Source organism: Pan paniscus, chromosome 6 (genome assembly GCF_029289425.2).
Source record: "Pan paniscus chromosome 6, NHGRI_mPanPan1-v2.0_pri, whole genome shotgun sequence".
NCBI lineage: Eukaryota > Metazoa > Chordata > Mammalia > Primates > Hominidae > Pan > Pan paniscus.
In genome coordinates, this window is record NC_073255.2 from 89,906,441 (window position 1) to 90,140,507 (window position 234,067).

A 234,067-nucleotide genomic window follows, 5' to 3' on the forward strand; every position below is an offset into this window, starting at 1 on the left:
AGGCATCTGCCCCCATGACCCAAACACCTCCCACTTGGCCTCATCTCCAATACTGGGGATCACATTTCAACACGAGATTTAGAGGGGACAAATATTCAGACTATATCAGCCCCCTCCCCTAACTCAAGCTGGGGTTGTACCTGTTTCAACCCAGAGAATACCACGCAGGTGACATCCCTATGATTTCTTTTTTTGTGTGTTGTTTTGAGATGGAGTCTTGCTCCTTGCCCAGGCTGGAGTGCAGGGGCGCAACCTCGGCTCACTGCAACCTCTGCCTCCTGGGTTCAAGCAATTCTCATGCTTCAGCTCCCGAGTAGCTGAGACTGTAGACATGCACCACCACGCCTGGCTAATTTTTGTATTTTCAGTAGAGACAGAGTTTCACCATCTTGACCAGGCTGGTGTCAAACTCCTGGCCTCAAGTGATCTGCCCACCTCAGCCTCGCAAAGTGCTGGGATTATAGGCACGCACCACCACACCCAGCTAATTTTTGTATTTTTAGTAGAGACGGAGTTTCACCATGTTGGCCAGGCTGGTGTCAAACCCCTGGTCTCAAATGATCCACCCACCTCAGCCTCTCAAAGTGCTGGGATTACAGGCTTGAGCCACCGCGACCAGCAGCCACCGCACCCAGCTTGATTTCTGAGGTTAGGTCATAAAAGGCCATGTGGCTTCCAGCTGACTTTCTTGGCACATTTGCTCTCCAGACTCTCCCTGCGATATCCTCTCTGGGAATCCAGCTGCCAAGCTGTGAGAAGCCCTAGCCCCATGGAGAGAGGCACCCGTCAACCAGGCTTCAGACACAGAGTAAAGAAGCTTCCAGGCGACCCCAGCCCCCAGGCATCCAAATCACCGCCAGCATTCAGGTCTTTCCAAGTAAAGGCCAGATACCACAGAGCAAAGACAAACTGTTCTCACAGGCCGTGTCTGAATTAGCAACCTATAGAATTTGTGAGTTCAGGCCAGGCACGGTGGCCCACACCTGTAATTCTAACACTTTGGGAGGCAGACGTGGGAGAATCACTTGAGATCAGGAGTTTGAGACCAGTCTGGGCAACATGATGAAACTCCATCTCTACCAAAAAATACAAATATTAGCCAGGTGTGGTGGTGTGTGCCTGTAGACCCAGCTACTTGTGAGGCTGAGGTGGGAGGATCGCCTGAGGCTGCAGGGAACCGTGATGACGCCACTGCACTCCAGCCTGGGTAACAGTGAGACCCTGTCTCAAAAAAAAAAAAGTAGAATTCTCCCAGCACTTTGGGAGGCTGAGGCGGGAGGATCACCTGAGATCAGGACTTCCAGACCAGCCTGGCCAACATGGTGAAACCCCGTCTCTACTAAAAATACAAAAAAAATTAACTGGGCATTGTGGTGTGCACCTGTAATCCCAGCTACTCGGGAGGCTGAGGCATGAGAATTGCTTGAGGCGGAGGTTGCAGTGACTGAGATTGTGCTACGGCACTCCAGCCTGGGTGATGGAGTGAGGCTTCGTCTCAAAAAAAAAAAAAAAGAAGAATTAATGAGTTAATATAATGTCATTTCCTATTTTCCTTCCTTCCTGCTTTTTCTTTCTTCTTTCTTTCTTTCCTTTCTTTCTTTCTCTCTTTTTCTTTCTTTCTTTCTCTTTCTCTCTCTTTCTTTCATCTTTTCTTTCTTTCGTCTTTCTTTTCTTTCTTTGGCCTTTCATTTCTTTCTTTTGTCTTTCTTTTCTTTCATTCTTTCTTTTTGACAGGGTCTTGCCTGGCTGCCCAGACAACAGTGCAGTGGTGCAATCACAGCTCACTGCAGCCTTGAACTCCTCAGTTCCAATGATTCTCCTGCCTCGGCCTCCCAAGTAGTTGGGACAACAGACGTGCGCCACCATCCCCAGCTATTTTTTTAAAAAAATGTTTTAAGACAGGATCTTGCTAGTCTCAAACTCCTGGTCTCAAGCAATCCTCCCATCTCAGCCTCCCAAGTTGTTGGGATTACAGGCATGAGCCACCGTGCTTAGAGGCATAAGCCACTGCACCGGGCTATTTTGTCATTTTTCTCCACTAAGTGTGAGCTATGTAGTATACAGTAATTGTTACCAGACAAATCCCTGCTGCCTTCTCTGAAATCCCGTCCATGCACCTTGTGCTCACTTCTGAACCTGAGCCATACACAGGTCTGATGTGCCTGCATCTTAGCCACAGGGAGGCTGCAGAAGCTCACCTTGTGACGACAAGGCTTGTGACATGGGAAATCATCAAAATCTATGCCGGGCGGCCGCCATGCACAGAAGGCCACTAGGTCAGACCAAGTGTGGACTAACGGTAGCCTGTAACAGAAGAGACCTCCCCTCATCGCACCCGGCCCCATCATGATTTGAACCTCTCTAGAACCTGCCATGTTGAATTGGGTGCTGACTTCACTCTGCTATTTTTTTTTTTTTTTTTTTTTTTTTTTTTTTGAGACAGAGTCTCACTCTGTCGCCCAGGCTGGAGTGCAGTGGCATGATCTCGGCTCACTGCAACCTCTGCCTCCCAGGTTTCAGCAATTCTCCTGGCTCAGCCTCCTAAGTAGCTGGGATTATAGGCGCCCGCCACAACACCAAGTTAATTTTTTTGTATTTTTAGTGGAGATGGGGTTTGGTTTCACCATGTTGGCCAGGCTGGTCTCAAACTCCTGAACTCAAGTGATCCGCCTGCCTCGACCTCCCAAAGTGCTGCCAAAATATTAGCATTTCAACCAGGCACAGTGGTTCACATCTGTAATCCCAGCACTTTGTGAGGCTGAGGCAGGCAGATCACCTGAAGTCAGGAGTTCGAGACAAGCCTGGTCAACATGGTGAAATCCCGTCTCTACCAAAAATACAAAAATTAGCTGGGCATGATGACGTGCGCCTGTAGCTCCAGCTACTCAGGAGCCTGAGGCAGGAGAATCGCTTGAACCCGGGAGGCAGAGGTTGCAATGAGCCAAGATGGTGCTGCTGCACTCCAGCCTGGGCGAGGGAGCAAGACTCCATCTCAAAAAAAAAAAAAAAAAAAAAAGTTGGTGCGGGGGCTGATGCCTGTAATCCCAGCACTTTGGAGGCCGAGGCGGGCAGATCACTTGAGGTCAGGGGTTCCAGACTAGCCTGGCCAACACAGTGAAACCCTGTCTCTGCTGTAAAAAAAAATTAGCTGGGCGTGGTAGCGCATGCCTGTAATCTCAGCTACTCAGGAGGCTGAGGCAGGAGAATCACTTGAACACAGGAGGCAGAGGTGGCAGTGAGCCAAGATTGCGCCACTGTACTCCAGCCTGGGTTACAGAGTGAGACTCCATCTCAGAAAAAAAAAAAAAGTGTTTCAACATATAATCAATATTTTTAAATTATTAATAAAATACTTTAAAGTTTTTTCATAATAATCTTTGCAATCCAGGGTTCATTTTACACATGATAGCACATCTCAGTTTGGATGCTTAATTTTCATTCACAATACTCGATCTGTATTTAGAGTTCATAGATTTACATAAGTAAATTGTTTCAAAGTCCTGTGACCAACTTGTCTTCCTGGAGAATGTCCTGGTTTCAAAAATGAAAGTCTTACATCTTGAAATTCTCCTTGGTCCCAGGAAAATCAGGGCAGTTGGTCAACCTCTTCTAAACATACTTGGAGATTTTTCTTTTTTTTTTTTTTTGTTTCTTTGAGACATAGTCTCACTCACTCTGTCGCCCAGGCTGGAGTGCAGTGGCGCCATCTTGGCTCACTGCAACCGCCATCTCCCAGGTTGAGGTGATTCTCCTGCCTCAGCCTCCCTAGTAGCTGGGATTACAGGCACATGCGACCATTCCCAGCTAATTTTTTTGTAATTTTAGTAGAGACGGGATCTCACCATATTGACCAGGTTAGTCTCGAACTCTTGACCTCAAGTGATCTGCCCAACTCAAGCCTCTCAACATGCTGGGATGACAGGCGTGAGCCACTGCACCCAGCTGGGTTTTGTTTTTTGGTTTGTACTGTGTTTGTTTTGTTTTTTTGAGATGGAATCTCACTCTATTGCCCAGGCTGGAGTCAGTGGTGCAATCTCAGCTCACTGCAACCTCCGCCTCCCAGGTTCAAGCGATTCTCCTGCCTCAGCCTCCCGAGTAGCTGAGATTACAGTCACTCACCACCATGCCCTGCTAACTTTTGTATTTTTAGTAGAGGCAGGGTTTCACCACGTGGACCAGGCTGGTCTCAAATTTCTGACATCAGGCGATCCACCTGCCTCAGCCTCCCGAAGTGCTGGGATTACAGGCATAAGCCACCGTACCTGGCCTGTTTTTTGTTTGTTTGTTTGTTTGTTTTTTGAGACAGAGTCTAGTTGCCCAGGCTGGAGTGCAATGGCGTGATCTTGGCTCACTGCAACCTCCGCTTCCCCGGTTCAAGCGATTCTCCTGCCTCAGCCCCTCAAGTAGCTGGGATTACAGGTGCATGCCACCATACCCAGCTAATTTTTTTTTTGTATTTTTAGTAGAGATGGGGTTTTCACCATGTTGGCCTAGCTGGTCTCAAACTCCTGACCTCAAGTGATCTGCCTGTCTTGGCCTCCCAAAGTGCTGGGATTACAGGCATGAGCCATCATGCCTGGCCAGCAAGCAAGACATAGGGTTTATTGAGGGGACTTACAGGGTAGTCCAGACATGGCAGGCGGAACAGGAGAACCACACCTGCTTATAAAAAGCATGCAGTTGGGCCCAGCACGGTGGCTCATGCCTGTAATCCCAGCACTCTGGGAGGCCAAGGCGGGTGGATCACAAGGTCAGGAGATCGAGATCATCTCGGCTAACACAGTGAAACCCCGTCTCTACTAAAAATACAAAAAATTAGCCAGGCGTGGTGGCAGGCGCCTGTAGTCCCAGCTACTCAGGAGGCTGAGGCAGGAGAATGGCATGAACCTGGGAGGCGGAGCTTGCAGTGAGCTGAGATCACGCCACTGCACTCCAGCCTGGGTGACAGAGCGAGACTCCGTCTCACAAAAAAAAAAGCATGCAGTTTATAGAGCATTTCCATTTAGCACCCTCCCCCTAGCACCCTCCCTCTGGCAACCTTCATTTAACCCCAAACAAAGGCCACCATCCCCTAGATGGTCCAGGGGTTCAGATGTTCCTCATAGATAAGAAATGAATCTCCGGGTTGGCCACTCCTGGATTCCTTAGCTTTGAACTTTCAACATATACTCTTCTTAGACCATGGGGTCATTTTCAAGGTATGCTGATGTTACTGTTGCCAGGTGTGTTTGCCATGCATCATAGCTAACCACTAGGAAGTTCTATAAGTGAGGCAGGGCCTTAAGAACATACTCTGAGCTGGAAGTGTCAAGTTGGAGGCCCTTGACATTAGAAGCCAGAGACTGGGTACACCCACATAGTGAGAGAAGGTGAGGGCTGCGGGGATGTGTCAGCTATATCCATTGCTACCCAACAAACCATTCCAAGTCTTAATGGCGAAAAATAACTTTTTTTTTTTTTTTTTTGTCAGAGGCAGGTTCTCACTCTGTCACCCAGGCTGGAATGCAATGGTGCAAACACGGCTCACTGCAGCCTCAACCTCCTTGGGCTCAAGTGATCCTCCCACGTCAGCCTCCAAAGTAGCTGGAACTACAGGCGTGCGTCACCATGCCCAGGTAATTTTTGTATTTTTTTGTAGAGAAGGGGTTTTGCCATGTTACCCCGCCTGGTCTTGAAGTCCTGACCTCAAGGGCTCCACCCGCCTTGGCCTCCCAAAGTGCTGGGATTACAGGTGTGAGCCACTGTGCCCAGACAACAGCTATTTTTTGGGGGAGGGGGGACAGAGTCTCGCTCTGTCACCCAGGCTGGAGTGCAGTGGCGCGATCTCAGCTCACTGCAAGCTCCACCTCCTGGGTTCATGCCATTCTCCTGCCTCAGCCTCCCAAGTAGCTGGGACTACAGGCGCCCGTCACCATGCCCGGCTAATTTTTTGTATTTTTAGTAGAGACGGGGTTTCACCATGTTAGCCAGGATGGTCTCAATCTCCTAACCTTGTGATTCACCTGCCTTGGCCTCCCAAAGTGCTGGGATTACAGGCGTGAGCCACTGTGCCCAGCCAACAGCTATTTTTTATTCATCGTGTTTCTATTGGTTGGCTGGATAGTTCTGGTTTCACCTGGGCTCATGTGTGTGGCTGCATTCAGTTAGACAGTCAGATGCAAAGTCCAAGATGGTCTCGTTCACATCTTAGCATGCTCTAGTAGTTGGTGCTAGCTGTTGGCAGAGGCCTGACACAGCTGGAACACCTGGACCTCTTCATGTGATCTTTCTTGCAAGCTTCTTTACAGCGTGATGGTCTCAGGGCAGCATTCTTTCCGAGAGGGCAAGTCCCAATGCACAGGACTTAGGGAGCAGATTTGCCAATACCCCATTGGCCAAAGCCGTGAAAATCACATAGCCAGACCTAGAGTCAATCAGTGAAAGACCAGAAAAGGGCAGTGCTAAGGAACCCAAAGAGGAGGGAATTCTACCAGGATGGTGCCCATCCAACACTTGTGTTACCTTGGGAGCCAGTACCTCCTTAAATTCAGGGCCCAAAGTGCCTCAACTTGCTTCACCCCAATTCCAGCCTGAATCCTCAGGACTTGGCAACTCAGAGGTCAATTTCCTTAACACCTCAACATGAATTTCGGAAGTTAGTTTCACAGAAATCTTAAGCACCAAATACAACTGAGCGAAAGCAATTCTGCAAGTCAAAAACAAGGTGGTCTAAATTTGCAAACTTTATGGCAGTCTGGCTTGATGAAATATAAAGCCCACAATGCTTTTAAACAGTTTTGGCCAGGCACAGTGGCTCACGCCTGTAATCCCAGCATTTTGGGAGGCTGAGGCGGGCAGATCACCTGAGGCCAGGAGTTTGAGACCAGCCTTGCCAACATGGTAAAACCCCGTCTCTACTAAAAATACAAAAATTGGCTGGGCGTGGTGGCTCACGCCTGTAATCCCAGCACTTTGAGAGGCCAAGGTGGGTGGATCACGAGGTCAAGAGATCAAGACCATCCTGGCCAACATGGTGAAACCTTGCCTCTACTAAAAATACAAAAATCAGCTGGCATGGTGGCACATGCCTGTAGTCCCAACTCCTCGGGAGGCTGAGGCAGAAGAATCACTTGAACCTGGGAGGAGGAGGTTGCAGTGAGCTGAGATCATGATGCTGCACTCCAGTCTGGCTACAGAGTGAGACTCCGTCTCAAAAACAAACAAAAAAATACAAAAATTAGCCGTGGGTGGTGGCGCGCGCCTGTAATCCCAGCTACTCGAGAGGCTGAGGCAGGAGAATTGCTTAAACCCAAGAGGCAGAAGTTGCAGTGAGCTGAGATCATGCCATTGCACTCTACCCTGGGTGACAGAGCAAGACCCTGTCTCAAAAAAAAAATATATATATATATATATATAATATATATATATATTTTTTTTACCAAGACCCACAGTAAAACATACCTTTATATCAAGTTCTAGTGCACATAGGCAGACACACACAGGCACGCACCCCTTACACACATGGACAAGATTAAAGTGCCCTGGGGTATAGAAAAGATGATAGTAACCTACCCATTTTATATGCAACACTGTGTCATTTTCTAGTCTATTTAAAATTTTTTTTGTGTTTTTTTTTGCCGGGAATTTTTCCATTTTGTTGAAGAGACGATGTCACTCTGTTACTCAGGCTAGAGTCCAGTGGTACAATAATATTTCACAGCGGCCGGGCACAGTGGTTCACGCCTATAATCCCAGCACTTTGGGAGGCCGAGGCAGGTGGATCAAGAGGTCAGGCGTTCAAGACCAGCCTGGCCAACATAGTGAAACCCCGTCTCTACTAAAATAAAAATAAAAAGAATTAGCTGGGCATGGTGGCAGGCACCTGTAATCCCACCTACTTGGGAGGCTGAGGCAGGAGAAATGCTTGAACCTGGGAGGCAGAGGTTGCAGTGAGCCGAGATTGTGCCACTGCACTCCAGCCCGGGGAACAGCGTGAGACTCCATCTCAAAAAAAAAAAAAAGAAAGAAAGAAAAAAAAAAACAATAATAGTTCACTGCAGCTCCGAACTCCTGGGCCCAAGGGATCCTCCCACCTCAGCCTCCTGAGTAACTAGGACTACAGGTGCACGCCACCACATCTAGCTAGTTTCTTATATTTTTATTTTTGTAGAGATGAGCAGTCTTGCTATGTTGCCCAGGCTGGTCTCAAACTCCCGGCCTCAAGAGATCCTCTTGCCTTGGCCTCCCAAAATGCTGAGATTACAGGCATCAGCCACTGTACCCAGCCTGTTTAATTATTTTTTTAAATAATTGCCATGCCCTGCTAAATTGATTTCACCATCCACTACATGGGTCATACACAGTCTGCAGATTGAAAAATGCTACCTTAGGCCATCCAGAGCAGAAGTCAGAAAACTAGCCAAATCTTGCCTTTAGCCTTGTTTTGTTTCACCTGCTTTTTTTTTTTTATTGTTGTTGTTTTGTTTTTTGTGTTTTTTTTTTTTTTTTTTTGAGGCAGAATCTCATTCTGTCGCCCAGGCTGGAGTGCAGTAGTGCGATCTTGGCTCACTGCAACCTCCGCCTCCCAGGTTCAAGTGATTCTCCTACCTCAGCCTCCCAAGTAGCTGGGATTACAGATGCACACCACCATGCCTGGCTAATTTTTGTATTTTCAGTGGAGACGGGGTTTCACCTGCTGGCCAGGCTGGTCTTGAACTCCTGTCCTTGTGATCTGCCTGCTTTGGCTTCCCAAAATGCTGGGATTATAGTTGTGAGCCACTGCGCCCTGCCAGTTGTTTTTTTTTTAAGAAACTGAATTTTATGCCTTCAGGCAGACTTCCCTTCACCTGTACCATTTCCAACATTTTTTTTTTTTTTTTTTTTTGAGATGGAGGCTCACTCTATCACCCAGGCTGGAGTGCAGTGGCACGATCTCAGCTTACTGCAGCCTCCACCTCCTGGGTTCAAGCGATTCTCCTGCCTCAGGAGAAGGCACCACCATGCCCAGCTAATTTTTTTGTGTTTTTAGTAAAGACGAGGTTTCACCATGTTTGTCAGGCTGGTCTCAAACTCCTGACCTCAAATGATCTACCCTCCTTGGCCTCCCAAAGTGCTGGGATTACAGGCGTGAGTCACCGCGCCCAGCCACATTTCCAACTATCTGATAGCCAACTGCTTCACACATCTGTGTAATCTGTCTGGCCCCTGAATGCATTTCTGTTTGGGATTTCTGGATCTCTAGATTCTAAAGGCATAGATAGGTGCATTGATGCATTCCACAAATATTGAATGAGTGTCTCTCATAGGCCAGTCACTATTGCTGACAATGGGAACACAGCGGAGAACAGACAAAAATCACTGCCTTTGTGGAGTTGAGGTTGTGTAGGGGAGAGACAGATAAGCTTTAAAAAAAAAAATGCTGAGGCTGGAGGATCACTTGAGGCTGGGAGTTCGAGACTAGCCTGAGCAACATAGTGAGACACCCCTCTCTACAAAAAGTAAAAAAAAAGGCCAGGCCTGGTGGCTTATGCCTGTAATCCCAGCAGTTTGGGAGGCCGAAGTGGGTGGATCACCTGAGGTCAGGAGTTCAAGACCAGCCTAGGCAACATTGCGAAAAATACAAATATTAGCCAGCCGTGGTGGCCAGCACCTGTAATCCCAGCTAGCTGGGAGGCCAAGGCACGAGAATCGCTGAACCAAGGGGGAGGAGGTTGCAGTAAGCCAAGATCGCGCCATGGCACTCTAGCCTGGGCGACAGAGCAAGACTCCATCTCCGGGGGGAAAAAAGAAAGTTAAAAAAAAAAAAAATTAGCCGGGCATAACTGTAGTCCCAACTGCTGGGGAAGCTGGGGTGGGAGGATCTTTTAAGCCCAGGAGTTCGAGGCTGTAGTGAGCTATGATTGCGCCCCTGCACTCCATCCTGGCCAAAAGAGCAAGACCCTGCCTCTAAAAAATAAATAAATAAAAGAAAAAGAGTAAAAGAAAATAAAGTGGGAGGGGGATATGCATGCTCTAAGATCTATCTACCACAGATTACAGGCTTTTCACCCTTTTGTGGAAATGACAAAACCTAGTATGTTCCTACCTAACAGAGGAGGGCTGAGGGAAGGTGAGGGAGCACAACTGCAATTTTCCCCTAAAAGAGAGTTCTCAGCCTGCCCTGGCAGATAGATCTCACCCATCGCGTCCCCAGATTACTCTGCCAAAGGTGGAAGCACCAATCACTTTAACCCAGAACATTTCAAAACCAGACAGCCATGAAGGAGGAACCTCTGTGGTCCGGGCGCGTGGGCCCTGGGGTTGGAAGTGCCTCAGACGCACTTTACATTGTTCCCGAATTCAGCCTTCGCAGTCCCCATCACCCCCTCTCCAGTGGGATAAATGGCCACCTCATTAGCTCTGCACACATGACCCTGCCGACCTGACTCCTGGTGACTATGCCTGCCTTATCTCTTTTCTCTCCTCCCTCACATTTTCCGCTGCAACAAAGCCAAACACAGCACCGTGGGGGCTTTCACGCTTCTGTGCCCTAGGACACGCTGTTCCTGCAGCCTGGAAGGCCTCTGTCCTCCATCCGCGCGCCCTCACTCTCTTGCTACGAACTCCCATTCATCCTTCAAAACCCAGCCTGAGTGTCCCCTCCCCCGGGTCACCGCCTTTGACCTGTCAATCCCCTCCCTCCGGGTCCCCAGCAAGCTTTTCGGTTTGGCTTCTCTGCACTCTCATGACCGATTGCCCTACATCTTGGCGCTCCCAGACTCGGGCCTTCTCCAGCACCGGAGTCGTCTGGTTTGCTCGCTTTACACTCCAAGCACCTAGTACCGAGCCTGACTGGGTGCCAGAGGGCGCGCCTAGGCTCAGGCTGGCTCCACCCGCCCCGTGCCTCCCCTCGGCCTTCCCCTTAGTCCTGAGGGTGCCCGCGCTCCTGCATTTCCCGTGCACCGGGCTGCCGGTAGCTCCGGCCGCCCAGCCCCCGCGGCAGCAACAGCAGCAACAGCAGCAACAGCAGCAGCAGCACTGGGGGAGCCCCCCCCCAGGCGGACTACAAGTCCCGGCAGGCCGCGCGCGGGCCGCGCATGCGCAGCGGGGACCGGCGTTTGAGTGGCAAGTTGTTTGTTACAGCGAACACCAGCTGCTCCCCGCGCCGGGCGCCGCGCGCCGCTGCTCCGCCGCTCGGCCCCTCGGCTGCTGCTCCGCCGGCGCTGCCTCCCTCGCCCCGCGGCTCCCCCTTGCAACTTGGCGGGCCTCCTCCCTTTTGTCCGGCCCGGCCCGGCCGCCGCCGCCCCCCGCGCCCGGCGCCGAGCTCCCGGGTCTCCGGGCCGGCTGTCGGTGCCGGCAGGGCGCGGAGGGGGCGGGGGCCGCGGCTCGTCCCCCCGCGGATGAGCCGCCGCGGACGGGGCGCGGGCGGACGATGGAACTCCACATCCTGGAGCACCGGCTGCAAGTTGCCAGCGTCGCCAAGGAGAGTATCCCGCTGTTCACCTACGGCCTGATCAAACTTGCCTTCCTGTCCTCCAAGACCAGGTAAGCGCGCGGGGACGCGGCGCCGGCCGGGGACAGACAAAGGGGGCGCACTCCGGGCCGCTGTCCTCGCCGCCGCGCCTCGGAAAACAACTTCGGGCCCCGGGAGCGCCCCCGCCCCGCCCCCGCCGCCGCTTCGCTCGCGTCTGACAAAGCCGGAGCCGCAGGGTCCTGGCTCCCGGACCCCTCGCAACCCTCCACCCCCCGGTGCGCCACCCCCCACCTCTGTCGTCCCCCCCATCTCCCACCCCCTCCCCCATCGCAGCCCCCTCCCCGAAATCCGGGGGGCTGGGGCGGCTGCAGTGACGGATCCGTGAATGGATGAAGGAACGAACGAATGAATGAATGAAAAACAGGTGTGGGGACGAGGCCGTGGAAAAAACAAACGCCCCCATCCCCCCATCCCTCGGTTGGGCCGGCCCCGTCGCCACGGCGGGGGGAGGGATTCCGCTGAGCGCGGTTACCCAGAGCAGAAAATCATAAAATCATTAGTGGGTGTTTATCTCAAGGTGCCTACGAGGCTTGCTGCGGACGGCCTGGAATTGGGGGGGGGGGGGAAACGGGGGGTGGGCGAGGGCCAGGGAGGGGCTGCAGAGGACGTGATTCTTTCTCCTTGGGGTCCTGGAAAGGGGGTGGGGGGGTGTTTTGCCCAACCGTAGAAGGGGAGGAGGAGCAGGCATGTTTATGCATCTGCCTTGAGGCTGGGCTTGGATGCTGCAGGGGGAAAAATAGTTGAAGGCCTTGGAAGGTAAAAGAGGGAATCACACACACACACACACACACACACACACACACACAGAGACACTCTCTCTCTCACTTGGATTTTCCCTATGCCAGGTAAGGGTTTGACATTGTGAGCCCCGGTGGGTGCTGCATTAGGGTTTTGTTGTTGTTGTTTAAGGAGCCTGAGCCGAGGGGAGTATGAGTGCCAGCTAGCTGCTGTAACTTAAGTCTCATTTGCCCACCATTGTGACTGTTAAAAAGGAATGATAAAGTTGTTACTGGTTGGTTTTTCGCGGTTTGGGGCGGTGGTGGCTCTCCCTCACTGCAAAATGAATGAATACTTTTCGGGTCAAGGTTAGCGTGAAAATGACAGCCCCCTTAGGCTGCCCCCTTTGGCACTGAGCTCTAGGGACACAGGGAAATAATTACAGCCTGTTATCTGCCTGTGAAAAGTTCTTGCTTGGAAATCTCACTTTGATGTGTGTGTCTGAGCCGGGTGCTCAGTCCGGCTATTGTTTGCGAGATGGAGCCAGACCTGCCGGTGGCATCTTGTTTACTTTCTTCTCCGGCTGCTCAGTAGGGGATGGAGATTTGAAATAGTCGCCAAGCCTCTGCCACGGAGCCTGTGCTCCCCGTTGATTGCAAAGGGTAATGATTAAACAGGTCATTTGAAAACAAAAGCCAACAGCTCGGATTCTGAACCGCGCCCCCACCCCTCACACAAAGCCCCCTCTGGCTGTTGACACCTTCAGATCCTGCTTCTGCCTGCCCTCTGCCCCCCACTCCCTAGCCGGGCTTGACGTTCCAAAGCTTGGAGGTAACAGAACAGCCTTGTTTTTCCTAGCCTTGGCCCTCAGCCCTGGGCAGCCCCCTGGCTGATTTCTCGGCCACCATTCAAATGGGAATGATGACTCAGGCTGCGGCTGTGCACAGGGCCTGGGTGCTGGAAGGGGGGGGCATTTGGGGGCTTCTTAGAAAGGCAGCAAAGGGCAGGGTCCCTCAGCCCCTTTCCCTTGGTGGAGAGACTGGCCTTCTTCCAGCCCCCAACTCAGGATCCCCTTTGGGTACTCATGGATAGGCGTGTCTCTGGGGTCAAGCCCCCCTGCTGGCCTCTGGGAACACAAGAAGACCTGTCCCTCAGTGGGTCCCCCTTCCTCCCTCCTGCAGAAAGCAGCCTGTCCTGTCCCAGGCCCAGGTGACCCAGCTGACTAGTCCAGTTTCAAGATGACTCAGAGGCCAAAGGCCATCGCTGTGTTTCCATGGTCCGGCCTCAGAAGGTGTGGAACATTCGTCAAATGCCTGAGGACCTGCCACCCCTTGCACTCTGAGCCCAGATCATGGCACAGCCCCCTGCCTGCCTGGCTGAGGCGAAGTCTCTCTCCTCTGGCTCACACTTTGTCTGTAAAATAGAGATAGCACTATTTGGCCCCCTCATGGACACAGAACTGCTGTGTGGATGGTGTGGGACGACTGTGGGAAATGGCTTTTTAGCAAGTGTTAATGGGTTGCAGCCTGCCGACATAGCATTTAAACTGTTTTCAATAATCAGCCATCCAGGTAGAACCCCTTAGATTGTTCTTGCAATACCTGCCCCCAGGTGGTGACCCATAGCTCTGTCACCTCCCTCTCCAAAACCTAAGTTTAGCCCAGACTAGCACAGCATGCCCTGAGGGTCCCTGTGCCACCTGTTTACTTTTTTTTTTTTTTTTTTTTGAGACTGAGTTTTGCTCTTGTCCGGGCTGAAGTGCAATGGCACCATCTCGGCTCACTGCAGCCTCCACCTCCTGGGTTCAAGTGATTCTCCTGCCTCAGCCTCCCGAGTAGCTGGGATTACAGGCATGCGCCACCACACCTGGCTAATTTGGTGTGGAGACGGGGCTTCTCCATGTTGGTCAGGCTGGTCTTGAACTCCCGACCTCAGGTGATCCACTGGCCTCGACCTCCCAAAGTGCTGGGATTACAGGCGTGAGCCACCGCGCCCGGCCCGTTTACAGTTTTGTCAGTCACTCTATAGCATCAAATCATTGACATGGCATTCGAGGCCCTTTGGGATCTAGATCCTGAATCCTCATCTTTATTTTTTTTATTTTTTATTTTTCTCTTTTAGAGACAGAGTCTTACTCTGTCGTACAGGCTGGAGTACAGTGGCGCCATCATAGATCAATACAGCCTCCAACTCCTGGGCTCAAGCAATCCTCCCACCTCGACCTCCCAAAGTCCTGGGATTACTGCTCCTGGCCTTGAATCCTCATCTTTAGCCCTCCCCCAGCAAATACACAATTTCCCTTATTGTTCCCTACATACCTCTGTGCCTTTGTATCTACCTCTCTTCCATTTGCCTGGAATATTCTCCCCCACCCACCCCTAGTAAATTCCTATTCAATCCTCAAGAGCTAATGATAGCGCTAATGATAGCACGCTGAAACCTTCCTGAACCTTTCCCTCCACTCCTTAGCAGGCTTAAGTCACTTCTCTCTCGTGGAGTGGAGTTGTGGAAAGGGAATGGCATTAGGAAACATTCACTCTGTGTGGGGGTGTGGCTGGGTCCAAGGGATGCAGAGATACCTTGCCCCTTCCTCTGCCAAGCCCTAGAGCCTGGTGTAAGAGAAAGAAAGAGGCCATCATTCTACAGCAGGGTGGAGTCAGGGAAGGGCTGGTCTAGCAGGGTACCTAGAACGCCGGGTGCCTACCTGTAGGAGGTGGCACTAGATCTTAGAGCTTTTGTTTGTTTGTTTTTAAGAGATGGGGTCTCTGTTGCCCAGGCTGGAGTACAGTGGCACCATCATAGCTCACTGCAGCCTCGAACTCCTAGGCTCAAGCAATCCTCTCACCTCGGCCTCCCAAGCACCTGGGACTGTGGGTGCGCACCACCACACTCAGCTAATTTTTAAATTTCTTGTAGCGATGGGGGTCTCACTGTGTTGCCCGGGCTGGCCTTGAACTCCTGGCCTCACATGATCCTCTCACCTCAGCCTCTCAGAGGTGCGTGCGGACATAACATTTAAACTGTTACAGGCATGAGCTTACAGGCATGAGCCATTGGCCCTTAGGGCTTTTGAAGTAGGAAAGCCAGTGGCTCACATTTGGAGTTAACTAGTTGGAAGAGAGGATCTAGACCCCAGGACCCCCAGATACGTTCTGTGTATTAGGTATTAAACCTGCTTTGCAAACCAGGAAGCTGGGGTTCAAAGATTAAGTGACTTGCTCAAGGTCAGGCAAGAAGTGATAGATCCGGGATTTAAATGTGCCAATCTGCACCTTTCTGGCACAAGCTCCGAGATTTTGCTATTGCAGGTTGCAAGAGATGCCCCCATTGAATGGTTATGTCCAGCCCTTCTGTCTACAGCACAGTGTTCTGAAAGGCTTAGGAGCACAGAACTGAAATGCTGGCCTTTCTGTATTCCTGCCTATTTGGCTTTGGTGGGCCTTTTCTTTTTTTCTCTTTCTTTTTTTTTTTTGGAGATAGGGGCTTCTTCTGTCACCCAGGCTGGAGTGCAGTGGCGTGATCACGGCTCACTGCAGCCTATACCTCCCGGGCTTGAGTGATCTGCTACCAGAGCTGTTTTCTTCTCCCAGGGATACTTGGTCCTTATCACTCCCATCTAGACGGTTACTTCCTTTTTTTTTTTTTTTTGAAACAGAGTCTTGCTCTGTCACCCAGGCTGGAGTGCAGTGGTGTGTTCTCAGCTCACTGCAACCTCCACCCCAAGAAGCTGGGATCACAGGCGTGCGCCACCACGCCCGGTAAATTTTTGTATGTTTAGTAAAGACTGGGTTTCGCCATGTTTGCCAGGCTGGTGTCGAACTCCTGACCTCAAGTGATCCACCCACCTCGGCCTCCCAAAATGCTGGGATTACAGGCGAGAGCCACCGCGACCTGCTTAGACATTCTACTTCGTTAGAGCCTTAGAGCCTATCTCAGATACTTCCTCCCGGGCACCTTGCGTATTTCTCAACTTTTGCCGATAACAACATGTTATTGGCTTGTCTTTTTCTCTTACCTAGATTATCAACCTTCAAGTTTTTTGTGCATGATTTGATCCACCCCTTCCCACCACATCACCACAGTACCTACCAGTGGTGATGAGAGCTACCGTTGACTTTGCCATATTTTGCAGAGCGGTGAAGACACTAGCTTTGGAGAAGTACAATGGCAAGGTCGCACAGCTGGAAAGAAACAGAATTGGGATTTGAACCAGGTCCTGTCTCCGCTGCGTGTAGCACCCTGCTTTGTAGGCACTTAGTAAACGTCTGTTTGATGGATTTCTGACCATCAGAGTGACCCAGATTTCAACCCAAGTATTTGCCAGAGTCTCATAGGAGTGCCCTGGGGCTGGAAGATATGTCGTTGTAGAAGGCAGGATCACACCTGGTAGAAGCAGAGCCCAGCGACCCTGTCCCGGGTCTGCTGAACCAGGCCTCTGCCCAGGACCTTTGGAGGAGCATCTGGGTGTGGCTGGACTAGGCGAGGAATGTGCTTATTTATTCTCAGCATAAAGCCAGAAGGCAAGACCCTGGGTAGGTCTGTCCGATGAGCTTCCCTTGTCCTCTGTGGTAACCCTGAGGCTCTGTGACCTAGCTGAGGGCCCTCTGTGGCCCACCTCACCTTGTCTCTCCAGCCTCACCTCGAAGCTTCCAGCCACACCCTAGCGTGCCTCCAGCCTTCAGGCCTTTGTTCTTTCTGCCCAGAGTATTACTTCTTGCCTTACCCCTTTCTTCCCCGTGCATCCTTCTAGATTCCATTTCAGCTTCCCTGAGGGCACGTTGGGCTCACTCTTCTTCTGGTAGGACGGGCTTAACTCAAAACGATAAGACCAGGCCCAGTGGCTCCTGCCTATAATCCCAGCATTTTGGGAGGCTGAGGTGGGAGGATCCCTTGAAGCTAGGAGGTTGAGACCAGCCTGGGCAACAAAGCAAGACCCCATCTCCACAAAAAAAAATTTTTTTAAATAACTTTTTAAAAAATAGCCAGGCATGGCGGTGCACACCTGTCTCAGGAGGTTTGGGTGGGAGGATCACTTGAGCCCGGGAATTTGAGGCTGCAGTGAGCTATGATGGCGCCACTGCACTCCAGCCTGAGCGACAGAGACCCTGTCTCTGAAAAATAATAAAAAAAGAAGAAGAAATGTAACCAGGGGCTATAAACAAGGATGCTTTGTGGTTTTTGTTTGTTTGTTTGAGATGGAGTCTCACTTGGTCGCCCAGGCTGGAGTATAGTGGTGCAGTCTCGGCTCACTGCAACCTCCGCCTCCCTGGTTCAAGCAATTCTCCTGCCTCAGCCTCTGGAGTAGCTAGGATTACAGGCACCCGCCACCATGCCCGGCTAATTTTGTATTTTTAGTAGAGACGGGGTTTAGCTGTGTTACTCAGGCTGGTCTCGAACTCCTGACCTCAGGTAATCCTCCCTCCTTGGCTTCCGAGAGTGCTGAGATAACAGGCGTGAACCACTGCGCCCAGCCAGCAAGGATGCTTTGAGCTACAAACAACAGAAAGCCAGGACATAACCAATAAGAAGTTTGAACTTTGTGTGATCAGAGTTTATGGGTTGGGCTGCCCCAGGCTTGGGTAACTTAAAGGCTTGATGAGGTCATCAATTTATGCTTGGCTACCCATGGCACAGAAGCATAGCCCCACTGTGATGGCTGGGGTGGCTCTGGGCATCCTGGGCAGTCAGGAGGAAACTCCATGAAGGAAGGAGCTAACCTTTCTGGGGGTACCCCTATCCCAGCACAGACTTCCTCATCTCATTGGTCAGAACTGGGTCACATGAACATGCCTCAGCCTATCACAGGCACAGGGAATGAGACCATCATGGACCAATCAGGATTCACCACTCAAGGTGGGGCCTGCCATCCGGATGGATGCTCTCTGCCACAGGGAGGTGGGGGACCCAGAAGTTGTGGGCAATGGCCATGTGCACAGTAGGACTGAGGCACTCAGTCCCGTAGCCGACCTACCTGGGACAGGCCTGGAGGCTGACTTAGGTGTGAGGGGCAGAGAGATTACTGTGCACAGACCGCTGTGGGACCCCAGATCTAGGTGGGATCCCGGTGTGCCCCATCTGCCTGGCTTACCCCAACCCCTCTGGAACCTGAACTTACTCCCAGAGTCCCCTCTGTTTTTTTATTAATATTATTATGGAGACATCTCTTTATTTATTTATTTTGGAGACAAGCTCTATTGCCCAGGCTGGAGTGCAGTGGCACCATCATAGCTCACTGCAGCCTCAAATTCCTGGGCTCAAGGTATCCTCCTGCCTCAGCCGCCCGAATAGCTGGGAATACAGGCATGCAGCACCACACCTGGTTAATTTATTTTACTCTGTTTTTAGTAGAGACAAGGTCTCACTGTATTGTCCAGGCTGGTCTTGAACTCCTGGCCTCAAGCAATCCTCTCACCTCAGCCTCCCAAAGTGCTAGGATTACAGGTGTGAGCTACCATGCCTGGCTAATTTTTGTATTTTTAGTAGAGATGGGGTTTCAACATGTTGGCCAGGCTGGTCTCGAACTCCTGGCCTCAGATGCTCCACCTGCCTTGGCCTCCCCAAAGTGCTGAGATTACAGGTGTGAGCCACCATGCTCAGCCAAGCAGCACCCTCCTTTTTGCCCATGAAATGCTGTTATCTTTAAATTCCATTCTAGAAAGTCCATTGGATTGGCAAAAACTACACAGGCAAGTATGCAGTAAGCATGGGCCCATGGAAACTTCCTGCTACCTTCCTGGGCCGGATCTGCTGAATGCAGGTCTCTGGTTTGTTTTGGCCTGCACTGGGTCATTCGTGTTCCTACCTGCAGGAAATCTTGCAAACGAGCCATGGTGAACACTAAAGTCTTTTGTTTTTTTTTGTTTGTTTGTTTGTTTTTGAGACAGAGTCTTGCTCTGTCGCCCAGCCTGGAGTGCAATGGTGCAATCTCGGCTCACTGCAACCTTCGCCTCCCAGGTTCAAGCAGTTCTCCTGCCTCAGCCTTCCGAGTAGCTGGGATTACAGGCGCATGCCACCACACCCAGCTAATTTTTGTATTTTTAGTAGAGACGGGGTTTCACCATGTTGGTCAGGCTGGTCTCGAACTCCTGACCTTGTGATCTGCCCGTCTGGGCCTCCCAAAGTGCTGGGAGGCGTGAGCCACCATGCCCGGCCAGTGAACACTAACGTCTTACGAGGTATTTATGAGAGAAAAGCTTAAAATTGCAAAAAGTCCATGCAGAGCCCTCATTCCTCGCAACACATTGGGCTGAGGCCACTGTCTAATTGCAGTTTAGGGAAAGACAGGCTAGCCCAAGGGAGTTAGAGCCCTGGGACACCTGGGCTGGAATCCCAGCACTGCTCATCCTGGCTGTGTGACCTTGGGCAAGTTGCTTGACCTCTCTGTGCTATGTTTCTTACCTGTAAAACAGAGATGATGATCATGCCTGTAACCTAAGTGGTTGTGAGGGCTTGATGAGATAAACCACGTCAAGCACTCTCAAGAGTATCTGGTCCTGGTCCACTAGAAGCTCCAGTAAGCTTTTTTTTTTTTTGAGACAGAGTCTTGCTCTGTTGCCCTGGCTGGAGTGCAGTGGCATGATCTCAGCTCACTGCAACCTCTGTCTCCCAGGTTCAAGCGATTCTCCTGCTTTAGTCTCCCAAGTAGCTGGGATTACAGGTCTCTACCACCATGCCTGGCTAATTTTTGTATTTTTAATAAAGACACCTGGAACTCCCAAAGTGCTGGATTACACCTGGAACTCCCAAAGTGCTGAGCCACTGTACCCAGCCATTAAGCATTAACTGGGAAGGCCCTGGGGCCACTGGCCAGCACCAGTTTGTGAGGGCAGAGCCAGAAAAGCCCAGGCTTAGAAGACTTTACACACACACATAATCGCATCCTGATTCTGGAAAGTGGAGATGCTGTCACTGCTCTCGCAGAATTAAGCCAAGGACCTCACCTGTCATTTAGGTGTCAGGCCTCTGGCAGGGGCAGCCAAAATGCTCTAGGACCACAGAGCTGCAAGCCAGTAAGGCTTCCTAGAGGAGGCAGCACCATCTGAGCCAAGAATGGGGTGATGGCTGGCATGAGAAAATGTCAGGAGGTGCTGGGGTTAAAGCAAGATGAGCAAGCAGGGAACAGGAGTGGGTGGCTACAGATGGATCGGGGAGGGGTATAGGTGAAGAGGGTACGGGGTGAGCCCCAGAGCCTTGTGTGTGCCCACTCAGGACAGCCATAGTCTGCTGCTGCCCAGAGAAAGGGGCTGGCTCAACCCTAGCTCCCAAATCTTTTTCCTATGCCTTTTTCCTTTTTCCTCATCTCTTTCCTGAACAATCCAGATATCTTCCTGCCTCCTGCCTCCTGCTTCTAGGGCGGCTCAAATGCTCATTGCTGCCCCATCCCTCTGGGCTGGAGGAGCAAACGCCTGGAGGCTGAAAGAGTAAGGTGTCTGCAGGGAACAAGCCACTGTCCTGTGGGGGGTGCAAATTGATATACTCTGTTCACTCAGAAACCCCGCAGTGTATACCTGCTGTAGGCAGGGCCCGATAGGAAGCGCGAAAGGAGTTTCTGTCCCATGGGAGGAAAAGACATGAGTCCTGTATGTTCTCCAGCAAAGGTAGAGGGTGAGAGGACCAGAGGCCCACAGAGGGGGCATGGCTGGGAGTGCAGGGGCAGGGGGGAGTCTGGGAGGATGGAGGGACACAACTGGAGTGGGTGCTGGGTGGACTTCATGCGTTCTTTCAGAAGCCCTGGCCACATCTCTGCCTTGTTGGTTTTGTTTGTTTTTTGAGACAGGGTCTCACTCTGTCACCCAAGCGGGAATGCAATGGCGTGATCTCAGCTCACTGCAACCTCTGCTTCCTGGGTTCAAGTGACTCTTGTGCCTCAGCCTCCTGAGTAGCTGGGATTACAGGCATGCACCACCATGCCTGGCTAATTTTGTGTATTTTAATAGAGACGGGGTTTCGCCTTGTTGGCCAGGGTGGTCTCGAACTCCTGACCCCAGGTGATCCACCCACCTTGGCCTTCCAAAGTGCTGGGATTACAGGCGTGAGCCACCACTCCTGGCCTGAATCTTTCTTGATCAGATGTCTTCTGTCTACCCACTCTGGCTCTGTCTACTCCCTTCCCAACACATGCCCTATTTTAGGTAACCATGGTAGTTTTGTTTTGTTTTGTTTTGCTTTTGTTTTTGGAGATGGAGTTACACTCTTGCCCAGGCTGGAGTGCAGTGGCACGATCTCGGCTCACTGCAACCTCTGCCTCCTGGGTTGAAGTGATGCCCCTGCCTCAGCCTCCTGAGTAGCTGGGGTTACAGGTACCACCACCATGCCCAGCTAATTTTTTGTATTTTTAATTTAGATGGGTTTTCCCAGGTTGGACAGGCTGGTCTTGAACTCCTGACCTCAAGTGATCTGCCCGCCTTGGCCTCCCAACGTGCTGGGATTACAGGCATGAGCACTGCGCCTGGCCAACCGTGGTAGTTTTTAGATTTTTTGTACAGAGGGGGTCTCACTCTGTTGTCCACGCCGGTCTCAAACTCCTGACCTTAAGTGATCCTCCCGTCTTGGTTTCCCAGAGTGCTGGGATTACAGGCATGAGCCACTGCTCCCAGCTGCTGGTGGTTTTAAAAGCTAGGATTGGCTGGGCGCAGTGGCTCACGCCTGTAATCCCAGCACTTTGGGAGACCGAGGCGGGCGATCACAAGGTCAGGAGATCGAGACCATCCTGGCTAACACGGTGAAACCCCGTCTCTACTAAAAATAGAAAAATTAGCCAGGTGTGGTGGCGGGCGCCTGTATTCCCAGCTACTCAGGAGGCTGAGGCAGGAGAATGGCGTGAAGCCGAGATCACGCCACTGCATTCCAGCCTGGGTGACAGAGCCAGACTCCATGTCAAACAAAAAAAAAAAGCTAGGATCCCTCCACCCCCCCTCCTTTAAATGTCTGTCTTGGCTACTTTCTTCTAAGTCACTAGGAGATGGTAAAAGCAATACCATGAGACTTCCGAGGCTAGGGCACGAAAGGATGGCTTCTGCGTGGTGCTCCCTCTCTCCCAGATCCCTTGCTCTGTAGGAAACCAACCCCCAAGGCCTGAGGACACCCAAGCAGCCCCATGGAGAGGCCCATATGGAGAGGAACTGAGGCATCCCACCCTCAACCGGCAGAGCGGGGCTTTGAAAACAGATCCTTCCGCCCCAGGCAAGCCTTCCAATGGATTGCAGCCCCAGCCAATGCCTTGAACTGCCAAGTTCAGCCACACCTAAATTCCTAACCCATAGGAACTGTGAGAGATAATAAAAGTTTGTTGTTGTTTCAAGCCACTAAGATCTAGGGTAATTTGTTATGTAGCAACAGATAAGGAATGAAATGACCCTGCCATTTATCACTGAGATGGGAACAAACTTTTTTTAGAATAGCAGGAAGTACTTTAAATAATTACTAGATTGGCCAAGCACAGTGGCTCACGCCTGTAATCCCAGCACGCCTGTAATCCCAGCACTTCAGGCTGATCGCTTGAGCTCAGGAATTGGAGAGCAGTGGAGGCAACATGGTGGGACCCCGACTCTGCAAAAAATACAAAAAAATTAGCTAGGCATGATGGCGCCTGCCTGTGATCCCAACTACTCAGGAGGCTGAGGTGGGAGGATTGCTTGAGCCTAGGAGGTAGAGGCTGCAGTGAGCCGAGATTGCACCACTGTACTCCAGCCTGGACAACATAATGAGACCCTGTCTCCTCCTCCTCCTCCTCATCACCATCATCACAATAATAACAACAACAACCTGCAGACAATAGGGCAAACCTGACCATGTGATCACCCTACCTTTAGTCCAGCCAGAGAACTCTTGTGAGTCCTTAAACCTAACACAGACACTTCTTGAGGTCGGCTTCAGCATCCTCTCCTCCAGGAAGCCACCCTGGTGCCTGGTGAGTGGATTCCTGGGATCACCCATGCCTCAGTGTGCAGGATGAGAGGGCTGGTCCTGATCCCCTTCTGTCCTCACCCCCAGGTCCATGTCCAGGGCTTAGGACTGGTCGTCCCTTGGTGTTGACTCATCTCCCAGGGATCAAAAAAGTCCGTTGTAGCTGGGCGCAGTGGCTCACGCCTGTAATCCCAGCACCTGTGGGAGGGCCAAGCGTGTGCATCGCCTGAGGTCAGTAGTTCGAGACCAGCCCGGCCAACAAGGTGAAGCCCCGACTCTACCAAAAATACAAAAATTAGCCGATGTGGTGGTGGGCGCCTGTAATCCCAGCTACTGGGGAGGCTGAGGCAGGAGAATCGCTTGAACCTGGAAGGCAGAGGTTGCAGTGAGCCGAAATCATGCCACTACACTCCAGCCTGGGCAACAAGAGTGAAACTCCATCTCAAAAAAAAAAAAAAAAAAAAAAAAAAACCTTGTAAAAGGTTTAATTGGTCTCTTCTGAGCCTGCACACGGCTGGAAAGGTTTTCTCTTACAACAGATCTGCAGTATGAGAAACCAGCCCAGTTGCATCCGCTCTAGGCCAGTGGGATTCTGGGTGTCCAAGGTCCCTGTGGGCCATCCACGGTGCTAAATTGAAACTTTTTGAAAAACATTTTCTTTTTGAGATGGAGTCTGGCTCTGTCGCCCAGGCTGGAGTGGAGTGGTGCGATCTTGGCTCACTGCAAACTCTGCCTCCCGGGTTCACGCCATTCTCCTGCCTCAGCCTCCCGAGTAGCTGGGACTACAGGCACCTGCCACCACGCCTGGCTAATTTTTTTTTGTATTTTTAGTAGAGACAGAGTTTCACTGTGTGAGCCAGGATGGTCTTGGTCTCCTGACCTTGTGATCTACCCGCCTCAGCTTCCCAAAGTGCTAGGATTACAGGCATGAGCCACCGCACCTGGCCTGAAAAAAATTCTTGAGACAGGGTCTCACTGTGTCAACCAAGCTGGAGTGCAGTGTTGCAATCTCAGCTCACTCCAGCCTCGATTTCTCAGGCTCCAGCAATCCTCCCTGCCTCAGCCCCACTGAGTAGCTGGGACTGCAAGCACTCGCCACTACACCCAGATAATTTTTGGTTTTTTTGTAGAGATGGGGTCTCGCTATGTTGCCCAGGCTGGTCTCGAACTCCCGGGCCCAAGTAATCCTCCTGCCTCAGCCTTCCAAAGTGCTGGGATTACAGGTGTGAGCTACAGCGCCTGGCCTAAATGGAAAACTGGTGTCTAGGTGCCATATACTCAGGCTTGCCCTCACCATAACACATTGAACATACTCCAACCTCTGAGCTAGATCTCTGCTTAAAAACCTGAGGTTTTGCTTGCACACCCCAATTTTTTTTTTTTTTTTTTTTTTTTGGAGACAGGGTCTTGCTGTCACCCAGGCTGGAGTGCAATGGTGCGATCTTGGCTCATTGCAACTTCCATCTCCTGGGTTCAAGCGATTCTGGTCCCTCAGCCTCCCGAGTAGCTGGGATTACAGGTGCACGCCACCACGCCTGGCTAATTTTTCCATTTTTAGTAGAGACGGGGCTTCATCATGTTGCCCAGGCTGGTCTTGAACTCCTGACCTCAAGTGATCCACCAGCCTCGGCCTCCCAGAGTGCTGGGATAACAGGCATGAGCCACCGCGCCTGGCCATGCACCCACATTTACAGCAACCTTATTCACTAAGGCCTAAAGATGGAAGTGACCCAGGTGTCTACTGATGGATGAACAGATCAACAAAGTGGGATGTATTCACACAAAGGAATATTATTCAGGGGGGGAAAGGAAGGAAATTCTGACACATGCTACAACATGAATGAACCTTGAAGACGTCATGCTGAGTGAAATAAACTAGTCACAAAAGAACAAATACTGCATGAGATCCCACTTGAATGAAATACCTGGTGTAGCCGGAGTCATAGAGACAGAAAGAATGGTGGTTGCCAAGAGCTGGGGAGTTGGTGTTTAGTGGGTATGGAGTTCCTGTTGGGTAAGATGAAGAGTTCTAGAGATGGATGGTGGCAATTGCTGTCCGTATTGCAAATGTGCTTAACACGATTGAATTGCACACTTAAAGATAGTTAAGATGGTAGGTTTTGTTGTGTGTATTTTACCACAATTAATAAAATTTGAGGCCAGGTGTGGTGGCTCATGCCTGTAATCCCAGCACTTTGGGAGGCTGAGGTGAGTAGATTGGTTGAGCTCACAAGTCGGAGACCAGCCTGGGCAACATGGTGAAACCTCATCTCTACAAAATATACAAAATGTAGCTGGGCATAGTGGCGTGCACCTGTGGTCTTAGCTACTCAGGAGGCTGAGGTGGAAGGATCGCTTGACCCCGGGAGGTAGAGGCTGCAGTGAGCCGAGATTGTGCCACCGTACTCCAGCCAGGCAGTAGAGCCAGACCTTGTCTCAAAAAAATAAAAATAAAAATTAATGTTTAAGATTTTATTTTATTTTAGATTCAAGAGGTACATGTGGATGTTTGTTACATGGATATATGGCATACTGGTAGGGACTGGGCCTCTAGTACGCCCATTACCCAAATAGTGAACATTGTACCCGATAGGTAATTTTTTTAACCTTCCTCCCCTTCCCAACCTCCCCTCTATTGGATTCCCCAGTGTCTGATGTTCCCTTTTTTTTTTTTTTTTTTTTTTGAGACAGAGTCTTACTCTATTGCCCAGGCTGGAGTGCAGTGCAATCTCGGCTCAGTACAGCCTCTGCCACCTGGGTTCAAGTGATCCTCCTGCCTCAGCCTCCCGAGTAGCTGGGACTACAGGCATGTGCCACCACACCCAGCTAATTTTTGTATTTTTTAGTAGAGATGGGGTTTCACCATGTAGGCCAGGCTGGTCTCAAACTCCTGACCTCAGGTGATTCGCCTGCCTCGGCCTCCCAAAGGGCTGAGATCATAAGCGTGAGCCACTGCTCCCGGCCATGGCAGATCCTTCTTGAACACCCACTATGCATGAGGCCTCCGCTGGGAGTTCCCATCATTCACCCTCATAGCAGCCCTACAGGAAGGAGCTGTCTGCCCCCAAGTCACACAGTGGACAACAGCAGTTTGGGGTTCAGCCTTGGCCTCCCCATTCCGAACTCCTCGCCGCCTATGCCCTCCACTCCTTTCCACTGTTAACCCAAGATGGAAAAGCTTATGCCAAGGGTCATTTCTCAGGATATGCACATAACAGGAAAATGTGTTTTTATCCAAATTCCCACAACCCACCAGCCATGTGATCTTGGGCAACTTAGAACCTCCAAGGAGGGTCTGGCTCTGTTATCTATGCTAGAGTGCAGTGGCATGAGCATAGCTCACTGCAGCCTCAACCTTCCAGGCATAAGCAATCCTCCTGCCTCAGCCTTCCAAGTAGCTGGGACTACAGGTGTGCACCGTCATGCCCAGCTAATTTTTAAAAAAGATTTTTAGTAGCAACAGGGTCTTACTATGTTGCCCAGGCCAGTCTCAAACTCTTGAGCTCAGACAATTCTCCTGCCTTGACCTTCCAAAGTGGTAGAATTATAGGCGTGAGCCACCACACCGTGGCCTGGTTTCATCTTTAAAATAGGGATAAGGTGAGGCATGGTGGCTCACACTTGTAATCCCATCACTTTGGCAGGTCGAAGCGGGAGGATTGCCTGAGCTCAGGAGTTTGAGATCAGCCTGGACAGCATAGTGAGACCCCATCTCTACCAAAAAATAACTGGAGATAATACTATCAACATCTTGGGTGGTTGTGAGAATTAAATGGGGAATTTTATGTTAGGGACTTAGTGAGGTGTTGATTACATAGTGAACCTATTATTCACAGAAATTCAATGGATGTTTTGAGGTGCCCTCTACTTGATGCAAGCCTCGGCGAGGTGGCAGTGGTGGCCTCTGTCCCCATGGCACGGATGGTCTGTTCTGCTTTGGAAGCACTGGAAGGGCACATCTGACAATTGCAGGATGGCTGGTTGTTATTGGAGGAAGGGAAGCTGTTTATTTGTTTCAGATTGGCTGAGCTGTGGGGATGCAGGAGGCTGGCAGGAGGGGAGGGGTCTATAGTAAGGAGACTGGAGAAACTCTGGGGGCCAGGCAGGCAGCCCCCTGGTAAGAGCTGCTTCTTGGAACACAAAGAGCTGTTGCGTCCTCCAGCCGGCCTTGAGGAAGGTGTGACTTCTCTGCTCCCAGCAATGTCTTGGGCACCCTTCTCTGCCCTGCACACCAGCTCTGCTTGCAGGGTGCCTGGACACTCTGGGTGTCTACTGTGTCCCCATATGGTGCTTGCAAGTCTTCCTCCCAGACTGCCCCCTGCTTCTGTGTCCGCTCCCTGGTGCACAGCACCACATCCAGCCCCCCTCCCACCCAGCCCACCCAGGTCCTGCCCATGTGACCCCCAGTCTTTCTCCAGTCGCACCTCCTCTGCACGCTGACCGCCATGTCTTGTCCTCTTTTTCTTTTTTTTTTTGAGACAGAGTCTTGCTCTGTCATCCCGGCTGCTGGAGTGCAATGGCGCAATCTTGGTTCACTGCAACCTCCGCCTCCCGTGTTCAAGTCATTCTCCTGCCTCAGTCCTCCCTGGGACTACAGGTGTACACCACCATGCCTGGCTAATTTTTATATTTTCAGTAGAGTCAGGGTTTCACCATGTTGGCCAGGCTGGTCTCGAACTCCTAACCTCAGGCGATCCACCCGCCTCGGCCTCCCAAAGTGCTGGGATTACAGGCGTGAGCCACCGTGCCCAGGCTGTCTGCTTCTATTCTAGCTCCCCCACTCCTGATCCCCTGACCCTGAGGCCTCAGGACGAAGGTCTCATCCCCTCCAGGCAGGCCCTCCTTGGCAGGGCAGCTTCAATTTGTATAGGAATCAAATCCATCCTGTTGGGGTTTTACCATGTTCCCCAGGCTGGTCTTGAACTCCTGGGCTCAGACAATTCTCCTACCTTGGCCTCCTAAAGTGCTGGGATTACAAGTATGAGGTACCATGCTGGGCCTATTTTTTTTTTAATAATTTTTTTTTTAATGTGGGAGAGTTCAAATGTGAAATCAAGGCCCGGTGCGGTGGCTCACGCCTATAATCCCAGCACTTTGGGAGGTGGAGGCAAGAGGATCGCTTGAGGCCAGGAATTCAAGACCATTTGGGGCAACATAGCCAGACCCCGTCTCTACAAGAAATTTTAAAAATTAGCCAGACGTGGTAGTGCACACCTGTAGCCCCAGCTACTCTGGAGGCTGAGACAGGAGGATCACTGGAGCCCAGGAGTTGGAGGCTGCAGTGAGCTATGCTCACACCATTGCACTCCAGCCTGGTTGACAAAGTGAGACCCAGTCTCAAGAAAAAAAAAAAAAAAGTGGGAAGAAGCGTACCCCACCACACTTCTTCTTTGGGGTTAGAATTTTGGGCCTGCACTGGAATGTGGAACGCTGATAGGGGATGGGGACAGGTGGAGGTGTCAGGGGCGCCCTCAGACTCTACCCTCCTTCATTGCCTTAGAGGTGAGGCTGGGGAATGACCCTGGGGTAAGGGGTTGCCCGTGCCCACTCCCCTGCATGCAGGAGCTGGATCTCTGCTTCACTCTTCCCCTTTCCTGATGGGAACTTGCTCCTGCATTTGGCCCCTGGGCCTCTGGGTAACCTGCCCCAGCCACCCAGGGCTTGGCCCCAGGCGAGTGCATCTGTAAGGGCAGATCCCGCGGTGAATTTCCTGGGTGACTCCTTTGCACACACCCAGGCTGGACTCCCTCCACCCCCTCCCAACTGAGCAATGCTTTGGGGCTGTTTCGTCCACTAGAGCAGCACAGTCAAGAATGAGGGGGTGTATGGGCTGGGCGTGGTGGCTCACGCCTGTAATCCCAGCACTTTGGGAGGCTGAGGCAGGCGGATCACAAAGTCAGGAGTTCAAGACCAGCCTGGCTAATATGGTAAAACCCTGTCTCTACTAAAAATACAAAAATTAGCCGGGTGTGGTGGTGCACGCCTGTAGTCCCAGCTACTTGGGAGGCTGAGGCAGGAGAATTGCTTGAACCCGGGAAGCGGAGGTTGCAGTGAGCAGAGATCACACCACTGCACTCCAGCCTGGGCAACAGAGTGAGACTCTGTCTCAAAAAAAAAAAAAAAAAAAAAGAATAAGGGGGTGACACCTCAGAGAACAAGCTGCAGGCCTGGTGTCACCTGCAGATGACAAGGCTACCGTATCCATTCCTCAAGCCAGGCCTCTGAGGAGCCCTGGTGGGTAGGGTGCTGGAGGGAGAACTCGAGCTTGCAGGCAGTAAAACGCATTTTTTTTTTTTTTTTTTTTTTTTTGGTGGCGGGGACAGAGTCTCACCCTGTCGCCCAGGCTGGAGTGCAGTGGCGCAATCTCAGCTCACTGCAAACTCTTGACTCCTGGGTTTGAGCGATTCTCCTGCCTCAGCCTCCCGAGTAGCTGGGATTACAGGTGTGCACCACCACACTCAGCTAATTTTGGCATTTTTAGTAGAGACAGGGTTTCGCCATGTTGGCCAGGCTGGTCTCAAACTCCTGACCTTGGGTGATCAACCTGCCTCAGCCTCCCAAAGTGCTGGGATTACAAGCGTGAGCCACTATGCCTGGCCACATTTCTTTCTTTCTTCTTCTTTTTTTTTAATCTGTGCTTTTCTCCACCCTCTTTGGACTTTGTTCTAGTCTACAATTTCCCTCCTGCAGCTTCTCTCTGATGACGTCCCCACCCAGCCCCTCAGTCCAAATTAGCCTGGTTTAACTGGCTAATTTGTCAGTTTCTGTAGAAAAATGAAGAAGGTGATAGCACCCACGTTATAGGGCTGTTCACGGGAGGTTTAAGTGAGATCTTACAGCGAAAGTGCTTAGCAGGTGCCCCAGGTCCAGAGTGTGGGGTTGGCTGTGAGTTGTGTGCATCTTCTGTCCTGACCCCCTCTGCAAGCTTGGTTTCTGAGTGCTTGAGTGAGGCACACTTGACCTCCTTATGTGATTCCCATGGCACCATGGTGTGGGGAATGTCTCCCAACAAGACACCTTATCAAGCGCTCTCTCTCCACTCTGCTGTTCCTACCACATATTCCCAGGCAGGTCACCCTACCTTTCTTGTTTTCTTTTGAAGACAGGGTCTCGCTCGGTCACCCAGGCCAGAGTTCAGTGGCAAAATCATAGCTCACTGCAGCTCCTGGACTCAAGGGATCCTCCTGCCTCAGCCTCCTGAATAGCTGGGGCTACAGGTGTGTGCCACCACACCTGGCTAATTTTTACAATATTTTGTAGAGACAGGGTTTCACTTTGTTGCCCAGGCTGGCCTCAAACTCCTGGCCTCAAACGATCCTCCTGCCTCGGCCTCCAAAAGTGCTGTGATTTCAGACGTGAGCCACCTCACCTGGCCTGACCCGGCCTTTCTGAGCCTTCAGCCCTCATCTTTGTCTGGGGGCATTCTAAAAACCAAGGAATAGAATACCAGGGTCAGACTCAGACTTTGCGTTCAGTAGGCCATCAATACTTGGGTTTTCGCTCAGTTTCTGGGGCATTGAGACTGATAGAAGCAACTGACCCCCTTAGCTAAGGCAGGCAGGCAGGTATTGTCACCAAGAGACCCTGGAGATCAGGAGAGGTTATTTGGGGTTGGGGATCTCCAAGGAGGGGCAGGGAAGTTAGTACCATCGTCGGGCTGGAAATGGGAAGCGTTTGGCTCGTTGGAAGTGGTGAGGCTGGGGTGTGGGACCCTCGCCATGTGACCTACATGGGGTGATCTCAGTAGAAATTGGGACCTGCCAACCATGGTTGCCTGGGAGAGTTGAAATGCTGGGTGATACAGAACAACAGGCCAGCTGCCATCTCCCCACCTTTGGGAGGGCACCCTCTGATGGTGGATCCCTGGAGGAAGGGCCCCAGGGACCCAGGAGCCAACACCTCCCTTCCTGCTCCTCTCACTGCTGTCGATGAAGATGACAGTGAGGCTCCCCTTGACTCAGGTTCCTATGGGCCAGGCCCACCGCCATGCCCTTTGGATGCATTATCAACTCAGGTGGGTATGTGACCTCCCCCATGTCTCAGATAAGGAAACCGAGGCCCCAGAGGGTGAGGAACCTGCCCAAAGCCATCTGTATGACTTAGTCAAAGAAGCTAGCTTTGGACTCAGAAGTCTGATTTAAGAGCCACTCAGGCACAGTGGCTCACACCTGTAATCCCAGCCCTTTGGGAGGCCGAGGCAGTCAGATCACCTGAGGTCAGGAGTTCAAGACCAGCCTGGCCAATGGGGTTAGTAGAAACCCCATCTCTACTAAAAATACAAAAATTAGCTGGGTGTGATGGTGCACACCTGTAATCCCAGCTACTCAGGAGGCTGAGACATAAGAATCATTTGAACCCAAGAGGTGGAGATTGCAGTGAGCTGAGATTGAGCCACAGCACTCCATCCTGGGTGACAGAGTGAGACCCTGTCTCAAAAAAAAAGAACCACTCTAGACTGTGCCACTCCTCTCTCTATGCAGGGTGGGCCAGTGAGGCTCTGAAAGATGGGAGGTCTAGCCCCTTCTCAGGGCAGGTCTGGTTCTGGTCCTCGGGGCTCCCACAGAAGTAAAAGTTGAGCCCCTTTCAAGAGTCACTGTCAGGGGGTTGGGGACAATGGCTCACACTCAGCATTTTGGGAGGCTGAAGTGATGGAGTTGCTTGGGCTTAGAAGCTCAAGACCAGCCTGGGCAACATAGTGAGACCCCCATCTCTACAAAAAAATATACAAGTAGCTGATTCCTGCCTGTAGTGCCAACTATTCTGGAGGCTTAGGTGGGAGGATCACTTGAGCCTGGGAGGTTGAGGCTGCAGTAATCATGCCAGTAATCATGCACTCCAGCCTAGGGGCCAAAGATTGAGAAACAGCCTGGCTCAAAAAAAAAAAAAAAAAAAAAAAAGAATCATTGTCAGGGGATCTCAGTTCTGCCCTGATCCTCTCATCCCAGCTCTGCCCTCGCTAACTGTGGTGAGCATGTTCCATTACCCCCCAGGCCTCAGTGTCCCGTCTGCAGAGGGGCATGGCAGAACCTTCCTTAGGGTGGCCTGAGGGTTAGATGGCATCACGGACAGACCAAGCCCAGCACCGCATCTACCAGAGGTGGTTGCTCCAGATGGATACCTGGATAGCTCTTTTTTCCTTAAATCATTTTAGCCAATTTCAGCTTTCCATTTACTCCTTCAGCAGATGCTCACTGAGACACGGATTCCACCTTTATTTATTTGGATTTTTTTGAGACAGAGTCTTACTCTGTTGCCCAGGCTGGAGGGCAGTGGCGTTATCTCGGCTCACTGCAACCTCCACCTTCCCGGTTCAAGCGATTCTCCTGCCTTAGCCTCCCAAGTAGCTGCAACTACAGGCACGCACCACCAAACCCAGCTAATTTTTTTGTATTTTTAGTAGAGATGGGGTTTCGCCACGTTGGCCAGGCTGGTCTTGAACTCCTGACCTCAAGTGATAAGCCCTCCTTGGCCTTCCAAAGTGCTGGGATGACAGGCGTAAGCTGCCACACCCAGCTGGATACTGTCTTTAGAACATGCCTGTAGGGGTGGATCACAAGGTCAGGAGTTCAAGACCAGCCTGGCCAAGATGGTGAAACCCTGTCTCTACTAAAAGTACAAAAAAAGAATTAGCCAGGTGTGGTGGCGGGTGCCTGTAATCCCAGCTACTCGGGAGGCTGAGGCAGAGAATTACTTGAAGCCGGGAGGTGGAGGTTATGGTGAGCCGAGATCGTGCCGCTGCACTCCAGCCTGGGCAACAGAGGGAGACTCTGTCTCAAAAAAAAAAAAAAAAAGAAAAGAAAAGAAAAAAAAGAACATGGCTGCAGGTCTCAGTGTTGCAGAAGGTTCCCATATCTAGAGCCCCAAGAGCCATGCACTGAGCTCAGATACTGCCTGTGGTGCTTCTGATCACCTGCCCCTTACGCCCCCTTCCGAAAATGTGGGTCTGGGAGAAGGTGGTGATTTTAAGACAGCACAGCTCCTACCTATACTGCAGGCCCTGCCCTGCACACCACGTGTGTCTGGAATATCCCATGAAAAACAAATGGTTTGGCCAGGTGCAGTGGCTCACGCCTGTCATCCCAGCACTTTGGGAGGCCAAGGAGGGAGGATCACTTGAGGTCGGGAGTTGGAAACCAGCCTGAACAATGTAGTAAGACCCCCATCTCGATAAAATTTTTTAAATTTTTAAAAATTAGCCAGGTATGGTGGCACACACCTGTAGTCCCAGCTACTCTGGAGGGCAAGGTGGGAGAATCTCTTGAGCCCAGGAGTTTGAGGCTGGCAGTGCACTCCAGCGTGGGCGACAGAGCGAGACCTTGACTTTAAATAACAACAAAAAAATTCAACCATTAGGATCTTCCTCTGTGTTTATGCTACCAAGGAGTGTTTGTTCTCTAAAGCCAGCACCGGCCGGGCGCAGTGGCTCACACCTGTAATCTCAGCACTTCGGGAGGCCAAGGTGGGCAGATCACTTGAGGTCAGGAGTTCAAGACCAGCCTGGCCAACATGGTGAAACCCCATCTCTACTAAAAATACAAAAATTATCCGGGCCTGGTGGCGGGAGCCTGTAATCTCAGCTACTCGGGAGGCTGAGGCAGGAGAATTGCTTAACCTGGGAAGTGGAGGTTGCAGTGAGCCAAGATCACGCCTCCAGCCTGGGCAACAGAGTGAGACTCTGTTTCAAAAAGAAAAAAAAAAAAAAAAAGAGATGCCAGGATCCCTAAATCCTCCCATAGAAGAAGGAAGGTTCTTAAGTCGCTCAAACACACACATCTGTTGGGAGGGCAGATTCTCCTGCAGTCTGGGCCTTTCTCCCGCAGAGGGCAGGGACAGGTGGCCCACGGGAGACCAATTCAGGCAATCTGTGTGATCCAGGAAGGCCATGCCTCTGGTCTCCCGAGGGCTTGTTCATCACCCCCATGGGGAGTCAGGCCCCTCTCACAGTGGCTAGGAAAGACAGAGACTGAGCAGTGAGAAGGTTCTGTCTGGTTTTCTTTTTTTCTTTTAATTTAATTATTTTTTTTCGAGACAGAGTCTTGCTCTGTCACCTAGGCTGGAGTGCAGTGGCGTGATATCGGCTCACTGCAACCTCCACCTCCCAGGTTCAGGCAATTTTCCCACCTCAGCCTCCTGAGTAGCTGGGATTATAGACACGCACCACACGGCTGGCCAATTTTTGTATTTTTAGTAGAGACAGGGTTTCACCATGTTGGCTAGGCTGGTCTTGATCTCTTGACCTCAAGTGATACACCCGCTTTGGCCTCCCAAAGTGCTGGGATTATAGGCGTGAGTCACTGCGCCTGGCCTTTTTTTTTTTTTTAATAATATTTTACAAAAATTGATATTAAACTGTTCTCACTCTTGGCCTCTGGCTTTCACTGCTCATTGCTCATCTGTGTCCAGAGATGGCCGATGGTCACGGGCCACTTCTTTTTTTTTTCTTTTTTGAGACGGAGTCTGGTTCTGTCACCCAGGCTGGAGTTCAGTGGTGCCATCTCGGATCACTGCAATCTCTGCCTCCCGGGTTCAAGCAATTCTCCTGCCTCACCCTCCCAAGTAGCTGAGATTACAAGTGCCCGCCACCACACCCGACTTATTTATTTATTTATTTTTTTGAGACTGAGTCTCACTCTGTCGCCCAGGCTGGAGTGCAGTGGCGCGATCTTGGCTGACTGCAAGCTCCGCCTCCCGGGTTCACGCCATTCTACTGCCTCAGCCTCCCGGGTAGCTGGGACTACAGGTGCCTGCCACTGCGCCCAGCTAATTTTTTATGTTTTTAGTAGAGACAGGGTTTCACCGTGTTAGCCAGGATGGTCTTGATTTCCTGACCTCTTGTTCTGCCCACTTCGGCCTCCCAGACTGCTGGGATTACAGGCGTGAGCCACCGCACCCGGCCCAGGCTCCTTTTTTTTGGTGGACCTCAGGCGTGCAGAATTTGATGACTCAGAATTTTTGGTTTGTGACGTACTTATTGATCCTGCTTTTACTTTATGTTTGTTTATCATTTGAATAACACTGCCCCCCACAGCGACCATGACAGTGATGGTAACTGTTGTCTGCCTACATTTATCTTTCCCTTGATTTTTGCAAAGGCTTTCATCCCATTTATATGTATGGAAAAGATACCTGGCAGCCTGCGATCTTCTGAGGCATGCTTTTTTTTTTTTCATTCCACATTGCATTTCAAAATGCAGAAGATATTCTGTGTTTCTATTACTGTAGAATATTAGGGCATTCAGCCATAACACTGGAGGGAATTTTTCTTTTTTTTTTTTTGAGACGGAGTCTTGCTCTGTCACCCAGGCTGGAGTGCAGTGGCGCCATCTCGGCTCACTGCAAGCTCCGCCTCCCAGGTTCATGCCATTCTCCTGCCTCAGCCTCCTGAGTAGCTGGGACTACAGGCGCCCGCCACCATGCCCGGCTAATTTTTTTGTGTTTTTACTATAGACGGGGTTTCACCGTGTTAGCCAGGATGGTCTCGATCTCCTGACCTCGTGATTCGCCCATCTTGGCCTCCCAAAGTGCTGGGATTACAGGTGTGAGCCACCACGCCTGGCCTTTTTTTTTTTTTTTTTTTTTTTTTTGAGACAGGATCTTGCTTTTCCCAGGCTGGAATGCAGTAGTGCAGTTATAGCTCACTGCAGCCTGGACCTCCTGGGCTCAAGCAGTCCTCCTGCCTCAGCCTCCCAAATAGCTGGGACTATAGGAGCATGCCACCATGCCTGGGTAATGTTTGTTTTGTTTTTGAGATGGAGTCTCGCTCTGTCACCCAGGCTGGAGTGCAGTGGCGCAATCATAGCTCACCACAGCCTCTACCACCCAGGCTCGAGCGATCCTCCCAACTCAGCCACCTGAGTAGCTGAGACTAACCACTGTGTCCACCTTTTTTTTTTTTTTTCTGTAGAGATGGGATCTCACTATGTTGTCCCGGCTGGTCTTGAACTCCCGGCTTCAAGCGATCCTCCCACCCCAGCCTCCCAGAATGTTGGGTATGGGCATGAATCACTGCACCCAGCCTGGGTTAATCTCAAAAATAATTTATTGAGCAAAATAAACCAGGCAGAAAATAGGACACAATGTGTGTGTTTCCATGGATTTGAAGCACAAAACAGACACAGTGAATCCACGGCACTAGAGACTAGAGCAGTGGCTGCCTCCAGTTGTTGGGAAAGGAGCACGGAACACTTTCTGCAATGATGGGAATGTCCAGTATACTTATCGGGGTGCTGGTTAAATGGGGGATATACACTTGCCAAAAGTCATCTAATTGCCCACCTGAAAATCTGTACATTTTGTTATAGTAAGTTATGCCGCAATTGTAAACGCTGAGTTTGGGGTTAAAAAAAAATACACATCTATAAGAAACCATGACCCAAGCTCAGATTTTATCTCATTAAAAACATGTTTTGGTGCCGGGTGCGGTGGCTCACGCCTGTCATCCCAGGACTTTGGGAGGCCGAGACGGGCGGATCACAAGGTCAGGAGATGGAGACCATCCTGGCTAACACAGTGAAACCCCGTCTCTACTAAAAATACAAAAAATTAGCCGGGCATGGTAGTGGTTGCCTGTAGTCCCAGCTACTCGGGAGGCTGAGGCAGGAGAATGGAGTGAACCCGGGAGGTGGAGCTTGCAGTGAGCCGAGATTGTGCCACTGCACTCCAGCCTGGATGGCGAGACTCTATCTCAAAAAAAAAAAAAAAACATGTTTTGGCTAGGTGCAGTGGCTTATACCTGTAATCCCAGCAAATTTGGCAGGCCAAGGCAGGAAGATCTCTTGAGCCAGGAGTTCAGGACCAGCTTGTGCAACATAGTGAGACCCTGTCTCTACAAAAAATAAAAAATTAGGCTAGGTGCGGTGGCTCACGCCCATAATCCTAGCACTTTGGGAGGCCAAGGCGGGTGGATCGCTTGAGGTCAGGAGTTTGAGACCAGCCTGGCCAACATGGCAAAATCCCATCTCTACTGAAAGTACAAAAATTAGCCAGGTGTGGTGGTGGGTGCTTGTAATCCCAGCTACTCGGGAGGCTGAGGCAGGAGAATCACTTGAATGCGGGAGGCAGAGGTTGCGGGGAGCTGAGATCGTGCCACTGTACTGCAGCCTGGGTGACAGAGTGAGACCCAGTCTCAGAAATAAATAATAAAATAAGAAATTAGTTGGGTGTGGTGGCACACGCCTATAGTCCCAGCATAAATAAAATAAGAAATTAGTTGGGTGTGGCGGCATGCACCTGTAGTCCCAGCTACTTGGGCAGGAGGATCACGTAAGCCCAGGAGTTAGAGGCTGCAGTGAATTGTGATTGGTGCCATTGCACTCCAGCCTGGGTGACAGAGCAAGACCCTGTCTGGAAAAAAAAAAAAAAAGGAAAAGAAAAAGAAAATGCCCTCGCACCTAACCACGAGCCACACTATAGTTGGGCGAGCTGGAAGGTGTGAGCATCTGTAGGTCCTCAGCCCATGAAGGTGCCCCGCCTGCCTGGTAGTGGGAGACGCAGTGGCCTTGATCACATTCTCCATAATTGGATATGAGGGAAGCATGGGACCGTGATCCCTGGAAGGACTGCAGGGATTGCCCACGCTAGTCATCTCACTGTACAGCTGGAGAAACTGAAGCCAGGACAAGGAGTGGGCCAAGGTTCCATAGTGAGCAGGGGATGCTCTGTCTGCCTGGCACACCACCCTCCTGTCCAGTCCCCAGTGCCCCTACCCACCCCACCCCAGGCCAGGAGCAGCCCCTGGCACCCAAGACAGGTGCAGAGTCAATCAGCAAATACTACGAGGCTCGCCCAGAACTGGGAGCTGGGGTAGCAGTGACAAAGCCTCCTTGGTCTCTGCCCACTCAGCAGCCCAGGCCAGGGTGGAGTTGGTAAACTTCAGCAGTGATCTAATGGCCAGACACCTCCCTAAGTAGGCACTGACGGTTGGAGGGGAGGTGTGGGTTGTGTTGAGGAGGGGACGTAGTGGAGCATGGTTCGTGAAGGTGTCAACCCTAAGACCTGAAGGCTGGGGAGTGGAATGAGGGTCCCGGGGGAGGATATGGCACACTAAGGAACGAGGAGGGGCCCAGCAGTGGTCACATGGGGGCTGGACAGAAACAGCCCAAATCACGGAGCTGGAAGCCATCCTGGGGCCCTTGGTATTATCATGGAGACAGTGGGAGCCACGGGAGGTGCTTGACCCAAGGAGTGAGGTCATCACATTTGTGCTTTGAGAAGTGCCTTTGCCTCTACTGTGCAGCGTGGATGGACAGGGTCTCAGGAGACCCAGGAAGAGGCTTGGAAGATGACAGCAGGGATGAAAAAGGCTGGATTTGAGGTCCCCAAGGGGTCAATCGAAGAGGGCTTGGTGAAGGGCAGGCTGGGGGCATGGTGAATCGAGTGACACACAGCAGGTAGACACCAGGAAGAGTCTGGGTGGGGGTCAGGGGGATGGGTCACTGCTGGAGGTGAAAGGTCTTCCCAGTTCTGGTCCTGTCTCGTGCAAAGTGTGACCTCTGGCAGATCCCATCCCTTCTCTGATCCTGGGTTTTTGTCTAAAGATGATCTATTCCATGCTAAAAGTCTTTCCCCTTAAGATGCTAATCAAGGAACTGTAGGACCCTGTATGGTGGCTCAATCCTGTAATCCTAACTCTTCGGGAGGCAAAGGTGGGAGGATGGCTTGAGGCCAGGAATTCAAGACCAGCCTGAGCAACATCGTGAGACCCTGTCTCTACATGAAAAGATTTTTTTTTTAAGACGGAGTCTTGCTCTGTCACCCAGGCTGGAGTGCAGTGGCATGATCTCGGCTCACTGCAACCTCTGCCTCCTGGGTTCGAGCGATTCTTCTGCCTCAGCCTCCAGAGTAGCTGGGACTACAGGTGCAGGCCACCATGCCCAGCTATTTTTTGTATTTTTAGTAGAGACGGGGTTTCACCATATTGGCCAGGCTAGTCTCAAACTCCTGACCTCGTGATCTGCCCACCTCAGCCTCCCAAAGTGCTGGGATTACAGGCATGAGCCACTGTGCCCGGCCTCAAGATTTTTTTAAATCAGCCTGGTATGGTGGTGCATGCTTGTAGTCCCAGCTACTTGGGAGGCTGAGGCAGGAGGATTGCTTGAGCCCAGGAGTGCAAGGCTGCAGTGAGCTATGATCGCACCACTGCACTCCAGCCTGGGGGAAAGAGTGGGACACTGTTTCTTAAAAAACAGAAAAGGGCCAGGTGTGGTGACTCAGGCCTGTAATCCCAGCACTTTGGGAGGCCGAGGCAGGTGGATCATGAGGTCAAGAGATCAAGACTATCCTGGCCAACATGGTGAAAGTCCATCTCTTCTAAAAAATACAAAAATTAGCTGGGTGTGGTGGTGGGCGCCTGTAGTCCCAGCTACTCGGGAGGCTGAGGCAGGAGAATGGCGTGAACCCAGGAGGTGGATGTTGCATGAGCAGAGATCGCGTGACTGCACTCCAGCCTGGCAACAGAGCAAGACTCCATCTCAAAAAAAGAAAAAGAAAAAGGAAGGCACATAGAGCTTCTAGAAGTCATCTACCCCCAGGATGGAATTAATTGCTCCAGAAAGAAGTGAGTTCCCCATCCCTAGGTGTATGCAAATGCAGGCTGGGCCAGTCTCTGTTCAGGTTTCCAGTACTGGAGGAGGCAACAAAAATAGCTTTCCAAACTTGATTCTGGGCTTCTCCGTGCCCCACCTCTACATCTGGGTGGTTCCCTGAAGGTCCTCCTTTGTCTTTTTTTTTTTTTTTTTGAGAGCGAGTCTCACTGTGTCACCCAGGCTGGAGTGCAGTGGTGTGATCTCTGCTCACTGCAACATCCACCTCCTGGGTTCAAGTGATTCTCCTGCTTCAGCCTCTGGAGTAGCTGAGATTACAGGCACCTGCCACCACACCCAGCTAATGTTTGTATTTTTAGTAGAGACAGGGTTTCACCATGTTGCCCAGGCTGGTCTCGAACTCCTGGTCTCAAGTGATCCACCCGCCTCTGCCTCCCAAAGTGCTGGGATTGCAGGTGTGAGCCACCGTGCCTGGCACCCCCCTTTCTTATTTGCTGGTGAACTGGTGGTAAACTGTGCCACAGATTAAAAAAAAAAAAAAAAACACTTGTAATTCTCTTATCTCTGCTACTTTAGCTGGTTCATAAATCAGACATCTCAGAAAAGGTTTTGCCAGGCAAGTTTACCTGGAAGTGTCTCTCCCCTGCTGCACCCTCCTTCCCCCTCTGCCTTGGGGTTTCAGGTCTGTTGCTGGAACAGGACTCTGGCTGGGCCAGGGCTCCTTGCCCAGGATGCCCGGGGAGAGGCCCCGTGTGAGGGCCTCACTCTGTGGGCTTAGGAATCCCAGAGTAAACAGATCAAGTTACCCGTGTCAGCCGGGCCGTCCACAACAGGCAGCCGCAGCGATTGAAGATGGGAATGTTCTTCTCAGAGATGACTCAGCTACTCAGCTTCTCGGCCCAGATGAGGGGCCACCCTGGGCCTCAGCTCTGCCCTGGTGCTTGGCTCCAGGCCAAGGCCAGGGTTGGGTGGTGGGGGGAACAATGGATTTTGAGAGTCAGCGACTGGTGTGCAATTCTCTTTCACCCCGTCAGGGTGAGGGCACATGTCAACAACTCTGGCAGGGTGAGGGGACCAGCTGCGACCTGGATCATCTATAGGGTGGTGGCTCAGCCTCTCTAAGCCTCAGTTTCCTCATTTGTCAAATGGGCAGCAACAACTATGTCAGAGAGTTGATGGGACAAATGAATCAACCGCCCGGGTGTGGTGGTTCATGCCTGTAATCCCAGCACTTTGGGGGGCCAAGGTGGGTGGCTCACGAGATCAGGAGTTCGAGACCAGCCTGGTTAACATAGTGAAACCCCATCTCTACTAAAAAATACGAAAATTAGCCGGGCGTGGTGGCAGGCGCCGGTAATCCCAGCTACTTGGGAGGCTGAGGCAGGAGAATTGCTTGAACCTGGTAGGCAGAGGTTGCGGTGAGCCGAGATTGTGTCGCTGCACTCCAGCCTAGGCAACAAAGCAAGACTCCATCTCCAAAAAAAAAAAAGAATCAACCAAGGTGGTTGAAGCCAGGGTGCAGGGAGAGAAGTGCAAGTCTGCAGGGAGAGCCTGGACCACGGTGGTTGGAAGCCCAGGAGTGAGCATCTGGGGACAGGGTGTAATAGGAGATGAGAGAGGACCCCTTGAGAGCTGCCTACGCTGGGGAGGAGAAGAGCAGCCACCACAGGAAACAGAGGACTGTCAGTGTCCAAGACGTCAGAGGAGACCGTGCGGGAGATTGCAGATTCCAGGGAGGCCTTGGCCAGCCATGTGGGTCCAGGCAACAGGTCAAGGGCAGGGAGGCATGAGGGAAGACGTCATCGGGCTGGGCTCAGGGAGGTCACTGATGAACGGAGCGGGATACCCTGGAGGGCTTGAGGAGGTGGCCCAATGGCAGGGGGTCGGGGTAAGGAGGTGGCCTCAGGAGGAGATGGGGATGAAGGAAGACTCTTTTTTTTAGGACATAAGAAACTTGATCCTATTTATTGCTAAGACTAAGAAGCCAAGTATGAAACCGACAGCTCAGGGAGGTGCTTGGGAGAGTCATGAAAGGGGGAAGGAGTTTGCCAGGGTGCTGTTTTCCTGAGGCCAGAGAGAAGGGATCAGATGGGTGGACAGGTCGGGCACAGTGGCTGACACAGTGGCTCACACGTAACCCCAGGACTTTGGGAGGCCAAGGCGGGAGGATGTTTTGAGGCCAGGAGTTCGAGACCAGCCTGAGCAATATAGTGAGACCCTGTCTTTACAAAAAAATGAAAAAAAAAAAAAAAGGCCGGGTGCGGTGGCTCACACTTGTAATTCCAACACTTTGGGAGGCCGTGGCGGGCGGGTCACGAGGTCAGGAGATCGAGACCATCCTGGCTAACACAGTGAAACCCTGTCTCTACTAAAAATACAAAAAATTTAGCCAGGTGTGGTGGCAGGCGCCTGTAGTCCCAGCTACTTGGGAGGCTGAGGCAGGAGAATGGCGTGAACCTGGGAGGCAGAGCTTGCAGTGAGCCGAGATCACACCACTGCGCTCCAGCCTGGGCAACAGAGCGAGACTCCGTCTCAGAAAAAAAAAAAAAAAAATTAGCCAGGCATGGTGGTGTGTACCTGTAGTTGCAGCAACTTGGGAGGCTGAATTGGGAGGCTCACTTGAGCCCAGGAGTCTGAGGCTGCTGCAGTGAGCTATGATTGCACCATTGCACTCCAGCCTGGGCAACAGAGCAAGACCTTATGTCAAAAAAAAAAAGATGGGCGAATGATCAGAGACTTTCTGAGAGGGTGCCCTCCTCAGTTGGTCTGTGTCTTAGGAAATCTGGGGTGTGTGTTGGGGTGCTGCTGAGCGTGGCAGAGGGGCAGGGGTAGAAGAGGTCTGGGGGAGGGAGGGTTAAGCTCACCCAGCAATGGGTAGATGGGCCCCAGTGGCAGGAAAGGGGGATTTCTGAGCTGCATGTCTTTGCTGAGGGTGAGTTTGGGCAGGGGTCATCTAAGGATGGGGCCAGCCGAGGGGGCCCCCAGGAACACCCAGCCCCACAGGCCAGCAGTACACGGTAGGGTTGGAGTGGTGGTGGCCGCAGGAGATGAGTGTGACCGGGAACCAGGGCCACTCCCAGAGTTACCATGTGACAGGACAACAACTCCAGCCCATGCCCCAGCGTGTCCCCAAAGTCCTTTAATAGCAAGGCCTCCAGAGAATGTTGCGTCCCAATTCATAGTGTCAGGGCAGGACTGCAGGTTGCTTTAGGGTCAGATATTTCCATTGTGGTCTTCAGCATGTTGACACAAAACTGTCTGCATGCTTGGAAAGGTCAGAGGTTGTGTGTCTCGGTGTGCGTTCTCAGCTCTGGTGTAAGGAACACAGAAGGTTGAATGAGCTTCTGGTTATGTCAGGGAAAGACCAGGGAAGTGTCGTGCCATTAACCAAAACCAGAAATGGATGCATGGATGCTGTTTATGAAAGCAACCACAGCATGCCTGGTGTTTTTTTTTTTTTTTTTTTTGGAGACAGAATCTTACTCTGTCACCCAGGCTGGAGTGCAGTGGCGCGATCTCGGCTCACTGCAACCTTCGCCTCCCAGATTCAAGCAATTCTTCCGCCTCAGCCTCCTGAGTAGCTGGGATTACAGGTGCCTGCCACCACGCCCGGCTAATTTTTTTGTGTGTGTTTTTAGTAGAGACGGGGTTTCACCATATTGGCCAGGTTGGTCTCAAACTCCTGACCTCAGGTGAACCACCCCCCTCGGCCCCCCAAAGTGCTGGAATTACAGGCATGAGCCACCGCGCCCGGCCGCCTGGTGCTTTTTTAATTTTATTTTTTATTTTTGAGACAAGGTCTTACACTGTCACCTAGGTTGGAGTGCAGTGGTGCAATCATAGCTCATCACTGCAGCCTCGACCTCCTGGGCTCGAGCAATCCTCCTTCCTCAGCCTCCTGAGTAGCTGGGACTACAGGTGCATGTTACCAGGCCCTGCTAATATTTTTTTTTAGATTATTTTTTGTAGAGACAGGATCTCACTGTGTTGCCCAGGCTGGTCACCTGGTGCTTTTATCTGCAAAGGGACATTGATTCCTCACCCTGGTTCCTGAAGGCAGACAGTATATACCCCTCTTGGAAGTTTGGGGAACAGGCTCAGAAGCTGTGTAAATATGCCCAAGACCACAGGATCGGACTGCCAACTCCAAAGCATTGCCTCTTTTTTTTTTTTTGAGACAGAGTCTTGCTAGTCTGGAGAGCAGTGGCGTGATCTTAGCTCACTGCAGCCTCGAACTCCCAGGTTCAAGCGATTCTCGTGCTTCAGCCCCCCAAGTAGCTAGGATTACAGGCATGTGCCACTATGCCAGGCTAATTTTTGTATTTTTAGTAGAGATGGGTTTTCACCATGTTGGCCAGGCTGGCCTCGAACTCCTGACCTCAAGTGATCTGCTTGCCTTGGCCTCCCCAAAGTGATGGGATTACAGGCATGAACCACTGTGCCTGACCAGGTGTTTTTTTTTTTTTTTTTTTAATCATAGGTACTTGTAACTCTGTAAAAAGTCTACCCTGCCATACACAATGTCCGGGGACTTGTGTTTCAACCCACAGTGCTGTGACATTGCTGACACTTGTTTATCTCTTTGCTTAACACTGTGGATGGTTCATGTTGCCTGCTGGGTAATATTCTGCCATTCTTCATGTCCTCTTCTGCTGATGGGCGTCTGGGCTGTGGCCAGGTTTTTGTTACTGAGAACAGGCTGTCACGGATCCTCTTGTCTGTGTCTCCCGTTACATATCTGTAAAGGGTGGATGTCTCAGAATGGAAATGCTGAGTCATGGGGTGTATGCTACAAGTCCCCCCTGCCTTCAGAAAGCCCCCAACCCATAGAGGCAGTTCAGCCCCAGCTCGGCAGACCCCAGGCAGCTAACTCCTTTAACCCAACTAAGCTTCGGTTTTCCCGTCTGTGAAATGGGAATCATTCTACAGCACATTCATTAAGGTCACACTGATTACAGACCTCGTACCAAGCCCTGTGCTGGGCATGGCGGCCCTGGAGGAGGAGATGCAGCCTTGTCTCTTGCTCGCAAAGACAGAAATGGGGCCGGGCACGGTGGCTCACACCTGTAATCCCAGCACTTTGGGAGGCTGAGGTGGGTGGATCACCTGAGGTCAGGGGTTGGAGACCAGCCTGGCCAACATGGCGAAACCCCATCTCTACTAAAAATACAAAATTAGCGGGGCATGGTGGCACACGCCTGTAATCCCGGCTACTCGGGGAGCTGAGGCAGGAGAATCGCTTGAACATGGGAGACAGAAGTTGCAGTGAGCCGAGATCGCACCACTGCACTCCAGCCTGGGCGACAGTGAGACTCCATCTCAAAAAAAAAAAAAAAAAAAAAAGGCAGACAGACGTGGAAGCGATTAATCTCAGTACTATGATGGATATCACCATGGCTAGGGAGGTGATAGGCTGGTGGGGGTGAAAGGAAGTCGGGCTGGGGACCATGAGAATTGAGGAGATCCAAAATCAGTGATTATTTTGCACCAAGACCTGATAAGCAGAAGGTATACTCTTGTCTATAAGGACTGAGATCTCCTGGGGGGGAGCCTGGGTTCCTGGGGCTTTCCCCCAGACCTTTGTGATTTCTTCTGCCCTATCCGTCCCCTTTGGTAACGCTGCCTCTCCATAATCACCCTGGAATTTGCCAAACACCATCACCCATGCTGTCTGATTGGATTCTCCTGGTCACCCATGACACAAGCACATTTTATTTTCTATCTTTTTTTTTTGTTTTTTGAGATGGAGTCTCGCTCTGTTGCCCAGGCTGGGGTGCAGTGGCGCGATCTCAGCTCACTGCAAGCTCCACCTCCTGTGCTCACACCATTCTCCTGCCTCAGCCTCCTGAGTAGCTGGGACTACAGGCGCCCGCCACCATGCCCAGCTAATTTTTTGTATTTTTATTTTTATTTTTTTTAGTAGAGACAGGGTTTAACCGTGTTAGCCAGGATGGTCTCGATCTCCTGACCTCGCGATCCACCTGCCTCAGCCTGCCCAAGTGCTGGGATTACAAGCATGAGCCACCGCGCCCGACCTTATTTTATATCTTAAGGCAAAATAACTCCTGTTCAGGATCGCCCTTCCAATTGCAGAACCAATTAAGGGCCTTTTTCTAAGTAAAACTTGAAAGGGCAGCTTCTAGTTGCTAAAGACAGGAGAAATGAAATGTAAATAACACGAGAGACCCATTGAAAACCCAGGAGAAACAGATGAAAAAGCTGCAACTGGTTAGCAGAACAAAGCCAGGCACTCACCCTCCCCCTGATTTTCCTCTGGGAAGAAAAGCCCCATGAACTGTGGCCCCGAAACACTTCTATCACTCACTGCTTTTTTTTTTTTTTTTTTTTTTGAGACGGAATCTCGCTCTGTCTCCAAGCTGGAGTGCAGTGGCGTGATCTTGGCTCACTGCAACCCCTGCCTCCCAGATTCAAGTGATTCTCTCGCCCCAGCCTCCCGAGTAGCTGGGACTACAGGCGCACACCACCATGCCCAGCTAATTTTTGTATTTTTAGTAGAGACGGGGTTTCACCTTGTCCCGGATGGTCTTGATCTCTTGACCTTGTGATCCGCCTGCCTTGGCCTTCCAAAGTGCTGGGATTACAGGCATGAGCCACCGCGCCCGGCCGCTCACTGCGTGTTTTAAAAGGCCCCTGTCAGCTGGGTGCACTGGCTCGCAACTGTAATCCCAGTACTTTGGGAGGCCGAGGCTTGGGAGGATCGCTTGAGGTCAGGAATACGAGACCAGCCTGGGCAATATAGCAAGACCCCGTCTCCACAAACATTTAAAAATTAGCCAGCCATGGTGATAAGCATCTATAGTCCCAGCTACTCAGGAGGCTGAGGTGGGAGGATCGCTTGAGCCCAGGAGTTGGAGGCTGCAGTGAACTATGATCATGCCAGTGCACTCCAGTCTGGGTGACAGAGCAAGACACTGTCTCTAAAGGAATGAATGAATGAATGAATGCTACTGTTAGCCACATCAGAAAAACATCAGCAGGGAGGCAGCCAGAAGTTGGCTGGCAGGGGCAGGGGTGGGCGGTCTCCAGAAGCAGGTGAGGCCCTGATCCCTTCATTCCCTCACTTGGATAGGCTGCAGGAGATGTGGCCAAACTCCCTCATTCCAGACAGAACGGGCCACACTTTGCAAGAAACACCCCTGTCCTTCCAGGCTGGTGCTGTAATCCCAAGTGGGCTGAGAAAGGACCTGCTTTAAGTAAGGCCCGAGAATGTTTTGTAAACAGGCGCCCATAACATCCAAGACGCCTGTCTTGGGGCATGTTTGCAGAGCCTCTCTGGTTTGGATGGGTGGGTCACTTGAGCAGTGAAGGCTCTGGGCTTGTTTCAAAACCCCGCTGGCCAGGCTCTTTTTTGTTTGTTTGTTTGTTTTTGAGATGGAGTCTCGCTCTGTCACCCAGTCTGGAGTGCAGTGGCACAATCTCGACTCAACTGCAGTCTCCACCTCCCCGGTTCAAGCAATTCTGCATCAGCCTCCCGAGTAGCTGGGACTACAGGTGTGCACCACCACACCTGGCTAATTTTTTGTATTTTTAGTAGAGGTAGAGATGGGGTTTCACCATGTTGGCCAGGCTGGTCTCGAACTCCTGACCTCAGGTGAGCCACCTGCCTCTGCCTCCCAAAGTGCTGGGATTACAGGCATGAGCCACCGCACCCGGCAGGCCAGGCCGTTAATTCCAAAGGTCCTGGCTTGTTCCCAGGCAAGCTAGCAGGTGACCTTGGCAGAGTCTGGCTGACACAGGGCATGGTGACCCTGCAGGAATCAAGCCTGCATCTTTTATTTTATTTTTTTAAGACAGGATCTCACTGTGTCACCCAGCCTGGAGTGCAGTGGTGCAATCACGGTTCACTGCAACCTCCGCCTCCCAGGCCCAAGTGATCCTCCCACCTCCGCCTCCTGAGTAGCTGAGACGACAGGGGCACACCACCATGCTCAGGTAATTTTTAAATTTTTTTGTAGAGATGGAGTCTTACCATGTTGCCCAGGCTGGTCTCAAACTCCTGGGCTCAAGTGATCCCCCTGCCTTGGCCTCCAGAAGTGCTGAGATTACAGATGTGAGCCACCGTGCCCGGCCTCCCACCTGGAGTTTTTTCACAGCACTTAGCACCCACACTGGGTACTTTCTGGCATTTGCTCCTCTTTCCAGCTCTTTGTAGGCAGAGTACAGAGAGGCCACAAACCCCGGGGGCCCGGCATCTGGGGTGTGGACCTGGCCATGACTCATTAGAAAAGGCGGAGAGAGAATTAGAACTGGAGACCTTAGCTTCTCCAAGAGGAGGGTTAAGTCAAGGTGATACCACATGAGGGCGGACAGGGTTTGTTCTCATTGAGGCTTCTCTGATTTTGAAGGCAAGTGTGTGGCCACAGTCCATCCTTTCGCTCAGCAATCCTAGCGTGTTGATTCCATGCCCAGCCAGTGTCAGATACAAGGTGTGTGTACGGAGGACCTTCTGTCCTTGCTTCTGAGAGCTGTGGTCTACTGAGGGAAGTAGACCCTTAAAGTATGATTTGTAATAGTTTGTGGGAAGCACTCGGCACTGTCATGTGCAGTTGGATGGGTTGTGCACTGCACAACTCTAAGGGCATACTTCACATAGGACTGTGAGATGAACTGTATCCTTGGGCTGTGATGCACCACCAGCCCAGCTGTCCACAGTGGCCTGAAAGTCATCCGATAGACATAGTGTGGGGCTGTAGGCTGTCAAAGGAGGACAACCTCTATGATGGGAGATGAGGGAAAGGAAGTGGCTGGTGTTGATCAGGCAGGGTTTTATTTTATTTTATTTTATTTTTTGAATTTTTAGTAGAGACAGGGTTTCACCATGTTGGCCAGACTGGTCTCAAACTCCCAACCTCAAGAGATCCATTCACCTCCACCTCCCAAAGTTCTGGGATTACAGGTATGAGCCATCATGCCTGGCCAGGAAAGGTTTTACCCCAGAGGAGATGTTTGAACTGGGTCTTAAAGGATGAACATGAAATCTTCAGCCAACAAAGTTGGGAGGCTATGCTGGGTAGCTGAAAGAACATTTAGGCTGGGCGAGGTGGGTCATGCCTGTAATCCCAGCACTTTGGAAGGCTGAGGCAGGTGGATCTTCTGAGGTCAGGAGTTTGAGACCAGCCTGGCCAACATGGTGAAACCCTGTCTCTGCTAAAAACTCCAAAAAATTAGCTGGATGTGGTGGCAGGGCCTGTAATCCCAGCTACCTGGGAGGCTGAGGCTGGAGAATTGCTTGAACCCCAGAGGCAGAGGTTGCAGTGAGCCAAGATGGCACCACTGCACTCCAGCCTGGGCAACAAGAGCAAAACTTCATCTCAAATAAAAAAGAAAGAACATTCGTCACTGTTGGAGGCATGAGACTGTGGAGGCAGGGGCGTTGAGGCCAGGAGTGGAAGAGGGAGACAAGACAGGAGGGTAGTCCAGCCTTGAGTTTGCTTTGTGGGGAGTGGTGGAGAGGCGAAAACGGATCTCAGAGTGACCTTCGAGTAAAGAAGACATGGGGCCCTGTGGAGTGGCTCACACCCATAATCCCAGCACTTTGGGAGGTGGAGGTGGGAGGATCACCCGCCTGGGCAACATAGCAAGATCCCATCTCTATAAAAATTTAAAAAATTAGCTGGGTGTGGTTGTGTGCACCTGTAATCACGGGTACTTGGGAGGCTAAGGATGGCCTGCAAGGGGGTGCTGTGCTTGGACTGGGGAATGGCCAACTGCCCGGCAATAGGGGGATGACTTCAAGAAGCAAGGACAGGAGGGTTAAGCTTGATAAGACAAGAAACACAGCAGATGTCATCCAAAGGCAAAGGGGGACCTGTAGCTTGAATTAAGAAGTGGTGTGGTTGGGCGCAGTGACTCACTCCTATAATCCCAGCACTTTGGGAGGCCAAGGCAGAAGGATCACTTGAGCTCAGGAGTGCAAGACCAGTCGGGGCAATGTAGTGAGACCCTGTCTCTACAAAAAATAAAAAATTAGCCGGCTGGGCTTGGGTAATGCACGCCTGTAGTCCAAGCTAGTTGGGAGGCTGAGCTAGGAGGATTGCTTGAGCCCAGGAGGTCAAGGCCACAGTAAGCCAAGATCATGCCACTGCACTCCAGCCCGGGCAACAGAGCAAGAGCCTGTCTCAAAAAAGAAAAAAAAAAAAAGGCCGGGCATGGTGGCTCACGCCTATAATCCCAGCACTTTGGGAGGCCGAGGCGGGCAGATCACGAGGTCAGGAGATCGAGACCATCCTGGCTAACACGATGAAACCCTGTCTCTACTAAAAATACAAAAAATGGCCGGGCGCGGTGGCTCACGCTTGTAATCCCAGCACTTTGGGAGGCCGAGGCGGGCGGATCACGAGGTCAGGAGATCGAGACCATCCTGGCTAACACGGTGAAACCCCGTCTCTACTAAAAATACAAAAAAATTAGCCGGGCGTGATGGCGGGCGCCTGTAGTCCCAGCTACTTGGGAGGCTGAGGCAGGAGAATGGCATGAACCCGGGAGGCGGAGCTTGCAGTGAGCCGAGATTGCGCCACTGCACTCCCGCCTGGGCCACAGAGCGAGACTCCGTCTCAAAAAAAAAAAAAACAAAAAATTAGTTGGGCATGGTGGCGTGCGCCTGTAGTCTCAACTACTCTGGAGGCTGAGGCAGGAGAATGGCGTGAACCCAGGAGGCGGAGCTTGCAGTGAGCCGAGATTGCGCCACTGCACTCAGCCTGGGTGACAGAGCGAGACTCCATCTCAAAAAAAAAAACAAAAAACAACAACAACAAGGAGGTCAAGGAGAGGGAGGAGTCTGGGGGCTGACTCCTGAGGGTAGTGACCAGAGCGATGGCAGCAGGTGCCTCCGGCTGATCTGCCCTCCCCGAAGCCCACCCGTGCCAAGGTGCACATTCCGAGATGTCCCCTAGCTCAGCCCCTGGGGACAGGTCACTTCAACAACATATTTATACTCCATTTACACACAGGCCGCTGTTGCCTTCTGCTGGTGTTTATGCCCTCCGGAATAATTTGTGCGGTCTATTTCTGGAGTGTCCCTCAGAGCCGAGGGCGCCTGGAGCAAGGGCCGCGTCTGTTTGCCTCCCCGGGGCTCTCGGGCAGCTGGGCAGCCCCGCCCCACCCAGGGAGTACCAGCTCATGGCAGTCTGGTGACTGTGGGAGTCCAGGGCTCTTTCTGAGTTCCTGGGGGTCCCTAGGAAGGGTCCGGGCCTGACCAGTGATTGCCACTTACTGTGGTGATAATTTGCTGTTGTCCTCAAAGCAATTATAGATTTCACGTGTCCAGGCAATACTTGCAAATTGGATATGGGATAGGCAGGGACAGAGACGTAATTTGAAAACCAAAGAGCCGGAGGGAAATTGATGAGCGTGGGTGGTTGTTCCAGCAGAATGCCTTACGCCCCGCCCAGGGGGAGAGAGGCCACCTCATGGATGACCCTAGCACGGGCTTCCCCCCCACCCACCCGAGACGGAGTGGCTCTGTTGCCTAGGCTGGAGTGCAGTGGCACGATCTCAGCTCACAGCAACCTCCCAGGTTCAAGTAATTCTCCTGCCTCAGCCTCCCAAGTGGCTGGGATTACAGATGCCCACCACCACGCTGGGCTAATTTTTATATTTTTAGTAGAATTGGGGTTTCGCCATGTTGGCCAGGCTGGTCTCAAACTCCTGACCTCGAGTGATCCGCCCACCTCAGCCTCCCAAAATGCTGGGATTACAGGCATGAGCCACCGCAGCAGGCCAAGCATTTTCTTTACATTCAAGTTTATCAAGGTATGACTTACATACAGCGTAATTCACAAATTCACCCCTTTTTAGCAGATAGTTCTTTGGGTTTTGACAAATTTGTATGATCTTGTGAGGTTTTTTTGTTTTTTTGAGGTGGAGTCTGAATCTAGTCACCCAGGCTGGAGTGTAGTGGCCTGATCTTGGCTCATTGCAACCTCCACCTCCCGGGTTCAAGTGAGTCTTCTGCCTCTGCCTCCCCAGTAGTTGGGATTACAGGTGCCCACCGCCACGCCTGGCTAATTTTTGCATTTTTTTGTAGAGACAGGGTTTCACCATGTTGGCCAGGTTGGTCTCGAACTCCTGACCTCAGGTGATCCAACCACCACTGCCTCGCAAAGTGCTGGGATTACAGGCGTGAGCCACCGCACCCGGCCTAAATTTATGTGAATTTATGTGATCTTGTAACCACTGCCACACTCAAGAGGCCCATCCCCCCAGAATTTCCCAGTGCCCCTCTCTAGTCAGTGTCTACCCGTCCCCTGATAACTGCTAATCATTTGTCCCTATAGTTTGGCCTCTTCCAGAATGTCGTATGAATAGAAACATACAGTATAGAATCTTTTGAGCTTGGCTGCTTTAACTTAGCAAAATGCACTTTAGATCTACCTGTGTTAATGCACGAATCAGTAGTTTATTCCTTTTAATTGCTGACCCGTGTTTCCTCATGTGGACGTGCCTTAGTTTATCCTCTCTCCAGTTGAAGGAAGGACATTGTTTGTCCTTTTTGTTTCCAATTTAGGAAACAAAAATTGTGTCCATTGTGGTTTCCAATTTAGGACAAATACAAACAGGCAATATGTATTTGCACCTAAGTCTTTGTGCGGGCACCTGTTTTCACTTCTCGCGGATGAATACCCAGGAGCAGGATAGCTGAGGCTGGGTGGTCAATGTGTGCTGAACTTTATAAGAAATTGCCGGCTGGCTGCAGTGGCTTACAAATGTAATCCCAGCACTTTGGAAAGCCAAAGAGGGAGGATTGCTTGAGGACAAGAGTTCAAGACGACAACACAGCAAGACCTCATCTTTACAAAAACAACTTTAAAAACTAGCTGGACAGTCTGGGCACAGTGGCTCACGCCTATAATCCCAGCACTTTGGGATGCTGAGGCGGGTGGATCACTTGAAGTAAGGAGTTCGAGACCAGCCTGGCCAACATGGAGAAACCTTGTCTTCACTAAAAATACAAAAATTAGCCAGATGTGGTGGTGGGCGCCTGTAAGCCCAGCTACTGGGGAGGCTGAGGCAGGAAAATCACTTGAACCTGGGAAGTGGAGGTTGCAGTGAGCTGAGATCATGCCACTGCACTAGCCTTGGTGACAGGGTGAGAGACTCTGTCTCAAAAAATTTAGCTGGACATGGTATTGTGTGCCTGTAGTTCCAGCTACTCAGGAGACTGAGGCAGGGGGATTGCTTGAGCCCAGGCGTTCAAGGCTTCCATGAGCTGTGATTGCATCACTGCACTCCAGACTAGGTGACGGAGCAAGACCCTGACTCTAAAAAGAAGAAAGAAACTGCCAAATGAATGTTGGAAGGGCTGGGCCATTTTGTACTCCCACCAGCAGCATGAGAGAGTTCCAGTGGCTCCATATCCTTGTGAAAATTTTCAGGAATAAGTTTTGAAAAGGAGCTGGAGAGGTTCTATAGATGAGGGGGCTGCAGGGCAGCTGGCAGGAGAGGAGGCCAGGGAGGAGGGTGACCCATGGATACACCAGCCACCCCCATCCCCTGCAACACTGTCCACTCAAAGATCCCTTTTCCATTTGCATCTTTTGAGAGAGTGATACTTGCCCTTTGCCTGGTGATATGGTTTGGCTGTGTCCCCACCCAAATCTCACCTTGAATTGTAATAATCCCCACGTGTCAAGGGTGGGGGCAGGTGGAGATAATTGAATCATGGGGGTGGTTTCCCTCATACTGTTCTCGTGGCAGTGAATAAGTCTCACGAGATCTGATGGTTTTATAAAGGGTAGTTCCCCTGCACATGCTCTCTTGCCTGTTGCCATGTAAGACGTGCCTTGGCTCCTTCTTTGCCTTCTGTCATGATTGTGAGCAACCCCGCCCCCCCAGCCCCGCCAACCACCAACCAGCCATGTGGAACTATGAGTCCATTAAACCTTTTCCCTTTATAAATTACCCAGTCTCGGGTATGTGTTTATTAGCAGCATGAGAACAGACAAATACACCTGGGTTGCTCGTGGGCTTCTTTCTGTCCCGGCTCCCCTCAATGGGTGAGGGTGCAGAGCCCATGCCCGGCTTTGTGCTGGAGAGCCAGAACACCAGATAAGTGGCCAGGGGTCAGTTTCCTGCAAGCCTCTGCCTGTGCACACTTGGACTTCCCATCTCTGCCTGCAATACTCTCTAGGGTGCAGTGGGGGTGTGGTTCTGGCTAAATGGGGAACAGGGACATGGGTGTTGAGGGGGTGATGACCCCCATCACCCAAGGACCAAAAGCCTGGAAGCTCAGCCCAAGGGCCACCTGGACACAGACCTGGGCATCAAAACCATGCCCAGGACCGAGGCCAGCAGGGTCAGGGTTCTGGTCCCTGTTTTTGGAGAATAGATGGTTTTGTTTTGCGGGTAGATGAGCAATATACCTCCCAGGCTGAGTGGTGCTATCAGAGATGATGTGAGGTGGGGCAGAGATCCATGTCCCAAAAATATCATGGATGGCCGCATTCCTCTCTCTTTAGGGATGGAAAATAAACCGAGGGCTGGGCGGTCAGTCAGCTGGTGGGAATTAGGCATTTTTATGACTTGGAGCTCCAGAGTTGCTGAGGAGGAGGCCAAGACAATGGGAGGGGAGATGGGAACAGACACCTAGAGGTTACAGTGGCAGAGCCATGGAAAAGACGGCTCCTCTGCCTGACCCACACTGGAGCCACCCTTCGGCCACTTCTTCCCTCCGAGAAAACTTGGGATCTCGGGCCCTCAGGCCTGGACACAGTCATAGGGGCTGACTGGCTCAGAGGTCCCCAAAGATTGCAGGGGTATAGTGGGGACAATCAGCATCTCTGTGCCTCTCCTGAGTGAGAACTGAGTAGGGGGACATGAAGGGAGAGATAAACAACTTACCCGTGGTCACCCCAGCAGCCTGGGGCCGGAACTCTGGGTGAACTGAGTCATCATCCCCAGGGCACGGGTGGGCAGCTGCCCCAGGGGACCTGCCTGGACTAATGAGATATTCTGTGTCTGTCCATCCATCCAGGTGCAAGTTCTTCAGTCTGACTGAGACGCCAGAGGATTACACTATCATTGTCGATGAGGAAGGATTCCTAGGTAAGTGCTTCTCTCCCTAGGGGCTCGGCTGGACCATGCCCCGAAGTCAGGGCTGGCTGCCCACCTCCTTATTTCTGTCCCCCACTCACCTCCTTATTTCTGCCCCCACCTACCTCCTTATTTCTGCCCTCATCTGCTGGTCAGCTAGAAAAACAGCAGAGTGTATTTCCTTCTCTCCCTGGCTTCTGGAGGGTCCCCTCCCTGGGTTCTGGAGGGTCCCCTCCCCTCCTGCTCTTGAGATTGCCCTAGGAAAGACTCCTGAGTAGTAAGTAGGTACGGCGCTACCCAGCTGAGAATTAGATCAACCCAGAAGAAAAGGAACATGTGTCACTGAAACCTACAAAGTGCTTTAGAACATCTTCAGTTGGGCGCAGTGGCTCACGCTTTTAGTCTCAACACTGTGGGAGGATCACTTGAGCCCAGGAGTTCGAGACCAGCCTGGGCATAGTGAGACCCCATCTCTACTAAAACATTACTTTAAATTAACTGGACATGATGGCATGTTCCTGTGGTCCCAGCTACTTGAGAGACCGAGGCAGGAGGATCGTTTGAGCCCAGGAGTTGGAGGCTGCAGTGAGCTGTTATTGAACCACTGCTTTCCAGGCTGGAAGACAGAGCAAGACTCTATCTCTTAAAAATAAAAAAAAATAAAGAAAAGTGTCTAGCTGGCAAGGGCACAGTTTAAGAGGACTTCCCAGAATTCAAGCAACACTTGAAGTGAACCCAGCTAAGAGTAAAGAGCCAGGCATGGTGGTGTATGCCTCTACTCCCAGCTACTTGGGAGGCTGAGGTGGGAGGATTGCTTAAACCCAGGAGTTTGAGACTGTAGTGTGCCATGATCACGTCTGTGAATAGCCACTGCACTCCAGCCTGGGCAACATAATGAGAACCTGTTTTTTGTTTTTTGTTTTGAGATGGAGTCTCACTCTGTCACCCAGGCTGGAGTGCAATGGCACGATCTCGGCTCACTGCAACCTCCACCTCCCAGGTTCAAGCCATTCTCCTGCCTCAGCCTCCCAAGTAGCTGGGATTACAGGTGCCCGCCACCATGCCCGGCTAATGTTTGTATTTTTTAGTAGAGATGGGGATTCACCCTGTTGGCCAGGATCGTCTTGATCTCCTGACCTCATGATCCACCCGCCTCGGCCTCCCAAAGTGCTGAGATTACAGGCGTGAGCCACCTTGCCTGGCCTGAGAATTTTTTTTTTTTTTTTTTGAGACGGAGTCTCGCTCTGTGGCCCAGGCTGGAGTGCAGTGGTGTGATCTCAGCACTGCAAGCTCCGCCTCCCAGGTTCACACCATTCTCCTGCCTCAGTCTCCCGAGTAGCTGGGACTACAGGCGCCTGCCACCACGCCCGGCTAATTTTTTGTATTTTTTAGTAGAGATGGGGTTTCACCATGTTAACCAGGATGGTCTCGATCTCCTGACCTCGTGATCCACCCACCTCGGCCTCCCAAAATGCTGGGATTACAGGCATGAGCCACCGCGCCCGGCCCTGAGAACCTATTTCTAAAAAAAAATTAAAATTAAAATTAAGTGGCCCCCCCCGCCCCCCACCAGGTGGAAAACATTAATGGAGGGGTACTTTCCAGGCAGAGAGAACCCCATGTGTGTACAGCCACAGCTTCTAGTACTGGGGACACACTTGGCATCCCCAGGGAACTAGAGTGTGAGAAGAGAGACAGGAGGACAGGGCTTGCCTGGAAGAGGAGGGATCAGGAAAGATTCCTCCATGTGGCTGCACACACGTGCGCTTCTCTTCCTGGAAAGCACCCCTCCCTTCATGGTTTCTACCTGGCATGCAGGCACTTAATTTTTTTTTTTTTTTTTTTTTTAAGAAACAGGTTCTTGCTATGTTGCCCAGGCTGGAGTACAGTGGCTAATCACAGGTATGATCGTAGTGCATAGCAGCCTCAGACTCCTGGGCTCAAGCAATCCTCCCACCTCAGCCTCCCGAGTAGCTGAGAGTAGAGGCGTGTACTGCTGTGCCTGGCTCTAGACTTTTTCCTGAACTCCCCTCCTGTACTTTATTTGGGTTAGAAGCAGCATGGGGAGACTTCTGCAGCATGGCCCTTTCTGGGGGCTCAAAAGCGGAAGTTCCTGGTGAGCTCACGTGGTCATGGAGGACTTCCTGGAGGAGGTGATATTTTTGCTGGCCCTGTGGGGAAGGAAGAAAACATGTCAGAGGAGAGTTGAATGAGAAAGTACAGGAGCAGAAGCAAGGGCCAGGTCCAGCCTCTAAAAAAGGGGAAGACAGAGGTAGGCAGGGTAAGTTTGGATCTTATTCTTCAGGCACTGGGGAGCCACTGAAGGTTGTTGGGCTGGGTTAGGGCTGAGTTGGGGTAGAGTCTCCTGGGGTGTGTGTGTGCAGGAGAGGGAACAAGGAGTGAAGTAGGAAATTCCTGGGGGTGAGTAAGCTCTCTTCAAATAGAGGTCCTTGGGCCCAGGCTGAGACCCTCGGCTGGCCCAGGGAAGGAATTGCCCGCAATCCCTCAACCCTGCCATTCCCCAGAGCCTTGTGCCTTGCCCTGCCCCTCCCTGAGCCTTTCCCAGCCGCAGGTGCAGCACTGAGGAACACAGGGACCACTGGGAAAGCAGGTTTCAATTAGCCCAGCAAGGCCAGAGGCTAGCCAGCCAGCCTTACCTCTGTGACTTCAGGGTAAGGGCTTCCCTTCCAGGGTGTGTTTCCTGGTCAGCAAACCAGGCTGCTTGGAAATCTATTATTGCCCAAGAAAAAAAAATTGAGTGGATTTGTTTTTTTTGTCTCTTTTTTTTTTTCTTTGAGACAGAGTCTCACTCTGTCACCCAGGCTGGAGTGCAGTGGCGTGATCTTGGCTCACTGCAACCTCCATCTCCCAGGTTCAAGCGATTCTCCTGCCTCAGCCTTCTGAGTAGTTGGGATTATAGGCACCCACCACCATGCCCGGCTAATTTTTTTGTATTTTTAGTAGAGGTGGGGTTTGGTTTCACCATGTTGGCCAGGCTGGTCTCAAACTCCTGAACTCAAGTGATCCACCTGCCTTGACCTCCCAAAGTGCTGCCAAAATATTAGCATTTTGGCCAGGCACAGTGGTTCACATCTACAATCCCAGCACTTTGTGAGGCTGAGGCAAGCAGATCACCTGAGGTCAGGAGTTCAAGACAAGCCTGGTCAACATGGTGAAACCCCATCTCTACTAAAAATACAAAAATTACCCCGGCATGGGGACACATGCCTGTAGCTCCAGCTACTCAGGAGGCTGCGGAAGGAGAATCGCTTGAACCCACGAGGCAGAGGCTGCAATGAGCCAAGATCATGCCACTGCACTCCAGCCTGGGCGATGGAGCAAGACTCCATCTCAAAAAAAAAAAAAGTTTGAGGCCGGGCGCGGTGGCTCACGCCTGTAATCCCAGCACTTTGGGAGGCCGAGGTGGGTGGATCACGAGGTCAGGAGATTGAGACCATCCTGGCTAACATGGTGAAACCCCATCTCTACTAAAAATACAAAAAAAATTTGCCAGGCGTGGTGGTGGGCGCCTGTGGTCCCAGCTACTTGGGAGGCTGAGGCAGGAGAATGTCGTGAACCCGGGAGGCAGGCTTGCAGTGAGCCGAGATTGCGCCACTGCACTCCAGCCTGGGCAACAGAGCTGTCTCAAAAAAAAAAAAAAAACAAAAAAAAAAGAGTTCGAGACCAGCCTGACCAACATGGAGGAACCCCATCTCTACTAAAAATACAAAATTAGCTGGGCGTGGTGGCGCATGCCTGTAATCCCAGCTACTCGGGAGGCCAAGGCAGGAGAATCGCTTGAACCCGGGAGGTGGAGGTTGCAGTGAGCCGAGATCGCGCCATTGCACTCCAACCTGGGGGACAGAGTGAGACTCCGTCTTAAAAGAAAGAAAAAAAAAAAAAACAAGAGTAAAGACCCATTTTACAAGCGAGAAAGCAAGCAGACATTAACTTGCCCAGAGTGTTAGTGAGTGACAACCAAGCCAGGACGGAAAGTAGGAAATGCTCTCAAGGCGCCTCTAGCCTAAATAAGGAGAAAGTGCTGCCGGAAAGTAATGTGAGAAGACGGTATACCACCATGTGTGGCCTAGGACAGTCTGAGAAGACTCTCAGGGGGCTGTGGCAGGATTTGGGGTGGGCCTAGGGGCTGCAGTATGAGGCTAGGAGGACAACTGTACCCCTCATCTCCTTGGACGCTCTGCTTCAGAAAGAGAGTTTAGTTTTTGTTTGCTTGCTTTTCTCAAGGTAGTCTCGCTCTGACTCCAGACTGGAGTGCAGTGGCACGATCTCAGCTCACTGCATCCTCCACCTCCCAGGTTCAAGCGATTCTCCTGCCTCAGCCTCCTGAGTAGCTGGGATTACAGGCATGCACCACCACACCCGGCTAATTTTTTTTTGTATTTTTAGTAGAGACAGGGTTTCACCATGTTGGCAAGGGTGGTCTTGAACTCCTGACCTCAGATGATCCTCTTGCCTTGACCTCCCAAAGTGCTGGGATTACAGGCATGAACTACTGCACCTAGCGCACTGGCTAGTTTTTGGGATTTTTTGTTTTTTGTTTTTTTGTTTTGTTTTGAGATGGAGTCTCGCTCTGTTGTCCAGACTGGAGTGTAGTGGCATGATCTCAGCTCACTGCAACCTCCACCTCCTGGGTTCAAGCGATTCTCCTGCCTCAGCCTCCTGAGTAGTTGAGACTACAGGCATGCACCGCTATGCCCAGCTAATTTTTGTATTTTTAGTAGAGACAGGGTTTCACCATGTTGGCCAGGCTGGTCTCGAACTCCTGACCTCAAGTGATCCACCCGCCTCAACCTTCCAAATTTCCAAAGTGCTGGGATTGTAGGCGTGAACCACCGTGCACAGCCCACTGGCTAGTTTTTGTGTTTTTTTGTAGAGGAGTCTCACTATGTTGCCTATGCTGGTCTGGAACTCCTGGCCTTAAGCAGTCCTCCCACCTTGGCCTCCCAAAGTGTTGGGATTACAGGCGTGACCCCAGGAAGGATGCTGGCTCTGGCATGGGGAATGAAGGCCGGTGCCCTGTCACCCCGTTCTGCAAACCTCCAGCGCTGCAAACATTGCTTCCCACCAAAGGGCCTCTTCTGCCACTCTTAACGTGAGCCAGGGTGTGTGTTCACTGGCAGCTTTGATAGTTAGAAGCTAGCAGCTGGCCATGGTTCAGTGGATGCTGGGTCTTTCCTGGGAGGGCAGGGTATGGCTTGTAAATGACATTAGCCAGCAGAGTTCCTTGTTCAATGTGAACGTTGTTAAGAGATTCTTGGTCTGAGCACAGTGGCTCATGCCTGTAATCCCAGCCCTTTGGGAGGCCGAGGCAGGTAGATCGCTTGAGCCCAGGAGTTCAAGCAGGTTGGGCAACATGGCAAAGCCCCGTCTCTACAAACAATACAAAAATTAATCTGGTGTGGTGGCACATGGCTGTGGTCCCAGCTACTCGGTGGGCTGCGGTGGGAGGATCACTTGAGCCTGGGAGGTTGAGGCTGCAGTGAGCCATGATTGTACCACTGCACTCCAGCCTGGGTGATAGAGCAACACCCTGTCTCAAAAAAAGAAAAAAAGAAGGTCTTGGCTCAAATGGATGCAGTATGTCTGTGTGGCAGACAGAGGGGTTGTATATGTGTATATTCCGATTTTTTACGTGTGTGTGTGACTGAGTCTCGCTCTGTCACCCCGGTTGGAGTCCAGTGACACAATCTCTGCTCACTGCAACCTCCACCTCCCGGGTTCAAGCGATTCTCATGCCTCAGCCTCCTGAGTTGCTGGGATTACAGGCACGCACCACCACACCCGGCTACTTTTTATATTTTTAGTACAGACAAGGTTTCCCCCATGTTGGCCAGGCTGGTCTTGAACTCCTGACCTCAAGTGATCTGCTTGCCTTGGCCTCCCAAAGCACTGGGATTACAGGCATGAGCCACCGTACCCGGCCTCTTTTAAGTATTTCGTGAGCACTGTGTGCAGTGCTAGGTGTCCTGACAGATTCAGAATAACGTTAGAAGCCTCTGGGTAATGGGTAGCTTAGACTTGGAGTTAGAGGGGCCCAGTGCTTATCTAGGCTCCACATCACCAGCCCTCACCCATCACAGTCCCCTTGTCTGTGAAGTGGGGACAGCGGTACATCATTGTGGTCCATGCCACGCATGGCAAGGCATGGTCAGCAGGCAGTGACCGATCAAAAGGTGGAGAGGTGGCCGGGCAAGGTGGCTGACACCTGTAATCCCAGCACTTTGGGAGGCCGAGGCGGGCAGATCACTTGAGGTCAGGAGTTCGAGACCAGCCTGCCCAACGTGGTGAAACCCCTTCTCTACTAAAAATACAAAAAAAAAAAAAAAAAAATAGAGCCAGGCATGGTGGTATGCACCTGTAGTCCCAGCTACTCAGGAGGCTGAGACATGAGAATCGCTTGAACCCGGGAGGCAGAGGTTGCAGTGAGCCGAGATCGCGCCACTGCACTCCAGCCTGGGCGACAGAGTAAGACACTCTCGCTCAAAAAAAAAGGAAGCAACAGCTCTGGGTTCTTTCCCAGGCTGAGGCCGTGAGCAGGGTGGGCAGACCAATCCATCAGACAGGCTGCCTGCTCCTGGCCAGCTGCTGATTGACCTGAAATCCTCCAGCCAGCAGCAGCCGCCTCTTCCCCCACACCCACGTTTCCAGCTGGTCTCAGGCCTGGGCTTCTCCCCAAGACCACTCTGGGTCTCATCCAAACCTGCCAAGAGACTCCTAGTGGCAGAATCTTGGTTATGTCAGCACCCCCTCAAGGTGTACATATGTACCCCAGCACTTCACCACCTCGGAGGCTATATCAGCAGCCGCTTCCGCTGGGGAGGACAGAGCCAGGATTGGCCCCTCGGAGCCCGAAGCCTGCGGCTTTGATAAGAGACAGGCCTCCCACTGCTCAAGACTGGGGCCGCCCTTTCCCATTTCTGTGCAGCCGCCTGCCTCTCTAGCCACCCACTGGCTGACCACTGGTCCTTCTCAGCCAGCGGGACCAATGGGCTCCTTGGGCTGTGGTCACCATGGTGACCGGAGCTGGGCAGGTAGGAACAGGCATGGGCCTCACTCAATTTCCCTCCTCTCAGGCCATCTTGCCTGCCAGCAGAGCCCAGCTCATCTTTCCCCAGGAATCTTCATCATCACAGCTGCCTTGGCTCACCCATCTCTGAGCCCCTCTCTCCCTTTTTATCGATTTATTTTTTGACAGGGTCTGGCTGTGTCACCTAGGCTGGAGTGCAGTGGTGCGGTCATAGCTCACTGCAGCCTTGAAATCTCAGACTCAAGCAGTCCTCCCACCTCAACCTCCCAAGTGGCTGGGACCACAGGCATGTGCCACCATGCTTGGCTCATTTATTTTTTATTTTTATTTTTTTAGAGATGGGGTCTCACTACGTTCTCCAGGCTGGTCTCAAATTCCTGGCCTCAAGCGATCCTCCTACCTTGGCCTCCCAAAGCAGTGGGAGTACGGGCATGAGCCACCACCTCCAGCCTCAGCACCTCTCTTTTTAGCTCCCTATTTTCTTAGGGACTTGGTACTTTTCATTTGGTGCCCAAGATAGAGCCTGGGTTCTTGAGCCAGACCCGCACTGGAATCCTGGCTCTGTTACTTCCTAAGTGATCTTCAGCAAATCACTGAGCCTTCCAGGTCCAGGGTTTCTGGACCGTTGAGTGTACGGTGAGCAAAATAACCCTGCCTCGGCCAGGCGCGGTGGCTCACGCTTGTAATCCCAGCCCTTTGAGAGGCCAAGGCGGGTGGATCACTTGAGGCCAGGAGTTTGAGACCAGCCGGGCCAACATGGTGAAACCCCATCTTTACTAAAAATATAAAAATTAGCCGGGCATGATGTTGGGTGCCTCTAATCCCAGCTACTTGGGAGGCCGAGGCAGGAGAATTGCTTGAACCAGGAGGCAGAGGTTGCAGTGAGCCAAGATCATGCCAATGTACTCCAGCCTGGGTGACAGAGTGAGGCTCCATCTCAAAAAAAAAATCCTGCCTCCTTGTGGGATGCAGTATCAGAGTTCACCTCCCTGTGCCGTGCCCCCTCCCCACTCAGGGCCCGGCACTAGGTGGGTTTATGCAGGTGCCTGGTGTTGTATGAAGAGCCCCGAATGCAGCCTGGGCTCGAGTCTGCGGCTGTGTGTGGTCACACATAGTGTGTGCCTGTGTCCCACATTCAGGGCTACTCAGGGACTCTGTCTGCAGGACAGGGTGGAAGGGATGGCTCCAGCGTTTGGATTCTGGGTTTTCATGAGCTAGGTAAGGAGGCTTAGCAGTTGCTGCTGCTGTGGACTCCCCACCCTGCCAAAGCCAGTGCCAGCCCCTGGGACTTCCAGGCTCTCAGGAGGGACATGGGTGACAGTCACTGCCCCCCATGATGCAGCCTCTTCAGGGGCCCTCCTGGAGTTGCCTGTTCTTCCAGAGAAGCCCAATGTGCAGGGCTGGCTGAAGGGGGAAGAGAAACCCCAAAGCCCCACCCAGCCTTTTCCTGGCCTCCCCTCCACCCAGAGCCTCCCTGAGAGGTGTCCAGGAACCCAGTTTGAAAGCCAGTTACACGTGGGACAATGGGTGTGATGGCAGCATCAGACCCACGAAAGGGTTGTAAGAACTAAAGATAAGGGCGTTGCCCACTACTGATGCCATCGTTTTACGGCTGAGCAAACTGAGGCTCGGCGCAGATCAACCACTTGCCCACATGGCTCCTACTCTGCTAAGCTGCCTGGGATGTCCTGTGTCATCTGAGGGCCTTCCCTGCCCAGTCCTCCCAGGAAGCAGCCTTTGATTCAAATCCCATCCTGTTGAAGGCTGGGCGCAGTGGCTCACGCCTGTAATCCTAGCACTTTGGGAGGCCAAGGCAGGAGGATCCCTTGAGATCAGGAGTTCGAGACCAGCCAGACCAACATGGGAAAATGCCATCTCTACTAAAAATACAAAAATTAGCTGGGTGTGATGGTGCATACCTATAATCTCCGCTACTCAAGAATCACTTGAACCCAGGAGGTGGAGGTTGCAATGAGCCGAGATCGCACCACTGCACTCCAGCCTGGGTGACAGAGCAAGACTCTCTCAAAAAACAATCCCATCCGGCTGGGTGCGGTGGCTCACGCCTGTAATCCCAGCACTTTGGGAGGCTGATGCGGGCGGATCACGAGGTCAAGAGATTGAGACCATCCTGGCCAACATGGTGAAACACTGTCTCTACTAAAAATACAAAAATTAGCCGGGCGTGGGGGCATGTGCCTGTAATCCCAGCTACTCGGGAGGCTGAGGCAGGAGAATCGCTTGAACCAGGAAGTCAGAGGTTGCAGTGAGCCGAGATCGCGCCACTCCAGGCACTCCAGCCGGGCGACAGAGCAAGACTGTCTCAAAAAAAAAAAAATCCTGTTGGAAAGTGAGGCAAGGCACAGGGTGGAGCTGGCCCCAGAGCCTCACTCTCCACCTCTCTGGCCTGCCTTGCCCTGCCCTTGGGTCATCTGGAACCTCAGCAGTCACAGGACTGCCTTCTGTGTCTCCCTCCAGAGCTGCCCTCCTCGGAGCACCTGAGTGTGGCAGATGCCACCTGGCTGGCCCTGAACGTGGTGTCCGGCGGTGGCAGCTTCTCCAGCTCCCAGCCCATCGGCGTGACCAAGATCGCCAAGTCAGTCATCGCCCCACTGGCTGACCAGAACATATCCGTGTTCATGCTGTCCACGTATCAGACAGACTTCATCCTGGTGAGCTGACCGTCACAGACACGCCTTGCACACTCATGCCCGCCTCTGACACACTCACTCCCATCTCCCACCCCTTGCAGCCTTGCCCTTCCACGCTATTCCAGGGTGGGGGCAGAGTCTCAGGGTGAGAGGTCGGTGCCCCAGACCCACATCCCCCAGGGCCACCAGGCACACACAGCCTCAACTTCTTGCCCCTAGGTGCGCGAGCGGGACCTGCCCTTTGTCACCCACACGTTGTCATCAGAGTTCACCATCCTGCGGGTCGTCAATGGCGAGACCGTGGCAGCCGAGAACCTCGGCATCACCAATGGCTTCGTGAAGCCCAAGCTGGGTGAGCTGGGGGCGGGGGTTTGTGCAGGGGAAACCTCACGAAGTTACCAGGCCCAGCCGCAGACCAGCCTTACTCTCAGCACGGGCTTCTGCCCACTGAGCATGAATGGAGTGCCAGGCAGAACGGGATGCAAAGGGCCCAGTGCGATGGCTCATGCTTGTAATCCCAGCACTTTGGGAGGCCGAGGCAGGCAATTCACCTGAGGTCAGGAGTTTGAGACCAGCCTGACCAACATGGAGAAACCCCGTCTCTACTAAAAATACAAAATTAGCTGGGTGTGGTGGTGCATACTTGTAATTCCAGCTACTGAGGAGGCCGAGGCAGGAGAATCACTTGAACCCAGGAGGCGGAGGTTGCGGTGAGCCGAGATTGTGCCATTGCACTCCAGTCTGGGCAACAAGAACAAAACTCCATCTCAAAAAAAAAAAAAAAAAAAAGTGATGGAAAGGTCCTAGGCAGGCCCTGCTGCCGTGTCTAGCAAGGGTGGTGGACGTGCAAGCAGACAGCAATGGCCAGAGGCCACTCCTGCTGCAGCCCAGGTGTCAGGGTGGATTTCCCTGGGCAGGGACTGTGGTGCTGAAGCCTGGAACACAGGTAGGAACGGAGCCAGGTGGTGCCGGTTGGGAAGGGCATCCCAGGCAGCCAGCACAGCATGTGCAAATGTCCAGGGGCCTGAGGGTGAGATGGAGAATCAGGACGGTGGTAATTGGTGGTAGAGGCTGGAGAAGCAGCGGTGAATGAGTCTCTTGGGGCCTGCAGCTGAGCCCTCCCCAGCCCTCTTCCCAGGCCCTGCACCCACCAGAGCTGCTGCTTTCAGTCCCAGCCTCAGTGCCTGACATCTTTGTGCTCTTACAGTCCAGAGGCCAGTCATCCACCCACTGTCCAGCCCGAGCAACAGGTTCTGTGTCACCAGCCTGGACCCTGACACGCTGCCTGCTGTTGCCACACTCCTCATGGATGTCATGTTCTACTCCAATGGGTAGGGCTGCCTTGGGCATGAGGGGTTGCAGGGTGGGCCAGGGAGAGGCATGGCTCCGCCTAGGAGTCTTAGTCTGACGGGGGAGGCTTTGCTAGGAGCTCATCTGAGGGAAGAGACACAGACCTTCCCTGGAGCTAGTCTGAGCAGGGAGACATGGACCCACCCTGGAACTAGTCTGAGGTGGGAGACATGGACCTGCCCCGGAGCTAGTCTGAGGTGGGAGACACAGACCCGCCCCAGAGCTAGTCTGATGGGGGAGACATGGACCTGCCCCGGAGCTAGTCTGAGTGGGGAGACACAGACCTGTCCTGGAGCTAGTCTGAGGTAGGAGACACAGACCCACCCCGGAACTAGTCTGGGGTGGGAGACACGGACCCGCCCTGGAACTAGGCTGAGGGGGAGACACAGCTCTACCTAAAAGCCCCAGTCTCAGGGGTGAGACATCCTACCCTGGGAACCCCAAAATTTGGTGATGCCCCAAAGACTCATTGGGAGCTGTAACAAACTCCCCACTCCCCACTGAGCTCCGAGGACAGGCCCAGTCTGTTGAGGAGCTGAGAACTCAGATTTTTTTCATTTGGTGAACAACAGACATTGTGTCACTTCCTCAGCAGATTTTGTAAAGTTTAGGCCAACACGAGGTGGGGCGGGGCAGGGTCCAGCATGCTGACAGTCACCACAGCCTGTGCCCTGAGATGCAGGCAGGGGCCGGTGTAGCCTGCGTGGGAGGCCGGCCGGGCCTCCAGTACTGCAAAGTGTAGCACCCGCCTTTGTGAATGCGGTGAAATCATCCCCGTGGCATAGCGAGCAGGATGAGAAGGACACTGGCCCAGGGTCACCCAGGTGGCATCAAAGCCTGGGCAGGGCCCAGCTTCCCTGGGCTGGTGTGAATGGGGCAGGGGCCCCATCTTTACCAGCTGCCTCTGGTCCCCAGAGTGAAGGACCCCATGGCCACTGGGGATGACTGCGGCCACATCCGCTTCTTCTCCTTCTCCCTCATCGAGGGCTACATCTCCCTGGTGATGGACGTGCAGACGCAGCAGAGGTGAGCCAGGCCCTGGGGTGGACGTTCAACCCAGGGTGGGCCCCAGGGTCTGGGGGGACTATGTGATGGCACATCACCCACTTTGTCTTTTATTTGTTGTTGTTTTTTTTTGATACGGGGTCTCGCTCTGTCGCCCAGGCTGGGGTGCAGTGGTGCGATCTCGGCTCAACGCAACCTCCACCTCTCAGGTTCAAGCAATTCTCCTGCCTCAGCTGGGACTACAGGCATGTGCCACCATGCCCAGCTAATTTTTGTATTTTTAGTAAAGACAGGGTTTTGACATGTTGGTGAGGCTGGTCTCAAGCTCCTGACCTCAGGCAATCCGCCCGCCTCAGGCGTGATTTTTTTTTTTTTTTTTTAGACGGAGTCTCGCTCTGTCACCCAGGCTGGAGTGCAGTGGCACTATCTCGGCTCACTGCAAGCTCCACCTCCCAGGTTCATGCCATTCTCCTGCCTCAGCCTCCCAAGTAGCTGGGACTACAGGCGCCGCCACCACGCCTGGCTAATTTTTTGTATTTTTAGTAGAGACCAGGTTTCACCATGTTAGCCAAGATGGTCTGGATCTCCTGACCTTGTGATCTGCCCGCCCCGGCCTCCCAAAGTGCTGGGATTACTGGCATGAGCCACCGCAACCAGCCTGATTTTTTTTATTTTTATTTTTGTTGAGACAGGATCTCGCTCTGTCACCCATGCTGGAGTGCAGTGGTGCAGTCTTGGCTCACTGCCACCTCTGCCTCCCAGGTTCAAGTGATCCACATGTCTCAGCCTCCTGAATAGTTGGGACTACAGGTGCCTGCCACCACACCTGGCTAATTTTTGTATTTTTATTTTTTTTAAATATTTATTTACTTTTTGAGACAGGGTCTCACTCTGTCGCCCAGGCTGGAGTGCAGTGGCGCGATCTCAGCTCACTGCAACCTCCACCTCCCAGGTTCAAGTGATTCTCCTGCCTCAGCCTCCCGAGTAGCTGGGACTACAGGCGCACACCACCATACCCTGTTTATTTTTGTATTTTTTGTAGAGACAGGGTTTTGCCATGTTGGCCAGGCTGGTCGTGAACTCCTGACCTCAAGTGATTCACCCACTTTGGCCTCCCAAAGTGCTGGGATTACCGGCGTGAGCCACCGCGCCTGGCCAATTTTTGTATTTTTAGTAGAGATGGGGCTTCGCCATGCTGACCAGGCTGGTCTCCAACTCCTGACTGCAAGTGATCTGCCAGTCTCGGCCTCCCAAAGTGCTGGGATTACGGGTGTGAGCCACCACGCCCAGCCACTTTGTCTCTAATAAACCCTCACCATAGCCCTTCATCATAAGTAAGCTGGTCCCCCAGCTCAGAGAGGTGCGGGGGTTGTCCGAGGTCGACTGTGGGGTGGTGGCAAAGTGGGGATTTGAACCGCAGCCCCGGTGCTATTTCTCCCTCAGCTTGTGCTCTGGACCTGGGAAGAGGTGTCTAGACCAGCCTTAGCAAGGGTTTGGGGAGGGGCTTGTTACAAAGCCCAGCCTGACATCACCCTCCCCATCCACCTCCCCTCAAGACGAGGAGGCTGCCGGGCGAATGGGTCCAGGGTGTCCGGAAGGGATTGTTTTTGGGGGGCCCTGAGGTCTGCCCAACCCTGCCTGGCCAGCCCCATGCCTCGCTCTGGCTGGTGCACCAGCACACCAAGGAGGGAGTGCAATTCACATCAGCCTCGGGGATTCTTCTCTCGCTCCTTTTGAAGGTTTCCTAGTAACTTGCTGTTCACAAGCGCATCTGGAGAGCTCTGGAAGATGGTCCGGATTGGAGGACAGCCCCTGGGGTTTGGTGAGTCCTGGGGGGATTACATGGGGAATTGAGGGAGCTGGCATTGCTGAGCCCATTCACATACATTGTCCGCAGTGACTCAGCCCCTGCTGGGGGGTACAGATGGGGAGACTGAGGCTTGGGGAGCCTGAAATTTCTGTTGCTCACCGGTGTGTGGCAGCTGTACACAGGCCTCTTGGGGAAGTGGGGAGCAGGCTTCAATCGGAGTGCTTTTATTTTGCCCCCTCTTGAAATTTAATATGTTGCTTATTATTAGAAAATTAAGCAGCTGGGCACGGTGGCTCGTGCTTGTAATCCCAGCACTTTGGGAGGCCGAGGTGGAAAGATCCATTGAGCCCAGGAGTTCTATACCAGCCTGGGAAACATAGCGAGGCCCTGTCTCTACCAAAATTTTTAAAATTAGCTGGGCATGGTGGCTGGCGCCTGTAATCCCAGCTACTCAGGAGGCTGAGGCAGGAGGATTACTTGAGCCTAAGAGTTCAAGGCTACAGTGAGCCATGATCATGCCATTGTACTCCAACCTGGGTGACAGAGCAAATCTTTGCCTCTAAAAATAAAAAAAGAGGCTGGGTGAGTTAGCTCGTGCCTGTAATCCCAGCTCTTTGGGAGGCCGATGCAGGTGGATCACCTGAGGTCAGGAGTACCAGCCTGGCCAACATGACGAAACCCCATGTCTACTAACAATACAAAAAATTGGCCAGGCACGGTGGCGTGCACCTGTAATCCCAGCTACTCAGGAGGCTGAGATGGGAGAATCGCTTGAACCCAGGAAGCAGAGGTTGCGATGAGCCAAGATCGCTCCATTGCACTCCTGCCTGGGCAACAGAGCAAGACTCTGTCTCAAAAAATAATAATAAATTTAATTTAAAAAAGAATAAATTGAGGCTGTGATAAAAATTAAAGAGAAAAAAAAATCACTCCGTATTTCCACAGCTCAAAGATAATAACTGCTGGCAATTTTTTAACGTGTTTTCTTCACGTAAATACATGTAATTGTCAGATATCTCCCAGAGAGTCTGACACCCAACACTTTACCCCTAAATGCCTCGCCTTTTCCATCCTGGGAAGAAGCACCGGGCAAGGTGGCTCATGCCTGTAATCCCAGCACTTTGGGAGGCCGAGGCAGGAGGATCACAAGGTCAGGAGATCGAGATCATCCTGGCTAACACAGCGAAACCCTGTCTCTACTAAAAATACAAAAAATTAGCCGGTCGTGGTGGCAGGCGCCTGTAGTCCCAGCTACTTGGGAGGCTGAGGCAGGAGAATGGCATGAACCTGGGAGGCGGAGCTTGCAGCAAGCCGAGATGGCGCCACTGCACTCCAGCCTGGACGACAGAGCGAGAGTCCACCTCAAAAAAAGAAAAAAAAAAGAAGAAACACTTTCTCCTGTATAACCACAATGACAGGATTCCACAGGAGAAAATTTTCAGTCATTCCCTAAGACTTAGTCTTTCCTCTGTTTCCACAGTTGTCCAGACAATGTCTTTGGTGGATAGCATTTTTTTTTTTCTTTTTGTTTTTTGTTTTTTTTTTTTTGAGACAGGATCTTGCTCTGTTGCCCAGGCTGAAGTGCAATGGCGCAGTCTTCGCCTCCTGGGTTCAGCCTCCCAAGTAGCTGGGACTATAGGCATGTGCCACCATGCCCGGCTAATTCTTGTAGTTTTAGTAGAGATGGGGTTTCACCACGTTGGCCAGGCTGGTCTCGAACTCCTGACCTCAAGTGATCCGCCCGCCTCGGCCTCCCAAAGTGCTGGGATTACAGGCGTGAGCCACCACTCCCAGCCAAGGTGCCACACTTTTAAACAGCCAGATCTCGTGAGGACTTACTGTCACGAGAACAGTACCAAGAGGATGAGGCTAAACCATTCATGAGGAATCCACCCTCATAATCCAGTCATCTTGCACCAGGCCCCACCTCCAATACTTGAGATTACAATTGGAGGATTTGGGCAGGAACACAAAGCCAAACTATTTCACTGGCCAGCGACCAGAGAAGGCTCCTGGTTGGGGGACATCTGGGTTAAGCCTTCAAGAGGGATGGCCAGTGGGAGGCCAGGCACGGTGGCTCACGCCTGTAATTCCAGCACTTTGGGATGTGGAGGTGGGTGGATCATTTGAGTACAGCAGTTCGATACCAGCCTGGCCAACATGGTGAAACCCCATCTCTACTAAAAATACAAAAAAATTAGCTGGGCATGGTGGTACACGCCTATAATCCCAGCTATTTGGGAGGCTGAGGCACGAGGATTGCTTGAACTCAGGAGGTGGAGGTTGTAGTGAAGTGAGCTCACGCCAGTGCACTCCAGCCTGGGCGATGGAGCGAGACTCCATCTCAAAAAAAATAAAAGGGATAGCAGATGGGAATTCTCTAGGAGGATGGTGGGTGCAGGGTAGGCATTGCCCACAGAGGGTAGAGGCTGAAGAGCCACACAGGCAAGGGTAGCCAGGTTACGCAGAGGCTAAGGATGGTCTCTCCTGTTCTAGATGAGTGTGGCATCGTGGCCCAGATCTCAGAGCCCTTGGCTGCTGCAGACATCCCAGCCTACTACATCAGTACTTTCAAGTTTGATCATGCACTTGTGAGTGTCCAGCCCCAGACCCCTCCAGGGCAGGGCCGGGGTGGGGAAGCAGGTTCCTGGGCTCACGGGCAGGCATCTGCCTCCTCTACCCCTGCACAGGTCCCCGAAGAGAACATCAATGGTGTCATCAGTGCCCTGAAGGTCAGCCAAGCAGAGAAGCACTAGAAGGGTCTCTTCTGCTCCTCCCTGCCGCCGCCCGGGCCCAGCCCTAACCCTGAAGATTGATCTTGCAGTATTTCTCTACAGACTGGAAAATCAGCCTGGGGACCCTGAGGAAGGGGCCTCTGTGGGAGACTCCCTTGATTGCCAATCCCTCCAGGGCAGGGGCCCACGCCAAGGCCTCTCCATGCCCTCCTGCCTTCCCGGAGCCCCCCGACCCTCCAGAGAACGACCTTTCTCTTCCCTACCTCCCCAACCCCGGAAAATGCTTTCGGAGGCCCAGGGAGCTTGTGAGCTGATCCGCCTTCTCATCCGGCCTCACCCACGGCCAGGGGCAGATGCCGAGGGAAGCCGGTCCCTCCTGCGAGACACCGGTGTGCCAGCTGTCATGTCACCTTGCAGGGCTGGGGCTGGCGGGGTGGGGCCGAGTTTGGGGTGCCCTGGAGGGTTTGGGGGTGAGTACTGTGGTCACTGGTCTCTGCTTCCATCAGCTCAGGGCTGGTTCCCTCGGAGTGGAGGCCAGCGTGGCCCCCTCAGGTCATCGGGGCTGGTGAGGCTCAGACAGGAACCCAGGTGGGATCCCCGAGCTGGGAAGGACCCAGACTCCCCCTGTACCTCGCCTGCCAACCACAGGGCCTGGGCCCGACTCCCAGCAAGACTGCCAAGAGGGCCCTGTCCAGACCCTCCCCCACAAGCACTCAGTCCTTGGGGGAGGAGGGAGGGTCCCAGGAGACCCACCAGCCTGGAGCACCAGCTCCTGTCCCCTCGGCTCTCCCTGGACCCGACTTGGGCAGGTAGAGCCTCAGCTTCCCCCAGCAGGGACATCCCTGGCTTTCCAGGCCTGAGGTTTCTTAGGTGGTGTCCCACCTCCCCAGCAGACAACTAGACCAGCATAGGACTCCCCGCCGTCCTCCTCCCTCCTCTGCCCCCAAGTCACCTGCCTGCCCACCCGCCCCGTGGCTGGGGGCTGTGGCATTCATGAGTACTTGACCCAGGAGGCAGCTTAACTGAGCCTTAATAGAGAAAACCATACTCCGTTTTAGTTTTTTATTTAATGTATTTGCACCCAGGCTGCTCTTGGCGGTAGTTTCTGTTTGGCAGGGATAGGACCTGTTTGAGTTCTGTCAAGGGAGCCTGGAGGCTCTGTGTCACTAAGCTGGTGCTCTGTGGCTCCAGGGACAGGCAGTGGGAGTCGGGAGATGTCACAGGAGCCTGGGCCCTCTCTTCTGAAGGGAAGCTAGGAGCAGAGATCTGTTACAAGACGCTGGAGCCGCTGGCACCCCACATGGGAACTCCCACCAACTAGCTGTAGTTCTATCTGAGCACCGGAGGGGGTGAGGGAACCCGAGGGCCATGGGGAGGTGGACAGCCAGGTGGCAGGCCAGCTGAGTGGTCATGTCCAGGAGGCATGGGGTTAGCCGTGGTGTCCCTTCCAGTGGGGTGGTTTTCTGAATGAGCAGGACCAAGGGCCCCTGTGGTTTTGGCTCTGGCGGGGTTTTTTGTTTTTGGTTTTTTTTTTGAGATGGGAGTCTGGCTCTGTTGCCCAGGCTGGAATGCAGTGGCACGATCTTGGCTCACTACACCCTCCTCCTCCCAGGTTCAAGTGATTCTCCTGCCTCGGCCTCCCAAGTAGCTGGGATTACAGGCACGCACCACCACGTCTGGCTAGTTATTGTATTTTTTAATAGAGACGGGATTTCGTAACGTTGCTCAGGCTGGTCTTGAACTCCTGAGTTAAGTGATCCGCCTGCCTCGGCCTCCCAAAATGCCGGGATTACAGGCGTGAGCCACCACACCCAGCCGAGTTGTGCTGTTTCTGTGGTCAGAGGAGAAGGGATATTTTCTAGTCCTGACAAAGTGCTCCCTGCTTCTCTGAGTGGGACCCTCTGAGCCCTGGAAGCCCACCAGAAGGAGAAGCGGTTCTTTAAAATCCTTGTGGGTGTTGAAGGCCCACCACATTAATTAGAAACCAACTTTTTTTTTTTAAGTTAATTTGTTTTGCACAAAACTCCAGAACAAAACTCGTACATTGCTGGTCCCAAAAGGGAGGTGGCCAAGTGGGGCAGGGCTGTGGTGGAAGCCCTGAGTCCCCTTTCTGACCTTGCAAGGCCTTGATTTTCCTTTCTGTCATTTCCCCCTGACGGTGTCACTTCTCTGCCTTTCCTTCCCGCCGTGCAAGTGTGTCGGCCCCGTGACCCCAGAGTCGTGTGTCCCCTAGACTTCCTAGGACGTATCTATTGTACACACCTATAAATACCTGTGTTTTATGTTGATAGAGATATATACTGTAAATAGCATATATACTTGAGCAATATATATGTTAATATATACTGTGTGCGCAGTCCGTGGACACAGCCCCCCGCTGTGTGTGCACACGTGTATGGGCGTGACGGCCTCCACCCCGCACCGTCTGCCATGCACGCGGGCACATTTGAGCCACCATATATTTTTAATTCAAGTATATAGGCAATACGATTATTACAGAAGCCGATGGGTTCCCTCAGACCTGACTTGAGAGAACAAAGCCAGCAGCTCAAAGAGCCTGTGACATGGGACGTGGGAAGGGTGCTGAGAGCCCGCTGTGGCGTGGGTCATGCCTTCTGCACCCCACTTTCCCCAGGCAAGGTCCCTGGGCGCCCTTATTTGGGGGGATGTTGATCCTGAGGGAGGAGTATTTGGAATTTCTTGCTTTTAACCAGAATGCCCCCTCTCCCCTGCCCTCGCCAGCAGCCTCACCCTGAAGACCTGGGCCTGCTGAATGGGCCACACGCTGCCTGTGTCCTGCCTCCGTGGGTGGCACTTTTTACGCAGGCAGCTTCTCTTTTTTTTTTTGTTTTTTGTAACCTGCAAGCTTAGAAATCTCAGGTTGTGCTCCTGGGGCTGCTCCTGGGGACTGGCCTCGTGTCATGGAGAAAAGCATGTGTGTCGGGGCGCGCTGGGGCCAGGGTATGGTTCTCCGCCCTGGCTGGCTCTGCAGGGGTGGTCCCTGTTCCAGCCCGCTCCGTGGGAGCTGCCCCCCGGGGACCCTGCTCCTCGGTCACAGGGGGCCCCTTTAGTTTTCCCGTCCCCATCCTGCTCGCGTAAAGCTTGGTTTATCTTCTCAGCGTTCTGTGTGTAGTGTAGTCTTGGTTTGGTCTCCACAGCTCTTCGGGGTGGGGTGTGAGTGTGGTTTTTCCCAGGCAGGGGCCGTCTGCCCTTGTCCCCCAGCTATCTCCTGGTCTGCTGGGTGGGAGGGTCTCTCCAGGCCCCAGACCCCACTTGGAGGGGCATGTGTTTCTCAGAGGGGCTCCATCCGCAGTTGCATGGAACTCCTTACCTGTTTGCCGTCCATCCCCCGGAGGTAATCAGAGGAGTGGGCCCGTTGTCTTGGCACTGGCGGATGGGGCAGGTGCCTGGTGGGGGAGGAAGAGGGCTCTCTATGATGTGGAATTTTTTTTTTTTTTTTTTTTTGAGACGGAGTCTTGCTCTGTCGCCCAGGCTGGAGTGCTGTGGCACGATCTCAGCTCACTGCAGCAACCTCCACTTCCTGGGTTCAAGCGAGTCTCCTGCATTGGCCTCCCAAGTAGGTGAGATTACAGGCACTCACCACCACACGCGGCTAATTTTTGTATTTTTGGTAGAGACGGGGTTTCACCATGTTGGCCAGGCTGGTCTTGAACTCCTGACCTCAAGTGATCCACCCGCCTTGGCCTCCCGAAGTGCTGGGATTACAGGCATGAGCCACCGTGCCCGGCCTCATGGAATTTCTAGGGGCGAGCAGGTGACCCTGGGGTTGCCACTTGAGCTCCTGGAGTGTGTGTCTTGGCCCCTGTGTGGTTCTCCATTAAGAAAAGCTCAGATAGTCTCAACCCCACCCTCTCCCCTTGCTGCATTCAGAGTACCAGTGGGAGCTGAAGGATGGGGAGGAACAGAGCAGTGACCACCCCTCCCTGCCACTGATAAGTTCTGCCTCGTCGTGGGGCTCCCCTGGTTCCCAAGACACCCCTTCTTCCCTCAGCCCGTCGTCCTGACCCAGCAAAGATCTGGGCATTGCTGACTCTGCACCTCCTTCCTCCATGGGCATCTCCAGGACCGCCCTCCTTCAAGGGGCACTGCCCACACCACCATCCTCAGCCCGAGGCATGCATCCGAGCTGGAGAGGCTTGCAGGCCTGACCCTGGTAGCCTCCCCTCCCCAAGATTCAGAGGCGGGGACCCAAAGCCTCACTCCAAACCACTGGCATTCTCACCTCCTCTCACCTCCAGGCACCAGGCTGCTGGTGGGAAAGGAAGGAGCTGGGGGATCAGAGGCTTCCAGTGTGGCCTCCGGAAGCAGCAGCATAGCCAGGGTGACATTTGTTCAGCAGGAGGAGGCTTGGTCTGGAGGGGCTTGCCCTCTGAGGTGACAGAGGATGCCCTGGAGGTCAGGAGAGAAGACTGGGAAGACAGGAAGGGCCAGGCCCCTGTTAAAGCCCAGGGCACTATTTGGTGATCTTCAAAGGTGAACACAGGCCACCTCCCACTGGCCCCCTCCTCCTGGCCACATTTTCCAGGGATACCCTGGGGAGTCCTAAGGCCACCCTGGGTCCCTTTCTGAGCCTAGAGATCTGGATGTGGTGACAACCAGGGCTTTTCCCAGCCCCAGCTAAGAGAGGGGGCTTTAGGGCAAGAGCACCTCAGCCCTGCAATGGGGGGATCTTTTTTTTTTTTTTTTTTTGAGACAGGCTGGAGTGCAGTGGTGCGATCTCGGTTCGCTGCAACCTCTGCTTCCCAGGTTCAAGTGATTCTCCTGCCTCAGCCTCCCAAGTAGCTGGGATTACAGGCACCCACCACCACGCTCGGCTAATTTTTGTATTTTTAGTAGAGACAGGGTTTCACTATGTTGGCCAGGCTGTTCTTGAACTCCTGACCTCAGGTGATCCGCCTCCCAAAGTGCTGGGATTACAGGCATGAGATACCCTGCCTGGCCAATGGGATTTTTGACGCCACTTCCTGAGTGAAGCGCTTTGCATGGGGACGGGAAGAAGCACCCCCAACCTTCTAGTCCGCTTCGAGCAGGGCCTGGAGCATTGGAGACATTGGTTAGTATAATAGGCAGAGCCTGAGTGAGGCCAGGGGGCTTCTCCAACAGAGAAAAGACATTGGCTTTGGGTACCATGCTGAGGGAGGGGGTTAGGCCTGGCGGGGGCCCATTCAAAGGAGGCCGGGCTCAGTGGCTTAGGCCTGTCATCCCAGCACTTTGGGAGACCAAGGCGGGAGGATAGCTTGAGGCCAGGATAGCAAGACCAACCTGGTCAACATAGCAAGACCCTGCCTCTACAAGAAAATAACGAAAGAGGCCCCAGGGAAGGAAGCCAGCCTGGAGCAGAGGCAGGAGCCTGAGGTCTGAGCCATGGCATCCAGGGACAGCCTGGTGGCCGAGAGAGCTTGTGGCTGTCACTATAAGGGAAGAGGAGCTATGGAAATTGAAAGTGCAGGGTGGCCTGTGTGCTAGGAGTGGGGGTGCAGGCCTAGGTGCGTTTATGCACACGTTTGTGCATGTACGTGTGAGCGTGGATGTGTTCCTATGCATTACAGTGTGTGCGTGCACGTGTGCAGAGCCCACACCTGAGATATGGAACTGGCTCTTGGAGTATTTTGAGTTCTCAGTAGCAGTCTTGCTGTCGGGCCTTGAGTGCAGAAATGATTAGGTGAGTGAGGGCAGGACTCGAATGCAGACCCTGGCTCCAGGGGAGAGGGTGGGGCGTCTCTGGTAGGATGGCCTCACCCCACTTGTCAGAACTACTCTGGAGGGGGGCAAAGGTGTCAGGAACAGTTTGAGCAGTTGCTGTTGTCTGAAATCTTAGCTAAGGATTGGAGGATGCACTTCTAAGTGAGGCCTGGCTGTAGGCAGGAGGCCTCAGTCCTTCCCCAGGTGGGCCAACCCACAGGACTGCTTAAGTGTCCTCACAATATGGCGCTCGGCTTCCCCCCAGAGCAAGAGATTCAAGGGCCCAGGGTAAAAGCCAAAGTGTTATTTTTATCCCTAGCCTCAGAATTCACACGCCGTTGCCTCCACCATGCTCTGGTTTGATACAGCCCAGCTGTGATTGGAAGGGGCTGGGGCTGCCCGTGCTGACTCTTCAAAGGCATCCCATCCTGCAGATGGTGTTCACAGGGAGAGTTTGTGGGGGCCGGCACTCCCTCATCTACTGGGGCTCATTCTGGAAGAAGGTCCAGAAGAATTGGAGACCCCTGCCCCTCACCCAAACTTTGGAGGTGGCAGGGTGAACAGCAGGCCAAGTTCAGGTCCCAAGACAGGCCAAGGCCAGTGCGGTTTCCCTTCCACTGCCTCAGTTTACCTGTATTCAGAAGACGGTCTAGGAAGAGTTGAGCAGAGTTCCCTCTAAGAGTAGGGAGCTGATAACAGTCCCAAGCCCTCCTCTTTCTCTATGCCAAAATCATTTCCGTTATCCTGAGATGGGGGTGAGTGGATGGATGGTGTACTGAGGGGCCTCTGCCCTGCCCAGAGCCCCCCCCATCGTAGTGGGGGCAGGGGACTTCCTGCCCACAACCCCCTCCAACCCTCACCTGGCGTGCCCGGGTCACCAGCAGCAGCAGCGGCGTTCCATCGGTCCCAAGATCTGGGTGAAGGGGAGAACCTGCCATCTTATCCCTACCCCCCGGGGCCCTCAAGCTTATTTTCTTGTTGAAGAAACACAAAACCCTCGAGATTCATGTACTGTATGTTGGAGAAAAAAAAATTACCTAATGTTCCCCCAAAAAAGACAGTATATTTTGTACTTTGTAAAGTGTTAATTAAAATGAAAAGAAAAAAAAACGATGCTGGCTGGTGGCCGTCTGGTTTTTTGCTGATCTAGCCAGAACCTGGTCTCATCTCTTTCTCCTCCACACTGTGGTCGGGGGAACACAGGCCAGGGGCTAGAGGCGGGTAGAAAAACACCCAGAATTTGAGGAAGGGCCCCCAGAGCTGGAGGGGTTGTATTAGTTACCTGGTGCTGTATAACAAGTTGCCCCCAAACTTAGCGGCTTAACATGATCATTATTTATAGATCATATTTTCTGTGGGTCAGGAATTCAGGAAGTTTGGCTGAGTGATTCTGGCTCAGAGTCACTCATGAGGTTGCCGTTGTCTGAAATCTTAACTAAGGACTGAAGGATGCACTTCTAAGTGAGGCCTGGCTGTAGGCAGGAGGCCTCAGTCCTTCCCCATGTGGGCCAACCCACGGGGCTGCTTGAGTGTCCTCACAATATGGCGCCCAGCTTCCCCCAGAGCAAGAGATTCAAGGGTCCAGGTTAGAAACCAAAGTGTTATTTTTATTCCTAGCCACATAATTCACACGCCGTTGCCTCTACCATGCTCTGGTGTGATACGGCCCAGCTCTGATTTGACATGGGAGGGAACTACATAAGTGGGTGGAAACCAGGAGGTAAAGATGACTGGGGGCCATCTTGGAGGCCAGCTACTATGCCCAGCATCCCCACCCAGACCTTGGGCAGAGCCAGGCCTGGGAGTGGGGATGGTGGGGGGAAGGAGTTGGACGGGGCCTTTCTGATGGCAAGGGAAGGGTCAGGGGCTGGTTGCCTGGCTGAAGGGTCTCTGACCCAAACCTAGAGCCCTGCCATGGACATCACAGCTCCAGGTAAGTTCCAGAAGCCCAGAAGCTGATACCTCCAGATTAGATATCCTGCAGGCAGGAAAGAGGAGCACCGTGCTTCTGGCTACTGCCCTCTTGGTAGGCGGGACACTGGGGCTGTGCCAGCAAGAAAAGATGGGCTTGAGACCGGCAGGTTCTAGACTGACACCCTTCCCCTTCTCCTCTCTTGAGATTTTCCATGGGGGGGTAGCTGTGAGCAGGGCAGAGCTGAAGACCCATACCTGCCCTAGGCCCCATCAGCCCCCATCCCAACCCTGCCTCACCCTTGGCCCACAGGAAGAGACCCTGGAGACCGGGAGTGAAAATGGAAGCTGAATATTCTTCCATCACCCTGAGCCCAAGAGAGTTCTAGCTGCTGAGAAGCTTTTATGCCTGGGGTCTGAAGACAAGTCCTGTCGCTCGGGCCTTCAGGTAATACCACAGGAGGGCTGGGTGCGGTGGCTCACACCTGTAATCCCAGCACTTTTGGAGGTGGAGGCGGGAGGATTACCTGAGGTCAGGAGTTCAAGACCACCCTGGTCAACATAGTGTAACCCTATCTCTATTAAAAATACAAAAATTGGGAGGCCGAGGCGGGCGGATCACGAGGTCAGGAGATCGAGACCATCCTGGCTAACACGGTGAAACCCCGTCTCTACTAAAAATACAAAAAATTAGCCGGGCGTGGTAGCGGGCGCCTGTAGTCCCAGCTACTCGGGAGGCTGAGGCAGGAGAATGGCGTGAACCCGGGAGGCGGAGCTTGCAGTGAGCCGAGATCGCGCCACTGCACTCCAGCCTGGGCGACAGAGCGAGACTCCGTCTCAAAAAAAAAAAAAAAAATACAAAAATTAGTTGGGCATGGTGGCGGGTGCCTGTAATCCCAGCTACTTGGGAGGCTGAGGCAGGAGAATGGCTTGAATCCGGGAGGTGGAGGTTGCAGTGAGCTGAGATTGTGCCACTGCACTCCAGGCTGGGCAACAGAGTGAGACTTTGTCTCAAAAAAAAAAAAGATAATTCCACTGGAGCCGGAACATCCATGGGCGATCCTGACTGCCCCAAAACTCTCAAAATCATCCCCTTATGCTGGTGCTGGGGACCCACTATAGCCCCTGCACCAGGGGTCCTTCCCGGAGCATTACAAGGGATGCAGTGCTAGGATGGACCACAAAGGGGTGCTGTGCTTGGACCAGGAAATGACCAGCTGCCGGCCAATAGTAGAGGGAAGACAGAGAAGCAGGGAGGGACGGGAGAGTTAGACTTAGACAAGAAACAGCAGGTAGAATGCAAAGGCAAAGAAGGACCCGTAGTGGTAATTAAGAAGTGGGGTGGGCCAGGTGCAGTGACTCAACGCCTGTCATCCCAGCACTTTGGGAGGCCGAGGCAGGCAGGTCATGAGGTCAGGGGTTCGAGACCAGCCTGGCCAAAATGGTGACTCCCCGTCTCTACTAAAAATATAAAAATTAGCCAGGCGTGGTGGCAGCCACCTGTAATCCCAGCTACTCGGGAGGCTAAGGCAGAAGAATCGCTTGAACCTGGGAGACAGAGGTTGCAGTGAGCCGAGACCATGCCATTGCACTCCAGCCTGGGCAACAGGGCGAGTCTCTATCAAAAAAAAAAAAAAAAAAATTAGCCAGGTGTGGTGGTGCATACCTGTAATCCCAACTACTCAGAGGCTGAGGCCAGAGGATCACTTGAGCCCAGGAGTTGGAGGCTCCAGTGAGCTATGATGACACCACTGCACTCCAGCCTGAGCAACAGAACAAGACCCTGTCTGTAAAAAGCAATAAATTAAAAAAAAATTAAAAAATAAAGCAAAGGCCACAAAAGGAAAGGGCGTCATCTTTGGTCACTTTGCCGACCCTGGTTTTGTCATGTGAATTTCAGCTGACTAGGGCAGGGGAGGGAGTGTCGGATCAGCTCACATGGTGAAGAAAGCGGAAAGAAAATATGCACCGAAAGGGAATGTGTGCAATGAAATCATGGTGACAGCTGCACAACACAGTTTGCGAAAAACCACTGAGCTGTGTGCTGTAAATGGTTTTATGTTATGTGACTTATATCTTGATGTTTTAAAGAAGGAATGCGGTAGAAAAAGCAACAGGTCTGGATGCACATTGGAGGACAGCCGAGAAAGAAAGGTGATTGCAGCCGGGCGTGGTGGCTTACACCTGTGGTCCTAGCACTTTAGGAGTCCAAGGTGGGCGGATTGTCTGAGCTCAGAGGTTCAAGACCAGTCTGGGCAACACAGTGAAATCCCGTCTCTACGAAAATACAAAAAATTAGCCAAGCATGGCGGTGTGTGCCCGTAATTTCAGCTACTTGGGAGGCTGAGGCAGGAGAATCGCTTGAACCAGGGAGGCGAAGGTTGCAGTGAGCTGAGATCGCGCCACTGCACTCCAGCCTGGGCGACAGAGCGAGACTCCATCTCCAAAAACAAAACAAAACAAAAAAGGTGATTGCTCTGACGGTTCTTGGCAACTGAATGTGGAGGTCTTCGCCTTGTAAAGGTTGGTAGCAGAACATCACATTTGGGATGTTTTTCCAACAGATGTCTACCTGAGCTGAGTGGGAAACTCAGGCAGCATCAGCTAGACCCAGGGCCTGGTTTGTTTGTTTTTTTCTTTAAATTTATTTGCTCACTGCAGCCTCGAACTCCTGGTCTCAAGCACTCCTCCAATCTCAGCCTCCAGAGTGGCTGTTAACTATAGGCGTGCACCACCATGTTTGGCTAATTTTTTTATTTTTTGTAGAGATGGGGGTCTTGCTATATTGCCCAGGCTGCCCTTGAACTCCTGAGCTCAAGTGATCCTCCCAACCCAGCCCCCCAAAGTGTTGGGATCACAGGCATCAGCCACCATGGGTGGGGCCCATTTCTACGTACTTGGTCATTATAAGCTCTGATGACTACTGGGCACCAAGAGGGTTCCCTAATTTATTTATTTACATTTATGTATTTATTTAGAGATGGAGTCTCGCTCTGTCACCCAGGTTGGAGTGCAGTGGAGCAATCCAAGCTCACTGCAGCCCCCAACTCCCAGTTTCAAGTGATTCTTGTGCCTCAGCCTCCCCAGTAGCTAGGACTATAGGCACACACTGCCACACCCAGCTAATTTTTATATTTTTAGTAGAGATGGGGTTTTGCCATATTGGCCAGGCTGGTCTCGAACTCATGACCTCAAGTGATCCGCCCGCCTCGGCCTACCAAAGTACTGGGATTACAGGCATGAGCCACCGCGCCCGGCCTGGGTCCCTACTTTAGCGGCAGAAACACAAGAAAAGCAGGCAGAAAGCCTGCCATGAGCCTGCAAGGAACAGCCCAAGTTGTATGCAGGGAAATAAATATTCAGTATCTTGGAATTTACAGAGTGTGTTGTAGATTAAATGACGCAAATGTCAAAACTCAAAAAAATTAAATGAATGAGCAGCAACTCCACTCCTAGGTATACATCCATGAAAATTGAAAACTTATGTTCACACAAAAACATTCCAGAAACAAAACGCTGGGCCAATGTGAAACTTATACATGAATGTTTTGACATTATTTATAATGGTCAAAAAGTGAAACCAACCCAAATGTCCAGCAACTGATGAATAAATATGCAAAATGTTATATTATATATTTTAAAAAAAAAAAAAAAGCCTGGGCGAGGTGGCTCATGCCTGTAATCCCAACACTTTGGAAGGCTGAGGCAAGAGAATCATTTGAGCCCAGGAGTTCAATACCACCCTGGGCAACACAGTGAGGTCCCCCCATCTCTACAAAAAATTTTAAAAATTAGCCGGGCATGGCTTGCGTGCCTGTAATCCCAGCCACTTAGGAGGCTGAGACAGGAGGATTACTTGAGCTCAGGAGTTCAAGGCCGCAAGGAGCTATGATCGCACCACTGTACTCCAGCCTGGGCAACAGAGCAAGACCGTCTCAAAAACTAAAAGCTTCCAGATGATTCTATGGTATAGTGTTGTACAAGCAGGGTTGAGAATGAGAACCCCAGGTTTGAGGGGTAGAATCTGCTCCAAGGAATCCCAAAGTCACTCTTTTTTTTTTTTTTTTTTTTTGAGATGGAGTTTTGCTCGTTTCCCAAGCTGGAGTGCAATGGTGTAATCTTGGCTCACTGCAACCTCTGCCTCCCGGGTTCAAGCAATTCTCCTGCCTCAGCCTCCCGGGTAGCTGGGATTACAGGCATGTGCCACCATGCCCGGCTAATTTTGTATTTTTAGTAGAGACGGGGTTTCTCCATGTCCATGTTGGTCAGGCTGGTCTCGAACTCCCGACCTCAGGTGATCTGCCCGCCTTAGCCTCCCAAAGTGCTGAGATTTACAGGCGTGAGCCACCACACCCTGCCCAAAGTCCCTCTTATGAACATCATTGCCTTGGCTGCTCTGCAGGGCAGGTGGCAGACCAGCCACAAGACACACACCCTTGAAAGCAGGCATTCTTCTCACCACCCCATCTGCAGCTCCTGGCATACAGTACGTGCTGGGGAGCACGTGGTTTATCAATCATCTTCTTCATCTTCAATATTTTTCTCCCGGGGCCAGGCGCGGTAGCTCACGCCTGTAATCCCAGCACTTTGGGAGGCCGAGGTGGGCGGATTACATGAAGCCAGGAGTTTGAGACCAGCCTGGCCAACATGGTGAAACCCCATCTCTACTAAAAATATTAAGACAAAAATTAGCTGGAGCTGGTGGTGCACGTCTGTAGTCCCAGCTATTCGGGAGGCTGAGGCAGGAGAATCACTTGAACCACCCAAAAGGCAGAGCTTGCAGTGAGCCGAGATCGCGCCACTGCACTCCAGCCCAGGCGACAGAGCGAGACTCCGTCTCAAAAAAAAAAAAAAAAAAAAAAAAAAAAAAAAATATATATATATATATATATATATATATATATATGTATGTAATTTTCCTCCTGGAATGCACATCAGCTGCTGGAGTTGTGGAACCAGCTACCACCGTTAGCCTGAGCCTATCCAGTCTGAGGCCCCAAGGAGGGAACTCAAACGGGGCATCTTTCTGACTGGCATGACTTCATGTGCTCCACTCTGGCCTCCTGGGATTCAGCTGCCACCTGCTACCAGAGCAAGAGTAAGATGTTTCTCTGGAAAGACAAGTGCCTCCTGGTTGGAGGTGACAACAGTATCTAGGTTTATCCATTTATTTATTTATGTATTTATTTATTTATTGAGACAGAGTCTCAATCTGTCACCCCGGCTGGAGTGCCGTGGTGTGATCTCGACTCACTGCAACCTCCACCTCCCTGGTTCAAGCGATTCTCCTGCCTCAGCCTCCCAAGTAGCTGGGATTACAGGCATGTGCCAACATACCCAGCTAATTTTTGTATTTTTAAAAAGTAGAGACGGTGTTTCACCATGTTGGCCAAGCTGGTCTTGAACTCCTGACCTCAGGTGATCCATCCGCCTCGGCCTCCCAAAGTGCTGGGATTACAGGCGTGAGCTACCGCCCCTGGCCATGGTTTATATCTTTTTTTTTGTGGGGGGGGGAGACGGAGTCTCGGTCTGTCTCCCAGGCTGGAGTGCAATGGCTCAATCTTGGCTCACTGCAACCTCCGCTTCCTGGATTCCAGCAATTCTCCTGCCTTAGCCTCCCAAGTAGCTGGGACTACAGGCACGTGCCATCACACCCAGCTAATTTTTATAGTTTTAGTACAGATGGGGTTTCACCAGTCTCAGACTGGTCAGACTGGTCTTGAACTCCTGACCTCGTGATCAGCCCACGTCAGCCTCCCAAAGTGCTGGGATTACAGGCGTGAGCCACCACACCTGGCCATGGTTTATCCTCTTAAACATGACCACAGAGGATGCACCTCATGGTGGCCCCAAATCCAAGAAAAGCACAGCTATCAGGACTCCTAACACTGTCTCCAGCTCAGGCTTAACCCAGGCTGCTGCTGTCTCCCATGTTAAATATCGGGGCTGGTGTTTAATGAATTCGGAACCCTTGGTTGGTGCAGCAGGAGCGTCTCGGGTAGCTGCATAGTGTCCCCTGGGAGGGAGAAAGCAAGTGTGGGGTCCTGGAGGCAGGGACAGGTGCCTGGTGCACGATCACAGGCAGGACAGAGCCTGGAGCAGATGCTGCCTGGGGCGGGGCTGGGCCAGTGCCGGGTGCTGCCCTCATGGCCATCTCTGAAAGGGTCTGTCCCATCAGGTGGTTAAGCTGGGCCACTAGGTCAGTCCTGGTGCCATGGATTGCATAGAGAAGACCCCAGAACAGTTGTTTGTTTGTTTTTGAGACAGAGTCTCGCTCTGTCACCCAGACTGGAGTACAGTGGTGCAATCTTGGCTCACTGCAACCTCCGCCTCCCCAGTTCAAGCAATTCTCCCGCCTCAGCCTCCTGAGTAGCTGGGATTCCAGGCACATGCCACCATGCATGGTTAATTTTTGTATTTTTATTTTTATTTATTTATTTTTGAGCCAGAGTCTTGCTCTGTCACCCAGGCTGGAGTGCAGTGGTGTGATCTTGGCTCACTGCAACCTCCGCTTCCCGCCTTTTTTTTTTTTTTTTGGCGCGCAGACCAGTGTTCATTCCTACTCCATGGGCGGGGGCAGGAGTGCCTAGATGGGAAGTCAGACCAGGCAGGGGTGGAGGAAGTCAGACCAGGCAGGGGTGGATGGACGACAGCCCGTGAGCTGGGGCTAACTGGATCAGGGCCTGTGGGTAGTCTGGTGACTGCATCCTCAGATGCTGCAGTGGTTAGACTGGCACCCACTTGAGGAGCTCAGAACGTGGCTCCGTGGCAAGGGAGGGTCCCTGGGAGGCAGCTCACTGAGCCTTGTGAAGCCACCTGTGCCAGTGGCAGATGACATCCTCCTGCCTCCGGGGGGAAACCCAGTCTCGGGAGAGGAATGCCTCTCCCCAAGGTCGAAGAGTGGAGTAGGGCAGGGAAGCGAAGCGATTCTCCTGCTTAAGCCTCCCGGGTAGCTGGGACAACAGGTGCGCGTCACCACGTCCGGCTAATTTTTGTATTTTCAGTGGAGATGGGGTTTTGCCATGTTGGCCAGGCGGTCTCAAACTCCTGACCTCAAGTGCTCTGCCTGTCTCGGACCCCCGAAGTGCTGGGATTACAGATGTGAGCCACTGCGCCCGGCCTCCCATAACAGGTTAAGCAGCTCCCACTGCCGTCCAGGTGAAGGCCAGGCCTCCTTTAGATGCTAGTACCGGGTGGAAGGCGAGAGAAATGTGGGATTTCATAAGCACATCCTGAGTTTTGATTCTGGCCCAGGCACGGCACTGGGCACTTGGCCTCAGAATGCAACCTGCTGGGCCGTGCCCGAGCCTTCTCTTTAGGGCATTATTTGTCAGGATTTGACTTTGTCATGCAGAGCACAGTCAGCGCAGAAGTATTTCCTGAATTAATGAAAATGTGGGCTGACCATGTATTCAAGAAACAAGTCATGACAGCGTTCTACTGAGGTTGACAACCTGAGCTTGGATTAGCTGTGAAGGGTTTTCATGCCAGTGAGACCCATCTCTTCCCCGAAGAAATTAGTGTGGAGTGGCGGTCTGCATACCTGCAGGGGCGAAGAGGATGGAAAACTGGACCTACGACCCCTGCAAACTGTCCGAGGGAGATGGGGGGGCCTCCTCAAGGCTGACAACCTGGACACGCTACGTCTTCCACCCGGGTGCCTCTCTGACCTTGGTTACTGACCCCATCAGAGAGAAAGGAACAGAGTCCGTGTGTATGGAGAATGGCCTGGGGACACATGGGGTTGGTACAAGGCTCACTCCATCGTGGGTGCCATTCACGTGCTCACTAAAGCGAGAGGAGACGGGAGCTTGCAAACACTGATTTTTTGCAGGAACACGATGATCAAGCCTAGCAACCGAGCTAATGGCATAGTAGGGTTTCTATGGACATGTGTGTCAAATGCTGGGGTTGGGGGAGGGGCGGCATTAGGGAAAGAGAGGACAGACGCTGAGATGCAGGCACAGGTGACAGCTGGGGAGAAGGCTTGGTCCACAGCAGAAGAGCTCCAACCAGGAGCCCTCGTGACCCACAGAAGGCACAGCCAAGCAACCCTCCTGGGCAGACAGAGCCCAGCTGGAAGAAAGAAAAGACAAACCGAAGGACGTCCCTGCTTCTACACTGCTTGCTATGTCCAAAGTCAAGATCATTACTGGGGCTAGACCTGGTGGCTCACGCCTGTCATCCCAGCACTTTCAGAGGCCGAGGTGGGCGGATCTCTGGAGGTCAGGAGTTCGAGACCAGCCTGGCCAACGTAACAAAATTCCGTCTCTACTAAAAATACAAAAATTAGCCGGGCGTGTTAGTGCATGCCTCTAGGCCCGGCTACTCGGGAGGCTAAGGCAAGAGAATTGCTTGAACCCAGGAGGCGGAGGTTGCAGTGAGCTGAGATCATGCCACTGCACTCCAGCCTGGGCAACAGAGAGAGACTCTGTCTCAAACAAACAAACAAAAAAGATCATTACTAGATCTGTATCTTGGTTGCCATTAGGGTGGGAGGTTTATTAAAAACTCACCTTCTCCAGAGACCCTGCATCCCCCATCCTCACCTGCCATCCTGAACCCCGCCCAGTGTGACCCGGGTCTGACCTCCAGGGGCACTTACCGTCTCTAGATCAATACATGCTTTGCGGCTTGAGTTTCACTGAGGTCGGATTACCCTGCTTCACTGCAGAGGCGACTTTAGACCCAGCCCCAGTAACGGTTTCAGGAAGGAAAAATGACACATGGTTTTCAATTTCTATTTCAAGTTTATGAGAAAATTTGACTGTAATAAACCTAAGAATGGGGTTCGCAGCCCAGGTGAAGGGCCCCTCCCCTAGATATCTGAGTGGCTGGTTCTCATGGCCGCAGGTCACAGCAAGGACACTGCTGGCTGGGTGACCATTCCACTTTAAAGTGCAGCTCTAGGCTGGGCACGGTGGCTCACGCCTGTAATCCCAGCACTTTGGGAGGCCAAGGCGAGCGGATCACCTGAGGTCAGGAGTTCGAGAACAGCCTGGCCAACATGGCAAAACCCCATCTCTACTAAAAATACAAAAATTAACTGGGTGTGGTGACAGGCACCTATAATCCCAGCTACTCGGGAGGCTGAGATAGAATTGCTTGAACCAGGAGGCGGAGGTTGCAGTGAGCCGAGATCGCGCCACTGCACTCCAGCCTGGGCGACAGAGCGAGACTCCGTCTCATAACTAACTAACTAAATAAATAAATAAATAAAGGGTAGCCCTCCCGAGATCCCATCCTCTCCTCCTGCTTTCTCTCGACGGCCCACAGAACCACTTCACATGCTGCTTCTCATTTTTCCCGTTTCCCTCCCTAGAATGTAAGCTTCATGGTGCGGGGATTTTTGTCACCACATGCCCCAGCATGAGGACAGTACTGGGCACCGATGGGGCACATGACAAGTATCTGTTGTGAACGCATTAAAGGAACGAGGTAAAGGCAGACAGGGCATGGGAGTCCAGCCTGTGACATGAGTACCAAGTATTTTCTCCCAACTGAACTGCGGGAGTATAATCTGTTCAGAAAATATTTGTCAAGTATGGCTGGGTGCGGTGGCTCACACCTGTAATCCCAGCACTTTGGGGGACCAAGGCAGGCAGATCGTCTGAGGTCAGGAGTTCAAGACCAGCCTGGCCAACATGGTGAAACCCCATCTCTACTAAAAATACAGAAAACAAATTAGCTGGGTGTGGTGGCGCACACTTGTAGTCGCAGCTACTCGGGAGGCTGAGGCAGGAGAATAATTTGAACCCAGGGGGTGGAGGTTGCAGTGAGCTGAGATCATGTTGCTGCACTCCAGCCTGGGCAACAAAGCAAGACTGTGTCTCAAAAAAAAAAAAAAAAAAGAAAAGAAAAGAAAAAGAAAATATTTGTCAAGTAGGACTGTCTTCTAAACTATTTTTCAGTTGAGCACGGTAGCTCACACCTATAATCCCAGCACTCTGGGAGGCCTAAGCAGGAGGATGGCTTGAGGCCAGGGGTTGGAGCCTAAGCAACATAGCAAGACCTTGTCTCTATAAAAAATAAAATAAAAAGACCTCATCTCTATAAAAGTATTTTTCACTGGCTTCTGCCTCTGTATCAAAAGGCTTGTTTATAAAAGCAAAACTCTAAATGATCAAGTAAGATTTAAGAAGATCTCTTCAGAGCTTAAAAACCAAAAGGCAGAAAATAGACTTTATTCCAAGACAGATTTGTAAAAGATGTTTTTAAAGGGAAAGGCAAGTCACGCTACTAAATCAAACATTGTTCACAATTTCTGGATCTTCCTCCTCCGCCTGGCACTGCAGCTGAGCCTTGGCGGATATGCTCGGGGCCCTCGGCGCAGAGGAACTTGGCCTCGATTCTCTTCCTGAGGGGCTTCTTAACTTTTCCAAGCCAGGCAGTGAGCGTGGTAGGAGGCTGGGGCTGGCACCTGCGGACAGCTCCAGATGGAATCCCAGGCCACGGTGCTTCTAGTGTCCCCCCAGTGAGCTTGCGGTGTGGCAGGCGGCCAGGAAGGGCCATGAGCAGGGTGGCTTGAATGAAAACCGAGGGCGGAAGCCAGCCTGACTCCCTCGCCTAAGCTGGGGCTCGGTCCGAGGCACACGCATGGCCTTGGCCAGACACAAACCAAGAGACTGCCATGACAGACAGAGCAGAAACCTCCCGAGCACTGTGTTCAAGCTAAGCTTTCCTAAGACGGGCTTCTCAGGCGAGACGTGACACCAGACACCGTCGCATGTTACTTGGAGAGAACAGAGACGTGCGGGCCACAGCGGCCCACCAAAGGCTGCCATCCAAGCTGAGTTCCGCAGGCCTCACCTGCAACTGGAGAGGGACCTTGCCCTGATCCTCCTGGTAGGTACCCGCTAAGGGATTCAGGACAGAGCGTCACACTGCACGCAGGGTCCTCCGCCACCACCATCCAAGAACCCCGGGGGGCTGGCCACGCGCTGGCCTCTGCCAAGGAGTGCCAGTGGTTCCCGGGACGGGGCCGCCCAAGCAGGTGAGGGAGGTTTAGATGAATGACTTGGCCAAGGTCACCATGTGGTCCACGCCACATGCCACGTCCACAGGCTCCCCAGGCATCGTCACCTGAAAAATAAGATGCAGCATACCATGGGTGGGGGTGGCGCACCCAGAGGAGACAGGCGCTGGTGTTGGCCGACCCGGCCCTGCCTCTCAGTAGGAGACTCAGTAGGAGACAGCTTGTCTCAGTAGGAGACAGCTTCTCTGAGCCTCGGCTCCCTACCTTCTGGGAATGGGGGCACTTAGGCCTCCCCAGCAGGTCCATCAGGACAACTGCGTGTGGTCATGAGGACAAGGCCATCCCAACTCCCTCCAGTCAATGGCAGCCATCACCATTCACATCAGCCTGAGAGGGCACGTCGGGCAGGAACATGGGCCTGTGTGCATCCCTGGAACCTGCACGCCCTACAGGGGCTGCTCCCCTCTGACCCTAACCCCACTAGGCTCCATGCCCCCAGGCCAGGTGTTCAGAGATCTCTCCTGGGAGCCACTGTTATGGCTCACTAAGAAGCTCCAGGGGCTGGGCGCTGTAGCTCACGCCCATAATCTCAGCACTTTGGGAGGCCAAGGCAGGCGGATCACGTGAGGTCAGAAGTTTGAGACCAGCCAGGCGTGGTGGCGGGCGCCTGTAATCCCAGCTACTCGGGAGGCTGAGGTGGGAGAATTGCTTGAACCCAGGAGGTAGAGGCTGCAGTGAGCCAAGATTGCACCACTACACTCCAGCCTGGGTGACAGAGCGAGACTCCGTCTCAAAAACAAGCTCCAGAAACCCTGTCTCTTGCCTTGCAGGTCCAGTCTGGGAATCAGGCCCCACTGGCCCAACATCTCCACTCATCTTACCCGTCACCCCCAGCTCCAGTCACAGGCAGGCTGCGTCCCAAGTCACGACCACCAAGCAGGGGCAGTGGCTGTGTCTCAAAGACCCTTGCCAGGAGCCCTGATCACACTGCCTGTCTGGGCTGACAACATGGCATCAGAGGACAGCCCAAGCCTCAAGGGAGCAAGAAGATGGCCTCACTGAGACATGGAGGCTGTAGCCTGTTGGAAGGGCGCCCACTGTTCTATAGCCTCGCCATGGAAACGGACACCCTCAACAACTCCAGGTGTGCCCAGGGCCATAGCCAATCCAGCTATCCAGGAAAGGGGCACTCTGCTTTCTCTTTCTTGTTTATTATGACTAGGTAGTGCATTCACATAGCTGCAAGATAAAAGGACATTCAGTGAAAAAGAAGAAAAAGCTATTAAATGATTTTTATGCTGGGCGCAGTGGCTCACACCTGTAATCCCAGCACTTTGGGAGGCTGAGGTGGACTCCACTTGAGGTCAGGAGTTCAAGACCAGCCTGGCCAACATGGTGAAACGCTGTCTCTACTAAAAATACAAAAATTAGCTGGGTGTGGTGGCGCACGCCTATAACCCCAGCTACTTGGGAGGCTGAGGCAGGAGAATCGCTTGAACCTGGGAGGTGGAGGTTGCAGTGAGCTGAGATCGCATCACTGCACTCCAGCCTGGGCAACAGAGCAAGACTCTGTCTCGGAAAAAAAAAAAAAAAGTCTTTCATTACCACCCCTATCACCAGCTGCCCCAGTCCCCATCTGCCTCTGAACTGAAAACTACTTTTAACTGATTTCTTATTAACTTTCCAGAGGTTTGTTTTGTTTTTGTTTTAAGAGACAGGGTCTAGGCCGGGCGCAGTGGCTCACGCCTGTAATCCCAGCACGTTGGGAGGCCGCGGTGGGCAGGAGTTTGAGACCAGCCTGGCCAACATGGTGAAACCCCGTCTCTACTAAAAATGCAAAAATTAGCTGGGCATGGTGGCAGGCGCCTGTAATCCCAGCTACTCAGGAGGCTAAAGTAGGAGAATTGCTTGAACTCAGGAGACAGAGGTTGCAGTGAGCCGAGATCACGCCATTGCACTCCAGCCTGAGCAACAGAGCAAGACTCTGGCTCAGAAACAAAAAAGAGGCAGAGTCTCACTTTGTTGCCCAGGCTGGAGTCTAGTGGTGCAATCACTGCAGGCTTAACCTCCTGGGCTCAAGTGATTCTCCCGCCTTAGCCTCCCAAGTAGCTGGGACTACAGGCATGTGCCACCATGCCTGGCTAATTTTGTTTGTTTGTAGAGACAGAGGTCTCACTATGTTGCCAAGGCTGGATTATAGAGACACAATCATAGCTCACACCGCAATGTCGAACTCCTGGGCTCAAGCTATCCTCCCACCTCACCCTCCCAAGTAGCTAGGACTACTGGCATGCACCACTATGCTCAGCTTATTTTTGTATTTTTTGTAGAGACAGGGTCTTGCCATGTTGCCCAGGCTGGTCTCGAACTCCTGGGCTCAAGTGATTCTCCTGCCTCAGCCTCCCGAAGTGCTGGGATTCCAGGTGTGATCCCCAGGCCTGGCCTTCCAGAGGTTCTTTGTGCAAAGAAGCAGATATGCATCTCTTTTTTTTTTTTTTGAGACGGAGTCTCGCTCTATCACCAGGCTAGAGTGCAGTGGCGCAATCTCGGTTCACTGCAACCTCCGACTCCCTGGTTCAAGCGATTCTCCTGCCTCAGCCTCCCAAGTAGCTGGGATTACAGGCATGCAGTACCATGCCCAGCTAATTTTTGTATTTTTCGTAGAGATGGGGTTTCACCATGTTGGCTAGGATGGTCTCGATCTTCTGACCTCGTGAGCCACCTGCCTTGGCCTCCCAAAGCGCTGGGATTACAGGCGTGAGCCGCTGCACCTGGCCTTCTCTTCCTTTCTTAAGTGCCAACTGCAAAGAAAGTGACCCTGCCTGGCTTGGCCGGAAGACCCCTGCCAGGATGCTGGCACTTGATCTACTGACCAGATCTGAATTCGACCACCCTCCCCTGGTGGCAGCACGCAGCCAGGTGGTGTGACAGCTGGAAAGGGGATCTGTCACAGTCTGTGGAGTTTACCGAGCTTAAGAGGGAAACCGCCTAATCCAGATGGCCTAGCCCTAAAAGCCGAGAGGCGGCAGGCGCCGACCCCGGAGCTCTGCACCTACGCCAGGAGACAAGACCATTAGGGACTCCTGGCCACAGCAGATGGATGCTAGAAACCAAGTCATGCTGTCATCCCCCAGCCCTGTCCCTAAACAAATGAATGTCTTTAGCAGAACCTATTAAGGAATCACTAAACAAACAAGAACGGGGCCCAGTGAATCGCAAAGGCACGTCGATGCAGAAAGCCTGAGAGGCTGGCGGGAGAAGAAAACAGGCTGCCTCTGCAGTGACTGGGCCCCGACCGCCTCTTAGCAACCTCCCCAGTCATTAGGGAGCACTTTATTTACCTTTCCCGGGACAGTGCGCTTCCTCACGGCTGCACTTAAGCCCCCAGGTCCTTGCTCCCCAAGGGCTCTGGCCATTCAAGCCCAAAGCAAAGGAAGCCACGATGGTCTCTGCTGCGGGTGGCGTGGGCAGCAAGGGCCCGGCTCCTGGGAGCCAGCCCTAGGGACCAGCGGGAGGCTCCCCAAGGTTCCAGCTCCCCCTGGCGGACAATCTCACACGGTCTCTGAACTGAGTCCAAGAGGAGACTGCCCTCAGCCATGTTTTATTTTTGTCCTAGGCAAGGTTAAATGGCGTTTTTCTTCTAAGCCAATTTACACTCACAACTCCGCTGCTGAGGGAAACAGTTCCAAAAACCAGAACCATATTTAGCCTTGGTGACTCTCTTAAAAGTCTCAGCAGAATCCATTTAGGAACATCCCTATCCACAATTACAAGTTGCTAAAACGAACGCCCACCAGGTGAAAGACGGGGGTGCGCGAAGAAGGAACCCTGAGCGGTGAGTCCTTCGTGGGGACAAGAGAGCCAGAGAAAGGGAGATTGCTCCGGCGCCCAGCTCTGCAGTTCAATGGCACCAGCTTTTCTATTTTTTTTTTTTTTCAATGAGACGGAGTCTCGCTCTGTCACCCAGGCTGGAGTGCAGGGGCACGATCTCGGCTCACTGCAACCTCCGCCTCCCAAGTTCAAGCAATTCTCCTGCCTCAGCCCCCCAAGTAGCTGGGATTACAGGCATGCGCCACCACACCTGGCTAATATTTGTATTTTTAGTGGAGACAGGGTTTCACCATGTTGGCCAAGCTGGTCCCAAACTCCTGACCTCGTGATCCGCCCGCCTCAGCCCCCCCAAAGTGCTGGGATTACAGGCGTGAGCCACCGCACCCAGCTGCTTTTGTATTTTTAAATTTTTGTTTAGAGACAAGGTCTTGCTCTGTTGCCCCCGGCTGGAGCGCAGTGCTGTGATCATAGCTCACCGCAGCTTCCAACTCCTGGGCTCAAGTGATCCTCCTGCCTCAGCCTCCCAGGGAGCTGGGATTACAGGCACACGCCACTGCACCTGGGTCATTTGTTTTTTGTAGAGATGGAGTCTCACTATGTTGCCCAGGCTGGTCTTGAACTCCTGGCCTCAAGCAATCCTTTTGCATCAGCCTCTCAAAGCGCTGGGATTATAGGCGTTGAGTTACCATGCCTGGCCTGTGCCCGGCTTTTAACCTGTACTCCTCTCCTGCATTGTTAGAACCACCTAGGTGGGTACATACACAGATGAATAAATAAAATAATATATATATATTTTTTTGGAGACAGAGTATCACTCTGTCGCCCAGGCTGGAGTGCAGTGGTGCAATCTCGGCTCACTGCAACCTCCGCCTCCTAGGTTCAAGTGATTCTCCTGCTCAGACTTCTGAGTAGCTGGGATTACAGGCGTGCACCCCCACGCCTGGCTAATTTTTGTATTTTTAGTAGAGACGGGGTTTCGCCATGTTGGTCAGGCTGGTATCGAACTCCTGACCTCATGATCTGCCCATCTTGGCCTCCCAAAGTGCTGGGATTATAGAGATGAGCCATAGCGCCTGGCCAATAATTTAAAAAAAAAAAAAAAAAAAAAAAAGAACCACCGGCCAGGAGCAGTGGCTCACACCTGTAATCCCAGCACTTTGGGAGGCCGAGGCAGGTGGATCACCCGAGGTGAGGAGTTCGAGACCAACCTGGGCAACATGGTGAAACCCCATCTCTACTAAAAATACAAAAATTAGCCAGGCATGGTGGCACATGCCTGTAATCCCAGCTACTGGGGAGGCTGAGGCAAGAGAATCGCTTGAACCCGGGAGGCGGAGGTTGCAGTGAGCCCAGATTGTGCCACTGTACTCCAACCTGGGTGACAAAGCAGGACATCGCCTCAAAAAAAAAAAAAAAAAGAACCACCACCTAAGACCCAGGGCTATGGAAGGAGTCGTATAAGCGAGGCTAGAAGTCAGCGAGCTCCCCAGCTTGTGTCTCCAGACCCCACCGGTCCTGACCTGCAGGGCCCACGGGGAGGGGAAGCACCGTCTACAGGCAGAGTCGCAAGTTCAAATTATACCCAATGAGCTCAGGGGCCGTGAGACCTGGGGCAAGCCCCTTCGCTCCTGACTTCCGTGTCCCCGTGTGCGCACTGTGGAGGGAGCAACCCCACCCTCAAGGTGTCTGGAGGATGAGAGAGAATGGACATCACGTGCCCAGCACGCTGTCCATGCCCTGCCCTCCCCGAAGCCAGGCTGGAATGTTTGTCTGTGGAAAGCCAGGGCGCTCCCTGGGGGATGAGGGGTGAAGGCCACTCCACACCCCCTCGCTGCCTGCTGTAGGTCTGTGGCACTCCCCCTTAGGTCAGAGGGTCTTGGAAGGCCAGACAACGCCTGGTCAAATGTTCCGTGCCACTGCGTGCTGCCTTCTCTCCACACCAGCTTCAGGCTCGCCCAGGGAGGTGGGTGGCCGTGGAAAGAGCATTGTCTTAAAAGTCAGATGTAACTGAGTCCAAATCCTGGCTCTGACTCCAACTTAGATATGTGACCCTGGGAAACCACTGAACCTCTCTGAGGGATGAGTCTCAACGTGTAGCAAAAAAACATGTCCTGGAAAGTTTCTGGAAGCAGAGGTTTGAATCAGGTGGCTCAGATGTCACCTCCCGGGCCCACATACTCAGAAAAGGCCAAATTCTGCGAGTCTAAGAATAACTAGTTGGTACCAGTGTATGAGCTACAAGTAAAGTTTTACTCTTTTTTTCTCTTCTTTTCTGGAATACTTTTTAAATGATGTAATATATCCCCTACGGAAGATTAATTTGAACATAGTTGTTTTAAAGAATAAAGATCACCCAAGCCGGTGACTCACCCCTGTAGTTCCAACATTTTGTGAGGCCAAGGTGGGAAGACCACTTGAGGCAGAAGTTTGAGACCAGCCTGGGCAACATAGGAAGACCTCATCTCTCAAATAAATAAAATAAAACAAATAAATATAAATAATAAAATAAGCCGGGTGTGGTGGCACATGCCTGTAATCTCAGCTATTCCAGAGGCTGAAGCAAGAGGATCACTTGAGACCAGGAGGTTGAGATCAACACATAAGACCCCGTCTCTTAAAAAAAAAAAGAAAAAAAAAATTATTTGGGCGTGGTGGCACATGCCTGTCATCCCATCCCACATCTCAGTTACTTGTGGGGCTGAGGCAGGAGGATAGCTTGAGCCTGGGAGTTTGAGGCTGCAGTGAGTGTGATCACACCATACTCCAGCCTGGGCGACAAAGTAAGACCCTGTTTCAAAAAAAAAAAAAAATCCTGGGCAACACGGCAAGACCCCATCTCTACAAAAAATACAAAAATTAGCAAGGTGTGGTTGTGCAAGCCTGTAATCCCAGCTACTCGGGAGGCTGAGATAGGAGGATCACTTGAACCTGGGAGACAGAGGCTGCAGTGAGCCGAGATCCTGTCACCACACTCCAGCTTGGGTGACAGAGCAAGACCCTGTCTAAAAGAACAAACAAACAAAACAAAGAAAAGAAAAATCACTTGTAATTTTTTTTTTAAGTGAGACATCAGAAGGGACTGGACTCTCCCACCCCAATCCAAAGAGGACAGGGGTCGAGGCCACTCCCTGCACAAACCCTTAGGGGCTCCCTGAATGTGCAAGAGGAAGGACAATGGTTTGGCGCCAAATGCCGCCGTCACGGGGACAGGCTGGGGTGCTCTTTTCCCAAAGGCACAAATGTGTTTAAAAAGCAAATGATAGCCAGGCGTCGTGGCATGCACCTGTAATCCCAGCTACCAAGGAGGCTGAGGCAGGAGAATCACTTGAACCCGGAAGGTGGAGGTTTCAGTAAGCTGAGATCATGCCACTGCACTCAAGCCTGGGCAACAGAGCAAGACTCCATCTCAAAACAATAATAATAAAATAAAAATAAAAATAAAAAGCAAATGACCAGAAGGACACTTGGTGCGTGGCGAGCCAGGGCAAGTGACCCAGATGGAATGTCAATGGGATCGGGCTCCGGCCACTCCCTGCCCGCACAGGGACCAGCGCTTTGCACATGCCCTTATGGCAGGGGCAACGTGACCTGAGTCAAATCTCAGGCTGATCACTCTGATTTGAAGGAAATGAGGGCGGGGGGCAGACCCTCGTCAGCGTTCTTTCACCCAAAACCCGGCTGCTTTAACTGTTTCCCAAGTTCCCCCCTCAGAAGGAAGTCCTTTTCGAAAGGAAGGGCAAAGTGAGAGAAGAGAGGAGTCAGTGAGAAAGCAAGTGGGCATGTAGATGACTGATGCTCACATTATCTGAGCCACACCCACTGCCCGACTCTCTGTTCCTCACACCGGCAGTTTTCAGGCTCAGGAGAAAGCCGGCAAGCCCCACCACCTTGGGAACAACTCTATTATACAAACAGCTTTCCAACAAGGCTAAAGTCGGCCGGGCGTGATGGGTCATGCCTGTAATCCCAGCACTTTGGGAAGCTGAGGGAGGCAGATTGCTTGAAGCTGGAAGTTTGAGACCAGCCTGGGCAACATAGTGAGACTCCCATCTCTACTAAAAATAAAAAAATTTGTCAGGTGTGGTGGTGTACGCCTGTGGTCCCAGCTATTCAGGAGGCTGAGGTGGGAGGATCACCTGAGCCCAGGAAGGTCAAGGCTGCAGTGAGCTGTGATCACATCACTGCAATCCAGCCTGAGTGATAAAAGTGAGACCCTGTTTCACAATAAGCAAAAACAAAAAAACAAAGTTAAAGTCTCCATTTCAACTTGCTTTCTCAGAGCCTCCACCAATAGTCTTGGGAAAAAATATATATATATATATTTAATATATATATAAATGTATAATATAAATGTATTATATATGTATATATATTTATATATGTGTGTGTATATATACACACATATATATACACACACATATATATACACACACACACATATATATACACACATATATATATACACACATATATATACACACATTTCTTTTGCAAGTCCTTTGTTTTTTTTTTGAGACAGAGTCTCCCTCTGTTGCCCAGGCTGGAGTGCAGCGGCGTCTGATCTTGGCTCACTGCAACCTCTGCCTCCCGGGTTCAAGCGATTTCCTGCCTCAGCCTCCCAAGTAGCTGGGATTACAGGCGTGCGCCACCATGCCTGGCTAATTTTTGTATTTTTAATAGAGATGGGGTTTCACCATGTTGGTCAGACTGGTCTCGAACTCCTGACCTTGTGATCCGCCCACCTGGGCCTCCCCAAGCGCTGGGATTACAGGTGTGAGACACCACACCTGGTGCAAGTCCTTTTTAAAAACGCTTTTCACAATTTCAAAACAAATTAAAATCCAACCTTCTGATAAAATACACCCATATGCACACTGCACACACGTATGTACTCACAGACACACACACACACAAGCACGCATGCACAGCAGTCTCTATGCAGAGACTATCTCTGGAAAGGAACATAAAGAAATCAGGACCAGTGGCTGCCTCTGGAACAAAAACTGGGTGGTGGGAGGCTCATTTTCCATAGTGCATTTTTTTGTACCATGAACATATGTTTCATGTTCAAAAAACCCAAAAACCTCCTTTTTTAGAATGCCTTAAAGAACTGACTTAGTAAACAACACTAAGGTAAACTACAATTTTAGAATGAGCGTCTCTTCCCCTGTAATTCTGGAAGGAGCCTTTTTGTCTAAGTGCATACTATCGCCCCTAAGGAAGCGACTTTATTTTTTCACTTCATAGCTGCGGTTGGGCCATCTAAATATTAAACATCCTGCTTTCTTTTAAATTCATTGTGAAGCATTCCCCCACATGGGCTTCTGTAAACAGCTCCTAGCGTGCCAACTTCATCCAATATCTCCCCCTCTCCGGAGCCTCATGGCACCCTACCAGAGCCTTTGCACCATCGTGCCTCTGTTTCCCCGATCCACCCCAAGGATGGCCTCCGACAGGGCTTCTTATAGGACTGGATGCTTGAGTGGGCTACTCCCTCCAACCTCCCAGTCAGTGGGCCGGGATGGGTTGACCCAGCTCCTGCACCCCAAGAAGCCTGGTGTCACTCCCCCACGCATCACACCATGCAGATGCACCACGGGTATCTCATGGGTGTCACCACAGAGTGTGCAATGACATAGCATGCCGCGCTGCAGGAGTGCAGCCAGGACCCGGAAGGGGGAGCAGGTCCCATGGCCCTCGTCCTGGCCCATCTGCACGCGAGGTGTCTGCAGTGACGTCAGGTGACTCTACTCTTAGCATCCATTCTCAAGACCTCCCCGGCCAGCCTTACCCTCCATGGGAAATACTGGTCCTCCAGGCGACCGATTCCCAGGCACCCTCGGATGTTCTTGCCCCATACAAACAGCTCTCCTTTGTCTGCAAAGGGAGGAAAACAGGGGTTGGTTGGGACTGTGTGAAGAACAAGTCTCCAAGGAGAGGATGGGTCATGAGAACAGGCTTTCTAGAACCGGATACCTACAGAGCCCACTGTTCAGCTTTTACCAGGCGTTCATGCTTTCTTTGAAGGCAAAAGTAAGGGTCTGAGATGCTGTCCCCATATCGAAAACACATCCACGGCCAGGACTTCTGCTGCATCCACCCACGTGGGAGATGAGCACTCAAATGAAGATGGGGCAGGGGGCAGTGCACGGGGCTGGGGGTGGTGCATGGAGCTGGGGTCTGGGGGTGGTGCACGGGGCTGGGGGTGGCGCATGGAGCGGGGGTCTGGGGGTGGTGCATGGAGCTGGGGTCTGGGGGTGGTGCACGGGGCTGGGGGTGGTGCAGGAGCTGGGGTCTGGGGGTGGTGGACAGGGCTGGGGGTGGTGCCGGGAGCTGGGGTCTGGGGGTGGTGCACAGGGCTGGGGGTAGTGCATGGAGTTGGGGTCTGGGGGTGGTGGACAGGTCTGGGGGTGGTGCATGGAGCTGGGGTCTGGGGGTGGTGCACGGGGCTGGAGGTCACTGGTGCACACGGCCCACTCTGCTCACCCCTTGTGCCCCGCCCACAATCGTGTGCCACCAAACTCTGCCTTCCACAAATCCTGGCAACACCCTGGGCTTCCTGATTTGACAGTGAAAAGTAAGACAATTTGTCATTCCTGGATTGACTGTCCATATCTTGGGAGCATTCAGCCACAGGGCATCTAATGACCAAGTGCCTGCTTGTGCTGGGTCTAGGTCTGTGTTCCAGGAGCTGGGGACTGGCCAGAGACGGAACAGACAGATGATTTTAATATATGTTTACAAACTGTAAAAACTGTCATGAAGAAAAAGTACAAGATGCTGTTTAAGAGGTCAACCCAGGAGATGGCCTCTCCTAGCCCGGCCTTCAGGTGGGACTCTGTCTGCACCAGCTGGGGCACTCCTGGGCCCATGTCACCATCAGCTGTTGGGCAAAAGGCTTGGGTCATGGGAGGCAGAGGAAGTGACATGGAAAAGCCAGGACTACAAGACCTGGGGCTGATGAAGTACGGAATAATTACAAGCTGTCTTAGGCCCCTGATCTAAGCATGCCCCTTGTTCCCCACACTCAGACCTTAGATAGTTTGTGTATGTGTGTGTTTGTTTGCTTTTGAGACAGGGTCTCACTCTGCTGCCCAGGCTGCGACGCAGTGGCACAAACATAGCTCACTGCAGCCTTGAACTCTCAAACTCAAGCAGTCCTTCCACCTCAGCCTCCAGAGTAGCTGGGACTACAGGCGCACACCACCACACCCAGCTAATTTCTGTATTTTTTGTAGAAAAGGGATCTCACTATGTTGCCTAGGCTAGTCTCGAACTCCTGGGCTTTGAGGGATCCTCTCATCTTGGCCTCCCAAAGTGCTGGGATTACAAGCATGAGCCACTGCACCCAGCTAGCCCTTAGGTGTTTAATAGAACAATTCGGCCTGGCTCCCCAAAATGCTAGCAGACCACAGGATAAACCAACCAACCCTAATTCCCAGATGGCTATCTGCAAATGCCAGGCACACAGGCAGGAAGACAGCTAGGCTCTGTCTACCAACAGGCAGTAACTCACCCTTAGAAGGAGGCCTGTTAAGTCTCGGGGAGAAATCCAGAAAGGAATTTCATTTCGCTGTGACCTGAAATGGCTACATGGCATGAGGGCAAATAGAAAAGCCTCTGCTCTAGTCAAATGCTTCACACAGATTTCTAAACACGTGTCTCTGCCCATAGTTGAGGCCTTAAGAACTTTCTGGAAAGTAGATATTTGTTTCCCCAAAAATTAGTCCATACGACTCTTATTTATCAAATCAAAATAGCTTTAAGAATTCATGACACTGAATTAGCCGGGCGTGGTGGTGTGTGCCTGTAATCCCAGCTACTTGGGAGGCTGAGGCAGGAGAATCGTTTGAACTCGGGAGGCGGAGGTTGCAGTGAGCCAAGATCGCGCCATTGCACTCCAGCCTGGGCAACAAGAGTGAGACTCCAACTCAAAAAAAAAGAATTCATGAGACCTACACTCAGCTGCAAATGCAAGTGGCCACTCTGGCTGGGCAGTGGCCAGGAATTCTCTGGCTTAGTCATGACCACTGCCACTTCAGTGCTTCAGCCTAGAGCCAGATAAAACTCCAGCCGGCAGCCATAACAACCCAGGCCTGCCTGTTTGACAGCCTCTGGAGCCTGGAATTCAGACAATAAGTGAATAGCAGTTAGGACCCTGGTACAGAGGGTGAGCATCTGGGACAGGCCCCACGTGGGAATGAGGCCAGAGAACTCAACCACAGATGACACCAACTGACTGTCCCGGCCTGGATGTTTAAAAAGAAAACAATTACTTGCCATGAGATGAAAAGATTCTTTTAATTGCAAGGAAATAACTAATTTACTTGAGAATCACAGAATGAAATTAATTCAGGACAGTTTTACTATTCGAGTCAACTAAAGAGCAGCAAATTGAACCCACGGTAACTGTGGTGGAGTAAGAGATGTAACCAAGAAAAGGACACATTCCTTACCCTTACCCTGCAGGGTAAGCGGATATTCTGTGGCTTTGTAATCTGGCAGGCCTTTGGGAAAAACCTCCATTTCGCTCTCCCCTTTCATCATTCTCTGCCCCGGCACTTTGGAGAAATCGGTAGATTTACCTCCGTGAAACCACGGGACAGTCTGACAAATCGGCCTTTTGCCATCCCATATCCTGGGTCAGATCAGGGTCTGGGCTCGGCCAGGGAATGGGATTAAGCCCCACACATTCACTTCCTAATCACCCACCCATGGATCCGCCAAGCCTCTGCTGGTTTCCTCCAGCACCCGACGTACTAGCAATGCCCCTTCCTACCACCGACGGGTGCTCTCTTGAGAAAATGCACGTTCACGTTAGCCTACCCACAAACCAAACGAACCAAAATTAAAACTCCAGGGGGGTAAAACAAGACATTATACAACCTCGAGGCAAACAACTTCTGGCTTAGCCCTTGCTTGAGTTATCAGTACAAAGGCGCCGTTCTGTTGGATGGGTGGAACCTGAGAGCTGCCCGCAGTTTGGGGTTGAACTGGAGACAGAGAACCTCTGCTGGGCTCACACCAGGGCCATCGGGCTTGGTAACTTACTGGTCAGTGCAGCAAAGTGGCTGAGTCCACATCGGATGCGGGAAACCTGGATTTCTGGGTTGAACTCCGTCAAGCCAAAGAGAGTGGGTGGAATCATTTCAGGGACGGCACTTTCCACTAGGTTTGGACCTTTCCCAAGAATTCCATAGCCCCAGACAAAAACATGTCCTTCTCCTACATTACAGTAAAAACAAGGGTCAGTAAGTCCATCCAAGTAAGAACCTCCCTCACCAGAAACTCAAACTACACCACCAAGGTTTATGACATCCACACGGTTTTTTTTTTGTTTTGTTTTTTTCCTCCTTGCTTGGCAAGAACATGCAGACAGAGATTTAGAATAATAATTCTCTCTCCCCTGCTTAAATTCTTGCTGGGGGAGTCTGTCTCGCCAGCTCTCCTGGCTCAGAACACAAACTTCCCACATCTTGAGGATTAGTAACCTGGAAGGGACGAGCGTATAAATCATCCAGAAAACCCATACGAATACCAGAGAATTGGAGGATGTTTTCTCCCCCTAATGACAGCTCTGTGTTTCACACTGATCAGAAGGCCAAACACATCAACAATGTCTGGCCAGATTCTTAAAACTCTTAGAAATGATGTTTTGGTTATACAAAGTTTAATATTCATCAGCGGTGCCAGACATTTCATCGTTATCCAAAGCTGAAGGCTGTTCTCCCATCTGTCTTTGATTTTTTGGCTGGAGAAGGCAGAGCTGGAGTCTCTCTGGCCCAGGCTAAGGGAGGGGAATGAAGTAGTTCGCTCTCCACTCCAGAGGTTTGCTCTAGGATGACTCAGCTCTGTGGCCATGTGTCTACAGATAAATCGTAGACTATTCGCTTTTTGTTAAGAACTTCATTCACACCCTGTAATGCCATCTTCTAATCCAATGCCATCTTCCCATGGCCATAGTCCCTTCCTTTTTTGAAACAGGGTCTCACCGTGTTGCCCAGTGCAGTGGCATGATCATAGCTCACTGCAGCTCGAACTCCTGGGCTCAAGGGACCTTTCTGCCTCAGCCTCCTGAATAGCTGGGACTACAGGTGTGCACCACCATGCCCAGCTAATTTTTCATTTTTTCTTTTTCTATTGAGACAGAGTCACCCAGGCTGGAGTGCAGTGGCGCAATCTCGGCTCACTACAACCTCTGCCTCCTGGGTTCAAGCAATCCTCCCACCTTAGCCTTCCAAGTACTAGGATTACAAGCATGTACCACCATGTCTGGCTAATTTTTCTATTTTTAGTAGAGTCAGGGTTTCACCATGTTGGCCAGGCTGGTCTTGAACTCCTGACCTCAGGTGATCTGCCCGCCTTGGCCTCCCAAAGTGCTGAGATTACAGGTGTGAGCCACCACACCCAGCCTTCCAGCTAATTTATCCATTTTTTGGTAGAGACAGGGTCTCGTTATGTTGCCCAGGCTGGTCTGGAACTCCTGGCCTCAAGCTATCCTCCTGCATCAGTTCCCCAAAGTGCTGGGATTACAGATGTGAGCCACCGCGCCCAGCCATGTTACCCTCCTAAGGCTAAGGTCTACGGCCTGCAAATCCAATGGACACTGACCACTCCCTATGCAGTCTACCTACAGCTTCCCAATGAGCCACCGGAAAGAAGGTCTCACCGTTTAACACTGCACAGCCCGTGCCACCGCACGCAGCCTGTCGCACCTTCCCCACTCCTGAGAAGTGTAAGCAGCGGGGCACATTCACCTGAACCAAAGAAAGGAGCCACACTGTTAGGAAAGCAAGCCAGTAAGGACCGGGAAGTGTTCTGGTCTTAGGTACAGAGTAGCTGAGTCCTAGTTCATTCATTCACTCCACAGATACTTCCTGAACATCACATGCCAAGCATCATACTAGGTGCTGGGGTAGAATGGGAAGCAAAAGAGGCCCAGTTTCCACCCTCAGAGAGTTCTAGTCTAGTGGAGGAGGCAGATGTCAACCAAAATTAACATAAAATGACATTTGTGGCCGGGTGTGGTGGCTCACGCCTGTAATCCTAGCACTCTGGGAGGCGGAGGCAGGTGGATCACTTGAGGTCAGGAGTTCGAGATCAGCCTGGCCAACATGGTGAAACCCTGTCTCTATTAAAAATACAAAAGTTAGCTGGGCGTGGTGGCAAGTGCCTGTAGTCCCAGCTACTCGGGGGGCTGAGCCAGGAGAATTGCTTGTACCCAGGAGGTGGAGGTTACAGTGAGCCGTGATCACACCACTGCACTCCATCCTGGGTGACAGAGCAAGATCCTATCTCAAAATAAATAAATAAATAAAGTGTATTGTTTTAATTCACTAAGTATTGGGGCCATTTGTTATCTGGCAATAGATAACAATGGCATACCACTGGATCTGTCCCCCACAGGAAGGCCATGGGTGACATTTCTCTCAGACCTTGGTAACAGGGAGAGCCGTACTTCTCCCCAACACCTTTTCTGCTGTTTATCTTATGGAACAATGAATCATTTAAATACCATGTTTCTTCTTTGCTTTGCCTACTAGGAAGCTCCTAGCCAAATCTGCAACCACTTCTAGCTACTGTACCAGACCACAGAGGAGACTTTTTAAAAAAATCTTCTTAGCTGACCTTTTGTTTCCCTTTATGCAGATTTCTCTATCTGTTAATATATATTTAAAACCTTGCTGTATGTTGTCAAAAATTTGATCATATCAAGGAATGTAATATGTTTATTTATTAGAGATGGGATCTCACTATGTTGCCCAGGCTGGAGTGCAGCAGCTATTCACAAGCATGATCACAACACAGTACAGCCTCAAACTGCAGCACTGCACCAGCCAGGTACAGCAGTGGTCATGCCTATAATCCCAGCAGTTTGGGAGGCTGAGGTGGGAGGATCGCTTGAGGACAGGAGTTTGAGACCAGGCTGGGCAAAAAAGTGAGACCCTGTCTCTACAACAAAAAAAAATTTTTTTTTTTTTTTTTGAGACAGAGTCTTGCTCTGTCGCCCAGGATGGAGTGCAGTGGCATGATCTCGGCTCACTGCAAGCTCCACCTCCCGGGTTCACACCATTCTCCTGCCTCAGCCTCCCCAGCACCTGGGACTATAGGTGCACACCACCACGCCTGGCTAATTGTTTTATAACAAATTTTTTTTTTTTAATTAGCTGGGCGTGATGGTGTGCACTTATGGTACCAGTTACTAGGGAGGCTGAGGCGGGAAGATTGCGTGAGCCAGGAGTTCGAGGCTGCAGCGAGCTATGATGGCACACCAGCCTGGACAACAAAGTGACACCCTATGTCGAAAAAAAACAAAACCAAAACCAACAAACAAATAAACAAAAAACTAGCCACTGGTGGTGTGGGGTTTTTTGGAGGAGTGATTAAAATGTTCTGAAATTAGATAGTAGTAACAGTTGTGCAGCCTTGTGAATATGTTAATACTAAAATCCACTAAATTGTAAACTTTAAAATGGTGAATTATGGTATGTGAATCATATCTCTATTTTTTGAATTGGCCATCAGTTGGTAATTGTGGAACATGAGTGATGGGAAGAGAGATTAGTTATACGATTGATATGGTTTAGATCTCTGTCCCCCCCGCAAATCTCACGCTGAAATGTAAACCCCAATGCTGGAGGTGGGGTCTGGTCGGAGGTGACTGGCTCATGGGGGTGGTTTCTCATGGTTTAACATAACCTTTTTTGGTCCTCCTGAGATCTGGTCACTTAAAAGTGTGTGGTGGCTGCCCTGCCTATGAAGTAGTCATTCTTTATTCCTTTACTTGCTTTTATTTTATTTTTTTGAGACAAAGTCTCGCTCTCGTCCCCCAGGCTGGAGTGCAATGGCGCGATCTCAGCTCACTGCAACCTCTACCTCCTAGGTTTAAGCAATTCTCCTGCCTCAGCCTCCCAAGTAGCTGGGATTACAGGCACCCACCACCACACCCGGCTAATTTTTGTATTTTTTTTTAGTAGAGACGGGATTTCACCAGGTTGGCCAGGCTGGTCTCGAACTCCTGACCTCAGGTGATCCGCCTGCCTTGGCCTCCCAAAGCGCTGGGATTACAGGCGTGAGCCACCACGCCCAGCCTATTTGCTCTTTTTTTTTTGAGACAGAGTCTTGCTCTGTCACCCAGGCTGGAATGTGGTGGCACGATCTCAGCTCACTGCAATCTGCAAGCAATTCAATTCTCATGCCTCAGCCTCCCCAGTACCTGGGATTACAGGCATGCACCACCACACCTGGCTAATTTTTGTATTTTTTTGGTAGAGATGGGGTTTTGCCATGTTGCCCAGGCTGGTCCTGAACTCCTGACCTCAAGCCATCTGCCTGTCTCGGCCTTCCAAAGTGCTGGGATTACAGGTGTGAGCCACCACACCCGGCCCCTTAACACTTTAATGTTTCCAAACCTCCCAGCACCACGCTGTCGGCGACTGCATACCTGTGTGGAGTCCGTGACAGAGGCCAGCTGCAGGTACTCCGAGTTTCCCCAACCAAAAAGTCCTCCGTCGGCGGACACGGCCAGGCAGCAATCACCGTAGGTGGCAACTTGGATAACGTTCACTCCCGCCAGGTCTCCACCCAGCTTGGTGGGCGAGCTGGTGATATTGTAGTGACCCAGACCTAACACAGTGGAAAATACAGATTTTTAATTATTCGCTCTTTTAACAAACACATATGCAGACTTACTATATGCCAAGTGCAGTTTTAAGCACTTAACAAGTATCAGCTCAGAAATCCCAGTCTGGGGCTGGGTGCAGTGGCTCACACCTATAATCCCAACACTTTCAGAGGCTGAGATGGGCAGATCACTTGAGGTCAGGAGTTCGAGATCAGCCTGGTCAACATGGCGAAACCCTGTCTCTACTTAAAAAAAAAAAAAAAAAAAAAAAATTACAAAAAAATTATTAGGGCATAATGGTACATGCCTGTAATCTCAGCTACTCAGAAGGCTGAGGCACAAGAATCGCTTGAACCTAGGAGGTGGAGGTTCCAGTTAAGCCAAGATCACACCACTGCACTCCAGCCTTGGCAAGAATGAGACTCTCAAAAAAAAAAAAAAAAAGAAAGAAAGAAAGAAAAGAAACCCTAATCTGCTTATTTGCATGCTCATACAACTTTTTTTTTTTTTTTTTGAGACGGTCTCACTCTGTTCCTCTGGCTGCAGCGCAGTGGTGCGATCTCGGCTCACTGCAATCTCCAGCTCCTGGGTTCAAGCAGTTCTTTAATTCTTGTGCCTCAGCCTCCCAAGTAGCTGAGATTACAGGCACGCACCACCACACCCGGCTAATTTTTGTATTTTTCACAGAGATGCGGTTTCGTCATGTTGGCAAGGCTGGTCTCAAACCCCTGACCTCAGGTGATCCGCCTGCCTCAGCTTCCCCAAGTGCTGGGATTATAGGCGTGAGCCACTGAGCCTGGTCTAAAATTTTTTTATATTGAAATAGAGACAGCATCTCACTATGTTGCCCAGGCTGGTATCGAACTCCTGGGCTCAAGCAATCCTCCTGCCTCAGCCTCCCAAAGTGCTTAGATTACAGGTGTGAGCCACCTGCCTGATCACAACAAGCAATTTCTAATGCACTGGTGGTCTTGCTAAAAGTAAAGAAAATCTCTAAGAGCCCATGCCATCCCCAACACCACTCCCAAAAAACAGGGAACTTAAAATGGCATGGTTAACAGTAAGCAGAGAGGCTGGGCACAGTGGGTTCATGCCATTCTCCCACCTCAGCCTCCCGAGTAGCTGGGACTACAGGCGCCCGCCACCATGCCCAGCCAATTTTTTTTGTATTTTTTAGTAGAGATGGGTTTTACCGTGTCAGCCAGGATGGTCTCGATCTCTTGACCTCGTGATCCACCTGCCTAGGCCTCCCAAAGCGCTGGGATTACAGGCATGAGCCACCGCGCCCAGCCCCGATCTTTTTACTGTCTCCATAGTTTGTCTTTTTCAGAATGCCATACAGCTAGAATCCTATAGTATGTAGCCTTTTCAGATAGGCTTCTTTTAATCAGTATCATGCATTTAAGTTTCCTCCATGCCTTTCCATGGGTTGGCAGCTTATTGCTTTTTAGTGCTAAATAACAAACATTACATTGTCTGGATGCGCTACGATTGATCCATTCACCTGCTGAGGAATAGGCCCCTTTAAGGACCCTGGATGAAGGCAAGAGTCTACAGTTCAGTGCTCTGCCTTGGGCTGCTGCCCAGGGGTTACCCCCATAGCAAGTGCCAATAATGACATTTGCCTTTGGGCAGGTCCTGCCTGTCCTTTTCTCTGCAGTTTGTGTTTGTTTGTTTTTGAGACAGAGTCTTGCTCTGTTGTCCAGGCTGGAGTGCAATGGCGCGATCTTGGCTCACTGCAACCTCCGCCTCCCGGGTTCAAGCGATTCTCCTGCCTCAGCCTTCCTAGTAGCTGGGATTACAGCCGTGTGCCACCACACCCAGCTAATTTTTGTATTTTTAGTAGAGATGGGATTTCACCATGGTGGCCTAGCTGGTCTCAAACTCCTGACCTCAAGTGATCCGCCCACCTCAGCCTCCCAAAGTGCTGGGATTACAGGTGTGAGCCACTGCACCCAGCCTTCTCTCAGTTCATTTCTATGGGAGCCAGGGCTGAGGGGAATGGAAGGGATGCAAAAAAAAAAGTATTACAGCAGGGCACAGTGGCTCCTGCCTGGAATCCCAGCCCACCAAGAGGCCACAGCAGGCAGACTGCTTAAGGTCAGGAGTTCAAGACCAGCCTGGGCAACATGGCGAAACCCTGTTGTTACAAAAAATTAGCTGGGCTTGGTGGCTCACACCTGTTGTCCCAGCTACTCTGGAGACTGCGGTGGGAGGATCACCTGAGCCTGGGAGTTTGAGACTGCAGTGAGATGTGATCGCGCCACTGCACTCCAGCTTGGGCGATGGAGCCAAGAATAGTGTTCCTCAGAAAGTGATAAGAGGTAAGAGCTGAATTAAGGAAGAAGGGTTCTAGCCCATAAATGTCCTACAGCTCACAGCTCCACATGACACGGGCTGAGAACTTTCACGACCCCAGTGCATGAAAAGAACTCTACCTGTTTGCCCATCAGCACCCCATCCACAAGAATAGACTTCTCCTTTATCCGTCAGGAACAGACTATGATCCTGACCACAGGCGACCTAGCAGACAAACAGAGGTAAGGGGGATGAGAAGAAATACTTAGAACCCTGGTGTCCTCATCCAAAGGACCAACACCATCGCCTGCCGCTCCTGGGCACCTGGAGCATGGTCCAGGCAGACTGCTCCATGCTCATCTTACTCCTTCTCAATCTACCAGTCTCCCACTGCATTGAAACTGCTCTTGTTAAAGTAAAATGCAGATTTCCAAAGGGGCAAATCCAAGAGCTCTGCCATCCATCCCACGCCATCTCCAAAGAACCACCCCTTCTCCATAACCCTTCTCCTCCCAGCCCTCTCTTCTACTTTCACAGCTTCCAGCCTTACTCACACACTCAGCCTCTACTTCAGACCCTTTGCTGTTGGGATCTCTCTCCAGGGTGTGTCTCCTGCCCTCCTCTCTCCTCACTCCTCATGCTACCCTGGGAGATGGGAGCCATTCTCAATGCTTAACTGTGGCCTCTGCACTGTGATCTCTGGTCTCAACAACTCTCCTCAGTTCCAAACTCATTTTTCTAACTGCCTAAAGAAAAGCACCATCTATTGAACAATTTTTACACCAGGCATTGTGTTAAGTCAATAACCAAAACCACCTAGTAAGAAACTGAATCTCAGCTGGGCACAGTGACTCACTCCTGTAAACCCAACACGTTGAGAGGCCAAGGCAGGTGGATCACTTGAGGTCAGGAGTTCAAGACCAGCCTGGCCAACATGGTGAAAGCCCATCTCTACTAAAAATACAAAAATTAGCCAGGTATGGTGGCACATGCCTGTAATCCCAGCAACTCGGGAGTCTGAGGCACGAGAATCGCTTGAACCCAGGAGGCAGAGGTTGCTCTGAGCTGAGATTGTGCCACTGCACTAAAAAAAAAAAAAAAAAAGAAAAAGAAACTATCTTGGAGATGTCTGGTAACTTGCACAAAGTCACTCAGTCTAATAGGTGAAGGAGGCCTGACATGGTGGCTTACACCCATAATCCCAACAGTTTGGGCAGCCAAGGTGGGAGGATGGCTTGAGGCCAAGAGTTTGAGACCAGCCTGGCCAACACAGTGAGAATCTGTCTCTTTAAAATAAAGTAATTAGCCGAGGATGGTGATGCACACCTGTAGACCCAGCTACGCAGGGGGCTGAGGCAAGATCACTTGAGCCCAAGAGTTCAAGGCTGCAGTGAGCTATGATTGTGCCACTGCATTCCAGCCTAGGCAACAGAATGAGACCCTGCCTCTAAAAAATTTCCAAATAAAACCAAAAAGCCAGCCGTATCACAGTATGATTAGTGCTGTGGTGTTCTAAGCCAGCTGTATTTTGCTCTCCATTTTATTCTCATCCCCAGAATAGTGCCTGGCTCATGGTAGGTACCTATCATAAATATTTCAATGCACATATGCATGAATACAGCAAGTGCTGTGATACTTTTGCCTCAGCCTCCCCAGAGGCTGACGTTACAGGTGTGAGCCACCACATCCGGCCTCAGTTAGCTTTTTAACTTGTTCACTCACTAGAGTGTCATCCCCAAAAATCTGTTTTTTTTTGAGACAGAGTCTTGCTCTGTCATCCAGGCTGGAGTGCAGTGGTGCAATCTCTCAGCTCATTGCAGCCTCCACCTCCCAGGTTCAAGCAATTCCTGTGCCTCAGCCTCCTGAGTAGCTGGGATTACAGGCATGTGCCACCACACCCGGCTAATTTTTGTATTTTTAGTAAAGACGGGGTTTCACCATGTTGGCCAGGGTGGTCTGGAACTCCTGACTTCAGGTGATCCACCTGTCTCGGCCTCCCAAAGTGCTGGCATTACAGGTATAGCCACCACGCCCGGCCCCAAAATCTTATTAAACTTTGTATCCCTAGAATCTAGCATAAATCCTGGCCTATAGTAAGTAGGCTATAATTTTTACTAAAATAATTTAATTCAGAAAATCCCCCTAACAAATTTGCCATCACCCTACCCAAATCTCAACTTTTCAAAAGCACCCCAGGAACAGAACAAGCAGCTCTCGGCCCATCTCTCTTACCTGGACCACCTGGCCATCGAAGTCCTGCATCCTGTGGACTCTGTGACTTTCACTACAGCCAGGAACAAATTGGGAAGAAGCAAGGGATGCGGTCATGACAAGCACTGTGCAGCCCTTTCCCTGTCACCCCAACTGATGGCCCGTCCCCTCTGCTCACACAGTAACTGTTGGGGTAACTCTCAAGGTCAAATCTGAGGTCGAGTCAGGCCTGGTCATGAAAGTAAAGCCAAACAAAATCCTAGGTGATTTTAACACATGGCCAAAGTTGAGAGTGGTGTTAAGGCCCTCCAACAACATACAAGGAACTAGAGGGAAGTGTTTTTAAACACTAAAATGAAAAGAACTCACCGGGCGCGGTGGGTCACGCCTGTAATTCCAGCACTTTTAGAGGCCGAGGTGGGCGGATCACTTGAGGTCAGGAGTTTGAAACCAGCCTGGCCAACATGACGAAACCCCATCTCTACTAAAAATACAAAAAATTAACCAAGTGCGGTGGCGGACGCCTGTAATCCCAGTTATTCGGGAGGCTGATACATGAGAATCGCTTGAACTTGGGAGGCGGAGGTTGCAGTGAGCCTAGATCTCACCACTGCACTCTAGCCTGTGTAACACAGTGAGACTCCCCTCAAACAAACAAACAAAAAAATAAATAAATAAAAATAAAATGAAATAAATGAAATAAAAATAAAATGAATAAAGGGGAATGTTTAAAAATCAATTTGGTAAAATAAAAACTTAATTTGTAAAAATTCATCCTAAGAGGGCAGGACGTGGTGGCTCATGCCTGTAATCCCAGCACTTTGGGAGGCCAAGGCAAGCAGATCATGAGGTCAAGAGATGGAAACCATTCTGGCCAATATGATGAAACCCCCTCTCTACTAAAACTACAAAAATTAGCCGGGCGTGCTGGCACGTGCCTATAGTCCCAGCTACTCAGGAGGCTGAGGCAGGAGAATCACTTGAACCTGGGAGGCAGAGGTTGCAGTGAGCCGAGATTGCGCCTCTGCACTCTGGCCTGGCGACAGAGCAAGACTCCATCTCAAAAAAAAAAAAAAAAAAAATTTATCCGGAGGTTTTACACATTAAAACCAATGCTCATGACCCCTCTTCTCCCACCAAGCTAACACATGGTACTCAACCTGAAACAGACAGCACTCCCCCAGCTTTCTGCTGAGTTCTCACGGCCCCCTCTCAGGCATGCCTCTGACCGCCCCGTGGGTTTACCACAGTCATCTCCCTAGAAATGTTTTGACATTTAACTCAACATGAGGAAGGGTAGGCCTTTTAGGAACTCACCTGTAAATTTCATTTTCGACCACCTTTCTTCCACATTGCCCATAAGAATTGTTTCCCATGCTGAAGACTAAAAATAACACCACCGATTAAATCAGTTCTGCAGGTTTGTGGGATCCTAGAATGTGAGGACTGGAAGGGGTCTCGCTGGTGGTCCCGTCCTGGTTACTCACCCCCACCCCCCAACTGCCCCTGGGTTTCCTTCTCCAACTTTCTCAGGCTCTGCAGAAACTCCCAAGGGGCATGGGGGAATCTAGACCGCCTTCCCCCCCGGTCCTAGATCCACTTCTTGGGAATTCCACCTTCTGAGGCTAGAACCGGACTCCCCACACCTGTCACCAGGCTGCCCTTAACACCAATCCCCTCTAGAAAGAGCCCCTAAATGCAGCGCCTCTGCCCTGTCTGGGAAGTGAGGAGCGCCTCTGCCCAGTCGTCAACTGTCTGGGAAGTGGGGAGCACTTCTGCCTGGCCACTGCCCCATCTGGGAAGTGAGAAGCACCTCGGCCCAGCCGCTGTGCAACCTTCCAAGTGTGAAGTGACAGCCTTGTGTGTGATCTTTCCCATCTTCCCCAAGTTTGCGTTTTCGACATTAACGTTTACTTTTTAATTAAAAAAAAAAAAAAAAAGAAAGAGCTCCTAAATGCCACCTCCGCCTTCTCCTACAGAGCACACTCAGCCAGAAAATGAAATTTGAGGCTAGGCACAGTGGCTCATGACTGTAATCTCAGCTTTTTGGGAGGCCAAGGCAGATGGATCACTTGAGGTCAGGAGTTCAAGGCCAGACTGGCAAACATGGTGAAACCCTGTCTCTACTAAAAATACAAAAATTAGCCAAGCACAGTGGTGGGTGCCTGTAGTCCCAGCTACTTGGGAAACTGAGGCAGGAGAATCACCTGAACCCAGGAGGTAGAGGCTCAGTGAGCTGAGATCGTGCCACTGCACTCCAGCCTGGGTGGCAGAGCAAGACTCCGTCTCAGATAAAAAAAAAAAAAAAAAAAATGAAATGTGAAAAATGTGATCACACTGACCTTTCCCTGGAAAAACCCCTTTTCTAAAAAGAGGCCGTGTTACCCAGGGGCCCGGACTCTGAAAGCCCCCAACCACTTAGAATATGTGTTAGCAAATAGGCTTCTTTCAATTCCAATAGAAAAAGCCACTTCTGGCCGGGCATAGTGGGTCACGTCTATAATCCCAGCACTTTGGGAGGCCGAGGTGGGCGGATCACCTGAGGTCAGGTGTTCAAGACCAGCCTGGCCAATGTGGTGAAACCCCGTCTCTACAAAAAATACAAAAATTAGCCAGGCATGGTGGCAGGCACCTGTAATCCCAGCTACTCGGGAGGCTGAGGCAGGAGAATTGCTTGAACCTGGGAGGCAGAGGTTGCAGTGAGCCAAAATCACACCAGTGCACTCCAGCCTGGGCAGCACAGCGAGACTCTGTCTGAAAAAAAAAAAAAAAGAAAAAGCCATGTCTACACACCACCCAGCTCAGTGACTTCATAGCAAATGGATCAGGCTGCCTTGTGTGCAGTTACATTTATAAATACATGTGATTTTCCAAGAACCAGAGAGCAGAGCACATAAGAATCAACAAGGTGGCCAGGTGCGCTGGCTCACGCCTGTAATCCCAGCACTTTGGGAGGCTAAGGCGGGCGGATCACGAGGTCAGGAGATTGAGACCATCCTGGCTAACATGGTGAAACCCCGTCTCTACTAAAAATACAAAAAATTAGCTGGATGTGGTGGCGGGCACCTGTAGTCCCAGCTACTACTCGGGAGGCTGAGGCAGGAGAATGGCGTGAACCCGGGAGGTGGAGCTTGCAGTGAGCCGAGATTACACCACTGCACTCCAGCCTGGGCGACAGAGCGAGACTTCATCTCAAAAAAATAATAAATAAATAAAGAATCAACAAGGTTTGTCCAGCTGTCTTGAGCAATCCCACTGATCTGCTCAGGAAATACCACATTTCACTCATTAGATGTGGCTCAATCGAACAAGCCACTCAGGCCTGATCTGAGGCTCCAGTTCACAGTGAAATGGTCCCTGCACTCTTCCATCACCCTTCAATAGGTCAACTCACCTCCTTCCCTGTCAGTCAACACAAGAGAGTGAGCTCGGCCGCAGGAGACCTGCAGCACCCGTGTCTCCTGAGGTCTGTCCAGAGGCAGGGAGACGGGTGAGGGCTCCAACACATACTCGTAGCCCCTCACTGGAAAAGACACAGGACACTGATTGAGGCATGCATTTCTACCACTGGAAATCATACTGTCCAACTCCACACTACTACACTGGAAAAAAGAGAGTCAGAGGTAGGAAAGACTCATCAAGACAGGTAAGTTAGGCGCAGAGCAAGGACCAGAAGCCCAACTCCCAGCCCATGGCATGGGCTGTCTCTATTACACAATGCGGGTTCCAGAAAAGCATACTTGGTCTTCTGGCTGGGCGCAGTGGCTCATGCCTGTAATCCCAGCACTTTGGGAGGCCGAAGCGGGCAGATCACCTGAGGTCAGGAGTTCGAGACTAGCCTGGCCAAAATGGTGAACCCCATCTCTATTTAAAATACAAAAATTAGCCGGGCATGGTGGCGGGCGCCTCTAATCCCAGCTACTCGGGAGGCTGAGGCAGAAGAACTGCTTGAACCCGGAAGGTGGAGGTTGCAGTGAGCTGAGATTGCGCCACTGCACTTCAGCCTGGGGGACAAGAGCGAGACTTCATCTGGAAAAAAAAAAAAATGCATACTTCGTCTTCTTATTAAAGAAATCTTGGCCGGGCAGTGGCTCATGCCTGTAATCCCAGCGCTTTGGGAGGCCAAGGCAGGCGGATCACTTGAGGTCAGGAGTTTGATACCCACCTGGCCAACAAGGTGAAACCCCCGTCTCTACTAAAAATACAAAATTATCCAGACGTGATGGTGGACGCCTGTAGTCCCAGCTACTTAGGAGGCTGAGGCAGGAGAACTGCTTGAACCCAGGAGGCGGAGGTTGCCAGTGAGCTAAGATTGCACCACTGCACTCCAGCCTTCTGGGAGACAGAGCGAGACACTGTTTTAAAAAAAAATACAAAAATACAAAAATCAGCCAAGCATCATGGTGCATGCCTGTTGGTCCCAGCTACTTGGGAGGCTGAGGTGGGAGGATCACTTCCAGCTACTTTGGAGGCTGAGATGGGAGGATCACTTGGGCCAGGGAGGTTAAGGCTGCAGTGAGCAGTGATCATGACACTGCACTCCAGCATGGGTGACAGGGCAAGACCCTGTCTCCCCTTACCCCCCAAAAAAATTAAACTGTTGGAATTTGCTTCAAATTTATTGAGGGGGAAGGTGGGAAAAATGAAGAAAACGAGACTGGCATGAGTTGATGATGCCTGAAGCTGGTGATGCCACATCATACCACTCTGCACACTTCTGTAAGTCTAAAATTGCTCTGAATAAAAGGTATAAAAAATGTAACGCGGGTCGGGCACGGTGGGTCACGCCTGTAATCCCACCACTTTGGGAGGCCGAGGCAGGTGGATCACCTGAGGTCGGGAGCTTGAGACCAGCCTGACCAACGTGGAGAAACCCCGTCTCTACTAAAAATACAAAATTAGCCAGGCATGGTGGCACATGCCTGTAATCCCAGCTACCTGGAAAGCTGAGGCAAGCGAATTGCTTAAATCCAGGAGGAGGAGGCTGCGGTCAGCCAAGATCACGCCATTGCACTCCAGCCTGGGCAACGAGAGTGAAACTCTGACTCAAAAAAAAAAAAAAAAAAAAAAGTAATGTAACATCTTACAGCTAATAAAGACTTCTATACTGACTTATAAAAGACATCTGATATATAGGTCGGGCATGGTGGCTCACACCTGTAATCCCAGCACTCTGGGAGGCCAAGGCAGGTGGACCACTTGAGGTCAGGGGTTCAACACCAACCTGGCCAACGTGGTGAAACCCCCGTCTCTACTAAAATCCCCAAATTAGCCAGGTGTGATGGCGGGCGCCTGTAGTACCAGCTACTCAGGAGGCCGAGGCAACAGAATCACCTGAACCCAGGAGGTGGAGGTTGCAGTGAGCCGAGATCATGCCACTGCACTCCAGCCTGGGCGACAGCAAGACTCCATCTCAAACAAACAAACAAAAAAGATATCTGATACAAAATAAATGAAAAAAGACAGAAAACAAAATATATGCTATGTATGTAAAAATGTATTTGTCTGTGAACAAGGGAACAGGAAAAAACAAAAATGAAAGGTTTGTCCAGTATGTACTTCTGGGTAACTTCCTATGTTATTTTATATTTATTTATTTATTTATCTTTTATTTATTTTGAGATGGAGTCTTGCCCTGTGGCCCAGGCTGGAGGGCAGTGGTGCGATCTCGGCTCACTGCAACCTCTGCCTCCCAGTTCAAGCGATTCTCCTGCCCCAGCCTCCCGAGTAGCTGGGATTACAGGCGCGCGCCTCCATGCCCAGCTAATTTTTGCATTTTTAGTAGAGACGGGGTTTCACCATGTTGGTCAGGCTGGTCTCAAACTTCTGATCTCGTGATCTGCCCGCCTCGGCCTCCCAAAGTGCTGGGATTACAGGCGTGAGCCACTGCGCCTGGCATTTCCTCTCTATTTTAGGAACTCTTTCTTTTTTTCTTTTTTTTAAGAGACATGATCTTGCTCTGTTGCCCAGGCTGGAGTGCGGTGGCGCAATCACCGCTCACTGCAGCCTCAAACTCCTGGGCTCAAGCAATCCTCCTACCTCAGCCTCTGGAGTAACTAGGATTATAGGTGCATGCCACCATGCTCAGCTAATTCTTTATCGTTTTTCATTTCTTTTTTTTAGAGACAGAGTCTCGCTATGTTGCCCAGGGTGGTCTGGAACTCCAGGCCTCAAGCAATCCCTCCCATCTCGGCCTCCCAAAGTGCTGGGATTACAGGCGTGAGCCCCTGTGCCTGGCCAAGGAAATATTTCTTACTGTTCTCATAGTAATTTTTAGCTAATGTCTACTTTTCTGTTTGTTTGTTTGTTTGTTTAGGACAGTCTCACTCTGTCACCCAAGCTGGAGTGTAGTGGCATGATCTCGACTCACTGCAACCTCCACCTCCCAGGTTCAAGAGATTCTCGTGCCTCAGCCTCCGAAGTAGCTGGGACTATACAGGTGCGTGCCACCATGCCCGGCTAATTTTTTATATTTTTAGTAGAGATGGGGTTTCACCATGTTGGCCAGGCTGGTCTCGAACTCCTGGCCTCAAGTGATCTGCCCTCCTCGGCTTCCCAAAGTGCTGGGATTACAGGCTGCCCTCCTCGGCTTCCCAAAGTGCTGGGACTACAGGCGTGAGGCACCACGCCCAGCCAGGCTAATGTCTACTTTTTAAAATGCCATTATAAGTTATTTCTAACATTTTTACAATCCAAGGCTCAAACATTTGGAATAAAGCCTCCATGTTAACTATTTCAATGCTTTTTCCCTCCAAAACATATTCTAGGCACTGCAGAGTACTTCATGCTGTCTGTCTCCAAGCCAGGAAAAAAAGGTCATCTCTTTTAGGCCACAAAAGAACATCTTTACTTATCTGCAAATGCCAGGTGCTTGCCCTTTGCCTGAGGGTTCAACATGGTTACCAAAGAGGCTAAAAAATAACCTAGCCCAGATGGTTTCAAACAACATCCCTTTAAGTCTTCCTCTATTTCTTTGCTATTTCTTTGTTTATGTAACCATGTTCTTGAACACCAAAGGGAGGGCTGGGCGCTGTGGCTCATGCCTGTAATCACAGCACTTTGGGAGGCTGAGGAGGGTGGATCACCTGAGCTCAGGAGTTCGAGACCAGCCTGGTGAACATAGTGAAACCCCAACTCTACTAAAAATGCAAAAATTAGCCAGGCATGGTGGCATGTGCCTGTAATCCCAGCTACTCGGGAGGCTGAGGCAGGAGAATCACTTGAACCCGGGAGGTGGAGGTTGCAGTGAGCCAGGATCTCGCCACTGCACTCTAGCCTGGCAACAGACTGAGACTCTGTCTCAAAAAAAATACAAAAAAAGAGCTTTCTCAGACCAATCCGGCAGAGAGGAGACAAGGTACGGATGCTCACTTTTATCTTTCCGGCTCCTGTGAAATCCAAGCTGAGAATCTTTGTTGAGTCCCATCCCCCAGACTTTCGTAACATCCGCAGTCTTAGAGGACAGCAGTGTGAATCCATAGCCGCAAGCAGCAGATGAAATCTGAAAAGCAGTTCCCACAAAGCATGAACTGATTTATAATGTCAAGTTTGTTCAGTAGTAAATGACAGGTTATTTATCAAATCCAAGAACACATACTATTTACGGGGGTTTTGTTTTTGTTTTTGAGACAGTCTCACTCTGTTGCCCAGGCTGGAGTGCAGTGGCGCAATCTCGGCTCACTGCAATCTCCATCTCCCAGGTTCAAGCCTCCCAAGTAGCTGGGACTACAGGTGTGCACACCACGTCTGGCTAACTTCCGTATTTTTAGTAGAGACAGAATTTCACCATGTTGGCCCAGGTGATCTCAAATTCCCGGCCTCAAGTGATCTGTCCGCCTTGGCTTCCCAAGGTGCTGGGACTATATGCGTCAGCCACCGTGCCTGGCCCAAGAACACATATTATTAAGACAGCAACTAGCATTTATTGAGCATTTACTATATGTTTGATAAGTATTATCTCATTTAATCTTTATAATCACTCTATGAAGGGTGATTTACACATAGACCATAAATATAGTCTATTTATGGTCTGTCAGCTTACCACTAGGTATTACCATCCCCATTCACCAAGATCAAGACACTATCTAGCAGCAGCTGAGTACGGTGGCTCACACCTGTAATCCCAGCACTTTGGGAGGCTGAGGCAGGCAGATCACTTGAGGTCAGGAGTTTGAGACCCGCTTTGGCCAACATGGTGAAACCCCATCTCTACTAAAAATACAAAAATTAGCTAGGCATGGTGGCGTGCGCCTGTAATCTCAGCTACTCGGGAGGCAGGAGAAGTGCTTGAACCTGGGAGGCAGAGGTTGCAGTGAGCCAAGATGGCGCCACTGCACTCCAGCCTGGGTGACAGAATAAGACTCTGTCTCAAAAACAAAACAAAACAAAACAAAACAAAAAACACCACCATCTCTTAGCGCGGTAGGTAAGTTGACAGATCTCCTTAGTTTTGAATCCTGGCCCCATCCTTACTGTGTGATCTGAGATAGATTACTTTATCTCTATATCTGTTTCTCCTTCTCTAAAAAGTAAAGATGATAATAGTACCATCTCTCTCACTAAGCTGTTGTGAAGACTAAACGAGTTAATATAGCTAAAGCCCTTATAGGGAATAGTACCCATCTCAAGGTAAGAGCTATATTTTGAGACTAGGCAACAAAGTGACAACCTGTCTCTATGAAAAAATCAAAATTTAAGCTTGGTCCCAGCTACATGGGAGGCTGAAGCAGGAGGATCACTTGAACCCAGGAGGTCGAGGCTGCAGTGACCCATGATCACGCCACTGTACTCCAGCCTGGGCAACAGAGCCAGATCAAAAAAAAAAAACAAACCTATATCTTGTACTCTATTTTGTATTTTAAATTTATACATATATATATATATATGGAGAGAGAGAGAGACAGAGAGATGAGTTCTCACTGTGTTACCCAGGCTGGTCTCAAACTCTCGAACTCAAATGATCCTCCTGCCTTGGCCTCCCAAAGTGCTGAAATTACAGGCATGAGCTACCGCACCTGGCCTATATTGTATGCTTTTTGTTGTTGCTGTTTAGTTTTTGTTATTGCTTTTTTTGTTATTATATTTTCTATTTCTTATTGCTGTTAGCAGTAGTATAAGGCAGATGAGAAAGTGTGGCTCCTAAAGGTTGAGTAACTTGACTGCATGCTTTTCACTGACACTACACCGTTACGTACTCAGGCTATTACCATGAAAAGGAAAACTCAGTACTACAGCTACTGTGAATTTAACACAGTGACAACCCCAAGGTCTTTGTTGGGTGTTTTAACTACACTCTCATCAATCCTCCCTTCACTGACCCGATGAGAAAACCGGGGCTTCCAGTGAGGTTGGATATAGACCAAAGATGGTTTGATTTTAAAATCAATCCTCTTTCAGCCAGGCACAGTGGCTCACGCCTGTAATCCCAGCACTTTGGGAGGCCAAGGCGGGCGGATCGCTTGAGTTCAGTTCAAGACCAGTCTAGCAAACATGGCGAAACCCCATCTCTACTAAAAATACAAAAATTTGCCGGGCTAGGTGGCAGGACGATCTCTTGAGCCCAGGAGGTCGAGGCTGCAGTGAGCTATGATGACACCACTGCACTCCAGCCTGAGCGACAGAGCGAGACCCTGTCTCTAAAAAATAAATTAAAACAAAAAAATCCCCTTTCTGAGTTGTTCATTGAAACACCTCAGCTGGTATACATTTTCAATGGACTTTTGAATTTTGCTTTCCTAACATCAGAACTCCTGCAGTCACGCTGGCTTGAGTGAGAATTCCACCGCATATAAACAGGTAGCAGCGGTGGGGCCTCGGGCCTCAACCTCTCTGGGCCTCCCCTTCCTTCCCTGCAATTGGGAATAACTGTCGACTCACTGGGTGCTAAGCGAATGACACGACCCGGCACAACATCTGGCACTGCCACCCAATAAATGTTGATGGCCACCCCTAACGCCTTCCCCTCCTGGGCTTGCAGCCAGCTCGAGGGTCGTCCTGCCGGAAGTCTGGCCACCCAGAGGAGCCAACTTCTTGAAGAGAGCCGAACAGGTCGAGGGAGGCCGTGAGCGCGGAAGAAAGAGAAGGAGAGAGGGAGGAAGCCGCGGCCCGCACCTTTTGGTCCAGCTCCAGGCGATAGGGCACGGGCTGGATCCTGCGGCGCGGTCGGGCGCCGGCGCGGGGCCCGGGCCCGGAGCTGGGCACCACAAAGGAAGGCACGCCCAGCGCCCCCGAGAAGCTGAAGCCCCACACGAAGACGCGATCGGCGCGGGCAGCGCGCTCGCCCACGTACTGGACCACGGGCACCTCCGCCTCGGCTTCTGCCGCTTCGCGCCGGCTCCGGGAGCGCCCGGCCGCCGTCCAGTGCCCTCGCCCCAGCCCCGGCCCGCTCAGCCGCCGCCCCAGCCGAGCCCCAGCCACCAACGCCACCAGCGCCATCCTCCGTTCCGCGCCTCAGCAGCCTCTGGGCGCCGCCATCTTGCGTGACCCTTAACACCAGTCCTCGCCGGAAGAGGCTGCGGCCACTTTTACTCCTGGTTGAAAGCAAAGGCGCTGACGGCAGCCAAGGCTCAGGGAGGCGTGGCGTGGCGATGGTGAGGGGCGGGGTTAGGGGCGGGATTAGGATTCTTGTCCCTTAGCGAAACTGCGTGTCCTGTTTTGCTCCCTTGCTGTTGCCCCGCGACATTTCTCACCTGGCCTTGCTGCAGCCGTCTCCGCTCCGGTCTGCTCCCACGCCGCCCCAGGCCGTCCTCCAGCGACAGCGAGCTGGAGTGGACGATTCCCTGCTGCCTTCGCATCCCCTGCCCAGGTCCCCTCAAACCTATCGACAGGCTCACTGCAACCTCCCCCTCCTGGGTTCAAGTGACTCTCGTGTCTCAGCCTCCCGAGTAGCTGGGACCACAGGCGTACGCCACCACGCCCGGCTAATTTTTGTATTTTTAGTAGAGACAGGGTTTCACGATGTTGGCCAGGTTGGTTTTGAACTCCTGACCTCCAGTGATCCACCCACCTCGGCCTCCCAAAGTGCTGCAATTACAGGCATAAGCCACCGCCCCCAGCCTGTGCAGGCCTGTTTTATGGAAGGTGACTGGGGAAAACCCACTAATAAAATGTGGTGACCACAAGACTGCTCATGGAAAGCCTCTTACTACAGGGAGTAAAATTCATGAAGGCACTGAAACCACCAGTCTGCCGGGCTATGAAATGTATTCTCTGCGGCGGACCCAGTCTTCCAGCACTTTGGAAGACAAAGGTGGGAGAATCACTTGAGAGTTCGAGACCAGCCTGGGCAAATAGTGGGACCCTTTCTCTACAAAAAAATTTAAAAATTAGCTCGGCGTGATGGTGTGCACCTGTGGTGCCAGCTACTTAGGAGACTGAGGCAGGTGGATGGCTTAAGCCCAGGAGTTCGAGGCTGCAGTGAGCCATGATTGCACCACTGCACTCCAGCCAGGACAGCAGAGTGAGACCCTGTCTCTGAAAAAAAAAAATTAAATTAAATGTAAATATAAAAGTAAAAATAAATGTGTCTATGGACCCACCTGGTAGTAAGTTCCCTGCCACCCAAGGACACATTTGGGATAGATAAACTTAGCCATTCACATCAGTCCCCTTACCCTGTCTCGACCCAGCCAGTATTCAATCAGAACACACACTGTTTGCCACATGGAATTGTAGATGCTAGTGCCACCTTCAAAGATGTAAAAGATTCAGAGGGGTGGTGATTCCTATCCAATGGGTAGCTCCCCATTGAGTTCACCTGTTTGGCTCCTAAAAAAACTGATGGATTGGCCAGGCACAGTGGCTCACACCTGTAATCCCAGCATTTTGGGAGGGCAAGGCAGGCACATCACGAGGTCAAGAGATGGAGACCATCCTGGCCAACATAGTAAAACCCCATTTCTACTGAAAATACAAAAATTAGCTGGGCGTGGTGGAACGCACTGTAGTCTCAGCTACTTGGGAGGCTGAGGCAGGAGAATAGCTTGAACCCGGGAGGCGGAGGTTGCAGTGAGCCGAGATCGCACCACTGCACTCCAGCCTGGCGACAGAGCAAGGCTTCGTCTCAAAAAATAAAAAAAGATGGACTGTGGTAGGGGACAGGGGACCACCATACATTTAGGCAAGTGCATGGTCCAACTCATAGCTGCTGTGTCAAGCGTGCCGTCTGTTTTTTTGTTCGTTTGTTTGTTTTTTGAGACAGAGTCTCACTCTATCACCCAGGCTTGAGTACGGTGGCATGATCTCGACTCACTGCAACCTCCACCTCCTGGGTTCAAGCAATTCTCCTGCCTCAGCCTCCCAAGTAGTTGGGATTACAGGCGTGCAAAACCACACCCGGTTAATTTTTTGTATTTTTAGTAGAGACGGAGTTTCACCATGGTGGCATGACTGGTCCCCAACTCCTGACCTCAGGTGATCTGCCCGCCTCCACCTCCCAAAGTGCTGAGATTACAGGCCTGAGCCACCGCGCCCAGCCATGGCATCTGTTTTACCAGAAGAGATCAACACACCCTCTGAAACATGATACAGGACACTGATCTGGTGAGTGGGTTCTTTTCAATCCCTAACAGAAAAGAGGACCAAAAACAGTTTGCCTCTGCGTGAAGGAAAGCATTACTCATGAACTCTCCCACTGTCTCACTCCTGTCACCACCCACATTAAGTATCTGTTACAAGACCTTGTCTCCAGCCAGGCGCGGTGGCTCATGACTGTAATCCCAGCACTTTGGAAGGCTGAGGTGGGCCGATCACGAGGTCAGAAGTTTGAGACCAGTCTGGCCAACATAGTGAAACCCTGTCTCTACTAGAAATACGCAAAAAATTAGCTGGGTGTGGTGGTGTGTGCCTGTAATCCCAGCTACTCAGGAGGCTGAGGCAGGAAAATCACGTGAAACCGGGAGGCAGAGGTTGCAGTGAGCCGAGATCGTGCCCCTGCACTCCAGCCTGGGCGACAGAACGAGACTCCATCTCAAAACAAAAAAACAAAAAAAACTTATCTCCGTCTCTATTCCTTTATTCCTTATCTCCGTCTTTATTCCTTTATTTTTTATTTTTTTGAGACGGAGTTTCACTTTTGTTGCCCAGGCTGGAGTGCAGTGGCGTGACCTCAGCTCACTGCATCCTCCACCTCCTGGCTCAAGTGATTCTCCTGCCTCAGCCTCCTGAGTAGCTGGAATTACAGGCGCCCACCACCACGCCCGGCTAATTTTGTTTTGTATTTTTAGTAGAGACGGGGCTCCACCCTATTGGCCAGGCTGGTCTCGAACTCCTGAACTCAGGTGATCCACCCGCCTCGGCCTCCCAAAGTGCTGGGATTACAGGCATGAGCCACCGTGCCCAGCCTATTTATTCATTTATTTACTCATTTTTTAGAGACAGAATTTGGCTGCACTTGAGTTGATAAATCTGAGACATATATTGATAAAGGACAATTATGTAAATATTATAAATATAGTTAATATTAATAGTTAATATAGGGAACATTTATATATTTACAAAATGCATACACAGTTCAGCTGGGTGGAGTGGCTCATGCCTATAATCCCAGCACTTTGGGAGGCTAAGGCAGGAGGACTGCTTGAGCCCAGGAGTTCGAGACCAGCCTGGGCAACATAACAAGACCTTGTCTGTATACAAAATTTAAGAATTAGCCTGGCATGTTGGAGCCCACCTGTGGTCCCAGCTACTTGGGAGACTGAGGTGGGAGGATTCTTGAGCCTCGGAGGTCGAGGCTGTAGTGAGCTGCATTTGCACCACTGCACTCCAGCCTGGGTGACAGAATAAACCCTGTCTCAAAAAAAAAAAAAAAGAAAAGAAAGAAAAGAAAAATTTTGAACTGACCTTTCATAAGCAGGACTGTCCTTTTATCTGAGTTTATGTCCTTTCTAGTTTTTTGGTTTTCAACATCTGATTTTTTTGTTTTTTCAAAGTCTGGCTTTTTCATCAAGGCTGGAGTGCAGTGGCACAGTCTCGGCTCACTACAACCTCCGCCTCCTGGGTTCTAAGTGATTCTCCTACCTCAGCCTCCCAAATAGCTAGATTACAGGCACCCACCACAATGCCTGGCTAATTTTTGTATTTTTAGTAGAGACGGGGTTTCACTATATTGGCCCGGCTGGTCTCGAACTCCTGACCTCAGGTGATCCACCTCCTGACCTCAGGTGATCCACCTGCCTTGGCCTCTGTAAGTGCTGGAATTACAGGCGTGAGCCATCCCACCTGGCTCAACGTCTGGTCTTTTACAAACTCATAATGACAATAGGATAGTAGGTTTAAAATTTTTTTTTACTTGTCAATATTTTAATAACCCTATGTGCGTTTCTCAAATTTCTAAAACATTTTACTATTAGGGGATATCCAAAGGACACAAGCCTTGGTTTAGTATTTTGAAGACAAAAGGACAAACTGCAATGTGAATCGCAGCCACGGGGTGGCAATACTTACCCACCAATTCTGTCTCCTATGAAAGGCTAAAACATCCTAAACGTCTATTTGGCCAATAAAGAGCTGGATTTGTAGCCACAAGTGGGCTTTTCTATTTTGCTATCAAAACTTGGTTGGTTTTGTAGACTGCTTCTGTGCTAGAAAATACTTACTTTTCTGGCTGGGCGTGGTGGCTCACGCCTGTAATCCCAGCACTTTGGGAGGTCGAGGCAGGTAGATCACCTGAGGTCAGGAGTTCAAGACAAGCCTGGCCAATACGGTGAAATGCTATCTCTACTAAAAATACAAAAAAAAATTAGCCGGTCGTGGTGGCAGGTGCCTTTAATCCTAGGTACACAGGAGGCTGAGGCATGAGAAATGCTTGAACCCAGGAGACAGAGGTTGCAGTGAGCCAAGATCGCGCCACTGCCCTCCAGCCTGGGCAACAGAGAGAGACTCTGGCTCAAAAACAAACAAACAAACAAACAAAAATGAAAAAAACTTGGCTGGTTTTGTAGACTGGTTCTATGCTAGAAAATACTTACATTTCTGTCCAAATTTTTGCTTGGAAAAGATGGTACTACTGTCAAACTATCAGTTATCTCAGAGTATCCAAATGTCTGCTAACGTTAGCCAAGCTAATTTCTTCGCCACCTATGATGACATTTTCCTGTACACATTCTAATTATTTTGATGTTTGATGTAGCTGAAATTCTCTAGTCTGGGAAAGAGTGAACTTAACTAACCTTACATTTGTTTGTTTGTCTGTTTTTGAGACAGAGTCTCACTCTGTTGCCAGGCTGGAGTGCGGTGGCAGGATCTTGGCTTACTGCAACTTCCTCCTCCCGGATTCAAGCAATTCTCCTGCCTCAGCCTCCCAAGTAGCTAGGATTACAGTGACCTGCCACCACGACCGGCTAATTTTTGTATTTTTAGTAGAGTCAGGGTTTCACCGTGTTGGCCAGGGTAGTCTTGAACTCTTGACCTCAAGTGATCTACCCGCCTTGGCCTCCCAAAGTGCTGGGATAACAGGCATGAGCCACGGTGCCCAGACTAAACTTACATGTTTTTATTTGTATTATTATTAACTTTAATTATACAATTAATGTATCATGCAGTTCCTTGTTAAAAAATAATAATAAATCGGCCGGGAGCAGTGGCTTATGTCTGTAATCCCAACACTCTGGGAGGCTGAGGCGGGCGGATCACCCTACATCAGGAGTTCGAGACCCGCCTGGCCAACATGGTGAAACCCAGTCTCTAATAAAAATACAATAATTAGCTGGGCGTGGCGGTGGGCGCCTATAATCTCAGCTACTTGGGAGGCTGAGGCAGGAGAATCACTTGAACCTGGGAGGTGGAGGTTGCAGTGAGCCAAGATTGTGCCACTGCACTCCAGCCTGGGTGACAGAGCAAGACTCCGTCTCAAAAAATAATAATAATAAATTTAAAAATATTATATATGAGTATGGCTAAAGGCTCCTTTAACCACAGTCTCACATATACATCTTGCCATATAAAAAACATTATTTTGGCCAGGTGTCATGGCTCACATCTGTAATCCCAACACTTTGGGAGGTCAAGGCCGGAGTATTGCTTGAGGCCAGGAGTTTGAAACCGACCTGGGCAATAGTGAAACTCTGTCTCTAAAAAATTTTTTAAAAAATCAGCCGAGTGTGATGGTGTGTGCCAGTAGCTACTTGGGAAGCCCAGGCAGGAGGATTGCTTGAGCCTAGGAGTTCAAGACCAGCTTGGGCAACATAGCAAGACTCCCATCTCAAAAAATAAAGTAAAATAAATAAAAAATTTTAAAAAATAATAATAAATAAACATGTTAATATACATATTCTAAGAGATGACCAAAAAATAAAAATAATTTTTAAAATGTTAATAGATGTTTTCCATTTGTTTTTCATAAGTTGTGCTTCAATATTATGAGTGGGATTTGCTTTTACGTATCCCCCTGCTACACGACTTGGTTTTTTTTTTCCCAGACAAGGTCTCACTCTATCAACCAGGCTGGAGTACAGTGGTGCCATCGTAGCTCACTGCAGCCTCTGCAGATTCAATCTTGCCAGCTCTCGTGATACTCCTACCTCAGCCTCCTAAGTAGCTAGGACTACAGGCACACCTCACCACACCTGGACATTTTTAAAATTTTTTGCAGAGACGGGGGTCTCTCTATGTTGCTCAGGCTGGACTCCAGCTCCTGGGCTCAAGCAATCCTCCTGCCTCAGCTTCCCCAAGTGCTGGGATTATAGGCATAAGCCACTGTGCCCCGCCCACGTTTTTTAAATGTTTGCCAATCTGCTACTTGAAACATATCTCATTTTTTATTTACTTTATATTTCTGTAATCTCTGGAAAAGTTGAACATCTTACAGTTTCACGTCTCCTCTACTGAGAATTGCAAATCTACTCATATCCTTGGTGACGTTTCTATTGGGTTGTCTCTTTTTTTTTTTTTTTTGAGACAGAGTCTCACTCTGTGGCCCAGTGCCCAGGCTGAAGTGCAGTGGTCCGATCTCGGCTCACCACAACCTCTGCCTGATGGGTTCAAGTGATTCTCATGTCTCAATCTCCCAAGTACCTGAGACTGCAGGCATGCACCACCATGCCTGGCTAATTTTAGTATTTTTAGCAGAGACGGGGTTTCACCATGTTGGCCAGGCTGGTCTCGAACTCCTGACCTCAGGTGATCCGCCCGTCTCAGCCTCCCAAAGTGCTGGGATTACAGGCGTGAGCCACCACCGCGCCCATACTGGATTGTTTGTCTCTTATTACTTTGTAGGAGTTCTTGATATATTTGCATAAAACCCTTCGTTACCTGTCTAAATATTTTCTCTTGTCTTTTTTTTTTTTTTTTTTGAGATTGAGTTTTGCTCTTGTTGTCCAGGCTGGAGTGCAATGGCGCGATCTTGGCCCACTGCAACCTCCACCTCCCAGATTGAAGCAATTCTCCTGCCTCAGCCTCCCCAGTAGCTGGGACCACAGGTATGCACCACCACGCCTAGCTAATTTTTTTTTTTTTTTTTTTTTTTTTGTATTTTCAGTAGAGACGGGGTTTCTCCATGTTGAGGCTGGTCTCGAACTCCTGACCCCAGGTGATCCGCCCACCTTGGCCTCCCAAAGTGCTGGGACCACAGGCATGAGCCACTGCACCTGGCCTCTTGTCTTTTTTCTTAATTTTTTTTTTTTTGAGATGGAGTCTCACTCTGTTGCCCAGACTAGAGTGCAGTGGCTCAACCTCGGCTCACTGCAACCTCCACCTTCCAGGTTCAAGTGATTCTCCTGCTTCAGCCTTCCAAGTAGCTGGGTTCACAGGCGCCTGCCACCACACCTGGCTAATTTTTTTTGTATTTTTAGTAGAGATGGGGTTTCACCATGTTGGCCAGGCTGGTCTTGAACTCCTGACCTCAAGTGATCTGCCCGCCTTGGCCTCCCAAAGTGCTGGGATTACAGATGTAAGCCACCACGCCCAGCCCCTTTTACTTAATTCATGGTGTCTCTTGTCATAGAAAATTTTATCTTGATGTAGTCAGCGTTATTAATCCTATTCATTCGCGTTTTGGTTTTCTGTATCATGTTAACGAAGAATGTCTGTTACCCAAGGTATAAAGATAATTTTTGTATTTTTTGTAGAGACAGGGTTTTGTCATGTTGTTCAGTCTGGTCTCAAACTCCTGGGCTCAAGCAATCCTCCCATCTTGGCCACCCAAAGTGTACAGGCCTGAGCCACTGTGGCTGACCTACTTTCATTTTTTATATTCAGGGTTTCATTTGTTTGTTTATTTTGAGACGGAGTCTCGCTTTGTCACCCAGGCTAGAGCACAATGGCGCGATCTTGGCTCACTGCAACCTCCGACGCCTGGGTTCAAGTGATTCTCATGCCTTAGCCTCCCGAGTAGCTGGAACTACAGGCGCCCACCACCACACCCAGCTAATTTTTGTAGTTTTAGTAGAGAAGGGGTTTCACCATGTTGGCCAGGCTGGTCTCGAACTCCTGACCTTGTGATCTGCACGCCTCGGCTTCCCAAAGTGCTGGGATTACAGGCGTGAGCCACTGCGCCCGGCTATATTCAGGTTTAGAGTTGACTTTTATGAATGGCATGATGCCAGGCAGCATACTTATTAATATTTTTTCCAAAGGCATGTCTGATTGTCCAAAATAATTTATTGGCTAGTAAGGGCTTTATCTGAAGATTCAAGATGCCATTTATAACATATGGTTAATTTCCAAAAATACATAGGTCAATTTTATGGAAACTATTTATTTCTACTGCTTTATTCTTATATTAATGTGACGAGGTTTCAACGGCTGCAACTTTATAATATGTTCTGGTTTTTATTCAGTCAAATGTCTTCTTTGTTCTTGTCTATTCTTTTACAAAAATGCCTTTGCTATTCATAACATTTACTTTCATATAAATTTTAAAATCATCTCGACAAGCTACATTAAAAATCCCACTAGGATTTTGGTTGAAATTACATTAAATTCCCAGGCTCATTGCGATAAATTAACTAGGAGATATCTCATTTTACAATCTTCAGTCTTCCCGTTCAGAAATGTGGTATCTACTGGCCCAGCGTGGTGGCTCTGCCTGTAATCCCAGCACTTTGGGAGGCCAAGGTGGGTGGACAACTTGAGATCAGGAGTTGGAGACCAGCCTGGCCAACATGGTGAAACCCTGTTTCTACTAAAAATACAAAAAAATTAGCCAGGCGTGGTGGGGCGCACCTGTAATCACAGCCACTCGGCAGGCTGAGGCAGGAGAATCACTTGAACCCGGAAGGAGGAGATTGCATGAGCCAAGATTGTGCCACTGCACTACAGCCTGGGTGACAGAGAGAGACTCTGACTCAAAAAAAAAAAAAAAAGAAAAGAAAAGAAAAAAGAAACGTAACGTGGTACTACTCATGTTACGATTGGCTTCAGTCATCTACTTCAGTGGATTCAACTCTCTGCTTGTAGATAAATTATTTCCATTTCCTGAGAACATAATCTGCCTATTTTTTAGGCCAGTGGTCTCCAAATTATTTTGATTACACATTCCTGGCCAGGCGTGGTGGCTCACACTTGTAATCCCAGCACTTTGGGAGGCCAAGGCAGGTGGATACCTTGAACCCTGGAGTTTGAGGCTAGCCTGGGCAGCATAGCAAAATCCTGTCTCTACAGAAAAATACAAAAATTAGCCTATAATCCCAGCTACTCGGAAGGCTGAGGTGGGAGGATCGCTTGAGCCCAGGATGTGGAGGTTGCAGTGAGCCAAGATTGTGCCACTGCACTCCAGCCTGAGCAACAGAATGAGACCCTGTCTCAAAAAAAAAAAAAAGGAGCTTAAATTGATTCTTTTTTTTTTTTTTTTTCTTGAGATAGCGTCTCACTCTGTCACCCAGGCTGGAGTGCAGTGGTGCGATCTCCGCTCACTGCCACCTCCGCCTCCTGGGTTCAAGCAATTCTCCTGCCTCAACCTCCCAAGTAGCTGGGATTACAGGCACCTTCCACCACACCCAGCTAATTTTTTGTATTTGTAGTGGAGACAGGGTTTCACTATGTTGGCCAGGCTGGTCTTGAACTCCTGACCTTGTGATCCGCCTACCTCGGCCTCCCAAAGTGTTAGGATTACAGGCGTGAACCACTGTGCCTGGCCAAATTGATTCTTATGAGTAAAATTTGTGAGCATGAAAAAATACATATAAATTATTTACATATACTATTATACTAATATATACTTTATAAAATATACAAAGGAATGTTTTAAATAAGATAAAGATTAAATAAATAATAGTTTTATTTTTTCTTTTAAAAGTATTTTTATTTTAAATGTTTATAGGAAACAACAGTTTTAAAGCAAATATTTTATTTTCATTTTTAATCCATTTGCTCTCATTAAGAACAGTAGTGGTGGCCAGGCATGGTGGCTCATGCCTGTAATCCCAGCACTTTGGAAGGCCAAGGCAGGTGGATCACCTGAGGTCAGGAGTTTGAGACCAGCCTGGCCAACATGGTGAAACCCTGTCTCTACTGAAAATATAGAACTATCTGAGTGTGGTGGCACATGCCTGTGGTCCCAGCTACTCAGGAGACTGAGACAGGAGAATGGCTTGAACCCAGGATGCGAAGGCTGCAGTGAGCCAAGTTCACGCCACTGCCCTCCAGCCTGAGCAAGACAGAGTGAGACTCCATCTCAGAAAAAAAGAAAAGAAAAGAAAACAATAGTTATAAAGCAAATATTTTCTTGTGGTTTTTAATCCATTTGCTCTCATTAAAAACAGTAGTGGTGGCCAGGTGCAGTGGCTCACACCTGTAATCTCAGCACTTTGGGAGGCTGAGGTGAGTGGATCTCTCGAGCCCAGGAGTTCGAGACCAGTTGGGGAAAAAAACCAAGCTAAAACTTTACTCCTAATAGAAACTCTGTATTCATTGAGCAACAATTCCCTTTCTCCTCTTCTACCCAGCTTTTGGTAACCTCTAATCTACTTTTTGTCTCTATGAATTTGCCTATTCTAAGTACTTCATATAAGTAAAATAACACTTTTTTTCTTTTTTTTTTTTTAAGAGGCAGGGTCTTGCTCTGTTGCTCAGGCAGTACAGTGGCACGATCATAGCTCACTGCAGTCTCAAATTCCTGGGCTCAAGGGATCCTCCCACCTCAGCCTCTCAAGTAGCTAGGACTATAGGCACACACCACTACACCCAGTTAACTTTAAAAATAAATTTTTTTGACTGGGCACAGTGGCTCACATCTGTAATCCCAGCACTTTGGGAGGCCAAGGAGAGCAGATAACCTGAGGTCAGGAGTTTGAGACTAGCCTGGCTGACATGGTGAAACCCCACGTCTACTAAAAATACAAACAATTATCCAGGCATGGTGGCGGGTGCCTGTAATCCCAGCTACTCGGGAGGCTGAGGCAGGAGAATTGCTTGAACCTGGGAAGTGGAGGCCTCAGTGAGCTGAAATCATGTTATTGCACTCCAGCCTGGGTAATAAAAGTGAAACTCCATCTCAAAAATATAAATAAATAGGGGCCGGGCGCAGTGGCTCATGCCTGTAATCCCAGCACTTTGGGAGGCCGAGGCAGGCAGATCACAAGGTCAGGAGATCGAGACCACTCTGGCTAACACGGTGAAACCCCGTCTCTACTAAAAATACAAAAAATTAGCCGGGCGTGGTGGTGGGCGCCTGTAGTCCCAACTACTCAGGAGGCTGAGGCAGGAGAATGGTGTGAACCCAGGAGGCAGAGCTGGCAGTGAGCTGAGATCGCGCCACTGCACTCTAGCCTGGGTGACAGAGCGAGATTCTGCCTCAAAAAAAAAAAAAATAGATAGATAGATAGATAGATAGATAGATAGATAGATAGATAGAGATATATATGTAAATAAATAAACAAATACATAAATTTTTAGGGGAGTAAAGATGTTATCTCGCTATGTTGCCCACACTGATCTCAAACTCCTGGCCTCAAGCAATCCTCCCATCTCAGCCTCCCAAAGCAACATTTGTCCTTTTGTGTCTGTATTACTTCATGTGGCATAATGCTGTCAAGGCCCTTTCATGTTGTAAGATGTAGCAGAACTTCATTCCTTTTTTTTTTTTTTAATTTCAGCTCACTGCAACTTCTGCCTCCCGGTCTCCTGCCACCACTCCCGGCCATCCTCCCACCTCAGCCTCCTGAGTAGCTGGGACTACAGGCATGCACCCCCATGCTAGGCTAATTTTGTATTTTTAAATAGAAACAGGGTTTTGCCATGTTGCCCAGGCTGGTCTCGAATTCCTGAGCTCAGGCGATTCACCTGCCTCAAACTCCTGGGCTCAAGTGGTCTGCTCACCTCAGCTTCCCAAAGTGTGGGGATTACAGAAGTGAACCACCACGCCTGGCCCTTTGCCTATTTTATTTTATTTTATTTGAGATGGAATCTCGCTCTGTCATCCAGGCTGGAATGCAGTGGTGCAATTTCAGCTCGCTGCAACTTCCAACTTCCGCCTCCTGGGTTCAAGCGATTCTCCAGCCTCAGCCTCCCAAGTAGCTGGGATTACAGATGTGAGCCACCACACCAGGCTAATTTTTGTATTTTTAGTAGAGACGGGGTTTCACCATGTTGGCCAGGCTGGCCTTGAATTCCTGACCTCAGGTGACCCTCCTGCCTTGTCCTCCCAAAGTGTTGGGATTACAGGCATGAGCCACCGTGCCCAGCCCCTTTTCCCATTTTAGAATTGGGTCTTGTGGGGTATTGTTGTTTCTGCTATTGTTGTTGAGTTATAGGAGTTCTTTATATATACTGGATATTAATCCCTTATCAGATATATAATTGGCAGGTATTTTCTCACATCCTGTGGGACTCTGTTGATGGTGTCCTTTGATGCCTAAAAATTTTCCATTTTAATGAAGTTCAATATACCTATACCAAATCTAATGTCATAAAATTTTCCCCCATTTGCTTTTAAGAGTTTTATAGTCTGGGCACGGTGGCTCAAGCTTGTAATTCCAGCACTTTGGGAGGCCAAGGTGGGCAGATCACTTGAGCCCAGGAGTTCAAGACCAATGTGGGCAACATGGTGAGATGCCATCTCTACAAAAAACAAAAACAAAAGTTAGCTGGGCATGGTGGCACACATCTATAGTCTCAGCTACTCAGGAGGCTGAGGTGGAAGGATTACTTGAACCTGGGAAATTGAGGCTGCAGTGAGCCATGATGGTGCCACTGTATTCCAGCCTGGGTGACAGAACAATACTTTGTCTCAAAAAAAAAAAAAGAAAGAAAGAAAGAGGAAAAAAAGAATTTTGTAATTTTGGCTAATACATTTAGCTCTTTCATTCAGTTTGATTAATTTTTGTATATCATGCAAGGTAAGGTAAGGATGCCACTTCATTTTTTTGCATATGGCTATCCAGTTTTCCCAGCACCATTTATTGAAAAGACTGTCCTTTCCCTATTGAATGGTCTTGGTACCCTTGTCAAAAATCATCTGACCATATGTGTGAGGGTTTATATCTGGGATTTCTATTCTATTCCATATGTCTGTCTTTATGCCAGTACCAAACTGTTTTGATTACAGTAACTTTGTAATAAGTTTTGAAATCAGGAACTATGAATCATCCAATTTTGTTTTTCCTTTTAGAAATTATTTTGGCTATTCATCATCCCTTGAGATTCCATACACATTTTTTTATGAGACAGAGTCTCGCTCTTTCGCCCAGGCTGAAGTGCAGTGGCATGATCTTGGCTAACTGCAACCTCCGCCTTTTGGGTTCAAGCAATTCTTGTGCCTCAGCCTCCTGAGTAGCTGGGATTACAGGCAGCTGCCATGATGCCCGGCTAATTTTTGTTTTTGTTTTTTGTAGAGATGGGGGTCTCACCACATTGGCCAGTTTGGCCTCAAACTCCTGGCCTCAAGTGATCTGCCCAGCTTGGCCTCCCAAAAGTGCTGGGATTACAGGCGTGAACCACCGCGCCTGACCTGTAGAAAGGTTTTAAACTATAATTTCAATGTCTTTAATAGTTATAGGGCTATTCAAGTTATCCTTTTCTTCTTGAGTGAGCTTTGGTAATTGGTGTCTTTCAAGAAATATGTCCGTTTCATCTAAGTTGTTGAATTTAGTGCCATAATCTTGCTTATAGTTTTCCCTTATTATCCTTTTAATGTCTGTAAAATCTGTAGTGATTTCATCTCTTTAATTCCTAATATTGTTAAGTTGTGTCTTCATTTTTTTTCTGTCCAGTCTAGCTAGAAGTTTGTCAATTTCATACACCATCCCACAAAAGCAGCTTTGGGCTCACTGATTTTCTCCATTGTTTTTCTGTTTTCTGTTTCATTGATTTCAGATTTTACCCTTATTAGTCCTTCTCCTCTCTTCTGCTTAATTTGTATTTAATTTTCTCTTAATTTTCTTGTTTCTTAAGTAGTTGAGTTTATTAATTCAAGGCATTTTCTTTTTCCTAATATAGGTGTTCTGTGCGGCATCTCACCAATTCTGATGTGGGTGTGTGTTTTTATTTTCATTTAGTTCAAAAGACTAATATCCCTTTTCATTTCTCCTTTATTCCATAGCTTATTTAGAAGTGTGTTATTTGGTCTCCAAATATTTGGGGATTTGTCAAGCATCTTTCTGTTATTAATGTCTTTTCTTTTCTTTTTTTTTTTTTTTTTTTTTTTTTTTTTTGAGACAGGGTCTCACTCTGTTCCCCAGGCTGGAGTACAGTGGCGTGATCTTGGCTCATTGCAACCTCCACCTCCTGGGTTTCAAAGCGATTCTCCCACCTCAGTCTCCCAAGTAGCTGGCACTATAGGCGCACGCCACCATGCCTGGTTTGTTTTTTGTATTTTTAGTAGAGATGGGGTTTCACCATGTTGGCCAGGCTCGTCTCCAACTCCTGATCTCAAGTGATCTGCCTGCCTCGGCCCCCCAAGGTGCTGGGATTACAGGCGTGAGTCACTGCACCCGGCCTGGTTTATAGTTTTTATTTGTTCGGACAATTGTCTCTCCTCTCCTTTACAGATTTCAATTATTTGTATATTAGATTACTTGAAGTTGTCCCAAAGCTCATTAATGTTTCTTTTTCTAATTCTTTTTTCTCTGTGTGTTTTTCTCGTTGTGGTAGTTACTATTGCTGTGCCTTCAAATTCCCTAACCTTTTCTTCTGCAATGTCTAATTTGTCATTAATCCCATCCAGTGTACTTTTTAGAAAAAAATCTCATTGTAGGCTGGGTGCAGTGGCTCACGCCTATTAATTCCAACACTTTGGGAGGCTGAGGTGGGAGGATCACTTGAGGTCAGGAGTTCGAAACCAGTCTAGCCAACATGGTGACATCCCATCTCTACTAAAAATACAAAAATTAGTCGGGCGTGGTGGCGTGACCTGTAATCCCAGCTACTTGGGAGGCTGAGGCAGGAGAATCACTTGAGCCTGGGAGACAGAGGATGCAGTGAGCCGAAACTGCATCACTGCACTCCACCCTGGGCAACAGAGCGAGACTCTGTTGCAAAAAAAAAACCTCATGTAGGTTTTATCTATAGAAGTTCAATTTGGAGGCCGGGCGCGGGTGGCTCACACCTGTAATCCCCATACTTTGGGAGGCCGAGGCAGGTGGATCATGAGGTCAGGAGATCGAGACCATCCTGGCTAACATGGTGAAACCCTGTCTCTACTAAAAAATACAAAAAAATTAACCAGGCATGGTGGCGGGCACCTGTAGTCCCAACTACTCGGGAGGCTGAGGCAGGAGAATGGCATGAACCCAGGAGGCAGAGCTTGCAGTGAGCGGAGATCGCGCCACTACACTCCAGCCTGGGTGACAGAGCGAGACTCCATCTCAAAAAAAAAAAAAAAGAAGTTCAATTTGGGTCTTCTTAATATTTCCCACATCTCTAGTTAACGTCTGAGCATTTGAAATAGTTATAATAACTGTTTTAATGTCCTTTTCTGCTAATACTAATATCTGGGTGAGTTCTGGGTTGATTTACATTGTTTACTCTCCTCATTACCGGTCACATGTTCCTGTTTCTTTGTATGTCAGTAATCCTTGCTTGGACACCAGACACTGTGAATTTTACCTTTCTTGAAGCTGGATATATTTGTATTACCAGAACTCTTCTTGAGCTGTGTTCTGGAATACAGTTAAGTTACTTGGAAACCACGCCGAGCACAGTGGCTCACGCCTGTAATCCCAGCACTTTGGGAGGCCAAGGCAGAAGGATCATTTGAGGTCAGGAGTTTGAGACCAGCCTGGCCAACATGGTGAAACCTCATCTCTACTAAAAATACAAAAAAATTAGCTGGCTTTGGGAGGCTAAGGCGGGCAGATCATGAGGTCAGGAGTTCGAGACCAGTCTGGCCAACATAGTGAAACCCCATCTCTACTAAAAATACAAAAAATTAGCCGGGTGTGGTGGTGTGAGCCTGTAATCCCAGCTACTCGGGAGGCTGAGGCAGGAGAATCACGTGAACCTAGGAGGTGGAGGTTGCAGTGAGCTGAGATTGAGCCACTGCACTCCAGCCCAGGCAACAGTGTAAGACTCTGTCTCCAAAAAAAAAATTAGCTGGGTATGGTGGTGCACACCTGTAATCCCAGCTACTAGGGAGGCTGAGGCAGGAGAATCATTTGAACCTGGGAAACAATGGTTGCAGTGAGCCGAGATTGCGCCACTGCACTCCAGCCTGGGAGACAGAGTGAGATTCCATCTCAAAAAAAAAAAAAAAAAGCTACTTGGGAACCATTTGATGCATTCAAGTCTTGCTGTTATGCCCTGTTAGGTGGGTATTAGGCAGTGTGCAATCTAAGGCTAATTTTCCCCTCTAATGAGGCAAGACCTTGCTTAGTCCTCTACCCAATGACCTGTGAATTCTGAACAGGCATTGTTCTTGGCCCTGTCTGAGTGTCAAGCACTATTCCAATGTATTCAGATGGTTCTTTCCCTAGAAGCAAGTGATTATGTCACACGTGTATGCTGATGTACTCTGCTACATACTCCAGGGGTTCCTCTGCAGATCTCTGGGGTTCTCTCTCTGTGCAAAACTCTCTCTGGTACCCTTCCTTATAAGCTGCAGTTACCTTGTTCTTTCTGGACTTAGCTCTGTTACAACCAAGGAAGTCAGCTGGTCTCTTGTCTTAGTTCTCCTTCCCTGTGTGATGACCTGATAAACTCTCAAGTCTGTAAGCTAAGCAATTGCAGGGCTCACCTCATGTTTACCATCTCTCGAACACTATCTTTTGTCACCTGATGTCTAGTGTCTTGAAAAAAACATTGTTTCATGCATTTTTTTGTTTATTGTTGCAGCTGGGAGGGTATATCTGGTCTTTGTTACTTCGTCTTGGACAGAAGCGTAAATGAGGACCTTTACTCTGAAATGGACATTTTTGAGAAGAGTGAAATGAGTTACACTTTACAAGATTCTTCTTGTTGCTGTGTTAAGAATGGAAGAGGGTTAAGGGCAGAATTAGGGAGACAAATTAGGAGTCTACAGCAAGAGACAGTGTTGGCTTGGTAGTAGTGGGGGCCATTAGAAATTGGTAGAGGCCAGGCTCGGCTCGTGCCTGTATCCCAACAGTTTGGGAGGCTGAGGAAGGAGGCAGGAGGATCCCTTGAGAACAGCAATTTGAGACCAGCCTGGGCAACACAAGGAGACCTTGTCTCTACAAATAATTTTTTTTTTTTTTTTTTTTTTTTTGGAGAGAGAGAGTCTTGCTCTGTCGCCCAGGCTGGAGTACAGTGGTGCGATATCGGCTCACTGCAACCTCCGCCTCCTGGGTTCAAGCAATTCTCCTGCCTTAGCCTCCCAAGTACCTGGGAATACAGGCGCGTGCCACCACTAATTTCTTTTGTATTTTAGTAGAGACGGGGTTTCACCGTGTTGCCCAGGCTGGTCTCGAACTCCTGAGCTCAGGCAATCCGACCGCCTTGGCCTCCCAAAGTTCTAGGAATATAGGCGTGAGCCACCGCACCCAGCCTCTACAAATAATTTTTTTTTTTTTTTTTTTTTGAGATGGAGTCTCGCTCTATCGCCCAGGCTGGAGTACAGTGGCGTGATCTCGGCTCACTGCAACCTTCGCCTCCCAGGTTCCAGAGATTCTCCTGTCTCAGGCTCCCAAGTAGCTGGGATTACAGGAGTCCGCCACCACGCCCAGCTAATTTTTGTATTTTTAGTAGAGATGGGGTTTCATCATGTTGGCCAAGCTGGTCTTGAACTGCTGACTTTGTGATCTGCCCACCTTGGCCTCTCAAAGTGCTGGGATTACAAGCGTGAGCCACTGCGCCTGGCCAAATAATTTTTAAAATTTGCCGGGTGAGGTGATGTGCGCCTGTGATCCCACCTACTCGGGAGGCTGACGTGGGAGGCTTGCTTGAGTGCAGGAGGTTGAGGCTGCGGCTGCAGTGAGCTATGATTGTACCACTGCACTCCAACCTGGGTGACAGAGCAAGTCCATCTCCCCTCAACACACATAGCAAAAAAAAAAAAAAAAAAAAAAAAGAGAGAGAGAGAGAGAAAGTGGTAGAATCTGGGCAAAGTTAGAGCTGCCGGAGGAATCTGAAGGAATGGTGTGGAGCGTGGGAGGAATAAGATGCTTCCAGGGCTTCTGGCTTGAGTAAGTGGAGGAATGGAGTTTCATTCATTTAGCTGGAGAAGACTGCAGGAGAAGTGTGGGGAGCGTGAGACATGTTCTTCTTGGGATGCCTATTCATTCTCCAAGAGAAAACATTTTTTTCTTAAGTCGCTGTACAAGTGGAGATTTCAAAGCAGGCAGTTGGCTATATAGATGTGGAGTTTAGGGGAATGGTCTGGGCTGGAGATGAATATTTGGGAGTCATAACCATATGAAAATGTAACCTGGCCGGCCGCGGTGGCTCACAGCTGTAATCCCAGCACTTTGGGAGGCCGAGGCGGGCGGATCACGAGGTCAGGAGCTCGAGACCATCCTGGCCAACACGGTGAAACCCCATCTCTACTAAAAAAAAATACAAAAAATTAGCCAGGCATGGTGGCGGGCGCCTGTAGTCCCAGCTACTCCGGAGGCTGAGGCAGGAGAATCGCTTGAACCTGGGAAGCTGAGGTTGCAGTGAGCCAAGATCGCGCCATTGCACTCCAGCCTCGACAACAAGAGCCAAACTCCGTCTCAAAAAAAAAAATTAAATAACAGCAAGCAACTGCATGCACGTTTGGGGGCGGTGTCCGGAGTGAGAAAGGCCCCGCCAGCAATCCATCCCACAATCAGCGATGGCTGAGGGGGTCTGGACCTCGCGGGACGGGGCTGCACGCCTCCAAGCAAATGCACAGCGCGGCTAAATTGGATTCGACAGCACCGGAAACGGCGACTCCCACTTGGGGCGCTGCGGACACACGAGTCGAGGCTGCCTTCCAGGAAGCAAACAAAAAAAGGGGGGAAAAGGGGGGAAAAGAAAGAAAGAGAAAAAGGAGGGCGAGTGGCGAGCAGGGGCCTCGGCCGCCACCCACACGCCCCGAAGCGTGCTCGTCCCCCGCGCGGGGCTCCCGGCCGCCGCCCTCGGCCATCGGCTGCTCCCCGGTGGCCCAGGCCTCGGACTCCGCGGCCGGCCCGGCGCGGCCCAGCGCCCTCAGGTGCGTACCCCGCCCCCGCCGCCGACGCCGCCATTAAGGGCGGGTTGCCTTTCGGAACGTCCTCCTCCTGAGGGCCTGGGGAAGGGAGGCCGCCCGGCCGCAGCGGGAGGTGGCCCCCCGGGACACCCCGGCGCCCCAAGGCGAGGCACCCCCGAACCCCGATCCCTGCTGGCAGGACCAGAGGTGTGAGGGTGGGGGCGGGGAAGCCTTGCCGCGGGGGCAATGGTCGTACGCACGGAGCGCACATCCCTCTCCTTCCTGATTGGCCGAGCGGGGGTGTGCGTGATGCCACGCTCCGCCCGTCGTACGTGGGGCGCTCGCGCTGCGTGCAGACGCGCTTGATTGGTTAGATAAGGGGGCGGGGGCCGCCGCTGTTACCAGGCAACTGCGCCCCGGATCCGCCCCCTGACGTCACGCGTTGCCCAGAGGCCCAGGTTGTGGGTTTTGTCCGTGGGTATGGTCCTCGCGACGGCCTCCGGGGATCTGTTTGTTGGCGGAAAACCAATCCAGACTCCCAAGGAAAAAGGCCGAGGCCCGGGAATTTCCCGTTGCAATTCTGGTTTCGAGTTCTAGGGGGAAAAAGGCTCGCAAGGCTGTATTCTCCATCCCTCAAGCCCAAGCTTTCTTGTTTCTTAATAACAGCTTCGTTGAGATCCATTGTAAAATTCACGTTTTAAGAGTGAATAATTCAGTGCACAGAGCTGTGCAACCTTTGCCACTAATTGCAGAACGCTTTCAGCACCCGAGGAGAAGAAACTCCAACCCCATTAGGCCGTCATTCCCCGGTCCCCACCCCGTCCCTATCCCCAGCCCCTGGCAATCACTTTTGTCTCCGTGGATTTGCCTATTCTGGACATTTCGTGTGGATAGAATCATCCCAAGAAGCTTTTTGTGTGTCTGGCTTCTTTCCTTCTTTATGGCTGAATAAAAATCCATGATATGAATACACAGCATTTTGATTTTCCATCCATTGATGGCTATTTGGGTAATTTCCACCTTTTGGCTGTTATGAACAATACTGCTATGAACATTGGTGTACACGTTTTTGTGCGGACATTTGTTTTCAATTCTCATAGGTGTATACCAAGGACTGGAATTGCTGGGCCAAGCTTTGTGTTTTAAGGGAAAAAAAAATCATGTTTTAGTTTCGTGCTGGTAATTTGAAGTAAGCAGATGTCTAGATATAAGCTTGGAAACTGGCCAGTTGGAGATTGCTCACGGCTGCAATTGAAGACTCCAGCAGCCTCTTCTCCTCTTTGCTTCCATTTGGAGAGGAAGGCGTCATAGGCTGTGTGACTTCCGTGGACGCGGGGCTTGGCACCGGCTTGCAGTTGGGATCAATCTTCAGTGGCGGTTTGGAGTGGGTCACGGTTCTTCCTGCCTGCCTTCCAGTTTAGTCCCTGACGTCTGCTCCCCAGGGCCCTGGCTCTTCCCCGACGCCTTCAGGCTGCACAGTCCCTTCTCTCATTCTCAGGCTGCAGAACCTGGAAGTACAGTTGTCCCCCCTTACCCGCTGTTTCAGTTACCTGAGGTCAACCGTGGTCTGAAAATACTACATGGAAAATTCCAGAAATAAACAATTCGTAAGTTTTAAATTGCACGCTGTGATGAAATCTCGCGCTGTGCAGCCTGGGCAGTGAATCGTCCCCTTTGTTCAGCGTCCCCACGCTGTGGACGCTCCACACCCATAGTCACTTAGTAGCTGGCTCGGTTATCAGATCGACCGTCACAGTGTCCCAGTGTATGTGTTCAAGTCACCCTTATTTTCCGTCATAATGGCCCCAAAGCACAAGAGTAGTGATGCTGGGAATTTGGATAGGCCAAAGAGAAGCCGTAAAGTGCTTCCTCTAAGTGAAAAGGTGAAAGTTCTCGACTTAATCAGGAAAGACAAAAAATCCTATGCTGAGGTTGCTAAGATCTACGGGAAGAATGAATCTTCCATCCGTGAAATTGTGAAGAAGGAAAAAGAAATTCGTGCTAGTTTTGCTGTCTCACCTCCAACTGCTAAAGTGACGGCCACAGTGCGTGATAAGTGCTTAGTTAAGATGGAACAGGCACTGCATTTGTGGGTGGAAGAGATGAACAGAAAACGTGTTCCCATTGACAGCAACATGTTGCGCCAGAAAGCTTTGAGCCTATACCAAGACTTCAGCAAGGGATGCTCTGAAACTGACACCAAGCCATTTACTGCGAGTAAGGGATGGTTACACAGATTCAGGCATAGATTCTCACATCATTACAAGAAGAAGAAGAAGGGTAAGTACGTTACAACAAGTTATACTGAGAGAGAGAGAGATCACATTCACATAACATTACAGTACTTGATATTCTATTTTATTATTGTTGTTAATTTCTTACTGTGCCTAATTTATAAATTAAAATTCATCGTAGGTATGTATGTACAGGTTGAACATCTCTAATCCAAAAATCCAAAATTTGAACCGTTCCAAAATCCAAAACATTGAATGCTGCTGACCTGATGCAAGTTGAAAATTCCATACCTGTCACCTTTGCCTTTATTTTTTTTTTAAGACAGTCTCGCCCTGTCGCCGAAGCTGGAGTGCAGTGTTGCGATCTCGGCTCACTGTAAGCTCCACCTCCCGGATTCAAGCCATGCTTCTGCCTCAGCCTGCAGAGTAGCTGGGATGACAGGCGTGTACCACCACGCCCGGCTAATTTTTACGTTTTTAGTAGAGACGGGGTTTCACCATGTTGGCCAGGCTGGTCTCGAAATCTTGATGTCAGTTGGTTCACCCACCTCAGCCTCCCAAAGTGCTGGGATTACAGGCATGAGTCACCACGCCCGGCAGGCCTTCTTTGTTTTTCTCTTGAGACAGAGTCTTGCCCAGGGCCTCGCCCTGTTGAAATGGTGGGATCACAGCTCACTGCAGCCTTGACCTCCTGGGCTCAAGCAATCCTCCCATCTCAGCCTCCTGAGTAGCTGGGACCACAGGCATACACCCCCACACCTGGCTAATTTTTAATTTTTTTGTAGAGGTGAAGTCCCATTATGTTGCCAGGCTGGTCCCACTATGTTGCCCGGACTGGCCAACATGGCGAAACCCTGTCTCTACTAAAAATACAAAAATTAGCCAGACATGGTAGTGCACACCTGTAACCCCCAGCTACTTGGGAGGCTGAGGCAGGAAAATCACTTGAACCTGGGAGGCGGAGGTTGCAGTGAGCCAAGATCGCGTCACTGCACTCCAGCCTGGGCGACAGAGCGAGACTCCATCTCAAAAAAGAAAAAGGACATAATAGATTTAGGGTTTGGCACTATCTGCAGTTCCAGGCATCCACTGAGGGTCTTGGAATGAGTCTGCCGAAGATAAGGGGGAGAGTCCTGGCCCTTCATTTCTCTTGTCCTCCCAGTGGATTCATCTGCGTTCCTACATGCCCTGAGGCCATTTCATGGGTGTCTGGCTCCTTTTACTGTATTGCTTGTGATTCCCCTCCACTCCTTGCCATCAGTATACTTTTTTTTGGGGGGGGGGGGGGAAGGGTACAGAGTCTTGCTCTGTCACCTAGGCTGAAGTGCAGTGGCACAATCACGTCCTACTGCAACCTCTGCCTCCCGAGTTCAAGAGATTCTCCTGCCTCAGCCTCCTGAGTAGTTGGGATTACAGGTGCGTGCCACCATGCCCAGCTAATTTTTTTTTTCTTTTTGAGATGGAGTTTCGTTCTTGTTGCCCAGGCTGGAGTGCAATGGCATGATCTTGGCTCACTGCAACCTCCGCCTCCCGGGTTCAAGCAATTCTCCCCGCCTCAGCCTCCCGAGTAGCTGGGATTACAGGCACCCACCACCACGCCTGTCCTTTTTTTTTTTGGATTTTTAGTAGAGACAGGGTTTCACCATGTTGGCCAGGCTGATATGGAACTCCTGACCTCAGGTGATCCACCTGCCTCAGCCTCCCAGAGTGCTGGGATTACAGGTGTGAGCCACCTCGCCTGGCTACTAGTATACATTTTTACATCGCAGGTGCTCATTACATTTTTGTTGAATGGTGAAACATGTACTCTTGTGTTTGTACTTGTAGGCTGAGCTGTGAAGAAGGTAGAATTTATTAATTAAAACCAAGCCCTGCGGCTCAGTGTGGTGGCTCACGCCTATAATCCTAGCACTTTGGGAGGCTGAGGTGGGAGGATTGCTTGAGTCTAGGAGTTCAAGACTGGCCTGGGCAACATGGCAAAACTCTGTCTCTACAAAACAAACAAAAAACAACAACAAAAAATTAGCTGGGTACAGTGGTGTGCGCCTGTGGTCCCAGCTACTTGGGAGGCTGAGGTGGGAGGATCACTTAAGCTTGGGAGTCCCAGGCTGCAGGGAGCTATGATCATGCCACTACACTCCAGTCTGGGTGATAGAGCAAGACCCTATCTCAAAAGAAAAAAAGCAAAACAAAACAGAAAACAAGTCCCAGGTCTGGGCACAGTGTCTCATTCCTATAATTCCAGTATTTTGAGAGACTGAGGCAAGAGAATCGCTTGAGCCTAGGAGTTCAAGATCAGCCTGGGCAACATAGTGAAACTTTGTCTCTACAAAAAAAAAAAAAAAAAGTCAAAATTAGCCAGGCGCATGGTAAGCTGTGATGATACCACTGCACTTCAATCTGGAGGACAGAGCAAGACTCTGTCTCAAAACCAAACCAAAACAAAAAAACTAAGCCCTTTAAAACCTGAAAAATTAATCTTTGGAAAGGAAAATCTAGAAACAGTTTTTAAAAATAAACCAGTCCTCTATTTCAAGATTTCAGAGTTTTCATAAAGGAAGTGGATGACATTCCAAATGATGAAAGGTTGTAAGGGATAGATACAGATTCTAGATCAGTGATGGGCAAACTTTGTTTGTAAGGATAGTAAATATTTTTGGCTTTGGGGACATGGGGTCTTTGTCACATGCATGCAAACCTTCCTTTGCAGGAAAGCAGCTGTAGACAAGATGTCAACAAGTGAATGTGACTGTGTTCTGACAAAGCTTAATTTACAAAACTAGGCTGCGGTCTGGATTTGACCTGTAGGCTGGAGATTGTTCTAGGTATTTGCTTTTCGTTAGTAAAATATTACACTAGAAGGACAGAAATGCCTCTAGCATTGCTGGGAAGACAACATGAGATTTGGAAGTTTTTGGAGTTTACATCTACAGTTTTAAAAGAGCAAAAAGGGCCAGGCACGGTGGCTCATGCCTGTAATCCCAGCACTTTGGGAGGCTGAGCGGGGCGGATCACCTTAGGTCAGGAGTTCGAGACCAGCCTGGCCAACATGGTGAAACCCAGTCTCTACTAAAAATACAAAAATTAGCCAGATGTGGTGGCACGCACCTGTAATTTCAACTACTCGGGAGGCAGAGGTTGCAGTGAGCTGAGATTGCACCACTGCGCTCCAGCCTGAGCCACAGAGCAAGACTCCATCTCAAAATAAAAGAGCAAAAAGTTAAGTACTATGTAAAAATCTGTGATCTCAGTAAATGGTGCTGGCACTTCAGATGTGAGTAAAAAAATGGTTAATAACTATATCGGCTTTGGGAGATTTTATTCTGTGGTACAAGTTCTTATGGTGAAGGATTTTTGAGCTTTATTAGAGTGCAGTGAAATTTTCTCAGGAAAATGTACTTGGGACAGGAAACACAGTGTTGGCTTATAGTCATGTTTCATTATTTTCAATTTTCTATTAATGCATGCTGTGTTCCAAATCATAAAATATAAAAGACAACATTCCTGCCTCCATTTGTTGTTATGTACAAAATGCAAAGAAAGCACAATAATTATGAAACACTCAGCCCAGCGCGGTGGCTCACACCTGTAATCCCAGCACTTTGGGAGGATGAGGCAGGCAGATCACTTAAGCCCAGGAGTTCGAGACCAGCCTGGGCAACATGGCGAAACCGCGTCTCTACAAAAAATACAAAAATTAGCTGAACATGGTGGCGCATGCCTGGTATTCCAGCTACTCAGGAGGCTGAGGTGGGAAGATCATCCGAGCCCAGGGAGGCAGAGGCTGCAGTGAGCTGTGATTGCGCCACTGCATTCCAGCCTGGGTGACGGAGTGAGACCCTGCCTCAAAAAAATGATAATAATTATTATGAAACACTTGTTTTTTAAATGATTACTGGTAGCATAGTTGACGCCAACTGATAGTATCTTTTTTTGAATTCCACCTGGTATCATCCTGCCTATTATTTTATTCTTCGGTTTTTTCAATTTTTTTATTTCTATTTTTGTTTGTGTTTTTATTTTTATTTTCTTTTTTGTAAAAAAGCAGACTTTTGACATCAGAGCTTGTTTAGGGATTATTGTGGTATAATATTCTGGGGATGACAGAACTGTTTTATACCTTAATTTTACCTATGTAACTTTATATATGTCAGAATTCACAGGGGCCAGGCAGGTGACTGACACCTGTAATCCCAACACTTTGGGAGACCAAGGTGGCAGATCACCTGAGGTCAGGAGTTTGAGACCAGCCTGGGCAACATGGTGAAACCTCCTATTAAAAAAAAAAATGCAGAAAATGAGCTGGGCATGATGGCACGTGCCTGTGGTCCCAGCTACTCAGGAGGCTGAGGCACGAGGATTGCTTGAGCTCAGGATGGGGAAGTTGCAGTGAGCTGAGAGTGCACCACTGCACTCCAGCCTGGGTGACAGAGTGAGACCTTGTCTCAAAAAAGAAAAAAAAAAAAATCGGCCAGGCACGGTGGCTAACGCCTGTGATCCCAGCACTTTGGGAGGCTGAGGCGGGTGAATCAGGAGGTCAAGAGATCGAGACCAGCCTGGCCAACATGGCAAAATCCCATCTCTACTAAAAATACAAAAATTAGTTGGGCATGGTGGCGGGCGCCTGTAGTCCCAACTACTCAGGAGGCTGAGGCAGGATAGTCGCTTGACCAGGGAGGTGGAGATTGTAGTGAGCTGAGATCACGCCATTGCACTCCAGCCTGGGCAACAGAGCGAGACTCCGTCTCAAAATAAATAAATAAATAAATAAATAAATAAATAAATAAATAAAACATAATCCTCATCTAGTCTAGTTTACATCAGGTAAAAGAATTTTCAGCCAGGCGTGGTAGATCATGCCTGTAATCCCAGCACTTTGGGAGGCTGAGGCAGGTGGATCACCTGAGGTCAGGGGTTCAAGACCAGCATGACCAATATGGGGAAACCTCGTCTCTACTAAAAGTACAAAAATTAGCTGGGCATGCCAGGAGTGGTGGCTCACGCCTGTAATCCCAGCACTTTGGGTGACCAAGGCGGGTGGATCACAAGGTTAGGATATTAAGACCATCCTGGCTAACACGGTGAAACCCTGTCTCTACTAAAAATACAAAGAATTAGCTGGGCATGGTGGCACGGGCCTGTAGTCCCAGCTACTCAGGAGGCTGAGGCAGCAGAATCGCTTGAACCCGGGAGGCGGAGGTTGCAGTGAGCCAAGATCAAGCCACTGCACTCCAGCCTTTGCAGCAAGAGCAAAACTCCATCTCAAAAAAAAAAAAGAAGAATTTTTATTTAAAACTTTTTTTTTTTTATTTCACAGGAAATGGATTGCATGATTGTTTTGACCATTTTTCTTCATGCTAAATAAAGTACGCAGACTTAAGCATTGAGTTAAGAGATCAGTGTTTTGATTGCCTTTTGGTCGGCGTCAGGGAGAGACCTCTCTGAGTTTGGAGGTTGTTTTAAGGACGCGGGGTGCCATGATTCTAGTAATTTTGTGTGTGCATTTCACACACAACAACCCATACATAAATATCTTATAATTCATTTTCCAGGCACTTGAGAATGAAGGGAGCATTGTTAATAATTTCACTGGCAGGGCGGGCGTGGACTAGGACTGTCCCACCTGGGACATGTGGTCACCCATCTTATTTTCCCCTCATGGGGCCTTTCTTCTGTTTGCCTTTCTGCTCCTCCACTGCGGTTGCAGCCTCTGCCATTCCTTAAACCATCTGCACACCCACCAGCAGGCTCCCATGCTCTCTGTGTCCTTTCACGGAAAATAATATTTCCCTTGGAGGGTGTGTAGGTTTTAAATTGGGTGATCGTAAAAGGATCGGCGCATAGAGTGTAGTTCAGTACATGTTAATTTTCTTTTTTTCCATCCAACCTCTCTTTGATTTTATTTGATTTTTAAAAATCTCTTTAGCTGGGCGCGGTGGCTCATGCCTGTCACCCACCACTTTGGGAGGCCAAGGAGGCCAGATCACTTGAGGTCAGGAGTTTGAGACTGGCCTGGCCAACGTGATGAAACCCTGTGTCTACTAAAAATACAAAAAATTAGCCAGGCATGGTGACCCAAGCCTGTAATCTCAGCTACTTGGGAGGCTGAGGCAGGAGAATTGCTTGAACCCAGAAGGCAGAGGTTGCAGTGAGCTGAGATCGTGCCACTGCATTCCAGCCTGGGCGACAGAGTGAGACTCCATCTCAAAAACAAATAAATAAATATGATAAAAACTGTTTTATTGAGATACAATTCATATACAGTTCACCCATTTGAAGTGTACAGTTCAGGCTGTACACGGAGGCTCATGCCTGTAATCCCAACACTCTGGGAGGCTGAGGTGGAAGGATCGTTTGAGCCCAGGAGTTTGAGACCAGCGTGGGCAACATAGTGAGACCTCTCTACAAAAATAGAAAATTAGGCTCTTTCCCATCTTGCAAGATGGCGGGTGAAAAAGTTGAGAAGCCAGATACTAAAGAGAAGAAACCCGAAGCCAAGAAGGTTGATGCTGGTGGCAAGGTGAAAAAGGGTAACCTCAAAGCTAAAAAGCCCAAGAAGGGGAAGCCCCATTGCAGCCGCAACCCTGTCCTTGTCAGAGGAATTGGCAGGTATTCCCGATCTGCCATGTATTCCAGAAAGGCCATGTACAAGAGGAAGTACTCAGCCGCTAAATCCAAGGTTGAAAAGAAAAAGAAGGAGAAGGTTCTTGCAACTGTTACAAAACCAGTTGGTGGTGACAAGAACGGCGGTACCCGGGTGGTTAAACTTCGCAAAATGCCTAGATATTATCCTACTGAAGATGTGCCTCGAAAGCTGTTGAGCCATGGCAAAAAACCCTTCAGTCAGCACGTGAGAAAACTGCGAGCCAGCATTACCCCCGGGACCATTCTGATCATCCTCACTGGACGCCACAGGGGCAAGAGGGTGGTTTTCCTGAAGCAGCTGGCTAGTGGCTTATTACTTGTGACTGGACCTCTGGTCCTCAATCGAGTTCCTCTACGAAGAACACACCAGAAATTTGTCATTGCCACCTCAACCAAAATCGATATCAGCAATGTAAAAATCCCAAAACATCTTACTGATGCTTACTTCAAGAAGAAGAAGCTGCGGAAGCCCAGACACCAGGAAGGTGAGATCTTCGACACAGAAAAAGAGAAATATGAGATTACGGAGCAGCGCAAGATTGATCAGAAAGCTGTGGACTCACAGATTTTACCAAAAATCAAAGCTATTCCTCAGCTCCAGGGCTACCTGCAATCTGTGTTTGCTCTGACGAATGGAATTTATCCTCACAAATTGGTGTTCTAAATGTCTTAAGAACCTAATTAAATAGCTGACTACAAAAAAAAAAAAAAAAAAAAAATAGAAAATTAGCTGAGTGTCGTGGCACATGCCTGTCATCTTAGCTACTCTGGAGGCTGAGGCAGGAGCATTGCTTGAGCCCAGGAGGTCAAGGCTACAGTGATTACACCACTGCACTCCAACTATGATCATGGCACTGCACTTCAGCCTGGGTGACAGAATGAGACCCTGTCAGAAAAAATAAATAAAAATTTAAAAAATAGGGGTGGGCATAGTGCCTCACACCTATAATCCCAGCACTTTGGGAGGCCAAGGAGGGTGGATCACCTGAGGTCAGGAGTTTAAGACCAGCCTGGGCAACATGGCAAAACCCCATCTCTACTACAAATACAAAAAATTAGCTGGGCATGGTGGTGCACGCCTGTAATCCTAGCTACTCAGGAGGCTGAGGCAGGAGAATCGCTTGAACCCAGAAGGCAGAGGTTGCAGTGAACTGTGATTGTGCCACTGCACTCCAGCCTGGGAGACAGAGCAAGACCCCATCTCAAAAAAAAAAAAAAGAAAATTAAAAAAAATAAAGTGTACTGTTCAGTGGTTTCTTAAAATATATTCACAGAGTTGTACAACTATCATCACAGTCAATTTTTGTTTTGTTTTGTTTTTTTGTGAGACGGAGTCTCACTCTGTTGCCCAGGCTGGAGTGCAATGGTGGGATCTCAGCTCACTGCAACCTCCGCCTCCCGGGTTCAAGAGATTCTCCTGCCTCAGCCTCCCGAGTAGCTGGGACTACAGGCGTGCGCCACCATGCCCGGCTAATTTTTGTATTTTTAGTAGAGACAAGGTTTCACCAAGTTGGCCAGGATGGTCTCGATCTCTTGACCTCGTGATCCGTCCGCCTCGGCCTCCCAAAGTGCTGGGATTACAGGCGTGAGCCACTGTGCCCGGCCATCACAGTCAATTTTTGAACATTTTCATCACTCTGAAGCCTTTTACCCTTTAGCTATCAACCTGAAATAACCACTAATCTATTCTCAGTTCCTATAGATTTCCCTATTCTAGAAATTTAATATGAATGGAATTACATAATATGTGACTCCTTTGGATTTTAAGTTGAGGGGATTCATAAAAGGTCAGAAGTGAAACATTCATAGGAAATAGTTGATTGAGCCAGGTGTAGTGGCTCACAGCTGTAATCCCAGTGTGGATGAGGGGGAAGGATGGCTTGAGTCCAGGAGTTGGAGGCTGCAGGGAGCCATGATCGAGCCACTGCACTCCAGCCTGGGTGACATTGTGAGACTCTGACTCTTAGAAATAAAAAAGCTGACCAGGCTCAGTGGTTCATGGCTGTAATCACAGGGCTTTGGGAGGCCAAGGCAGGTAGATCACTTGAGGTCGGGAGTTCGAGACCAGCCTGGCCAACATGATGAAACCCCATCTCTACTAAAAACACAAAAAATTAGCCGGCCATGGTGGTAGCTGCCTGTAATCCCAGCTACTTGGGAGGCTGAGGCAGAAGAACTGCTTGAACCCCAGAGGCAGGGGTTGCAGTGAGCCAAGATCATGCCATTTCACTCCAGCCTGGGCAACAGTGAGACTCCATGTCAAAAAAAAAAAAAAAATATATATATATATATATATAAAATAAGGCTGGGCATGGTGGCTCACGCCTGTAGTCCCAGCACTCTGGGAGGCTGAGGCGTGTGGATCAACTGAGGTTAGGAGTTCAAGACCGGCCTGGCCAACATGGTGAAACCCCGTCTCTACTAAAAAATAGAAAACTTAGCTGGGCCCGGTGGCGGGTGCCTATAATCCCGGCTACTCGGGAGGCTGAGGCAGGAGAATTGCTTGAACCTGGGAGGTAGAGGTTGCAGTGAGCTGAGATCGCACCACTGCACTCCAGCCTGGGTGACAGAGTAAGACCTTGTCTCAAAAAATACATATAAAAATAAATAAATAAGCAGTTGATTTAGTATCTTCTTCAATAGACAAGATGCCTGAGTACAGCCCGCGGCTCTCCTGGCGTGTGGTCCCGTGGGGACCAGTGCATCAGGTGCTTCCTAAGCTGGCGTCACCTGCCTGGCCCGATGCCTCCTCTGGTGTTCGTTGTTAATTAATGCCACCTCCTGATGGCAGTTTCTTTCTGGGAAGAGGAGAGAAGAGATGGAGCCGTCCCCAAGTGAAGGGTGCAGGGAAGGCTCCATGAATAGTCTCAACTAAGGACTGTCCCAGGAAGGAACCTCGGGACAAGCAAAGAACAGTGAACTTCTGATGTGACCCGGATGCACCCATTTCCAGAGAGCAGGAAGCACAGAGAAGGCCCGTGGGTCGCCGTCCCCGGGGTGCCTTCCATCCTGCAGGGCTTGCTGCATGCCCTGAAAGTTATGATAAAGACATAGGACCGGCCGGGTACGGTGGCTCACGCCTGTAATCCCAGCACTTTGGGAGGCCGAGGTGGGCAGATCACGAGGTCAGGAGATCGAGACCATCCTGGCTAACATGGTGAAACCCCGTCTCTACTAAAAATACAAAAAATTAGCCGGGTATGGTGGCACACGCCTATAGTCCCAGCTACTCGGGAGGCTGAGGCAAGAGAATGGCGTGAACCCGGGAGGCAGAGCTTGCAGTGCGCAGAGATCATGCCACTGGGCGCAGTGCGCAGAGATCATGAACTCCAGTCTGGGCGACAGAGCGAGACTCCGTCTCAAAAAAAAAAAAAAAAAAAAAGACATAGGACCTTCATCACCAGGGGTGCCCCTTGGGCTGTTGCTGTGGCATCTCCCTTTTTTTTTTTTTTAGACGGAATCTTACTCTGTTGCCCCACCTGGAGGGCAGTGGCACAATCTTGGCTCACTGCAACCTCCGCCTCCTGGGTTCAAGCAATTCTCCTGCCTCAGCCTCCGGAGTAGCTGGGATTACAGGTGTCTGCCACCATGCCCAGCTAATTTTTAGTAGAGAAGGGGGGGTCTCACCATGTTGGCCAGGCTGGTCTCGAACTCCTGACCTCAAGTGATCCGCTCACCTCAGCCTCCAAAAGTGTTGGGATTATAGGCGTGAGCCACCACGCCGGCACCATTTCTTAATACACATTGAGTGTGATGACATCATAGATCAATGGCAATTGAAGGTGTGAAGAAGTGGAAATAGCACTAGGCAAAAATTGTCCTGGTGTATGTTCTAGCTTTGCTTGGACAACTTGCTAAGTTGTAAAATGAGAATACTTCTACGCCCTTTTCTCTCCTGGGGATGCTAAAGACAAAATAAAGATACGAATGGAAATTCTCTGAGCTTCCAAAAGAATCAGGATGGAGCATGATCTAAGGGAGTGTTCTGGTGAATGGGAACTTAACACGCCTTTGCCGTTACATATTCTTTGATGTGCATTTGCTTGGTGAGTGGAATCTAGAATGCTCAAGAAAAGACTTTCTAGGACCTACGCGTCTCATGGCTGGATGCCGCTTTTGCTACTCTTCATCTTAGCCAAAAAGCGGAGAGGCAATTGGGGCTGCTTTTTCTGACTCCAGCTCTGTTGCCAGAACAGAGTCTTTGCTATGAAAAACAATACTGGCTGGGCGCGGTAGCTCACACCTGTAATCCCAGCACTGTGGGAGGCAGAAGCAGGAAGATCGCTTGAGCCCAGGAGTTGGAGACCAGTCTGGGTAACATAGTGAAACCCCGTCTCTACTAAAATGCAAAAGTTAGCCAGGTGTGGTGGCATGCACCTGTAGTCCCAGCCACCCGGGGGCTGAAATGGGAGGATCAACTGAGCCCAGAAGGTCGAGGCTACACTGAACTGTGGTAACACTCCAACCTGGGTGACAGAGCAAGATGCTGTCTCAAAAAAAAAAAAAAAAAAAAAACAGACCAGGCATGGTGGCTCTCACCTGTAATCCCAGCACTTTAGGAGGCCGAGGCGGGCGGATCACTTGAGGTCAAGGGTTCGAGACCAGCCTGGCCAACATGGTGTAACCCCGTCTCCACCAAAAATACAAAAATTAGCTGGGTGTGGTGGCTCACGCCTGCAATCCCAACTACTCGGGAGGTTGAGGCAGGAGAATCGCTTGAACCCAGGAGGCAGAGTTTGCAATGAGCTGAGATCGTGCCACTGCACTCTAGCCTGTGTGACAGAGTGATATTCCACCTCAAAAAACAAACAAACAAACAACCAAATCTTTCCCTATCCCTCCCTTCCCCCTACCATTCTGTTTAATAATAATAGAGATATAGAGATTTATAAAAATTTTTAACGATAACAATTTGCATCCTACTGGTTCAGCATAGCTAATGTTCTCAGAAAGATGATAACTCTAAGGGATCCTCGAGTGTCTTCAAAGAATTTTGGTAGATAGTTGCATTTTTAGAATTTCTTTTCAACCTTCTGTAACTGTCCAGACTGGCTAGGGTGTGCTGTGGTTGCAAACGACACCAGACTTTGGAGGATTAAAGGAGCAAAGACTTATTTCTTGGTTGCACTAAAAGTCTGTTATGCGTTGGCTGTGAGTCTGTTTCACGTTGTCTGCAATCTGGAACCCAGGCTGCTGTGGTGGTTCCATATGGAAAGTTCCCAGTGACCACCGAGGAGGAAGAGAGAGTGTGGCAAAATGAAGTTACTTCCCTGACATCCTCAGTCCACGAAAGTCATGTGGCCGCACCACATTCAAGTGGGCAAGAAATCAAACCACGTGATCTGAAAGAGACCTTTGTGAATATTTCCAAATAACCGCATGTGACCTCCACACTTAGCTCCCTTAAATCTTCAGTTTTGGTCGGGCTCAGTGGCTCACGCCTGTAATCCCAGCACTTTGGGAGGCTGAGGCGGGCAGATCACCTGAGGTCAGGAGTTTGAGACCAGCCTGACCAATATGATGAAACCCCATCTCTACTAAAAATACAAAAATTAGCTGAGCATGGTGGCGCCTGCCTGTAATCCCAGCTACTTGGGAGGCTGAGGCAGGAGAATCGCTTGAACCCAGGAGGCAGAGGTTGCAGTGAGCAGAGATCACACCGCTTCACTCCAGCCTGGGCGACAAGAGTGAAACTCAATAGAAAAATCTTCTGTCTTCCTTCCGCATGCACACTCATGTTGATCTGTTTATCTTTTGCTTACAAATAGAATTAAGCCAAATATTGGAGGGATATGATGGTAGCTGACAGGTACTTAATTTGCATGTTCCATTTCAAAAAGTTGTTTTTAAGATTTCAGAGAATTTTTTTCAAAGAAATTTCTTAAAGCTAACTTCATTTAGAGCTTGGCAAAATGTATCAGCCAGGCACAGTAGCTCATGCCTGTCATCCCGGCACTTAAGGAGGCCGACACAGGAGGATGGCTTAAGCCCAGGAATTTGAGATCAGCCTCGGCGATAGAGCAAGACCCCATCTTTACAAAAAAATGTTAAAAAATTAGCTGAGCCTGGTAATACATGGCTGCAGTCCCATATGCAAAACATAGCTGGGGCTACACGGGAGGGTGAGGCAGGAAGATCACTTGAGCCTGAGAGTTGGAGGATGCAGTGAGCCATGATTGTGCCACTGCACTCCAGACTGGGTGACAGAGTGAGATCCTGTCTCTGAAAACAAAACAAACAAAAAGCTAAAAAAAAAAAAAATCTTGGCAAAATTTAGAGTGAGCTTTTAGGAGACAGAAGTCCGAAGGGAAGTGGGAAAAAAGGAATTTTCTCTTCCTATCTTTAGCACACAAACCCATTATATCCTTTCTATGTGTAAGTGACATAGTGTGGTAGCTGTCACAACCATGCTGAAATCTGACTAAACATCATGGGATCAATAAGGTACAAATCCGCCTCTCCTCATCTGGGAAACAGCATGCTCCTCTCACATAATACCTGAGTTTGTTTTACGGGGAGGCCATGTGTAGGTTTAGTGGAAAATATATTCTATAAAGTTAGCATAAAAATAAATGTAAAAGGCTGGGTGCGGGCCGGGCGAGGTGGCTCACGCCTGTAATCCCAGCACTTTGGGAGGCCGCGGCGGGCAGATCACGAGGTCAGGAGATCGAGACCATCCTGGCTAACATGGTGAAACCCCGTCTCTATTAAAAATACAAAAAAATAGCCAGGCGTGGTGGCAGGCGCCTGTAGTCCCAGCTACTTGGGAGGCTGAGGCAGGAGAATGGCGTGAACCTGGGAGGTGGAGCTTGCCGTGAGCGGAGATCGTGCCACTGCACTCCAGCCTGGGCGACAGAATGAGACTCTGTCTTAAAAAAAAAAAAAAAAAAAAAGACTGGGTGCAGTGGCTCACGCCTGTAATCACAGCATTTTGGGAGGCCTAGGCAAGTGGATCACTTGAGGTCAGCAATTCGAGACTGGCCTGGTCCAACATGGTGAAACCCCATCTCTACTAAAAATACAAAAATTAACCAGGCGTGGTGGTGGGAGCCTATACTCCCAGCTACTTGGGAGACTGAGGCAGGAGAATCGCTTGAACCTGGGAGGCAGAGGTTGCAGTGAGCCAAGATCGCACCATTGCACTCCAGCCTGGGCGACAGAGCAAGACTCTGTTCCAGAAAAAAGGGCTGGGCATGGTGGCTCATGCCTATAATCCCAGCACTTTGGGAAGCCGAGGCAGGTGGATCACTTGAGACCAGGAGTTCAAGACCAGTATGGGCAACATGGCAAAACCCTGTTTCTACAAAAAAAAAAAAAAAAAAAATCCAGGTTTGCTGGAGTGTGCTTGTAGTCCCAGCTGCTTCGGACCCTACAGTGAGTTGAGATTGCCCCACTGCACTCCAGCCTGAGTGACAGAGCAAGACCCTGTGTCTAAATAAATAAATAGTTTCTAAAAAAGAAAGTTGACTGGGCACAGTGGCTTACGCCTGTAATCCCAGCACTTTGGGAGGCCAAGGCGGACGGATCGCCTCAGGTCAGGAGTTCGAGACCAGCCTGGCCAACATGGCAAAACCTCGTCTCCACTAAAAATACAAAAATTTGCTGGGCGTGGTGGCAGACACCTGTAATCCCAGCTACTTGGGAGACTGAGGCAGGAGAATCACTTGAACCCAGGAGGTGGAGGTTGCAGTGAGCTGAGATCGTGCCATTGCACCAGCCTGGGCAACAAGAGTGAAACTCAGTCTCAAAAAAAAAAAAAAAAGAAAGAGAGTTAGCAGGGTTGGGTGTGGTGGCTCACACCTATAATCCCAGCACTCTGGGAGGCCAAGGAAGGCAGATTGCTTGAGCTCAGGAGTTTGAGACCAGCCTAGGTAACATGGCGAAACCCCATCTTTACAAAAAATACAAAAATCAGCCAGGCGTGGTGGCGCTCACCTGTAGTCCCAGCTGCTGGGGAGGCTGAGATGGGAGGACTGATTGAATCCAGGGGGCAGAGGTTACAGTAAGCTGTGATTGCGCCACTGCACTCCAGCCTGGGTGACAGAGCAAGATCCTGTTTCAAAATAAAATAAAATAAAATAAAACAAAATAAAATAAAATAAGTTAGCATTACTATTCAGGAGCTCATGGGCAAGTCACTAAATGCCTTTAAATTTCAGTTTCTTCATCTCGAGAGGAAAGTTTGAACTAGATCTTTGGTGAGCACCCTCACATCTCTAAATGTGGGTTTCAGACTCTGAATTTTTGCCACTTTCTTATTGCTTCTCTTGCACAGGGATCATGGCCCAGGTAGCAGTGTCCACCCTGCCTATTGAAGAAGAGTCCTCCTCAGAGACCAGGATGGTGGTGACATTCCTCGTGTCTGCCCTCGAATCCATGGTGAGACAGCCTGACACTTGTCTGACATTCCATAGATGGATCATTGTCGAAATGACAGAATCATGAAACACTTCAGTATCCCTTTTCTTTTTTTTCTTTTCTTTTTTTTTAAGACAGAGTCTCACTCTGTCGCCCAGGCTGGAGTGCAGTGGCGCAATCTCAGCTCACAGCAACCTCTGCCTCCAGGGTTCAAGCAATTCTCCTGCCTCAGCCTCCCGGGTAGTTGGGATTATAGGCACCAGCCACCACATGCAGCTAATTTTTGTTTTTTTTTGAGACAGAGTCTTGCTCTGCTGCCCAGGCTGGAGTGCAGTGGCATGATCTCGGCTCACTGCAACCTCCGCCTCCCAGGTTCAAGCAATTCTCCTGCCTCAGCCTCCCAAGTAGCTGGGATTACAGGCACCGGCCACTACGCCTGGCTTATTTTTTGTATTTTTAATAGAGACGGGGGTTTCACCACGTTGGCCAGGCTGGTCTCGAACTCCTTACTCTCAGGTGATCTGCCCACCTCGGCCTCCCAAAGTGGTGGGATTACAGGCGTGAGCCACCGTGTCCGGCTGCTTCAGTATCACTTTAGATGTTTGCCTCCTGCCTGACATCTATATAAGGGTATCCTTTATAGAGGGTAATGGGCTTGTCAGATTATTTATGTATTTGTATATTACATTATGGATGCAATTATATAAACTTAAGCTTCCCAGACCAGATCTGAAATGTAATGAATGGTAACCTTTGTTACCATGTTTGAGAATATTTTAAAAATCTAATTTCAAAAGTAAATAGGCCAGGTGCAGTGGCTCACGCCTGTAATCCCAGCACTTTGGGAGGCCAAGGTGTGTGGATGACTTGAGGTCAGGAGTTGGAGACCAGCCTGGCCAATATGGTGAAACCCCATTTCTACTAAAAATAGAAATATTAGGGGGACGTGGTGGCGGGCATCTGTATTCCCAGCTACTCAGGAGGCTGAGACACGAGAATCACTTGAACCCGGGAGGCGGAGGTTGTAGTGAGCTGAGATTGTGCCATTGCACTCCAGCCTGTGCAACAGAGCGAGACTCTGTCTCAAGAAAAAAAAAGTAAACAGCCTATTTATATATATCTATTTACATCCAAAAGGTAAACTTTACCTGGTGGGTGAAAATTTGATGAGAAATTTACATAACTCCAAAGTACCTGATCAGAAGATATTTATTGATTAAAAATGGAAAATCAGTAACTTTACAGTGCAGAAACCTGACAGACACCACCTCATTCAAGTGATCAAAATTAGCATAGTCAGACTGTAATCCCAGCGGTTTGGGAGTCGAGGTGGGAGGATGGCTTGAGGCCAGGAGTTGGAGACCAGCCTGGGCAGCATAGTGAGAACTTGTCTCTACAAGACTATTTTTAAAAAATTAGCTGGAGGGGATGGTGCTATAGTTCCAGCTAGTTGGGGTGCTGAGATGGAAAGATTGCTTGAGCCCAGGAGTTCAAGTCTGCAGTGAGCTATCATGAGCTATCATGACACTGCACTCCAGCCTGCACAGCACAAGACCCTGACTCTAAAAAAAAAAAAAAAAAAAAGTTGGAATTAATTTTAGAAGAAAGCATTAGGGGTAGGCAGGGTGGCTCATGCCCGTAATCCCACCACTTCATGAGGCCAAGGCCAGAGGATCACTTGAGCTCAGGAGTTTTGAGACCAGCCTGGGTAACATAGCAAGACCTTCTGTCTACTAAAAAAAATTTTTAGGCCGGGCGCGGTGGCTCACACCTGTAATCCCAGCACTTTGGGAGTTTGGGAGGCCGAGGCAGGCAGATCACAAGGTCAGGAGTTCGAGACCAGCCTGGCTAACATGGTGAAACCTCGTCTCTATTAAAGATACCAAAAATTAGCCAGGAGTGGTGGCACATGCCTGTAATCCCAGCTACTTGGGAGGCTGAAGCAGGAGAATCGCTTGAACCTGGGAGGCAGAGGTTGCACTGAGTCGAGGTCACGCCATTGCACTCCAGCCTGGGCAACATGGCAAGACTCCGTCTCAAAAAAAAAAAAAAAGGAAAAATAAAAAATTTTAAAAATTAGCCAGGCGTGGTGACACATGCCTATAGTCCCAGCTACTAGAGAAGCTGAGGCAAGAGGATTGCTCCAGCCTAGGAGATCAAGGCTGCAGTGAGCTAGGATTGCACCACTGTACTTCAGCCTGGGTAACAGAACAAGACCCTCTCTCAAATAATAATAATAATAAAGCATTAGGATCTGTTTGAAGAAAACTCGAAATATCTTCCCCAGGGACATTGTTTAAGAACTGATCACATTCCTTTCATTTGACAAATATCCATGAAGCACTTCCTAAGCCAAGGCCCTCTTCTAGGAACTGGAGTCACAAGACCTGAGAAGGTCCCCCTTACAGAGATCTTATATCCTACTCGGGAGATAAACAATAAACAAATTCGGCTGGGCATGGGGACTCAATGCCTGTAATCCCAGCACTTTGGGAGGCCGAGGAGGGTGGATCACCTGAGGTCAGGAGTTGAAACCAGTCTGGTCAACTTGGTGAAACCCTGTCTTTACTAAAAATACAAATATATTAGCTGGGTGTGTTGGCAGGCACCTTTAATCCCAGCTAACATGGGAGTCTGAGGCGGAGGTTGTAATGAGGCGAAATCGCACCACTGCCCTCCAGCCTGGGTGACAGAGCAAGACTCCATCTCAAAAAAAAAGGTATATATGAAGAGGTAACCAGAAAGTCTGCAGCCAAAAATGTAGGGAAAAGGCATATTGGAAGATCCATGTCAGGCAGTCAATAAAAATATGTTCTTTGGGTTTTATGATGTTTATGGTGTTTGCTTGATAAATTTCTTTTGGTTTCCTTTCTCAGTGATTTTTCTCATTCTAAATAAATATTCCTGGCCGGGCACAGTGGCTCACACCTGTAATCCCAGCACTTTGGGAGGCCAAGGTGGGCGGATCACAAGGTCAGGAGATCGAGACCATCCTGGCTAACACGGTGAAACCCCGTCTCTACCAAAAATACACACACACACACACACACACAAATTAGCCAGGCGTGGTTGCAGGCGCCTGTAGTCCCAGCTACTCAGGAGGCTGAGGCCGGAGAATGACATGAACCCGGGAGGCGGAGCTTGCAGTGAGCCGAGATTGCGCCACTGCACTCCAGCCTGGGTGACAGAGCGAGACTCCGTCTCAAAAATAAATAAATAAATAAATATTCCTTTTGCTACCTAATTTTGTATTCTTAAATCAGGCCTCCCAGGCCCCACAAACTTGGATCTGCCCTTGTAGATAATACATCGCTTTTTGTTTCTGTTTCAGTGTAAAGAACTGGCCAAGTCCAAGGCAGAAGTGGCCTGCATCGCAGTGTACGAAACAGACGTGTTTGTCGTCGGAACCGAGAGAGGATGCGCTTTTGTTAATGCCAGGACGGATTTTCAGAAAGATTTTGCAAAATACTGTAGGTGTTTTAATTTTATCCTTTGTATTCCCAATCTCAAAAGGATCGCAGGCAAGACTTCCACAGTATTTCCTTCTAAGCTATCATAAGCATTCTCCTAGAAACGATCCTAACACATCTTCTTGGATTCAGCTTACCAAATAAACACTGCTTAACACTGCAGAGTCCAAGACAAATGGTCATTTTATTTTATACTAGGTCCTCAGCGGTACTCTGGTTTATTAGAATAAATTTCAAGGACATAGAACAAATTATCTTTAATTCCTAAAATAAACACCATTTTACAAAATACTCTTTAGTCCTTTCCAAAGGAAGGGGGAAAAGCTTTTTCAGAGCTTATTGTGTATTACTGCCTATTAATAGCCATTATACAATTACTCCTTTTTTCCTTTTTTCTTTTTTCTTTTTGAGACAGAGTCTCACTGTGTCACCCAGGCTGGAGTGCAGTGGTGCGATCTTGGCTCACCGCAACCTCCGCCTCCCAGGTTTAAGCGATTCTCCTGCCTCAGCCTCCCGAGTAGCTGGGATTACAGGCACCTTCCACCATGCCCAGCTAATTTTTATATTTTTGGTAGAGAAAGGGTTTCACCCTGTTGGCCAGGCTGGTCTCAAACTCCTGACCACAAGTGATCTGCCCACCTCTGCCTCCCAAAGTACTGGAATTACAGGTGTGAGCCACTGCACCTGGCCGTTTTTTCCTTTTCTTAGTATGGCAATTTCAGAGCCTTCAATATGCCAGGGTGTGCTGCAAGCATCCAGTGTGAGTGAGCATATGTGGCCATATGTCAAGGAACTACTCTGCAGTGTTAAAAACTACACCTTCTGCCGGGCTCGGTGGCTCACTCCTGTAATCCCAAAATTTTGGGAGGCCAAGGCAGATGGATCACTTGAGCTCAGGAGTTTGAGGCCAAGCTGGGCAACATGGCAAGACTCCATCTCTACTAAAAAATACAAAAAAAATTAGATGGGCGTGGTGGCACTCGCCTGTAGTCTTAGCTACTCAGGAGGCTCAGGTGAGAGGATCTCTTGAGCCCGGGAGGTCAAGGCTGCAGTGAGCCGTGATCACACCACTGCACTCCAGTCTGGACCATAGAGCGAGACCCGGTCTCAAGACAAAACAAAACCAGACAAAAAACTACACCTTTTATGGTGGTAATCTCTAACACTGTAGGTTATTTACCAAGTATTGATATAGCAATTTAATATTCCTTGTAACCATGAAAGGATAAAAATCAGAAAGGTTCGTCAGAGGGTATAAGGGTGTGTGTGTGTGTGTGTGTGTGTGTGTGTGTACAGAGAGAGGGGTCTCTATGGATTGGCAGAGGGTATATAAAGTGTGTGTGTGTGTGTCTGTGTGTGTATAAGTAGATTAGATAGATGGGTAGATAGATAAATAAGAGAGAGGAATTATATACATATGTATATAGACAGATTAGATAAATGGATAGATGATAGATAAGAGAGAGGAATTATATATATATGTATGTAGATAGCTTAGATGGATGGATAGATAGATAAGGGAGACAGGAATTATATATATATATATGTATATAGATAGATTAGATGAATGGATAGAGAGAGAGATGAGAGAGGGGAGAATTGAGTGATAGATTGATTCAAATTTACTTCCGAGATCCCAAATTAAGGTCTCCACTATCAAGAAGACAGATTAAAAAATGAAGCCATCTTTAAATAATACAGTATGTAATTGATACACAAGAAGGGTATTCTCAATTCATTAATGTCAGATGCCAGTTGAATTTCTAATCATTGAAATTTACTTGTAGATTTTTTTGAGATTCATAGTTGCATGTTAATTTTGTTGTCGCAAATATTTTCTCTAGTATTCATCTTGTAATGAAACTGTTCTGAAATTGGTGTGATAATCTTTTTATATTTTCTTTTCTTTTAATAATGTCAACTTTTAGTTTAGATTCGGGGGGCACACGTGTAGATTTGTTACATGGGTATATCGTGTGATGCTGTGGTTTGGGGTACAGTAGTGAGCATAGTACCCCATAGTTCATTTTGCAACCCTTGCCCCCACTTCCCTCTTTCCTCTAGGAGCCAGCAGTGTCTATTGTTCCCATCCCCATCTTTATGTCCATGTGTACCCAAGGTTTGGCTCCCACTTACAAGTGAGAACATGTGGTATTCGGTTTTCTGTCCCTGCATTAATTTACATAGGATAATGGCCTCCAGCTGCCTCCACATTGCTGCAAAGGATATGATTTCTTTCTTTTTTATGGCCGCAGGTTTTTCATTTTTGTTTTTGTTTTTTGAGACAGAGTTTTGCCCTTTCGGACAGGCTGGAGTGCAATGGCATGATCTTGGCTCACTGAAACCTCCACCTTCTGAGTTCAAGCCATTCTCCTGCCTCAGCCTCCCAAATAGCTGAGATTACAGGCATCTGCTACCACACCCAGCTAATTTTTGTATTTTTTAGTAGAGACAGGGTTTCCCCATGCTGTCCAGCCTGGTCTTAGACTCCTGACCTCAGGTGATCCGCCTGCCTCTGGCTCCCAAAGTGCTGGGATTACAGGCGTGAGTCATCGTGCCCAGCCTTTTTTTTTTTTTTTTTGAGACAGGGTTTTGCTATATTACCCAGTCTGGTCGTAAATTCCTGGGCTCAAGTGATCCTCCTGTCTTGGCTTCCCAAGTAGCTGAGATCTGCACCTGGCATGCATGCTAAATATTTGGTCAAGGGTTTATTTCTGGACTCCCTACTCTATTCCGTAGATCTATTTGTCTTTATGCCAGTATCATGCTGTTTTGATTACTTTATAATATGTTTTGAAATCAGGAAGTATGAGACCTCCAAATTTGCTCTTTTTCAAGATTATTTCTGTTATTCAGAGTCCCTTGGTGTTCCATATGAATTTTTTTTTTTTTTTTTTGAGACAGAATCTTGCTCTATCGCCCAGGCTGGAGTGCACTGGAGAGATCTCGGCTGACCACAACCTCTGCCTCCTCAGTTCAAGCCATTCTCCTGCCTCAGCATCCCGAGTAGCTGGGATTACAGGCACATGCCACCATGCCCAGCTAATTTTTTTTTTTTTTTTTGTATTTTGAGATAGGGTTTCACCATGTTGGCCAGGATGGTCTTGAATTCCTGACCTCATGATCCACCCTCCTCAGCATCCCAAAAGTGCTGGGATTACAGGGTGAGCCACCGCGCCCAGCCCCATGTGAATTTTAGAGTGGATTTCTTAATTTGTACGAGAAATGCCCTTGAGATTTTGATGGGGATTGCAATAATTCTGTAGATGGCTTTTGGTAATACAGATATCTTAGCAATATTAAGCCTGCCAATCCATGAACATGAGATGTCTTTCCATTTGTTTGTGTCTTCTTTAATTTCTTTTCTTTCTTTTTTTTTTTTTTTTTTTGAGAGACGGAGTCTTGCTCTGTTGCCCAGGCTGGAGTGCAGTGGCTTGATCTCGGATCACTGCAACCTCTGCCTCCCAGGTTCAAGCGATTCTACTGCCTCAGCTTCCCAAGTAGCTGAGACTACAGGCATGCACCACCACACCCAGCTAATTTTTGTATTTTTAGTAGAGACGGGGCTTCGCCATGTTGCCCAGGCTGATCTTGAACACCTAACCTCAAGTGATCTGCCTGCCTTGGCCTCCCAAAGTGCTGGGATTATAGGATTATAGGCGTGAGCCACCGCGCCCAGCCTGTCTTCTTTAATTTTTTTCAGCAGTGTTTTATTGTTTTAGTATACAGATTTTTCCCTTCCTTGATTAGGTCTATCCCTAAGGATTTTATTCTTCTTGATGCTATTGTAAATGGAATTGTTTTATTTCCTTTGCAGATTGTTCATTGTTACTGTATAGAAATGCAGTTGATTTGGTGTGTTGATGTAGTATCCTGCAACTTTGCTGAATATGTTGGAGTTAGAATAGATTTTTGTGTGGAATTTTTAGGATTTTCTACATACAAAATCATGTATCATCTATGAACAGAGATAATTTTACTTCTTTCTTTCAAATTTGGAGGCCTTTTTTTTTCTTACCTAATTTAATTGCTCTGGCTAGGACTTCCAAAACTGTGTTGAACAGAAGTGGGGTGAGAGGGCATCTTTGCCATTTCTTTTTTTTTTTTTTTTCTTTGAGATGGAGTCTTGCTCTGTTGCCCAGGCTGGAGTGCACTGGCTTGATCTCTGCTCACTGCAGCCTCCAGATCCCAGGTTCAAGTGATTCTCGTGCCTCAGCCTCCTGAATAACTGGGATTACAGGTGCGTGCCACCACACCTGGCTAATTTTTGTATTTTTTTAGTAGAGGTGGGGTTTCACCACATTGGCCAGCATGGTCTCAAACTCCTGACCTCAAGTGATCTGCCTGCCTCCGCCTCCCAAAGTGCTGGGATTACAGGGGTGAGCCACCGCACCTGGCCCATCTTTGCTATTTCTGATCTTAGCTATCAGTCTTTCATTGCTGAGTGATATTAGCCATGGACTTTTTATAAATGGCCTTTATTACATTGGTCATTTCCTACCACTTCTAGTTGGTAGAGTGCTTTTATCATGAAAGGATGTTCAATCTTGTCAAATGCTTTTTCTGCGGCAATTGAGATGATCACGTGGCTTTTATCCTTTATTCTGTCAATGTGGTATGTTACATTGATTGATTTAAATATGTTGAACCATCCTTGTATTTGAGGAATAAATTCCACTTGGGGCCAGGCATGCCTGTAATCCCAGCATTTTGGGAGGCCAAGGCGGGCAGATCACTTGAGGTTGGGAGTTCGAGACCAGCCTGGTCAACATGGGAAAACCCCGTCTCTACTAAAAATACAAAAATTAGCCAGGTGTGTGGTGGCAGGAGCCTGTAATCCCAGCTACTCGGGAGGGAGAGGCAGGAGAATCGCTTGAACCCGGGAGGCGGAGGTTGCAGTGAGCTCTCACCTGCCTGTGATGACCAACAGCATTTGGGATACCCAGTGTGGCACTCATTCCAGTGAGTTTTAGTGACACCCCCACCACACACAGCTTCCCAGTCACTTCCACTAATACTCCAGCTGGCTTCCCAGCAAGTCTTATCGAAGTCCCAGAAAATTCCAGAAGGGGCCAGGTGCAGTGGCTCACATATGTAATCCCAGCACTTTGGGAGGCTGAGGTGGGAGGATCGCTGGAGCCCAGGCATTTGAGACCTGCCTGGGCAACATGGCAAGACCCTGTCTCTACAAAATACATATATATATATATACATTTTTACATTGGCCTTTTTTCTTTTTTATTATTATTTTAAATATATATATATCAGCTGGGTGTGGTGGCTCACACCTGTAATTCCAGCACTCTGGTAGGCTGAGGCTGGCGGATCACCTGAGGCCAGGAGTTTGAAACCAGCCTGGCCAACATGGCGAAACCCCATCTGTACTAAAAATACAAAAATTAGCTGGGCGTGGTGGCATGCACCTGTAATCCCAGCTACTCGGGAGGCTGAGGCAGGAGAATCACTTGAACCCAGGAGGTGGAGGTTGCAGTGAGCCAAGATCGTGCCATTGCACTCCAGCCTGGGTGACAGAGCAAGACAAAAAAAAAAAAAAAAAAAAAAAGGGAAAGGAAAAAGGAAGAAAGAAAATTCCAGAAGGAGGTTTCGCAGTGAATTTCAGTGGCACCATACCCACAGGCAGTTTCTTAGGGAGTTCCACCAGTTCCCCAAAGCATGGCTTCCCAGCAAATTCTCTTGGCATCACCCTCCAGGTAGCTTCCAGAGAGTTCCACTAGCACACTAGAGGCCATCCTCCTTATAACGCCCAGAAAGTGTTGCAGGCACCCACAGGGTAACTGTCTAGTGATTTCCACCAGCACCCCCAGAAAGCAGGCCCCTGTTTGCCAGCCACCACATGGACACCCCCACAGGCTTCCCCACTATCCAGTGGGCCGTGACCAAATCCTGTTTAATGAGGTCTGGATCTCGGCCCTGGGGAGCCACCCCATTCCTGGATTTGCTCCCTCCTGGGTCCCCTGCCTTAGCCCAGCAGTCACAGATGCTCTTGCAATTTGCTGCTTATGTTCTCTTTAGAGTCCTCAGTCCCTCTAGCAGCTAATCCCATGTTACCAGTTGATGACTCTTCTAGGAAACTTCACCTGTTGGTGTAAATTAGTACAAGCTCTATGGAAAACAGTATGGAGATTTCTCAAAGAACTAAACATAAACCCCCATTCAATCCAGCAAGCCCACTACTTGGCATCTACCCAAAGGAAAATAAATCATTCTATCAAAAAGACACCTGCCTTGAACGTTTATCACAGCACTATTCACAATAGCAAAGATGTGCAAATCAAGCTAAGATCCATCACCAGATGACGGGACAAAGAAAATGTGGTACGTACGCTATGGGATACTATTCAGCCATAAAAAAGAATGAAATGGCCGGGCATGGTAGCGCATGCCTATAATCCAAGCACTTTGGGAGGCCGAGGCGATGGATCACTTGAGATCAGTAGTTCTAGACCAGCCTGGCCAACATGGCGAAACCTCGTCTCTACTAAAAATATAAAAGTTAGCCGGGCGTGGTGGTGCGTGCCTGTAATCCCAGCTACTCGGGTGGCTGAGGCACAAGAATTGCTTGAACCCGGGAGGCAGAGGTTGCAGTGAGCCGAGATCATGCCATTGCACTCCAGCTTAGGCGACAGAGTAAGACTCTCTCAAAAAAAAAAAAAAAAAAAGAATGAAATGATGTCTTTTGCAGCAACATGGATGGGATTGGGGGCTATTGTCTTTATCATTTGACGTAAAAAGGCAAATGCGGCATGTCCTAACTTACAAGAGGGGCTAAATAATAGGTACACATGGACATAGAATGTGAGGCTAGGTGCAGTGGCTCACTCCTATAATCCCAGCACTTTGGAAGGCCGAGGTGGGCAGATCACTTGAGGCCAGGAGTTCGAGACCAGCCTGGCCAACATGATGAAACCCTGTCTCTACTAAAAATACAAAAATGAGCCTGGTGTAATGGCGGGTGCCTGTAATCCCAGTTACTAGGGAGTCTGAGGCACGAAAATCTCCTGAACCCAGGAGGCAGAGATTACTGTGAGCTGAGATTGCGCCACTGCACTCCAGCCTAGGCGACAGAGTGAGACTCTGTCTCAAAACAAACAAACAAAAGCATGGTCATAGAGTGTGAAATAACAGACACTGGAGACTCAGGGGTGGGAGGCAGGAGGTGGGTAAGGGATGATAAATTACTTCATGGGTACAATGTACATTATTTGGGTGATGAGTACACTAAAACCCCAGACTTCACCAACAACACCGTATATCCATGCAAGAAAACTATACTTGGCGGGGTGTGGTGGCTCACGCCTGTAATCCCAGCACTTTGGGAGGCCGAGGTGGGCGGATCACGAGGTCAGGAGATCGAGACCATCCTGGCTAACGTGGTGAAACCCCATCTCTACTAAAAAATACAAAAAAATTAGCCGGGCGTGGTGGCAGGCACCTGTAGTCCCAGCTACTCAGGAGGCTGAGGCAGGAGAATGGCGTGAACCCGGGAGGCAGAGCTTGCAGTGAGTGCAGAACACGCCACTGCACTCCAGCCTGGGTGACACAGTGAGACTGTCTCAAAAAAAAAAAAGAAGAAAGAAAGAAAACTATACTTGTGCCCCTTACATTGATACAAAAAAAAAAAAAAAAAACCTTTCTGTGTTCAAATTACTATGTGGTTTCTCTCTTCTGACTAGACTGATGAAAACAATCAGTTTTAAAACTTTTGGAGGAGCAATTGATTCTGGGGCTGGTCTTGAATGGGTTCAGGGGTATAGTCTTCCTATACAATTATTGCCACTTTTCAACTGTATAGCAAATCAAATTTCTGTTATAAAGATAATTTCTGGCTGGGTGCAGTGCCTTACGCCTGTAATCCCAACACTTTGGGAGGCTGAGATGGGAGGATCACTTGAGGCCAGGAGTTAGAGGCCAGCCTGGGCAACATAGTGAGATCCCATCTCTAAAAAAAATTTAGAAGTTAGCCAGGTGTGATGGGGCACTCCTGGAGGCCGAGGTGGGAGGACTGCTTAAGCCCAGAAATTTGAGGCTGCCGGGAACTTCGATCATCCCACTGCACTCCAGCCTGGGCAGCAGAGTGAAACCCTGTCTCTAAAAATAATAATTTCCTTAAACTACTACTATTTCTTTATATGTTGATTTTTTTATAGTTCTTTAGCCTGTTTATCATAAATACCATTTTTTCTTGTTTTTCTTTAAAAGATCTTGTTTTATATTTATTCACTTTTTTCCCCTTTTTTCTTTCAATACCAGAAACAAAGTACGGAAGTGTACAGCACAAATGCTTAGAAACTGACCTAATGCCAATCATCCATTTGCAGGCGTTGCAGAGGGACTGTGTGAGGTGAAACCTCCCTGCCCTGTGAACGGGATGCAGGTCCACTCGGGCGAAACGGAAATACTCAGGAAGGCAGTGGAGGACTATTTCTGCTTTTGTTATGGTAACGTTCACTTTAAGCATGAATTCTTTTTTTTTTTTTTTTTTTTTTTGAGATGGAGTCTTGCTCTGCCACCCAGGCTGGAGTGCAGTGGTGCGGTCTCGGCTCACTGCAACCTCCGCCTCCTGGGTTCAAGCAATTCTCCTGCCTTAGCCTCCCAAGTAGCTGGGATTACAGGGGCCCACCACCACACCCGGCTAATTTTTGTATTTTTAGTAGAGATGGGGTTTCACCATGTTGGCCAGGCTGGTCTCAAACTCCTCACCTTGTGATCCGCCTGCCTTGGCCTCCCAAAATGCTGGGATTATAGGCGTGAACCACCGCGCCCAGCCAAGCATGAATTCTCTAAGTGGTTCACCCAGGAGTAGGACAGTGTCACAGACAGTCTTATTGCCATGACTACTTAGAATGTTTGAACATTTCAAAACCCATATGCTTATCAAGCGAGGAGCTAGTTCTTTTTTTTTTTTTTTTTTCTGAGAGGAGTCTTGCTCTGACACCCAGGCTGAAGTGCATTGGCACAATCTCAGCTCACTGTAAACTCTGCCTCCTGGGTTCAAGCGATTCTCCCACCCCAGCCTCCTAAGTAGCTGGGATTACAGGTGCCCACCACCTTGCCCAGCTAATTTTTGTATGTTTAGTAGAGATGGGGTTTTGCCATGTTGGCCAGGTTGGTCTCGAACTCCTGACCTCAGGTGATCCTCCTGCCTCGGCCTCCCAAAATGCTGAGATTACAGGTGTGAGCCACCGTGCCTGGCCACCAGTTCTTTTTTTTTTTTGAGGCAGAGTCTCGCTCTGTTGCCCGGGCTGGAGTGCAGTGGCTCAATCTCGGCTCACTGCAAGCTCCGCCTCTCGGGTTCCCACCATTCTCCTGCCTCAGTCTCCCAAGTAGCTGGGACTACAGGCACCCGCCACCGCGCCCGGCTAACATTTTTTGTATTTTTTGGTAGAGACGGGGTTTCATTGTGTTAGCCAGAATGGTCTCGATCTCCTGACCTCGTGATCCGCCCACCTTGGCCTCCCAAAGTGCTGGGATTACAGGTGTGAGCCACCGCGCCCGGCCCACCAGTTCTTAATTACCAGATTAAGTGTTCTTATAGAAGATGATGTGGATCTTGGATCTTCTGCTCTGTGGAAACTTCTGTATTGATCACTCTTTCTTCTTTGATCCCATTTTAGAGAGCCCCGCATCAAGGCCAGTGTATTGCTAAAGACAGTCAATGTTGGCTCAGTCACCTCCCTCACCCCTCAGTTGTCACTCCACCTACCCATGTCTTTCCATAGGCATGAAGATGAGAATTTAAAAAAAAATACGCTGGGCATGGTGGCTTGAGCCTGTAATCCCAGCTACTTGGGAGGCTAAGGTGGGAGGATCATTTGAGCCCAGGAGTTTGAGACCAGACTGAGCAACATAGTAAGACCCTGTCTCTACAAAATAAAATAAAAATAATTTTCAAAAATCCTTTGCAGTGTTTTAAAAAGCTAGATAACAGGCCGGGCGCGGTGACTCACACCAGCTACTTGGGAGGCTGAGGTGGGTGGATCACCTGAGATCAAGAGTTCGAGACCAGCCTGGCCAACATAGTGAAACTCCGTCTCTACTAAAAATACAAAAATTAGTCGGGCATGGTGGCAGGTGGCTGTAATCCCAGCTACTCAGGAGGCAGAGGCAGGAGAATTGCTTGAACCCAGGAGGCAGAGGTTGCAGTGAGCCCAGTCGAGACCCTGTCTCTTAATTAAAAACAAAAACAAAAACAAAAAAAACTAGGCTGGGCTCAGTGGCTCACGCCTGTTATCCTAGCACTTTGGCAGGCTAAGGTGGGTAGATCGCCTGAGCTCAGCCGTTCGAGACCAGTCTGGGCAACATGGTGAAACCTCATCTCTACTAAAATACAAAAGAAATTAGCTGGGCATGGTGGTGTGTGCCTGTAGTCCCAGCTACTCGGGAGGCTGAGGCAGGAGAATTGTTTGAACCCAGGAGGCGGAGGTTGCAGCGAGCCGAGATCTTGCCATTGCACTCCAGCCTGGGTGGCAGAGTGAGACTCTGTTTCTACAAAACAAAAAAAAAAACTGGTAGAACGTTAGGTTCACACCATCCAAAGACGTTTGCGTCTTCTTGTAGGTAAAGCCTTAGGGACGACAGTGATGGTGCCTGTTCCCTATGAGAAGATGCTGCGAGACCAGTCGGCTGTGGTAGTGCAGGGGCTTCCGGAAGGCGTTGCCTTTCAACACCCTGAGAATTACGACCTTGCAACCCTGAAATGGATTTTGGAGAACAAAGCAGGGATTTCATTCATCATAAATAGGTGACACACTCTGCACCCCCGCCCCCTCAGTTCATTTAAAGATGAAACGGATAGCCTAATTTTAATTCACTCATGCATCCCGCCTGCTGCGTTTCAGAGCTGACTGTTCAGATGTGTCATGCTTTTTTCATTTGTCCATGCTGGGTAACGGTGTTGCTTTTCTTGCAGACCCTTCCTAGGACCAGAGAGTCAGCTGGGTAAGTGACAGCTTCTCAGGTTTGGTGGCTCTTCTGAGCTGCTGAACCACTTCTTCTTCATTAAAACTTGAATTGGGGGCCAGACGTGATGGCTCACACCTGTAATCCCAGCACTTTGGGAGGCTGAGGCAGGTGGATCACAAGGTCAGGAGATCGCGACCATCCTGGCTAACACGGTGAAACCCAGTCTGTACTAAAAACACACAAAAAAATTAGCCGGGCGTGGTGGCGGGCGCCTGTAGTCCCAGCTACTTGGGAGTCTGAGGCAGGAGAATGGCGTGAACCCGGGAGGTGGAGCTTGCAGTGAGCGGAGATCGCGCCACTGCACTCCAGCCTGGGCGACTGAGCAAGACTCCGTCTCAAAAAAAAAAAACAAAACTTGAATTTGTGTGAGGGGAGGGAACTTAGAGGACGGGCCAATAGGTGCAGCAAGCCATCGTGGCACACATGTGCCTAGGAAACAAACCTGCACGTTCTGCACATGTATCCCCCACCTTTTTTTTTTTTAGAAGAAATAAAGAATTTTTTTTTTAAAAAGAAAAATACATTTGTAGCTATTTAAAAAAAAAAATTGGCCGGACGCAGTGGCTCACACCTGTAATCCCAGCACTTTGGGAGGCAGAGGTGGGCAGATCACTTGAGGTCAGGAGTTCGAGACCAGCCTAGTCAACATGGTGAAAACCCCATCCCTACTAAAAAATACCAAAGTTAGCCAGGCATGGTGGCGGGTGCCTGTAATCCCAGTTACTCAGGAGGCTGAGGCAGGAGAATCGCTTGAACCCAAGATGTAGAGTTTGCAGTGAGCCAAGATTGTGCCACCGCACTCCAGCCTGGGTGACAAAATGAGACTGTGCCTCAAAAATAAATAAAGAAAGAAGAATAAAAGAAGATGTCTTGCTGAGACTGCCTAGGTGGAGTAAGGAGACGGCAGGGGTGGGGGGTGGCACAGTTCACAAGGCACCTGCTGGGTGTATGACATGCTTCAGTTCTTCTTAGCCAGGGACTAAACACAGTGGAAAGTCTGTTTCGGGAGGGATGGTGAGTTCCTGTCATCCTCTAACTCACATTAAAGGACAAATGAGAGGGGCAGGGTGGCAGGTGGCCATGGATTGTTGTCCCAACTGACTTGTATCATCATCATAGAAAAACAATAATACAGTGGTCCCCCCTTATCCTCGGGGAATATGCTCCAAGACCCCCAGTGGATGCCTGGACCCATGGGTAATACAGAACCCTTCATATACTATGTTTTTCCCTAGCCATACATACCTAAGAGAAAGTTTAATTTATAAATCAAGCACAGGCCAGGCGTGGTGGCTCACGCCTGTAATCCCAACACTTTGGGAGGCCGAGGCAGGTGGATGATCTGAGGTTAGGAGTTTGAGACCAGCCTGGCCAACATGGTGAAACCCTGTCTCTACTGAAAATACAAAAATTAGCCGGGCGTGGTGGTGCAGGCCTGTAGTCCCAGCTACTTGGGAGGCTGAGGCGGGAGAATTGCTTAAACCCGGGAGGCAGACGTTGCAGTGAGCCGAGATCGTGCCACTGCACTCCAGCCCAGGCAACAGAGCAAGATCCATCTCAGTAAATAAATCAATAAATCAAGCAAAGTAGGAGATTAACAGCAATAACTAAAGATAAAATAAAATGATTATAACAATATGCCCTCATTACTACTCTTGCACTTTGGGGCTATTATGAAGTCAAATAAAGGTGACTTGAGCACAAGCACCCTGGCCTTCCCAGGACTGTCAGTCTGATAACAGAGCCAGCTACTCAGTGACTAGTGGGAGAGTAGTGTAGACAGCGTGGATTGCAGGACAAAGGGATGAGTCACGTCCCAGGCGGGACGGCACGACACTTCATCACGCTGCTCAGAACAACGTGGATTTCAAACTTCTGAATTATTTCTGGAATTTTCCGTTTACTCTTTGCAGACTTTGGTTGACCTTGGGGAGCAAACCGAGGACCGCAAAACCACAGATCAAGGGGGAGCTCGTGTCATAGCAGCTCTAACTTAGTGCTTACAACATGCAGGCACTGTTCTAGTCATTTTGCGTATATTCATGAATCCTCCCACAACCACCGTGTTCACAAGGAAGCGGAGGCAGAGGGAGGTTTAGTGAGTTGCTGGAGGCAGCCCAGCTGGTGAGCTGAGGCTCGGCCGCATGACCGTGCTCTGGCCCCAAAACACTCCTCGGTAACCCCCATCCTGCCCACACAAATGGCCCCGGAACACAGGGGCTGCTTTGAGTCAGTTTCTCTCTCGATGACTTTTCCACGTTGGCTTCGATCTGGGAGTTCCGTTTTCTGTGTATTTGCTGTCAATTTCTATGCCTTTGGATGTTAGTCATTTTCCGAGGTGCTAAAAGGGGCTGGTGTGTGTTTTTTCATTCCTCCACAGGTGGCCCTGGGATGGTAACAGATGCTGAGAGATCCATAGTATCACCAAGTGAAAGGTAAAAGATAAATCACAGCAACCAAAATCCACAACTATGCACAGTGTTCGTTTTTGGATGACAGAAAGGCCTCCTTACAGCATTTAAGTGGAGTGTAAAGGGTTAATGTGCTTCTTCCCTTCCTTATTTTCTATCCTATTCTTTGTCCAAAAGGACCTTTGGAATTAGAAGACTATTTTCAGTAGACACGTTTAATTTGGGAACAACTTATTAAGAACGTTAATGTTAAAATGGAGGCATTGTTGCATTTGATTGAGGGGCGGAGGGGGATTTGGTGCTGCGGAGATCCAGGGCATTTGAGCTCATCGTGTCCAGGCATCTGTGCCTGGTCCTCACCCTGCCCATCTGACCAGGGTTCCCTTCTCCTTGCAGCTGCGGCCCCATCAATGTGAAAACTGAACCCATGGAAGATTCTGGTGGGTACCAAGATGCTTTTAGAATCAAGTATTGGCCAAGCGTGGTAGCTCACGCCTGTAATCCCAGCACTTTGGGAGGCCGAGGCAGGCGGATCACTTGAGGTCAGGAGTTCAAGACCAGCCTGGCCAACATGGTGAAACCCCGTCTCTCCTAAAAATACAAAAATTAGCCAGGCGTGGCTGTGCGTGCCTGTAATCCCAGCTACCAGGGAGGCTGAGGCAGGAGAATTGCTTGGACCTGGGAGGCTGAGGCTGCAGTGAGCTGAAATGGTGCCACTGCACTCCAGCCTGGGTGACAGAGCAAGACCCTGTCTCAAAAAAACAAACAAGGCTGGGCACGGTGGATCACGCCTGTAATCCCAGCACTTTGGGAGGCTGAGGCGGACAGATCGCCTGAGCTCAGGAGTTCAAGACCATCCTGGCCAACGTAGTAAAACCCTGTCTCTACTAAAATACAAAAAATTAGCTGGGCATGGTCGTGTGCGCCTGTAGTCCCAGCTACTTGGGAGGCTGAGGCATGAGAATTGCTTGAGCCCGGGAGGTGGAGGTTGCAGTGAGCCAAGATCGCACCACTGCACTCCACCTTGGGCTACAGAGTGAGATTCTGTGTCCAAAAAAAACAAAAACAAAAACAAACAAAAAAAAAACAAAAAAAAGAACCAAGTATCTAGCAGGTTATCATTTGACACCTTTCTTTTGTTTTATCAAATAAATAAATAAATAAAGACCAGGGCATGAATTAACCTCAGTGGAGCCTCATTTGCAGAAGAACCATTATTTTACTCAAATATCTAGAAAACAAGCCTTGGCAGGGTGTCGGGGCTCACGACTGTAACTCCAACACCTTGGGAGGCCGAGGCAGGCAAATTGCTTGAACCCCGGAGTTCAAGACCAGCCTGGGCAACATGGCGAGACTTCATCTCTGCAAAACATATAAAAAATGGTGGTGCATGCCTGTGATCCTAGCTACTCAGGAGGCTGAGGTGGGAGGATCGCTTAAGCCCAGGAGGTCGAGGCTGCAGTGAGCTGTAGTGGTACCACTGCACTCTGGCCTGGGTGACAGAGAGAGATGGTGCCTCAAAAAAAAAAAAAAAAAAAAGAGAGAGAGAGAGGGAGCCTTCTAATTCAGTACATAATGGGGACTAAGATGTTATTAAATACACATACTTTTGGACAGAATATTATTTTATTTATAGTTGAATTAGAACCTGAATTTGAAATGAGTAAAACATTTTGAATATAAATTTGGAATTATTACTTGACTCACAAATAGAGCAGTGTTTTCATTTTTGGACATATACTACTGCTTTTTTGGACTTTTCTGTCATTTCTAAATGTTTTACAATATAGGTACATTACTATGACAGTGTATACTGGAAAAAAAATCCCTCTTCAATGGGATTGACCCCATTCTTGCTTCTCCTCACTCCTCAATAAAAGAAAACCAGCATTAATTAGAGGAAAAATGTTAACAGGTTAAGATTAAAAAAAAAAAAACTTAGGCCGGGTGTAGTGGCTCACACCTGTAATCCCAGCAATTTGGGAGGCCAAGGTGGGCGGATCACTTGAGGTCAGGAGTTTGAGACCAGCCTGGCCAACATGGTGAAACACTGTCTCTACTAAAAATACAAAAAATTAGTTGGGCATCCTGGCAGGCGCCTGTAATCCCAGCTACTCAGGAGGCTGAGGCACAAGAATCGCTTGAACCCAGGAGGCAGAGGTTGCAGTCAGCCGAGATCACACCCCTGCATTCTAGCCTGGGTGACAGAGCAAGACTCTGTCTCAAAAAGAAACAACAACAACAAAAATAATTTAAAACCCAAGTGTTCAATCAAAGCATGGGAAAATACTGAAAGCATTAAAAGTTGAAAGGTTCACGCCTGTAATCTCAGCACTTTGGGAGGCTGAAGCAGGAGGATCGCCTGAGTCCAGGAATTTGAGACCAGCCTGGGCAACAGAGCGAGACCCTGTCTCTACAAAAAATATTTATAAATAAAAAATTAGCCAGACATCGTAGCACGCACTTATAATCCCAGCTACTTGGGAGGCTGAGGTTGGAGGATCACTTGGGCCCAGGAGATAAAGGCTGGAGTGAGCCATGATTGCACCACTGCACTCCAGCCTGGGTGACAGAGCGAGACCCTGGCTTCAAAAAATAATAATCATAATCCAAAAGAAAAACAATATTCTGTATTAAGAAACAAAGATCTGGCTGGGTCTAGTGGCTCACGCCTGTAATCCCAGCACTTTGGGAAGCGGAGGCAGGCAGATCACCTGAGGTCAGGAGTTTGAGACCAGTCTAGCCAACATGGTGAAGCCCCGTCTTTACTAAAAATACAAAAATTAGGCGTCACCACGCACGCCTGTAATCCCAGCTACTTGGGAGGCTGAGACAGGAGAATCGCTTGAACCCAGGAGGCAGAGTTTGCTGTGAGCCGAGACTGCGCCATTGCACTCCAGCCTGGGTGACAGAGTGAAACTCTGTCTCAGAAAAAAAGGAAAGAAAGAAAGTTCTAGAAAAAAGAAAAATAGAGCCTTTAGCATGAGTAAAATGAAGGAAGGACAGCAGCGTCTCTAAGACAGTGAAGATGTGGTTTATGCTTCGCAGTTCCTGGGATTCCTTGGGAGGGTCCAGGGACACAGTGGATGGGTCTCCTTGGCCCACCTCCTCCTTTGTCACACCCAAGGATCTTTTCGCCACAACTGTGGGTGCACATGTCCCCTTCCACTCCCATGCAAACAAGTGCTTAGCAGAAGCTCCAGCTTCAGATGAGAGTCTGAACAAAAAATGGTGCTTCTCCTGTGCAGTGTGGTTCTAGGTCAAACCAAGACAAGTTGAATGGAAAGAAACGGGCGCAGTATTTCAGCTCAGCACAATTCAGCTGTGAGCACAGGTCAGCTGTGGAATCTTGGTCTCGTTTCTGACGTGACAGGCCTCAAACTCTTGCCCACTCAATATTAGCCTTGGATGTTTTCAGAGCTCAGCTATCTTCTGCCTGTGTCTTACCTGGTCACAGAGAATTAAAAGAATACCCCAAGCCACAGGCTCCACATACAGACTGGGAAGATGAGGCCAGGCACGGTGGCTCATGCCCATAATGCCAGCAATTTGGGAGGCCAAGGTGGGCGGATCACCTGAAGTCAGGAGTTCGAGACCAGCCTGGCCAACATGGTGAAACCCCATGTCTACTGAAAATACAAAAATGAGCTGGGCGTGGTGGTGCATGCCTGTAATCCCAGCTACTCAGGAGGCTGAGGCAGGACAGTTGCTTGAACCCAGGAGGCGGAGGTTGCAGTGAGCCAAGATGGCACCACTGCACTCCAGCCTGGGTGACAGAGCAAGACTCTGTCTCAAAAAGAAAAGAAAAAAGAAAGAACCTGGGAAGATGAAGGGGGTGAGAGTGAGAAGTGATCAGTGTCCCCAGGGGCCGAGTTTCCTTCCTCACCAGCTGTTGGGCTAGATCTGTGATTCTCACGTGCCTTTGTTGGAGATTTGGTTTCATTTGAACAAAAATATGCTTCCTTATTCACAAAACTTCCTACTGTAGACTTTATAAAGCGATATGGATTGCTACCAGCTGCCAGCAGGCTCCTGAGAGCTGGTCCTCAATTGGTCCTTATTTCTTGTGATATGTGTGTAGCATTTGCTACAAAAACAAACCATCTCCCTGGTTTTAATTTATTTTCTTTCTCTTTCCTTCTTTCTTTCTTTCTTTCTTTCTTTCTTTCTTTCTTTCTTTCTTTCTTTCTTTCTTTCCTTCTTTCTTTCTTTCCTTCTTTCTTTCTTTCTCTCCTTCCTTCCTTCCTTTCTTTCTTTCTTTCTTTCTTGTCTTGCCAGGCTGGAGTGCAGTGGCACGATCTCAGCTCACTGCAACCTCTGCCTCCCAGGTTCAAGTGATTCTCCTGTCTCAGCCTCCTGAGTAGCTGGAATCATAGGTGCACGCCGTCACACCTGGCTAATTTTTTTGTATTTTAGTAGAGACGGGGTTTCACCGTGTTGCCCAGGCTGGTCTCAAACTCCTGAACTCAGGCAATCCACCCTCCTCAGCCTCCCAAAGTGCTAGGATTACAGACATGAGCCACCGCACCAGGCCAATTTTTTTTCTTTTCTTGAGACAGAGTCTCGCTGTCGCCCAGACTGGAGTACAGTGGTGTGATCTCAGCTCACTGCAACTTCCACCCCCCGGGTTCAAGCGATTCTCCTGCTTCGGCCTTCCGAGTAGCTGGGATTACAGGTGCCCACCACCACGCCTGGCTGGTTTTTGTATTTTTAATAGAGACGGGGTTTCACCCTGTTGTTCAGGCTAGTCTCGAACTCCTGACCTTAAATGATCTGCCCACCTTAGCCTCCCAAAGTGCTGGGATTACAGGTCTGAGCCACTGTCCCCAGCTGAAAATCAGATTTTTAAATGTTTAGCTTCACTATCCTTATACCAACAGAGCTGTTAAAGGTTTTCAGACGACCCCTCAGAACTTATAAATTATGTTAAACAATGAACCCCAAGCTATGCCACAGTATTTTTGTTTTGCTATCACAAACATTCATGGTTAAATTACATGTACATTTTAGTATCAGTCATCTATTGCTGTATTTAAAAGTACCCCTGAAATGAGGCTGGGTGTGGTGGCTCACGCCTGCAATCCCAGCACTTTGGGAGGCCAAGGCAGGCGGATCACCTGAGGTCAGGAGTTGGAGACCAGCCTGGCCAACGTGGTGAAACCTTGTCTCCACTAAACATACAAAAATTAGCCAGGCGTAGTGGTGCGCATCTGTAGTCCCAGCTACTTGGGAGGCTGAGGCAGCAGAATCACTTGAACCTGGGAGGTGGAGGCTGCAGTGAGCCAAGATCATGCCATTGCACTCCAGCCTGGGCTGGAAAGAGAAGGGGAAGGGCTCCAATGGAATGGAATGGAATATTTAGTCTTTCCTACATTTCTGTGTGTTGGCTGGACTGGCTCAGCAAGGGCCGGATGGCTGTGTGTCTGAGGCCCCGGCTGGGACATCAGGGTCTCTCTCCTCATGGCCTCATACCCTTTGGAGGCACCCTAGGCTGGCTCCCATGGTGATGAGGTTCTAGAAGCAGCAGGCATAGATGATCAAGCTCTTCTCAAGCCTCTCTTTGCATCCCATCTGCTGATGTCCCATTGACCAAAGCAAGTCACACAGCCAGGGCCAGATTTAAAGGGCAGAGAATGGCCTGGCGCCGTGGTTTACAGCTGTAATCCCAACATTTTGGGAGGCCAAGGCAGGCAAATTGCTTGAGTCCAGGAGTTCGAGACCAGCCTGAGTAACATGGTGAAACCTCATGTCTACAAAAAATACAAAAATTAGGCAGGCATGGTGATGCATGCCTATAGTCAGCTACTCAGGAGGCTGAGACAGGAGGATCGCTTGAGCCCAGGAGACAGAGGTTGCAGTGAGCCATGATCATGCCACTGCACTCCACTGGGCAACAGAGCAAGACTCTGTCTCAAAAAATAATAACAAAATGGCAGAGAAACAGACTTTACTTCTAGAAAAGACGCATGGGAGAGTCACATTGCAAAGGGATGTACATCCTGGGATGGGAGAGGTCTTGAGCTAATTTTTGCAGCCAACCGCACCCTTCTCTGATAAAGGCGTTAGGTTGTACTGATGTGGCTTCTCCAGGTTTTGAAATCCATTCCATTATAGTGAGTAAGTTAAGATTATAAGTGCCTAGCCGGGCACGGTGGCTTATGCCTGTAATCCCAGCACTTTGAGAGACCAAGGTGGGTGGGTGGATCACCTGAGGTCAGGAGTTTGAGACCAGCCCGGCCAACATGGTGAAACCCCGTCTTTACTGAAAATACAAAAATTAGCCAGGCATGGTGGCGTGGGTCACTTGGGAGGCTGAGGCAGGAGGGTCGCTTGAACCTGGGAGGTGGATGTTGCAGTGAGCCGAGATCATGCCACTGCACTCCAGCCTGGGCAACAGAGTGAGACTCTGTCTCAAAAAAAAAATAATAATAAAATAAAAAAGATTATATATGTCAGTTCAGGCTTCATGACAGAAGAATCTTCACAGCATTTCATGTAAATGCACGTGGATATTCAGCCACCCTGAAGGGGAAAATCTCCCAAAACTAGGACTAGAACCAGAACTAAGCTCTCCCGCCTTCACGATGCCTTCCTTCATCCTCCTCTCCTTCCTTCCTTTTTTTTTTTTTTTTTTTGAGATGGAGTCTCGCTTTGTCAACCAGCTGGAGTGCAGTGGCTCGATCTCAGCTCACTGCAACCTCCACCTCCTAGGTTCAAGCAATTCTCCTGCCTCAGCCTCCCATGTGGCTGGCTACAGGCGTCCGCCACCACTCCCAGCTAATTTTTGTAGTTTTAGTAGAGACAGGGTTTCACCATGTTAGCCAGGTTGGTCTCAAACTCCTGACCTCAAGTGATCTGCCCGCCTCAGCCTCCCAAAGTACTGGTATTGGAGGCGTGAGTCACCGTGCCCGGTCCCCTCCTTCCTTCTTTCCTTTTCTATTGATTTTACAATTGATATTATTTTTATATAAACATACATAAATACACAAATGTATGTTTTCTATATGTATATTATTTTAATTTATAGTATTTCTATTTTTGTATCAAGAGGTCAAATTTGTTCATAGTGAGTGAGCTACAAGTTCTTTTGCTGATTGTAACATTGCTGTATTAATCAACTTATATTAGCTAGTCGTATTTCTTTGTTGGCAAACTTAACCTAACATACAATTTTATAATTTCCATTACATTCCAAGGCATTTCACTGAAAGCAGAAGCTGTCTCAGTCAAGAAAGAATCAGAAGATCCTAATTACTATCAATATAATATGCAAGGTAATACTGTTTGATAATAATTTTCTTCCCCAAAAGTTATTTGGGATGGAAGATTTTAATTACTACCTGTCTGAAAAACTGGCGAGCACCCATGTGTGTTTACCTAGGATCTAGCATGCTGCCATTTAGAGTAAATAATCCTACATTATAAAATAGATTCTATTTAGCCTAAATCCATGTACTCTTTTGTTTGTTTTTTTACAGAGATGAGGTCTCACCTTGTTGCCCAAGCTGGTCTCTAACTCCTAGGCTTAAGTAGTCCTCCAGCCTTGGCCTCCAGAAGTGCTGAGATTATAGGCGTGAGCCACCATGCCTGGGCTAAATGCACATACTCTTTTTTTTTTTTTTTTTGAGACAGAATCTCACTCTGTTGCCCAAGCTGGAGTTCAGTGGCACTATTTCCACTTACTGCAAATTCTGCCTCCTGGGTTCAAATGATTCTTGTGCCTCAGCCTCCCAAGGAGCTGGGATTACAGGCGTGTGCCACCACGCCTGGCTAATTTTTTGTATTATTAGTAGAGACGGGGTTTCGCCATGTTGGCCAGGCTGGTCTCGAACTCCTGACCTCAGGTGATCCACTCACCTTGGCCCCCCAAAATGCTGGGATTACAGGCATGAGCCGCCACACCTGACCCATAAGGCTTTTAAAAAGAAGTCATAAATTGTCACGACTGTCATGATTTTGCACCACCTAATGAAGCAGTGCATCTTGGCAATAATTGTCAGTGGTCATTAAAACCATTTTATAAAAGTCTGATGGGGACTTTATCATGGACAGACCTGACTGACAGTTCCTGAACTGACTGGTCACTGGTCTCCTGACGGTATCCAGTAGGAAGTACACCACACCACCTTTGTCAAGGATTCTTCCAAAAAAAAAAAAAAAATCAAACCTGGCCAGGTGTAGTGTCTCATACCTGTAATCCCAGCACTTTGGGAGGCCAAGGCAGGTGTATCACTTGAGCCCAGGAGTTCAAAACCAGCCTGGGCAACATGGTGAGACCCCGTCTCTACAAAAAATACAAAAAGTAGCCGGGCATGGTGGCACACACCTGTAGCCCCAGCTACTTGGAAGGCTGAGGTGGGAAGATCGCTTGAGTTTGGGAGGTCAAGGCTGCAGTGAGCTGTGATCACACCACTGCACTCCAGCCTGGGTGCTGGAGTGAGACTCTGTCTCAAAACAACAACAAAACAAAACAAAACAATCAGACCTAAGTCTGATCCAGCCTTTAGATCTAACCAGCAGTTTTTAGGAGATGCATGGAATACAGGCACATATGAAAACATCACCACAAGGATGTAGTCAGTAAAATCCAGAATGTGAGAAACTCAGAGAAATTAATTGGTTTATGGTTTTTTTTTGTTTGTTTTTTTTTAGACAGAGTCTCGCTCTGTCGCCCAGGCTGGAATGCAGTGGCGTGATCATGGCTCACTGCAACCTTCACCTCCCAGGTTCAAGGGATTCTCCTGGCTCAGCCTCAAGAATAGCTGAGATTACAGGCGTGTGCCACCACACCCGGTTGATTTTTGTATTTTTTTGTAGAGAAGGGGTCTCACCATGTTGGCCAGGCTGGTCTCGAACTCCTGACCTCAGGTGATCTGCCCACCTCCACCTCCCAGAGTGCTGAGATTACAGGCGTGAGCCACCGCGCGCAGCCAGTTTTATTTCAAGGGGTAGAAGTATTTCAGGTGTATTCCTGTGTGGGTATTGACTTGTTTGCATTGTATTCAGTGATTCCTTTTTACATTTTTGTATTTCTCCTTTGTTATATATTATTTATTTTTCTTTCAGGAAGCCACCCTTCTTCCACAAGCAATGAAGTAATAGAAATGGAATTACCAATGGAAGGTTAGAAAAATGCAGCATTTTTTCTCTCTCTTTTAAGAAAAGTTTATAGAAGTTTATAGTATTTTACAAAGAACATACTTTTTTTTCTTTTTTGAGACAGAGTCTCGCTCTGTCACCCAGGCTGGAGTGCAGTGGCGCAATCTCGGCTCACTACAACCTCTGCCTCCTGGGTTCAAGCGATTCATGTGCCTCAGCCTCCTGAGTAGCTGCGATTACAGGCGCGCGCCACCACGCCCGGCTAATTTTTGTATTTTTAGTAGAGACGGGATTTCACCATGTTGTCCAGGCTGGTCTCGAACTCCTGACCTCAAGTGATCCGTCCGCCTCTGCCTCCCATAGTGCTGGGATTACAGGCGTGAGCCACCATGCCCAGCTGAAAGTTTATAGTATTTTACAGAGAACATACTCTTTTATACTTGTAAGTTGGAAAATAAGGAAGGTGACTTTCTGGCATGCCTGTCTTCTCAGAAAACTATGAATAGTTGAGCTCTTGCCCTAAGATATAACATGAAGGGCTCTATCACTTCTTGTGCTTCTGATCTGTGAGTGATTCTACTTAAAGCACCCGAATATGGAAGTTAACTTTGCAGTGGTGCTGTTTCTTGCTTTGTCTTTTGGATGGCATGACATAATTCTTTTGGACAGAGTCAAATAGTATTTTAGGAAATTCTTGCATTAGAAGTAAAATTTGATAATACTTCCCTCCATTCATATATAAATCTTGAGCATCATATGAATAAAGCCTAAATTCCTACGGTGGTTTGTGTTTGTCCAAGATAAAATTAATAATTTTAAAAAAGGGCCAGGCATGGTGGCTTATGCCTGTAATCTCAGCACTTTGGGAGGCTGAGGTGGGCAGATCACCTGAGGTCAGGAGTTCAAGACCAGCCCGGCCAACATGGTGAGACCCTGTCTCTACTAAAAATACAAAAATTAGCCAGGCGTGGTGGCAGGCACCTGTAATCCCAGTTACTCGGGAGGCTGAGGCACGAGGATTGTTTGAAACTAGGAGGCGGAGGCTGTAGTGAGCCGAAATCGCACCATTCCACTCCAGCCTGGGTGACAGAGTGAGACTGTCTCAATAATGATGATAATAATAATAATAATAATAATAATAATAATAATAAAGATTTCCTTTCCAAACCTAGAGGCGTGGGACATCTTTGCCATTTACAGGCAATGTGATCTTACTTTTAGTTGTATATCTGCCTTAGCGAGATAGTGACACATGGACTACCAAAATGATTCTGTTTTTTTTTTTTTTTTTTTTTGAGACAGAATCTCACCCTGTCACCCAGGCTGGAGTGCAGTGTGTCGCGACCTTGGCTCACTGCAGCCTCCACCTCCTGGGCTGAAGCAATTCTCCCTCCTCAGCCTCCTGAGTAGCTGGGATTACAGGCGTGCGCCACCACGCCTGGATAATTTTTGTATTTTTAATAGAGTTGGGGTTTCACCATGTTGCCCAGGCTGGTCTTCAACTCCTGACCTCAAGTGATCCGCCCACCTCGGCCTCCCAAAAGTGCTGGGATTACAGGTGCGAGCCACCGTGCCCGGCCCAGTTACTGTTTATTATCCTATTATTATTGCTTATAAAATTAAAATTATGTTTATATTATTTATATATGAAATATATTTAAAATGCCAGGATAATCTACTTTTTTGGTATAGGAGCAGTAATGTATTGGAATATGAGGAGAATACTTAATAATGAATGTCATTTTAGACATTTTTTTTTCAAGATTCCACTCCGCTGGTCCCTTCAGAAGAACCAAATGAGGACCCTGAAGCCGAGGTGAAAATCGAAGGTTAGTTGCCCAAAGCCCCATTGCCAAGTATGGTTTTCATTCTTTCTAACAGGATTAATTGCAGGGAGGATGGCAGAGCTCAGTGGCTCAAGCCTGTAATCCCAGCACCTTGGGAGGCCAAGGCAGGTGTATTGCTTGAGCCCAGGAGTTTGAGACCAGCCTGGGCAACATGGTGAAACCCTGTCTCCACTAAAAATACAAAATTAGCCAGGTGTGGTGGTGCATGTCTGTATTTCCAGCTACTTGGGAGGCTGAGACAGGAGGATCGCTTGAACCTGAGAGGCGGAGGTTGCAGTGAGCTGAGATCTCACCACTGTACTCCAGCCTGGGTGACAGAGCGAGATTCCATCTAAAAAAAAAAAAAATTGTGGGGAAGAGATTGAAATCTCTAATGTAGTATAATGTGTATATATAATAGAGCAGCCATTCCCATTAGGGCCCAATGCTTTGGGGTGTTGTAGACAACATAATTAGCTGTGCAAAAAAAAATTAGAAAGAAAAGAAAAATAATAACTAGGCATGATGGTGCATGCTTGTATTCCCAGCACTTTGTGAGGCCAAGGCAAGAGGATCATTTGAACCCTGGAGTTCTAGATCAGACTGGGCAACATAGTGAGACTATCTCTGCAAAAAGTAAACATTAAGAAAAAGTTAGGCAAGGCATGGTGGTTCACGCCTGTAATCCCAGCATTTTGGGAGGCTGAGGTGGGCAGATCACTTGATCCCAGGTGTTTGAGACCAAACTGGGCATAGTGAAACCCTGTCTCTACTAAAAATACAAAAAGTTAGCAGGGCATGGTGGCACACACCTGTAGTCCCAGCTATTCGGGAGACTGAGGTGGGCCAATCACCTGAGCCCAGGGAAGTTGAGGCTGCAGTGAGCCGTAATTGTGCCACAATACTCCAGCCTGGGTGATGGGAGTGAGATCCTGCCTCGAAACAAACTAACAAAAATATCAGCCATGCATGGTGGCATGCATCTGTAGTCTCAGCTACTTGGGAGGCTGAGGTGGGAGGATCGCTTGAGCCCAGGATTTTGAGGCTGCAATGAGCTGTGATTATGCCCCTGCACTCCAGCATGGTCAACAGAGCAAGACTCCATCTCTAAAAATAAAAATTAAAAAAAATTTTTTTAAGTCTTGCACGTTGGCACTGACCCACAACTGGGCCTCAACTGTGCTGTGTTCACATGAGGAAAGAATGAAGGGTCGAGGGTACATAAGTGGGGAGAATGGAAAGAAAAGGACGATTCACTCAGACATAGCCCCTTTGCTACTGGAGTGGACAGATAAATATCAAAGGTAACTCCTCAGGCCTGCAGCCGGTGAACTCAGTTGAAGTGCAAGTATCTAAAGGAAGTGAAGTTGAAAGTGTGATTTAAGGCTGGCGTGGTGGGTGGCTCACACCTGTAATCCCAGCACTTTGGGAGACCCAGGTGGGTGAATCCTTTGAGGCCAGGAGTTCAAGACCAGCCTGGCCAACATGGCGAAACTCTGTCTCTACTAAAAATACAAAAATTAGAGCCGGGCGTGGTGGCTCACGCCTGTAATCCCAGCACTTTGGGAGGCCCAGGCAGGTGAATCACTTGAGGTCAGGAGTTCTCAACCAGCATGACCAACATGGTGAAACTCCGTCTCTACTAAAAAAAAAAATACAATTGTTAGCTGGGCATGGTGGTGGGTGTCTGTAATCCCAGCTACTCAGGAGGCTGAGGCACGAGAATCACTTGAACCTGGGAGGCAAAGGTTGCAGTGAGCCGAGATCGCACCACTGCACTCCAGCCTGGGCGATAGACTCAGTCTCAAAAAAAAAAAAAAAAAAAAAATTAGCCAGGCATGATGGTGCATGTCTGTGGTCCCAGCTACTCACAAGGTTGAGGTGGGAGGATCACTTGACCGTGGGAGGTCGAGGATGCAGTGAGCTAGGATCACACCACTGCACTCCAGCCTGAATGGCAGAGTAAGAACCTGTCTCAAAAAAAAAAAAGAAAAAAAAATTCAGTCTGGGCTTCTGATCAAAGCAGCACTTAGACATATTTAAAGGAGAATTGGTCTTATTCTTGGTAAATTCTAAACTTCAACTTCTGTTTTAAGGAAACACAAATTCATCCAGTGTTACAAATTCTGCAGCAGGTGTTGAAGATCTTAACATCGTTCAAGTGACTGTTCCAGGTATGGACTAATGTTACATTTTTCCTTTTGTCTTAATTATTTTTTGACATAGGGTGGTCTCTTGGACCTGTCATTTTTCACTTAGTTCACCCTGATAGCTAAGAAATGACATTTCAGGAATATAAAATATTCTGCAAGTTGCTACACAACAAGCATCTTGCTCATATCAGACATTATTAATCGGATATTTTGCTTCTCCTGGCCAAGCCCAGGCATTACCTGGAAAATGCATCTCAGAGCAGGCAGCACGGAGCACCAGCTATGGTTGAATTGGAATTGGCCACAGAGGTGAAATGTTTTGTTGCTCATCATTAATAATCTTCTGGCCGGGCACGGTGGCTTACGCCTGTAATCCCAGCACTTTAGGAGGCTAAGATGGGCAGATCATGAGGTCAGGAGATCGAGACCATCCTGGATAACACGGTGAAACCCTGTCTCTACTAAAAATACAAAAAAATTAGCCGGGCGTGGTGGCGAGCACCTGTAGTCCCAGCTACTCGGGAGGCTGAGGCTGAAGAATGGCGTGAACCTGGGAGGCGGAGCTTGCAGTGAGCGGAGATCACACCACTGCACTCCAGCCTGGGCGACAGAGCGAGACTCTGTCTCAAAAAAATAAATAATAATAATAATAATAATAATCTTCTTTTCTGAATATGTGTATGTAAAATATATCTGGAAAGATACAAGAGAATCTAATTACATAGTTCCTCCAGGGAAGGAAACTGACTGCTGAGATAGGGATAGGAGAGACGTTTGAGATGTTTCTGTATATTACTCCTCTTGAATGTTGAGCCATGTGATTGCTTTAGTTATTCAAAAGTAAATAAAGTTTTAAAGTGTTGAAAAATATCTAAAAAATAAAAACAAAAAAAAAGGACCAGGCAGGTGGCACGTGCCTGTAATCTCAGCACTTTGGGAAGCTGAGGCAGGAGGATCACTTGAGCCCAGGAGTTTGAGACCAGCCTGCACAGCACAGTGAGACTCTGTCTCTAAAAAACAAAAAGAAAAGAAAAACAGACCGGGTGTGGTGGCTCACGCCTGTAATCCCAGCACTTTGGGAGGCTGAGGCAGGTGGATCACCTGAGGTCAGGAGTTCGAGACCAGCCTGGCCAACATGGTGAAACCCCATCTTTACTAAAAATACAAAAATCAGCTGGGTGTGGTGGCGGGTGCCTGTAAATCCCAGCTACTTGGGAGGCTGAGGCAGGAGAATTGCTTGAACCCAGGAGGGGTGCAGTGAATTGCTTGAACCCAGGAGTTTGCAGTGAGCCAAGATTGTACCATTGTACTCCAGCCTGGGCGACAAGAGCAAAACTCAGCCTCAAAACAAAACAAAACAAAAAAGGAAAAGAAAAAAAAGAAAGAAAATAAAAATATACCTTACCTTCTAATCCTAGTACCTCTTATTCCTTTTACTTGTCATATTTCATTGGCTAAGATTTCTATTTTAAGGCCAAAAAGTGGTGGTGAAAGTAAACATCCTTGTCTTTTTTTTTTTTTTTTTTTTTTGAGACAGAGTCTCGCTCTGTCACCCAGGCTGGAGCGCAGTGGCGCTATCTCGGCTTACTGCAAGCTCCGCCTCCTGTGTTCACGCCATTCTCCTGCCTCAGCCTCCCGAGTAGCTGGGACTACAGGCGCCTGCCACCATGCCCGGCTAAATTTTTGTATTTTTAGTAGAAACGGGGTTTCACCGTGTTAGCCAGGATGGTCTCGATCTCCTGACCTCGTGATCCACAGGCCTGGGCCTCCCAAAGTGCTGGGATTACAGGCGTGAGCCACCGCGCCTGGCCCTAAACATCCTTGTCTTGTATGGTATTGAAAATATTCCTTAAAAGTAGTATGTAGTATGTTTATATAGGGTTATAATTTGGAAAATTCTCTATTGTCTGCAATGGCTTCCATTTCCAAATTTCCAAGATGCTTAATTATTGCTAAAAGTAAACTGAATAACAATCCAGGTAAAGCACTTTCTCGGGTGCTAACAGGCATTTCTCCCAACAGCTTTCTTGGGAGAAAATACATTAATAACCTTGGTTTGTTTATTTGTTTAATTATTTTTAGATAATGAGAAGGAAAGATTATCAAGCATTGAAAAGATTAAACAGCTAAGAGAACAAGTTAATGACCTCTTTAGCCGAAAATTTGGTAAGTTTTTATATCTTTTTATATCCAGAATTCATATACCTGAAATACTTCTTTTTAAAAGAATTCTTGGCCAGGTGCATTGGCTCATACCTGTAATCCCAGCACTTTAGGAGGCTAAGGCTAGAGAATCACTTGAGCCCAGGAGTTTGAGACCAGCCTGGGCAGCAAAGTGACACCCCAGGTCTACAAAAGGAAAAAAAAAAAACTTTATCTTATAAGAAATTGATCTTGGCTGGGCGCAGTGGTTCACACTTTTAATCCCAGCACTTTGGGAGGCCAAGGTGGATGGATCACTTGAGGCCAGGAGTTCAAGTCCAGCCTGGCCAACATGGCAAAACCCCATCTCTACTAAAAATACAAAAAATTAGCCGGGTGTGGTGGTGTATGCCTGTAATCCCAGCTACTCAGGAGGCTGAGGCACGAGAATCGCTTGTAACTGGGAGGCAGAGGTTGCAGTGAGCTTAGATCGCGCTATTGCACTCCAGCCTGGGCGACAGAGCGAGACCCTGTCTCAAAAAAAAAAAAAAAGAAAGAAATTGATCTTTTTGTGAAAGAGCTATGATAAAAATTAGTCAATATGTCTTTTTACAGAAGAGCTTTTGCATGGTAGCATTGACTAATTACAATAATAATAATAATAGCTATCTTTGTTTTACTGAGTGCTTACCTTAGGTATTATTTTTTGTGCTCAACATGTGTTTGATCATTTAATCCTCACATAAAACCTTTCAGGTAGGCGCCATGATAACCCTGTGTAATGGAAGGACAAACTGAGTTTGCCTACTACCCATGCTAATTCCAAACTTTCAAAATTATATTCACACATCATAGTAGCACTGGAAAATAAAATGACTGATCATAAGTATTGTCATTTGATGCTTCTAAATCCTGACATTAAAGATGAATCCTGGTTTAGGAAATGTAAGGAACAAACTCAGCTAGTTTTATTTGTGTTTTTTTTTTTTAATTTGTTGTTTTCTTTTGTTTTGTTTTGAGGCAGGGTCTTGCTCTGTCTCCCAGGCTGGAGTGCAGTGGGGCGATCTCAGCTCACTGCAACTTCTGCCTCCTGGGTCCCTCCCATGTAGCTGGGATTACAGGCATGCACCACCACGCCCAGCTAATTTTTGTATTTTTAGTAGAGACAGGGTTTCACCATGTTAGCCAGGCTGGTCTTGAACTCCTGGCCTCAAGTGATTCACCTGCCTCAGTCTCCCAAAGGGCTGGGATTACAGGTGTGAGACACCGCGCCCAGCCAAACTCAGCTGGTTTTATGCTGCTCATCCCGTCACAGGTGAAGCAATTGGCGTGGATTTTCCTGTGAAAGTTCCCTACAGGAAGATCACATTCAACCCTGGCTGTGTAGTGATTGATGGCATGCCCCCAGGGGTGGTATTCAAGGCCCCCGGCTATCTGGAAATCAGTTCCATGAGGAGGATCTTGGAGGCAGCTGAGTTTATCAAATTCACAGTCATCAGGTAAGTGAGTCAAGAGAAGGAATCTGGAGACTCTGACTTGCCCGAGGTGGGCATGTGGCTGCCCAGGAATGTCTGTCCCATGACTTGGGCTGGGGGTTTGTTCCCGCAGCTGACCACTGGGCCATGCTGCCTCTCACACTGACTTCATCATCTTCTGCTTCCTTGAGATGTGTCCATGTCCCTGTTCCTCGGTGATCATGGGCAGCCCGTCCCAGTTTTAGCTCACACAGCACCTAGCATAGAGTTAACACTCTGCAAAAGTTTGTCCAATAAAACTAAGTGGGGCCGGGCGTGGTGGCTCATGCCTGTAATCCCAGCACTTTGGGAGGCTGAGGCGGGCCAGATCGCCTGAGGTCAGGAGTATGAGGCAAGCCTGGCCAACATGGTGAAACCTCGTTGCTACTGAAAATACAAACATTAGTCGGGTGTGGTGGCGTGCACCTCTAATACCAGCTACTCAGGAGGCTGAGGCGTGAGAATCACTTGACCTGGGAGGTGGAGGTTGCAGTGACCTGAGATGGCACCACTGCACTCCAGCCTGGGCAGCAGAATGAGACTGCATCTCAAAACATAAATAAATAGGCCGGGCATGGTGGCTCAGGCCTGTAATCCCAGCATTTTAGGAGGCCGAGGCAGGTGGATCATTTGAGGTCAGGAGTTCGAGACCAGCCTGGCCAATATGGTGAAACTCCATCTCTACTAAAAATAAACATTAGCTGGGTGTAGTGGTACGTGCCTGTAATCCCAGCTACTCAGGAGAATCACTTGAACCTGGAATGCGGAGGTTGCAGTGAGCCCAGATGACACCACTGCACTCCAGCCTGGGTGATGGAGTGAGACTCCGTCTCAAAAAAAAAACAAAAACAAAAGGCTCAACGCAGTGGCTCATGCCTGTAATCCCAGCACTTTGGGAGGCCAAGGTAGGTAGATCTCCTGATGTCAGGAGTTCAAGAGTAGCCTGGCCAACATGGTGAAACTAAAAATACAAAAAATTAGCTGGGCGTGCTGGCGGGCACCTGTAATCCCAGCTACTCAGGCGGCTGAGGCAGGAGAATGGCTTGAACCCAGGAGGCGGAGGTTGCGCTAAGCCGAGATCGCACCACTGCACTCCAGCCTGGGTGACGCAGCGAGACTCTTGTCTCAAAAAAAACAAAAACAAAACAAACAAATAAATAAATATTCTTCTGTAAAAAAATAAATAAGTAAAAATTTAAAAAAAATAAAACTAAGTGGGCAAAAGAGGAAACGTGAGCTTGTCGCATTTATCAATGTGTCTTTCTCTTCAGGCCGCTTCCAGGGCTTGAGCTCAGTAATGGTGAGTATTCTACAGGTGAGAAGAACGTTCCGGCAATGTTGGGCCATGGGAAGTGTCTTGGTGGGCGCTCACCACGGGGTTTTTGCTTCCGTGAGCCTGGGACCCAAGTATGCAGCCTTTGATGCATGCTTTATTTTTCCTGCGTGTGATAAAGTTAGATAACTCTGCTACTTGAGTTTGATTAACCAGTCCGAAGGAGAGTGATCTATATCACACCATGAGTGTGATGTGTGATGTGGCACACTCTTTTTTTTTTTTTGGAGACGGAGTCTCGCTCTGTCACCCAGGCTAGAGTGCAATGGCACAATCTCGGCTCACCACACAACCTCCGCCTCCCGGGTTCAAGTGATTCTCCTGCCTCAGCCTCCCGAGTAGCTGGGACTATAGGCGTGTGCCACCACGCGTGGCTAATTTTTGTATTTTTAGTAGAGATGGGGTTTTGCCATGTTGGCCAGGCTGGTCTCGAACTTCTGACCTCAAGGGATCCGCCCGCCTCCACCTTCCAAAGTGCTGGGATTATGGGCATGAGCCACCACGCATGGCTGATGTGGCACACTATTCAAGTGTGCTTTGTGGTGGGGACTCCCCTGAGGCCACCCGCACAGCTGCACTCAGGATCACAGTACCGATCTCCTCTGTGTTAGTTGGTAAATAGTGCCTGCCTGGCCATGCAGTCCCACCCTAGTACCCTCCGACCGTGGCTTGACCTCCCTACAGTGCTGAAGCAAAAGGGGTTCCACCTGGCACAGCAGAGGCCCCTAGAACCCTTCCAGTGCTGAGACTAGCATCTGTTCTTTTTTTTTTCTTTTTTTTTTTTTTTTGAGACAGAGTCTCGCTCTGTCACCCAGGCTGGAGTGCAGTGGCAAGATCTCGGCTCACTGCAACCTCCGCCTCCCGGGTTCAAGCGATTCTCTGCCTCAGCCTTCCGATTAGCTGGGATTACAGGTGCGTGCTGCCACATCCAGCTACTTTTTGTATTTTGTAGTAGAGACAGGGTTTAGCCATGTTGGCCAGGCTGGTCTCAAACTCGTGACCTCAAGTGATCCACCCGCCTTGGTCTCCCAAACTGCTGGGATTACAGATGTAAACCACGGCACCTGGCTCAGCATCTGTTCTGATTGAGCAATGCCCAGGCACTCTGCTTCTGAAATATTCTCTTTTTTTTCCCCTTCAACTTTTATTTTAAGTTCTAGGGTCCATGTGCAGGATGTGCAGGTTTGTTACATAGGTAAACGTGTGCCATGGCGATTTGCTGCACCTATCAACCCATCACCTAGGTATTAAGCCCAGCATGCATTAGCTATTCTTCCTGATGCTCTCCCTCCCCCTACCCGCCCCCACCCTGTTAAATATTCTTAATGTCTTCCCCGGAGCCCTTGCAAGTGAGTCAGTATCCTGTCAAGTAGAATACGGAGAGGTGTTCTCACGAGCATGAGTCACCAGGGAACCTCCTAATGTAACATTTGAAAACCAAAGTAGGCTGGGCGCGGTGACTCACACCTGTAATCCCAGCACTTTGGGAGGCCGAGGCGGGCGGATCATGAGGTCAGGAGATGGAGACCCTTCTGTACAACGTGGTGAAACTCCGTCTCTACTAGAAATACAAAAATTAGCCGGGCATGGTGGCGCGTGCCTATAATCCCAGCTACTCGGGAGGCTGAGGCAGGAAAATCACTTGAACCAGGGAGTCGGGGGTTGCAGTGAGCCGAGATCGTGCCACTGCACTCCAGTTTGGTGACAGAGCAAGACTCTGTCTCAAATAAAAAAAAAAAAAGAAAAGAAAAGAAAACCAAAGTATCCTATTAAAATGCTCCATTTTTATTCCCAAACGCATCTGATTGCTAAATGATTTTTTGATCTTTTATAATATCTTTATTTATTTATTGTATTATTATTGGGGTTTTTTAGAGACAAGGTCTCACTCTGTCACCCAGGCTGGAGTGCAGTGGCGTGATCATAGCTCACTGCAGCCTGGAACTCCTGCCCTCAGGTGATTCTCCCACCTTCACCTCCCGAGTAGCTGGGACAGCACTGCCATGCCCAGATAATTTTTTTTTTTTTTTTTTTTTTGTAGAGACAGGGTCTCACTATGTTTCCCAGGCTGGCCTTGAGCTTCTGGCTTCAAGCGATCCTCCTGCCTCAGCCTCCCAAAGTGCTGGGATTATAGGCATGAGCCGCTGTACATGGCCTACATTTTCTTAAGGTGCATTTTTATGTGTGTGTACTCTGGAAATACCTTGATTACCTGCAGGGTGGCCAGGTTCTTTAAATCTAAAACACTAGCCCCTGTACACTCGAACACACTTATATGAATGAGTTTTGTGTGGTTCTGTGGCCATCACCCTTGTCATTTGAGACTCACAGTAGGTAAAAATCATATGCCTTTCTGTGCTCATTCCCATCTCTGTTATTTCAAAGTTTTCTTGGGAATCAAATGAGAAAATATATTAAAATGCTCACACCTATAATCCCAGGACTTTTGGAGGCCAAGGCAAGAGGATTGCTTGAGGCCAGGAGTTTGAGACCAGCCTGGGCAACATAGCAAGACCCCATCTCTACAAAAAATTTAAAAATTAGCTGGACACAGTGGCTCACACCTGTAGCCCCAGCTACTTGGCAGGCTAAAGCAGGAGGATCACTTAAACTCAGGAGTTTGAGACAGCAGAGAACCATAATTGCAATACTACACTCCAGCCTGGGTGACAGAACAAGACCCTGTCTCTAAAAAGAAAATGCAAACATATTATCAAATAATTCCTGTTTAAACTGGACATAACAAGCACAGCTACATGCTGAACCTCATCAAAGGTGTCTTTTGTTTGGCTCATGTACTTTTGAAAATAAGGATGAGGCCTGGCACGGTGGCTCCTGTAATCCCAGCACTTTGGGAGGCCAAGGCGGGTGGATCGCTTGAGCCTGGGGTTTCAGACCAGCCTGGGCAACAAGGTAAGACTCCAGCTCTACAAAAAAAAAAAAAGAAAAGAAAGAAAGAAAGAAAAGATAGCTCGGTGTGGTGGTGCATGCCTGTAGTCCCAGCAACTGGGAGCTGAAGTGGGAGGATCACCTGAGCCCAGGGAGTTCCAGGCTGCAGTGAGCCATTATCACCACAAACCAGGCACTCTTTCATAAAAGTCAATCTTCAGGTTTTCTTTAGAAAACCTGAAGATCTGGCTGGGTGCAGTGGCTCATGCCTGTAATCCCAGCACTTTGGGAGGCTGAGGTGGGCGGATCACCTGAGGTCAGGAGTTCGAGACCAGCCTGGACAACATGGTGAAATCTCATCTCTACTAAAAATACAAAAATTAGCTGGGCGTGGTGGCAGGCACCTGTCATAACAGCTACTCAGAAGGCTGAGGCAGAAGAATCGCTTGAACCCAGGAGGCAGAAGTTGCAGTGAGCCGAGATTGCGCCACTGCACTGCAGCCTGGGCGACAGAGCAAAACTCCGTCTCAACAACAACAACAAAAATTCAGTCTTCAGGTTTTCTTTAGAAAACTTGAAGATCTGGCCACAGCTGGCGTCCTGGCAGCGGTTTGCTGGAGTTGAGGGTCAGCCGTCCCTCTCTGCAGGGTGGGTCACCCTCCTGTTAACCACGCCCTGCCCCGCCCCGCTTCCTCCCTCTCGTGCGTCATCAAGCATTTGCTGTTGTTTTCCTCATAGTAGTGATAAGAGAAAAGTGAAATATCTTTGTCTCCCTGTCTCTGTCAAAAGTGGGAAAACGAAAGATAGACCAGGAGGGCCGTGTGTTTCAAGAAAAGTGGGAGAGAGCGTATTTCTTCGTGGAAGTACAGAATATTCCAACATGTCTCATATGCAAACAAAGCATGTCTGTGTCTAAAGAATATAACCTAAGACGCCACTATCAAACCAACCACAGCAAGCATTATGACCAGTATACGGAAAGAATGCGTGACGAGAAGCTTCACGAGCTGAAAAAAGGGCTCAGGAAGTATCTCTTAGGCTCGTCAGACACCGAGTGTCCCGAGCAAAAACAAGTGTTTGCAAACCCAAGTCCAACCCAGAAATCCCCCGTGCAGCCTGTAGAGGACCTGGCTGGGAACTTATGGGAGAAGTTACGTGAAAAAATCAGGTCTTTTGTGGCATATTCTATCGCAATCGATGAGATCACGGATATAAATAATACCACTCAGTTGGCCATATTCATCCGTGGCGTTGATGAGAATTTCGATGTGTCCGAAGAACTTCTGGACACGGTGCCCATGACGGGTACAAAATCTGGAAACGAGATCTTTTCGCGTGTTGAGAAGAGCCTGAAAAAGTTCTGTATCGACTGGTCGAAATTAGTAAGCGTGGCCTCCACTGGCACCCCAGCGATGGTGGATGCCAATAACGGGCTTGTCACAAAACTGAAGTCCAGGGTGGCGACGTTCTGCAAGGGTGCGGAACTGAAGTCCATCTGTTGTATAATTCATCCGGAATCACTCTGTGCTCAGAAGTTGAAGATGGACCACGTCATGGACGTGGTAGTGAAGTCCGTGAACTGGATATGCTCCCGGGGACTGAACCACAGCGAGTTCACAACCTTGCTCTATGAGCTGGACAGCCAGTATGGTAGCCTCCTGTACTACACGGAGATTAAGTGGCTCAGTCGCGGGCTGGTGCTAAAGAGATTTTTCGAATCCTTGGAAGAAATCGACTCCTTCATGTCATCCAGAGGGAAACCCCTGCCTCAACTGAGCTCCATAGATTGGATCCGAGACCTGGCCTTCTTGGTTGACATGACGATGCATCTGAACACTTTGAACATCTCTCTCCAAGGACACTCCCAAATCGTCACGCAGATGTATGACCTGATCCGGGCGTTCCTAGCAAAACTGTGCCTCTGGGAGACTCATTTGGCGAGGAATAATCTGGCCCACTTTCCCACCCTGAAATCGGTTTCCAGAAATGAAAGCGATGGCCTGAACTACATTCCCAAAATCGCGGAACTCAAGACCGAATTCCAGAAAAGGCTGTCTGATTTCAAACTCTACGAAAGCGAACTGACTCTGTTCAGCTCCCCGTTCTCCACGAAGATCGACAGTGTGCACGAGGAGCTCCAGATGGAGGTTATCGACCTGCAATGCAACACGGTCCTGAAGACGAAATACGACAAGGTGGGAATACCAGAATTCTACAAGTACCTCTGGGGTAGCTACCCGAAATACAAGCACCATTGCGCAAAGATTCTTTCCATGTTCGGGAGCACCTACATCTGCGAACAGCTGTTCTCCATTATGAAACTGAGCAAAACAAAATACTGCTCCCAGTTAAAGGATTCCCAGTGGGATTCTGTACTCCACATCGCAACGTGATGGAGAGAAAACTCCTGGCAGGTCCCTATGGTGGGAAAGGCTGGAGTCTTCTAGTCCCAAGGGATTGGGAGATGACAAAATGAATTTTTTTTTCTTTTTTGAGATGGAGTCTTGCTCTGTCGCCCAGGTTGGAGTGCAGTGGCGTGATCTCGGCTTACTGCAACTTCCAGCTCCTGGGTTTGAACGATTCTCCTGCCTCAGCCTCCCGAGCAGCTGGGACTACAGGCGTGCGCCACCATGCCCGGCTAATTTTTGTATTAGTAGAGATGAGGTTTCACCATGTTGGCCAGGCTGGTGTCCAACTCCTGACCTCAGGTGATCCACCAGCCTCGACCTCACAAAGTGCTGGGATTACAGGCATGAACCACTGTGCCCAGCCGACAAAATGAGTTCTTAAACAATTTTTTTTCAGTTTTTTTTCCACTTTGAATCAGAAATATAATCTGCAGTATCATACTTGTTTATATTACATTGTATGCCTCACTATTCATTAAAAATCAAGAAAGTTTTATTGTATTATTGGTAGTTGACTTTTCTTATGCCTGGCTTGTTTCATTCATTCACATTACCTGCCTGCCACCCTGATAGGCACTGTAGTTGGCATCTTGAAGTTTAAATCAATCAACAGAGAAATAGGGAGAAGACGTGTATATTTGCTTTTTGGTTTTGGGGGTTCTTTTTTTGAGACGGAGTCTCACTCTGTTACCCAGGCTGGAGTGCAATGGGGCGATCTGGGCTCACTGCAGCCTCTGCCTCCCAGGTTCAAGTGATTCCCCTGCTTCAGCCTCCCGAGTAGCCGGGGTTACAGGTGCCCACCACCACGCCCGGCTCATTTTTGTATTTTTAGTAAAGATAGAGTTTCACCATGTTGGCCAGGCTGGTCACAAACTCCTGACCTCAAGTGACCTGCCGGCCTTGGCCTCCCAAAGTGCTGGAATTACAGGTGTGAGCCACTGCACCCAGCCTGAGACATGTATATTTGTGGAGGAGTATATATGAACACACATTTATCCCCCGTTCCCGTCCGCGTGGTATCCCACATGGTCTAATATGTTTCCAAGTTTCAGGAGAAATAGTTGAAAACATATTGACATACAATAATCCTATGTTATCTGTCTCTGCCTTCACCCGGAACCAGAAAGGTCAGGTTTAAAATGGAAAACCCCAGAGCAAATAACATAGACTTTGCCTATAAAAGTTAGACAAAGTAAGTTAAGGTTTAGAGGGTTTTTTTTGTTTGTTTTTTACTATGAATAGTTACCGAAAAGTTGTGGCCAAGCATGTGGCTCACACCTGTAATCCCAGCACTTTGGGAGGCCAAGGCGGGTGGATCACTTGAGGTCAGGAGTTCAAGACCAGCCTGGGTAACATGATGAAACCCTGTCTCTACTAAAAACACAAAAATTTGCCGGATATGGTGGCACATGCCTGTAATCCCAGCTACTCAGGAGGCTGAGGCAGGAGAATCACTTGAACCCAGGAGACAGAGGTTGCAATGAGCCGAGATTGTGCCATTGCACTCCAGCCTGGGCGACAGAGTGAGACTTTGTCTCAAAAAAAAAAAGAAAAGTTGCAAAAATAAAAATAGTATGGAAAATACTCACATGCCCTTTAGCCAGACTCTCAATTGTTAACATTTCACCCTTGTTTCATTATTGGATCACTTTGTCTCCCTACCCCCTTCCCTCCTTCTCCCTCTCACTCATATGTGTGTATGTGTATCTATAATCAGTGCCTATGGTAAGTGTGTATAAGCAAATGTCTATGAGTATCTATGATATGTGTATAAATGGATGTGCATTTTTTTCCTGAACCGTTCAAGGGAAAGTTACCTACATCATTTACCCCTAAATACTTCAGTGAGTATTTTCAGAGAACAGGGATATTCTCTTACACAATAACGTTTCCTTTACCAACTTCAGTAAATTGAACGTTGTTGCAATTATTTTATCCAGTTTACTGTTCATACTCTAGTTTTCTCTGTTGACCCAATAATATCTTTCCCTTTTTTATTTTTGAAAACAAGGAAATGGGCTCGCTCTGTCACCCAGCCTGGAGTGCAGTGGTGTGACCTTGGCTTACTGCAACCTCTGTTTCCTGGGTTCAAGTGATCCTCCCACCTCAGCCTTCCAAGTAGCTGGGACTACAGGTGCATGCTACCATGCCCAGCTAATTTTTGTGGAGTTTTTTTTTTTTTTTGTAGAGATAGGGTCTCCCTTTGTTGCCCAGGCTGGTCTCAAACTTCCAGGCTCAAGCGATCTACTCGCCTCAGCTTCCCAAAGTGATATCTTTCCCTTTATAGCATTTTTCTCCTGGCAGGTTGTCATTTGAAGGTGTGTGTGTGTGTGTGTGTGTGTAATCTCTATTAGTCACTGGAATTAGTGACACAAAATTGTGAATACTTTCCAGATTGGGGGAATTCACGCGACCAGCATGGAGGAAGGCTGTGGATCTCCACCTAATGACCCACTCAGGAAGCAATGGAGAAAAGGACTTTGATAAAAATGACAGGGGGTGCAGGAGGGAGAGAACAACCCCCAGGCCAGGAGCCCAGTTGGAGCCCAGGTGCCTATCCTTAGACACAGGGAAATGACCCCACTCCAGGCAGTTCCTGTCGTTGACTTCAGGTACAGCTGGGTCTGGCAAGCTCAGCGCTCTTTTGGAGAAGGAATCCCAGATAGGCTGGTTTATAACGGGAGTTGGAGGGGAGTCCAGGTCTTGGTGGAAGTGAGCACTGGTTCACACCACATATCAGAGGTGTGGCCGAGCAGCAGGACCAGAGCAGCCCCCTTTCATAGACGGGAAGCTGAAGCTCAGAGTGGCTAAGTGGCTCGCTCCAGGTCACGCAGCCATTATAGGAGTTGTCAGGATTCAAACCAGGGTCCATGTGACTCCAAAGTCCATGTGCTTCACTTTTTGTTTTTGAGATGGAGTGTCGCTCTGTCGCCCAGGCTGGAGTGCAGTGGTGTGATCTTGGCCCAGTGCAACCTCCGCCTCTCGGGTTCTAGTGATTCTCGTGCCTCAGCCTCCCGAGTAGCTGGGACTACAGGCATGCGCCACCACAACCGAATAATTTTTGTATTTTTTAGTAGAGACGGGGTTTCACCATGTTGGCCAAGCTGATCTTGAACCCCTGACCTCAAGTGATCCACCCGCCTTGGCCTCCCAAAGTGCTGGGATCACAGGTGTGAGCCACGACACCTGGCCCATGTGCTTCATTCCTAAGCAGCCACTGTGCCTGACATGGAGACCCAGCAGGTATCTGTCATGCAGCCTCTGCCCTCATTATCTGTCATGTGTGTGGCTCCCTGGTGTTCCACCAATCAGATGATAGGGAGGGGACAGTAGGGCTCAGCCTAGGCTGCCTCCTGTTGGCCGGACCATTCATGAAGCTGTTCTGCTTTGAATCAATTCCCAAGGCCCCAGGAATGTGTGTTGGGACCAGGATGGCTTGAGATATGATGGCCACTGACATGCACTGTCACTCATAGGACTCAGCTGAGACTGTGGGAATGACTGAATGGCTGGGAAAGGTTTTTCGTTTGTTTTTTTGAGATGGAGTCTTGCTCGGTTGCCCAGGCTGGAGCGCAGTGGCACGATCTCAGCTCACTGTAACCTCTGCCTCCCGAGTTCAAGCAATTCTCCTACCTCAGCCTCCCGAGCAGCTGGGATTACAGGCGCCCCCCACCACACCCAGCTAATTTTTGTATTTTTAGTAGAGACGGGGTTTCACCATGTTGGCCAGGCTGATCTGGAACTCCTGACCTCAGGTGATCCACCCAACTCAGCCTCCCAAAGTGCTGGGATTACAGGCGTGAGCCACCAAGCCTGGCCAGGAGAGGTTTTTAGTAGGGCAATGGGGTGTCTGCAAACGAGAGCCCTTGAGAGTGGTGAGGTCCAGGGAGATGGGCAGGGGCCCAGCCTAGGAGTAGGGGCTAGATTTGGTGGGTCTTTGTCAATTTTCAGGGGCAGGGATTGCACTGCATCTATTCCAAGTCCCCGACTTCTCATCCCAGGATGGGCAGAGGAAAGAGCCAATCTCTCCTCCAACACAGGCCCTGGGACTAGGGGTCTGCAGAGGGCCCTGGAAGCCAGACCCCCTCACACTTGGCCTGGCACGTACCTGTGTGCCATATTCCCTCCTCTGAGCCACAGGCCTGAACCACAGATCCTGAGCTCTGCAGGGTCAGGATAAAGTACTGGATCTGGAAGGCCTTAGAATCAAAAAGAAAAGCCTGGGCCAGCCACAGTGGCTCATGCCTGTAATCCCACCACTTTGGAAAGCCAAGGCAGGCGGATTACCTGAGGTCAGGAGTTCAAGACCAGCCTGGCCAACATGGTGAAACCTCATCTCTACTAAAAATACAAAAAATTAGCCGGGCAGGGTGGCGGGCACCTGTAATCCCAGCTACTCGGGAGGCTGAGGCAGGAGAATCACTTGAACCCGGGAGGCAGAGGTTGCAGTGAGCTGAGGTCGCTCCATTGTACTCCACCTGGGTGACAAGAGCGAAACTCCATCAAAAAAAAAAGAAGAAGAAAAGAAAAACCCGGTTCCACCTCCCAGCACTGTTGCTTTCTTGCATTATTTCATAAGCAAACCACTTAATTAATTTTATGAGCTTTGGTTTCCTCATCCATAAAACACCTACCAGACAGTGTTGGTCTCAGAACTGGAGATGATGGAATGAGCCCAGCACTATGACTGGCCTCAAGAAAATTGTTGGCTAAACAGAGGTGCAGCCCTTAGAGCAGGCAACTTTAGTTTTTTTCTCCCTTCCCTGTGGGCGTGGCTTCCCAATCACCCACCCACCGAGAGGCCTCCTCCCCAGCACGCTGCAAGGGCCACTTTAAGGGGATCAGAAATATACAAAAACCACGGGGAAACATTTGGTCAGGACCTCAGCTTGGAAAAAAATGAAACAATCATGAAAATAAGTATTTTCCCTTCTTTTTTATATGTATGTATTTTTTTTATTTTTATTTATTTATTTATTTTTGAGACAGAGTCATGCTCTGTCGCCCAGGCTGGAGTGTGGTGGCGTGATCTCGGCTCACTGTAACCTCTGCCTCCCAGGTTCAAGTGATTCTTCCGCCTCAGCCTCCTGAGTACCTGGGATTACAGACGTGTACCACCACACCCGGCTAATTTTTTTGTTGTTGTATTTTTAGCAGAGACAAGCTTTCACCATGTTGGCCAAGCTGGTCTCGAACTCCTGGCCTCAAGTCATCCGCCTGCCTCGGCCTCCCAAAGTGCTGGGATTACAGGAGTGAAACATTGTGCCTGGCCTTAATTTGTTTTTTTTTAGAGACAGGGTCTTGCTCTGTCACCCAGGCTGAAGTACAGTGGCACCATCACAGCTTACTGCAGCCTCAAACTCCTGGGCTCAAGCGATCCTCCCACCCAGCCTGGGACTACAGGTGCACACCACCACACCTGTCTAATTTTTTAAAATGTTTGTCTAGATGGGTCTCACCGTGTGGCCCAGGCTGGTCTTGAACTCCTGGCCCCAAGCAATCCTTCCACCTTGGCCTCCCAGAGCACTCGGATTAGAGGCGTGGTATTTTATACTGTATTTAATAAATGGGTTATAACTGCAACTGAACAAGTAGAAGGGGTGAGGGTTGGTGATTCAACTTCCCACAGCTTTGTATGATAGCCTTTGGTGCTGGGCTTTTCCAGCAAACCAGGGTCTGCAAAAATGCAGAACTAGTTTAGAGCTGCAGTGGTTTTCTTTTTTTTTTTTTTCTTTTTTTTTTTTTAGAAGGAGTCTTGCACTGTCACCCAGGCTGGAGTGCAGTGGAACAATCTCGACTCACTGCAGCCTCTGACTCCCGGGTTCAAGCCATTCTCCTGCCTCAGCCTCCCGAGTAGCTGGGATTCTAGGCTTGTGCCACCACGCCTGGCTAATTTTTATATTTTCTGTAGAGATGGGGTTTCACCATGTTGGCCAGGCTGGTCTGGAACTCCTGACCTCAAGTGATTCACCCGCGTCAGCCTCCCAAAGTGCTGGGATTACAGGCCTAAGCCACTGTGCCCAGCCGTCCAGTGGTTTTCTGAAAGCTTCTGCCAGTCCTTCGATGGTCAGCCTATTCTCTTGACAACCATCTGCTCCCCTTATGATTTTCTCTGATATCTCCCTTTATGATTGTCTCTTATCTCTAAGGGACCCGCCTCCCCCGTCCTCACATAGCCACTTCCGCAAATGTGGGACAGCTCTCCCTGCCACTCGTGGCCTTCGTGACAAGTTACATCTTTTGCAAGACTGGCAGCTTCACTTTGCACCTTCGTGTCTGCATTTTGGGGAAAGACCTGCCCTCAAAGCAAAGGCTTTCAGGCTACAGGCTGGCTTCAATGCTAGGGTGAGCGGTGAATAGTGTGCATAGTGAATACTTGCTTTCTGGTACAACCTCATAACCGGGGCACGGTCTCAGTGAATAACAGAGGACACCCTGCACCTAAGTTACTTTTTTTTTTTTTTTTTTTTTTTGAGATAGAGTCTCGCTCTGTAGTCCAGGCTGGAGTGCAGTGGCGCCCTCTCGGCTCACTGCAACATCTGCCTCCCCGGTTCAAGCGATTCTCATGCCTCAGCCTCCCCAGTAGCTGGGATTATGGATGCATGCCACCACGCCCAGCTAATTTTTATATTTTTGGTAGAGATGGGGTTTCACCATGTTGGCCAGGCTGGTCTCGAACTCCTGAGCTCAACGGATCCTCCCACCTCGGTCTCCCAAAGTGCTGGGTTACAGGCGTGAGCCACCGCGCCCAAACCTAAGTTATAATATATTTTTTATCCCAGCTATGAGGTCACTCCTACACCCTGGACGGCAGCCTGTCTCCTGTCATGAGACAGGGCTGCCCTGCTGCACTGTGTGCACCCATCTTCAGGACTCTTCCGCCAGAGTCCAAGCAGGTGGTTTCTGACCAAACGGTCAGCAGGAAACCGGGAGTTCCTCTTGAACTTGGCCTTGTGCAAACCTGTTCTTGGCCAAGACCAGGGCAACATGCAACCAGACCTCGGCTCTTGCAACTTCCCCCCAGCAGAACTCACAACCTCCTGTCCTCAACTTAGAAATAACCCTGGGGCGGAGCCCGGCCCTCCCTGCATCCCTGCAGAGCCTCGGTCCACTCCAAGCAACATTTATTGAGGGTGGCGGGAGCCGCGCTGGACAGGGGTCGGGGCTGCCCTCGGCGTCCAGACGCCAGGCTCTATAGAACACGTATATACAGGCACGGGGCGGCAAGGGCCGAGACGCTAGCTGGGGACTGCGCTCCAGCCTCAGACGGCAGACGCCAGCTTCCGCTTGGTGCTCTCGCTGCAGCGGTTCAGGATGAGGTCGGCGCTCGGCCGCGGGGGCACCGCCGGCTGCGGTTTAGAGCGCTGCGTCTGCCGCTCCTCCTCTGCGGGCAGAGAGCGGGGCCGAGTCAGACGCCCCGCCCCGCACACTGGCCCCGCCCACAGCGCTCTCTGGCCTCGCCCCGCCGCGTTCTCCAACTCCTGCTCCGCGCTCTGGCCTCGCCTCCCGCTTGTGCCTCTCCCTCTGACTCCGCCTCTTAGGGATCGCTCCGCCCCCTAGCGCTGGTTCCTCCTCTGGCCCCGCCTCCAGTCCCCGCCTCTCCCTCTGATTCCGCCCTCTGGTCCCGCCCCGCTACTCTGGCCCTGCCTCTGGCCCCGCCTCTCCCGCTGACTCCGCCCCTAGGGCTTGCCCTTCCTGCCCTCTCCCGCTGCACTCACCCAGCGGGCTCCCGGCGCTCTGCGGTCCCGGCCGCGCCTGGCGGCGTCGCTGCTGCAGAAAACGGACGCTGTTGCGGCGATAGGCGTCCTGGCTGAGGCGCTTCCGCGACCGCTGGTGGATGCTGTGCGCGTTGCGGATGGACGACCTGGCCCAGTGGGACAGGGCGTCGTCAAAGCCCGAGTGCGCCCCTGCCCCCAGGGACTCAGATGGGCACCCCTGGTCCGAGGAAGTGGGGGGCAGTAGGGGGCCGGTAGTCTGCACGACCCCAGCGGGACAAGAGGCGGCTGCCCCCGTCACGACAAGGACCCTGCCCTGCAGCAGAGCCTGGGCGGTTTTCCACGCCCCTCACCAGCCTTCGGTCTGTCGTCCCCCTCTCCGGGGAGCCCCCCTGGACTGCCCATCCCCAAAGCCCCCGGGCATCGCCGCTTTCCTTCCGCCCCTGTGCCAGCCCCACACCGCGGCCAGGCGCGTCCAGCCCCTTTCCCCCGTGAGGGTCCTGCCTCTCCTGCCAGGCTGAGAGCCCCCGCCCCGGCACTGCCAAGCTATGGCCTAGACAGAGCGAACCCGTGGTGCGCCCCGCTCGACCCCGCCCAGCCCCGGGGACCCCCGCTTACCTGCGGGGCGGCGCCCCCCGCTTGATCTGGCGTTGGGCCTGGGACACGTCTTGCCCCGACTTTTGCAGGTACATGGACGGGAAGTAGCCTGTGACGTCGTCTTTCCTGCAACAGAGGCAGCCCTTGAGGCTGGGGCAGTCACCTGGGGGCGCCCAGAGGAGAGGGTTTCAGGGCTCTCTCTCAACAATTGGGGTTAGCACAGGCTGAGAGGTTGCAAACAACCGGACACCTGCCTCTGTGGGCCTCAGTTTCCTGGTCTGTGCAACTGAGACCCTTCCAGCAATCCTTCCACAGTCTAGGCAGGGGTGGAGGTTAGCAGATCCAGGTCACCGCAGGGGACAGGTATTTGCTATAAGACATTGGCAAGAATGGGCAGGGCACGGTCGCTCACACCTGTAATCCCAGTACTTTGAGGGATCTAGGTGGGAGGATCGCTTGAGGCCAGGAGTTGGAGATCAGCCTGGGTAACATAGCAAGACCCCTATCTCTACCTCCCGAAAAAATTAAAGAAAAAAGAAGACATTGGCAGATTATATTTGCCAATTTTTCTTTTATGTTAACTGCCTTCTGTCTCCTACGAACCTTTGCCTACCTCCAAGCCACCAAATTCTATGCTTTCTTCCAAATGCTTTTCCCCCGCCCAACCCCAAGACAGAGTTTTGCTCTTGTTGCCTAGGCTGGAGTGCAATGACATGATGTCGGCTCATTGCAACCTCTGCTTCCCAAGTTCAAGCAATTCTCCTGCCTCAGCTTCCCAAGTAGCTGGGATTACAGGCATGCACCACCACACTTGGTTAATTTTGTATTTTTTTAGTAGAGACAGGATTTCACCATGTTGGTCATGGCTGGTCTCAAACTCCTGACCTCAAGTGATCCACCTGCCTCAGCCTCCCAAAGTGCTGAGATTACAGGCGTGAGCTCCCTGTCCAGCCCCAAATGGTTTTTAGTTTCAGGTTTTACTCTGGGATAAACCTGTGATCCATCTGAAGTAAACATATGTGTACAGTGTGAGGTAGGGGTCTAGGTTTGTTTTTTGCTCTTTTTTTTTTTTTTTCCAGTATGGAAATCCATCTGTTCCAGCACCATTTGTTGAAAAGACTTTCTTTCTATTCTCAATATTATATTTGGGAGTGAAAAAAAAACAAAAGAAAACTTTGCATAATACAAGGTTCACATAAAACCCAATTCTTGGCTGGTGGGAGGATCACAAGAAGATTATCAGAGACACAGGATGGGGGTTAACAGAGTGTGTGTCTAAAAGGCTGAGAAATGCTGCCTCAAAGCCCTCTGGCCCCAGGCCCGGCTGCAGGTATGCATGTTGTGGTCCCAGCTTTAAGATAAGCTTGCGGCAGGGCGCCAGGCTGGCCCTGTGACCTAGGGCTCTGAAGACGCCAGCAAAGGCTCAGCATGGAGGCTCATTCCTGTAATCCCAGTGCTTTGGGAGGCCAAGGCAGGAGGAACTCTTGAGGCCAGGAGTTTAAGACTAGTCTTGGCACCATAGTGAGACCCCATCCCTACAAAAAAATTAAAAAACATTAGCCAGATGTGGTGGTGCTCACCTGTAGTCCCAGCTACGTGGGAGCCTGAGGTGGGAGGATCGCTTGCGTGAGCAATGATTGTGCTCCAGCCTGGGAGTCAGAGCAAGATCCTGTCTCAAAAAATAAAAAAATTCGTAAAAAATGAAGACACAGGAAAGGACCTGGGAGGCCCCATGGCTCCAGGGAAATGGCTCCACAAGCCGCTAGAATTCTGTGTTCCCCAGAACCAGAAAAAAGATAATTAGTATTTCTGCATTCATTTGGAGGATAAACAGATGGGAATTGCAATGGAAGCTTTTTTTTTTTTTTTTTTTTTTTTGAGACAGGGTCTTGCTCCATCACCCAGGCTGGGGTGCAGTGGTGCAGTCATAGCTCACTGCAGCCTCCAACTCCTGGGGTCAAGTGATCCTTTCACCTCAGCCTCCTGAGTAGCTGGGGCTACAGGTGTGTGCTACCACATCCAGCTATTTTTTAATTTTTTTTGTAGAGACAGAGGTCTCCCTACATTGCCCAGGTTGGTCTTGAACTTGTAGCCTTGAGTGATCCTCCCACCTCAGCTTCCCAAAGTGTTGGGATTACAGGCATGAGACACTGCACCTGACTGCAAGAAAGCTTTAAAAGATAAAGGAATGATAAAAAGAAAGTAATCTTTTTTTTTTTTTTTTTTTGAGACGGAGTTTCGCTCTCGTTGCCCAGGCTGGAGTGCAATGGCGCGATCTTGGCTCACTGCAACCTCCGCCTCCCGGGTTGAAGCGATTCTCTTGTCTCAGACTCCCGAGTAGCTGGGATTACAGGCTCCCACCACCACACCCGGCTCATGTTTGTGTTTTTAGTAGAGATAGGGTTTTGCCATGTTGGCCAGGGTAGTCTCGAACTCCTGACCTCACGTGATCGTCCTGCCCTGGGCTCCCAAAGTGCTGGGATTACAGGCCTGAGCCATTGCGCCCAGCTAGGAATGTAATTATTTATACAACAGTTCACCATGTTGCCAGAGAAGGAATAATAATAGATGGTTGGGAAGAGACCCTAAATCACAAAGGAGAAATGCACCCACTTGGACAAGGACATTGGATCCCCACAAGACAGGCAAGGGTGGGCTCATCCCTCCCTGCTACTAAGATGGAAACTAAGCCCAGAGAGGGGCAGTGGCTTACCCAGAGTCCCAGGGACAAGTCACCCCAGATCCCTAAACACCCCGTCCTGGCTGGGGCTGACTCAGATGGGTGCTCTGGATGGAGAGGGGCCCTCCTACCTGATGACCCACCAGCCGTCCAGGAGCTTGTGAATGACCTCAACAGCTTCACCCTCGAGCAGGGACACCTCGTCCCCCTCCACAGCAGTGTAGGCCTTGATGGCGACGTATGGCTCACCTGGTCCACGGCGGGGGCACAGAGCACAGTGTGAGGTCGGCCCAGCCTGGGGCTCGCCACCCATCCCATCTTCTCCTCTCTGCGCCTGGGCTTCCTCCAGGCACTCCAGACCCACCCAGGGCCCACAGTTCCCCCTCTTCTGGGTCTCCTCCCTCCACCCTCCTGCTCCATCCCAGATCCCTCGGCAAGCTCCTGCTGGCACCCACTCTGGGGGTACACTCTGGACTTCTGCCCTCTGCCCCCTACACCCAGGTGAGCTTGTCCACTCCCATTCATTGCCACCCACTCCGGGGACCAGAGATCCCATAACGATGAAGGTCTGTCCAGACACTTCACTATGACAAGAGATCAGCCATGAGTAGGTGGGTGGAGCATCCGTCTACCTGGCACTGGGAACTGCTCAGCTGCAGCTAACTGTCGGCCTGGGGGCTGCAGGCCTTCCCAGTGTTTAAACAATAGCCACAGGCTGGGTGAGGTGGTTCCCACCTGTAATCCTAGCACTTTGGGAGGCCAAGGCGGGCGGATCACCTGAGGTCAGGAGTTCGAGACCAGCCTGGCCAACATGGCGAAACCCCATCTCTACTAAAAATACAAAAAATTAGCCTGGCGTGGTGGTGCATGCCTGTAATCCCAGCTACTCGGGTGGCTGAGGCAGGAGAATTGCTTGAACCCAGGAGGCTAAGGTTGCAGTGAGCTGAGATTGCATTACTGCACTCCAGCCTGGGTGACAGAGCCAGACTTTGTCTCAAAAAAAAAAAAAAAAAAAAAGCTGTAAATCCACATAAAAGGGTGAAATCACTCCATTTTAAAATGTGGGTAACCAGGCCAGGGACAGTGGCTCACATCTGTAATTCCAGCACTTTGGGAGGCCGAGGCAGGCAGATCACCTGAGGTCAGAAGTTCGAGACCAGTCTGGCCAACCTGGTGAAACCCCGTCTCAGCTAAAAATACAAAAATTATCCAGGCATGGTGGTGCATGCTTGTAATCTCAGCTACTTGGGGAGGCTGAGGCTGGAGAATCACTTGATCCTGGGAGGCAGAGGTTGCAGTGAGCTGAGATAGCACCACCGCACTCCAGCCTTAGCAAGGGAGTGAGCCTCTATCTCAAAAAAGTAAAATAAATAAATAAATAATAAAATAAAATGGTAACCAATTCTATTATAGTTTTTTTCAAGCTCAATGCAGGCCCCATCCAGCCCTGGCACTGCCAGTTTTCCCTTTCTGGTCAGTGATGATGCCCCCACTTCCAGGCAGCCCTCCTTCCTGAGCCTAAGGTCTGCTCATCCTTCAGCTTCCCACTGAACCTGGCCACATATCCACAGACACCACTGGCCTCCCACTCTCCCCAGTCGTCCGCTCCTCCTCCTGGTTCCCTGTCCAGACCAAGGGCATCACAACCTGCCAGGGCCCCCAAGCCAGAGCCGATGAGGTCTTAGCCCTGACTTTTCTGCCAAGCCAGCAACCAGCCCAGACTCCAAAGCAGTCACTCAATATCCCTGAGCCCTGCCTGCCCCTTTCTCCCACACCCCTACGGCCTCGGAGGGCAGGGGGCACCTGCATAGTTGGGCTCAGGGTCTTCCGTCTCGTCAGGACTGTCCAGGGGCTCGAGGAAGGACGCTGGGATCCAGCCTCGCTTTGCTTTCATCTGACAGAACCACCAACCTGTGCCAGAGGTGCGGGAATGTGACTGAGGGGCAGGGCCCAGCGGCTCCCTGCAGCCATCAGGGATGGTGAGGACACAGGGACACAGACACACTGATGTCCAGTGCTCAGATTTGGAAATGTCACCTTTACCACACTGGACAATGAGGTCACATGCATGCATGCACACATGCTCACAGAATCACAGCTCTGAGCCCACTTCATAATGAACAGACGGTCCCATACCCATCCAGACAGAACACACAGACATGCCCCGCCCCGGCCTGCCATGCACAGATGCCCACAGCCACCACAGGGTGCACACTAAGAGAGAAGGCGACCCACAGTGTGGGGAGGACATTTAGGGCCCCTAACAGAGCCGGAGTCCTCCCAGGGGCCAGGCTGCCTGAGCCTTGGCAGGGGGCTTGTGGCTGTGGGTTCCTGAGCACCAGGGGAAGGAGCCCCGTAAGGTGGGAGGTCTGACCGCTCTCGCTCTTCTCCACGACCTCCACCACGTCCCCCGTGGACAGAGCCATCTCGGAGCCCGAGGTCTTCTCGTAGTCGGCAATGGCGCGGTACGTCTGCAGGATGATGGGGCCGGTGATGTCTGGGGCAAGAGGGAGGGCAGGGTGAGTGGGCACTGCAGGGCCCATCTGGGCCTCCAGAACAGGCTCTGGCATTTTGAGTCTCTGCTGCCCTGCATTTCCTGGGCGCATAGCATTCTCCAGGCTTCGGCCTCACACTTCAAACATGTCCTTGTTCTCATCTGATGAAGTTAGTGAGCCTTTCCCAACTTTATTTTCTTTTTTGGAGACAGAGTCTTGCTCTGTTGCCCAGGCTAGAGTACAGTGACGTGATCACAGCTCACTACAGCCCTGGACTCCTAGGCTCAAGCAATCTCCCTGCCTCAGCCTCCCGAATAGCTGGGACCACAGACGTATGCCACCACACCCGGCTAATTTTTTGTAAAGACAAGGTCTTGGGACAATGCCCAGGCTGGTCTCGAACTCCTGGGCTCAAAGGATTCTCCCACCTCAGCCTCTTAAAGTGTTGGGATTACAGGCGTGGAGCCACTGCACCTGGCCTTTTCCCAACTTTTTTTTTTTTTTTTTTTTTGAGATGGAGTCTCGCTCTGTCACTGGAGTGCAGTGGTGCAATCTTGGCTCATTGCAACCTCCACCTCCCAGGTTCAAGTAATTCACCTGCCTCAGCCTCCCAAGTAGCTGGGACTACAAGCACCCACCACCACACCTGGCTAATTTTTGTATTTTTAGTAGAGATGGAGTTTCACGATATTGGTCAGGCTGGTCTCGAACTCCTGACCTCAGGTGATTCAACCGCCTCGGCCTCCCAAAGTGCTGGGATTACAGGCATGAGCCACAGTGCCTGACCTTTTCCTAACTTTAAGGTGCACCCGAATACCTGGGATTTTGCTAAAATGCCTATCCTGTTCAGTAGGTCCACTGTGGGACCTGAGTGTGCATTTCTGACCAGCCCTTCATCCAACCGTGGAGGTGCTGATGCTGTTTGTTATTGGCTGACATCCGCCTTCTCAAAATTCATATGTTGAAGTCCTAACCACCCAGTACCTTACAGTGTGGGTGTATTAAGAGAAAGGTACTCTTAAGTACCTTTCAAGAGGTAATTAAGTTAAAATGAGGTCAGTAGAGTGGGCCCTAACCCAACAGGCCTCGTGTCCTTATAAGAAGAAGAAAAAGCTGGGCACAGTGGCTCATGTCTATAATCTCAGCACTTTGGGAGGCTGAGGCAGGAGGGTTGCTTGAGGCCAAGAGCTTAAGACCAGCCTGGGCAATGTAGTGAGACCCCATCTCTACCAGAAAATTAAAAATTAGCTGGACATGGTGGCACACACCTATAATCCCAGCTACTTGGGAGGCTGAGGTGGGAGGATCGCTTCAGCCCAGGAGGTCGAGGCTGTAGTGAGCTATGTAGTGAGCTCCCACCACTTCACTCCAGCCTGGGCAACAGAGCGAGACCCTGTCACTGAAAACAACAAAAACAAAATAGTGGCTGGCACAGAGTAAGCACTCCATTAATGTTAGGTATTATTATTATTATTGTTATTAGCAGTGACTGTGCAATAAGTATTAGAAACTGCCACAGCCCTGCATCGCCTCTGAAGGCCACGCTGCCCTCCAAAACCTGTTCATTCATTCAGCCGCAAACACTCCCCTGGCTGCCAGTAGCAAGGGTCTGCGCTGGTCTCTGCACTGCCACCTGCAAAGGGCTCCTTTCAGTCTCCAGGGACCTTCCAAAGACCCAATTCTTCTTCTTCTTTTTTTTTTTTTTTGAGATGGAGTCTGGCTCTGTTGCCCAGGCTGGAGTGCAGTGGCACGATCTCGGCTCACTGCAAACTCCGTCTTCCGGGTTCAAGCAATTCTCCTGCCTCAGCCTCCCAAGTGGCTGGGACTACAGGCACCTGTCACCACGCCTGGCTAATTTGGATTTTTAGTAGAGACAGGGTTTCTCCATGTTGGCCAGGCTGGTCTCAAACTCCTGACCTCAAGTGATCCACCTGCCTCGGCCTCCCAAACTGCTGGGATTACAGGCATGAGCAACCGCACCCGGCCCAAAGACCCAGTTCTTCAGCAGGGTAGCTGTGAGCCCTCCCAGCCTGCTCCCAGCCCCTGCTCCATTCCCTGAACACTCTGGGTCTCCTCAGGGTGACCCCCCTGCCAGCTGCCCCCCGTCCTCTCACCTGTCGCGGTACTCTTGCCATCTTTGGGCATCAAGTATGTCTCTGGCTTTTTTGTCCTGAGGAGAGAACAGTCTGGGTGAGACCCTTGGCTTCCCATGGAGGAAGGAGAGGCACTGGGTAGACCTGCAGAAGAACTTCCCAAGAGAAGAGGGACCCGGGGAAGGGAAGGGGCACTGCGGAGAGAAGACAGCAACTGGACTGGCTGAGGAAGGGCTTCAGGAAGTGATGGGGGCGGGCGGATCTGCTCGGGCAGCCCAAGGGAGGGACATGAGGAGGACACTGCATAGCCTTCTGCAGACCCAAAGGATGCCCTAAGCCTAGAAAATGCTCTTGCGGGCTCCCAGGCCATCTTCTTTCTTCTTTTCTTTTTTTTTTCTTAGACAGAGTCTCGCTCTGTCACCCAGGCTGGAGTGCAGTGGCGCAGTCTCAGCTCACTGCAACCTCTGCCTCCCGGGTTCAAGCGATTCTCCTGCCTTGGCCTCCCAAGTAGCTGGGATTACAAGCGCACACCACCATGCCTGACTAAATTTTTATATTTTTGGTAGAGATGGGGTTTCACCACGTTGGCCAGGCTGGTCTCAAACTCCCAACCTCAGGTGATCTGCCCACCTCGACCTTCCAAAGTGCTGGGATTCTAGGTGTGAGCCACTGTGCCCGGCCTCTTCCTCCTTCTGGAGCCCTGAGAGAGCAGGCAATGAGAAGCGGACCCCACTGCAGAGTCCATCCTTCCCCCGCCTCCCGGGCTGATGATAACTGCCCTTCCTTGGGCCAGGGGACATCTTCAAGCGTCAATAAGTGCTGGCCGGAGCAATGCTGCTTGTCTGTGTCTTGGCAGCCTGGGTGCCTTGACAAGGGGTAACGTCCTGTCCTCATGCTCCCCACTTCGAGCTTCAGTGACCAGAGAGGAGTGGAGAAGGGGACTTCCCCAGCCTGCCTGGAGCTCCCTCAGCCTCTCGGGTGCCTTCCACACAGGGTCCTGGGTACAGGAGACCCCAGACATGCTCAGCACTTAGCAGAGGCATCAACCCCACATCCTTCTGGGGGGCTCCGCAAGACACCCAATGCTTCATCTGATCCTCACTGCCCATTATAGAAATGGAGAACCTGCATTCAGAGAGCAGTGGTGACTGGCTCCAGGTCCCATGGCCAGGTGGCCATAATGTCAGGATGAGGACCCAGGACTTTGAACCTCCAGCCCCGAGCGCTTCCCCCAGTGCCCTGAGGTGTGAAAGATTAAGGTGGAGGCTTGGCGGGGTCACAGGGGCCGGAGGTGGAATTTGCCTCCTCTTTCTGGCTGTGTGGCTCTGGGAAGGTGGCTTTCCCTCTCTGAGCCTTGGTTTCCTCATCTGCAAAACACAGAAAGTCCCACCCCTCCTTCTCTCTCCCACCTGGCAGGGTGAAAAGTTCACTCACTGGTTGTCCGTGGGGAGCTTGAGGTCATCAGGGCGCACCTTGAAGAAGTCGAGGAGGTGGGGACAGCGGGAGATCTTGGTGGGCAGGCTCATGAGCGTGCTGCAGTACTCGGTAAGTGTGCCCTGGCGGTTCTCGGCGGCCCGCTGCCCGTCAAACCACTTGGGAGCTGGCACCAGAGAACATGAGGTCAAGCCCGAGAGGGGCTGGGAGGGCAGGTGAGCCCCCGCCAATGACCCCCTGACAGGCGGCTCAGCCCCGTGCTCACCTGGGAGGTGGGGGATGATCCTGTTCTCTGGATTGATCGCCCCTGCCTCAATAGGGAACATTTCTTTTAAGGTTTTCTAAACATTAAAAAGACAAGACGTGAAGGAATATTTGTAGTTTACAACACTTGGAAAAGCACGAGATTGGAAGTGACCTAAATACCTCTCAAAACCACCTAAAAGGCCGAGCATGGTGGCTCACGCCTGTAATCCCAGCACTTTGGGAGGCTGTCGTGGGTGGATCACTTGAGGTCAGGAGTTCAAGACCAGCCTGGCCAACGTGGTGAAACCCCGTCTCTACTAAAAATACAAAAATTAGCCGGGAGTGGTGGCACATGCCTGTAATCCCAGCTACTCAGGAGGCTGAGGTGGGAGAATCGCTTAAACCTGGGAGGCGGAGGTTACAGTGAGCCGAGATGGCGCCACTGCACTCCATCCTGGGTGACAGAGTGAGACACTACCTAAATATCTCGGGCCTAGAAATTTCGGTGGCAATCTGGATTCCTTGATTAGCAGAGGCACTGACCTCTCTCCCTCCCATGTGCAAGTCACCAGCAAATCCTTTTGCTTCCAATCCCCAAATCTCTTTGGGATCTGACTGCTTCCCACCAACCCCACCCTCCTGGCCCTAGCCACTACCAGGCCTGGATAACGAAAATGGCCTCCTTGTGTCCCCCGTCCACTCTTGTCTGTCCTCAATCCAGTCGCCAAAGGGATCCTCTTAAAACTCAGGTTGACCAGGTGCAGGGGCTCAAACCTGTAATCCTAGCAATTTGGGAGGCTGAGGTGGGAGGATCACTTGAGTCCAGGAGTTAGAGACCAGCCTGGGCAACATAGCGAAATCCCATCTCTACAAAAAACAAATCAGGAAAAGGAGCCAGGTGTGGTGGTGCACACCTGTGATCTCAACATGGGAGGCTGAGATGGGAGAATCGCTTCAGCCCTGGAGGTTGAGGCTGCAGTGAGCCGTGATTGCACCACTGCACCCCAGCCTGGGTGACAGAGCAAGACCCCATCTCAAAAGAAAAGCAAATATAAAAAAACTGATAACTCATTCTTAAAAAGGTACAAATGTAAAATTTAGGAAAATAACTAACGTAGGGACGAGAACCACAAGGAGAATGTTCACCAGCAGGTGCATTTATTTGGGATCTAGAACTTGGCTTTGTTTTTCAAAAGCGACAAGAATGGTTCCATTCTAGGAAGGTTCTGGGAGATCCTGTTTTACTTTAAAATGAGAATCTGGTGTTTCTGTGTTTTATTGTTTTCAGTAAGACTACTTAAATGTTTCAGGGGGAAAAATGTTTTTTTCTTTTAATGCCCCCTTAGCTTTGGGAGGCCAAGGCAGGAGGATCACTTGAGGTCTGGAGTTCAAGACCAGCCTGGGCAACATAGTGAGATCCCCATCTTTATAAAAAATACAAAAATTAGCCACACATGGTGACGCGCACCTATAGTCCCAGCTACTCAGGAGGCTGAGGCAGGAGGATCGCTTGAGCCCCAGAGGTCGAGGCTGCAGTGAGCTATGATTGCGCCCCTGCACTGCAAACCTAAATACCTCTCAAAACCACCTAAAAGGCCGAGCGTGGGGGCTCATGCCTGTAATCAGAGAACATGAGGTGTTCAGAGTGGTGACAGAGCAAGACCCTGGGTGACAGAGCAAGACCCTGTCACAAAAATTTATATAAATAAATAAATCCCCTTTAACTGTGGTCTGGGAGGGGATTCTGGGTTCTGCAGTTTCCCCATCACCTGGGCTAAGGTCCTTCCCAAAGGGTGGAGCTGGAACGGTGGGTCCCTGTCCCTCCTCCGTCCCCACACTCACATGGAACTCGTAGATCTCAGTGAAGCGCCGGTAGACCACCTTCTCCGACAGGTCCTGCCATTTCACCAGGAACATGTACACCTGGGGGAAAGCCAGAGTCGGGGGACCCCATTCAGCCTCCAAAGAGGCTTTGCTGTGTGCACCCAGGATCCCACTACCCACTGGAGGAAGCCCAGAGGATTGGGGTGAGGACCATCTTTGCGGTTGTCCTGGATTGCAGAAAGGGCACAAACGTGGACCCAAGTGCTGCCACGCCCCAGCCTTGAGACCCAGGGCAAGAGGGTCAGCTTCTCTCAAATGGACTCATCTGTAAATTGGAGATAAAAGTAGGACCTAGGCTGGGCACGGTGGCTCACACCTGGAATCCCAGCACTTTTTAGTACCGAGGTGGGAAGATCGCTTGAGTCCAAGAGTTTGAGACCAGCCTGGGCAACATAGCGAGACCCCCATATCTACTAAAAACACAAAAATTGTCCGGGTGTGGTGCCGCACACCTGTGGCCCCAGGTGAGGCAGGAGAATTGCTTGAGACTTGGAGGTCAAGGCTTTAGTGAGCTATGATTGCACCACTGCACTCCAGCTTGGGTGGGGAGGGGAGGGGAAGGGAGGGGACAGGAGGAGAGGGGAGGGGAGGGGAGGGGCAGGGAGGCTGGGCATGGTGGCTCCTGTCTGTAATCCCAGCCCTTTGGGAGGCCAAGGCAGGTGGATAACCTGAGGTCAGGCGTTCAAGACCAGCCTGACCAATATGGTGAAACCCTGTCTCTACTGAAAACACAAAAATTACCTGGTAGTGGTGATGGGCACCTGTAATCCCAGCTACTTGGGAGGCTGGGACAGGAGAATTGCTTGAACCCGGGAGGCGGAGGCTGCAGTGAGCTGAGGTTGTGCCACTGCACTCCAGCCTGGGTGACAGAGCGAGACTCCCTCTCAAAAAAATTAAAAAGAAGACAGAATTGCATCTAAGATCCACTGCCCTGGATACACAAACTGAATCTAATGAAGATAAACCCAAACTAAGGGACATTCTACAATGTAACTGGTCTGCTCTCTGCAAAACATCAAAGTTGCAAAAGACAAAGACTGATTAAGACCGATCCAGAATCCGCTGGCACGGTGGCTCACGCCTGTAATCCCAGCACTTTGGGAGGTCGAGGCGGGCAGATCACCTGAGGTCAGGAGTTCGAGATCAGCCTGGCCAACATGGTGAAACCCTGTCTCTACTAAAAATACAAAAATTAGCCGGGCATGGTGGCGCATGCCTGTAATCCCAGCTACTCAGGAGGCTGAGGCACGAGAATTGCTTGAACCTGGGAGGCGGAGGATGCAGTGAGTGGAGACTGTGCCATTGCACTCCAGCCTGGGTGACAGAGTAAGACTCCATCTCATAAAAAAAAAAAAAGACTGATCCAGAATCAATATGGCAAAACCCTGTCTCTACCAAAAAATACGAGCTGGGCGTGGTGGCGCGCACCTGTATTCCCAGCTACTTGGGAGGCTGAGGCAGGAGAATCTCTTGAACCCAGGAGGCAGAGGTTGCAATGAGCCGAGATTGCACCACTGCACTCCAGTCTGGCAACAGAGTGAGATTCCGTGTCCAAAAAAAGAAAAAGAAAAAGAAAAAAAGACTGATCCAGATTAAAGAAGGTTAAAGGCTATGACATTGATCCTTGACTGGATCCTAGACCTGAAAAAAGTTTTCACTGCAGAGGACAAGCAGAATAATCGGGGAAACCTCAGTAAAGTCTGTGGGTGGATAATGGTGTTTTGTCCATGTTAATTTCCTGATTTTGACACGTGCGTTGTGATTATGTAAGAGAATGCCTTGATTTTAAGAAATGCCCAACAACTAGTATTCAGAGGTAAAGAAACACGTCTTCGACTCACTCTCAAATAATTCAGAAAATATCCCCAGAAAGAGAGGTGTGGATGAAGGTGAGTGAAAGACTATTGGAGTGACTGGTACCGTTTTGATACCCAGTAGCCTTTCTGTAAATTTGAAATTTCAAAACTGAAAGTTACAAAGAAAAGGAGAAAAGTGACTAGGCACGGTAGCTCACGCTTGTAATCCTAGCACTGTGGGAGGCTGAGACCAGAGGGTTGCTTAAGCCGAGGAGTTCAAGATTAGCCTGGACAACATAGTGAAACCTCATCTCCACAAAAATTTTAAAAACTAGCCAGGCATGGTGGTGTGCGCCTGTAGCCCCAGCTACTCAAGGGGCTGAGGCAGGAGGATCACTTGGGCCTGGGAGGTCGAGGCTGCAGCGAACTATGATCGCACCACTGCACTCCAGACCTCATTTCAAAAAAACAGGCCAGGCACGGTGGCTCAAGCCTGTAATCCCAGCACTTTGGGAGGCCGAGGCGGGTGGATCACTTGAGGTCAGGAGTTTGAGACCAGTCTGGCCAACATGGTGAAACCCTGTCTCTACTAAAAATACAAAAATTAGCCAGGCGTGGTGGTGGGCACCTGTAATCCCAACTACTCTGGAGGCTGAGGCAGGAGAACCAGTTGAACCTGGAAGGCGGAGGTTGCAGTGAGCTGAGATCGTGCCACTGCACTCTGGCCTGGGCAACAGATCAAGACTCTGTCTCAAAAAACAAAAAATAACAAAAAAGAGAAAGGTCTTGGCACATAGGACTAAATGTTCCATACAAGCTTCAATTTCCTAAATGTAGTTCCTCCCTGGCCTTCCTATGGGATTAGGGGACCCAGTGGACTTGTGTGTCTGAGCAGGCATTTGTCCAGCCTCCTTGGGGACAGATGGGAGGACTCTATTGGCCCCTGTCGTGGTGTCACCCTACTGGAGAGGATAAGACTCTAACTGACACTACAGGCAGCTGGGGAGAGAGAGAGCTTTAGTTTCCAGGCCTCCCTCTTGGGAGGGCCACTCTCTGATAGCTGGGCTAGTCAGGGAAGGCTTCCTGGAGGAGTGGGCCTTGGACCTGAGAGAGCGCTGGGCTGCCTGGCCATGGCAGGGGAGCAGAAAGAGGACTCCTGGCTAAGGCTGAGGGCCTGGCTGGGGACACAGGCGGGGACAGTAAAGGGCTGGGGCCCAGGGTGGGTCCAAGGGAACTGTCTTCCCAGGGATCAGAGGGGTAGATCCAGGCTCAAAGACCAGGGACCAGGTGCCCAAGACCCTGCCCCGTTAGTCCTCACTGGAGCTGGTTGGCCCTGGGACTGCAAGGGTGGCCGTGCTGTCCCTCCCGTATTCCCCCCACGGGATGCCCTCCACCAGCTACTCACATAGTGCTGGCTGGGTACGAAGCGCTTCTCAAAGCCCAGCAAGGCGATGTGACGGATGAAGGTGTCCCCCATGACTGGGTGGCCTCCAGTGCTCCCTGGCACTTCCAGGCTGCGCCTTAAATGCACTGGAAAGAGGAAGTCGCTTTTGTCGCGGTCGGGACACGGGGCAGGGAGGGTACAGAAAGGGCTTTGCTTCTTCTTTCAGTTTCTGGGGACTCTTCAGGCTTGCAGGGTGTAAACATGGGCAGACTCATGTTCACACACACCTGCAGGGACAAGGAAAAGGGTTTACACTTGTCCTTCCCGTCGCCTGCACGGGCCCCACGGGTTTTGGGGGTGAATCAAGCTGCTCCTGCCTCAGGGCCTTTGCATTTGCTGCGTCCCCTTGACCATCTTTACCCCCTTGACCATATTCCTGGTCTTGACCATGTTCCCCCCATTCACCGTCTTCCCTCCATAACTCTCCTCCATTTCTCTGCTCAAATGTCACCTCTTCCGAGAAGCCTTCCTTGATAACTTCACATTGCATAGCAAACCTCATACCTTTCTCAGCCTCTTCCTGCCTCCTTTTTCTGCAGAGCACTTATCACTGATGCATCGCAAATTGCATTTAATTTTTCTTTATTATTATTGCTATTGTTATTTGAGACAGCGTCTTGCTTTGTTATCCAGGCTTAAGCGCAGTGGTGGGATCACAGTTCACTGCAGCCTCCAACTCCTGGGCTCCAGCGATCCTCTTGCCTCAGCCTCTGGAGTAGCTGGGACTACAGGTGTGTGCCACCATGCCCGGCTAATTTTTTTTTAATTTTTTTGTACAGACAGGGTCCTGCTATGTTGCCCAGGATGGTCTCAAACTACTGGCCTCTAGTGATCCTCCTGCCTCTGCCTCTCACTTTTTTTTTTTTTGAGATGGAGTCTCGCTCTTGTTTCCCAGGCTGGAGTGCAATGGCGCGATCTCGGCTCACCGCAACCTCCGCCTCCTGGGTTCAAGCAATTCTCTTGCCTTAGTCTCCTGAGTAGCTGGGATTACAGGCATGTGCCACCACACCTGGCTAATTTTTTTTTTTTTTTTAATTAGAGACTGGGTTTCTCCATGTTGGCCAGGCTGGTCTTGAACTCCTGACCTCAGGTAATTCACTCGCCTCGGCCTCCCAAAGTGCTGGGATTCAGGCATGAGCCACCGTGCCTGGCCTGACTTAATTTTTTTAGTCTCCCCTTACCACAATGTGTGTCCCAGGAAAGCTAGGGCATGACCGGGTTATCAGGGGCTCTAGCCCCAGCCCCTCCATCTAGTGCCTGGCACACAGAGGCCATAAATATTTGGATCGTGACTGCAACATTCACTGAGTGAATGAATGAATGAGTCAATGAATGAATGAATGAGTGAATGAACGCGGGCATGGGAGTGTGCATGCAAGCGTTAGATGCTCATCCTTGGGTGTGTGTGGATGAGGGCCAGTGACAGCTGGGACGAAAATGGCACAGACTTTGAGTGAGACTTGAGTTCCAATCCTCAAGTAAGCAAATGGTTCATTGAATTGTTCCTCAGGGCTGACTCAGTTTTCTCCAGAGTGATATTAAGACTGTCAGCTTTGCCAGGAAGGGGATTTGGGACAAAGAGGTGAGGAGGGGGCAGCATGCCCAGGGACAGGCTGAGGCCTCTCTCTCCCACTCCCCCTAGAGCCTGGGAGGCCCAGAGCTTTTGGAGCTCATTCAAGGTCATGAGTTCATGAGTGGCGGGCCTCAGCCCCAGGCAGCCTGCTGCAGCCTGTGCCTCCCAGCAGGCCGGGGCTGCACCAACTCACCCTTGCCTGAGTCCAGGGTCAGCTCGTGGTCTGGACCTGATCTCCTGGGGGTGAGGGTTGAGGTCTGGCAGATGAAAGCCAAGACATGCTGGGCATTAATTTATTTGTTTGAAGCGAAGTTTCGCTCTTGTTGCCCAGGCTGGAGTGCAGTGGCACAATCTCGGCTCACTGCAACCTCTGCCTTCCAGGTTCAAGCGATTCTCCTGCCTCAGCTTCCCAAGTAGCTGGGATTACAGGTGTGCGCCACCACGCCCGGCTAATTTTGTATTTTTAGTAGAGAAGGGGTATCACCCTGTTGGCCAGGCTGGTCTTGAACTCCTGAGCTCAGGAGATCCACCCGCCTCAGCCTCCCAAAGTGTTGGGATTATAGGCATGAGCCACTGTGCCTGGCCCCTTTTTTTTTTTTTTTTTTTAAAAGACAGGGTCTCCATCTGTCACCCAGGCTGGAGTGCAGTTGCCTGGTCATAACTCACTGCAGCCTCCAACTCCTGGGCTCAAGCAGTCCTCCCGCCTTGTCCTCCCCAGTAGGTTGGGACTACAGGCACATGCCACTGCACCTGGCCTGTTCCTGCTTTTATTATCCAGTGCGTTTATTATCCAAGAGGTGTAGGGTCCACTCCATCTGCTCTGAAAGATTTGCTTGGCAAGTGCTTCACTTCTTTTTTTTTTTTTTTTTGAGACAGAGTCTCTTTCTGTCCCCCAGGCTGGTATGCAGTGGCATGATCTCGGCTCACTGCAACCTTCACCTTCCGGGTACAAGCAATTCTCCTGCCTCAGCCTCCCGAATAGCTGGGATTACAGGCGTGCACCACCACGTTCGGCTAATTTTTTGTATTTTTATAGTGATAGGGTTTCACCAAATTGCCCAGGCTGGTCTTGAACTCTTGACCTCAAGTGATCTGCCCACCTCGACCTCCCAAAGCGCTGGGATTACAGGAGTGAGCCACCGCACCCGGCCTTCACTTCTCTATAGAGAAGAAAAGTCACATCACCCGCCAGCACCTGCTCCTTCTGGTCCTTACTGTCCCCCACCTCCACCCTGAGGTCCCCAGCCCTGGGTGTGAACGGCCTTGCCAGCCCTTCCTATGGTGATTTCCACCTATGTGTCTTGGATCTTTCCATGAAGAGAGATAGGCATTTGCAACAGGATCTACTCAGCAATGACAAGGACCTGTCCCACAGGGCGACACAGTGGAATCTTCCAGACACATCACTGATGGAAGGAAGGCAGGAACAGAGCACATGTTCTGGAGGATGTCATTTATATGAGGCTTGAAAACTGCCCAAGCCAGGCTGTAGTGTTGGAAGCCAGGGTGACCTCTGGAATGATGGTGGGGACAGTGGTGACAGGAGAGAGCGGGAGGTAGTGGGCGATGTTTGCCTCCTCTCCAGATAGATGCTAGTTCCACAAGTGGGGCCAGGTGCGGTGGCTCATGCCTGTAATCTCAGTGCTTTGGGAGGCCGAGGCAGGTGGATCACCTGAGGTCAGGAGTTCGAGACCAGCGTGGCCAACATGGTGAAACCCCGTCTCTACTAAAAATACAAAATTAGCCAGGCATGGTGGCACATGCCTGTAATCCCAGCTACTCAGGAGGCTGAGGCAGGAGAATTCGCTTGAACCTGGGAGGCAGAAGTTGCGGCGAGCTGAGATTGCACCATTGCACTCCAGCCTGGGCAACAAGGACAAAACTCCATCTCAAAATAAAATAAAATAAAATAAAATAAAATAAAATAAATAATTAGCTGGGCATGGTGGCACGTGCCAGTAGTCCCAGCTACTTGGGAGGAGGCTGAGGCAGAAGGATTCCTTGAGCTCAGGAGTTCAAGGCTGCAGTCAGATAAGTTCAAGGTCATTGGTAGGGTGGTCCTGCAGCTCAGGCACTGGGCTCACCCGCTGAAACTTGTGTGCTCTCCTGTAATTTTTCTATCAACATCCCTTCCCTGACACTCAATTTGTCTCTCATCTTCCCTGTCAAATGCCTCCTCGAAAGGCCCAGCACAGCAGCCAGGCATGGTGGCTCATAGCTCTAATCCCAGAACTTTGGGAGGCTACGGTGGGCGGATCACCTGAGGTCAGGAGTTCAAGACCAGCTGGCCCAACATGGTGAAACCCAGTCTCCACTAAAAATACAAAAATTAGCTGGGCATGGTGGCACACACCTGTAATCCCAGCTACTCGGGAGGGTGAGACAGGAGAATCACTTGAACCAGGGAGGTGGAGGTTGCAGTGAGCCGAGATCCTGCCACTGCACTCCAGCCTGGGAAGCAGAGTGAGACTCTGTCTCAGGAAAAAAAAAAGAAAAAAGAAAAAAAGGCTCAGCACAGAGGCCAGACCTGCAGCGGTGCTCTCCTGGGCATGTCGAGGCAGGGCAGAGGAAGGTTCTAGTGGGGCTGGTTGTAAGCAGAGAATTTTGTGGGCTCTCGGCACTTCCTTCCCTTCCTCTAGTGGTCTTTCCACTCTTGCGTAACTGCCTGGCCAAGGGTACTTGTCCTGTGGACACCCTGAGCCCCGGCTGTGATCTTTCAACTCTCCTCCTGTGGCCTCCCAAGACCCTGTTATGTTCCCTCAAAGTGCTCTGCAGACAGGAGGTATCCAGCAAGTTTGTTGGATGAGCAGAGGCAGGAAGCGCTCCGAACTTGAGTTTGACCTTGTAATGACCTCTGTAAGCAGGCTCACAGCCTTTTTTCAGGATGACATAGGATTTTTTTCCACTTTTTATTTATTATTATTATTATTATTATTATTATTTTTGTAGAGACGGGGTCTCGAGATGCTGCTCGGCCTGGTCTCAAGCTCCAGTATCAAGTGGTCCTCCCGCCTCAGCCTCCCAAAATGCTGGGATTACAGGCATAAGCCACTATGTCTGGCCAGGATTTAATTTAATGCATGGATGAAACAAGGTACCAAATAATTTTTTTAATTAAAAAAAAAAAGATAGGTGCAGTGGCTCATGCCTGTAATTCCAGCACTTTGGGAGGCCAAGGTGGGTGGGTCATCTGAGGTCAGGAGTTCGGGACCAGCTTGGCCAACACGGTGAAACCCGGTCTCTACTAAAAATAAAAAAATTAGCCAGGCATGGCGTTGCAAGCCTATAATCCCAGCTACTTGGGAGGCTGAGGCAGAAGAATCGCTTGAACCTGGGAGGCAGAGGTTGCAGTGAGCCGAGATCACACCACTGCACTCCAGGCTGGGTAACAGAGTAGACTTGGTTTCAAAAAATAAATAAATAAAATAAAATAAAATAAAGTTAAGGAAGGAAGTAATAAAGAGATAAGAGAGTTTTTTCAGGGGAAGGAAATAGAATTTCTAAAAATGTTTGTATTGTGAAATATGTAGAAAACCACATCTCTTACCTAATTATTATAAAGGAGACAGCTGGTGAACCATCACTGGGTGTTAGAACAATACCAGGGCCCCAAGAATTCCCCCACGTCCCGAGTGCTAACAGGAAGGGCCCCCTGCACCCCGCCGCCCTGCCCTATGTCAGGCACTATTCTAGGTGCTTTCTATTTATGACCATATCTTCTCCTCACAAGGAGGCTGTCAGGGAGTGGGTACAATTTTCCCCACTTCACAGATGGGAAAACAGAGAGGAAAACAGATTGCCACAGCTGGTATATGCAGAACTAGGATTTGTTTTGTTTTTGTTTTGAGACAGAGTCTTGCTGTGTCACCCAGGCTGGAGTGCGGTGGCACAATCCTGCCTCACCGTAACCTCCGCCTCCCTGATTCAAGAAATTCTGTGCCAGCCTCCCGAGTAGCTGGGATTACAGGCTCGTGCCACCACGCCCGGCTAATTTTTGTATTTTTTGTAGAGATGGGGTTTCACCATGTTGCCCAGGCTGGTCTCGAACTCCTGACCTCAAGTGATCTGCCTGCCTCGGCCTCCCAAAGTGCTGGGATTACAGGCATGAGCCATCGCGCCAGGCTAGAACCGCGATTGAACTTGGGCAGTCTGGACCCAGGCCCATGATTTAACTGTTGCACTCTCATGCCTTGCCCTTGAACAATGTGAATGAATGAATGAATGAATGAGTGGGGGTAGGGGGCTCATGAGGAAGGCTCTCACCTCAAGCCAGGCTGGCAGGGAGTGGGGGCTTCCAGGTCCGAGCTGCCAGTCCTGGCCTTTTTCCAAATGTCACCTTCTCCACCCTCAGGCCACTTGGCTTTCCCCACATGGGCTGAGCTCGCTATTTCTTTAACCAGGAAATCCCCAAGGCCAGGCCAGTGGGTACCATATCAGGAGAAAGGCGACTTGGCGTCAGGGCATGGGACCCACGCAGTGCCCTCTGGGACATTTTATCAGGAGAGGGAATCTAGCAGTTCCCAGGACTGGAGCAAATCAGCCTTTGGGTGGGACAGTTCTTTCCCAGATCTAACCTAAGCCTCTCCTGCTGCCTCTTCTTGAGCGAGTGACAGCCAGGATCCATCCCCTTGGACAGCCCTGGGTGACCGTCTCCTGGGCCAGCCCACAGGACCAGCTCTCCCTCCTGCCTAGGGCAGCAGGATGGGCCCCAAGGTACCTATGACGCTGGATCTGTGTGACCGACCCTGTATTGGCAGGCAGGTGTCAATAGGCAGAAACGCTGGCCACTCCAGCCTTGGCCAACATGGTGAACCCCATCTCTACAAAAAATACAAAAATTAGCTGGGCATGGTGGCAGTTGCTTGTAATCCCAGCTACTCAGGAGGCCGAGGCAGGAGACTCTCTTGAACCCGGGAGGCGGAGGTTGCAGTGACCCGAGATCATGCCACTGCATTCCAGCCTGGGAGACAGAGTGAGTGAGACTCCATCTCAAAAAGAAAAAAAAAGCAAAGAAGAAAGTGGGCCACTCACTGCCTCCCCAGAGACCCGTCTTCCTTTATCAGCCAAATCACCTGCGCTGGGCTCTGCTTGGCGGGGTGGACCCCGAGGCCTCGGCAGAGGGGAATCAGGGACCTGCCCTTGGGAGACTGTCCCAGGACACACCTGAACCACATCCCTGGGAATTCCCTTCTCCCCTAGACCTGATCTCCAGCCCTTGGCCTAGGGACACAAGAGAATGGGCTCCAGGCCCCAGGCATTCAACTCAGGGGAGTCAGACGGAGACCCAGGCCCCGTGGGGAGACGTGCAGGCTGACGGCTGAGCTGTGCACGTGGCTGAAGCTCCCTGAGCCTCTGTCTTTTCATCTGTGAAATGGCACTGACCACTGTACCCACTTCATGGGCTGCCGTGAGGATTAAATAGGGTCAAGTACTAGGGTGGCAAACGTTGGCCATCACCAGATGCAGACTGCGCAGGGGCTGCCTCCAAGGTGCGGGGCAGGGAAATTGCCAGGTAGGAGGCAGGGAGGCTTCTTGCTGTTTAAATTGAGCTTTGAATGAAGAAAATGTCACATGAAGGACAGCAGGCACCCCAAGTTGCTGGGACCACCGGCCCGGGGCTCTGACAGTGGAGCAGTCTCATGATGTCCCTTGGAGAGCTGGTCTGGGTGTGGCGCAGCTGTGTGGGTGGCCTGGAAGCCTTCCCTGACACGGCCAGGCTGACAGTAACCAAGCCCATGGACAGGCTGGGTCTGTCCCCACTGCACTGCACTGTGGCTTCTGGCCCAGCTCCAGGCACGACATGGGCCCTCATCAAATATGCACCACAGGAATGGGGACCTTCCAAGCCAGCCCCACCCCCGTGGGAGCCCCACTTCTGTGCTCAGGGGCCCAGTTGCCCTCTGCCACCCAGGAAGGCTATAAACTCCGCAGTGTACCACCACCCCCAGGGGCTTTGGTGAAAAAAAAATTTTTTTTTTTGAGACAAAGTCTCACTCCGTTGCCCAGGCTGCAGTGCAATGGCGCAGTCTCGGCTCACTGCAACCTCCACCTCCTGGGTTCAAGCAATTCTCCTGCCTCAGGCTCCCGAGTAGCTGGGATTATAAATTTCCGCTACCACACCCGGCTAATTTTTCTATTTTTAGTACAGACAGGGTTTCTCCATATTGGCCAGGCTGGTCTCAAACGCCTGACCTCAGGTGATCCACCCGTCTCGGCCTCCCAAAGTGCTGGGATTACAGGCGTGAGCCACTGCGCGTGGCCGATGGTGATTTCTGTACACTTGAAACAAATTTCAGTAATGAGGAAATCACATCCTAAGAGCCAGCCAGTCACTGGGTCTGGAGTGGCCGTTTCCACATCTCCCCAGCTCCAAGCAGCACAGTGAAGTCAGTGGTGGTGCGGTCCCTCTGGGACTCACTGAGGGCCAGGCCCCTGCACCACTTCCCAGGAGAGATCTGGGACAGTCGCTAAGTCACACAGGCCTGGAGTTGGGGGCGGCACACCTGCAGACAGGTGGGACCTGTAGACGCGGCTTTCTCGGTGAGGGGTTACCCAGGCGCAGAGGCACCGCAGAGCCCCATCATGCAGGAGGACAACCTTGTCACCTCCATGGGACTGAAGCTCATCTTCCGCGGGCCAGAAAAAGAAACTTGGGGCTGTGGTGTCAACACTTGCCACAGCTTCCTGAACATGCACCCCAGGTTCCCTGTTCCGGCCTTGTCTTTTTGGAGACCTGCAGTGACTGCTGTTTATCCAGGGGTTTCCCCTGAAGGGTGTGGGCACCGTACAGGAGGGGACAGTTTTAGTGTCAATCGGGGCAGGAGTTCAACAGGTCCTTTGGATGCAGCTAGAGCTAGACCTTCTCAGCCTGTGGCATTTGGGGCTCTGGGAGGTGGGCCCTCTGCTCTGTTGCTGGCCCTACCTGTGTCCACCAAATCGCCCTCACACCTCTGGAGGGGTCCTCCTGGGTGGATCCTTACTGCTTTATGTAGCCTGAGGAACGAGCAACCTTGAGCCCCCGCAGGAAGTGGATGCCACAGCAAGCCCTGCTATTGCTTCTGGGGAGGAAGTCAGGCAGGAAACACCTTCCCCAGCTGGGCTTGCCTCACAAGAGATGTCAGAGCCGGCTTTCCCAACACTTCCTCAAAATTAAGGTGCGGTGCCAGGCGCAGTGGCTCACGCACGCCTGTAATCCCAGAACTTTGGGAGGCCAAGGCAGGCGGATCACTTGAGGTCAGGAGTTCGAGACCAACCTGGCCAACATGGGGAAACCCGTCTCTACTAAAAATACAAAAATTAGCTGGGTGTGGTGGTGGACACCTGTAATCCCAGCTACTCGGGAGGCTGAGGCAGGAGAATAGCTTGAACCTGGTAGGCAGAGGTTGCAGGGGGCAGAGATTGCACCACTGCACTCCAGCCTGGGCAACAGAGTGAGACTCCATCTTGGAAAAAAAAAAAAGAGTTAAGATGGGGTAGGGGTGCAGGGGGCAGGTAAGGAGGGACCTCGAGGCGGCTGGGGGGACAAAAGCATGGGCCTTAGTCTGGGCTTGGTTTTTAGCCCAGTTCCCAGGATGAGAAGGCCCCTCTGGTGCAGCCACACCAGGTCCACCTGCCCTTTGTCACTGATGGGCCACTAGGCCCCTAGGGACCTGTGATTTCTTTTTTTTGAGACGGAGTCTCGCTCTGTCACCCAGGCTAGAGTGCAGTGGTGCGATCTCGGCTCACTGCCAGCTTGGCCTCCCGGGTTCACGCCATTCTGCCTCAGCCTCCCGAGTAGCTGGGACTATAGGCGCCCAGCACCACGCCCGGCTAATTTTTTGTATTTTTAGTAGAGACGGGGGTTTCACCGTGCTAGCCAGGATGGTCTCGATCTCCTGACCTCATGATCCGCCCACCTCGGCCTCCCAAAGTGCTGGGATTACAGGCCTGAGCCACCGTTCCCGGCCAGGGACCTGTGATTTCTACAACCGGCTGAAAGCTGCATCCAGTCTGCCCTGTGAGCCAGGTGAGCGGGCAGCCGTGGGTGAAGTAGAGAGAGCCAGAGCTCCCTTCCCACCGTGGATCCAGGCAGGATCTGAACTCCAGGCAGGGGAAGTGATGCTTTTGAGAGTAAAGAAAGGCCCCACAGCCCTGTTTGCGGTCATCCCCCTGGACTCGCAGGTCTAAGGACAGGGACAGCGGCCTCCAGGTCACCTCCATTCCTAAAATCCGTCCCCTTCCTCTTTCCCCATCATAGGGAAACTGAGGCACTTTGGGAGAACATCAGATCCTCAAAACACATCCAAGTCCAGAAATTGGGGCTTCCCTTTAGGAAGATGAGCAGCGACCTTCCAGAAGATGGAAGTGGTTACTGGGCAGTGACTTTCCAAAAGATGCCCCTTTGGTGTGTAACAATTATCTGCCCCCGAATGGTTAAGCCCACCAGGTGCCTTGAATTTACTAAGACCAGCACTTAGAGTGTAATGTGGAAACTAGAAAGGCCTCGTCCCTCGATCTTCCTCTCTGGTGGAAATTTTGGTCTTTGGAGAAAAAACAAAAACAAAAACAAAAAAACAGAAATGGGAGCCAGGAGGAGGCTCAGAAAAACCAAACTACAGCCAGGCACAGGGGCTCATGCCTGTTATCCCAGCACTTTAGGAGGCTGGGGCAGGCGGATTGCTTGAGGTCAGGAGTTCCAGACCAGCCTGACCAACATGGAGAAACCCCATCTCTACTAAAAATACAAAATTAGCCAGGTGTGGTGGCACATGCCTGTAATCCCAGCTACTCGGGAGGCTGAGGCAGGAGAATCGCTTGAACTGGGAGGTGGAGGTTGCGGTGAGCTGAGATCGTGCCATTGCACTCCAGCCTGGGCAACAGGAGCGAAACTCTGTCTCAAAAAATAAAAAGAAAGAGAGAGACCAACCTACTTCAAAATGGAACTGGCGGCTGGCTCTATATGAGTTTCAGGTCCTAGGGGACCACAGACCCAGGTCCAAGTTGCATCCTCAAGCTTCTGAATAAGACTGGGGCAACGACGTCCTCATCTATACAGTTCCAGAACAGTCTCCCAGACCTCACTTTACATGTCAGCTGACTTAAACCAATTAGAAGATTAAGGCATCATGTAATGTGCTAACTCTGATGTGCGCTGATGGCCTGGGAGGGACGGGGGTGGGGACAGGCAAAGGCGAAACCTTCTCACAAGCAGATGACAATTGCCAGCTCTAGCATTTGAGAGCAGATGCGTCCCTGGCCATTCCCGCAGGACCTCCCTCCAAGGACAAAACTTTGGTTTCCTCCCCACTGAGGACCAGGGGCTTGGAATGGGAGTTGTCACTTGGCAATCAGCAGGCAGGGTTTAATTCATACAGTCCTGGGAGGGAGACATTTCCTTGCTTTTACTGTTTTTCTGATAAAAATGTCCCCAATATAATGGCTGTCCAGAAGTGGATTTGTTCTTAGTCACTCTACTGCCTTACCTGGGAAGTAATTATGTTTGTCCCTTGAATTATTATGAAATCAGGAGGCGGCCGGGTGTGGTGGCTCATGCCTGTAATCTCAACACTTTCGGAGGCTGAGGTGGGCAAATCACGAGGTCAGGAGATTGAGACCATCCTGGCTAACATGGTGAAACCCCATCTCTACTAAAAATACAAAAAATTAGCTGGGCGTGGTGGCAGGCGCCTGTAGTTCCAGATACTCTGGAGGCTGAGGCAGGAGAATCGTTTGAATCCAGAAGGCAGAGGTTGCAGTGAGCCGAGATCGCACCATTGCGCTCCAGCCTGGGCGACAGAGCCAGACTCCATCTCAAAAAAAAAAAAAAAAAAAATCAGGAGGTTTTTGTTTTTTTGAGACAGAGTTTCACTCTGTCACGCAGGCTGGAGTGCAGTGGTGTGATCTTGGCTCACTGCAGCCTCCGCCTCCCAGGTTCAAGCAATTCTCTCCTACCTCAGCCTCCCGAGTAGCTGGGAGTACAGGTGTGCACTACCACAGTCGGCTAATTTTTGTATTTTCACTAGAGACGAGGTTTCACCATGTTGACCAGGCTGGTCTTGAGCTCCCGACCTCAAGTGATCTGCCCTCCTTGGCCTCCCAAAGTGCTGGGATTACAGGCGTGAGCCACCGCGCCCGGCCAAGGAATCAGTTGTTTCAGAAACAAGAGCTTATTAGATACACTGAAGAGACCTACTTGAACTATATTTTGCTTTTTCAATCCAGACTACCGGGCTAACGAAGATTTTACTGGACAAGTTTAACTTCCCCTTCACCCTCTGAAGAATCACACTATCTGCCTTTTAGAAATGCACTGCCTGAGGCTGGGTTTGGTGGCTCACGCCTGTCATCCCAGCACTTTGGGAGGCCGACGCAGGTGGATCACTTGAGGTTGGGAGTTCGAGACCAGCTTGGCCGACATGGGGAAACCCCGTCTCTACTAAAAATACAGGCGTGGTGGCAGGTGGCCGTAATCACAGTTACTGGGGAGGCTGAGACAGGAGAATCTCGAACTCAGGAGGCGGAGGTTACAGTGAGCCAAGATTGCGCCACTGCACTCCAGCCTGGGCAACAGAGTGAGACTCCGTCTTCAAAAAAAAAAAAAAAAAAAAAGAACAGAAATACACTGCCTGTTCATTAATTAATGCAGGCAGCTAAGGCCTCTTCTTTTTTAAGAGACAGGGTCTCACTGTCACCCAGTCTGGAGTGCAGTGGTGTAATCACTGCAGTGGCTCAAGTGATCCTCCCACCTCAGCCTCCCTAGTAGCTGGGACTACAGTTGTACACCACAGCACCTGGCTTAAATCCTTTATGTATGTGTGTGTGTGTGTAAAAATATGTGTATATACCTGAGGCCAGGAGTTTGAGACCAGCCTGGCCAACATGGTGAAACCCCGTCTCTACTAAAAATACAAAAATTAGTCAGGTGTGTTGGTGGGTGCCTGCAATCCCAGCTACTCGGGAGGCTGAGGCAGAATTGCTTGAACCTGGGAGGTGGAGGATGCAGTGAGCTGAGACTGCACCACTGCGCTCTAGCCTGGGCAACAGAGCAAGACTGTCTCAGGAAAAAAAAAAAAAGAAAGGAAAAAATGTGTTATGTACACACAGAATTGTTGTAATGGATTGAATCATGAATATCCTTGGCAAGTCTGTGACCTCACAAATGAGTGTGAAACCAGTAACTGAATGGAGATTCATGGCAGAGCTGGGCTTTTGCCAACAGCAGCCTTGCCATGGCCCTGATTCCCCAGGATGGGCGCTGGGAGGTGTGGCTGAGGGTGGCGCGGCAGGACACATTTTAAGAACATGTTAAAAGAACTGTGAGATGCTATCAGAGAAGC

The 234,067-nt window shown here is 50.0% G+C and overlaps 5 protein-coding genes across 11 annotated transcripts; 3 read left to right on the forward strand and 2 right to left on the reverse strand.

Moving 5' to 3' along the window:
* The first annotated feature begins 7,399 nt into the window (after nt 1–7,399).
* On the forward strand, nt 7,400–73,649 carry CASTOR2 (cytosolic arginine sensor for mTORC1 subunit 2). The gene is made up of 9 exons (XM_034951416.3): nt 7,400–11,502; nt 54,647–54,717; nt 64,232–64,425; nt 64,624–64,756; nt 65,612–65,735; nt 66,670–66,780; nt 68,499–68,581; nt 71,066–71,160; nt 71,260–73,649. The coding sequence occupies exons 1-9, from the start codon at nt 10,703–10,705 to the stop codon at nt 71,323–71,325; spliced, it is 1,677 nt and encodes a 558-aa protein (XP_034807307.1). The 5' UTR covers nt 7,400–10,702; the 3' UTR covers nt 71,326–73,649.
* Nucleotides 73,650–89,073: 15,424 nt separating this feature from the next.
* On the reverse strand, nt 89,074–123,507 carry RCC1L (RCC1 like). The gene is made up of 11 exons (XM_003810302.5): nt 121,968–123,507; nt 119,229–119,358; nt 115,252–115,380; nt 113,175–113,241; nt 111,879–111,930; nt 109,787–109,871; nt 107,169–107,350; nt 104,394–104,481; nt 102,776–102,949; nt 99,516–99,601; nt 89,074–90,000 (listed from the first exon to the last, which is right to left on the reverse strand). Exons 1-11 carry the CDS (start codon nt 122,289–122,291, stop codon nt 89,923–89,925), a joined length of 1,395 nt encoding a protein of 464 aa, XP_003810350.2. The 5' UTR covers nt 122,292–123,507; the 3' UTR covers nt 89,074–89,922.
* An 871-nt stretch (nt 123,508–124,378) lies between these two features.
* GTF2IRD2 (GTF2I repeat domain containing 2) lies at nt 124,379–199,296 on the forward strand. 7 transcript variants are annotated; one of them, XM_034951445.3, is made up of 16 exons: nt 124,379–124,397; nt 158,485–158,588; nt 161,899–162,037; nt 170,377–170,496; nt 172,616–172,799; nt 172,968–172,996; nt 175,401–175,455; nt 175,828–175,871; nt 182,628–182,705; nt 184,498–184,554; nt 186,294–186,359; nt 188,453–188,530; nt 190,592–190,675; nt 191,967–192,150; nt 193,437–193,480; nt 197,177–199,296. In XM_034951445.3, exons 2-16 carry the CDS (start codon nt 158,490–158,492, stop codon nt 198,778–198,780), a joined length of 2,865 nt encoding a protein of 954 aa, XP_034807336.2. In that variant the 5' UTR covers nt 124,379–124,397; nt 158,485–158,489; the 3' UTR covers nt 198,781–199,296. The 7 variants fall into 7 exon arrangements, with proteins under 7 accessions (XP_034807336.2, XP_057158698.1, XP_008960906.4 ...); XM_008962658.6 differs by lacking the exon at nt 124,379–124,397 and adding an exon at nt 139,122–141,354; XM_003810303.4 differs by lacking the exon at nt 124,379–124,397 and adding an exon at nt 141,005–141,354 and having other exon boundaries at nt 193,437–193,465.
* On the forward strand, nt 148,626–150,935 carry LOC117978634 (large ribosomal subunit protein eL6-like). The gene has a single exon (XM_063605857.1). The coding sequence runs from the start codon at nt 150,007–150,009 to the stop codon at nt 150,871–150,873; it is 867 nt and encodes a 288-aa protein (XP_063461927.1). The 5' UTR covers nt 148,626–150,006; the 3' UTR covers nt 150,874–150,935.
* Nucleotides 199,297–200,772: 1,476 nt separating the features above from the next.
* On the reverse strand, nt 200,773–221,619 carry NCF1 (neutrophil cytosolic factor 1). Its single transcript, XM_003810304.6, has 11 exons — nt 221,141–221,619; nt 217,898–217,978; nt 216,075–216,150; nt 215,810–215,975; nt 214,397–214,452; nt 212,162–212,284; nt 211,591–211,698; nt 209,919–210,036; nt 207,129–207,233; nt 206,514–206,659; nt 200,773–206,179 (listed from the first exon to the last, which is right to left on the reverse strand). Exons 1-11 carry the CDS (start codon nt 221,210–221,212, stop codon nt 206,058–206,060), a joined length of 1,173 nt encoding a protein of 390 aa, XP_003810352.1. The 5' UTR covers nt 221,213–221,619; the 3' UTR covers nt 200,773–206,057.
* Nucleotides 221,620–234,067: the final 12,448 nt, after the last annotated feature.

Coding starts and splice junctions, on each gene's coding strand:
- CASTOR2 (XM_034951416.3), top strand. CDS start 10,703: ATGACCGATTGCCCTACATCTTGGCGCTCCCAGACTCGGGCCTTCTCC. Junction 64,757..65,611: donor CTTCGTGAAGCCCAAGCTGG/GTGAGCTGGGGG, acceptor GTGCTCTTACAG/TCCAGAGGCCAGTCATCCAC. Junction 68,582..71,065: donor AGGACAGCCCCTGGGGTTTG/GTGAGTCCTGGG, acceptor CTCCTGTTCTAG/ATGAGTGTGGCATCGTGGCC.
- RCC1L (XM_003810302.5), bottom strand. CDS start 122,291: ATGGCGCTGGTGGCGTTGGTGGCTGGGGCTCGGCTGGGGCGGCGGCTG. Junction 109,872..111,878: donor TCGATGGCCAGGTGGTCCAG/GTAAGAGAGATG, acceptor TTTGTCTGCTAG/GTCGCCTGTGGTCAGGATCA. Junction 90,001..99,515: donor ACCAGTATTTCCCATGGAGG/GTAAGGCTGGCC, acceptor CTTATTTTTCAG/GTGACGATGCCTGGGGAGCC.
- GTF2IRD2 (XM_034951442.4), top strand. CDS start 143,130: ATGGCCCCAAAGCACAAGAGTAGTGATGCTGGGAATTTGGATAGGCCA. Junction 158,589..161,898: donor TGTCTGCCCTCGAATCCATG/GTGAGACAGCCT, acceptor TTTCTGTTTCAG/TGTAAAGAACTGGCCAAGTC. Junction 192,151..193,436: donor ATCAAATTCACAGTCATCAG/GTAAGTGAGTCA, acceptor CTTTCTCTTCAG/GCCGCTTCCAGGGCTTGAGC.
- LOC117978634 (XM_063605857.1), top strand. CDS start 150,007: ATGGCGGGTGAAAAAGTTGAGAAGCCAGATACTAAAGAGAAGAAACCC.
- NCF1 (XM_003810304.6), bottom strand. CDS start 221,212: ATGGGGGACACCTTCATCCGTCACATCGCCTTGCTGGGCTTTGAGAAG. Junction 212,285..214,396: donor TGGCAAGAGTACCGCGACAG/GTGAGAGGACGG, acceptor CTCTTGCCCCAG/ACATCACCGGCCCCATCATC. Junction 207,234..209,918: donor GACGGCTGGTGGGTCATCAG/GTAGGAGGGCCC, acceptor CCTCTGTTGCAG/GAAAGACGACGTCACAGGCT.